The sequence below is a fragment of the Engystomops pustulosus genome, chromosome 5 (assembly GCF_040894005.1).
Source record: "Engystomops pustulosus chromosome 5, aEngPut4.maternal, whole genome shotgun sequence".
Classification (NCBI taxonomy): Eukaryota; Metazoa; Chordata; class Amphibia; order Anura; family Leptodactylidae; genus Engystomops; species Engystomops pustulosus.
The window spans coordinates 163180518-163424310 of record NC_092415.1 but is presented as its reverse complement, the minus strand read 5'-3'; the positions used below and the strand labels follow the sequence as shown (position 1 = coordinate 163424310).

The 243793-nt window shown below is 42.1% G+C and overlaps 5 protein-coding genes across 12 annotated transcripts; 2 read left to right on the top strand and 3 right to left on the bottom strand.

Annotated features, from left to right (window-relative positions):
* Nucleotides 1-9837: 9837 nt before the first annotated feature.
* EFHB (EF-hand domain family member B) lies at nucleotides 9838-41322 on the bottom strand. Of its 2 annotated transcripts, XM_072153650.1 has the most exons (12): nucleotides 41154-41321; nucleotides 25219-25362; nucleotides 24690-24870; nucleotides 22798-22908; nucleotides 21738-21867; nucleotides 21174-21257; nucleotides 18256-18323; nucleotides 17314-17468; nucleotides 14930-15116; nucleotides 13295-13441; nucleotides 12478-12659; nucleotides 9838-10035 (listed from the first exon to the last, which is right to left on the bottom strand). In XM_072153650.1, the coding sequence occupies exons 1-12, from the start codon at nucleotides 41229-41231 to the stop codon at nucleotides 9868-9870; spliced, it is 1635 nt and encodes a 544-aa protein (XP_072009751.1). In that variant the 5' UTR covers nucleotides 41232-41321; the 3' UTR covers nucleotides 9838-9867. The 2 variants fall into 2 exon arrangements, with proteins under 2 accessions (XP_072009751.1, XP_072009752.1); XM_072153651.1 differs by lacking the exon at nucleotides 22798-22908 and having other exon boundaries at nucleotides 41154-41322.
* A 9671-nt stretch (nucleotides 41323-50993) lies between these two features.
* Nucleotides 50994-84935, top strand: RAB5A (RAB5A, member RAS oncogene family). The gene is made up of 6 exons (XM_072153649.1): nucleotides 50994-51156; nucleotides 69628-69870; nucleotides 72500-72651; nucleotides 74997-75119; nucleotides 81615-81708; nucleotides 83865-84935. Exons 2-6 carry the CDS (start codon nucleotides 69705-69707, stop codon nucleotides 83978-83980), a joined length of 651 nt encoding a protein of 216 aa, XP_072009750.1. The 5' UTR covers nucleotides 50994-51156; nucleotides 69628-69704; the 3' UTR covers nucleotides 83981-84935.
* A 1628-nt stretch (nucleotides 84936-86563) lies between these two features.
* PP2D1 (protein phosphatase 2C like domain containing 1) lies at nucleotides 86564-165496 on the bottom strand. The gene is given in 4 exon segments (XM_072153647.1): nucleotides 86564-87494; nucleotides 96720-96767; nucleotides 96770-97677; nucleotides 165030-165496. Coding segments are annotated over 4 exon segments (1932 nt in total). The 5' UTR covers nucleotides 165392-165496; the 3' UTR covers nucleotides 86564-86880.
* Nucleotides 105898-169543, top strand: KAT2B (lysine acetyltransferase 2B). Of its 7 annotated transcripts, none has more exons than XM_072153642.1 (19): nucleotides 105898-106356; nucleotides 137301-137427; nucleotides 139318-139463; nucleotides 140358-140447; nucleotides 144190-144371; nucleotides 146895-147086; nucleotides 147717-147823; nucleotides 148794-148910; nucleotides 149158-149294; nucleotides 150511-150719; nucleotides 150949-151075; nucleotides 152117-152227; nucleotides 155545-155688; nucleotides 159166-159280; nucleotides 159900-159936; nucleotides 161602-161665; nucleotides 165958-166042; nucleotides 167279-168811; nucleotides 168842-169543. In XM_072153642.1, the coding sequence occupies exons 1-18, from the start codon at nucleotides 105913-105915 to the stop codon at nucleotides 167470-167472; spliced, it is 2628 nt and encodes an 875-aa protein (XP_072009743.1). In that variant the 5' UTR covers nucleotides 105898-105912; the 3' UTR covers nucleotides 167473-168811; nucleotides 168842-169543. The 7 variants fall into 7 exon arrangements, with proteins under 7 accessions (XP_072009743.1, XP_072009741.1, XP_072009742.1 ...); XM_072153640.1 differs by having other exon boundaries at nucleotides 152117-152245; XM_072153643.1 differs by having other exon boundaries at nucleotides 105967-106361; nucleotides 152117-152245.
* A 4575-nt stretch (nucleotides 169544-174118) lies between these two features.
* On the bottom strand, nucleotides 174119-188139 carry SGO1 (shugoshin 1). Its single transcript, XM_072153639.1, has 10 exons — nucleotides 187944-188139; nucleotides 186925-187086; nucleotides 186651-186847; nucleotides 183603-183707; nucleotides 183444-183514; nucleotides 182521-182642; nucleotides 180702-181532; nucleotides 179540-179734; nucleotides 178062-178257; nucleotides 174119-175822 (listed from the first exon to the last, which is right to left on the bottom strand). The coding sequence occupies exons 2-10, from the start codon at nucleotides 187064-187066 to the stop codon at nucleotides 175684-175686; spliced, it is 1998 nt and encodes a 665-aa protein (XP_072009740.1). The 5' UTR covers nucleotides 187067-187086; nucleotides 187944-188139; the 3' UTR covers nucleotides 174119-175683.
* Between the last annotated feature and the right edge of the window lie 55654 nt (nucleotides 188140-243793).

The window sequence follows — 243793 nt, the reverse complement described above, 5'->3', positions numbered from 1 at the left end:
ATGGCCTCCATAGAGTAAGTAAGGCTGGTTATTATGTCAATACCTGTCCAGTAAACCGCACAACCACAATCAGGCTTGGCGCTGGCTGTCAGACTATGTAAGTGGTGGCAGACTCACCCTGCGACATCCCTGTGGGCTAAGGTCTTGCCTAAAACAGATAAACTGCCCTGATAAGAGCGAACCCACTATCAGGAACCTAACTGACGGTCCCTGAGTGACCCTACAAGATGATAGGGAAGACTTACTTCGTCTGGCAGCTGCTGGATGGTGGAGCGGACAGGTAACCGGAATACAGGTATAGACCAGTGTTCACACAGGTTCACAGAATACTAACGATACTGAGGAACAAACAACATATACAGGAAGACAGGTGAGATATACACGGGTCAGGTTAAGATCAAGCAGATTATATACAGGTCAGGTCCAGATACAGGCAGACAAGCGGAGACAAACAAACTGGGTCAAAACCAAGATGGCGGCAAAGGTACAGAATCGGATACAAAACACAGAATACAAAACAAGATAACAAGAGCACTAGATAAACAGGTAAGACTTGAAATAACCAGCAAGGTCTGATGAGAATAGGCAGGTATATAAGGCCTTACCTGGAAACGCCTCCAGCAGCACACTGGGGGAACCGTCCATCAGGCCAGTAACCCTTGCTGGGCAGGGCAGAAATGCAAGGAGCAGGGTGTGGCTCAAATAATCCAAACACAAGCACTAAGCCACAGTTCACACACAAATAAACGCCATCTGTGGATAGAGAGACGTTTAGGCACGGACGTTACAATAATGTAATGGAATTTCCAATTAAGACGAACACATCTACCCAGTAGCCAATCGTGTGGGTGCCTCATCCCTATGAGCATTTTCATTATTGCGAACCACCAAACTATTAAAAATTTCCATGACCAATCCCACCGCCCCCTCCCCCAAAGCCAATGGTGTGCTGAAAGCAATAGCCACAGCTTTTTATTGACCTATCATGAAAGTACCTCACTTCTATGGGATTTTACATTGCAGTGAACAAACAAACCCAAAGAAAAATTATTATTCCCATTAGGAAAAACTAATATAATGACTCAGATTTAAGAGACCTCTATAAAACTAAAAATAAAAAAGTGCAATATAAAGAGTGTCCAATACTTTTAACCCTAATCTTACTATATGACTCCCAATTCCAAAACCATAAATCCACCAAGCTTTCAATTTCTTTCCCAAATCTTCCCGCTCCAATTTCTAGTGACTATTTCTAAACCCATAAAAATCCTTTTGGGTCTTTGTTGTGTTTCTTTACAAAGTGAGCAGACAAACTATGTGTTGCTAAGCCTTTCCTAATATTTCAAATATGTTCCCCAATCGTTACTTTAAGTTTGCACCCTGTATACAGTACAGACCAAGTTTGGACACACCTTCTCATTCAAAGAGTTTTCTGTATTTTATGAAAAATTTTTTTGCAGATTCACAGCCTCTGCAGCAGAGGTGACTCTTGGTCTTCCTTTCCTGGGGAGGTCCTCACGTGAACCAGTTTCTTTGTAGCGCCTTGATGGTTTTTGCAACTGCACTTGGGGACACTTTCAAAGTTTTCCCAATTTTTAGGACTGACTGAACTTAATTTCTTAAAGTAACGATGGACACTCATTTTTCTATACTGATCTGCTTTTTTGTAGCTATAATACAAATTCTAACAGTCTATTCAGTAGGACTATCAGCTGTGTATCCACCTGACTTCTGCACAACACAACCGATGGCCCCAACCTCATTTATAAGGCAAGAAATCCCACTTATTAAACCTGACAGTGAAAACCTTTTCTGGTGACTACCTCTTGAAGCTCATCAGGAGTGTGCAAAGCAGTAATCTAAGCAAAAGGTGGCTACTTTGAAGAACCTAGAATATAAGATATATTTTCAGTTGTTTCACACTGTTTTGTTAAGTATATAATTCCACATGTGTTAATTCAAAGTGTTGATGCCTTCAGTGTGAATTTACAATTTTTTATAGTCAAACTCTTGATCTGTACTGTATGTATTCGAAAAAAAAGTTTTATACAAAAAGATTTTATACAAAGCGCTTTTTTACTTTACTTGTCTGTGAGTATAATAAATACCTTTTAAGTACTTCCTTAGTCATTGGTGATTTGCACTATGGATCTGTTTTCCTTGTAGCCCACGTACTACACTGTACTGTACTGCACTGTACTGAACTGTACTTTTAGAAACCTAATGAATTTCAGCAATATTCATTCTCTTGCTCCTAAAATGGTTTGTGATCACTGGGCTGTCAACATATATTAATTAACTTGCAGCGTGATATTTGTGTTACAAAATGGAAATGCTTAACCTATTGCTTTTTAGTATGGACATCTGTTCCACGTTACAACTATTATAATAAGTGATTAAACTGCTTTCTGTGTTCTGTTTAACCTCTTAATGATGAATGACTGAGAAACATTTTGTGACAGTTATATCAATCACAATGATCTAGTGATTCCTGCTTAATACACCTACTAGTTATAGACCTAGAAAAACTGTTATCTCAGCAGTTTGTCATAGTAATTCAGGATTTTCTCGAATATAGATACCATCATAACATGGAAAATGGAAAAAATTAAAATGAACATAACAAACATTTCTTTTAAATATGTTTGGAAGAAACACTTAATACTTTTCTGTCAATACAATGCCTGAAATTTAAATGAAAAAGTTCCAATTCCCGGTAGACGGCCTGGGAATTGTGAGTTTTGGGGGGTTTTCATCCAACGTTCTGGTCTCTTAACCCCTCAAGGACGCAACACGACAAATAATTGTCCTCATCAGACCTCTGTGTCTGCCATGTACGGTGGCCTATAGGATCCAGTTCAAGACCGGATCTAATAGGCGAACTGTCGGTAAATCACTGACAGATACAATACATTCCAATACAAAAGTACTGCAATGTATTGTTTAAGTGATCAAAGTATCCCCAGTGTAAGTCCCCTAGTGGGACAGTAAAAAAAAAAAAAAGTTAGATAAAGTTTAAAAAAAATGTAAATACATAAATAAAATAATTTAAAAAAATACCTCCCATTTCCCTAAATATACAGGCAGTCCCCGGGTTACAAGATAGGGTCTGTAGGTTTGTTCTTAAGTTGAATTTGTATGTAAGTCGGAACTGTATATTTTCTCATTGTAATCCCAGCCAGAACTTTTTTGGTCTCTGTGACAATTGGATTTTAAAAATGTTGGGTTGTCATAAGAACCAGGTTTAACAAGAAAGCTTCATTACAGACACATTTGATAACTGTTATAGCTGATTATTGTAGCCTAGGACTAAAGTACAGTAAATTACCAATATCCAGAGGTCCGTTTGTAACTAGGGGTCGTATGTAAGTCGAGTGTTCTTAAGTAGGGGACCGCCTGTACTTATATATAAAATAAAATAATTAAAATAACTCCCTAAACACAAAATTGGTATTCTTGCATCCGTAGCGACCTTGTCCAAGCATCTATTACATTGTTTTACCCGTATTGTCAGGTGTATAAAATAAAAAACTAACTAAAAATTGCAATTTCACTGCTTCCTACCTCCAAAAAACATTAGGGGTATTTTGGGATTAGAATACAATGACAGATTACAAAATTTGGGATTATTCAGTTTAGAAAAAAGACGACTGAGGGGAGACCTCATTACAATGTACAAATACCTGAATGGACAGTACAAGGATCTCTCCAAAGATCTTTTTATACCTAGGCCTGTGACCAGGACAAGGGGGCATCCTCTACACCTAGAGGAGAGGCGATTCTACCATCGCCATAGACAAAGGTTCTTTACTGTACGAGCAGTGAGACTGTGGAACTCTCTGCCGCAGGAGGTTGTTATGGCGGACTCTATGTACATGTTTAAGAGAGGCCTGGATGCCTTTCTGGAGAGAAAAAATATCACGGGTTATGGGGATAAAGCATTTATTTAATTCTTAAAGTTTGGACTTGATGGACTTGGGTCTTTTCCCGGCCTTATATACTATGATGCTATGAAAAAACATGTAATGGAAACGCCATAATAGAAATCTAATCAATCTAACCGCTACCCTTTCCAGCAATAAACAAGCCCTAATAACCCTCTTTTAAATGAGGAATAAAAAAGTAATAGCTTTCAGAATATGGCGACACTTAGTTTCCATAAAAAGTAGTTTTTATTTGCTAAAGTAGTAAAATATAAAAAAAAAACCTGTACATGTTTGGCATCTCCTTAACAGGACTAACCTATAGAATCATTATATCATGTTTATTATACTCTGCAGTGAACTTAGTAAATGTTTACATTAAAAACAAGCAGCAAAACAGCTGTTTTATTCTGTACGGAAAGGGTTAATAGATTTGAATCCTCATGCTATTTTTATTATTAAAAAAAACCATTGGGAAATACAAATCTTTACGTAAAATACAAGCCCTTATGTGCCCAGGTCAGATAAACAATAAAAAGTTATATCTTTTGGAATTTAAGCAGGAAAAAAACGTAAAGGTTCTGTGTCCTGTAGGTCATTTTAGGCCATGTCCTTAAGGTGTTAAGAAAACCCAGCATGGTCATTTGAAGAGTCTTAGAGGTGGATTGTGCACTTATCAAGTTTTTCTTGTATATCCCATTAATAAACATATAAATGTTTACCTGTTCTGGACCTATCTTCATTTAAAAAACTTTGATTTAAACTCCACAACTTCAACTCCATAACCCTGGTTTCCTAGTGACTCTAGCAGTTCAAAGATTTGTACATAAAGCACTGATTCATTTTATTTAAAAGTCTATAACAGGGGTGCACAACCCACAGATCCACACCCTGTTTACAGTCAAGAGTCCAACAAGTGCTTCACTGACTGAATCATTGGTGCAGGTGACCGAGTAGCATTGAATGCAGCTGAGATGTCCTCATTATTATCTGTTCTGGGGTCTCCGTTGTTATTGTCTGCTCTGTATTATCTGCTGGTATTTATTGATATATTGTGTGCTGGTATTTATTGCTGTACTGTATCATTTTTGGGGTGGAATTTTGTGCTGTACTGTGGTTGTTGGCACATCCAGGGTGGCGATTACTGATGCTACCCCTTAAATTTCAGCAGCATGACAATGATGCCCTTGTTATCCCCTGGCCTAAATCCTTAGATCAGGAAAAGGACTGAAATTTAAACTGAATTTCATCATTTTCCTAAATACAAAAATATCCTTAATAAGTCCTAAAAAATTTTCAGCACCAACTACATTGATCAAACTGTACCAATATATTATATATGTGTGAGGTCAGAGTCAGTCCAATTTAATCACGAGTCACTGACCCCTGGAGCCCATTCCAAAAATTGCAAGGAGTCAGTTGTTAGGAGTCCGTCTCCCACCAATTTTCCATTCTACAATGGAGTTAATTCATACTATATAAAAATACAATACCGCATCAGGCAGCTTACATTTTTAAGGTTCTTTAACATTGAATGACTTTATCCTTAATTAACCCACATTTCTCCAAAAATTCTGAAGTACTAATCCCGCTTTCTGTGTTTTCCTTTATAAAACAATTTGCTTGGATCTGGAAATAGACGGCGAAAAGGCTTATGACAAATTAGTTTAGTGCTCCAATTTATATGCATACATTATGTATTCCAGAATTCTTACAGCACTTTCATTGCACAAAGTCTGTTACATTTCGACAATGCGCTCTTATCTATGTGTCTGAGTGATTGCATTTTACAGAACTGTTTAGTGCATATTGTGAGTCAAAAGCAAGACAGAATTCAATAGCCTGTTCTGAGACTTACCCATAATGGGTTTTAGAAAGATGAAAAGGCTGGAGAAGCATTGATTCAAGTTCACTTCAAATCTGACTTCAACAGGGAACCTCTATTCACTCAGCAATAACAAACTGGCAAAAGGAATGAAGCTCCTTTTATTTAGTTCTCATTTTGATTTTTCAGACAAACTGTCGGAACAATGTTATTTTTCCCAGCAGTGGAATTGGGAAGGAAATTTTGGCTGAAGGAAAATAAATGAATGTGCCAATGTCCGCATAGATGAATGAGCTCCACACAATTATAAACAGCAGTGCACAAAATCCAAATGACAACACAGAAAAGGTTTGCTCAGATTTGTTTCCCTCTTGATGTAGAAACATTTTGAAGAAACCAATACCAATTTATCTTGCATGGTTTGGCCAAGGTTTTCTCTCCACAAAGATTATCAGAAGCGGAAATGTAACAGCTGTCAGTGAGTGACTAGGGTATTATTCACAAAGAATAGTCAAACAGGGGACAAGAAAACACAGATAAAACAGAAAAATCAAACTCAGTGTAGTCAAAGCTTGGCATAAGTATTAACAAGAACTTACCTCCTAGCTAAGCGGGGGAAGTCCACAGAGGAATGCTTCTAAACTTTAGAACTAGTCACTTAGGGATCATTGCCTTAAATTCACATTTAATGGGAATTTGTCAGCAGAAATTGACTTAAACCACTACCAGTATTTTGTCCTTCAGCTTAACACCTTCTAGATCTTGTCGGTGACATCATCCAGAAGATGAAGTTTGAAATGAGAAGTAAATTGGTCGTATAAAGTCATGGAGGTGGAGAATTTAGCACTGAAGTCAAGCTCTCCCTGTCTCAGAATGTGTGATTGACCCGATTTACTCAGACTATCAGACACAGTTTTGATATCCTTGAATGCAAGGTTGTCAATTACAGGGAAGGGAACATTCTTAGGAAGGGAGAGCTTGACTTCAGCACTGAGCATTCCACCTCCATGTCTTTATAAAACCAGTTTACATCTCATTTCAAAGTTGATTTTTTGGATGATGCCACAACACTGAACCACGGAGAAAACATCTGAAAGGTGTTCAGCTGCTTGGATCTGGAAGGTCAATTTCGGCGGACAGGTTACCTTTTACTATTCTTGTCCTAAAAGTAGACATTTGAAAGGTTATACCATTAGCATATATTCATTTAATATATATTATTACAAACTCCATCCCAGGTGGATGCAAAGGCCAGTGGTGATAGGGAATATAGAAACAACCAAGCCTGTTACCTATACTAATTTCATCCATAGAGATATGTTGATATCTCAATCTACAAGATCCTGCTTCCCCATTAAATAACAGTGGCAACCCTGTAATTATTTCAGTGTGAGCTCTCCTGCATATTGAGGAAGCAAGAACTGCATGCATCATATATCAATATTTTATGAAAACAAAATATAGGGAGACAAACAAGAGAATGGCACCTTGTATAATACTGCAGTGGAAATGGAAATGTTGTGGGACAAAAAATGAAAAAAAAACCTCTGGGGAGTTGTAGAGATCTTACCGTTCCCGAAACATGTTCACCTTAATAAGCTCTTAAAAAGAGCAAGAATAGTGTATATTGGGAGATAATAATGTACCTTCAGCTCGCCGGCATCGGCATCCAATGGATACAGTCTTGGTAGATACAGTAGAAGTGTGGTTAAAAAACAAAAAAGATGGCAGGTACAGCGCTGCTATAGACCACTCTGTTGATAAAGTAGGAAACTTTTCTTTTTTTTCCTCTCCCCTCTTGTAGCGATTACCTGGGTGGTAAGGGAGGGGGGTGGGAGAGGGATTGTTCGTAAATAACACAAATTAACAAGAGATATGAAATAAAACAGGGATTAAAAAGAAAAACTGATAAGCAGATTGTGTAATACATTGGATAAAAGTATATTTCTGTATATTAAGATCTGATTTTATTGTTTTGTTTGTATACGTTTTTCAATAAAAAAAATATAAAATAAAATTAAAAAAAATCCAGGGTGGGGAACCACTATACATTTGTGGACTCGGAGATGAGCAGAGCGTGCCGGAAGCTTAGGTCCCTTCTACACTTGCGTTTTTCATGCGCGTGCTCTGTACATGCTTTTGACACACAGAACTTGCATTGCACTCTGACCCATTGTAATCAATGGGCTTTTTCAGACTTGCATTTTTTTTCACACACACGCGTTTTTTCTAATGCTCGTTTAAATCTCAGTTTTTAATGCGCGGGAAAAACTGAGCCACTGAAGAAACTCTGACTGACAACTGATGCAAAATGTCAGTTTTTCACTGACCAAACCCTGATCGCTCCCTGATCAGACTCTGGCGTGATCTGCAACGCAAGTGTGGAAGGGGCCTTATTCTTACATTTTGGTCTGTCCCTTCTTGGGTTGGGTCGTCCTATGTCCAGGGATTTGCATGCCTATATTGCCCAGTCCAAAGAATATTAATAATATGGAAACTCCATGTGATGTGTGGTACTATGTAGACTGTGTGAATTGCTGAAGTTTGTGCACATTTTCCTGTAGTTTTGGTTGCCAAGATAGAATACCCTGGTGTCTACTTATCTCAATCTTCAGACCTGAAGATTAGTTTGGGCTGGTCCCAATTTGCTTGAGGAAAGAGATACTGAGTTTTGACAGTCAGACCAGAAAAGTAGTTTGGGCAGGTCCCAATTTGGAAGGAAGGAGAAACTGAATTTTAAAAGGTCAAACCAGATAGCTTCTAAGGGTTAAACCCCAAAGTTGCCCAAGAAAGAAGAGGCTATTAAACAGTTAGGCCTGATGGGCAGTTGAAGGTAGTAAAGCTGCCCTAGGGATGATAGACTGTGTGTGCCGGCACAATGAGTAAAAAAAATGATGGAGAATTTGCTAGGTATGGTGGTAGGGTATCCAAAAGGAAAGCTATCAGCAGCTTTCAGACTCCATTCAGCTGTACTACTCATCCCCGATTACAACTGAAGGGATGAGATTGTTCCGTTTTTATTTCTATATGAATTGTGTGTTGCTACAGTACACCTGTAACCCTAACAATCCTCTATGCTACAGTATTAGCGTTCTTGGCTACTGCAAGACAGCTATGAATAATGTAATGACTGTGGTGGTTTAATGTAACTTAACTGAAGCAGAAGTAAATATATTCACCTATACATGTAACTCATGTTCTATAATATTTATGACCAGTGCAAAAACTTACTGAAGAGTAATTGGCTTTTTAAACTTTTATTTAGCAAAATGATAGTTCAGGAGGCATTTTGATTGCAAGAAAAAGCCTCCATCCTTTTCTTAGTCCCCTGATAAACTGCTCAGTTTACTGCTCCAATCTGTCTTTAGAGGAGAGAGACTGAAATTAACCCCTTAAGGACGCAGGGCTTTTTTCGCTCATCTCTTGCTCTCCACCTTCAAAAATTCATAACTTTTTCATTTTTCCGTGTACAGACCTGTGTAAGGGCTTATTTTGTGTGTAACAAATGTTACTTTCCCATGATGTTATTTATTATTCTATGGCTTGTACTGGGAAGTAGGAAAAAAATTCAGAATGTGGAAAAAAAATTTAAAAACGCGTGTGCGTCACGTTCTTGTGGGCTCAGTTTTTACGACTTTCACTCTTCGCTCCAAATACACTACTTTATTCTTTGGTTCGGTACGCTCACGGTGATACCAAATTTATACAGGTTTTATTGCGTTTTAATACATTTTCAAAAATGAAACGAATGTGTACGTTGGTGTAAGGAGGGGGAGGAGGAGCCTAGTAGGACTGACACAGACACAGGGTGCAGAAGAGACCAGTAATGTATTTCTAGCAGTATTCCAAAAGGTTTTAGCCCTTAGCATTATAGATTTGGATAAAGCACTGGTGATATTATAGTGTTATATGCTCCTGGAGGTCTGTGACTGCATGTTCCTCACTCCTCTACTTATTCACAGAAGACAGATCTGAGTAATGAACTGAGCAGTTTAGCCAGGAGAATAAGGACTGATGCAATTTACTCTGATTAGATAGATTACAATACATCATATCTTGACCAAAACAATGAGGTTACAAAAATATTTGAAATGTCTCTTTAAATTTTTGTACTTTAATTCAAGCAATTGAGTAGAATTGGGTGTTTGACTGCATGTCATCTAAAACACTTCTCATTGTTTCAACAGAAACCTCTCCCCTTGGATGTCTCTTTGCAGCCAACTTCCAGAGCTCTTCAAAAGTGTTATCAGGAATATTAATACCAATATTTTGTAGGATCTGTGCAACCTGCAAGAGAAGAATATTGTTTACATGAAATTACTATTTAAATATGTAAGCGGGTCTTCTCCAGCTCTAATTGGTTACACTTAAAGGGAACCTGTCACCCGAGGGCTCTATTTTAAAGGGGACAGGTTCCAATATAGACAGAAAAATCCTTATCACACATTTTTTTTTATATCATCTCTAAGTTACTTAGTTTTAGTAATATCCGATAATAAAATTGACCTTGCTCCCTGCCAGTTAGCACATCAAAGTCCTGGGGGATGGACCTTTCATTCATATTCCAATAAGCGCCTGCTCGATTGAATCTTGCTCCGCTTGTCACCCGGCTCAATAGTATTCACCCCAAATCCTCTCCCACATCCTCCATCTATTCCTGCTCCCACCCATGACATGGGCTCACCGCACAAGCAAACCTCGAGCCTTGTAATTCTGACATGTGCAGTGAGCAGCAAGGCTTGCATTGCTTTGTACGCTTGTTTTGTAGGCACAAAGGATGTATGCAAACTGCATAGTGAGTTTGCGTACCTCCTCAGTGCCTAGAAAGCTGGAGTACGAAGCAACACATGCGGAGTGAGCAGTGAGACACTGCGCATGTCAGAATTACAAAGCTCCCCAAGCAAGCATGAAGTTTGCTTGTGCAGTGAGCCCATGTATCGGATATTAGGATATTAGTCAAACGAAGTAACTTAGAGATGATGTAAAAACATGTGTGATAAGCACTTTTCTGTCTCTGTTGGAACCTGTCGCCTTTTGAAAAAGCTCCCTCTGGTGACAGGTCCCCTTTAACTCTTTTGTGCATAGCACTATACTATTACATTGTGCAGAGTGCGTAATGAAAAGTAAGTGCTATAGTAGTATTGTGCTGCCATAGAACTGGCACAGAAGCACTGCCTGTCCAAAATAGCTTCAGGCAGGGACAAATAGGCATTTGTTTAAAAGAACAATCCAGTGATTGCATCCTACACATATGCAGAATAAGAGCAGGAGTACTGTGCAGCATCAATTTATGGAGGATGAAAAACTGCTACTGTGCAGTGCCTATATATGCAGGATAATACTGTGCATACCCATATATATAAGTGATAAGAGTAGTAGTACTGTGCTGTGACCATATATTCAGGATAAGAGCAGTTGTCCTGTATTGTACTCATATATGCAGGATATGGTACACTTCATCATACATACAGGATAGGAGGAGTAGAGATATCCAGTGTCCATATATTCAGAATAAGAGCAGAAGTACCAAGCAGCATCAATTTATGCAATGCGTACATATACAGTATAGGATTTGAATAGAAGAATTGTGCTTTGCTTCATGAACAAGGAGTGCAGTGCTGGAGATCCTTTTACTTATCACCTCTATATGACAATGTCAAGCTTGATGGTGGATTGGGTGATCAGGTGCCCCAAGCTACTGTCCAAACCTCCAATATTAGGATCCAATACTGTACTTATGTATAACACTGAATGTAAAAAATCCTTCAGACAGCTACAAGACGGAGATATGTGTAATTCTGTCAGCACCTGTCCAGCAACCACGCAACCACAGCCAGGCTTGGCGCTAGCTGTCAGACTAGGTAAGTGGTGGCAAACTCACTCTGCGACATCCCTACGGGCTTAGGCCCTGCCTAAAGCAGAATAACTTCCCTGGCAAGGGCGAACCCACTATCAGGAACCTAACTGACGGTCCACGTGTCACCCTACAAGATGATAGGGAAGACTTACTGTGTCTGGCAGCTGCAGGATGGTGGAACGGACAGGTAACCGGAATACTGGTATAGACCAGTGTTCACACTAGTACATAGAAACCGACATAAGACTGAGACAGGAAGGTGGGATCACACTAGAAGATAAACAATACTGAGGGACAAACAACAGATACAGACAGGCAAGTGGAGTCAAACAAACCGGGTCAAAACCAAGATGGTGGCAAAGGTACAGAATCGTATAGCAAATAAAATGGTCAGTAGGCAAAGCAGAAGTCAATGCACCGAATAGCAAGAACCGCAATAGCAAGATCACTAGAGAACACAGATTAGGCTGAATTAACCAGCAAGGTCTGATGGGAATGGGCAGGTATATAAGGCAGCTCCCGGACACGCCTCCAGCAGGACACTGGGGTAACTGTCAATCAGGCTAGTAACCCTTGCTGGGCAGGGCTGAAATGCAAGGCGCAGGGTGTGGCTCAAATAATTAAACCCAAACACTAAGCCACAGTTCACACACAAATTAACGCCACCTATTCTGCCAACTGCAGATACAGCAACGTTTTGGCATGTACGTGACAATTTCCCTGTGTAAGTATTCCATATCAAATTGATCCTGAATATACTGGTTATGCCTTTTAGGTTTGTGCATGAGGCAGAAATAAGAATGGTGATACATGCTAACAAGCAAAACAAGACACTGCACAACCAAGTTCCAGCCAATACATTCTACTATTACCTCTTCCTTTGACCGTGATTTAAAAATATCGCGTTCGTAGACCATGTGTTGAGTGAAGATGGATGGACACAGCAAACCAAAAGTATTAGACTCATCTCCATAATTGGTTCTGTCACTGATCCTACGAAACTTAGGAGGGGCCAAATCTGTTCGAATAGTAGGTACGCCATGGGTGTGCTTGTCTGAAAAACAAGAGATAAATATATTACAAAAGTAAAATCTGACATCTTATAGCAGTGGTGGCGAACCCATGGCACGGGTGCCAGAGGTGGCACTCAGTGCAATCTCTGTGGGCACCCAGGCCATCACCCCTGCACAGAGTTTCCAGACAGAACTCAAAGCCTCCTCCTGCAGTCCCTGGCCACCCAGGATGTGCTGTGATCAGAGCGATTTTAAAGCTACACATGGTTAGCTGCCCAGGACTACAGGAGGAGCAAGGAGGTGCAGACAAGGCTGCTTTATTATTGGAGCTCCTGCTATGGGCACTGCAATTCTTGCTCTTCAGCGTACCATGGAAGGAAGCTACAATGATAATCTGAATTTCTTGTCTTTCTTTCAACTACATTGGTGTCCTCAGGTCACCAATACAATTAAAAACCGTGACAAAACAGGTAGTAACATGTTACTGCTTAAATTGCCATGTTGGCACTTTCTATTTAAATAAGTAGGTTTGGTTGTAGTTTGGGCACTCGTTCTCAAAAAGGTTCGCCATCACTGTCTTAGAGTATAAAATATGGCAGATTCTCCTATGAGTATGGACATACTATTACTAGACACTGTTATTGTTTGTTTTCATGTTTTTAAAGACTTCACTTACAAACAGAACCTGGACTTCCAACAACTGCATTGATCCTAGAAGATGAGGTTTGGTAAAACTCAGGAGCTTGGTTTCCCCTTGATAGTGTCCTGACTGTCTTTTCTGATGCTCCTTCTTCCAGAATAAGATCTTCAGGATTTAGATGACCTTCAAGGGAAAATATAGAGTCATGCTCTTTAAGATTTTACAAAAATATACAGTTACTGAAATGTTAAGTTACAAAATACATATAACTTAGGGTATTCCAAGGGTATTCCAGTCATTGATATTATTATATGCATTACATGTTATTATATATGCAATGAATAGAAGTAGTTGAAGTCAAAACATTTGTATATTGTAGAGTTAAAAACAAAATAAAAGTTTCAAGGGGTTGGCCACTAATAAGAATATATGCAGATGTCTTGATTTTAACCTTCCAAAGACACTCATATGTTCTGTAGCAGCCAAAAGGTTGCTTGATAAGCAGTATAGCGGGCTGCACAACCTCTAGAACCTGAGATTTTGTACTTTAAGATGACACTAGTTGATAACATAGCAGGCAGTGAGAACTGCAAAAACTAATACATGGATCATCACAGTTTTAGGTGCTAGACAGCATTAGGTAGAGGCATTTCTCAACTCCGACTGTGTGGAAGAGGTTGATACAGGATCTGACATGCTAAAGAGAGTAAATGTATTCTCTATAACTATAGATTATACCAGATTCTAGGTTCAGAAGTTCAGATGAACTTTGGTTCATTTTATTAACTTTCATTTGTTCTTCCATTAATCAGTATGTAAGTCCATATGTAAGTATGAGTGTAAAAGGTGCTGTGTAACTTTAATACAAGCTACAGTATTACTGATAACAAAATCAGAAAAGCACCCTCTGTCCTGCTCCTACAGTGCTTCCTGAACACTGTAACAGCCTCTGAATCTACACTATGGAGCGGCTCTGGTAATGCTGCCCTGAAGCACTTCTGGATCATTAGGATAATAAGTTGATTTTAGAAAGAAGGAGACCAAGGATAACAAATATAAGAAGATTACCACAGTCACAGGGTCTGGATCTATGGTAGATGGTATGGTTTTCTCTAAATAATTTATAATTTGATATGATCCATGATATGATATGATTTGGATGTCACCCAAATAGTCATTGACTACTATTTTATTTTATTAAGCTTTGGCACACCCTGACTTATTATTTCTACATTGTTGTTGTGTGTAAATCTTAACGTAATTTATCTTACAAGAACAAAGTTTCCATTTTTCCACTTGTGTTGGCTCTTATTATCCTCCTCCTGATCTGTTTTGTACTCTGTGGGTTGTCAGATTACACAGTAGCTCCATGGAGGAGATAGGAGATAGATGGGCGCCCACCAGCTTAGAGTGCACTGCTAATTTGCAGACAGAGGCTAAGAGCTAAAAGCTGTTAGAAAATGAGGATTGTACAGGTATGTCATTATGCTGAGAAGCAGTATACACAAGATGGATCATATATTTATTCAAACTGTTGCTGAAAGGTTCCCTTTAACTTTAATCCATTTAATCCCAAATTGGGATTTATACTGAACTTGACTGCTGTTACTAGAAGTGAGTAGCATATACAATCCATCCCCCCAACCTTTCTATGTTATTTGTTTCTCTTACCAGGATCTCCAATTGACATTTTATCTTTCCAATTCAGAAAATTTGCAAACTCTATGAAGTTTATCAAACCATCTTTGTCTACATCGCAGTGCTGTATTAGGGAGTCCAGGATAACCGGGTCCAAATTGAGGCCAAACTGGTCACATGCCTTTTTTAAATCGTCCTTATCGATTTTTCCATCACCATTCTAAGAACAAAACATAATAACATCAATAAAAACAAGGGGATGAAACTTAATTATGTTCAGGCTGATTTCATGCTGCAGGGTGAGTTCTCAGTAGTGAAATAAGTGGAACATCTACATGTCATTTGTATATGATCTGCTTGGTGCAAAAATATTAGCCCTGAAACAATCGTAAATGCTAGCCTATATTTCCTCAAGTGAAAAGGGGGTGCGGACGGCCAGAGGGTGGGTGTGTCCCACGTGTAGTGCGCTGAACGCCAGTGTATGATAAATAACCCCTTATGGATTTATTCACCAGCTGAGTGTTAAAAGGATTGTCCAGTCAAATCCACAGAAGAGGGGCTAACTTGCAGATTGTTGGGAGTCTCAATAGTGAGACTCACAAGCATCACAAGAACGGGGGTCAATTGAACCCCCATTGCACCACAAAAGGATTGAGCAGGTGGAACATGCATATTGCTACCAAATTCTCTTTCAATTGCACCGATAGTGTTAGCTGAGTACAATGTGGCTATGTCCTTCAGCGCCAAAGAGATGAATAGCGCGGCAGGGTGCATGTGTGATTGGCTGCCATGCTTATTTGGGGTACAATGGCCCCCTACCAATCAAATGTGTTTGATGTCACTTTTTGTCTAGCTTGTTTCTGCGCATGGGCAATAAGTGCAGAGAGAGATGTGATATCACGGCTCTCGGGAACGAGATGGAGGGCTCATAGGAAGACAGAGGCGTGCATAATTAACGATCAGAGGAGAACAAAAGGTGGCCAGTGACGTAGGGGTAGCACCAAAGGCTCATTTGAATATGTAGGTAAATCGATTTTTTTTTAGCTAAACTAAAGGCTGATGTCCCTTACCAAAGTATGTGCCGGTATCAGTATTAAATATCCTACAGGGTGATGTGCTTGCATGATTTTATCATGCGAGCAGTGGTAGGTTTCCTTTAAATATGCTAATTAGCCTGCACCTGTCAGATAGGTGGTCCTGGGCTAGCAGATGGCCTGGCACTGCCCATATGACAGCAATGAGCCGAAAATAGTGGCGCTGATTGCTCAGGTCCTTATGGACAGGTGGTTTGATTGTCCCAAATCATCCCCTACAGAGTCACATTATAAAAACCCAAACATTTATATCTACCTGCCCCCAAAGCTAACCTCGACAGCTCATTGTGGCTAGTGAAGCCAGAATCGTATACCCCGGTTTCTTTGAGAAAGTGTCATACGTACGGCGCTTGCACAGTGAAGGCAGGAGAGTGTCCCAGCTACGCTACACTTTAGGTATTGCGAGAGGAGGTGCAGGGTCTGCTGATGTGTAATATACAGGTCAATTTGGGACCTTAAACCATGGGCCCATACGGATTGGTGAGGGGTTTAGGGTTCTAAATTCAGCTTGTGTTAATAACCACCTAGGGGAATTCACAAGAGAAATACGCTGAGACATTAGGCTGCTTCTCTGGTGGTTTTCTGTGTTGGAGAAGAAGCAACTATAGGAGGTAAACAAATATTCAAAGCAACCCTAATAGCGGAATTCATTCAAGCCTTAAAGGGGTTTGCCCATGAAGTTCTAAAATTTAAACCCCCTAGTGATGTTTACACAATAAAGATCATTTTAACTGTCATACTTTACAATTTTATTCAGTTTTATTGTTGTTTTAGCGCCTATATCTGTTTAAGGAGACACTTCATGATTCCTCTGTGCTATGAGATGCTGTGAGCTGACAATGTGCTTAGATTATCAGGGTACAGAGTTTATCTACACTTTTATTTAGCTTTTGAATAGTCTATTAGTATCCAACACATAGAAAAAGAGAAAGGAGACAGATCAAAGATGAGAGATGATGAGATCCGTAATATGGATATAAAACACAATGACACTCTCAACTTTACCAACTCATCTATACCACACACAGAGTCAGGTCTGCTATATGCCTCCCTCTCGGCTAAATACCTTATTTGTCTGTAGCTTGTAGAGTAAGTCTCTGTACACTGCTGCTTGTCGGCAGGAAGTGCCTGTGTCTGAGCTGGTCTTGTAATTCTGGAGCAAAATACCTCCATATTACACAATACAGAGCTAAAGGAGCTCCACATATCTAGAATGTTCTTGCCCTACTATGTGCATCTTCTCACAGTCAATCACTTCTGTAATCTTATACCATGGTGATGTGTATACACACAAGTAGTAATACAATGAGTACAGCTGCCAACCTTGTCATAATGCCTGAAAGCTTGCTGTAACGAGGTAAAATTGCGGTGATTTGCTTTCTTCAACTGTTGCTGAACTGTGGCCAATATGGCCATTTGCTTCTCTTTGCCGCGCTGAAAATCTTTAGGGCTTCGGTAGTGAAGAATGTCTCCAACTCCTGAGAGAGAGGAAAAGAGGATTTAAGGATAAATCATATCCCAGTTTTCAAAATAATCATTTACATGGCTACTCTAATTAATATTTTTATTTGATCACTATTAAAAGGATGTCCTAAAGTTACCATAGGATATTGTAGGATACCAGTCTGATCACTGGGCAGATGCTCCTGACTTCTCTCTATAACTGTAATGTGAACTATGCTTTACTGGGGCTCATTTACTAAGGGTCGCGCTGCTCAATTTTTCTGGCTTGGACAGATATTTAACAGGTGTCTGCCCTGTGATTTTTGCGCTTTCTTCCATGTGAGACAAATTGGAGGGCGTGCTGGACTGTCTTACTGATTCGGACTGAGCGTGGAATTTAACTTTCAAACTGTGTTGCAAGCCTAAGCACTTACATGCACCATGAAGAAGAAGGTGAACTCCGTCGGACCTGAGTGGGGAAGCGACACATGCAGGATATCGGGCGCACAATCTTACTGAATTGCGGCACAGTGCATTATCATCGGAAAATGCACGTTCTGTGAACTCCAGCGGCCGGGTAAGTAAATGTGCCCCACTGCGGTTACTTCTATAATTTGTGTTTGTTATTAGGCGGAGCCTTTCAAAGTTTTACATATGGTAAGCATGCCATCTCTCAAATAGAATAATTATGTATAACCTCATTTATGGCATGCATAGAGTAACAAGACTTTGCATGTTTTCCCACTTTACAGAAGAAAGAGCACAAAAAATTTCTTAAAGACAAATTATGGTTACTAAAATACTAAAAAAAATTATTGTTACCATATTTCTCAGGTTGAAGCAGAATTCCAAAGGTATGATCAGCGGGGACCTTCAAAGTGTCTGCAATCCTGCAAAATATATACAATATTTACACAGCTAACAGTGGGAAATATGGCAGTAGTATCGACAATGTAAGATTGATAATTCACATTTCCTTTTTATAGGGGACCCATATATTCATTGGAACCTTGGTTTTTAGTGGAAAGGAGTCTGCTATGGGCAAGTAAAGGGCACTTGGCGGTGAATGAGCAAAATCCTTTGGACAGCACATACCAAGATCCAAGGAAAATTTTTTTCTGTTAAAGCTCTGTCATTGGCCAGTGATTTAAAGGATTAATACCATTTTTAGAATTAGGAACACTACTAATACAGTACCTTCAAAAAATATATAATTCAATGGTTTATTTTGACTAAATTTTAATTTGAAGGTTATAATATTGTTGAACACATGTACTTTAGACCTAGGAACAGGGGTGTAACTAAAAGAACAAAGGGCAAAGGTTTAGCATAAGCTTGAAAAACAACTTTCCACATGTCCATTAGTCATTTACAGCAGCAGACATGACCCATTTATGGTTCATTTGCAGGTTGTCAAGACAGAGAATGAGGTGCAGGCAATGAGTTAACCCATTATTCCTGTCCCTGCCTAATTGCCCGCACTGCACTTACCCGCAGGGGACAACTTGCCCCTACTCTGAGTATGTGCAGATGAGAAACAAAGAGAAAGAGACAGACAGACAAACACAAGCCGAGTCAGAATATCTGGGTCAAAACCCAAAATGGCAGAAAAGTACAGAATCGTGAGGCAAAGATTAGTCAAAATACTGAAAAATGTTAAAAATATAGCAATAGCACAGTTGAGGAGGTAGGACAACAAATAACAAGATACAAGTATAAATAGCACCCAAGTGTAGCCAAGAACAGGTATAAGTGGAGTTTCTGGATGACGTCTCTGGCCTACCATCACTTAGATCACCCCTGACACACACAAAGCTCCAAGAATAAAAGCTCCAAAGCTCCAAGAATAAAGCAACCCAGCTTTCCACATAACACACACCCAGCTCAGCCAAGGGAACTAAACTCTGCAGCGTAAGCCTCAAGAAGAACAGCCCTAGGTGTGGCTCACAAGCTCAGAATACTGCAACAAGAACCTATTCAGAGAGTTTTGACATGTTTGTGTGCATGAGGCCTAACTTCCATATGTGCCTCATATTCATAAGTCATATGGTTTGAGGTGGTAACATTTTCTTGTATGGGGTTCTGAAATAATTGGTGTCAGTAGTGTCAATTATTTTCTGCTTTCGCTTAAAGGAAATCTTATCTCACTTATCCCAGTATCAGTCACTGGGGTTTACCACTTTTTTTTACTGAAGTTATGAAACAAGGAATTCATTGATGATGAAGAATACATTGTAGACTGCGGTATGAATGTACCTATTACAGGGGCGATAAGCCATGAGGACAACAAAGTCACATAAAAGTACATTTATCCTCCAAATGTCAGAATGATAAATGTGATACTAAATGATAGTTACAAATGAAGAAATATATGAGAAATACGAATATAATGTAAATATAATAGACATACAGTAGTGAAATGTTGCTCAGTTTTAAAAGAGTCTTTTTTGATTCATATTGTAGTCTATTGATGATACCCTTTGGAAGGACACTGTCATCAGGTTTTACACCACTAAACTAACAGACCTCTTATGTTAGGTATGAATGTCCTTTATATCACACCATTTTTGCTATTAAATTTTACTTTCTTACCTATAAAAATGTAAATCAATTGTCCTATGCAATTGAGCTGAGGAGAGTCACTTTTTTGCCTGAGAGGAGTCACTATTAGAGGCTGGATGGCAAGTGTTAATTCAGGTGCCCCTATCTCTGCCCATCTCTAGAACCATGCTTTTGGTATCATATTAAAAATGAGAATCAAATCAGACTTGTGGTTATTTGTGCTACAGAACTGGAGATCTGGGCAATTAAAGGAAATCAACCAATTTGATAACCAGTATTTTAACCAAACATACTCACTGGTCGGCGTTTGCACCCTGATGCAGGTTGATATAATTAATTAGCCATAAAACCATTTTCCCCAAAAAACAACTTTTAAAACTCCTGCTCATAATTAGGCACACCTCCTGCCTGCTCTGGAATACACCGACTCCCTCATTCTCTCGGGCAGAGGAATGGGAGGGTGTGGGTGCATACACAGGACGTATGCCTAATTATGAGCAAAGATAGAGCCAAGAATACACAGAAGTGGCGGAGAATGTTTTGCTTAATTTTAAAAGTAGTTTTTTAGCAAAATGACATGGTCCTATGGCTAACGAAAAGAGGATCCTGCATCAGGATGCAAACGCCGACCACTGAGTATTTTTGGTCAAAATACTGGTTATCAGAGTGGTTGATTTCATTGTAAGACATAGTAGGAATTCGGTCCTGATGCGATTTGAAAGAAGAGATCCTCAACCAATGGTTCTAGGTAACACAGAGCCCAAGATATGGGCATCTTAAGTGATGCTTCCCCTTCAGCCTCTCAACTTGACTCATTTCTGACTCATTCAGCTTATTTGCATGTGACTTTGGAGGAGATTTTTTTAAATAGGGAATAGGATGACTTTTAACATAAAAGAGGGAATTCTCAAAAGGATGTTTCATACCCTGAACTGAGAGTACTGGTGGTTTAATGATGTAAAAGATTGGTGATAGAAACTATTGTTCTTGTGATAGGAGGTCAGAACTCATAAACTTCCTTCTCTCTCCCCATGAAGAACATGATTGACTGTACCAATCGTACATATAGTGGCTGAAAGGATTAGCTAAAGGAGGATATAAGCATTCAGTCAACAATATAAAGTATTAGGCCAACCTGATGTAGCTGTAGGATGATAATGAAGCTTTGTGGTACTTACGGGTCCAGAACCTTCCCAAGTTGATGCTGTGAGCGCTCTCGGAAATCGTCAACTCTCTTGGAAACTATGTTAGCTGCTTCTTTCCTAAAGAATAAACATTAAAGAGTCATTTTCTATGATTCTTTTTTACATGAAAAGTAGAAAACTGAAGCATCTGATGTTTATATTGTGAGATTGCAGAGCAATGAGAACCTTCCTGCCCATACGACACAAGATAATGACATACACAAGCCAGTTACATTGCTTTACATGAAATGTGTGAATGTCCACAGATTAAAAATTAAGTTTTCCAGGAATTTGATATTGATGATTTACCAGGGACACTTAATCATAGATCCAGGCACTGTGACTGTGGTAATCCACGTTTAATATTATGCTTCTCAGCTAGAAGGGCTTTGGGGATGTTACCAGAGCCCCTCCATGCTGTGGCTTCACAGACTGCTACATTGCCCAAGAGTTTTCCATCCTCCACTTTGTGAGATTACAGCAGGGCAGAGGGAGGGGGGATGTGCTGAAAGAGAGTACTTTATTAAATGAAGATTGGTTCAGTGTTGGAGAACCTACGTTTTCATTTCTTGAATCCACCGTAAGCTTCTTGCAACATGTCTTCCATCATTGAAGTGAGGTGTTTCTATTCCAAATTTGTTGTCTTTTTTATATTTGGTCCAGTCATATTTTCTGTTTCTTAACTCTCCTAGGATATAAGAAACATATTACATCGAAATACACCACAAAAAAATAAAAGCTGAAATTCAGTCCCTCATCTGTTACAGCCTTTATGTACACTTGCCACATGTGTGCCACAAATAGCATCTGGCCCAGCAGATATTGACCCATGTCAATCGAAAGAGACGAGTCAGCGAGTTCTTGGTGAGGTATGGTTTATGCATTGGTGTATGCAATGCAAATGTCTAATACAGAGATATGGGGTATACACACAACTGTGTCGCTGTGCGCAGCCGTGTGTATGAAGCCTTGCTCAGAAGGTGGAGAAACATATGAGATTTCCACAATGTAGCATTAATCATTTGGCATTTAGACCTGGAGAACTTTCTCATATTATGTATACTTCTCCACTTACTACTGGACCATATCTGGTCAAACTTAAAGGGGTTGTCCATTTTAAGCACAATACAGCAAAAAATTAATATGGTTTGTGTAATAAAAGGTTATACAATTTTCCAAAATACTTTCTGTATTAATTCCTCACTGTATTCTAGATCTCTGCTTGCTGCCTTTCTATAGGAAGCATTCATGTTTACTTCCTGTAATGTTACTTCTATGGTCACGTGATATCACACAGGTGCACGGCTTGTTATATCACACAGCTCTGATTACTCTCTGTGATATAACGAGCTGTGCACCTGTGTGACATCACATGACCATGGACCGGTGTTTATCTACAGGAAGTAAATTATGAAGCTTCCTGCTGCAAGACAGCAAGAAAACAACACACAGAAACCTTGGAAGCCGTGAGGAATTAATACAGATACTGTAATGAAAAACTTTTCATTTTTAGTCATCTAAACCTTTCATTTACAGAATTGTAGAGACATAACAAAGAAATAAGACCTGCAGCAAATTTTCCTTTAAACTGTAGCTGTGAAATATATGATCCACTCACCAACGTCATAATCATTATGTGTAACCACATACAGATCATGTCCTTTATGCCATTCTTCCTCTATTTCTTGCACGCTTTTAGTAGGATTAATAAGAACACCTGCTGATAAACCTTAATGCATTTCAAGGGAAAGATGTAATTAATTAATATTTTATTGCCATTACACTAAAAAGAAGAATTTAATTACGGTAGTATAACACATTACTCTTTTCTATACAAATACATTTCTAAAAACAGCGATAACATAATACTCCAAGTCTTAAAAATAATTAAATAATTGAAGGGTTTTTTCAGCTTACCTAGAAAACCTCTGAGGGACTAAGGCAGGGAAGGGGATAATAAATAAAATGTACTTACTTAGCTCCACCATACCAGATATGCATAGATTAACATTTTACTATTTTTGTGGGTTCATCTCTTCATCTGAGCACCACTAGACCTTTCCATCTATGATCAAGTCCATGCCTCAGGCAACATATTGCAGACCCTTTTTGGGAGCGGCAAATCACTGGTAGTACGGACTGGCCAAATGCTGTGGACAACACCAAGCACTTCGGCCCGTGTCACTGCAGACAACTCGGATGTCGGCATTTTGGGGCAGAAGAGGACGAGAAGCTGCAGGGGTGCAGCGGGGCTGGAGGTAATTACCAAGTTTATTATTTTTTGTGGTGTCATGGCTGTATATACTATGGGGGAAGCTGTGTATACTACTGGGGAGGCTATGTATACTACTGGGGAGGCTGTGTATACAATGGGGTAGACTGTGTATACTACGGGGGAGACTGTGTATACTACGGTGGAGGGAGGCTGTGTATACTATGCGGTAGAGAGGCTGTGTAAACTACGAGGGAGGGAGGCCGTGTAAACTACGAGGGGGGGAGGCTGTGTATACTGCGGGGGAGGGAGGCTGTGTATACTGAGGGAGGTGTGGCTCTATATACTGCCTTATATAGAGTACTGTAGATAATTTAATGTGGGAATATGTATATAGGGGCTGTTATAAATAAATTAGGGGAAATGTATATAAGACAGGTATGTATATAAATTAGCAAGGTGCTGTAGTTCAGGGGGTGTGTTATACATAATATATCATGGTGCTGTAGATACTATAATTTATTTGGGGGTATATATATATAGGATGTTTTATGTTGGGAATAGCGTGTTTAGTTGTGGATAATATATATTTGGGAACACAATCCATTATACTTTAAGTGACTGTTTTTTAGGGGCGCTGTGTGGAGATGTGCTGCATGGAGCGGAAGACTTTTGACTGTGAATTCAGCAGAGATAAACCATGGCCAGGATAAATCGTAAGTACCTGTAAGGTACTAGATACTAGATGTCACTTATGTCTGTCTATGTCATTGACTGACTACTAGTGTGAGAATGAGAATATGACATTTTGAAAGTTACTTTTTTTTGTTTTTACAGTATATTATTATTATTACTTTTATTATTACAGAAACGCTACATTTTTTTAAATGATCTATATAATATATACAGTGGTTACTGTTTATAGGGGTCTTCTGTTATCAGTCCTTTAAGCTGGATATAAGAATATCCATCAGTATATCAAAGCCAGGAAGAAGTCACAGGGACAGTGACTTCTCGAGGTTATGTGGTTTCTATAATTCCTTTTTACTTGTATCGGATTTTAAAAACAGCATAGCACAGTAGGCCAGTAATCCCTTTTTTCTTACAGTTTTCCTGATTTTGTATCAACAAAATTCAACAAAATTAAGTTTAATTTGAAATAGTTGTGAATGTTTTTACAACTGATAACTTATCTTATCCAACTGAGTTATACATTTGTTTATGTCATCCAAAAAAACAAACACATCTGATTTATATTGAAATAAACTGATACAAAATGAAATAAAACTAATACTAACTGCGTTGATATTTCCGCCCAAATGTAGTTTCAGTAAAGTTGATGCTAGATGGGAACGCCACCGACTGATCATAAGATTTTCCAAGAGGAGATCTCCCAACGCTAGAATATATTGATTCTTTCTTCTCCAATAGCTTTTGTTGGAACAGGGTTCTTAGTGGCCTATTTATTAATGAACCAGCCTAAATGATAAAGAAGGACACAAATAAAGAATATTACAACACTGATTATACACACTAATACATCACAGAAAAAAACATAATGTGGATTGAAAAAAATATAAGGAAGAATATGGTAAAAAAAAGCACAAATTGCATGATTTTTTCCTTTTTTTATATAAAGATATTAGTAGACTTCTTATCTACAGTTCATTTCTGGAATAATTTGTGTGACATGATTTTGTATTGAATTCCAATTCTTTGTATAGAGTAGCTAATCTATTGTCATGGTGATAACAAGTTTTTGTTCTTTGTTACTATACTAGTTCAAGCAATTCCCAATTAAAGTCTATTGAAAGATGGATAACTTACACTTAATGAAGGACGGGTGCACACACCATGAGTGATGTAGTTTTCCTTCTTAGGATCATTGGCCTTTCCATAGAAGATAGTTTGTGCACCTGGATTGGGGCGTCTTGTATTTATAAACTTCTGCACAACAGGAGGAGTAGAAGGCTAAAATCAAGTAAAACAAAGATCAATGTGAATTATCTAGTAAAAACAAAAGATTGGATAAAAGGGATGTTCACTTTCACACAACATTTTTAAGTATTTATATAGTTTTACGAATTCTTTATTAGCGACTACATGAATCCTGCAACAACAAAATACAAGAAATAATATGATGAAAATCTGTCACATATCCGCATTATTGCTTTATTAGGATCCTACCCTTCTATTTTCATGGTAAAACAGGCCCAACAAAAGGGCACTAAAATGAAGTAGGAGCATATAGCAAAATGACAAAAAGAGAGAAAAGGGGGGAAGAAGTAAGGGTGAGAGGTCTCCTCACCCACTGATACAACAGGCCATATTATTCCGGAGAAGTGACATTCTGGTCATTCACAAATTTATGGTACTCCACAGAACCATGAAACTCCATTAGTGTCAGATTTTGTAAAATTTGGCAACTGTGCCATGTACTGTCGCCATCATGTCCTCTATGTTCATGACAACGTACATCTTAGAGTACCAGAGAGAAATACATGGAGGATCCGGTTCCTTCCACATGAGGGCAATGCAAGCCCTAGCCATCATTACAGCAAATGTTGGGATGGAGCGTTTGAAGGTCTCAAAGGAGATCTTGCAGTGGTGGAGAAGGAACAATGATTAGCACTACAGCCTGGCAGTGCTGGGGTCCTGGATTCAAGTCCCATCCAGGTCAACATCTGCAAAGAGTTTGTATGTTCTCTCAGTGTTTGTGTGGGTTTCCTCCGGTTACCTCCCACATGAGAAATGCTTGAGAAAGGGGGAGGACCCCTGGTCCACATCCATGATGCCACGATGTGCTGGACATTGTAAGAGGTTCCCCATCTTAGTAGATCTTAGGCCCAGTTGAATGCTACCAGAGGTCAAGTTTTGTGTGGAATTCTGCTGTAACTTGTATAACCTACAGTCAATGGTCCGGGCTGAGGTATCTCCACCCCATCCTGCCCACCGTGATCATAAATTAAAAGCCTGCAGAGAAGCATCTAACCTTAAATACTTAAATTAAGTCTACTAGTAGCCCTGACCATACAAAGATGCAAAAAGTATTAGGTAGCAGACCTGGAGATATATGTAACCATGAGTTTTGTGTGCATTGGTTGTAGCAGCAAAACTGTGAATTAATATTGTAGCTGGACTTTGAGTACAGCTACCCAGCCCCTCCCCTCTGCTGTAACATCTAACCACAGGCCTGCTGTAGCTGTGGCTAGAGGAGGAGCCATGCTGAAAGATCTCGCCCTAGTGCACCAAGTCCAGCTACAATACTGGAATATAAATTTTTTTCTCCCAAGTCTTTCTGCTACTTTCAATACACACAGAGATATTGTAATACAGATCTCCATGGCCAATACTTAGCAATGTCTGCAACTTTGCATGGTCAGAACTGCTGAAAGGAAGAAATAATTCTATACTAAATCATTTTAGCATGTAAAGTGATACTTGAGCAGTTTATTTTAATGTTACACTGCATATATGGTAGAAAGCTTAAACATTAGTTCAATATTTCAATATAAACCATCAGAAACTGTAGATCCAATATTCCAAAACCTAAGAATGTAAGGAAAATATCTTAAAAAGTGAAGCATGAATTGTTTCCATCTGCTGGTGTATATACTGTACAATGGCTGGGTATAAAAGGTTTCTTAGACCGCACGGTACTGTACGCCTCAGGCACATACCACTGGAAATAGTAACCCTCCATAAATGATTCATCAATTAAAGTGTAAGAGAGAACGTGACCGCTGATGGGTGACATTTATCAACCTTATCTCCTTTGCTCAGTCGGCAGCAGCGTTTCCAGAGTAATTTGCTCCTTTTGTGATTCCTGCTTTGTCCTCGTGTTGAGGTCAATGTCTTTTTGCTTCAGTTTCATTAAAACAAAACCGTGCACTTTGAAGTATAGTGTGTGTTCAGGCATGGGCGGCCCCCGAGCCATTGAGATAATAGGGGTCTATAGTGATATGTTTCTAAGTAGGGCATGTAGTAGTACAACATCCTAATATGTACAGACGTACCCCTTCTGCACACGCACGTGTACTTTCTATGGTCCTCTGGCGGTCCGTGTGTCATCCGAGTCATGAGTGAGGTTTGTTCATGCGCCAATGTCGGTGAAAAAGGCTGTCTGAGCCGCGAGGCGCAAACACAGGAAAAGGACCTGCTAAGAGTTTTGCGGCATTGAGTAGGCAGCTCACACACAGATCCCTTAAAACTACTGCCCATGTGGGGGACCCAATAGAAATGAATTTGTCAATGTGATATCAGGTGAATTAATGGATAACAGCTGTAGGCATGAGGCTTAAGCGGGTGTTTCCATTTGGGTCATTCATGGCATTTATAAAGGATATTAGGACAGAGATGTACATACACAGGCTCTTAAAGAGGACCTTTCACAAGCCCAACTTATTAAAGGGGTATTCCGGGAATATGAACGTCTGACACAAAAACCCATGATGATATAAATAAATGAATACAACAATACTCAATATCATTAGTCACAAAACAGAGCTGAAATAGTTTGATTTTATGATTTACAAAATTTATGGCCTCTCTAAAGTAGGTGGAGTTATCACTAAGATGGCCGCCACTGGAAACTACAAGTTCCATGATCCTTTAGTTCTCAGTAACTCCTCCCCCCTCTTGTGCTCTGCTCCCAGTGATGATGTAACAGGTTTTCTTGCTCTGTTACCATAGCAATGATGTGTAACTGCCATCACCACAACACCGGCCATACTGGATGCACTGCAACCAACGGACTACAGCCAAACATAGTGGTGATCACATGACCTGCCCAGGCAGGTGCAGGACACGTGATGTGGACATGTGACCAGCGGCCATCTTCTTTCCTGTGTCCGCTCTGTTACGGACCGTGCGGAGGAAATTAACGGACGGGTTAAAGGGCCAGTAGCATTTTAATTCTCCATCACAGTGCATGTCACCAGCATTTTTCTGCTAAGGAGAGCAAAATTTTAAATAACAACTAATTACATATTAGCTTATATTTTGAGTACCCATTTGTATAAAAATTAAGCTTATTCCTGGAAAACCCCTTTAAATCTAACATACTAGAATGTAGGGGCTTGCACACTGATTCAGGGGCACTTTGAATTGTATTCCTAGCCCCCACCGTTACCGAGATATAAGCCCCGTTCTCTGACCATTCAATGTACCGAAACGGCAGAGAGGAGTATGCTAATCTTCTCTGACATCGTCCAATCGGTGGCGGACAGTGTAAAAAAAGACCTTCCTTAGGCACAGTGAACATGCAGAGTGGTCTCTCTATATGCTACAGCTAGCGGGACCACTCTGCCTGTGCTCTTCACATTACAAGGTATATAGGAAGGAGATGCTCTGCACATTAGGAGGTATATAGGGAGGAGATGCTCTGCACATTAGGAGCTATATAGGAAGGAGATGCTCTGCACATTAGGAGGTATATAGGGAGGAGATGCTCTGCACATTAGGAGACATATAGGGAGGAGATGCTCTGCACATTAGGAGGTATATAGGGAGGAGATGCTCTGCACATTAGGAGGTATATAGGGAGGAGATGCTCTGCACATTAGGAGGTATATAGGGAAGAGATGCTCTGCACATTAGGAGGTATATAGGGAAGAGATGCTCTGCACATTAGGAGCTATATAGGAAGGAGATGCTCTGCACATTAGGAGCTATATAGGAAGGAGATGCTCTGCACATTAGGAGGTATATAGGGAGGAGATGCTCTGCACATTAGGAGACATATAGGGAGGAGATGCTCTGCACATTAGGAGGTATATAGGGAGGAGATGCTCTGCACATTAGGAGGTATATAGGGAGGAGATGCTCTGCACATTAGGAGGTATATAGGGAGGAGATGCTCTGCACATTAGGAGGTATATAGGGAGGAGATGCTCTGCACATTAGGAGACATATAGGGAGGAGATACCCTGCACATTAGGAGGTATATAGGGAGGAGATGCTCTGCACATTAGGAGGTATATAGGGAGGAGATGCTCTGCACATTAGGAGGTATATAGGGAGGAGATGCTCTGCACATTAGGAGGTATATAGGGAAGAGATGCCCTGCACATTAGGAGCTATATAGGAAGGAGATGCTCTGCACATTAGGAGCTATATAGGAAGGAGATGCTCTGCACATTAGGAGGTATATAGGGAGGAGATGCTCTGCACACTAGGAGACATATAGGGAGGAGATACCCTGCACATTAGGAGGTATATAGGGAGGAGATGCTCTGCACATTAGGAGGTATATAGGGAGGAGATGCTCTGCACATTAGGAGGTATATAGGGAGGAGATGCTCTGCACATTAGGAGGTATATAGGGAAGAGATGCCCTGCACATTAGGAGCTATATAGGAAGGAGATGCTCTGCACATTAGGAGGTATATAGGGAGGAGATGCTCTGCACATTAGGAGGTATATAGGGAGGAGATGCTCTGCACATTAGGAGGTATATAGGGAAGAGATGCCCTGCACATTAGGAGCTATATAGGAAGGAGATGCTCTGCACATTAGGAGCTATATAGGAAGGAGATGCTCTGCACATTAGGAGGTATATAGGGAGGAGATGCTCTGCACACTAGGAGACATATAGGGAGGAGATACCCTGCACATTAGGAGGTATATAGGGAGGAGATGCTCTGCACATTAGGAGGTATATAGGGAGGAGATGCTCTGCACATTAGGAGGTATATAGGGAGGAGATGCTCTGCACATTAGGAGACATATAGGAAGGAGATGCTCTGCACATTAGGAGGTATATAGGGAGGAGATGCTCTGCACATTAGGACGCATATAGGGAGGAGATGCTCTGCACATTAGGACGCATATAGGGAGGAGATGCTCTGCACATTAGGAGGTATATAGGGAGGAGATGCTCTGAACATTAGGAGGTATATAGGGAGGAGATGCTCTGCACATTAGGAGGTATATAGGGAGGAGATGCTCTGCACATTAGGAGACATATAGGGAGGAGATGCTCTGCACATTAGGAGGTATATAGGGAGGAGATGCACTGCACATTAGGAGGTATATAGGGAGGAGATGCTCTGCACATTAGCAGACATATAGGGAGGAGATGCTCTGCACAATAGGAAGTAGATGCTCTTCACATTAGGACGCATATAGGGAGGAGATGCTCTGCACATTAGGAGGTATATAGGGAGGAGATGCTCTGCACATTAGGAGGTATATAGGAAGGAGATGCTCTGCACATTAGGAGGTATATAGGGAGTTGATGCTCTGCACATTAGGAGGTATATAGGGAGGAGATGCTCTGCACATTAGGAGGTATACAGGGAGGAGATGCTCTGGACATTAGGAGGTATATAGGGAGGAGATTCTCTGCACATTAGGAGACATATAGGGAGGAGATGCTCTGCACATTAGGAGGTATGTAGGGAGGAGATGCTCTGCATATTAGGACGCATATAGGGAGGAGATGCTCTGCACATTAGGACGCATATAGGGAGGAGATGCTCTGCACATTAGGAGACATATAGGAAGGAGATGCTATGCACGTTCACAGTGACTGTCGCCCTTGATTGGACGGTGCCAGAGAAGATTAGTATATTAGTATACACACTCCCCATACTTCACTATGACGATCCAATACATTGAATGGTCAGAGAACGGTGCTGATTTCTCGGTAACGGAGGGGGCTAGGAATAAAATTCAAAGTGCCCCTGAACCATTCTACAAACCCCCACATTCTGGAATGTTAGATTTAATAATTTGGGGGTGGTGAATGATCCTCTTTAACTTCTCGCAGCAGCAAGATGGTGGTTAGGTGACCCCCTTTCTTGTTATGAGAATACCCCTTTCTGTTTAACATATTTTTAAAAATAGTATTGACTAAAAAGTTAAACATTTGTTTAGTGATTGATTAATGAATGTATAGTTGAATATAAGCTTTAGATGAGTTCCCCCACATGTCTACATACCAACTTTTGGTTATTAAATTTGAGGCACTACCTCTGAGACCTCCAGCTTTCTGGAGACTGGGTGCTGTCAATACCTTTACATCACTGTCTCAATTTCACCACCACACACCGTCTACGGAGTAAGACTACCCTACCCCCCCACACACACTTTCCTTGTGTTTTTGTGTGTTTTTATCATGGCGAGTATCACATATTGTCAGGACTCCTTATTTGATGTGACCTACACTTATCCCAGCTCCTGTATGCAGTCCTCACATTTATTCCATAAGCTTGTTCTCACTATTGTTTGTGCTTCTGGTCCATTTCTTTTGTATGTTTATTGTTTTATGATGTTTGAAAAATACAATAAAACCTTTGTATGAGAAAAATAATCAAAGTCAATGACAGGGAAACTCCAACCACTACATTGTTATATTACGAAATAATTCATGGAATAATTGTCAGGCTGCAGGGGTAGTGGACTGGACACTTGGGACCGTGATCTAAGTAATACTTGGTTTTCACCAGAGACTGCCGCAAAGCGGGTTGGACTTGTTGCAGCGTGATACCACCAGGTCGTTCCACAGGTGCAACTTTGTCTATGGTGTCCTGTGACATAACTGTGTATTATCCTTGTACTGTGACATTACTGTGCATGTTCTCTGACATCATTAAGGGTATTATCTCTGTACTGTGATGTTGCTGTGTGTATTATCCCTGTATTGTGACATCACCGGGTACGTGTATCTTAGTTTTTTTTCCTTTGGTTTATACTTGAGACATTTGGAAGGTCTTTTTTGCATCTTTTTTCTTGTGATACATGTTTAGTTTTTCCTATCCTGGCATGAGCAACTTTTGGCTTTCTTTGAGATTTTTTGTGTCCACATGGGCACAAGCCATATGAGGGGGTTTAGGTACAGGAGTGGACACTACTTTTTAGCTGAGTAGTAGCAGTAGCTGAGAAGAGGAAATTTGCTGATTTACAGTGTGTGTTAACAAAATACATATGTTAACAAGATGTTAACACTCATGTTAACATATCACTAGAGATGAGCGAGCACTAAAATGCTCGGGTACTCGTTATTCGAGACGAACTTTTCCCGATGCTCGAGTGCTCGTCTCGAATAACGAACCCCGTTGAAGTCAATGGGAGACTCGAGCATTTTTCAAGGGGACCAAGGCTCTGCACAGGGAAGCTTGGCCAAACACCTGGGAACCTCAGAAAAGGATGGAAACACCACGGAAATGGACAGGAAACAGCAGGGGCAGCATGCATGGATGCCTCTGAGGCTGCATAATCGCACCATTATGCCAAAATTATGGGCAACAGCATGGCCATGACAGAGTGACAGAATGAAGCTAGATAGCATCTAAAACATGCAATAATTGACCCTGACACTATAGGGGACGGCATGCAGAGGCAGCGGCAGCAGGCTAGAGAGTGTCATGGTGACATACCCTAAATGGACTCAGGCTTCAAACCAATGGGTGGCAGAGAGGAACCAAAGGAGGTGAGCAAGAAGCGCTCAAATAATATCGGTACATGATAAAAGTTTGCCAGTATATTTTGTGGATTACACAGCAGGGTGGCGACAAAGTTAACATGGAAGCCATGAAAACAACCCAAAATTCTGCCTGACACAGCTCGTTTGATAAGGGGACCATGTATGGAGGCAGTGAACTAGTAGTAGATTAAAGGTGCTGCAGTTAAAACTATGTTAGTTGGATCTTGGCATGGAGCTGGCGCTCCGCTGCCAGGCGAGCTTTCGCCAATCCAAGCCCCTGTCTCTAGGCTACTCCCCAAACAGCACTTCTAAGAACCTTTTGTATAAGATCAAGTGTAGTAGCGTTCTTATAAGTTTAGGATATGGCGGGTGAGGGGAATGTAAACAGATGCGCAATAAGCGCTGAAATAATATCGGTAAATGATAAAAGTTTGCCAGTATATTTTGTGGATTACACAGCAGGGTGGCGACAAAGTTAACAAGTTTGTTGTGGAAGCCATGAAAACAACCCAAAATTCTGCCTGACACAGCTCGTTTGATAAGGGGACCATGTATGCCTACAGTTCATGCCAGTCGCTGCACTGGCTGCCAGTCTCCTTTCGAATACAGTTTAAAATAATAACCCTCATCCATAAAGCTCTGTATAATGCTGCACCCCCCTACCTCTCCTCTCTTATCTCAGTCTATCGCCCAACCCGTGCTCTTAGATCCGCCAGTGATCTTAGATCAACCTCTACCCTAGTGCGGACCTCCCACTCGCGTCTCCAAGACTTCTCTAGAGCTGCACCAATTCTATGGAATGCTCTGCCCCGGACTATCAGACTAATACCTAACCTCCAAAGTTTCAAACGTGCTCTTAAAACCCATTTCTTTAGGCAAGCCTATAACACTCATTAACTGCATGAAGTTTTAACTCTTCTACTAACCCGTCCTGTGTCGTCCTCCCATCTGTTATCCAGCAACCAACAGGCACCAGACTTCTCTGCAGTCCCATTCACCCTGGACCTGGTGACGGCTGAGTGGTTCAAGCGACAGCAATTCCATTTATTATATTTTGTTCTATTCCCTAAGAAGAATGGCTTTACCATTAAAAATTCTTTTACCTCGTGTTACCCCATCATCTTCATAAACCGTAAGCTCTGGCGAGCAGGGACCTCACTCCTGTTGTTCCATACAAATGTTGTGCTCTGTTACATTACATTTGTATTTGTTTCCTATGATTTGTAAAGCGCTACGGAATATGATGGCGCTATATAAATAAAGATTATTATTATTATTATGGAGGCAGTGAACTAGTAGTAGATTAAAGGTGCTGCACTTAAAACTATGTTAGTTGGATCTTGGGATGGAGCTGGCGCTCCGCTTCCAGGCGAGCTTTCGCCAATCCAAGCCCCTGTCTCTAGGCTACTCCCCAAACAGCACTTCTAAGAACCTTTTGTATAAGATCAAGTGTAGTAGCGTTCTTATAAGTTTGGGATATGGCGAGTGAAAGGAATGTAAACAGATGCGCAAGAAGCGCTGAAATAATATCGGTAAATGATAAAAGTTTGCCAGTATATTTTGTGGATTACACAGCAGGGTGGCGACAAAGTTAACAAGTTTGATGTGGAATGCCCTGTAATAGCTCTTGGGCGGTGTGCCTTTTATCGCCTAGGCTCAGCAGTTTGAGCACCGCCTGCTGTCGCTTAGCGACGGCACTGCTGCTGTGCCTAGAGCTACCGACTGATGGCGCCATGGCCACGGATGGTAATTCGGAGGAGGAGGTGGAGGTATAGTAGGCCTTTGAGACCTGGACCGAGGTAGGCCCCGCAATCCTCTGCGTCGGCAGTATATGACCAGCCCCAGGGTCAGACTCGGTCCCAGCGTGCACCAAGTTAAGTGTAGTAGCGTTCTTATAAGTTTGGGATATGGCGGGTGAGGGGAATGAAAACAGATGCGCAAGAAGCGCTGAAATAATATCCCTAAATGGTAAAAGTTTGCCAGTATATTTTGTGGATAACACAGCAGGGTGGCGACAAAGTTAACAACTTTGATGTGGAATCCATGAAAACAACCCAAATTTCTCCCTGACACACCTCGTTTGATAAGGGGACGATGTATGGAGGCAGCTATATGGACGACTTTTGGAGGTAGCAATGGAGACAACGTGTGGAGGCTGCTATGGAGACAATTTAATTTGGATAGTGCCTGTATGTGGCAGTCCAAAAAAGTTTTCAAACCAGAGGAGCAGGTAGGTGGCCCTCCAGAAAAATGAAATAGATTGAGTGCCTGTATGTGGCAGTCCAAAAAAGTTTTCAAACCAGAGGAGCAGGTAGGTGGCCCTCCAGAAAAATGAAATAGATTGAGTGCCTGTATGTGGCAGTCCAAAAAAGTTTTCAAACCAGAGGAGCAGGTAGGTGGCCCTCCAGAAAAATGAAATAGATTGAGTGCCTGTATGTGGCAGTCCAAAAAAGTTTTCAAACCAGAGGAGCAGGTAGGTGGCCCTCCAGAAAAATGAAATAGATTGAGTGCCTGTATGTGGCAGTCCAAAAAAGTTTTCAAACCAGAGGAGCAGGTAGGTGGCCCTCCAGAAAAATGAAATAGATTGAGTGCCTGTATGTGGCAGTCCAAAAAAGTTTTCAAACCAGAGGAGCAGGTAGGTGGCCCTCCAGAAAAATGAAATAGATTGAGTGCCTGTATGTGGCAGTCCAAAAAAGTTTTCAAACCAGAGGAGCAGGTAGGTGGCCCTCCAGAAAAATTGAATAGATTGAGTGCCTGTATGTGGCACTCCCAAAAATTGTTTAAAACAGAGGACCGGGTAGGTGGCCCTCCAGAAAAATTAAATGCATAAAGTACTATAGCTAGAGCCAGTGGGCCCTGTCAAAAAATAGCCAGTTTCCTCTGCTTTAGTGTACAAAGAGGAGGAGAAGGAGGAAAATGAGGAGGAGGAGGAGTGGATAAATTATTCAGGTTGAGCTTCCTTCACCTGGTGGAGATTGGAAATTATGAGAAATCCAGGCTTTATTCATCTTAATAAGCGTCAGCCTGTCAGCGCTGTCAGTCGACAGGCGTGTACGCTTATCGGTGATGATGCCACCAGCTGCACTGAAAACCCGCTCGGACAACACGCTAGCGGCAGGGCAGGCAAGAACCTCCAAGGCGTACAGCGCCAGTTCGTGCCACATGTCCAGCTTTGAAACCCAGTAGTTGTAGGGAGCTGTGTGATCATTTAGGACGATGGTATGGTCAGCTACGTACTCCCTCGCCATCTTTCTGTAAAGATCAGCCCTACTCTGCCGAGACTGGGGACAGGTGAGTGTCTTGCTGGGGTGACATAAAGCTGGCAAAAGCCTTGTAAAGCGTACCCTTGCCAGTGCTGGACAAGCTGCCTGCTCGCCTACTCTCCCTCGCTACTTGTCCCGCAGAACTACGCACTCTGCCGCTAGCGCTGTCAGAAGGGAAATAGTGTTTCAGCTTGTGCACCAGGGCCTGCTGGTATTCATGCATTCTCACACTCCTTTCCTCTCCAGGGATGAGAGTGGAAAGATTTTGCTTGTACCGTGGGTCCAGGAGAGTGAATACCCAGTAATCGGTGCTGGAATAAATTCTTTGAACGCGAGGGTCACGGGATAGGCAGCCTAGCATGAAATCTGCCATATGCGCCAGAGTACCAACGCGTAAGAATTCACTCCCCTCACTGGCCTGACTGTCCATTTCCTCCTCCTCCAACTCCTCCAACTCCTCTTCTTCTGCCCATACACGCTGAACAGTGAAGGACTCAACAATGGTCCCCTCTTGTGTCTCGCCAACATTCTCCTCCTCTTCCTCCTCCACCTCCACCTCCTCCGATATGCGCTGAGAAACAGACCTAAGGGTGCTTTGGCTATCAACAAGGGAATCTTCTTCCCCCGTCTCTTGTGACGAGCGCAAAGCTTCCGACTTCATGCTGATCAGAGAGTTTTTCAACAGGCCAAGCAGCGGGATGGTGAGGCTGATGATGGCGGCATCGCCAATGACCATCTGTGTTGACTCCTCGAAGTTACTCAGCACCTGACAGATATCAGACATCCACGTCCACTCCTCATTGTAGACTTGAGGAAGCTGACTGACCTGACTACCAGTTCTGGTGGAAGTTGACATCTGGCAGTCTACAATCGCTCTGCGCTGCTGGTAAACTCTGGATAACATGGTCAGTGTTGAATTCCACCTCGTGGGCACGTCGCACAACAGTCGGTGAGCGGGCAGTTGGAGGCGGCGCTGCGCTGCCCTGAGAGTGGCAGCATCTGTGCTGGACTTCCTGAAATGCGCACAGATGCGGCGCACCTTCGTGAGCAAATCAGACAGATTGGGGTATGTCTTGAGGAAACGCTGAACTATCAGATTTAACACATGGGCCAGGCATGGCACATGTGTCAGTCTGCCGAGTTGCAGAGCCGCCACCAGGTTACGGCCGTTGTCACACACAACCATGCCTGGCTTCAGGTTCAGCGGTGCCAGCCACAGATCAGTCTGCGCCGTGATGCCCTGTAATAGCTCTTGGGTGGTGTGCCTTTTATCGCCTAGGCTCAGCAGTTTGAGCACCGCCTGCTGTCGCTTAGCGACGGCACTGCTGCTGTGCCTAGAGCTAGCGACTGATGGCGCCATGCCCACGGATAGTAGTTCGGAGGAGGAGGTGGAGGAGGGGTGGGAGGAGGAGGAGGCATAGTAGGCCTGAAAGACCTGGACCGAGGTAGGCCCCGCAATCCTCGGCGTCGGCAGTATATGACCAGCCGCAGGGTCAGACTCGGTCCCAGCCTCCACCAAGTTAACCCAATGTGCCGTCAGCGATATATAGTGGCCCTGCCCGGCAGCACTCGTCCACGTGTCCGTGGTCAGGTGGACCTTGTCAGAAACGGCGTTGGTCAGGGCACAGATGATGTTGTCTGACATGTGCTGGTGCAGGGCTGGGACGGCACATCGGGAAAAGTAGTGGCGGCTGGGGACCGAATACCGAGGGGCGGCCGCCGCCATGAGGTTGCGAAAGGCCTCGGTCTCTACTAGCCTATAGGGCAGCATCTCCAGGCTAAGCAATCTGGAGATGTGGACATTAAGGGCTTGGGCGTGCGGGTGGGTTGCACTATATTTCCGTTTCCGCTCCAGCGTCTGGGGTATGGAGAGCTGAACGCTGGTGGATGCTGTGGAGGATCGTGGAGGCGACGATGGGGTTTTTGTGCCAGGGTCCTGGGCAGGGGGCTGACTATCAGCTGACACAGGGGAAGGAGCAGTGGTGTGCACGGCCGGAGGTGAACGGGCTTGGTGCCACTGAGTGGGGTGTTTAGCATTCATATGCCTGCGCATACTGGTGGTAGTTAAGCTAGTAGTGGTGGAACCCCTGCTGATCCTGGTTTGGCAAAGGTTGCACACCACAGTCCGTCGGTCATCCGGTGTTTCCTTAAAGAACCTCCAGACTTCTGAAAATCTAGCCCTCGCCGCGGGAGCCCTCGCCACGGGAGCTTCACTACGTGACACATTTGGCGCTGATGCACCTGCTCTGGCCCTGCCTCTCCGTCTGGCCCCACCACTGCCTCTTCCAACCTGTTCTGGTCGAGGACTCTCCTCCGTCTCAGAAGCACTGTGTTCACCCGGCCTCTCAACCCAGCTTGGGTCTGTCACCTCATCATCCTCCGATCCCTCAGTCTGCTCCCCCCTCGGACTTCCTGCCCTGACAACAACTTCACCACTGTCTGACAACCGTGTCTCCTCATCGTCGGACACCTCTTTAGATACTTCTTCCACTACGTCAAGAAGGTCATCATCACCCACAGACTGCGACTGGTGGAAAACCTGGGCATCGGAAAATTGCTCAGCAGCAACCGGACAAGTGGTTTGTGACTGTGGGAAGGGTCCAGAAAAAAGTTCCTCAGAGTATGCCGGTTCAAATGCCAAATTTTCATGGGAGGGGGCAGACTGGGGGGGAGGAGGCTGAGGTGCAGGAGCTGGAGGAGTGCCGATTTCGATGACATGGGTGGACTGCGTGGAAGACTGACTGGTGGACAAATTGCTCGAAGCATTGTCGGCAATCCACGACATCACCTGTTCGCACTGTTCTGGCCTCAACAGTGCTCTACCACGAGTTCCAGTAACTTCAGACATGAACCTAGGGAGTGTAGCTCTGCGGCGTTCCCCTGCTCCCTCATAAGCAGGTGGTGTCTCACCCCGCCCAGGACCACGGCCTCTGACCCCTGCAGTAGTTGGACGCCCACGTCCCCGCCCTCGTCCTCTACCCCTAGCCCTCGGGTTAAACATTTTGAAAATGAAAGTTATAACTTTAATTTTTTTTTTACTTTTTTGTGTTTTTTTGTGTTTTTTAGTTTTTTTTGTGTTTTTTAGTTTTTAAAACCAAACGATGCTATCCTATTGCTATGGCTATTTTCTAGCCAAGTATGAAAGCACACTACTATGCCAGTTGAGATGACGCTGAGTTATGAAAAAATAAACGTAAAATAAAAAGAAACTGCCAGACTGTGCCTAATTGAAATCCAACCCCTAATAAATTTTCCCACTTTGGTCTTTGCGATGGATATGTGCGTCACTAAGCGCTAAACACAACGGTCGCAAGTCTCACTGCAAATTCCTCACAATATGGTAGTAGATGCACTGCAGCAAGTACAGCCACAAGCAGATCAACCAGAAATAAAATATATATAACGCTATTGTAGGCGTAAGTAAGCCGTTTGGATTCTCCTATGGCTATTTTCTAGCCAAGTATGAAAGCACACTGATGAGATGACGCTGAGTTATGAAAAAATAAACGTAAAATAAAAAGTAAATGGCAGACTGTGCCTAATTGAAATCAAACCCCTAATAAATTTTCCCACTTTGGTGTTTGAGGTGGATATGTGTGTCACTAAGAGCTAAACACAACGGTAGCAAGTCCCCCTGCAAATTCCTCACAATATGGTACTAGCTGCACTACTAGTGCCAGCAAGCCCAGCCACAAGCAAACAAAAAAAAAAAAAGTATAACGTTATTGTAGCCCTAACAAGGGCTGTTGGGTTCTTGTAGAATCACTCCTGCCTAACACTATTCTAATAGAACACCCTAACGCTTTCCCTGACCAGCAGCAGCTCTCTCCCTAGCGGCATCCAGACACAGAATGATCCGAGCAGTGCGGGCAGCGGCTAGTCTATCCCAGGGTCACCTGATCTGGCCAGCCAACCACTGCTATCGACGTGTAAGGGTACCACGTCATGCTGGGTGGAGTGCAGAGTCTCCTGGCTTGTGATTGGCTCTGTTTCTGGCCGCCAAAAAGCAAAACGGCGGGAGCTGCCATTTTCTCGAGCGGGCGAAGTATTCCTCCGAGCAACAAGCAGTTTCGAGTACGCTAATGCTCGAACAAGCATCAAGCTCGGACGAGTATGTTCGCTCATCTCTACATATCACTTACAAGTGTGCTTTGACATATATGTAAACATTGTGTTAACAAATGTGTTTTGTAAATGCTATGTTGACAGCAATGTAATCAGGCAAATCTGCTCTGATCAACTGTTGTGGTGTGTTTGGAAATGCATGTGTTATCACAACGCGTGACCTCACCCTTAGAAGTAATCAATACATTTGTGACTACAAAAAATTTAGAAATTAAAAAAATAAATAACCCAAACTTTCATGCTCAACAGGTTTATGTGCAAATTTTTAAACATGTAAAGCATGTGAAATAATTCCAATTTGCATGTTTAAACAGGGTCCATGAAAAAAAATATTTCCTCTGCACCTTCCCTGGACCAGGTGCAGATTTGAGCGTAAAAAGTCACAAAAATAAGCAAAAAAAAGTGATACATAAGTGAAAAGTCGCACAAAAGGTGCAGCCAAGGTGTACTTGAAAAACTACAGCAAAAGTTGCAACGAAAAGTCTCAAAAAACTACGGTAGCAAAAAAGATGCATGTCCCCCACTGTGTGTGTTATCCTTGCATTTTCACATCACTGTATTTTCCCTGTACTGTGACATCACTGTGGGTATACCTGTACTGTGACATCATTCTGGGTATAATCCCTGTACTGTGACATCACTGTGGGTATTATCCCTGTACTGTGACATCACTGTGGGTATTATCCCTGTACTGCGACATCACTGTGTGTATTATCCCTGTACTGTGACATCACTATCTATATTATCACTGTACTGTGACATCACTATGTATATTATTCCTGTACTGTGACATCATTGTGTGAATTATCCCTTTATAATTATGTCACTGAGTCATGACGTAACTGTGTGCTGTATCTGTACAGTCTCATGACGTCACTATGAGCATGTTACAATACAGTTGATGAAGTAGTAAGGTCCTGTATATCACTCTCATCGTGTATACTCACGGAGCGGACATGTGGGGAGCGGTCTATGAATCTCCCCTGGTACAGCGGCACCGGCTGATCGCTCCTCTCCGCTCCCATCACGGGTCCCGGGACCAACAACTTCTCCCGCACAGCGCGGAGGATGTGTACAGAACGTTACCCGGCAACCCGTGACGTCACTGCGCGTTGTATCTTATAGTAACATGGCGTGTCGTCACCTGCAGGGGGCGCCCTCACCCGCCGACCACTTCCTGTCATACAGTAAGAGACTGCGATAGCCCCCCACACACAAGTGTATAGATGGTGCCCTACTGTCACACGGGACAGAATGGGATGTCGGAAAACCTACTTTACCGCTTATTGTTATCACGATTTATCATTAGATTTCTCCCCGAGCCTTACTACAATTCTTATTTGAATGTAACATGAAAAAAAATGTAATTCACATTTTTGGCAAACTAATGTATTTTTTTTTATTATTATAAGGTATATATAAGCCTGTGTTCACATTGGGAGCCTGCATCGTAGATACAATTTAAAGGGAACCTGTCACCGCTGTTCCAAAAAAATGAAACTAAGACAGGTTCCCATAGAGCCCTTTAGTCCTAAGGGCACCCATTTATCAACTAACCCTGGCGATGCATAGAAAAGCAAAAAATCACTTTTTATTCTGTACCTGGTAACCAGGGAGAACCCAGCGAGTCCACGTGGGAGGATCACCGCGGCTCGTGTCCTCGCCCTCCTCTGTGCACATCAGCCAGCGCACGCCTCCTGTATGATTTTTCTTACATCGCACAGCCGAGTTCCCACGCACGCGCACTGGCTGCTCTTAGCTGTGTCATTGCTTATCAGCGAGCAGGAAGCCAGGGAGCCGCGTGACGTAGGAAAGATGGAGGCTTGCGCTGGCTTATGTGCACAGAGGAGGGCGAGGACTCGAGCCACGGTGATCCTCCCACGTGGACTCGCTGGGTTCTCTCTGGTTACCAGGTACAGAATAAAAAGTGATTTTTTGCTTTTCTATGCATCGCTAGTGTTAGTTGATAAATGGGTGCCCTTAGGACTAAAGGGCTCTATGGGAACCTGTCTTAGTTTCAATTTTTTTGGAACAGGGGTGACAGGTTCCCTTTAACATCATGGAGAAAAAGTGCAAATAACACCCCAATAGTTAATGGGGTTCCAAGCTGGGGCACAATTAACCCCACTATAATCAATGGGGTGACAGTGATATGCACTTTCCCTGATATTCCCACCACACAGCATTCCACCCCCACCCCCCAACATAGTATAATGTACCAATCAGCGGTGCGTTGGCCCTTAAAATTTTCTACAGGCGGCGTGTGTGCTGTATAGGAGGTGGGGATGCGCGCACGGGGCTGCAGCGGGGGCACATGGAGGAACAGGGATCGCGGGAGCACCCGTGACAAACTCCCTTAAGTTGAAGATAAAATGTGTTGCCAGATAAAAAGAAATTATGAGTTAATAGGTACCATAGTGTTTCTTTCATAAAGTTTTCACTATATGTACTATATTTATTGACATGATGTTCCATGGCTGACAATGCTACATTGTGTGGTATAGACGTGTAGAGGGCTGTGACGTCACATAAAAACGGTAGGACTCCCGGAAACCAAGAAAGACAGTATCAGGGGCATCCAAACACTTTAATGAGATCCAAGGAGGCTAAACAGAGTTCCTCAGAGCTTATGCTATTGAAAAAATACAACCTAATAAAAGAGGTGGTGATATCCAAAAACGCCTCTTGGACAGAGAGGCATACTGGATTTTTCTCCTACAAACAAGATTCCCCCTAGGTCATAACTACAGAAATGAACTAATGTTCCACTACAGAGAATAATAATATAAAACATTCCTGGTTTCTCCATCATTTGCATTATAATTATTGGAGCTAACTGTTAGGGCACGATACACACGTACTCATTCATCAGAACACACACAGTGTGATATACTCTAAAAACACAGTAATGTATACAAAAGTAATGGCATCATTTTAATCTTTTTTTTCAGAAAACAGCCATGTCTTTTGTGTTTTTGTTTTTATTCATAATATCATCAGGTACTTAATGTCTGTACATATAGTTCACAATGAACGACAGGGTATTTATGGTAGATTTTTCATCAGTGAACGATATGCCTCATACAATCTTTTGTGATATTCTTTTACATGTTTATCTTAATGTATGAATATCTTGTTGCATTTCTCCATTTGGTGGAACGCTTTGTGAAGCCACATTTTTTCACTTTCATCCGCGGAACTAACACGAGTTCTGGTTTGCATTGCACATAACATTCACACAGCGTTCACACCAATACCCATGACTAACAGTGTCGAATGATACTAGAAACTCGTTGGCTGGAGCAGGCTAACTTTTGTATCCCGTGATATACCATGTGGTGACTACAATGGTGATTTTATACGTGGGATTATGAATCCACAATAAAGCATAAGAATTCTTATACCTCTGGATGTTGCACGCTGGATCTCATTTTGTGCTCGAAGTATGAGTCATCCAGCTCAGGTTGATTAGTCCTGTCTGGAAAGTTCAGGAAGCTCTGTGTAATGTGTTTATCAGTCTGCACCCAGCTTTCCCAAGGTCGGTTCAGGAATTAAATAAGATATGTTTCTGCATCAGTGTCGCTACAACATTCTCAAGGTATGTTTGGTTCACAATGCATAAAAACAAATGGTAGATTTCCTTTAAAGGGGTTTGCCCATGAAAGAAAATTCTCAAATTTTAATCCCATTGTGATGTTTACACAATAAAGATAATTTTTAACCACTTACTTTACAATTTTACTCAGTTTTATTGCTGTTTAAACTATTACCTGTGATGGTCAGTGTTGTGGGCGGGGATTCTCTAAGCAGACACTTTATGATCCCTGTAGTGCTCTGTGCTGACAATGTGCTTAGATTATCAGAGTACAGGGTTTATATACACTCAGCGGCCACTTTATTAGGTACACCTGTCCAACTGCTCATTAACACTTTAACATTAACATTAACATTTCTAATCAGCCAATCACATGGCGGCAACTCAGTGCATTTAGGCATGTAGACATGGTCAAGACAATCTCCTGCAGTTCAAACCGAGCATCAGTATGGGGAAGAAAGGTGATTTGAGTGCCTTTGAACGTGGCATGGTTGTTGGTGCCAGAAGGGCTGGTCTGAGTATTTCAGAAACTGCTGATCTACTGGGATTTTCACGCACAACCATCTCTAGGGTTTACAGAGAATGGTCCGAAAAAGAAAAAACATCCAGTGAGCGGCAGTTCTGTGGGCGGAAATGCCTTGTTGATGCCAGAGGTCAGAGGAGAATGGGCAGACTGGTTCGAGCTGATAGAAAGGCAACAGTGACTCAAATCGCCACCCGTTACAACCAAGGTAGGCAGAAGAGCATCTCTGAATGCACAGTACGTCGAACTTTGAGGCAGATGGGCTACAGCAGCAGAAGACCACACCGGGTGCCACTCCTTTCAGCTAAGAACAGGAAACTGGCTACAATTTGCACAAGCTCATCGAAATTGGACAGTAGAAGATTGGAAAAACGTTGCCTGGTCTGATGAGTCTCGATTTCTGCTGCGACATTCGGATGGTAGGGTCAGAATTTGGCGTCAACAACATTAAAACATTGAACCATCCTGCCTTGTATCAACGGTTCAGGCTGATGGTGGTGGTGTCATGGTGTGGGGAATATTTTCTTGGCACTCTTTGGGCCGCTTGGTACCAATTGAGCATCGTTGCAACGCCACAGCCTACCTGAGTATTGTTGCTGACCATGTCCATCCCTTTATGACCACAATGCACCCAACATTTGATGGCTACTTTCAGCAGGATAATGCGCCATGTCATAAAGCTGGAATCATCTCAGACTGGTTTCTTGAACATGACAATGAGTTCACTGTACTAAAATGGCCTCCACAGTCACCAGATCTCAATCCAATAGAGCATCTTTGGGATGTGGTGGAACGGGAGATTCGCATCTGGATGTGCAGCCGACAAATCTGCGGCAACTGTGTGATGCCATCATGTCAATATGGACCAAAATCTCTGAGGAATGCTTCCAGCACCTTGTTGAATCTATGCCACGAAGAATTGAGGCAGTTCTGAAGGCAAAAGGGGGTCCAACCCGTTACTAGCATGGTGTACCTAATAAAGTGGCCGGTGAGTGTACATTTTCATTCAACTTAGGAACATTGACTAATAATAATAATTCTTTATTTATATAGCGCACACGCAGCGCTGCACAAAGCATGACAAATTGGTCCCTGTCAGCATTGGGGCCCACAATCTGAACAACCTCACAGTATGTTTTTTTGGAGTGTGGGAGGAAACCGGAAGAAACCCACACAAACACGGAAAGAACATACAAACTCATTGCAGATGTTGACCTGGGTGGGAATTGAACCCAGGACCTCAGCGCTGCAAGGCAGAAGTGCTACCCACTCAGCCACCGTGCCGCCCTCGTATCTGAAACATAGAAAGAGATGAGACAAATCAGAGATGAGGTGATGAGATCCATGAGATGCATAATACACACAATGACATTCTTAGATATGCTACATCTCTGCTCTGCCACAACACACTGTCAGATCTGATGTGTCTCCCTCCTTTAGAACTTATCTGCCTGTAGCTTGTAGCTCTCCCCACAATGTGATGTTTGCCAGCAGGATGTCAGTGTGTGTGACCTCCTCCACTCCAGTATCCTGGCCCCCGGCTGCTTCCAGGCCCCAAGAAAAGGCTAGGCCCCGGTGGGGGATGTTGCAATTTCCTTGAAAATACAACTGTGAGGAGCTTATAATTTTGCTTCACCCTGCCAACGCAAAGGTAAAGTGGTAGTTGCGAATAGGGCCCTCTCCATGTCTGGATCTGTTAGGGAGACTGATCACCTCTCTAGAAGGTCTCTATATATTGTAAAACTTTGTAATTGCAGCTGCAGCCACTGCCTGGTAATGTGAAATGTTGTTGTCCAATAAGGATCTTTATACTATTTAACCCCTTAACGCTCTGCGCCGTAGGTATAAGGGATGTATGAAGAGGGCTCACGGGCTGAGTCCTCTTCATACAGAGGTGGGGGTTTTTGCATTTTGCACAAAACCCCCACCGCTAATAACCGCGGTCGGTGCTTGCACCCATCGCGGCTATTAACCCTCTCAACGCCGCCGGCAAAGTCGCCGGCAAAGTCGCCGGCGGCGTTTAAAAGACGGCGGCGCGCGGGCGCCGGCATCTTTATTACGATCGCCGCGCCCCCGAACGCCATCGGGGGGCGGCGATCGGTTACCATGGTAGCCTCGGGTCTTCTTTTGACACGAGGCTACATGGCTTATGCAGGTTCGTTACAATGAGCAAGTGGCTCATTGTAATGTATGACCTGCAAAAATGCCATATATTGCAATACTGTAGTATTGCAGTATATGGTAGGAGCGATCTGACCATCTAGGGTTAATGTACCCTAGATGGTCTAAAAATTAGTGGAAAAAAAAAAAGAAAAAAAAGAGCTTAAAAAATAAAAAAAATTTATAAAATATTAAAAATTCAAATCACCCCCTTTCCCTAGAACTGATATAAAACATAATAAACAGTAAAAATCACAAACATATTAGGTATCGCCGCGTCCCAAAATGCCCGATCTATCAAAATATACAAATGGTTACGGGCGGCGGTGACCTCCGAGGCGGGAAATGGCGCCCAAATGTCCGAAATGCGACTTTTACACCTTTTTACATAACATAAAAAATGAAATAAAAAATGATCAAAATGTTGCACAGACCTCAAAATGGTAGCATTGAAAACGTCGCCTCATTTCGCAAAAAATGACCCCACACACATCTCCGTGCGCCAAAGTATGAAAAAGTTATTAGCGTCAGAAGATGGCAAAAAAAAATTTTTCTTTTTTGTACACATTCGTTTAATTTTTGGAAATGTATTAAAACACAATAAAACCTATATAAATTTGGTATCACTGTGATCGCACCGAACCAAAGAATAAAGTAGGTATGTTATTTGGAGCGAAGAGTGAAAGTCGTAAAAACTGAGCCCACAAGAACGTTTTTTTCAATTTTTCCACATTTGGAATTTTTTTTCAGCTTCGCAGTACACGGCATGTTAAAATAAATAACATTACGGGAAAGTAAAATTTGTTACGCACAAAATAAGCCCTCACACAGGTCTGCACGTAAAAATGAAAAAGTTATGGATTTTTGAAGTTGGAGAGCGAGAAATGAGCCGAAAAACCCTGCGTCCTTAAGGGGTTAAAGCAAGCTTGAAGCTGGTTGGAGGGTGCTACCACCTGACCAAGGTGGTATAAAAACCTCTGGTGGGCGGGAGCACCGGTCTGAAGAACTAGTGAGAGAGGGACTCCATCTTGGAGCTCATGTCATCAATGCAAGCAGAGGAGAGTGCAGCTCCTGCAGAGCCGCACCAGCCAGTGTCTTAATACCAGGAAGCAGAGGTACCTCAGGCCACTGCCTAACTCCCAGGGCAAGTCAGGAGACAAAGCCCCGAAGCACGGGTCCTCCATCTTAACTCAGCTCCATCTTTACCAGCCCAGCCTGAAGTTACTACCAGGCTGTGACCAACCTTCCTGCAGACCAGATATCTCCATCAACCTTCCGGCTTGCTGAATCTGCTGTTACTGTTTGGCCGTTGCTTTCTGTTTGAAGTTGAATAAAGAACTGTAAGCTGATTTGCACAACGTGCCTCTGTGTAATCACTGGATCAGGCTGCTACACCATCACAGCCTACCCTTCCTCCATGACCCAGGGATTCCTCTACACACCTCAGGGGTTGCCCCAGGGAGAAACCTATTGCATCAGCCTCTCCCTCCATTTTTCTTGCACACACCACCTGCTGGAGACCTGCCAGGCTTTAGACCCGGCCTCCGGTCCCAATACCAGGCACCGTGACCATAGTGTGCCCAAGGCCCCATAAGCCAGCCACTCCGGTATTCTGTCTACAGAAAGGCTAAGCCCCGGTGGGGGATGATGCACAAGTTTTGCCACTTTTGGAATTTAAAAACCCAGCCAGAACAAGGGTCATGAATCCTAAATGCTTGCCACAAAGGCATAGCTCCCAACCGTCCCGATTTTGACGGGACTTTCCCGTTTTTCTTACCTCTACCCGCGTCACGGGCAGCTATGAGATTGTCACGGATTTTCCCCCCAGGTCCCGCTGTGTCCCGGCGCTGTGTCCCCATAGTAAATACTTTGAAAGCCTGAACTCACAGTACAGAATGGCTTCTACAGACATCAGGAGGGAATCCTTTTCAGAGAAGTGTCGGGCTTAGCGCAGAGCAGGGACCACGTCATCAGGTCAGATCAGCATCTGTCCATATATGGTCACTGCATCTCCTAGGGTTCCCCAGAGCAGACATCGGGCAGGGAAGTGTCGGCTTAGCAGAGAGAGCAGGGACCACCTCATTAGGTCAGATCAGCATCTGTCCATATATGGTTTCCAGGGCTTCCCCAGACACAAGCTCTTCATTTAATTAAATTAAATAAAGTTTTAGCCGGGCTGAGATTCGAACCTGGGACCCTGTGCACTGCAGACAGAAGCTTAACTAACTGAGCTATAAGCCCAGTGATACAGAGCTGAGGATTTCTGGTAACTAAGACATGTTATCTGCCATTTACACTGTGACACAGACTTACTGCACTGATATATAGAGAGGGATCTTCTCAGAGATTATTATTGTAATTATTGAGACTATTATTATTATAAATTTTAGTATTTTTATTATTATGGAGATGATTATTAATAATAGTAAAAATAATAATAATCATCTCAATAATAATAATAATAATCATCTCCATAATAATAATAATAGTCTCAATAATTACAATAATCTGAGAAGATCCCTCCCTATATACCAAGGCAATAAATCTGTGTCACAGTGTAACAGTAGTCATAGTTCTTAGTTACCAAAATTCTACACCTTGTTAATCACTGAGATTATAGCTCAGTTGGTTGGGGCACTGTGACATTATTGTACATGGACACTGCAGGTTCTGGGTTCAAATCCCAATGAGGATAATTTCTTTCTTTTTTTTTATTAAGATGATTTTTATTATTATAATATGGCTAAAATTTGGGGCGTGGCCAGGGAGTGATTGGAGGTGTGGCTTAGGGGGATCGCCGCATACTAATATTAGACCTGATTCACATCTGCATTAATGAATTGACAACAAAATACTGAAGCAGGGGTGTAACTAGGAGAAGAAAGGCCTTATAGCTGACTTCTGAATAGGGCCCCCCTACCCCCACAGACAATATACATGTTTGTATACTCACACCTTTATACACATAAACACATACACACACATTTATGCACTGATATATACATTTATACACCTACACAGATCTGTCCCAATAGCCCTGACCACATGAGGAAAGTAGACATCAGGAATTAGAGATGAGAGATCGCTAGTCCTGCCGTTCCGCTCTCCCCTTCTCTCAACATTTCCTATCTGAGCTGCCGATTCATCATAGTATCATAGTTTATACGCTTGAAAAAAGACACCTGTCCATCAAGTTCAACCAAGGAAGGGAAGGGATTGGATGAGGAAGGGATTTATGGGAAACAATTCTATATAACATAACCATCAATGTTATTTAGGTGTAAAAAGGCATCTAGACCCTTATTGAAGCTCTCTGCTTTCCGTGCTGTGACCAGCGCCTGAGGCAGGCTATTCCACAGATTGACAATTCTCATAGTAAAAAGGCCCTGTCGTCTCTGGTGATTAAACCTTGATTTCTCCAGACGGAGATTCATACTGTGTACTATGGAAGATGTGCACTATTATATACATATTACCGGTATGATGTAGCAAATATGTAGTGGTGCACATGCTCCATTCTTTCGTGTGCCAGGTCAGATGCCTAGGCCCTGTGAGGGAATATAATCCATTTTTATATTATGTTCTTATATCATGTATCTATACAAAGATCTTTGGCTCTATTGATAGAAAAGACCCCTATGCACCATTCCCCCCACCCCTGTGTACACAGATCATCTTTCAGTTACATCATCTTTCAGAGGCTATTGGAATGTGGGTATGGTCAGTAGGCTCCTTTGTCTCAAGAACCTATAAAAACTGTCTGCAACCTAAATAAATTGGAATTCTCTCAAACATGTGAAGGTCTGAGTGATTCACCGAGCAGCTCGTACTATACAATGATTTGGAACCACACATCACATCGAGATATGGGGATATTTCCCTGACAGCCCCATGACCCTGCGGGACCCATAAAAGCTGCTATGACTGCTACTGCTGTAGTTACACCCCGGTACTGTTGATGAACGGAAAATCTTCTGTTTCCCATAGGCATACATGTACAAGTACACCGAAACGTTGCTAGATTTGGAATAAACTCTCATTCACTTTTACCTGCTTGGTTCTGGAGCTTCATTTTTGGATTTTATGTATACATGGGTTACCACCCCGAACTCTGAGGCCTCTACTTTGGACATTGTGCTGCTGTGGACTTTACTTTTTTTTTTTTGATACATCTACATAGATAGCGTTCGTTTTGCATTACGCAAGGTGCTGCGCAACAAAGGGCATAAAGGGGGCTGACACAGGCGTCAACTTAGCTTTGCTGCCTCGTTTTAGCAAGGATACTAAGGCAGTATTATGTCACCATTGTGTGTGTATATATATATATACACATATATATATATATATATATATATGGTATGCAGTATGTTATTTTGTATGAGACTCTATGACACACTGCTGCCCCACAGACATTGCAGTGTCAGTGACTAGACACATAAGTAATGAACTAGAAGTAGAAAAAAACGAGCTGTGTTTGATGAGGAGTTTTGGCCCAGCGACTTCCCGTATCTGCGCTGATGTCATCGAGATCATGTGATTGGGCCAGACCGGAGCCGTCGGGGAGCCCAGGAAGCTGGCAGAGTACAGTGAGGCGTAGCAGGGAGAGCCAGGAAAAGAGTCCGTGCACCTGATATGACTGTGCGGCTGCCCTGAGTGTCTGCTCCGCTCTCCGGTAATGGCGGGGACGGGGGAGGTGCGGGGTTGGAGGGAGGGACATGGATCTGCGTGTGTTGTTATTTACATGGCGCCACCGGACCCTATGACAGGGCGCAGTGTCCCATCCCCTGTGTATGGGGCCGGTGACACGGGGAGGGGCTCAGGCCTGAGATCTGCATCCACCCAGCCCATAGATCCCCCGATCATCACTGCATAGATGTGACTACGGGATGTCCGGCACCGGGGCCAGACTGATGACCTGTTATTCATAACCCAGATCTGAAACTAATACCAATGTGACCAACAGCAGAGAATACCCCAAAATAAAGGGTCCTCCAAATGTAACCAAAAGCAGGGAATACCCCAAAATAAACCAGAATCCTCCATATGTGACCAAAAGCAGGGAATTTCCCCAAAATATACCAGAATCCTTCAAATGTATCAAAACAAGGGAATGCACCAAAATAAAGCATAACCCCCATATTTACCAAAAGAAGGGGATACTCAAAAACAAACCAGAACCCTCTATATGTAACAATAAGCAAGTGATAAGCAAAATAAGCCAGAATCCCCTTATGTACCTGTCCTGCTCTGCTCCTCCCTGCAGGGATACAGTCACCTCTCAGCATCAGTAGTATACGGCACCAGATCACTTCTATATGATGTGTATACACTCACCGGCCACTTTATTAGGTACACCATGCTAGTAACGGGTTGGACCCCCTTTTGCCTTCAGAACTGCCTCAATTCTATGTGGCATAGATTCAACAAGGTGCTGGAAGCTCCTCAGAGATTTTGGTCCATATTGACATGATGGCATCACACAGTTGCCGCAGATTTGTCGGCTGCACATCCATGATGCGAATCTCCCGTTCCACCACATCCCAGAGATGCTCTATTGGATTGAGATCTGGTATCTGTGGAGGCCATTTGTGTCCAGTGAACTCATTGTCATGTTCAAGAAACCAGTCTGAGATGATTCCAGCTTTATGACATGGCGCATTGTCCTGCTGAAAGTAGCCATCAGGTGTTACAGGGTACATTGTGGTCATAAAGGGGTGGACATGGTCAGTAACAATACTAAGGTAGGCTGTGGTGTTGCAACGATGCTCAATTGGTACCAAGGGGCCCAAAGAGTGCCAAGAAAATATTCCCCACACCATGACACCACCACCACCAGCCTGAACCGTTGATACAAGGCAGGATGGATCCATGCTTTCATGTTGTTGACGCCAAATTCTGACCCTACCATCCGAATGTCGCAGCAGAAATCGAGACTCATCAGACCAGGCAATGTTTTTCCAATCTTCTACTGTCCAATTTCGATGAGCTTGTGCAAATTGTAGCCTCAGTTTCCTGTTCTTAGCTGAAAGGAGTGGCACCTGGTGTGGTCTTCTGCTGCTGTAGCCCATCTGCCTCAAAGTTTGACGTACTGTGCGTTCAGAGATGCTCTTCTGCCTCTCTCTTCTTCAGCTCAAACCAGTCTGCCCATTCTCCTCTGACCTCTGGCATCAACAAGGCATTTCCGCCCACAGAACTGCCGCTCACTGGATGTTTTTTCTTTTTCGGACCATTCTCTGTAAACCCTAGAGATGGTTGTGCGTGAAAATCCCAGTAGATCATCAGTTTCTGAAATACTCAGACCAGCCCTTCTGGCACCAACAACCATGCCACGTTCAAAGGCACTCAAATCACCTTTCTTCCCCATACTGATGCTCGGTTTGAACTGCAGGAGATTGTCTTGACCATGTCTACATGCCTAAATGCACTGAGTTGCCGCCATGTGATTGGCTGATTAGAAATTAAGTGTTAACGAGCAGTTGGACAGGTGTAACTAATAAAGTGGCCGGCGAGTGTATATGTCTGTCACAAGTGCAGAGATACTACAGCTTCTTGTCATACAGGGTTAATGAACCGCTTCTAGGATCTATAGAAAATATATTCTACAACTGGGCAATACATGGTGAAGCAATGTGTGCAGTCCTTGGCTTTCTGTTCATTCAGCGTTGGAGGGTCCTCCTGAGATGAAGAATGCTGGTGTGAATAGGACCTTATCATAGAATACATTATCTACAGATAACAGAAGCGGGCAGGAGGTTTTATAGCCTGGTACATGGTGACGTTTAAAGGAAATTTAGCGTCCGATTTATTCCTTATAAAGATGTGTCACTGCAATATTCTCTTTGCACCCTGATGTAAGATCTGGCCTTGTAATATTTTTATGGTCCTATTTTCCTAAAAAAAATGTTTTAAAAATAAGCTAATGAGGTACAAAGCCCAGCCACCGCCCCTCTCAAGATGATAAACTCTACCCCCTCACTCATGGTAGGTAATCTACATATAGTGTAAGTGAGCACATGAGGGAATGAGGTTTTCCAAATGTCATGTGTGGGTTTACACCTTATATCTAAATGGGAGTTTCAGCCCTAACATATCAATAAGTCATCAGTGTCAGAGCTTTTTCTCCTATTCATTATATATATATAATATAATGGTTGTTAGAGGTGTCTGTCTATACAGATTTTCCACTCTGACAAGAAGTAATGGTTATCACCCCACACAGAACCACATTGGTGTAAATGGGATCACCCCGTCACAGAACCACAATAATGTAGATGGGATCACCCTGTCACAGAACCAAATTGATGTAGATGGGATCATCCCGGGCAGGACCACACTGATGTAGATGGGATCATCCCGGGCAGGACCACACTGATGTAGATGGGATCACCCTGTCACAGAGCCACATTGATGTAGATGGGATCATCCCGGGCAGGACCACACTGATGTAGATGGGATCATCCCGGGCAGGACCACACTGATGTAGATGGCATCATCCCGGGCAGGACCACACTGATGTAGATGGCATCACCCCGCGTAGGACCACACTGATGTAGATGGGATCACCCCGCGTAGGACCACACTGATGTAGATGGGATCACCCCGCGTAGGACCACACTGATGTAGATGGGATCACCCCGCGTAGGACCACACTGATGTAGATGGGATCACCCCGCGTAGGACCACACTGATGTAGATGGGATCACCCCGCGTAGGACCACACTGATGTAGATGGGATCACCCCGCGTAGGACCACACTGATGTAGATGGGATCACCCCGCGTAGGACCACACTGATGTAGATGGGATCACCCCGCGTAGGACCACACTGATGTAGATGGGATCACCCCGCGTAGGACCACACTGATGTAGATGGGATCACCCCGCGTAGGACCACACTGATGTAGATGGGATCACCCCGCGTAGGACCACACTGATGTAGATGGGATCACCCCGCGTAGGACCACACTGATGTAGATGGGATCACCCCGCGTAGGACCACACTGATGTAGATGGGATCACCCCGCGTAGGACCACACTGATGTAGATGGGATCACCCCGCGTAGGACCACACTGATGTAGATGGGATCACCCCGCGTAGGACCACACTGATGTAGATGGGATCACCCCGCGTAGGACCACACTGATGTAGATGGGATCACCCCGCGTAGGACCACACTGATGTAGATGGGATCACCCCGCGTAGGACCACACTGATGTAGATGGGATCACCCCGCGTAGGACCACACTGATGTAGATGGGATCACCCCGCGTAGGACCACACTGATGTAGATGGGATCACCCCGCGTAGGACCACACTGATGTAGATGGGATCACCCCGCGTAGGACCACACTGATGTAGATGGGATCACCCCGCGTAGGACCACACTGATGTAGATGGGATCACCCCGCGTAGGACCACACTGATGTAGATGGGATCACCCCGCGTAGGACCACACTGATGTAGATGGGATCACCCCGCGTAGGACCACACTGATGTAGATGGGATCACCCCGCGTAGGACCACACTGATGTAGATGGGATCACCCCGCGTAGGACCACACTGATGTAGATGGGATCACCCCGCGTAGGACCACACTGATGTAGATGGGATCACCCCGCGTAGGACCACACTGATGTAGATGGGATCACCCCGCGTAGGACCACACTGATGTAGATGGGATCACCCCGCGTAGGACCACACTGATGTAGATGGGATCACCCCGCGTAGGACCACACTGATGTAGATGGGATCACCCCGCGTAGGACCACACTGATGTAGATGGGATCACCCCGCGTAGGACCACACTGATGTAGATGGGATCACCCCGCGTAGGACCACACTGATGTAGATGGGATCACCCCGCGTAGGACCACACTGATGTAGATGGGATCACCCCGCGTAGGACCACACTGATGTAGATGGGATCACCCCGCGTAGGACCACACTGATGTAGATGGGATCACCCCGCGTAGGACCACACTGATGTAGATGGGATCACCCCGCGTAGGACCACACTGATGTAGATGGGATCACCCCGCGTAGGACCACACTGATGTAGATGGGATCACCCCGCGTAGGACCACACTGATGTAGATGGGATCACCCCGGACAGCACCCTACTGATGTAGATGGGAATCATCCCGGGCAGGACCCTACTGATGTAGATGGGAATCATCCCGGGCAGGACCCTACTGATGTAGATGGGAATCATCCCGGGCAGGACCCTACTGATGTAGATGGGAATCATCCCGGGCAGGACCCTACTGATGTAGATGGGAATCATCCCGGGCAGGACCCTACTGATGTAGATGGGAATCATCCCGGGCAGGACCCTACTGATGTAGATGGGAATCATCCCGGGCAGGACCCTACTGATGTAGATGGGAATCATCCCGGGCAGGACCCTACTGATGTAGATGGGAATCATCCCGGGCAGGACCCTACTGATGTAGATGGGAATCATCCCGGGCAGGACCCTACTGATGTAGATGGGAATCATCCCGGGCAGGACCCTACTGATGTAGATGGGAATCATCCCGGGCAGGACCCTACTGATGTAGATGGGAATCATCCCGGGCAGGACCCTACTGATGTAGATGGGAATCATCCCGGGCAGGACCCTACTGATGTAGATGGGAATCATCCCGGGCAGGACCCTACTGATGTAGATGGGAATCATCCCGGGCAGGACCCTACTGATGTAGATGGGAATCATCCCAGGCAGGACCCTACTGATGTAGATGGGAATCATCCCAGGCAGGACCCTACTGATGTAGATGGGAATCATCCCAGGCAGGACCCTACTGATGTAGATGGGAATCATCCCAGGCAGGACCCTACTGATGTAGATGGGAATCATCCCAGGCAGGACCCTACTGATGTAGATGGGAATCATCCCAGGCAGGACCCTACTGATGTAGATGGGAATCATCCCAGGCAGGACCCTACTGATGTAGATGGGAATCATCCCAGGCAGGACCCTACTGATGTAGATGGGAATCATCCCAGGCAGGACCCTACTGATGTAGATGGGAATCATCCCAGGCAGGACCCTACTGATGTAGATGGGAATCATCCCAGGCAGGACCCTACTGATGTAGATGGGATGTAGATTGCAGTATAGGTGCACCATGTACAGGCACCCTCCAAGGGATCCCATTAGTTATAATAATAATCTTTATTTCGCGCCATCAAATTCCGTTGCGGAGGACATATACAAATATAATAATACATTACAGAGTAACAACAGTCATGTTTTATTGTTTCATTGTTTTATTGTTTCTCTAGCAAACCTAATCTAAAATAACTTCCCTGCATCGCAGCTTTAAAGATTCTTCTGAAATACATTTGGATTATAAACCTTTGAAAAAGCAGAGGGCTTCAATATTTTCTACATTCCTTTGAATAGAGTCCTGTGGATACTATGGCACTTATATACTGGGGTCCCTTATTGTAATGTGTACAGAGCCTATGATGCGCGGTGAGACTTCCACGTCCCTCACTGGTGGTGGAACAGATATCTGCTGCATATTTGCTTGGGGATTATCAGTGGGAGACGCCTCCTTGTTTGCATTTCATATTCCATCAACACCAATATATGTATATGGAGCACAAAGTTTCCTATGTGTTTTTGTACCAAAGTTATATTGTATCATTGAAGAAATAAACCTTACCGTAAGCCTTTGTTACTCCATCATAATATTCCCAATGAGCAGTCAATGCTGAGTAGTATTACTTACCAAATTTTCCCCTTTTTTTTCTTTGCTTTCTTCTTTGCTGTAGCTTCAAAGGCTGTTACACTGTGCAGGAGAAGGTCTCCACCTTCCCCCTGCTCCCTTGGAACTTCCCCTTTCCCTCTACCGACCTGTAATCTCATACAGTGGGAGGGGAGAAGTGCCTGGGAAGTTACAGGAAGGAGGGGCTCTGGTAAATATAAGCATAATTATAAAAGTTGATTTTAGAAGCAAGGAGGTTATGGATAACAAATTTAGGAATATTACCACAGTCACGCTGCCTACATCTATGAGTAGGTGCCCCTGGTTTATCATGCTTGTTTATGGTAGATTTCTTTTAAAGGAAACCTACCATGATGAATCTATAGCCAGAGGTAGATCTGATGGTAGATTCCTCCTGCTGCCTGTGCCCTAATCTGTAATTTAATAATCCTGGAACCTAACTTGTTAAAAACTGTATTTTAGTAATATGTAAATTAACTGCAGAGGCCACTGGGGTGTGACTACTCCATACAGTTAAAAAATAAAGTTTTTAACAAGTTAGGTTCCAGGAATATTAAATTACAGATTAGGGCAGAGGCAGACAGGAGGAACCCACCATCAGGTCTTCTTCTGATAGTAGATTCCTCATGGTAGGTTTCCTGGTTCTCCAGGTTCATGCTCCTGGAAGCAGTGTCTTCACACTACCTTGCAATTGTATTATGACTTCCCCCTAGCAAGAATCAGAACATTATTGCATCATGTGACCAGGAGGGTGGATTCGCGCTGCATTATTGAATACATTCATGCCAATCCGTCACAGGAGCTGCCATGGCACATGTAGTGTGTGAGCTAGAGCTGGAGGGTCATGTAAGGCAGTGTAAAGGCACTGCTTCCTACTCCCTCAGACTAGATTCATTATTTTAAAAGCCTAGCAACCAAGAAGGGGCGAATTAAGTAAATAAAATAATTTAGCGGTCAGAGCACAGTAGAATGAGTGTGTGTTGGAGTAGATGACCGGTCCCTGTACCACCTCTTCTGTCCAGTGCCCCCTTTGCAGTGGTTACAGTTCAGTAGTTGACAAGTTCCTGGACTGTGTAGATAGTCCTGTATTGTATAGTGCAATAGGTTACAATACATCCGAATGATCTGACCCCAAATGTCCAAAAAAAAAGGAAAAAGACAGTAACCAATCTATTTAGCAAAAGCTGTTTGTTTGATGCACGCAGCCCAGGGTCCTAGTGTGCAGGATCCATAGTCCAAGACAAAAAGGGGAGAGAAGGCCACAGCACCCAATATGATGAAAAAAGGTTAAACCTTTATTCACACAGGCATAGAAAAATGCAACGTTTCGATTCACAAAGATTCATTGTGAATCGAAACGTTGCACTTTTTTCTATGCCTATGTGAATAAAGGTTTAACCTTTTTTCATCATATTGGGTGCTGTGGCCTTCTCTCCCCTTTTTTTTCTGACCCCAAATGTACCATCCAACAACCTATGAAGATATACATTGATATAAAAGCAGTATAGGTAATGATATCCCTATATATCCCTGATCTTCTAAAGAAACGCTTAATTATATTTGTAGGGGGTTTTCTTCAAAATTTTGTTTTGACGTTTCATTGGCTTCAGAACTAGGAACCATTTTTTGATAGACAATGCGGGTTCTGCTCAGCTGTGTTTTAGTTCCGAAGTTCCGAAGGAAACCACCCATGTTTGTGGTGGTTTTAGGCGACCCCTGTGAAAGGTTTAGAACAGCTGCTGTGTGATGGGGGATCAGTGTAATGGTCTTCTTTCCTGGATATCCCACAATAACAGAATTCAAGAGAAAAGGCCACCAATGATAGTCTGAAGAGAAGCTGATGCTCTTTTAGGTAGTGATTTCAGTATTCTGGAGCATGTGGTGCAGGGTGGTTGCAATGATTGTACAAATGGAACAGCATGGTGGCTCAGTGGTTGGCACTACAGCCTTGCTGGGGACCTGGGTTCAAGTCTCATCCAGGTTAACATCAGCAAAGAGTTTGTATGTTCTCTCCGTGTTTGCATGGGTTTCCTCCCACACTCCAAAACATACTGGTAGGCTGATTCGATTGTGAGTCCCATTGGGGACAGGGGCTGATTCGGCAAGCTCTGTGCACGCTATATAATTAATGGAATTAATAATATTATCATTACAAATATTATCTTATTATCTTTTTGAATAGTGCTTTGCTCTGTCCCTTTTTTGTGAGAAAAACTGAAATTGGAGCAGGACACAAGTGTCCCCGGCACATGGTAGGCTGCGATCTGTACTTTTCCCATAACTGATGGTAACACCGCTTACTCCAGTGACTGCATACACGTCTAATCTTGACGTAAGATCTATTCATTCCACGTTCTCCCTGAAGGTGATATAACTCGTGGCAGGTAGAGGTGTGTCTATGTGGTGTACAGTTTCCATAAGCCCTTGTCACAATGACGTCACCTGTCACCTGCCAAGTACAAACAGGTCAGAACGCCCAGGAATGTGAAAGTGCAGCAAACTTGTAGAAGTCTAACTGTGTTGTGTCTGCAGTGTCCACCATCCAGTCCTCACAGTAAACTAGTTATTACCATGGATTTCCACATTGCAGTAGCATCTGTCCAGGGGAAGGTAAACCAGGCAGCAAGGGAGAAGTTAGTAGCTTCTGTCAGATGTAGGAAAAATTGGTGAATACAAAGATCAGACCAAAACCAGACTGAGAAGATTAGATGACTCCAACCAAATCTGTATCACCCAAGGTAGGACAGTAGGAAATGCATGCTATCGGTAACCAGCGCCTGCTGTCTTCTATTTAGACAATACAAGACACTGGGTGATGTTTGCATAGAAAAGCATATGAGATAGTCTGTGCCCTGTGCGCTCTGAACAGAATAAAGGGGCTAAGGTGTGACTGGAGAGAAGGTCCACCATGTCAGATCCAGTCTGGGGCAAAGATTGACGAAAAAGTAGAGATGGATTACATGTTATTTTAGCATTGTTCTTTATAGAGGACCTGCCACCAAGTATAAAATGCTGAAAAGGACTACAGACTAGTGTCTATCCGCGGGAAATAAACAATGAAGCTTCCTATAGAATGACAGCAAGCAGAGATCTAGAAACCCACGAGGAGTTAGAAAGTATATTGGAAAATTGTATAACTTTTCATTACACAAACAATATCAATTATTTGCATCAGTATTTGTGAATGTTAGTTATACCACGTGTGTATAATATGCACCCTATACTGTCCTCCCTCCGGTGCTTCCTGTATCCACCTTTCGTTATACACTAAGGGTGATGCCACGCATGGCGTTTTGAACCCGCTTTTGGTCCGTTTTTAAGCAGTCCGTCCAAAAGCACATGTGTTTCTTAACGGACTGCTTAAAAATGGACCAAAAACGAGTTCGAAACGCCATGTGTAACTTCAACCACAGGCGTATCAGTGGCCTGATGTCACCCCTGTGGTCTCTGTATACAGAGACTGGTAAGTGACTGGAGACACCGCGCTATGCAGGCGAGAGGCGAGTATAACTGCTTATTATTTTTTTATACCTCCTAGAGACTATATTAAAAAAAGTTAATAAAATAAACTTACTCCCAGACAACTGCTGTAAAAGGGGTTGACCTCATGTTTTTTGTAATGTGTGTAATGTGTGGGGGGGGGGGCAGGATATTAGGTAATTTACCTATGTACATCTATTAATAGTTCTGCTCCGCTTTCTTGATATGTGATGTGAAGCCTCCTGTCTTTTACCTCATCAGCCAGACATTCCTGACCATAAAATGGCCGCAGATGGAGAGTCATGTGATCTCTAACTGTCCATGAGCAATCACCCTTTCCGGATTTTCATCTTCTATTTATAAATACTATTATATTGTCCTGGCAGGGTGATTGCTCATGGAAAGTTAGAGACCATATGATCCTCCATCTGCAGCCATTTTATGGACAGGAATCTCTGGCTGATGAGGTAAAAGACAGGAGGCTTCACTATACAAATCAATAAAGCATTGCAGAACTATTAATAGATGTATATTTCCAAATTACCTAATATCCTACATCCCCCCCAAACCCCCACACTAACACACACACATTACAAAAAAACATGAGGTAAAGGGGCAACCTTTTTACACTATGACCCATTGAAGTACTTGTGAAATCTTCTGGAAGCTTGTACATTGCTGAATGCTCCACTATCCCTGAAGATGTAGGAGGACCTGTCACCAACACCAACGTATATAACTCATCTGAAAAGCCAAAATGTGAATTTTTTCTTCTTTAGGGAATGGGTCTTTGTGCTGTATGAAAATAATATGTCCCATCCACTTCGCTAGTGGCTTTCCAGATGAGTTATATACTTTGGTGTTGGTGACAGGTCCTCCTATATCAGTGATGGCTAACCTATGACACGCGTGTCAGTGCTGACACGCGTAGCCATTTTCACTGACACATGGCTGCCTGAGAGTTAAGTTTCATCCTACATGACCAGGTGCAGTAGCCGGGAGGCTGAGAGATTGCACTGAGCTTCCAGCACTCCCCCCTCCTCCTCCTCCCCCGGGCCGGCCCCTCCCCATGTGTGAGCTGTGCCTAGTGTCTCCAGTCAGCACAGGTATCAGCACGGGGCACAGCAGGAGAGGTGACCTAGCCATACATCCAGGAGGCTCCTCTGCAGCTCCTGATAGTTGTGGTGGGGGGAGGATGGCAGCACAGTCAGAGGCCACATCGCTGCTGCCTTGTGTGATGTCCCAGCAGCTGCCACCTCTACACTGACCATCTCCACAGCAGGGACCAGGGAGGACAACCACTCTCATCATACAGTAAGTAAGGTCAGTGCACTGTATGATAGAAGACAGTCATCAGGTCTTGTGTGTCAGTTTTGTGATGTACAAGCCCTGAAATAATCGCAATGCCTTGCAAATAGCCAGACATTGTGATTATTTTGCTCCTCATGAGGGAGATGCAGACAGCGGCGCCTGCGCCCTCGCTATAACCTGTGAACTTTCATGACAGAAAGTTCACAGGTTACTAAGCATTTCCACACGTGTCTGATTGTAACCGATCTATTACAATGTGCGATTTGCACATAGTAATAGATGATTGGGAAAATCCCCATATACTGCCATACTGTAGTATGGTAGGATCAATCAGACAACCTAGGGTTAAAGTACCCTAGAAGTTAAATAGTATACATATTTGTTATTTAAACTATAAATATTACAAAATTATGTTTTTTTGTCAAGGTGACACACCACCCGAGTTATGCTCATTTTTTTGGCGAATTTTGACACACCAAGCTCAAAAGGTTGCCCATCACTGTCCTATATCTTCAGGAACCTTGTACTACATTGCTGAATGCTCTGCTATTCCTGAAGCTTTATCTGTGGCGGCCTTGGATACCTGTGGAGAGCTAGCGCTTATTTCCCCAAGGAGCAGCTTTCCAGAAATACTTTCTATTTCAAAATCTTGACCTTTGGTTGTAGATTGCAGAAAGTAACACAAAACGTCTGACAATTCTTTACTTATAAAATCTTTTGAAGATTTTTTTAAATGATCTAAATTGGGAGACTAGACAGCTACTCGGTGCATCTCCACAGCATTTAGGCTGCAGCCATGTTTCCTTTTGTTTGCGTTTTACACATGCGGTTTCAAACAGCTGAAGAGGAGATTTTCCTAATTACATTGTTCTCAACATTGCGTTTACAAAACGCAAGCGTTAATGCAATGTTGACGCATGCGTTACCAAAGTTTTACCTAACGCATGTGTTAACAAAGTGTTAACATGTACATTAAAAAGCTTTAACGCATGCGTTTTGTAAACACAATGTTGACAACAATGTAATTGGGTAAATCTCCTCTTCAGCTGCGTTAAACGCAAGGTGACCGGATCTTCAGAAGGATTCTTTGGGAGTTTCATTGTATAAAGTCCCATGGAAGGAAGGAGCTATTGGCTGGTTCACACATATACACTAGAGAACCTGCTGCACTGAAAGTGGTGAACTGCGCCCTATCTACAGACAGGATGTGATAGAGCAGGAGTAGCTTTGTCCTCTCTATGCACAGCATGTTATAGAGCAGGAGGAGCTGAGTAGATTGGGTGCTCAAATTTGTAACTGACTCCTCTGTGTGCGCATACTTGCCAAAAGAGGCTTTCGCATGTGTTTAATACATGTGTTAAACTGGCTTCTGAAGTGTTAATTTCTCCCATCACTGGTTCATAACAGTATTGTCATTTTTCTATTCTGCCCCTCCTGCAGTAGTAATGGGCTTCTAAGTACCATAAAGTGCATTAGTTCAGCTTCTATTAGTTTCCAGCTCCACTTCCCTGTAGACATAGGAGAAACCTTTGTACAGTTCCTGGGATCAGTGATATCAGTGAATTCACCAAAGAACCTTTTTTGCAGTCCATTGGTAAAATCTACATTCTTGGTTGTCAAATTATTCACATTTCCACCTTGCGTTTTGTTTCCCGTTTCTGGGGTAGAATTAAATTTTACCCTTTCATCCCAGAAAGCCAAATAATGTACAGTAGCTTGTTGTGCTCTTTAAGGGAAGGGGTCAAACTAAAATAAGACTGAAGGAATTTCATTTTGAACTTCCCAAGTTTTAAAGACATTTAAAGGGAACCTGTCACCAGGGGCCTAATTTTCACTAAAGAAATGTTACTGAAGCCCATAACAGCTGCAGTGCAAATCTGACTTTCTGCCTTCTCTAAGGATTTGCATTACAAAATAATTGTGTGTTATAACCTTGCACCATGGCAGAATCCTCTGGGTAATCCCAGGGCTTGGGCTTTGGTTTGGCTGTATTTCAAAAGAGAACGTGTCTGAGCTGCAGACTGCTCAGCTCCTGGCCCCCACCTTTGTGCTCCTGTACAGCTCCTCCTCACTGATGTCAGCTCACCAGGCTGTTATCTCTGTGAAGGAGCAGGAGGGGGAGCTGTACAGGAGCACAAAGATGGGGGGCCAAGAGCTGCACAGTGAGTAGCACAGACAAGTCACATGTTGCTTTTTGAAATGCATCCAAACCAAAGCCCGACCCCTGTGACTACACAGAAGATTCTGTCAGGAAGCCAGGTAAGTCATAATACAATTATATTGTAATGCAAATGATCAGAGGAAGAAGAAAAGCATATTTGCGCTACAGGTGTGATGGGCTTTTGTAATCTGTCTTTAGTAAAAATTAGGCCCCTGGTGATAGGTTCCCTTTAAATGGAAGTAGACATTGACCTAATACACCTTTACCAGTTTATTGTGGAGCAGATTAGTATGGTGGCATCAGCCAGAAAAGCAATTATGAAGTGAGATGTACATTGTTTGTATGAAGTCAGGGAGGGGTAGAGCTCCCCACCTCAAAATATCCAATTCCCTTTATCTGACGGCCTTGCATCCAGGTACATCAATAGCTCTTGTGTTCACCATCCTTCACCAGAATTCAAGAGTTCTGAGGCAGGGAGAGCTTGACTTCATTGTCAAACCCTCCACCCCCATGACTTTATACATTGATTTAAATCTCATTTTAAAGTTCAATTTGTGGATGATACCACCACCCTGGGTCATGAAAGAAAGGTAATCATGAAGGTGTTAATCTACTTCATAACATTTGGTAGTGGTTTATTAGGTCAGTTTCTGCTGTTTTTGTTTTAATTTTTTTTTTATTTTTATAGCATTAACAGTGCGTTCAAAATTACAGGTTAACTTTATTTTGGTTGTGATTATAATGGTGCCAAAGTTATATATATATATATATATATATATTTTTTTTTAACTACTTTTTTTTTTTTTTTTTTAATAAAGACCAAAAACCTCATTTTTCCTCTAAATGGGCTCTTGGAAGGCCCAGTTATTGTAATAACTTTTATTTAAGTTCTCTCTTTTTTTTTTTTTTTCTTTTAACTCCTTAGTGGCTCTAGTGACCGGGCATTTTTAGCGAATTTTCATTTGTGCCGGTTTAAGTGCTATAACTTTTTTTTTTGGCCTTGTTTTTTTCAGGACACATAGAGCTAGTTAAATAGATTTGAACATTTTTTTTTTTTTTTCATTTTTATTTCGGGTTAAAAGTGGAAAAAGGCTTTCTTTTATGCCGACTTCAGTATAAGCGGAGGTACCTAATTTTAACACAAAAAACTGGGAAAACCTCAAGTATAAGCCGAGGGTGTGAAATGCAATGGTCACAGCCCCCAGTAGTATACAGCCAGCCAGCCCCCTATAGTATGTAGCCTGCCATTCCCCCGTAGTATGTAGCCTGCCAGTCCCCCGTAGTATGTAGCCTGCCAGTCCCCCGTAGTATGTAGCCTGCCAGTCCCCCGTAGTATGTAGCCTGCCAGTCCCCCGTAGTATGTAGCCTGCCAGTCCCCCGTAGTATGTAGCCTGCCAGTCCCCCGTAGTATGTAGCCTGCCAGTCCCCCGTAGTATGTAGCCTGCCAGTCCCCCGTAGTATGTAGCCTGCCAGTCCCCCGTAGTATGTAGCCTGACCCCCTGTAGAAAAAAAATAAACACTGTGCTCACCTTTCCGACGCCCCCCGTAGGTCCTCTTCTTGCTTTGGATCCTCTTCAGGTCATACGGGTTTTCACGCTTGGCCAGCACACACAATGACATCAGCCGCTTGCCAATGTCATTGTTTGTGAGCTGCCAGCATGGCTAGTGTACCTGAAGAGGAGCAAAATGCCTAAGAGTAGCTGAAGTACCCGAAAAGGCATCGGAGCATCCGTAGCAAGAAGAGGACCTATGGGGAGCATCAGAAAGGTGAATACAGGATCTTTCGTTTAGAGGGCTTCACTCCCTGGGAGGAAAAGGGTATTCTCACTATAGAGAACTTATGTAGTGATGGTGTATGCAAGACGTTTGACGATCTCAGTACCTCCTATCAACTTCCTAGAGCCTGGTTTTTTCAATATCTGCAACTACGCCATGCTTACGATACTCAGCACCGCTTGACACCTATCACGTTAGGACCGTGCGGAGCTCTAAATAGAGCATTGCTGACTAATACAACCAAGGGTTTGATCTCTTTTTATAACACGGTGCTGCTTAATAAAACAGTAGATAATGTACCAATTAAATGTAGGGCCAAGTGGGAAAGGGACATCGGACCTATCTCAGATGAACAGTGGTCTGACTGTTTAGAAATAGTGTCTGCTCTATCTCCGAGTGAGGCCTACAGGATGTCTCACCTTTTTATGTTACACAGGGCATACAGGTCACCGCAACTACTGTTTAAAATAGGGGTCCGGGGAGACTCAGCCTGTCCTAGATGTGGGATAGAAGAAGCGGGCATTTTACATATGATGTGGGAGTGCGGAGACCTTGGAAATCTTTGGAAGGAAGCATTAGATTTGTTCCAGCAACACCTCATGCTTGTTTATTGGGTCTTTTGGACTTAAATGATGTATCATCCTCTAATATAATAGGAATCCAACGATCTCTATACCAGGTTAGAAAGTTAATTGCTGCGCATTGGATCAAGCCCAGGCCCCCATCTTTTAGGGAATATGTAGATAGAGTAAATAATGTCATTAGATTGGAATATGGTTCGTATTTGAAGAGAAACTCTCTTAAAAAATTTGAAAAAATATGGGGGAAATGGATGGATGTACCAGGATTACCGTCAAGGCCATTGGTACAACTTGGAGCAAGCCTGCAGTACCAATTGTCGTTAGCCACGTAGAAGGATAATTAGTCTTCTATATATTTTGGGGCATATAGGCCCTACCTTTGGGAGCTGACTCTGGTGGGTGGGGTGGGTGGAGGGTGGCTGTTAAATTTCGTTTCTGGCATGTGCATTGTTCCACTGTATTTTCTATTTTCTGTTGAAGATTAATATTATAAGGTCTTACTGTGACTGCTGAAGATGCAAATCGATGTTATGTAAAGTCTGTTAGAATTTCCTTATACAGTGGCTCATACTGTGCAAAATGTATCACATGTCCACGTGCTTGTTTGTGTTAAAAGTAAAAATCCAATAAAAAATTTATCTGATTTTAAAAGAAAGGTGAATACAGTGTTCATTTTTTTTAGACTCGAGTATAAGCCTAGTAAGGTTTTTTCAGCTCAAAATTTGTGCTGAGAAAAAACTGCTTATACTCGAGTATGTAAGGTAACTCAAAATGAACATTAGAAATAAATTCCCTATTTTGTTTAGGTTGTTTTGATATATAATATGTATAGTCTCGGCAAACGGGGCGGCTATGATGATGCTTTTTGTAGTGTAGAGGGGGATTTTTTTTATTATATGGAGAAATGTCATTGTGTTTTATGAATATTTATTACATTTTTATTGTGTTTTTACATTTATGACCTCATGGGGGACATATAAAGACCCCTGGGGGACATTTTCACTTTTTGTTTTTTTTAAATTTTACTTAATTTTTTTTTCCCTTTTACAAGTTTTCCCCTGTATCTTGGGCATCTATAAGAGTCTTGTGATCAGAGCTGTACTGGGTCTAATTAGAAAACTGCAGCGACGTCTAAAGTCAGCGGGTGGTCCAAATAGAGTTAAGAAAGTCTGGGCTGACCTAAAGGGTTTTTTCAGGAATATTGGAAAATCCCCTGTGGGTCGGGACAGGGGCAATGAAAAAGAAAGTTTTATGTTTGTTGCTCTACCGACAGACCATATTCTAGTGTGTGGAAGGCCTAAGACAAACAGTCTGTATACATCAGCTGGTTTGTCGTTTTCTCACCACTGTGTTATTTAATTTGCCCACATTTAAAAAAAAAAAACTTAGTTTATTGTCCATGTGCTATTGTTTGTTTTTTAACTGATGACATTATGGGGCAGAATTACTTACCCGGTCCAGTCGCGATCCAGCGGCGGGTTCTCCGACGCTCATTCAAGTCCAGCCGGGTTTCACATGCGCCGATATCCACTAGGGCAGTGATGGCGAACCTTTTAGAGACTGAGTGCCCAAATTACAACCAAGACCCACTTATTTATCCAACACAAATTTCATTTGTGATATATACTCCCTTCACTGTCACAGCTTTAATTGATACCAGCACCCCGAGGACACCAATAAAGCAGAAAATAGAAGAAATTTGGATGATCATTGTAGATTCCCTCCAGGGTCCCATAAACAGGAAGAATTGTCAGGGCCGGAGCAGGAGCTTCAATGATAATCCAGGTCTGTCCACACCTTCCCACTCCTCCAGTAGTCCCAGGTAGCACTGTCACTTTAAAATATCTCTGTGCACAGCAAGTCCTGGGCTGTCTGGGACTGCAGGAAGATACCTGGAGTCATCTCTGGTAATGGCCCGAGTGCCCACAGAAAGGGCTCCGAGTGCCACCTCTGGCACCAGTGCCATAGGTTAGCCACCACTGCACTAGGGGTTGCTGCTGCGCCGAGTTCCGCTGGAGTTCACCAGAGTTCACCTTCTATTTCTTGGTGCAGGTAAGTGCGTGTCAAGCGACACTTTTTTTTTTTTTTTTTAATACCGCATTTTTTCCGAATCGCTCCGGTTTTCCGACGGCCACGGCCTGCCCCTTAATTTCCGTCGCATGCATGCCGAAGCGCCACAATCCGATCGCGTGCGCCAAAAACCCGGGGCAATTCGGCGCAAATTCAGGAAACCCAATGAAAAAAAGCGATTCGGGCCCTTAGTAAATGACCCCCTTTGACTTATATTGACCCATTCATATGAACATGTTTCTCACTGTGTGAAGCCTGTAAAAAACTGTGAGCAGATTCTATTCAGAGTGTCTGTGTGCTGTGAATGGGAAACAATCTAGTTGCTGGCTTCCTCTCTGTAGCTCAGGGACAAATGACGGTAATGTATGGAGCCCACTGAGAAAAAACTGTGGAAAATAATGGCAATAAATAAGTCATATAATGGCCTTGATGTTCTGACCATTTATAGCTTTTTTTTTTTTTTTTTTTTTTTTTTGCTCGGATAGAATTTCCTGATATTCTTGATACTAGCTAAACCCTATATATTTTCTGTTCAGTAATCCAGAATACATCCCGGGGTCCGGATGACCTGTGCTAGTGATGACCCCTGCATTATACTCATAGCGATTCCTACCCTCTGATAAATTCTTTGCTTCTGAATCCGGCACCGAATGTTCTCATGAAAGCATCGCCTTCCCCTGCGAGAAGTGTTATTCTGGTTAACATATTCGCGTCCATGTAACATAGCATGCATACTTCTAATGGGATTATTAGTGTGAGCGCACAACATGAGTATTGTCCAGTTAATTCCTTTGCTGTGGGGGCCGCGTTGTTTCGCTTTGCCCAGTTGAATAGTATTACTGTCACAATCAGTAGGATCCTCCTACACTATTCTGGAACACGCTGCTCCACACTGCGTTACTAATCGCTCGCTCACTGTCCTTAATATTTACACCGCATACAACTGTGGAATTTGCCTACAATGTAATAAAACTCATAGGCCACCAAATTCTAAGAATGTTTTTCCTTTTTTTCTTTTTCACTTGCAGATTTCCAGGACGATAAGTGATCACAGAGCTCTGCCTTCCACAAATATATTATTAGACGTATCTGTGCACAGTTCAACATGGCTAACCGAGGAGGAGCCACCAGACCCAACGGACCAAATGCCGGGAATAAAATCTGTCAGTTCAAGCTCGTCCTCCTAGGGGAGTCTGCTGTCGGAAAGTCCAGCTTAGTGCTCCGCTTCGTAAAGGGACAGTTTCATGAGTTCCAAGAAAGCACGATCGGAGGTTAGAAAATATATGATATTTGTCACCACATTGTACAAAACATCACTGAATGTGATAGCAAGGTTTTGTGTGAATAACGTTCAAAGGGGTTGTCCGAGTTTAAAGGGAGCCTGACAGCAGTAATTGACCTAATGAACCTTTACCAGTATGTTGTCAAGCAGCTGAGCAACTTCTAGATCCTGTTTCTTTTGTGGCCTAGTGTGGTGGCATCATCCAGAAAATCTACTTTGAAGTGAGATGTAAACTGGTTGTATAAAGTCAAGGAGGCGGAGAGTTTAACACTGAAGTCAAGCTTTCTCTTCTCCATTACTGTAATTGATGGTCCTGCATCCAGAGACATAACTAACCAGATCTCCTGATGTCCAATGCATAATGTTAATTACAGAGGAGGAGGCGTCAAAGCCTTTCTACAACCAATTTACATCTCGCTTCAGAATTGATCTTCTAGATGATGCCATCATACTAGACCATACAAGAAACAAAAACTAGAAGGTGTTACGCTGTTTAACAATATACTCGTATTGGTTTATTAGGTCAATTGCTGATAACAGGTTCCCTTTAATAAAATGTCAGCAATGTGTTATACTTAATGTAAAAAAACACACATCTAACCTCCTCGGCTCCACTGAAAGTCACCTGTTCAGCATTGCATCAACCCAACTGATCTGACACTGCGTTCCAGGTCACTCCGGAAGCCATTTGTAGGCCTCAGCGCTGACCTCTGCACAAATAGCACATCACTGCTGAAGCCAACCAATGATGTGCTGCTCATGTAGAGGTTACCCACTGACAGCTGTGATACAAGGCAATGCAATAGTTGACTGATGGTACATACCAGATGGTAACCAGATGACCATTGCTGGATCGGAGACCTGAGTTGTGATACTTTCTATTTCGATTAACACATTGCTGCATTCAGACATTTTTATTTTAAAGGGTTAGCCTTTTATACTCAAGTTTAACAAGGTAACTTTAAAAACCTTAATTGGGTCACCTAAATTATACTTACCCTGTTAAAGTTTATTGTGACCCCTGGGCAGCAGGACTTGGGACTTCCTATGGTGTTCTGGTGGATGAAGGGGAATGTGCAGTCCGTGTGTGGTCAGTGGTTAGAAGGGGGTGCCATATGACTTCATAGCCCCTCCAGCAGGAGACGCCATGTCACAGAAAGTCCCAAATCCACTTTTCCACCGAGAACAGCGCTAGGAAAGGCTGGTTTCATGCAGAGGATTTAGTGAGGATTTTGAGCTTCCATTTATCAATGGGAGTTTCTTTGTGGAATCTGCCAGAAACTAGTCCTGTTGTCTCAAAGAAAAAATATCACATAACGGACAAAAACTTCAGGTTCTGCTTAGATTTAGAGGTGTGTTACAGTATTCCTTGGCAACTAGGTCTAATGGCTTATTGCTTTTGGATTTAAGCCAAAAAATATTTTACTACATTTTGTGTATTAAAATAAAAAATAATGGTGAAGAATAGAAACACAACATCTAATAGTGAAGTTACATATCTCAAGCTTTCTATTCAAACACAGCCTCATCTTTACATCAGGTTTTTCTAATCAAAACATTTTTTGGGTGCTTTTTTTTTTTCACTCACACAAACAAGAACAAGTACACGAGCAGCGAAACAAAAGCAAAAAATGTACATTTCAATACAGAAGTACTGTGGCCCAGTTTGGCCGCAGTGAAGACTCCACTCCAAAAGCAAAAAATCGGTTGTTCATACAGAGTTCTTGTCTGATCAGTGGTGGACCTACTTATAGATTCCCTATTGATCATATTTTTAGGGCCACATTAGCCCCCACTGTAGTCACACTGACGCTCCATTGAATGTTTATAGCATCAGGAGATACGGCTCAGCTTAGACATTGGATGAAGGAGCAGTGTGCACCCAATGAAGAGGGCCACTAGTGATCAGTGCCCCCAGAGACCACATACACATGTATTTACTGAATTAAACTAGTTCTTTCCGTATGTCCTATGGGATAGAGGGGGGATTTGGAAGTCACAGAGAACTACAAAGGCCCAGTGATGGAGAATTTTCATAGACCGAGCGCCCAAACCACAACCAAAACACTTTTTGGTGTTTTTTTTTTTGTTTTTTTTTAAACAAAGTGCCAAGCAGGAACCCATTGCTCACCTGCTCTGTCACGGCTTTCAATCATATTGCCGTTTTGACAACACAAATCCAGTATAAAGAAGGAGAAGAAATTCAGATTATCACTGTAGCTTCCCTCCAGGGGCTCCTGAATAGGAAGAAGTGTGGGGCCCAGAGCAGGAGCTCCAATGTTAATGGAGGTCTGTCCACACCTCCTCCTGCAGTCTCAGACAAGCCAGCATGTGGCGCTGAACGCAGCATATCCTGGGCCTGGTACATGGAGGAGGCCATGTCTGTGCTATGGTGAAAGCCTGAGTGCCCACAGAGAGGGTGTCCCTTCTGGCACCTGTACCTTAGGTCCGCCACAACTAGCACAGCTGTGAGGTCTCTGAGGTCCAGTCTGCAGGAGTTTTGATTGCCCCAGCAGCTTCGGGAGGTATATACTACTGTTACTGAGATGCCAGATTACCAATACAGTGTATTTTGTATATGTATTTTAACCTAAAATATTTTATTCATTTTTTTTCAGCTGCATTTCTTACGCAGACGGTCTGTCTTGATGATACAACAGTAAAATTTGAAATTTGGGATACAGCTGGTCAGGAGCGGTATCATAGCTTAGCGCCAATGTACTACAGAGGAGCCCAAGCTGCCATAGTTGTATATGACATCACAAACGAGGTACCGTGCGTTTCTTTGACTTTTGTGTACTTTTTACATTTGCTTGGAAGCTTCTTTATCCACATTTCGTATGGTCTGTCAGTTTCTCAATGGCGTTTGCCATACTTCCATTTTGCTTGATTTGAGCCTTTCTCTTTAACCCCTTCAAAAATTCCATACGGCTATATACAGGCGGTCCCCTAGTTAAGAACACCCAACTTACAAACGACCCCTAGTTACAAACGGACCTCTGGATGTTGGTAATTTACTGTACTTTAGCCTTCGGCTACAATGATCAGCTGTAATAGTTATCAGAGATGTCTGTAATGAAGCTTTAGTGTTAATCCTGGTTCTCATGACAATCCAACATTTTTAAAATCCATTTGTCACAGAAATCCTGTCTGGGGTTACAATTATAAAATATACCGATCTTGTACGTAACCCGGGGACTGCCTGTATGTCCTAATTGCACAAACCCTGTACAGGTAGCATGCATACAGATATCATGACATGACACTATTCAAATGGATATATCTTCTGTAACGTGACACCTAGAAACAGTTCTGGTGTCCTATTGAAGAGAAAAATCGCAATTGTGTTTTACAGTGCAACAGAAAGACAGGAGATATCCACTGTTGCAATTGATGTAAAAACTCTTGATTGTAACTTTTACAGAGGATATGTCTCTGTAAGTGTGCAACCCTCTAGCCTATCACCTGAAGGCAGAAGAAGCTGCAGGGAGACTGAGCAGACAGTTTGTGGAAGTACATGCACCCCCTGCTTCTGTATCTGAACCTGGAGAAGGACGACTGACTGATGCTCTACATATTCTATTTTATTTTACTACTTATTAGAAAAAGCTTTCATTGTAAAAATTAAGAAAGCAAATTTTCACATTTTAGTCATTTATCTTATTCTGTAAAAAAAAAAACATGTTATTTATAAAACTTATCCTATCAAGTTAAAGTTTCACATGTCATGGAAAAAAAAGTTAAAGTTGTTATGATCTATAAAGCTGTTCCAAAGATATCGTCATTTAAAGAAGAACAGAACAGCAAAATGACCTGGGCATTCAGGCATCAATGACCCTGGGTAAGGAAAGGGTTAATGTGCTAGTAGCTGTTATAATAGAAGTTATATTATTATTGGACCTACTCGCTGTTCTGTGTACATAACACTGCTAACCATGACTGGGCATTGTGCCAGCATCTGACTGGCACTGAAGCCCATTCCAGTATAATGGCTTTGCTTTTCCAGCTCATTAGTTTCTCTGGATGGAGAAGGGAGCTGGTGCCTATTTAGAAGGAGTTAGTATTCACACAGTCGCTGTACAGCTGTAGCCAGCCTGCAAGTGACCAGACCTGTGACCCTGTGTGTACACGGGCAATACCAACCACTGGAGCCATAGCCTTATAGGAGACCGTGCAGAGTACCTGGCACTTCACGTGTTGTGTACGCTGCGTTCATTGCTACCGCTGCCAGTGCTGGAGAACTTGAGAAGATGAAGAATAATGTTGTTCTAGGCCTTTATATGTTCCCCGCTGCCAAACTGTGACGGCTTTGTACTCCTCTATACACTCCAATAAGAAAACCTCATTTTGGCATATTCAGAGTGCCAGGTGGGTCAGAAGAGAGATACCGATGAACCACATTGTTTGTGATAGCCTTTATTATTATGCTGTGTACAGTGAAAACCCATATAATTAACATTCCACTATACCTCCTAAAGAAGCCTGGAATATGTATTATATACTAGAAAAACTACATACATGACTAAAAACACACGGTAAGGCCGCATGCACACTGACTTACGCCCGGGCGGCTATGGCCGGGTGGACATACGTCAGCGGCAATAGAGACCCCTCCCCTCTCCCAAGCGGCTTGTAACACAGGGAATAATAGGAAATGTCCTATCTTTTCCCTGTGTATGGAGCTGTACGCTGTATTGCTCCATGCGTCATTGCCAGTCCATGGGGACCTGTGTACGGCCACAAGTTTGCAGCCGTACATAAGTCCCCCTACAGACGTGTGAATGCGGCCACCATGTAGATTCCTTATAAACTTCTTTCTCTAACATTTGTCTTGCATACAGGATACAATGTACTATATTCACAACTCTTCTTCTCTAGAACACGCTGCCTTCAGATAAGACACTCCAATCTACTCAGGTCCTTCTGCTCTATATCATTCTGCCTGTATATAAGACGCCATGTACAATCTGCTGAGCTCCTCCTGCTCTGTAACATGCTGCCTGCATATAACAATGCTTCCTCATGGTGATGGCCTCCCTTTGGGAAAATTCTTTTCATTGTGAGACATGACCCTTAGATGGATGGATGTTATATGACAACTGTGTTCTTGTGCAGGAATCATTTGCAAGAGCAAAGAACTGGGTAAAAGAGCTGCAGAGACAAGCGAGCCCTAATATTGTCATAGCTTTGTCTGGTAACAAAGCGGATCTGGCTTCCAAGCGAGCTGTGGACTTCCAGGTACGTAGATGTAATTCCCTGTCATGTATTCATACATTGCCTTGTCAATGAGACCTATATTATTCTGTATGATAATTGCTATGTCTGTGTCTCAAGACTCTTATAGCTGCAGAAGATAACTATAATTAAGTGTTATAATTGCTATTCTTATAGGATTGTAGAGATGCCCTTACATCCCTGACTCGTAAATTGTTTCCTATATGAAGTCATTGTCGAAGTTCCCTTTTACAGTAAGACGATCATATAGGCCAGTGATGGCGAACCTTTTAGGGACTGAGTGCCGAAACTACAAGCAAAAGCCACATATTTTTCACAGAGGGCCAAATGCCAATTTAAAGTAACAGGTTTCCAACGTATTGGCGCCCTGAGAACACCAAAACAGGAGAAAGAAGGAGAAATTCAGATTATTATTGAAGTTTCCCTCTAAAGTCCCCTTAACAGGATGAATCACAGGTCCGGAAAAGGGGCTACAATGATAATCAAGCTCTGTCCACACCTCCTTGATTCAGCTCTTGAGTCCTGAATGGTTACCTTGGGTGATGGCTTGGGTGCCCAAAGATAGGTCTCCAAGTGCCACCTCTGGCACCACTGCCATAGGTTTGCCACCACTGATATAGACAGTCCTCATCTTAAAGGGGTATTCCCATCTGGCCATTCACATTTCATTTAATTCATTTGCCTTATGTAAACATTTCTTCAATTAGATGTTTTAAAAAAAAATGTTCCTGTGTGACGATAATATCTCATAAATGAGATGGTTGTATCCAAGGACACAGTTTGTTTCTAAGGGACCATATAACTACATTTATGAGACATTATCTTCACACTGGTAATTTTTTTTTAACAACATCTAATTGAAGAAATGTATGTATCGTATCAACTCGAGTATAAACCGAGTGTTTCAGCACAAAATTTGTGTTGAAAAACCATAACTCTGCTTATACTGGAGTCTATAAAAAATTAACACTGCACTCGCCTTTCCGACGCCCCCCCCATCCCCCCCCTCCCTTTGTGCTTCCGATGCTCCAGTGCCTCTTTGGTTCCTTTGTCTCCTCTTCGGGTCCCCTTGCGATGTCGGCTGCTCACAAACAACGACGTTATAATATGTGTGTGTGTGTGCTTGCCAAGAGAGACGTAGAGAACCAAGAAGACCAAAGGATCCAAAGCAAGAAGAGGACCTACGGGAGGCATCGGAAAGGTAAGTACAGTGTTTTTTTTCTTACAGGGGGCCTGCTAGGCTATATATACTACAGGGGAGCTGGCAGGCTATATATACTACAGGGGGGCTGGCAGGCTATATATACTGCAGGGGGACTGGCAGGCTATATATACTACAGGGGGGCTGGCAGGCTATATATACTGCAGTGGGGCTGGCAGGCTATATATACTACAGGGGCTGGGACTAATGCATTTCCCACCCTCGGTTTAAACTCGAATCTATAGGTTTTTTTGTGTTTTTTGTTCGGCTTATACTCGGGTCTGCTTATATTTGAGCATATACAGTATATGGCAGGTTAATGACATTGATTGTGAATGCCCAGACGAGAAATACCCCTTTAAGGACCCCTGACTTACAGACGACCTACAGTTACAGACGGACCTCTCTGGCCACTGTGATGTTACTTCAGTCCCAGGCTGCAATGATAAGCTGTAAGGTGTCTGTAATGAAGTTTCATTGATGTTCCTTCTTCCCATGACAGGACAAAATTTTAAAAATTCTTTTCCCCTGTAATTACAATAATAAAATATAATAGTTCCGTCATACATACAAATTCCATTTAAGTACAAACCTATCTTGCACGGAACCTGTACTGTAACCGCAACTGCCTGTAATGTAATAATTTACTTATTACATTAAATCTGCTTTCATGCAGACAATGCTTAAAAGGGTTGTCTGGTTGTCCCAGAATAGGTCCTCCAAATGGTGGGAGTCCAAAATCTGGAACCTGCACCAATTAGATAATCCCAGTTCCCTCTGGTGGTGGAAACCTTGCAGCGGATGGAGCTGGGAGAAGTTCCTTTGTGAACCTGGACCATTGCAGTCCGAAGCCTTTAATTACTTTTAGCTATTGGGTGTCCATATAGCCAACAGAGGTTGATGATGGCAGAAAGCTCATTTGCCTTATAAGCGGAGAGCTGTAGAACAGGTTGTCACTTCACATGTAGATCATTGGCCTACAACCTGTGGATCACCTCTGGTTGGTAAAATACAACATCTGTAAAAATCAAGAAAATTTATCCACCGTTTTTTGCTACATGGATCCTGCTAATCCAACATTATCACACAGACAAACTCATTATATAAGGTCACAAACCTGGTCGTGGTTTAACAACCCTGTGTGCAAGCTGAGTGACTGAGACGGGTATGTGACCAAACTTTGCATGCCAATGGCACATGGGCCTCAAACAAAGGACCATCAAGCGCATCAAGTGCATACCCTGGCTTTCCCCTCTGTCAAACCATAGTAGTGTCAAACCTATGGCACGGGTACCAGAGATGGCACTTGGCATCCTCAATGTCGGCACCCCAGCACTTACTTCGCCAGACAGGACTTGTCTCCTGTAGTCCCAGGATATCCAGGACTTTACTTGCAAATATTTTTAAGCGACACATCCTTGGCTGCCTGGGACTACAGGAAGAGGGGGAAGGGCCGGACATATTTGGTTCCCTAGCAGGGCCGGATTAAGATTGGTGGGGGGCCCTGGGCGCAAAACCTGGTGGGGGCCCCTCTACAGAATATAGCCCAGACAGGGTACACATTTAGCATCCATAGAATAGGTAGGGTCCCCCCTTAGTCAGTAATCCATGCAAGACACGTTTCCCCCTTAGGCATCATGCACAAAAATGTAAATGGGTCCATGATCGCACAATTTGACATGTCTACAGCCCCCAGTAATATATAAATGTACATTCCACAGTAATTATTGTATACATTCCCCCAGTAATTAATAGATATACAGTCCCTTGTAATAATATATACATCCCCCAGCATTAGATATAAAGCCCCCAGTAATTAATAGATACAACCCAGAGTAATTCATAAACATACATCCCTCAGTAATTAATATATACAGTGCCCAAGTTATATATGCAGCCCCCAAGTTATATATATATCCTGCTGTTATTTATACAGCCCTCTGTTGATATATAAAGCCCCCACAGTTATAATTACAGCCCCCCAGTTATACATACAGCCCCCCCAATAGTATACAGCATCCCCCTATGAATATACAGCCCCCAGTTATACCTACAGCCCCCCATAAATATAGAGCATGCCCCCCATGAATAAACAGCCCAAGTCATACATACAGTCCCCGAATGATATACAGTAGCCTCCCATGAATATACAGCCCACCAATAATATACAGCAGCCCCCCATGAATATACAATAGCCTCCCATGAATATACAGCCCAGCAGTTATAAATACAGCGCCCCATAATTCATAACAAGTCCCCAGTAAAATAATAAATCTGTACTTACCTCCCGTTCCCACGATGCGCGGCGACCTCCTGCTCCTCTTTCGGGATGCCGCCAGTACATGTGTGTCTATGGCAGCTGCCATAAAACACAGCGCACGTGATATCTGCATCCTCCGTCACACTCCGCGCCGCCCGCAAAGCAAAGCTGACATCCTGTGCGCTGTGTTTTATGGCGGCTGCCATAGACACACATGTACTGGCAGCCGCCGCTACCGCGCGGCAAGCGGTATAAATATCGGAGCACCGAGGGGGGGGCGATTCCGGGCAATGGGGCCGCCCGAATCGCCACACTTGGTAGGGCCCCCCCCCCCCTTTAATCCGGCTCTGTTCACTAGGACTACCAGAGAAGAGAGAAGGTATGCACAGAGCTGGCTTATCATTGGAGCTCCTGCTCTGGGTTCCCTGACTCTTTATGTTCAGGAGACCTGGATGGAAGCTATAATGATAATCTGAACTAATCTGACAATAAGATTGAAAACTGTAACAGAGCAAGAATCAATGAGTTACAGCCTAAATGATTATGTTGGCACTTGCATTTTGGTTGTAGTTTAGGCTCTCTAAAAGGTTTCCCATACCTGCTATAGGACTATATGTTGGACGTGATGGACTCGTCTTTATTTCAACTCTATCTACTATGATACGGTGATTTAAAAGGATTTTATTGAAAATATAGTTTACTTATATGTGCATGTTAATATAATATAGAGATGGAAAGATACATTTTTAACTGAGTGATGTTCCCACTTGGCCACAGAGAGTGGTGTATGTGCTGTGAGCGACACAAAAAATGACCTTGCACAGTCTAGTCAAATGTAACTATTGCCGACACACCATAAACAGTTATCACAAATACCAAGAAAAAAGCAAGTGTGTCATAAGGCAAAATGTAGCACAAAAAATCGAAAAATCTTTATTGGGTTACACATAAGACGTACAAGGAAAACTCAAGGTTAAAATCAATTAAAAATGTACCAAGTACATACAGTATATGAAATGCAATGTTGGTTACACGGGTAAGTATAAACCAACAACACCCCCTCGCACAATGGATAAAGTACTTCCGAAATAACCTATTAATACCTGACTGTGTGTACTGGCTTGTCCAAGGTATCAAAAAGTGAATAAATACAATCAAAATACATAATACAAAAAGAAGTCAATAGGATCCTAGAGAAAGCCTTAAAGGGGTTATTTGGGTTTAAAAAATTTCTTATGGCCGGGCTGGGGAGGGCTATTTAAACACAATAAACATGTACTTACCTCGTCCGGTGCTGCCGATGTCCTGCGCCGCGGCCGGTCTCATTACATGTGCGCACAGGGAGCTTCCGGCCGGCCGGAAGCTCCCATCCGACACCATCTCCCAGCGCTTACAACGCTGGAGATAGGGACGGATGGGAGGAGCCAGCCACATCGGGGACCGGAAGCTCCCTTTGCGCGGCTTCCGTGCCCCTGTAAACAAACAGGGGCACGGATCGAAGGGGCCGCGGCGCGGGACATCAGCAGCGCCGGAGGAGGTAAGTACATGTTTATTATGTTTAACTAGCCCTCCCCAGCCCGGCCATAATTAATTTTTAAAACCCAGATAACCCCTTTAATACATTACACTACACACGGAACCACAATGTTCCAGTCGGCAAGGAGAGGGTCAATCTGTGAAGCAACGGAGTAGTAGTGGAGGGCTTCCCACGCGTTCCGTCTCCTTTTAGGAGACTTCCTCAGGGGTGAAAGTGCCCCCTCGAGTGCCAAGCTCCCTTAAATACCCCTGTCCTACCTGCCTCCAGGTGCGCACAAGACCGGCTGAGATCATGTGCGGTCCCGCAATCAGAACAGCGCATGCACCGGAAATGACGTGGCACCGTCTCGTGTATCGCGGTATTGGGTTTCCAAGCATTAGCTGTCAGCATCTGTAGTTACGAATGTATTACAGAGAAACGCCGCGATCATTCGTATACATATATAGTAACGCCGATACCAGGGAATCAGACTATCAAAAGTAGACAAGAAGATTGTGCGGTGAAAAGGTAAGTTCAAGTTTTGCGACACCTTTTGAACTTACCTTTTCACCGCACAATCTTCTTGTCTACTTTTGATAGTCTGATTCCCTGGTATCGGCGTTACTATATATGTATACGAATGATCGCGGCGTTTCTCTGTAATACATTCGTAACTACAGATGCTGACAGCTAATGCTTGGCAACCCAATACCGCGATACACGAGACGGCGCCAAGTCATTTCCGGCGCATGCGCTGTTCTGATTGCGGGACGCACATGATCTCAGCCGGTCTTGTGCGCACCTGGAGGCAGGTAGGACGGGTATGTAAGGGAGCTTGGCACTCGACGGGGCACTTTCACCCCTGAGGAAGTCTCCTAAAAGGAGACGGAACGCGTGGGGAGCCCTCCACCCCCTCCACTACTACTCTGTTGCTTCACAGATTGACCCTCTCTTTGCCGACTGGAACACTGTGGTTCCGTGTGTAGCGTAATGTATTAAGGCTTTCTCTAGGATCCTATTGACTTCTTTTTGTATCATGTATTTTGATTGTATTTATTCACTTTTTGATACCTTGGACAAGCCAGTACACACAGTCAGGTATTAATGGGTTATTTCGGAAGTACTTTATCCATTGTGTGAGGGGGTGTTGTTGGTTTATACTTACCCGTGTAACCAACATTGCATTTCATATATGTACTTGGTGCATTTTTAATTGATTTTAACCTTGAGTTTTCCTTGTACGTCTTATGTGTAACCCAGTAAAGATTTTTCTATTTTTTGTGCTACATTTTGCCTTATGACACACTTGCTTTTTTCTTGGTATTTGTGATGTATGTGCTGTGAGCGTTGCCTGATCATTGGGGTCTTTGCACTTGGGACCAGTTGAATATTTTTTTAATCTTTTTTTCCTTTAAGTTGCTTATTTTGGGTGCCGAGCAACACCTTCTCTTGTGGTGCAGCACCCTTCTATATATATAATGACCTATGTTTCTGAACAATATGTGTATGGATATTTTGCAGGAGGCTCAGGCTTACGCAGATGACAACAGCTTGTTGTTTATGGAGACTTCGGCCAAAACATCAGCAAATGTGAATGAAATATTCATGGCAATAGGTAAGAGTACAGATGAATCTAAGCATGACATTTACTAGTGTATTCTGGATGGGCATTATTAAACAGTATCCTGTCAGACATGGTGCATGGAGATGTGGTTTTGCATGTCTAATACTGTGTAGTCCTCTTCTTTTGTCCCCCCCCCCGCCCCACCCTATATAATCATTCTGGCAGAGTGAACCTAATGTTCAACCACAGCATCCTAAAGGAGCCCTTATGTGTTGGAGACTGTGTAGAAGAGTTCTTCCTACATGTACCTGTGTGCTACCTGGTGTACCGATTTAACCTTCAATAAAGAAGCTGTAAGAGATGAAAGATTAATACAAGTATAACATAAGAATTGGTCCTATATCCGGACCAGGCTTTTACCTCTGTAACCAAGCTGTTTAGTAAATGAAATGGTTGGGCTGGTCTAGTGCACAATAGCGGTTCTGTGACCTCAGTGACTTCAGAAGATAGAGCAGGTCTTATTCCTGCCCCAATTTGTCAATCACCTGCCCCCCATCTCCACCACACAAAAACAACAGCATGAAGTGTGCGACCCATTTCTGCAGACATTCGGTGTGTTTGAGGCCTAAGGAGCATAAAATAGATCATTTCTCCCGCTCAAGAACTGCAGGAAAATTCACAGTGAATCCACATATTCTCATTTCTTGTAGTTCCTACAGAGGATTGTATTAAAGGAAATCTACCGTCGTATTCTACCTTTATTAACCAGCAGGGTAGCTCCCGGGAGCATGAATACGGACATGTGTCTATAGCTGCCCGCCTGTAGTACCTGTAAACCATTCGAAAGAAGCCGCTACAGCTTAGCCCTCTCCTCCATCGATGAAGTCAGTGCACACATGGGAGAAGATACCGTCACAGTGCCAGGATGGTAACTGGCTGGACTCCACAGCATCCAAATGTATATCCAGGGGAAAATGAAGGGTCATCCAGCGCTGTGTTAAAAGTTTTTCAAAGCTTCATTCTCCAATAATTAACATTTCCATACAGCACGTGGTAGCTTAGCTGGTACTTTTCAAGCCTTAAAGTGGCCCTTAGTAAGTGGCCCTTAGTCATAGCCACTTTTGAAAAGCGCCAGCTAAGCTACCACGTGCTGTATGGAAATGTTAATTATTGGAGAATGAAGCTTTGAAAAACTTTTAACAAAGCGCTGGATAACCCTTCATTTTTCCCTGTATATACACGTTCCTGTAGTACTTATAAAAGTCAACTTTTAATTTTATGTAATGCTGGGGGGGGGGGGGGGGTCACCACAAGAGTTTAAGCAGTTGCATATAAAGGGAACTTACAAAAATAGTTGTGAAAGTGCATTCAGTGTATACAGGAAAAATATGAATCAACAAAATCTACTTCTTAGTAATATCTTCTAACAAAGGCTCCTTTTATACAGCTTTTTTCAGTATCCATTGATGATAAGCTATATATGGTAGGATTTTCTAATTCAACTGTATAGGCGGACAATGGCATAGATTGCATACAAGTGTCTTAATAAATTTATATACACATATAGACATACAGGAAATGATATGCATAGATTACTGTGTGTTTATACGGATATGCTTAAAGGAAATCTACCATCAAAATAAATTGTGGATAAACCAGGGATATTACTCATAGATCCAGGCACTGTGACTGTGGTAATCTTAATTGTTATACATTGCCTCATTCCTTCTAAAAATCAAAAATTTTACTAATGGGCAAGTAGCACTTTATAATTATGCTAATTAGTCCAAAGGGCTGTAGTGGGTGTTTCCAGAGCACTTCAGTGCTTTAGCTTCACAGACAATGAGCAGGTCTCCCCTCCCCCTGCTGCTAGATTACACAGGCAGAGGGAGGAGGGGGTGACATGTCTTGTTCATTGTAACAGCCTATGACGCTTCTGCACTGAGGGGCTCTGGTAACACACCCAGAGACCTTCTGACATAGTGGTAAAATTATAAAAGTTGATGTTAGAAGGAAGGAAGCCGTGAATAACAGATTTAAGAAGATCACACTGCCTGAATCTTTAAGTAACTGTCCCTGGTTTATCATATTGAATTTTGATGATAGTTTTTAAGGTTCAAGTTTTTAACAGTTTGATAAAAAAAAATATTACTAGCCAATTTTACAACTTCTCAATTTTTACCCCTTTCTTTTATATCTTTTTAAAGCCAAAAAGCTTCCGAAGACGGAACCACAGACTGGTGGCGGCAATACTGTCAGAGGACGGGGTGTAGATCTTACCGAAAGCGCACAACCTAGCAAAAGTCAATGCTGTAGTAACTAAGCCTTCATGTACTTTTAAAACTATTGATATTCTCTTGCTTCCTAATTGTTAAAATAACAATTGAGTGTTTAACCCTTTTTCAGCCTTGGTGCCGGCGCAAAGCGTTGGAGGTTCCCCCTCTCCTGGCAATAGATTGAATAACATGGCCACTGAAACTATAAAGCAGCAGAAGAGACGTGCAGTGTTGTCTCTCCCCGTGAATCTGGTTTTTATAACATGCATGCATTCATTTCTAGAAGCTGATAACATGTCGTCTTGTAGCAGATACACTCAGAACATTTGGGAGAACCTATCACCAAATATCAGCCTATGAAATCCTAATTTTTATCCATGATAATTCCAGGTCTGACTAATTACTTCACAACGATCGTTAACACATTGGGGAACATTTTTAAATGGTTTGGTCTAAATAATTGATTTTTAATAGGAGTAAAAAAAATGATAATAGAAAAATGGGTTGAGCCCCTTCTCAGTATTCATGGAAAGCCGCGGCTATAATGTACATTCCGCTTCTACTGTGTAACTTATCCGCCACTAATCGTTCTGCTTCTCACATAGGAGAATGGGAAACCCCATCCAGGTTTCATTAGCTCTTTAGGAAGTAGTTTACTGTTTTATTTGCGGAGCAACTCCTTAAAATCATGCAAAAAATGTCAGATCTTATTCAAAGGTGATTCATCGGAGATGTAATTTTCTTTTCCCTCACAGTATCCGTTAATTCTGCTTTTCTGGGGCTTTTCTTTTTTTGTCTTTGCCCAATACAAATACAATGTTCTAACAATTATGTGTACTCCATTTAGTTCTCTTAAAATTGGATGGTAAAATTGTATTGTAAATAGGGTACTGGATTGTAGTCTTCATTTATGTTTAATATGTTCTGTTACTTGTAAGATTTGGTTAAAATTGTACAGTTACTAAAATGATGAAATAAAAAGCTAATGTTTTTTTTCCTCTACGTGGATTTCTTCTTGTCTGTTTCAATTAAAGGGCAGGTTTACTGATGGTAAATGTCGTAGACTTACTTACACGTCATGTCTGCCAGGGGATGACATAGTTTTTCATATGTCCGAGGGCAGACGGATTCTTTAGAAAAGATACTATAAACAAAGATTCGAATTTGGCGCAACCTCAGAATTTAAGTGATATTCAGTGTGTGAAAACAATAGTACCTGCGCCAACATAAAATATCAATGTAATAAAATATATATGCCGTCAAAAAACCTCTTTTACTCATTCAGTGTCTACATATGTAGCAATACTCACCGTACCTAGTGACGTCACCACACGGAGCTCATCAGAACTTTGTATGGAGTATTAGCCGCCGGCCGGGGCTTTACCCCACGTGCAAGAGCGATCTCCAAGCTTTGAATACTTACAGTGGATTACCTTTGAAAACGACATTTAGAGAAACTTTCCCGTGGACTTATCAGAACGCAACATTCCGGGACTCAGGAGGACCTGCTTCACACCAAAAAAGCCAGTCCGTTACCATCTCCCTCCAGGTATCCACATACTAACACACTGCCTGCATACCTCCACACCCAGTACGATATATAGCTTGTATGTTCATCCACCTTGGATTTACAAATTGAGTATTGTTACATATGTAGACACTGAATGTGTAAAAGAGGTTTTTTGTCGCCATATATATTTTATTATATTGATATTTGATGTTGGCGCAGGTACTATTGTTTTTATTTTTCTTAGTAAAATTAGGCGCTCCAGCCAACGTCACCATTGCATTGCTACGTGTTCATTGGTACCTGGTTCTGCCCACGGATCGTGACGTCTGTGGAATGGCGAGCGGGAGCAGGTACAGAATACAAGACTGGAGATATCATACCTTTGTCTGAAATGGGGCTTAGGGCTGCGGTTGCAAACTTTGCTGCACCCCGGTGGGACATAGAATGAGAGAAGGTGGTGGGAATTTAGCAGGAGATGTTATTAGTCGCCCCCCCCCCCCAAATACTTCCCCCTAACATACATATTTCTAAAGTGGCACAGAAGGAGCATCTGGAAACGTAAACCAAAGGTATAGATAGCACGTGTGCGCATTTCCCAACATAACCTGGCAGTTTGTTCGGGAAGGTAAATCGAGGTTACAGATTCCACTGAAAAGGAAGGTTGGGAAATCATGATAAATATAAGTTCAAAAACTAAGGAGTCATTCAGACGGGCATATCCACAAAAAATGCAGATGTGTGAAGTCCATGATCAGATTGTATTGTATTCTCATCTGTTTTTTCACATCTGGGTGTCTTCCATTTTTTTTTTTTTTTTTATACTTCCTTCTTAAAAAAAAGTTTAAAAGGGTGGGTTTCTAATCTACCTTCTGCACTGCCCGTTTGGCTGCCGTGCAGTATAATGTCATCCAGGTACCATCCATTTTTTCTGCAGATCCACTTACTTTTATAAAAAGTCGTGAGAAAAAAAAGTGAATGCCGCAATTTTTTTTCAAAAGGTCTGCACATCTGAGAAAAAATAAAAACGGACATGTGAACAGATGCACAGAAATCAATGGGTGAGTATGCAACCTGCAAAAAAATTGGATAGCTTAGTGACTTCAAAAAATGCCAATCTGAATGAAGCCTAAATAAACTTTATTTGCCGAAACTGAAATAACTTTGGCTTTAACAAACTCTTGAAATATCAAGCGGACATTTCTGACCTTTGCAATGTAACATCGGTTTAATCACCTAAAAGAGGTCTGCAGTAGTCGGTGACGTACCTCCTTTCTCATCATTGGTCGAAAATATAGCAGAAGAGAAGCCTCGACCAATGGTGATGCAGTGAGTGTCTCCGATTAGGCAGTGCACATAAACCATTCTCGGATCACAGCTCCAAAGCGACCGGACACCTTGTAAATGACTTGAGACTGAACACTGTGGTTTATTGGGCTTTTATGATGAACTGGATGACTTGTCGGTGCCGGGTCCCTTGTCACACCCAGGTAGCAGTATGAGGCCCACTGTGATGTTCTGTTGTGATCCAGCCTCTATCGCAGCCTTTATGACCTCCCTGCAGACATAAGCTGCTGCCATATTATACCACTTTCTTGTATCATCTGATATTGCATGAGTAGCACAAAGATGTTCAGAAGACTCGTTCAGTGTACACCTTGTGTCTTCTTCAGTTCTAGTGTCGCTTGGATTTATATCATGTGAAGACAATAAGAAAGAGCTTAGCAGATTTTGCGCCATTCCTACAACTTCCCTGGTACGTAAGACTTCCCACAAGCCACTGGAGGCAAGAATAACGAATTGGCTTGTGTTATAGATTGGGACAGATATGGTATAGGGTGCAGGGATGACGGAGTCCTTAAGTTTGGAATCACCATGGAAACCAAGTCCCCTTGAAATTCTGCTAAATCCTTCAATTAATCCAGAGCTTTCATTAGAACTAATGGACCCTCCAGATTCCAGGACTCGTGTCCTTTCTTGGTTATTAGCTGCACTGTGATCTCTAGTCAGACGGTAACCCTTCCCGTTTTTGCATAACACCGCCTTAATGTCTCCTTAAACAAAAGAAGAAATAAGTTACAGAATACTCAATATCCTTGATGAATGAAGTTATTACTTCTCTATGGGCTATTTATATACGTAACTTTAAATGTTAATATTAAAGTTTGTCTGAGTTTTTTAATAAAATCTAGAGGTGGCCTGGGGGGAGAGGGGCTGTAAAAAAATAATAAACAGGGGCAGGCATGCCCCTGATACAGCATTGGGTTCAATGTGTAACACCTGGAGTGAGTAAGTACAAGTTTATTGGGTTTTTTTTTTTAATATAACAGATTCCCCCCTTTCCCAAACCCCAGGCCACTTCTAGATTTTTATAATAAACTCAGACAACACCTTTAAAGGAAATTTACCATTTGCTTTTATGCATTGTGAACCGAACCTACCTTGAGAATGCTGTAGTGACACTGATGCAGAAACATATCTTGTTTAATCCCTGAACTGAATGGTTTTGCTGAAAAAACAAGGCAGTAAATATTGAGGTCTCTTCAAGCTCTTCTTGGAGGGGAAGGCATTGGATCCCTGGCAATTTTATACGGATTAACTATTCTAAAACTCAAAAGAAAACCTTGAATACACTTTAATGGTATTCAAGGTCTTGTCATATCTTTGGCTGTCCGCCGGGGACTTATTTCAGTACCTGTATGTTTGTATTTTATGGTACAAAAATATTGTAATACTGGTAGTTTTTGTATACGGGTGAACATAAAGGACATCTACCACTAACATGAAGGATTGTAAACCAAGCACACTGACATATTGGTGTTTGCTGCTCTGGCAGGATCTGATCTTGAGCCCCTTCACTACCGCTTCACGTAAATTTACGGCAGCTTTTACTGTGACAGATTGCAGATAGTACGCAAATTTACATGACAGTAACCAACTTCAAACAACTGCGTCCTCCTGAACCCTGGCATCTAGCAGCACAATTCTGGTGTCAAATTAAACAAGAGAATCTCCCCTTTAATATGATCCACAAGAGCCAGAGATATCCACCCTAAAAGTTTCACTAAAAAAGTTTATTATATACAGCTTTTTATTGCTGTTTTTAAGTTTGAGTGGATCTGGTTCTGTTGAGCATCCATACACAATCCATATATCATATGAAAGTGGAAACTCTCCTGTTTAATATGACCCCAGAATGTTTCTAGATGCAAGGGTTCAGGAGATATAGGCGTTTGAAATGTGCCCCCCTCCAGACGGCTCTGCAGAAGGCAGAACATAGGAGAAACTGTGGGAAAGTCTTTCACTTTTCATTATTGCAGAAGTACATGCACCCTCTGCATCTCTAGCTGAACCTGGGAAAGGGTGATGGAATGATGATGTACATATTTATAACACAGTTTGGTAAAAGTGACTACTTTTAAAAAAACACTTTAATTGGAAAGATGACAAAAAAATTTTTTTTAAATTTGCAGTCAATTATCAGCAAACTTTAAATATGTAATTATTAAAACTATTGTATCAACATAAAGTCTCACTTGTCTTGAAAAAAGTTAAACAAAGTTAAATAAAAAGAACAGCAGATCCAATGAGGGGGACACATCAGTGTGTTTGGTTTACAATCCTTCATCCTGGTGGTAGATCTCCCTTGACCTATTTTTCTGCACATTAAACACATCACATGTCTTCAATATAAAAGTCTTTCCTGAGAATAGAATTTGTGCTTTTTGAGCTCCAGTGAAACATCTCTTCTTTTTTGCACAAGAAAATGCTTCACGGTGAAAACTGTGTTAATGGAATAATATTCTATATGTCAGCATATTATTTGTGCTCTCCGCCTGAGACTACATTAGTCTGTATTCCATTTTCTCTCCATCTCCTTCCATATTATGTGCAGTCCAGTAAAATTACCTGCTCAGACTTCATTGTTGCAGTGTGGGTTGTCTGACCCAATTTCTAAAATGTTTTCTCCGCAGACTTCCCCAGAGGCATATAGTCTATTAATTACCCAATTAGAAATATTTGTTCGGCTTGCTGATGGACAAGTAAATATGATCTTGCCATTTCGCATTCTTTCACTTATCTTGCTTTAACACACGCAAAATTTATAGGATCACGTTTAGGAGAAAATCTGAATTATTGGTTTCTTAATATCTCCTGATGATTGGATGGTTCCGGGGGTTTTGGCCATATTAATAAATGGTATCAAATAATGTAAATGTCTGTTTTCTGTAGGGTAGTACGGCCAGCTACATATTACAGGGAAGCAGAGAGCTACTCTTGTAGTTACTGTACTGACTGCACTCTGCTCGTCCTGCTGTGACCTCTGGGAGCTTTCCTTGGGTATGTATTGAACATATCAAAAAATAAGATGTGAATGTAACAAAGTATGTGCTGAACGTAGCCATAGACAAATACTGTGCATACAGAAGCATCCTTTTTACCTCTGTACAGTAAACGTTGCACCAGATGAAAACAAAGCAGTCTGCGTCCTGCTGCAGAGCAACGTAAACGCTCAGTGGAGACCATAATAGCCTATGGGGGACGGATGCAATTATATTGCATCCATGTCCGGATTTTGCTGATTGAACGTTCTGGTCATTCCTCAGCGATGTCACTGCCCATATAAGTACATTAACATAACTGGGGTAACACCCTGCACATCGGCAACAGCCAATCGCTGCTGATGCTGCTTTCAGGGGGAGTAGTGGAAAAGGAGGTCACTCACTAGACAGTGAGGACAGGGGTGTACCAAGCCTGTCTGCTGCCTGGGCGAGCCATAGAGAGACGCCCCCCCCCTGCCAATATATATGTGATATATCAGGGAGTGTCAGGACCAGATCCATCATATTGGTTTGGTGTAAAAATAAAGCAATGCAAAATGCATACAGCGTGTATAAAATGCATATAGCGTACCGCCATGTAGTATAAAATGCATACCGCGTACCGCCATATAGTATAAAATGCATACAGCGTACCGCCATGTGGTATAAAATGCATACAGCTTATCACCATGTGGTATAAAATGCATACAGCTTATCACCATGTGGTATAAAATGCATACAGCGTATCGCCATGTACTATAAAATGCATACAGCGTACCGTCATGTACTATAAAATGCATACAGCATACCGCCATGTAGTATAAAATACATACAGCATATCGCCATGTAGTATAAAATGCATCCAGAGTACAGCCATGTAGTATAAAATGCATCCAGCGTACAGCCATGTAGTATAAAATGCATACAGCATACCGCCATGTAGTATAAAATGCATACAGCGTATCACCATGTAGTATAAAATGCATACAGCCTCCCCCCATGTGGTATAAAATGCATACAGCTTATCACCATGTGGTATAAAATGCATACAGCGTGCCGCCATGTAGTATAAAATGCATCCAGCGTGCCACCAAGTAGTATAAAATAGATACAGTGTACCACCAAGTAGTATAAAATGCATACAGAATACCACCATGTAGTACAAATGCTGCATATACATACAGCATATATACACATAAACAAACAGTAGATACAGCATATACACACACAAACATATATACACATATACATATATACACACACATATATATACACACACACACATATAACATATATACACACATATTACATATATATATATATATATATATATATATATATATATATATACACACACACACACATATTACATACGTATTGTGAGAAAGTGAGAGGTGTCATTTGGGAAAACCTGCGTGTGTCACTGCTTCCTGCACTGCTACCTGTCAACTACCAGAGCAATTCCCCACATATGGTGGATTGGAGCGGGCAAAGTGCAGTGAAGTATACACTAGTGCATGTCCTGGAAGTTGACAGCACTGAAGCTGCAAGCCACAGCCATGGAGGAGTTAATCAAGCAGCTTGTCCAGTCCAACGTGCAGCAGCAAGAGACAAACAGATTGCTGCTCCAGCAGATAACAGCCCTGACCGCTGCTCAGCAAAGGACTGTCCCAGCAATGACGGTGAAGGACGCCAGGAAAGAGGTCCGCAAAGCTATGACCAAGATGACCGCCGAGGATGATGTGGAGGCCTATCTGACAGGCTTTGAGAGGGTGGCCACCCGAGAGAGGTTGCCACAGCAACACTGGGCAGAGGTGTTGGCCCCCTTCCTCGTCGCTGATCCCCAGCAGGCATACTACGACCTGAGCGAGGAGTATGCCCGGGACTACTCCAAGGTAAAGGCAGAGATCTTGGCCCGACTAGGAGTGGATCAGCATCTACGCGCTCAAAGAGTGAATAGCTGGAGATACCAGGAGGTGCTACCACCGAGGGGGCAGATGCACCAACTTGTTCACTTGGTCCGCAAGTGGCTTCAGCCGGAGACATCAACCCCAGCCCAGATGGTCGAGAAAGTTGTTTTGGACCGTTTCCTGAGGGCCTTGCCGGGTGAGATCCAACAATGGGTGGGACACGGGGACCCGTCTGATGCCGATGCGCTGGTGGGGTTGGTGGAGAGGTTTTGTGCCACTCAGGCCCTAACAAAGAAAGCCCCTTATACCAAGACAGGCCTTAAGGCACGGAAGGTCTTGTGACCCACAAATTCCCGGGGCAGGACAACGCCCAATGTCCGGGAAGTACCCCAGGGGAGGAGGAGGGGGGAGGCTCCCACCTGTTGGACCTGCCATGAGCCAGGTCATATTGCAGCCCATTGCCCCAATTCCTCAGAGCCCATGGACTGCAGTTCCGCCAGAAGGGTTTCTCTCTATGCTGCCCCTGTCTACACAGCTACTAGCCCCGACTCTGCTGATGAGCGCCACCTGTGCCGGGTGACTGTGGCAGGGCATCCAGCGTTGGCCCTGCTGGACTCAGGCAGTCGGGTGACCTTGATTAATGGGTCCCTCACAGACCCCAAGGCGGTCACAGGGCGCACAATTGGAGTCCTGTGCATCCATGGGGACGTAAAGGACTACCCCACCACAGTTATTAACTTCCAGACCTCTTGTGGAGAGACACTACATGAGGCAGCGGTTGTCAAGAACTTGCCCCATGACCTTATCTTGGGACGGGACTTCCCCATGTTCTGGACTCTATGGCGGGGAAACCAAGAGTTGGGGGGCTGTTCTCCTGTGTTGTCTGGTCAGATCTCCGAAGCCGAGCCTGATGACCCAGACTCTGGAGTTCCTGCCGTAGGGGTGACCGCCACAGAAGATGGAAGTGTAATGTTTCCCCTAGATGTTATGGCAGGCGAAACTGAGGAGGTAGTGACAGGACCGCAGTTGTCTGATTTGGAGGTATCCCGTGACAACTTTGGTACTGCCCAACTCCAGGACCCCACTCTGGTCCGCGCCAGAGAAAATGTGGTAGAGATTAATGGCGTACCTCAGCACCCAGGTGCGGATAAGTTGTTCCCTCGTGTGGTGGTAAATCAGGAGTTATTGTACCGCATTGATAAGGTCCACGGTGAAACCCGGGAGCAGTTAATGGTGCCTCAGCCATATCGTCAGATGGTGTTAGACCTTGCACATAAGCATGTGATGGGAGGGCACCTAGGTACCACAAAAACTCTGGAACGCATCTTGCAGCGTTTTTACTGGCCAGGAGTATATGATAGGGTAAAAAGGTATTGTGAAACTTGCCCTGATTGTTAATTGCATGCTCCCATGGTACACTTTCGAAGTCCGTTGGTACCTCTGCCCATTATTGAGGTACCCTTTGAAAGGGTCGCCATGGATTTGGTCGGTCCTTTAGTTAAATCTGCTCGGGGGCATCAGCATATCCTGGTAGTCATGGACTATGCTACCCGATATCCTGAGGCCATCCCACTGCGGCACACCTCTGCGAAACTAATTGCTAAAGAGTTGTTTGCCATGTTCTGCCGGGTGGGACTTCCCAAGGAGATCCTCACAGATCAGGGGACTCCTTTTATGTCAAAAGTCACCAAGGAGCTATGTCGGCTCTTTAATATTAAACAGTTACGCACCTCTGTGTACCATCCTCAGACGGATGGATTGGTAGAACGGTTCAACAAAACTTTAAAGAGTATGCTAAAAAAGGTGGTAAACAAGGATGGGAAGGACTGGGATGTACTATTGCCATATTTAATGTTCGCCATCCGAGAGGTCCCACAAGCCTCTACTGGGTTCTCACCGTTTGAGTTAGTGTATGGCAGACATCCCAGGGGTCTCCTGGACATAGCCAAGGAGACAAGGGAACAAGAGCCCACCCCCCACAAAAGTGTAATAGACCATATCGCAGATATGCAGGACAGGGTGGCAGCCGTCATGCCCATTGTCAAAGAGCATATGGAGGAGGCACAAAGAACTCAAAGCCGGGTTTATAACAGGTCAGCAAAAGTAAGGAGCTTTAGTCCCGGTGATCGTGTGTTGGTGCTAGTCCCCACTGTAGAAAGTAAGTTTCTCGCTAAATGGCAAGGACCGTATGAGGTTATAGAGAAAATAGGAGAGGTGAACTACAGGATACGTCAGCCCGGACGGAGAAAACCCGAGCAGACTTATCATGTAAATCTGTTGAAGGCCTGGAAAGACAGAGAGAGTCTGCATACAGAGATGGTCCTGGCTAGTCCACCTCCTGCGATACCCTCACAGGCTGCAGGTAAGCCTGTGCCGGAGGCAGAAGTGCGAATAGCCGATACCCTTACCAAAGAGCAACAGCGAGAGGCTCGAGAGTTTGTAGCAAGAAATACAGATGTGTTCTCAGAGTTGCCAGGCTACACATCTGTAATTAAACATGACATTGTCACTGAGCCAGGGGTAAAGGTAAGATTAAGGCCGTACCGAGTCCCTGAAGCTCGTAGACAAGCCATATCAGAAGAAGTTCAGAAGATGCTGAAGCTAGGGGTTATTGAGGAGTCCAAAAGTGAGTGGGCCAGTCCAATTGTTCTAATTCCCAAACCGGATGGGACGTTGCGATTTTGCAACGATTTTAGAAAATTGAATGAGGTGTCTAAGTTTGATGCCTATCCCATGCCCCGGGTGGACGAGCTTATTGAGAGACTAGGGGGTGCTCGGTACTTCACCACCCTGGATCTAACTAAAGGATATTGGCAGGTACCCCTGACAGATAGGGCTAAAGAAAAGACAGCCTTTATCACCCCTGAGGGCCTTTTTCACTATGTTGTATTACCGTTTGGGCTTCATGGGGCCCCCGCTACCTTTCAACGGTTAATGGACATAGTGTTAAAGCCACATAGGAGATACGCCTCCGCCTATCTAGATGACATTATCATCTACAGCCAAGACTGGGCGAGTCACTTGGCCAAGGTACAGGCCGTAGTGAACTCTCTAAGGGCAGCGGGCCTGACTGCAAACCCCAAGAAGTGTGCACTGGGAATGCAGGAGACACACTATTTGGGGTATGTGATCGGTCGAGGTATAATTAAACCTCAGATCAACAAGATTGACGCTATACAGGGTTGGCCTCAACCAGTGAGCACAAAGCAAGTCAGGGCATTCCTGGGCATTGTAGGGTACTACAGACGGTTTATACCAAACTTTGCCACCATGTCCGCTCCCCTGACAGACCTGCTGAAGGGTAAAAGGCCTGTCATGGTGCGGTGGAATGAACAAGCAGAAGATGCTTTTCAGGCCTTGAAGTCTGCGTTGTGTGGATCTCCCATCCTCATTGCGCCAAACTTCAAGAAAGAGTTTAATGTGCAGACGGATGCGTCAGAGGTAGGGCTGGGAGCTGTCCTGTCTCAGGAGGTGAATGGAGAAGAACACCCCATTACCTACCTGAGCAGGAAGCTCACGCCAGCAGAGAAAAATTACAGTATCGTAGAGAAGGAATGTCTGGCGATAAAGTGGGCATTGGAGTCCCTACGGTACTACTTGCTGGGACGACAGTTCTGTCTCATAACTGACCACTCTCCTCTCACGTGGATGAGTAGAACTAAGGAGAAGAATGCCAGGGTCACTAGGTGGTTCTTGTCCCTCCAAAATTTCAGCTTTACGGTGGAGCACAGAGCCGGGAAACTACAGGGCAATGCGGATGCCTTGTCCCGAACGCATTGTTTAATGTCAGGAGTTCGCCCCGGTGGGTCTGAACTGAGGGGGAGGGTATGTGAGAAAGTGAGAGGTGTCATTTGGGAAAACCTGCGTGTGTCACTGCTTCCTGCACTGCTACCTGTCAACTACCAGAGCAATTCCCCACAGTATATATATACACACACATATATATATACATATATATATATATACACACATATATATATATATATATACACATATTACACATATATAAACACATGTTACACATATATATACATATTACACATATATATACACATGTTACACATATATATACATATTACACACACATATACATATTACACACACATATATATAAATATATAAATATAAAGTAACCTTACCTGTTCTTGGAAAGTTCGGGGCCTTGTCCTGCAGCGGCGGTGGCGCAGTGCGGGAGCGGGTAGGTCGAGAGCCGGGAGCGGGGAAGGGGGGGGGCGTGAGCGGGGGTTCAGACGGGATGGAGGCGGAGCCGAGAGCCTTGAGGGGGGGAGAGCGGTAACGGAGCCTGGAACTTGAGCGGGGGCAGGGGAAGCAGGGAGCCTGGAGGGGGGAGGGGAGACATGAGCGCAGCAGGGTTGAGAAGGGAATGGAGGGGGAGCCGGGAGCGGAGTTATGGGCGGGACCGAAAGTATACGGGGAGTGGGGGAGTTTGATGCAGGCAGGGGGGCGGAAGCTCGGTGCCGGCGGCGTCGGGGGGCGGGCGCAAGGTGCCGGCAGCGTCGGGGAGCAAGGTGGGCTGCAACGCGGTCCCGTCCGGCGTGCGGCCCGGGAGCTCAGTGCCGGCCGGTGCCGCCCCCTCGTTGAGCAGGAGGCGCGCCGCCTGAGACGAGATGCTCAACTCGCCTCATGGCAGGTGCGCCCCTGAGTGAGGACACATGACTGGTGTCTAAATTGATTATGTGACATTGTAACAAACACACTGCATTTTGGACTGGTTACAACGATGGGTTCATTGGGATAGTGCGTCTGAGAGTAGCTGCATAGATGAAATGCTGTACTCCGAGTAAATAATTCATGGATAGCTAGGATATGGCTATATATGTTGAAGCCTGACTATGATGGTAGATTTTCTTTAAAGGGAATGTTCTAGAATTGCTAATACATTTATTTGGTTTACTGATATATATATATATATGGAAGGCCTATAACAAGTGATCTGTTTACACAAGGCCTATAACTTTGACCTCCATGGTCTTCCATTTCTGTGTATTCACTTGCATACAATCTTTCTATGTAAATGCTGACTTACCTATATTTGCTACATGAAGCACGCCAAGCCTTGTTTTCTCCTTATCTTCTGACCTCTGAGGGTCTGGTATTGTTGACCATCTATGAGACAGGTCACAGCAGAGCACCCACTCCACCTTGACCTCGAGCTCTCCTTCCTTCCTAGCTGCAACAGTCTTTCCATCCGCCAAAAAGCTTTGGCATGGGCCATGTGTATACCTTCTATATCCGGGTCTTTGCCTCTTTTTGTCTTTTCTGTGGAGAAAATGTGCTCCGTTTTCTTGTAATCGTCTTTATAAACGGAGTCAAATGATCTCACAAAAGACTCTTCTTCTTGGTTTAACTTGTAAGATGGATCCAGGGCTGAAATACTGTCCAGCAGTAGAATAGGAAACTCTGCAGCTGCAGTTAAGGCAGCCATATTCCCATGATACCCATCAAAAATACCAACCAAGCACGTGTTCTCCCTGTGCCCATAGTTATCGAGAACTATGAATGAGTCCTCCATGCAACTTTGCCAGGAAGTATTTTTATCGCAACAGACGACTATGGATTTCACTAGACCACTATTTCCGTCTATGCCATAAACGTGGCAGGTAGTCTCAAAGGGGGCGTGTATTTTGCTAGTATATGGTGCCATAGAAAGCATCTTTCCTTTCAATGTTTCATAGGATGCATTAATCTTCTGGTATTCTCTATATTTGTATTCTGAAGAGCTTTCAATCTGAGCGATCATGTTCTCCTTTTGGACTGTGAGGATATGAAGATTTGCCGTCTCGTCCTCTGGCTTACAGCCCAGTATTTTCTTAGCTTTGTGGCATTGTTTGTGGCTTATAAGGGAACACAGATTAACTCTTTCCTGGCATACAGAACAAGGAAGCCAGGTTTCATTCATTTCAGATATTTGCTCCTTCTTAGCATCTGGAGTGCGGAAATCCACATTTGAGGTCTCTATGATGGTTGGTAGTAAATTACTCATCCTGGAAGAAAAAATTGCATCAAGTCGGTGAATGGTAACAGAAATATAAGTGAAAAACACTAAAAGATTTTTTTGTGGTGCCAGGAGTTTTTCTCCTGATTTTGGATGTTTTTGAGCTGCTGTTTCCAACAATACCTCCCATTTGTCTCTAACAGCTCTAGTTTATTAGCAATTAAAAAATAAATACAATGGCTGTCCAAACTCCCTACCCTCAATAGCGATTTCCACTGTGTCACCTTAACAACGACAACAGGTCATTGAGAAGAGTGCTGAAGCGAAGAGGAGCACAGGTAGGGGAGTATTCTTTTTTTTTATTTTTGCTGTGGCTACCCATCTACTGGAGAACATTTGCTGTGGCTACCTATCTACTGGGGAGCGCGTGCGCTGGTTAACTTTCTACTGGGGGACATGTGCTGTGGCTACCTATCTCCTGGAGGGCATATGCTGTGGCTACTTATCTACTGGGGCAAGTGCTGTGGCTACCTATCTACTGGATGCATGTGCAGTGGCTACATATCTACTGAGGGACATGTTCTGTGACTACTTATCTACTGGGGGGCATATGCTGTGGCTACCTATCTACTGAAGGGCATGTGGACTCGTGGCTACTTATCTTCTGGGGGGCATGTGTTGTGGTGGCTACCAATCTACTGCGGAGCATGTCCTGAACTGGCTACCTATCTACTGGTGGGCATGTTCTACACTGGCTACCTATCTACTGGGGGGGGGGGCATGTGCTGCGGTGGCTACCTAACTATACCTATACTGTATATGCAGTGTTAATGCATTTCATGCTTTATGTTATATAAACACACACTTAATTAATGAATTAGGGGGTGCAGTATATATTATAAATTGGGGGTGCTTTATTTGCGATAATTAATTCCACGAAACTTTGTATAGGTTGAGAAAGAATTTATGAAGCACTTATATATGATGTGGCATAATAGTATAAGATGGGAACTAAATTGTGGGGGGGCCAAAAATCTTGTCAGTCAGGGACTCCAAAATTCCTAGTGATGACCCTGCCTATATTATTCTTGCCCTGTTAAAGCTTTTCAGCAGCCAAAGGTCATAGGATGTCCCCTGTCCTGCTGCTTTCTGCCAAATGACAGGGATGCGCAGTCATTACTGTCTACACGCATCCATAATAACTGTTCCCATATTAAAGTTTGGAGGGGACGTGTATATAGTAATGACTCCATCCACTGGAAGCCAGTAGGACATGGGATATCGCAGTAAGTGCCAAGTCAAGCTGATTTAGGTGAAAACATTGGTAGAGAGATTGAGTGTTCAGATCACCACCTGGTGCATGGATGATTATCCCAAAGCCAGAGCTTTCATCCACAAGAAGAAAAGTTTCATGCAGTAATAAAGCGTAATCCTTTATTGATGATGCATAAAACAAGTGCAATCACAGAAGGAACAGGGAAAAATAAAGCAAATGGTTTAGGTCTAAACACTTTGTTTTTTTCCCCTGTTCCTGCTGTGATTGGACATGTTTGACGCATCAACAATAAAGGATTAAGATTTTAATACTAAATCATTATAGAGCTGCATTACATTTTCTTCTAGTGGATTAAGTATGATATACACTCACCGGCCACTTTATTAGGTACACCATGCTAGTAACGGGTTGGACCCCCTTTTGCCTTCAGAACTGCCTCAATTCTTCGTGGCATAGATTCAAGAAGGTGCTGGAAGCATTCCTCAGAGATTTTGGTCCATATTGACATGATGGCATCACACAATTGCCGCAGATTTGTCGGCTGCACATCCATAATGTGAATCTCCCGTTCCACCACATCCCAAAGATGCTCTATTGGATTGAGATCTGGTGACTGTGGAGGCCATTTGAGTACAGTGAACTCATTGTCATGTTCAAGAAACCAGTCTGAGATGATTCCAGCTTTATGACATGGCGCATTATCCTGCTGAAAGTAGCCATCAGATGTTGGGTACATTGTGGTCATAAAGGGATGGACATGGTCAGCAACAATACTCAGGTAGGCTGTGGCGTTGCAACGATGCTCAATTGGTACCAAGGGGCCCAAAGAGTGCCAAGAAAATATTCCCCACACCATGACACGACCACCACCAGCCTGAACCGTTGATACAAGGCAGGATGGATCCATGCTTTCAAGTTGTTGACGCCAAATTCTGACCCTACCATCCGAATGTCGCAGCAGAAATCGAGACTCATCAGCCCAGGCAACGTTTTTCCAATCTTCTACTGTCCAATTTTGATGAGCTGGTGCAAATTGTAGCCTCAGTTTCCTGTTCTTAGCTGAAAGGAGTGGCACCCGGTGTGGTCTTCTGCTGCTGTAGCCCATCTGCCTCAAAGTTCGACATACTGTGCGTTCAGAGATGCTCTTCTGCCTACCTTGGTTGTAACGGGTGGCGATTTGAGTCACTGTTGCCTTTCTATCAGCTCGAACCAGTGTGCCCATTCTCCTCTGACCTCTGGCATCAACAAGGCATTTCCGCCCACAGAACTGCCGCTCACTGGATGTTTTTTCTTTTTCGACCCATTCTCTGTAAACCCTAGAGATGGTTGTGCTTGAAAATCCCAGTAGATCAGCAGTTTCTGAAATACTCAGACCAGACCTTCTGGCACCAACAACCATGCCACGTTCAAAGGCACTCAAATCCCCTTTCTTCCCCATACTGATGCTCGGTTTGAACTGCAGGAGATTGTCTTGACCATGTCTACATGCCTAAATGCACTGAGTTGCCGCCATGTGATTGGCTGATTAGAAATTAAGTGTTAACGAGCAGTTGGACAGGTGTACCTAATAAAGTGGCCGGTGAGTGTAGGTGTACTCCACAGACAGCTGAGAGATAAGGCAACCCCAGGAAATATCTGATGACTTAACTAGATAGTATAATCTCCTAATAGAGCTGAATCATGAATGGAAGTTACCTCTAAATATGGACAGAGTAAATAATTAGCCTCCTTATCTGTCTGAAGTGGGGAGACCTTTGAAGGCTTTAAGATACACTGCTCAGTGCAGGAGAAAGAGCAGAAAAAGGTACAGAGAGGCTGATTTACCTAAAGGGAACCTGAGACCTCTAATAGACCCCAAAACCACAAAGAGTATTTTTTTTTTATAGCAGGCGGCATTGCAGCAGCCCTCTAAAATGACTTTTATTACTCATATCTCCTCCATAAGAAACAAACATAGTAGGGTGTGTTCTACTTTTTAACAAAGGTTGGACGATCCATTCAAGTTTAACATTTAGTTTACAAAGCTTAATAAAGAAAATGCATGCTATCCAGTAACACAAAGCCGATTACACACTTTTCCCAATGCATCATTTATATCGACATGTCAAACTTCTAAATATTTCATGATAAGGCAGAAGATTTATGATCATTCAAACCAACATATTCCTCTACTAGATTTATGTGGCTTTAAATGCAAACTCACCTGGTGTAAGTGAAAGCTACTCCATTGATAATGTAGATGGCTGAGATAAGTTTCCAGCCTGGATGTATGTACCATACGTGTTTACATGTTTCCAGGGTTACAGTAACCCTAGATACATTTCTAACAGTAACACCTGCTGCCTGGGTATTAGCTATTATTTACACTGTGAGATTTACAATCATCGTTACAGAGTCACATATCACAAGGCTTCTTTCCATAAAAAGTTATATTTTACTGGGTGATGAATTCAACATTTTTCTATCAATCAAAATTAAAATATGGAGAAAGTGCAAAACAACATAATCTGCTAAAATGGACCCACAATTACATTAGTCACAGGAGAGGTGATACGTTTCTGTTGGGACCTGATCCGTGTCTGTTTGACCACTAATCCTTGGTACTGCAATTAGTGGATGAAGGTAACTGGGAACTGTGCTATTCCCAATTTAAGCACCCCGGACCAGAAGAGAACAGTAGCATTTTATGTATACGCTATAGAGAGTATCTTTAGGCATATACTGACTGGTTGGGGTGTCCTAGCATCCTGCTCCCTTCTGCTAAACAACTTATACAGTGGGTACAGAAAATCTTCAGAACCCTTTAGAATCTTCACTCTTTGTTTCATAGTAGCCAGTTGGTAAGATCAAAAAAGTTATTTTTTTGCTCAGTAATGTAATGTAGATGAAAATGTGGATATTTTTGAAAATTTTTTAAACAAGAAAAACTGAAATATCACACGGTCATAAGTATTCAGCTGTGACACTCATATTTAACTCACATACTGTCCATTTACTCCTGATCCTCCTTGAGATGGTTCTACTAATTCATTGCAGTCCAACTGCTTTTACTTAAACCAATTGGACTTGATTAGGAAAGGCACAGACTTTTCTATATAAGACCTCACGGTTCACAATGCATGTCAGAGCACACAGGAATCATAAGGTCTGAGGAACTGCCCAGAGAGCTCAGAGACAGAATTATGGCAATGCACTTCAGGATTTAAAGGACCAGCATTCTCCTGATTGGTGCTGGTCAACCCAGATCTGCTATATAACCGGGTGGCTGACCATGTGAAATTTCAGTTTTTCTTGTTTAATAAATTAGCAAAAATCTCTACAGTTCTGCATTTTCTCTGTCAAGATTGGGTGCAGAGTGTACATTAAAGGGCATCTACCACCAGGATGAAGGACTGTATGCAAATGTAGCTGAGGGGCTCCAAGTTCCATAGGTGTTAATGGAGCCTGGAGCCCCTCAGGCTCATTGGCATACAGTCTTTCATCCTGGTGGTAGATGTCCTTTAATGAGCAAAAAAAATGTTTTTTTTATGTTACCAAGTGGCTCCAATGAAACAAATGTAAAGGGGTCTGAATACTTTCCGTACCTAATGTATGCTCACCAGAGGCTATTTGGGGGACGGATGCAACATTATTGCAACCATCCCTGGCCTATGCCGAGTGTATGCTCTGGAGGAACTTCAATGATGTAGAAGTCCATAAAAGGACAGTTACATTACTAAGGACACAACCTAAACATCAGAACCATCAGGGGGAGGAGAGGAACAGGATGACATATCCTATTGTGTGTCCTAGCCTTCCGTTGTAAGGACAGATAAGGACACAACCAAATGTATCCTTAAAATGCAGTTCTCACCCGCCCCCTGCTCCCTCAGCACTTCCACTTCTCTACTGTATGCTCCTGCCCTAAGATTATAGCAGACAGAGGGAGTGTGAGACATTGTAATAGCCTGTGATGACGAAGCTCAGAGGGCCCTGGTAGAGCACTTCTGACTCATTAGCATAATTTGAAAGGTTGATTTTAGAAGGAATGAGGCCATGGATAAAAAATATAAGATTACCAAAGTCACGGTGCCTGAATCTATAAGAAAGTGTCCCAGGTTTATCCATGCTTGATTTAGTAGATTTCCTTTCAGGATATAGGGCAGTGATATTGATGTGTACTCTTAGCGTGTATTTAGGGCCGGCGGAATGGCCTGGCAAAGCAGGCAATTGTCCAGAGCCCCCACCATTGCCCGCGCATGTGAGTGACTTGGGCAGCTGCCCGAATCACCCACCCGGAGTACGTTCCTGAGATACACATATCAATAGACCCCGCGTTAAGACACAGGTTCCATTAATATGCAGAGCAGGCAGACAAGACGCGTCTGTCTGTCCTGCTCTGTACAGTATGGAGGACACATATGATGTCATCACCCACCGCCTGCATACTTCTGTAGAGCTGCGACCTGGCAGAAGAGAGACTTAGAGAGGGGTTTTATGGTGTTAATCCTTATTATTAATGTTAAAACATAAAACATGTTGCTACTTATATAAATAACGTACACAATTGTTTTTGGTGATTTGCTTTCCCTTGCGTTTTCGCACTTGGTTTCAAAACACAATGCATATATAATAATAACCATTAGGGGTTCCTGTATGTAAACCCTGTATTATCCTGTATCAGATAGTGGTATCTGCAATGACACATCAGCACTGGGAGAAGTTGTAATGAAATGATCTTCTTGATGGAGCAGTCCATATTCTGTAAGGTACCGGATTCCAATAATGGGGCAGATTTATCAAGCTGTCTAAAAGTTAGAATATTACAGCTCAGCTTTAATTTTACCAGTGCTCATGAATATTTTAAAGCTGAGCTGTGATTGGTTTCCATGGACAGCTAAGAATATTCTGACTTCTACGCAGCTTGATAAATCTGCCCCAATGTCTGTGTCACTGACTGATACTAGTGTATGAGGCAGCGTCAGCCCATGTACTGTCAGTTTTTAGTAAAGGTGACATCTTTTTCTGGACAGGAGCTTTTTAAAGGTTTGTCTGTGAATTCGTATAGCAGGGAATCAGGGGTGGGGACTGTATATCTATCTGACTGTCTATCTTATATCTACAATGTATCTCACATCAATCTATTAATCTAGAAAACATAGCAGCGCTCCAGTCCAGGTATCAGGTGAAATATTTATTCCGAGCTGTAATGTAATGAGTAGCCCTTTTCATGCTTGAAATGTTGCAGCTTATTTCACTTCATACCTGGACGACTCATAAAGTAGTTTTATTTTGGGCCCTCACTTTTAATTTTGCGCAGGGCCCCACCCAGCCCTGGGTGTATTCACATGTGCATTTATTTTTTCTCAGTATGTTATCTGTCATTTTCAAGGGCATCATTCATTTTAGTCTGTACATTTTGTGCCAATATTAAGGCTTATTTACTAAGGGTCCCGTGGTCGCATTTCCGTAGAATTTTCATTTTTTTCGGCAATCACGCCGGCAGGACAGGGATTTTTGTGTTGCATGCAACCGGATTTTGGCGCATCGGCGCCGGCTTTCATGCGACACAAATGGGGGACGGGCTTCGGGCGATCTAACTGATTCGGACAAACCGCAAGATTTAACTTTAAATTTGTGTCATAAGATCAAGCACTTACATGCATCAGGAAGAAGAAGATGAACTCCGGCGGACCTGAGTGGGGAAGCGACACATGCAGGATATTGGGCGCACGATCTTCTTGAATTGCGGCAGATGTGCATTGCGGTCGGACAATGCACTTTTGGGGATCACGCAGGACAGGTAAGTAAATGTGCCCCATTGTATTCATATTCGATTTTTTTCATGCCTGTAAACATAGATTGATCTTTTACATTAATTAGACAGAAAACACCTCGTTTCCCAGTGTCATTAGTGCCAAAAACCGAACACAAATGTCATTATTGTGATTTTTCTGCGGATCCATAGACTTCTATTGTCGTCCGTGATCCACTAATGTGAAAAAAATTAGTGTAAGCTATAAAAGGTTTTCCAAGAATGATGACACGAAAAAATGAAATGTAAAGAAGCTGATATAAAAATTGGGTCAGTAGTCTACTTGAAAATCATGGATAGCACATTCAGAAAATAAACTATGTATGAATAAGCCCTATTTTCACAGCCCATTTGCCTCAGTCCGGCAACACATAGGTGAGCCCGGTACTATGACGTTACAACATGCACACACATTTATGCCAGTGCCACACAACATGGTCAGTCCATGAATCATGGAGGGTTAAGGACCGACCACAGTACAGAGACTTCTAGCATCATAGTGATAAATGATACAAGGAGTCCCTTCTTCCCTGCTGTAATTATGATGACAGTTTGGTGCTGCTGTGAAAGTAGGGACTCCTTGTATCCTATATCAATACGATGCTAGGAGTCCTGCTCTCTGCACTGTAGTCAGTCCTTGAAAATCGGCATTTTACAAAGTCCTAAACATGATTTAGGACCAACCACGGTGGTATGTGAAGAGAGAAGTCTATAGGAAAACACCTACAGCACCTATACCTAAAAATGGACCTGATCCAAAAAAAAAAACAGTAATACTAAAGAAAATAATGGAAGCGTATTTTTTTTTCACTTCTGGTACATTTTTGGGTCACTTGGATTTTTATACATTTTGCTTTAAGCTTCTCTTTGTATAATGTGAATAACTTGTAAGAACATTAACATTTTAGTCATTTTTCTAGTAATCCAAATATTTTTTTTTACTCTTTTAAGACCCTTCTTTGGACATTCCCTTATATTTCCACCTCTCTCATGTAGTCTTTCTTGTATATGATAAACTAGTTTCTATCTATGTAAGTTGTTTCAAGCTGCTCTCCGCCGGCAATAGCGCCCCCTACTTCATCATTATCGGTAAGTGCGGGTGTAATAGTGTGACTGCGGGGCCGGCCACTTTCCGGTCACTGTTGTCGGGTCGGCTCCTCCAGGCTCTGACCATCCGGCAGTCTTTCCGCAGCAGACGCGACCTGCCGGCAGCCATGGAAGTGGCCAGCAGCGGTGAGGAGGGAGGACTGGGAAGAAGCAGGAGGAGGAGGAGAGAGCAGGGAGGCGGTGATGTGCTCCAGCTGCCTCCCTGCTGGGGGATCGGCTGCAGATCTCGTCACCTCGCCCAGGGATCCGTGCACCGGAGCAGGGCAGGGGGCAGTCTTCTCCCCGGGCAGGCTCCAGGGCTCCTGCAATGTCCGAGGCGGCTGCAGACGGAGGCTCGGTGGTGGCGGTGGCGGGCGCTGCGGCACCTCAAGGATCTCCGGCCGTGGTGGCAGCGCCAGCAGCGGCGGCAGCCGGAGGAGCAGCCCGGGGAGCGGAGAGTCCGGCAGGGGGAGGCGCTGGAGCCGCACCGATCAGGATCGCTGCCAAGAAGGGGCAGCTCCGCTCTGCTCCCCGGGCCAAGAAACTGGAGAAACTCGGAGTGTACTCTGCCTGTAAGGTAACGTGTGTGACAGTGACAACACTGAGGAGGAGTGTGTGACAGTGACAACACTGAGGAGGAGTGTGTGACAGCGACAACACTGAGGAGGAGTGTGTGACAGCGACAACACTGAGGAGGAGTGTGTGACAGTGACAACACTGAGGAGGAGTGTGTGACAGTGACAACACTGAGGAGGAGTGTGTGACAGTGACAACACTGAGGAGGAGTGTGTGACAGTGACAACACTGAGGAGGAGTGTGTGACAGTGACAACACTGAGGAGGAGTGTGTGACAGTGACAAGGAGGAGTGTGTGACAGTGACAACACTGAGGAGGAGTGTGTGACAGCGACAACACTGAGGAGGAGTGTGTGACAGCGACAACACTGAGGAGGAGTGTGTGACAGTGACAACACTGAGGAGGAGTGTGTGACAGCGACAACACTGAGGAGGAGTGTGTGACAGCGACAACACTGAGGAGGAGTGTGTGACAGCGACAACACTGAGGAGGAGTGTGTGACAGCGACAACACTGAGGAGGAGTGTGTGACAGTGACAACACTGAGGAGGAGTGTGTGACAGTGACAACACTGAGGAGGAGTGTGTGACAGTGACAACACTGAGGAGGAGTGTGTGACAGTGACAACACTGAGGAGGAGTGTGTGACAGTGACAACACTGAGGAGGAGTGTGTGACAGTGACAAGGAGGAGTGTGTGACAGCGACAACACTGAGGAGGAGTGTGTGACAGCGACAACACTGAGGAGGAGTGTGTGACAGCGACAACACTGAGGAGGAGTGTGTGACAGCGACAACACTGAGGAGGAGTGTGTGACAGCGACAACACTGAGGAGGAGTGTGTGACAGCGACAACACTGAGGAGGAGTGTGTGACAGCGACAACACTGAGGAGGAGTGTGTGACAGCGACAACACTGAGGAGGAGTGTGTGACAGCGACAACACTGAGGAGGAGTGTGTGACAGCGACAACACTGAGGCACTGAGGAGGAGTGTGTGACAGCGACAACACTGAGGAGGAGTGTGTGACAGCGACAACACTGAGGAGGAGTGTGTGACAGCGACAACACTGAGGAGGAGTGTGTGCAGCGACAACACTGAGGAGGAGTGTGTGACAGCGACAACACTGAGGAGGAGGTGTGTGACAGGGACAACACTGAGGAGGAGTGTGTGACAGGGACAACACTGAGGAGGAGTGTGTGACAGGGACAACACTGAGGAGGAGTGTGTGACAGCGACAACACTGAGGAGGAGTGTGTGACAGCGACAACACTGAGGAGGAGTGTGTGACAGCGACAACACTGAGGAGGAGTGTGTGACAGGGACAACACTGAGGAGGAGTGTGTGACAGGGACAACACTGAGGAGGAGTGTGTGACAGGGACAACACTGAGGAGGAGTGTGTGACAGGGACAACACTGAGGAGGAGTGTGTGACAGGGACAACACTGAGGAGGAGTGTGTGACAGGGACAACACTGAGGAGGAGTGTGTGACAGGGACAACACTGAGGAGGAGTGTGTGACAGGGACAACACTGAGGAGGAGTGTGTGACAGGGACAACACTGAGGGGGAGTGTGTGACAGGGACAACACTGAGGAGGAGTGTGTGACAGCGACAACACTGAGGAGGAGTGTGTGACAGGGACAACACTGAGGAGGAGTGTGTGACAGGGACAACACTGAGGAGGAGTGTGTGACAGGGACAACACTGAGGAGGAGTGTGTGACAGGAACAACACTGAGGAGGAGTGTGTGACAGCGACAACACTGAGGAGGAGTGTGTGACAGCGACAACACTGAGGAGGAGTGTTTGACAGCGACAACACTGAGGAGGAGTGTGTGACAGTGACAACACTGAGGAGGAGTGTGTGACAGTGACAACACTGCAAGGAGTGTAAGACAGTGATAACACTATAAGGTGGAGTGTTTGACAGTGACAACATATTGTGAGAATGAGTGTGTGACCATGACAACACTACAAGGAGGTGTGTGTGACAGTGTAGGAGGATGTTTGTGACAGTGACAACACTGTGAGGTGAAGTGTGTAATTGTGACAACAGAGTGTGGGGCAGCGTGTGTGACATTGACGACACTAAGAAGGAGTGTGTGACAGTGACAACACTGCAAGGAGAATTATGTGAGAGCGACAACACTGTGAGGAAGAGTGTGTGACAGTGACAGCATGTTGTAAAGGAGGAGAGTGTGACAGTGACAACACTGAGGAGAAGTGTGTGACAGTGAGAACACTGCAAGGAGGATTGTGTGACAGTGAGAACATTGTGTAAGAAGAAGTGTGTGATAGTGACAACACTGCAAGGAGGTGTGTGTGACAGTGTAGGAGGGTGTTTGTGACAGTGACAACACTGCGAGGATGGTTGTGTGACAGTGACAGCACAGTGTAGGGAATAATGTGTGACAACATCACAGTGAAAGGAGGAGTGTGTGACAGTGACAATACATTGTGAGGAGGAGTGGGTGACAGTGACAATAAATTGCGAAGAGTAGTGTGTGACAGTGACAACACTGAGAGGAGACGTGTGTAATTGGGACAACAGAGTGTGTGACATTGACAATACATTGCGAGGAGGAGTGTGTGACAATACATTGCGAGGAGGAGTGTGTGACAATACATTGCGAGGAGGAGTGTGTGACAATACATTGCGAGGAGGAGTGTGTGACAATACATTGCGAGGAGGAGTGTGTGACAATACATAGTGAGGAGGAATGTGTGACAGCGACAACACTGAGGAGGAATGTGTGACAGCACAGAAGTAAATTATGACATTGACCACAGTGTACAGAATGTGTCAGTAGGAGTGTGTGACTGTAGCTACACACAGTGTGTGGTATGTGTGACAGTGTATCTGCCTATAAGGAATGTGTGACTGTGACATGATAGCATGTGAGGAGTAGTAGTGTACCACCATAGGGGAGGAGTGTATGACAGTGACTACAAAGTTTAAGGAAATGCTTGAAAGTGACATAAAAACCTTCTCTGACTGTCTAGGAGGGTGTGACAGCTTTTAAATTGTGTATTAGGACCACCCTGTGTATAGGGCAATCGTTGATGACATAGGATTGTACTAATGTGTAATAATGTAAGAAAATACTAGGTAGTGACTGCATCATATGTCATAACAGCTCACTGGCCGTTATCTGCTAACACAGTATAATATCATTACACTAATAATAGCCCCCTGTGCACTGATTGCTGAACATTATAGCGGTGTAATAATAATACACTGGGCACTGTCTGCTGAGATAACATTATAGCGGTGTAATAATAATACACTGGGTACTGTCTGCTGAGATAACATTATAGCGGTGTAATAACAATACACTGGGCACTGTCTGCTGAGATAACATTATAGCGGTGTAATAATAATACACTGGGTACTGTCTGCTGAGATAACATTATAGCGGTGTAATAATAATACACTGGGCACTGCCTGCTGAGATAACATTATAGCGGTGTAATAATAATAATACACTGGGTACTGTCTGCTGAGATAACATTATAGCGATGTAATAATAATACACTGGGCACTGTCTGCTGAGATAACATTATAGCGGTGTAATAATAATACACTGGGTACTGTCTGCTGAGATAACATTATAGCGGTGTAATAATAATACACTGGGCACTGTCTGCTGAGATAACATTATAGCGGTGTAATAATAATACACTGGGCACTGTCTGCTGAGATAACATTATAGCGGTGTAATAATAATACACTGGGTACTGTCTGCTGAGATAACATTATAGCGATGTAATAATAATACACTGGGCACTGTCTGCTGAGATAACATTATAGCGGTGTAATAATAATACACTGGGTACTGTCTGCTGAGATAACATTATAGCGGTGTAATAATAATACACTGGGTACTGTCTGCTGAGATAACATTATAGCGATGTAATAATAATACACTGGGCACTGTCTGCTGAGATAACATTATAGCGGTGTAATAATAATACACTGGGCACTGTCTGCTGAGATAACATTATAGCGGTGTAATAATAACACACTGGGCACTGTCTGCTGAGATAACATTATAGCGGTGTAATAATAACACACTGGGTACTGTCTGCTGAGATAACATTATAGCGGTGTAATAATAATACACCGGGCACTGACTGCTGAGATAACATTATAGCGGTGTAATAATAATACACTGGGCACTGCCTGCTGAGATAACATTATAGCGGTGTAATAATAATACACCGGGCACTGACTGCTGAGATAACATTATAGCGGTGTAATAATAATACACTGGGCACTGTCTGCTGAGATAACATTATAGCGGTGTAATAACAATACACTGGGCACTGTCTGCTGAGATAACATTATAGCGGTGTAATAATAATACACTGGGCACTGTCTGCTGAGATAACATTATAGCGGTGTAATAATAATACACCGGGCACTGACTGCTGAGATAACATTATAGCGGTGTAATAATAACACACTGGGCACTGTCTGCTGAGATAACATTATAGCGGTGTAATAATAATACACTGGGCACTGCCTGCTGAGATAACATTATAGCGGTGTAATAATAACACACTGGGCACTGTCTGCTGAGATAACATTATAGCGGTGTAATAATAATACACTGGGCACTGCCTGCTGAGATAACATTATAGCGGTGTAATAATAATACACTGGGCACTGCCTGCTGAGATAACATTATAGCGGTGTAATAATAATACACTGGGCACTGCCTGCTGAGATAACATTATAGCGGTGTAATAATAATACACTGGGCACTGTCTGCTGAGATAACATTATAGCGGTGTAATAATAATACACTGGGCACTGCCTGCTGAGATAACATTATAGCGGTGTAATAATAATACACTGGGTACTGTCTGCTGAGATAACATTATAGCGGTGTAATAATAATACACCGGGCACTGTCTGCTGAGATAACATTATAGCGGTGTAATAATAATACACCGGGCACTATCTGCTGAGATAACATTATAGCGGTGTAATAATAACACACCGGGCACTATCTGCTGAGATAACATTATAGCGGTGTAATAATAACACACTGGGCACTGCCTGCTGAGATAACATTATAGCGGTGTAATAATAATACACTGGGCACTGTCTGCTGAGATAACATTATAGCGGTGTAATAATAATACACTGGGCACTGTCTGCTGAGATATCATTATAGCGGTGTAATAATAATACACTGGGCACTGCCTGCTGAGATAACATTATAGTGGTGTAATAATAATACACACGGCACTGTCTGCTGAGATAACATTATTGCGGTGTAATAATAATAATACACTGGGCACTGTCTGCTGAGATAACATTATAGCGGTGTAATAATAACACACTGGACACTGTCTGCTGAGATAACATTATAGCGGTGTAATAATAATACACCGGGCACTATCTGCTGAGATAACATTATAGCGGTGTAATAATAATAATACACTGGGCACTGCCTGCTGAGATAACATTATAGCGGTGTAATAATAACACACTGGACACTGTCTGCTGAGATAACATTATAGCGGTGTAATAATAACACACTGGGCACTGTCTGCTGAGATAACATTATAGCGGTGTAATAATAATACACTGGGCACTGTCTGCTGAGATAACATTATAGCGGTGTAATAATAATACACTGGGCACTGTCTGCTGAGATATCATTATAGCGGTGTAATAATAATACACTGGGCACTGCCTGCTGAGATAACATTATAGTGGTGTAATAATAATACACACGGCACTGTCTGCTGAGATAACATTATTGCGGTGTAATAATAATAATACACTGGGCACTGTCTGCTGAGATAACATTATAGCGGTGTAATAATAACACACTGGACACTGTCTGCTGAGATAACATTATAGCGGTGTAATAATAATACACCGGGCACTATCTGCTGAGATAACATTATAGCGGTGTAATAATAATAATACACTGGGCACTGCCTGCTGAGATAACATTATAGCGGTGTAATAATAACACACTGGACACTGTCTGCTGAGATAACATTATAGCGGTGTAATAATAACACACTGGGCACTGTCTGCTGAGATAACATTATAGCGATGTAATAATAACACACTGGGCACTGCCTGCTGAGATAACATTATAGCGATGTAATAATAACACACTGGGCACTGCCTGCTGAGATAACATTATAGCGATGTAATAATAACACACTGGGCACTGCCTGCTGAGATAACATTATAGCGGTGTAATAATAACACACTGGGCACTGCCTGCTGAGATAACATTATAGCGATGTAATAATAACACACTGGGCACTGCCTGCTGAGATAACATTATAGCGATGTAATAATAACACACTGGGCACTGCCTGCTGAGATAACATTATAGCGGTGTAATAATAACACACTGGGCACTGCCTGCTGAGATAACATTATAGCGATGTAATAATAACACACTGGGCACTGCCTGCTGAGATAACATTATAGCGATGTAATAATAACACACTGGGCACTGCCTGCTGAGATAACATTATAGCGGTGTAATAATAACACACTGGGCACTGCCTGCTGAGATAACATTATAGCGATGTAATAATAACACACTGGGCACTGCCTGCTGAGATAACATTATAGCGATGTAATAATAACACACTGGGCACTGCCTGCTGAGATAACATTATAGCGGTGTAATAATAACACACTGGGCACTGCCTGCTGAGATAACATTATAGCGGTGTAATAATAACACACTGGGCACTGCCTGCTGAGATAACATTATAGCGATGTAATAATAACACACTGGGCACTGCCTGCTGAGATAACATTATAGCGATGTAATAATAACACACTGGGCACTGCCTGCTGAGATAACATTATAGCGATGTAATAATAACACACTGGGCACTGCCTGCTGAGATAACATTATAGCAGTGTAATAATAACACACTGGGCACTGTCTGCTGAGATAACATTATAGCGATGTAATAATAATACACTGGGCACTGCCTGCTGAGATAACATTATAGCGATGTAATAATAACACACTGGGCACTGCCTGCTGAGATAACATTATAGCGATGTAATAATAACACACTGGGCACTGCCTGCTGAGATAACATTATAGCGGTGTAATAATAACACACTGGGCACTGTCTGCTGAGATAACATTATAGCGGTGTAATAATAATACACTGGGCACTGTCTGCTGAGATAACATTATAGCGGTGTAATAATAACACACTGGGCACTGTCTGCTGAGATAACATTATAGCGATGTAATAATAACACACTGGGCACTGTCTGCTGAGATAACATTATAGCAGTGTAATAATAACACACTGGGCACTGCCTGCTGAGATAACATTATAGCGGTGTAATAATAACACACTGGGCACTGCCTGCTGAGATAACATTATAGCGGTGTAATAATAATACACTGGGCACTGTCTGCTGAGATAACATTATAGCGGTGTAATAATAATACACTGGGTACTGTCTGCTGAGATAACATTATAGCGGTGTAATAATAATACACTGGGTACTGTCTGCTGAGATAACATTATAGCGATGTAATAATAACACACTGGGCACTGTCTGCTGAGATAACATTATAGCGGTGTAATAATAACACACTGGGCACTGACTGCTGAGATAACATTATAGCGGTGTAATAATAACACACTGGGCACTGTCTGCTGAGATAACATTATAGCGGTGTAATAATAATACACTGGGCACTGTCTGCTGAGATAACATTATAGCGGTGTAATAATAACACACTGGGCACTGCCTGCTGAGATAACATTATAGCGGTGTAATAATAATACACTGGGCACTGTCTGCTGAGATAACATTATAGCGGTGTAATAATAACACACTGGGCACTGTCTGCTGAGATAACATTATAGCGGTGTAATAATAATACACTGGGCACTGTCTGCTGAGATAACATTATAGCGGTGTAATAATAACACACTGGGCACTGCCTGCTGAGATAACATTATAGCGGTGTAATAATAATACACTGGGCACTGTCTGCTGAGATAACATTATAGCGGTGTAATAATAACACACTGGGCACTGCCTGCTGAGATAACATTATAGCGATGTAATAATAATACACTGGGCACTGCCTGCTGAGATAACATTATAGCGGTGTGATAATAACAATTGTGTAATAACAACACACAGGCCATTACAACACCTCAGTGTATTACACATAACCGTAGTATTGTGCAGTCTATAGCCAGTCCATACATCATACTGTACATACTGTACATACCAGTACAGCTACACAGGGAACTTTTCTTTCTTTTTAGATCTGATAGAAGTAGACAACCCTAATTGTGCGCCTTCATGTTCTTGTAATATACCATGGAGAAAGGCAGAGACCTGTCCGTCAGGCCGAGTGTGTACAGTACAGAGTGCAGGTCTCTGCTCCCGGAATGGGAAGGTCACTGCATCTGCCGCATTTGTGTAAATGTATAGGATGCATAGAAGAAGGTGTGTTATACATTGTATAATGTATAGGTGTAAACACCTCTCTGTAATGAACTTAGGGGCTGTGTACCCCCATTCTTAGAACTGATAGGTGTCCCACTTAGTAGTCAGGTGTACATAGGTATAAGGACCGTGCACGCAGACATGTGGAGGCAATAGTGGATTATAATATAGGAGGTTTGGGCAGCAGCACGGAAACCAAGGCCACAAAATTCACCCATGAAATCCTAGTATAGCTGTTCCTGCTCTCAATACACATATACACAAGAGCCATTTCAGGACCTTTGAAGGTCCTCCAAAGGTCCTGAGACTGCAGATTGAAATCAGACAGAAGGACACATCCTCCATTCCCCAAGAAGCTGATTCTAGTACCAGATGTAGGAAATGATTCCAGCCTTGTAGGGGCTATAATATTCATGCAGCCCAGGACCCATCCGCCCCTGTGTGATATATAAATATAGAATTGTCTTCCGAAAGTAACCCCTTCATTCCTGAGGTTCTCCCTTTCCCCATTAAAGTCCAGTCTTTCCATGCACTGAGAACATCATCAGCTTCATCCCGTCTATGTCCAGTGTCATTGTTCCCGGCTGCCATTACTGCATTGTGGCTGCTCACGAGCAGGAGGATAGCCATGCATTCATGTGTGAGAGGAAATCCAGCAAGTTATGTAACTACAATAATACCCTGGATGGACCTATCATATGAGGGCACTTGTCCTGGACAGTTGTAAACACAATATACAGATAATAACATTATACTATTATACTGTACTGCGTAAGATTGTCATGTGAGTGATGATGTGATGTAGTTACACTATGATCAACATATGATCGACTTCTGCCCCTCTACAGTACATGACTCTGACCTGTCACCTCTCATGTGCTACAGTAAATATTCTTATCCCCAAATCTGTATAAATTTGTGTTAGCGTATGATTTCACAGATAATTGTCATCCGTCTGCCATCTGTTTTTTTCACGAATCCTCATAAACTATAGTCTACGAGTGATCCGTAACACATTTCTGACTAGGACATGCTCGGCTTTTAAAACAGATCAGTCACAAGGGTCCGTTAAAATATTGTCAATGGGCACCGATCCAATAAGAATATTGCGCTTAGCAGCGCAGTGTGCACTCGATTTTCACGGTTGTCTGTATCTACACTTGTTGTGAATTGTTTTAGAAGTTTCTAATGGGAGTTACAGAGGAACAAATAAATATAATCGGGAAGTACTAAATCAGAAATGTCAGGAGAACTTTTTACTGTGTCAAAGCCAATGCAAAAGTGAAGCTTAGAAGATAGCGGGGGGCAGGGAGGGTTTGGGGGGAGGTATTGGAATGACTATGGGACCACTTTATAAATAAACTATATTACTAGGTTTTGGATCCCTGGACTAATACTTTAAAATAAGTGGATCAGAGAATGTCCTGGTGCTGCTTTTCTATGATAAACTATAATAATAATAAATTCATAAGTCCACCCTTTGGTTCTTCTATTTTTTCCAGTCATCATGGATTAGTCTGGGCTCACATCTATTTTCTTTGCCAAATGTTGTAAAGACACGTTGGGCGGACTTCCAACATGTCCTTACAACGTGGGGCTCATTTACGAAGGGTTGCGCTGCTCAATTTTGTCGGACAGTGCGCCGTTTTCAGGGATTGCACAGCTTGGACAGGTATTTAACAGGTGTCTGCGCTGGGATTGTGTCACACGCGATCCATTTTTGGCACAGCCGCACTGGCTTCCATGAGACACAAAGTAGGGGGCGGCCATTTTAGAGGGGTATTATTCTCTTTTTTTATTCACTTATACTTAGGAAGGTGATTAATATTAGGGTGTGACAACTGACAACCCCTCACCAAATATCTGGTACACAGGTAATGATACACAACGCCATTCATTGTCTAGTGGCTGATCTTTGCAGTTAAAGCCCATCCATTTGAATGAGAGCTTGTTCAGACTGGCATTTACGTTTCACTTCCACGAATAACTCACCCTGTGTTGTGTCAGGATTGTATCCACATCTATTCTCCAAAAATGGTTGTCACCTACAGTATATGTTGTCTGATTGTTTTGCAGACCCATTGACTTCATTGAAGTCTGTGCTCTGTATTAGTGAAAACACAGTGCATGCTGGGGGTTTTTTGTATAATGAATTTTTTTAAACCAGACATCCCCTCTAATCCAAACAGACCCAGGAATGTAAGAAATGTTGTTTGTATCAGTGTTTTAGCAGTGGCCGTGCCCCACGTGGAAATGATTTTCAGCGCTGGATGGGATGTATGTAGATCAGAATGTGATGACATATAAGGAACATTACAGTCTTTAATCTCATTTTACAACTTGCTGCTTTGCAGATGATTGGATGTATGGTGCAGGGTGGACACGGCCATAAACATTTGGAGAGATTGAGAGGATTTCTGTATGACACGGAGGACAGATTGGTATCAGGCCTGTGCTGCTCTCTAGTATCTCTCCTGCCAGCGGGGGAGACATAATCAGAGTCAATGCTGGGCTTATGTCTTCTCTTAATCTTTACTAAGTGATTAAGGCCAACAGACAGAAACATGACTTTATTAAAAGCAACCACTTAGCTACTGATTTGATGATTAATTCTAGGTTTTTGCTGTGCTTAAAGTTAGAAGAAATTAGATCCAGTTTTCACAATGTTTAGAATGAAGTACTACGTCATTAGGGGATTATTAATCCATGACCAGGATGCAGCTTCATCTACAGGGGGTCTGCTGGAGGAACCAGACAATTCAGTCGTACAGTGTAAAAACTCTTTTCTAACATCTTCTTTTGTTTCTGACATAGAATTAGTTGAAGTTGGATAATTAAAGCCTACAGCTAGTCCGGTAGCATTTGCTGTTGAATTTTTGTTAGGAGTCCAACGTGTGTATAGTTTTGGTTATTATGTGACTTATATTTATCCTTTAGCAGCTTTCCTCTTTGCAGTCTTTATCTATAGTTGTATATACTGTGTGTGATTCTGGGTGACGGCCTAGCGGCTGCGGCTCCCTGCTGCTACTCCCATCTGCATAAAACCAAAACGAGCTTCTTTTTTTTCTTGCAAGCAAGATGAAATTCAGCAAACATTCAGGAGTAAAAAGCAGATAAGGAGGGAAGAGACAAAGTTACAAATGGTTAGGTCAGAGATGCTGATGTTGTGTGTAACACTGGCCTAACCCTGGTAGTCTCATGTAGTGGCAGGATAATGGCGCAATCCGAAAACCTTAAAGGGGTTGTACAGCTACCAAACATAAAAAAAAAACTCCTGTGTATCTTAATTACATGCCCTGCCTGTAAAGGACCTATACTTTTCCCTCTAATTGCTGTGGCTAATAGTCTTTTAAAAGGTTATTACCTTTTTATTCCTGCTCGCCCTGGATGGTGTAAAAAAGATGGCCGCCATGCACAGAACACATAGCGCAGCTATTGGCTGCTTTGGATGTGTGCGCATCTATACGCACAGCTGCTACAAACAAGCACCACCTGGTGCACACTCCAGAGGTATCAGCTGAGAGTTCAGTCCACATAACCAAAGTTAAATCAAACCTCTATATTGTATAATATGTCACATACACCTCTCCAACTACAACAACCAAAATACAAAAGAGAAGAGCTGCAAAGCCATCCACAAAAATATATGCTTTATTATAATGCCAATGCACAAAAATATACAAATGTATACCATATAGATAGGAAAATCAAAGCAAGGGGAAAACAAGTGGCCCTAGATGGAACAGGGCCCCCACAGAGTACATAAACCCCCCTTAATAAGCCCAATGATTAAAGCATACCCAGTAGTTATAAGTAAATATTTAGTCAAAAAAGTAAAGCAATCGAGGATAAGGTAACTATTGCTCAATAAAGCATAATGAAAACTGGAGGTACCTTCTGGCGTCCAAATATCCACATACCAACAGTACAATTACCCGAAAACATGAAGATAATGGGCAATCAAAGGGCAATTAGGGGGGGGGGGGCAATGGTACACCCTGAAGCATGTTTCGCACTGATGCTTCATCAGGAAGACATGATGCTGTTGCAGACCCTTAACCTCCAATTATAGTTAACCCATAGTGGACAACTGCTGTGGCTCATAGCAGCTTTCCATAAAGATTACACTATAATAACACTTTGTGTACACTGATCTGTACCTATTGGAAAATACACAAATATACAGGACTCCAAAATGTAGACTCTAGTATATACAACTTTATCACCCACTCAACAAAAACACCCCCTGATATAAAATGAAAGATTTGGAGGCTGTATAGACAGAACCTGAAAACGGCGCTGTAGTGTGTGAATTTTCTATGGTAACTCTGATATTGTACATTCCAGCGGGGGCGTCCTGAATAGTTGCTGAAATTTCAACAAACTTGTCCCTTACCTAAAGTTGTGGCAGTGAGTGCAAAGTTTTTTGCTGTAAATTGCTGCAGTTTTATTGATCAACATGGGCTATCTGCAGCAATTCATGAAAATGTGCTACGTCAGAGTATACCATGAGAAGGTTTTTATAAAAAATGTTATTTGTCCTGGTATAAAACCTGACATGGGCTATCTGCAGCAATTCATGAAAAAGTGCTACGTCAGAGTATACCATGAGAAGGTTTTTATAAAAAATGTTATTTGTCCTGGTATAAAACCTGACATGGGCTATCTGCAGCAATTCATGAAAAAGTGCTACGTCAGAGTATACCATGAGAAGGTTTTTATAAAAAATGTTATTTGTCCTGGTATAAAACCTGACACAGCAGGTCTGCAGAAAGAACTTTTCTCTATTTGACTATGTCCCAAGAGATACGGAACATTAACCACTTCCCCTTCCTCGGCGCTTCTGCTCCTCTCCTTGGCACTGATACAAAATTGTAGGCATTTCCCTGTATAAATTTGGCACGTGCATCGACGCCATTTTCCAGGGAAACTCTGTCGCAGCAGTTACAAATCCCCCACAACCGCCCAGATATCTATTTTCCTTTTTTTTATAGCTGGTTTTCAGAATAATGTTACAGAACTGATAGTTCTTTTTACATGTTCTGCAGAGGTGCAACAATGAACAATGGGGCACATTTACTAAGCGTTGTGCGCCAGTTTTCTGTTGCACATTCTTTGTAGTGCAATCTGGTTGCACAGGTATTTAAGAAGTGTCCGCGCCACATTTGTGTAACACACAACCCTTTTGTGGCGCAGCTGCACTAGGCATCACGTGACACAAATTAGGGGGTGTCCCGATGCCCCGATTCGGACCGTGCGCCATTTTTATTATGCAAAGTCAGACAGAAGTGTGTGGCAAGCTCTATGTTAAAGGTGCAACAAACATAAAAGTGGTGCACTCTATCGGGGCAGTGCGGGGGCGTCAGATTAATGCAGAACGTGCGCCAGAAATCCTGAATCTGGTGCACCCTGCACTATACACAGGCTACCTGTGTACTGCATTTAGGGCACTTTCCAATATTTTAAGTAAATATGCCCCAATGTTTCTACTTTGTCACAAGTGCACAGCCTCGTCACAAAGCATTTACTACCAGATATGCTCTAGCTACTTGTGTGGATTTTACCCTGGATGGCGTAGCATTTACTTGGTGCATGTAAATTGTCTTCCTTATACCAACACACATCTGTTATCCCTCTGGCAGTCTGTGTGCTGAGGAGGGGGCACTGGCAGAGGAGTGCACAGTAAGCTTCATTTGGGTTTGGCTCCAGTTGTCTTGTTTTGACAGCTCAGGGAGGTGGCGCTTAACTTGTTGCTTCTTCTTCCCAACTTAACACACCCCTCCCTGTGAAGGCGTACATTTATTAACCTATTATCTCCTGGTTAATACTGCTATGATTTTATTATATAAGAATTATTGTTATGAAATAGAGAGAGATACATTTCACATCTAATAACAATAACAATGTATTTTGTAAACATAGTAACGCTTGACACTTTGCTAGTTCTTTTTCTAGAGGATTTGCACCATTGAGAATCATTTTCATATGCAATCCACAGCAGAGTGACACTGTAATAGAGAGCTGGGACAAAGGCACAAAGAAAAGGGGAGTGTTTGCCTTACACAGCTTATGTATATGAGCTTTCCACACAGGGAACAGTAGAACATGTCTGTATAACACTAATCCCATGAGGGATCAGTCCGACTTTCACAGGCTTTGTGAATTAAGTGTCTGAATAAGGAGGTAAACAGGAAAAAGTGTATCCCCAGTCTAAAACTGTGTATTCTTTCAAGCTATTTGGTGTCCTAATTTCTAGGTGTGTTTTTTTTTTTTTTAAAAAAAAACCTCCACAGGCTGTGCCCAGCATTATTGGGGCATTCGTGGTTGGCACTATAGTGGGCATATGTAACTGGAATGGGATCTGGTGTAATACGGGGTCACTTGTGGCTACCGTGGGAGTCTGTGGAAGGCCATTACACTGTATTTTCTGGCATCTGTTAATGTTAGTGACTGGTATATGGTATATCTGTTTTACAACACTTCAGCAGGGCTTTGGGAATAACGTTCTCCAATGTGCTGTAAAGATTTAGTGACTGCTTACATGTGCGCAGCTACCCTAAACACATATGACTTAGGTTCTCTCTCTCACCTTTTTATTACTAAAGTGATAATAAAGTAACAGGGTAAGGTCACTGATGCATGGTATCTGCACATAAACGTGTGTGGTATTGGGCCTCAAACAATGGACCTGTGGTGGTCTGAGTGTACTGGAAAATGACGACATGAGCCGCACAGACATGAGTAAGGGTGATGCCACACATGGGGTTTTGGTCCGTTTTTAAACATCCGCTTTCAGTCCGTTTTTGGCAGTTTACCATGCGTTTGGCTGCTTACGACCTGTTTATCTATAATAATTGGGAAAAATGGACCAAAAACGCCAACGTGTGGCATCACCCTAAGACCTGCTCCATAACTTCTGGCTTGGTTTGTGAAAACCACTGCCTTGTGTACAAGCCCATTGACATACCAGGTGCTGCGTGCCCTTCATACAATGGCCAGCACATAGCCCAAAAAAATCTGCACGTGGCCCCAGTGAGAAGTGTAGAATTGTTTGGAAGCCATGGGGGGCATTTATTATCACCTTTCAAATGGAAAACTGGTGGAAATTTTTTTCCCCTTGCTGAGCCTCTTGCGCCTTATTTATGAAGTGTTCATATAGGGAACATGGTACACACCAAAATGAATTTTTATGATTTTATTCCAGTAAATATAACACAAGATATATATTATACAGATCACAAATAGTTTAAGATGTTTCGGTCATTTCTTTCTTTGTCAAGTGAGATCTGGCTTAGCATAGTGGAATGTGGGATTGTGGTGAGGTGACCGAAACGTTGCAAACTATTAGTGATCTGTATAATATATATCTTGGGGAGCATTTATCATACGCTGTCGCTCGTGTGCCAGCGTATGGTAGCCACGCTGCTGCATATTTGCAGCGAAATACATCAGGAGGCTGGCGTTTATTCTACGCCAGCAATTTTTCACATTTGCTGTCCCCGCGCCAGCCCAAATTATGACCCTGCTTGTGAATCCGACACTTTTCTGGCGCTTTTATTTTTCAGACTTATTTTACAAATTAGAGCACCTAAAAGCTGGTTTAGGGAGCTCTATTTTACCTTCATGAATGGGGAGACAGATCTTATCCTTTTGGTTCTTGCGCGAAATCATTAATCCCTTGTGCCACAAATCCCTTTCTAAGCCACTTTGCTCCCAAATTGATAAATGCCCCCCCATGTGTTTTAAGGAGTTTTCTGGTAATAATATTGATGACTTATTGAAAGGATAGGTCCTTATTATGATATTAGTGGGTGGTATGGGACAGGAAGCAGATTTTTTAGGAGATAAACTGCAGTAACCCAGTTCAGCCACTATTCAGAGAGCGGAGCTGTCTGATTTATGTTCCATTCTGTGAGGAACAGGTGATTTGCTGGGGTACAGGTTGTTAGACTCCCTCTGATATTAAGTACTATCTTTAGGATAGCGTATAAATATATTTATCCTAAAAAAAAACCTTGAATAAGCAGGGCAGCCCTAGATATTAACACAAAAATTAACATAAAAATAAAGCTAAGAGAGTAAAAACGAAAAAAGTGTGAAATATTGTAAACGTGCTTGATTTTCCACTGACTGTATAAGCAGTGTAAATGGAGGATTGAATATTCACTCGCAGATAATGCTTGTTTACTCTGTAGCAGAATGTCTTTGTAATTGTTCATTGAAACGATTGAAGTGTAGAGACATTTTATTCTCTACAATCAATTCTTTCATGCGCTGGCATTGAGGAGATTGTATTACCACCAAGCACTGATCCAATTTACTTGGCAAGCAAAAAGGAACATGAAACAACCTCCCTGTCTTACACTCTTGTAAAAATAGTTATTCTCCAGAGAAATCATTTAACCCAATCATGTAATTGCTCTAGTTGATTATTCGTAAAGAGATTTTAAAGCCTAATGAAAAGCATAAACAGGGTAAAACAAGGCTCTCTACACTTTCATTCCAAGACATGACCCTGGTCCCCCACTAGTCTTTGTTCTTTCTGTTGCAGAGAACAGATGTCTCAAGTCATTTCCCGTCTGTATTGGTTAAAAATTAATTATTATTTCATTTATTTTCCACCATTATAAGGACTCTTGCCTTAGAGAACAGGGGCCAACTGGGTGCAGGAGAGAGGAGGGGTGAGCGCTCTATAGAAAGCCAAGCAGCCCCCCCAAAAAATAGCACAAGTTCCATATTTTTTACACATCGTGATCGGGTGCCATAGACCTCTATGGGGGCTAAAAAAAGGCTTTCATAACGGTTATGCGCATGAGGCCTAAGGCTACATTCATATGTTGTATAAGCCCTCTATTATACATATTATACTTTGGGGGGATTCAGAATGTGTCCCTACAACGGAGGACTAGGATGTATCCCACTGTATGCTCATACAAAGGGATACATTCTCCGGTTCTACCCCATTTCTTGGCTGAATCTGTTATGTCTACGAGGGGACGACATTGCTTTTCGTATATGCTCGGGCACAGACAGATTCTCTTTACTCTGGTGATGTGGCCTTGAGCACCTATGACTCATTTGAATATTTTTATACAGAGAATCGAAAATAAAGGTCATTCCTTGGAAGACATAACAAGCAACGAGTTTGGGACATCTACCTCCAGTAAATCTGATGATAGATTCCCTTTAAGCCAGATCTTCCAAGGTCTTTCCAAGGTATGATTCACTGGTTCTATCTCCTCACTGTTATGTTTATGGCTAACGCCCATTTATTAACATATTGGTTTCTCATCTGTTGATTATTAATAGTAGACTTTTAGGCTGCATATGCTTGTGCAGGAAATGTAGTTATGTTCAGTATACCTTAGTCTAGTGTATTCTGCAGGACGATGGCTGAATAAGCCATACAGGCTTTGGTTGCATTAACATGAGTTTTTTTCATCCTCAAGCTGCTAAAGAATGTAATTCTTATTAAAAAAATATTTTTCAAGGACATAAATCAGTGATTCCTACCTGATAGCATGTGTGTGGCCTGAGGCCCAGTTTATTTCAGCCATGTAGGGCGCAGCTGCCTTTCCCAGGATAATCTGGCAGGAGTTTTGTTTCCAACATAGGATCAGTATATGAAAAAATAACTAGTAAAAATACTGCTAAATTTTTTTTCCTCTGTTAGAATTAAATTCTATTTGGGAACAAAATATAAAAGTTGAACACAACTCACAGATATTTGGTATCTATACCTGTACTTATAAGCACTCCCTCTCAAATTTTTTTTATCATGACATAATTTAAAATACCACCTTAGATATATAATAACACTCATTAGATTCTTCATGTGTCATTATTTATTTAGAAAATGATTTTGCAGCCTTTCATATGTATCAGCCCTTTTCATTCTATCAAAAACTCTCGGTTTTGTTTGATCATCAGCAAGTGTGACCACCTGGTGAAAGACATCTGTGCATGAATTAATGGCCAAAAACCTCAATATAATTTAATTGTAATAAGTAATATGATATGGGGACCTGCCACTAGTTGTATATGTAAAAAATGTGGTGACAGGTTCCCTTGGCTGACAAATTGGCTTTTTCTTCTTTTTTTTTTTTTTTATGGAAACCCTGTCCCCTCTAGACATGACTAAATATAGGCACCTCTCTTAAAGGACATCTACCATAAGTGTATTTAAGGTAGATGTGTCCTAATAAGAAGTTGTTCTTCAGTACTAATTTTATTATAACTCTGTAACGTCTGTGCCTAGACGTTGCACTATCCACAGTTTGCGGAATAGATGGTGTTCATTTGTGTGTGAACTGTGGCTTACTGCTTGTGTTTGGATTTACTGAGCCACACCCTGCTCCTTGCATTTCAGCCCTGCCCAGCAAGGGTTACTAGCCTGATGGACAGTTTTCCCAGTGTGCTGCTGGGGGCGTGTCCGGGAACTGCCTTATATACCTGCCCATTCCCATCATACCTGGCTGGTTATTTTTAGTCTTGTCCTATCTGTGGATCTAGTTCAATTTTACCTGTCTCTGTTTGTCTGCCCGTATCTGTACCTGACCTGTATATTACCTGCCTGATCTTGATCTTGACCTGACCTGTGTATATCTGCCTTGAAGACCTGTATATATCTGTTGTATATATCCTGTTTTTGTATTCTGTGCACCAGTGTGAACACTGGTCTATTCCTGTATTCCGGTTACCTGTTCAGTCCTGTGTTAGTATTCTGTGCACCAGTGTGATCACTGGTCTATACTTGTATTCCGGTTACCAGTCCGCTCCACCATCCAGCAGCTGCCAGACGAAGTAAGTCTGCCTTGCCATCTTGTAGGGTCTCTCAAGGACTGTCAGTTAGATATTGGGTTCGCCCTTATCGGGCGGTTTATCTGCTTTAGGCAGGGCCTTAGCCCGCAGGGACGTCGCAGGGTGAGTTCCCCACCACTTACCTAGTCTGACAGCTAGCGCCAAGCCTGGTTGTGGTTGTGCGTTTTGCTGGATAGGTGCTGACAAAATCTATATGCCACTATTGCGGAAATATAGAGTTATAGAAATTATGAAAATGACCCTACGTCACCCGAGTGCCTCGGGGAGCCTTTTATTTTAATGTATGCACTACCCCCAAAACGCTAGCAGTCTTGCCCTGTCTTGACGCCCACAACGCATAGATGATGTCCCATAGTAAATTTCATAACTTTTAGACACTATAAAATATAGAGTTATAAAATAAGAAGCATTGTTCCTCAGGAACTTCTTTTTAGGACACATCTACCATCAGTAAAATGATGGTAAATGTTCTTTAATATGATCACTGTGTAGTTTCTTTATTTATCCCTTCACTTCCTCCCTTAAGGTGCTCCTGCTGTCTAGAATGGACACAGACCTTTGCTTATAGAAAACTACAATCCCTACAAACCCTTGTACCTTCAGTTTCCTACTGAGACATCCTTTATCTGAATTTTCTACCAGTTTAATGACAAGAGGATGTAAAATGCTAACTGCAGCCATCTCATGGCCCATGGAGCATGTCAGAGCTGCTTCTAACTCACACTGACAACTTAAAGAGGAGGACTGTTTTAGCTGATCCAGTTAAAGGGGAAATTTGCATTATTAAAGTAACATTTGCCACTGTTAAAGGGGTATTCCGGGAATATGAACATCTGATGCAAAAACCCATAATGCTATGAATAAATGTATACAACAAAACTATACACAAAGCTTAAATTGTTTGATTTTATAATTGACAAAATGTTATGACCTCTCTCAAGTAGGCGGATTTATCATCAAGATGGCCACCACTAGAAACTACAAGTCTCATGACCCCTGAGTTTCCAGAAACCCTTCTCCCTCTTATACTCTGCTCCCAGTGATGATGTAACAGACTGTCCTGCTACCATAGTAATGATGTGTAACTGCCATCACTGCACATTGCTCCACTGAGACGACGTCTCACCACAACACTGACCATACTGCACTGCAACCAACCGACTACAGCCAAACATAGTGTAATCACATGACCAGGCAGGTGCATGACATGTGACCAGCGACCATGTTCTGTCTCCTGCATGGAGGAAATCAACGGACTGGGTAAAGGGCCAATAGTATTATAATTCTCCATTACATAGTATGTTAACAGCATTTTTCTGCTACGGGAAGCTAAATTTGAAATAACTACTGGTAGATACATATTAGCTTATATTTTAAAGACCCATTTTTATATGAATTATGTGTATACTTGAAATACCCCTTTAAGTCTATGCTGGTTCCAGTTAGACCCGGAGACTACATCCTAGAACCGGCATCTCAGTAATCATGTAATTGATCATGTGACCATGTACGTAAACAGTGTGATATGTGCAAACAGATGTGAAAAATATTTGTCTTTGCTCCATGATCTTCTTAAAGAACGAAGCTTAATATTTTGATCTCTGATGGATTGGTTTGGTCTATAGGGAACAAGTAAGCAGTGAAGATAGGGTCAAAGTTTCCAGTCACAAGGGTCTCAGATGGGCCTTGAATTCACAAGTCTTGGTAACAGAGACATTGAGAAGCTATAGCCACAATCTCATCCCTTGATAGAGTGTAGATTGTATTAGCCTAAAAGCCTCAATAGCAATCATCATTACTGCCACCAATTATTTGCATGTGGAAGTATATCTATACAGAAATATAACATATAATATAAATATGGAGATGTGTATTTGCCTGTATTGAAAAAAATTGTATGAGGCTTTAAAAATCCTCAATATTACAACAGGCTAGCTTGTAATCCTGGCTGTGGTGTAAATGAGTTTTCCTTACAGAATCAATCATTTTCAGATTTTTATAATGTCTAGTGACCAGAGTGAAAACTGTAGCATACAGTATATTATATTAAAGAGAACCTGTCATGCGGGACCCCCTCCCATAAATTTTAGATGTCTTTATACATATTCCACTGATACCTCTTTCTTTGGCATTAGAGACAGCATTCTTTTAAAAAAAGACTTTTATTGATGTCCTCTGTTCCAGACATGGAGGCAGGAAGGTGCAGTGAGCAGTTAAAGGGGTATTTCCATCTGGGAATCTTAATTTAATTTAATCTATTTGCCATATGTAAACATTTCTTCAATTGGATGTTATTAAAAAAAATGTTCCTGTGTGAAGATAATTTCTCATAAATGTAGTGTGGGAGATTTGGCCCAGTAGAGACCGTGGTAGCGGGGTGCTGAGATGCAGTTCAAGACAGTGACACCAAAGTACAGTCCAAAACAGGTCTCGCCTGCGTTTATTATAGCAGCAAAATAAAACAGCCTTTACTTTCAGGCATTAAATAAACCAAAATCCTACCCGTCAGGGTGCTAACTATACAGGTGTTCACTAACTCACCACTATACAAAATCACTTGGCTGCTCCAGGCACAGAGGTCAGGGCTGTGTGCTCTCCAGCCTCCTTCCAGAGAGAGACAACACTTCCAGCTCTGCTGAGCGGTTTAAAAAAAAGACTGATTGGGCTGCTCCCATCACCTGTGTCCAAGGTGCTGGACACCCAACCTCAGCACTAAGGCCTTGCATAATAGCAAAACCTAGGGGAAACATACCGCCCATCCACAGTTAACCCCTTCAGTGTCTCACATACCCTCCCCCTCTGTTTGACCCTGTGGGGGCGAACACTTTTGGCCATCAGACAGTGGGTACGAGACAGGGCATCGGCATTCCCATGCAGCTTTCCTGCTCGATGTTCTACCGTGAATTTGAAATTCTGCAACATTAGGAACCACCTTGTGACCCTGGCGTTCCTCTCTTTGGCCTGACTCATCCAGGTGAGGGGAGAGTGATCGGTCACTAGTGTAAACTGTCTCCCAATCAAGTAATACCTCAGGGATTCCAGAGCCCATTTTATCGCCAAGCACTCCCTCTCAACTATACTGTAGTTCTTCTCAGGAGGTGTGAGCTTGTGGCTCAGGAATGTCACAGGATGTTCCTCACCCTCCACTACTTGGGACAGGACAGCCCCTAAGCCCACGTCAGAAGCGTCAGTCTGCACAATAAAGGTCTTGGTGAAGTCAGGGGTGATCAGTACCGGTCCCTCGCACAAAACCGTCTTAAGTCGCTGAAAGCCCCCTCAGCCTCTTCACTCCACTTTACCATCACCGCCCTGCTACCCTTGGTCAGGTCAGTCAGGGGTGCCGCTATGGTAGCAAAATCGGGGATAAATCGGCGATAATAGCCCACTATGCCTAGGAAAGCCCTCACTTGCTTCTTGCTCATAGGTCGTGGCCACTGCTGGATCGCCTCCACTTTATTTACTTGGGGTTTGATGACACCTCGCCCAATACGGTACCCCAGGTAACAGGCCTCTTCCAGACCCAGTGCACATTTTTGGGGGTTCGCTGTCAACCCTGCTGCCCTCAGGGAGTCTACCACTGCTTGCACCTTGGCCAGGTGACTCTCCCAATCGTTACTATAAACTATGATGTCATCCAGATAGGCCGAGGCATATCTCCGGTGAGGTTTTAGCACGAGATCCATTAACCTCTGGAATGTGGCGGGAGCCCCATGTAGCCCAAAGGGGAGTACCACGTACTGAAATAGCCCATCAGGAGTAACAAAAGCGGTCTTCTCTTTGGCCCCCAGGTCTAACATCTGCCTGACTTCTTTGGATATGGCAAGCCGTAGGGTTTTTGGTGTACCCGGATGTGGGGTTCGGTTATGATATCATGCTTGATGACTGAAGTACGTCCCGGTAACTTAGAGAACACATCCACATTTCGGAGCACAAACTCCTTCGCTTCCTGAATCTGGGCCCTGGAGAGGGACTCCGAGATCCGTACTTCAGGCACCTTGGCATCGGGTACACCTACCTCCGGTGTCCCCTTCTTGGGGACAGACGCTTTTTCTACTCCCACGGCCATCAGGGACTCCCTTTCCCTCCATGGCTTTAGGAGGTTCACGTGGTATATCTGTTCGGGTTTCCTCCTCCCCGGCTGAGATACCTTGTAGGTTACCTCCCCTACTTTCTCCATGACCTCATATGGTCCTTGCCATTTTGCCAAGAACTTGCTCTCAACGGTGGGCACCAGAACTAGCACTCTGTCGCCTGGGTTAAAGGTCCTGAGTCTGGCTGACCTATTGTAGACCCTAGACTGGGCCTCTTGTGCCCTTGTCATGTGCTCCTTTACAAGGGGCATTACCGCCGCTATGCGGTCCTGCATAAGGGAGACATGTTCTATCACACTACGGTGGGGGGTCCTCTCCTGTTCCCAGGTCTCCTTGGCTATATCCAAAAGCCCACGTGGGGAACGGCCATATAACAGCTCAAAGGGTGAGAAACCCGTGGAGGACTGGGGAACTTCACGTATGGCAAACATCAAATAGGGCAACAAACAATCCCAGTCCTTCCCATCCTTGCTGACCACCCTCTTTAGCATCCCCTTCAAGGTCTTGTTAAACCTCTCGACTAGGCCATCTGTCTGAGGATGATACACAGAGGTGCGGAGCTGTTTAACCTGCAGTAACTTACACATCTCCTTCATTACCCTAGACATGAATGGGGTACCCTGGTCAGTCAAGATTTCCTTGGGGAGGCCTGTGCGTGAGAATACCTGGAACAGCTCCCTAGCAATATTTTTGGAGGAGGTGTTCCTTAATGGAATCGCCTCGGGATACCGCGTAGCGTAGTCCAGGATAACCAGGATGTATTGGTGCCCCCTTGAGGATTTGACTATGGGGCCAACCAGATCCATTGCAATCCGTTCAAATGGCACCTCTATGATTGGTAGCGGGACCAAAGGACTCCTGAAGTGGGACACCGGGGCAGTAAGTTGACACTCAGGGCAGGAGCTACAATACCGGTTTACCTCCTCCCACACCCCGGGCCAGAAAAATCTCTGCAGGATCCTCTCCCGGGTCTTCTCAGCACCTAAGTGCCCTCCCAGCACATGTTTGTGTGCCAACTCTAGCACCAGCCTACGGTGAGATTGGGGTACTACAAGTTGCTCAACCTCCTCACCCCGTATCTGGTCGACCCTGTACAACAGCTCCCCAACAATCACCATTCGGGGGTATATTTTGTCAGCCCCTGGTATTTGGAGTACCCCATTTATCACCTTAACATTCTCCCGTGCTTTAAACAAGGTAGGGTCCTGAAGCTGTGCAGCCCCAAAATTCTCACGGGAAAACTCAAGGTCCGGCATGTCGGCCACCTCCTCGTGGCCCTCGACCTCACCAGCTAGGACCTCTAGGGGAGAGAATTCATCACATGGGGTCACCCCTACTGCTGGTGTGGGTACATCGGCCTCAAAGGGTTCAGGGGCCAAGGCCGGACATACCTGACGTCCATTTTCTGCAACAGCACCTGAGGTGGGTCTTCGTCTCCAGAGGTCCCAAAACACCGGTAAGTCTCTGCCGATAATAGCCTCATGAAACAGGGTCCCCACCACCCCCACTTCATGGGTAATAGTACCACAAGGTGTATGTAGGTTGATGACAGCAGTGGGATATTCGCGAGTGTCCCCATGTATACACAACACTCCCACTTTACGCCCACTGTACAGTCCAGGATCAACCAAAGTTCCCCGCACCAGGGTAACCAGACTCCCTGAGTCTAGCAAGGCTTCCACCGTGTGACCACCGATTGTGACCATACACACTTGGGGTTCTGCATCCGTGACTGACTCGGCAGCCAGAACCGGCCGGGCAAACAGTGACATTCGTCGGGTCTGGTTGCAGTCCATTGGCTCCACTGACAGGGGACAGTTGGCAGCAATATGGCCCATTTCATGGCATCGCCAGCACTGGATACGGCTATGACCTCTGTCACGAGCCTCACTGGGTTTCTGTGTATCCAAGCCCCCCAGTGTACCCCCTCCCAACCTGACCTGTTTCCCTTTTTCTGCAGTAGCAGTCCTACCAGATGGTTTAATGGCCTTGTCACTGGCACTGCTTCGTGTGGGAGGGATAAGTAGAAGATCCTCCGTAGCCCGATATCTCTCTACTAGGGACACGAGTTCCTCAGCATTTGTGGGACCGGCCTGTCCAACCCACCGCTGGAGCCGAGAGGGCAGAGAACGGGTGAACTTGTCAAGAACCACTCTCTCGACCATCTGTGCTGGGGTGCAGTCATCGGGTTGTAGCCACTTCCGGACAAGATGGATCAGGTCATGCATTTGGGAGCGCGGGGGTAGTTTTTCAGAGTATGCCCACTGGTGGACCCGGCTGGAACGAACTTGAACGGTGACCCCAAGACGAGCCAGAATCTCTGCCTTTAGCTGGGGGTACTCACGGGCCTCCGTTTCACTCAGGTCGTAGTAGGCCTTCTGCGATTCGCCTGTCAGGAACGGCGCCAGGACATCTGCCCACTGCTCAGCTGGTAACTCCTCTCGCTCAGCTACTCGCTCGAACACAGTGAGATAAGCCTCCACGTCGTCGGTCGCCGTCATCTTTTGTAAAGCCTTCTGCACTGCAGCCCGTGCGGAATGCTGGACAACCGGGTACCCTTGCAAACCAGTATGGGACCCCTCAGTAGTTGTCGCTTGCGTTGCTGCCATAAAGCCAGAAAACTTTTCCATCATCAGCTGGAACATGGCTCGGGACTCTTCCTGCTGTTGCTGTAGCATGGCTCGGGACTCTGCCTGCTGTTGCTGGAGCATGGCTTGCTGCTGTCGGGACCTCTCCTCCTGCTGCTGGAGCATGGCTTGCTGCAGCTGTCGATTAGCCTGGGACTCTTCCTGCTGCTGCTGCCGATTAGCTCTGGCCTCCTCCTGCTGCTGGCGGGACCTCTCCTCCTGCTGCTGGAGCATGGCCTGCTGCTGCTGCCGATTAGCCTGGGATTCTTCCTGCTGCTGGCGGGACCTCTCCTCCTGCTGCTGGAGCATGGCCTGCTGCTGCTGCCGATTAGCTCTGGCCTCCTCTTGCAGGTATTTAATAAAGTCCTCCATATTGGCTTTATCCTGCAATTTGCCTGCTGCTTTCACCCAGGCCATGCAATGTTGCAGGATGTAGCGAGCCTTTCAGGTGTGTGTCTTTTTGAACTGCCCGCAATCCGAAGCACCATATGTGGGAGATTTGGCCCAGTAGAGACCGTGGTAGCGGGGTGCTGTGATGCAGTTCAAGACAGTGACACCAAGGTACAGTCCAAAACAGGTCTCGCCTGCGTTTATTGCAGCAGCAAAATAAAACAGCCTTTACTTTCAGGCATTAAATAAACAAAAATCCTACCCGTCAGGGCACTAACTATACAGGTGTTCACTAACTCACCACTATACAAAATCACTTGGCTGCTCCAGGCACAGAGGTCAGGGCTGTGTGCTCTCCAGCCTCCTTCCAGAGAGAGACAACACTTCCAGCTCTGCTGAGCGGTTTAAAAAAAAGACTGATTGGGCTGCTCCCATCACCTGTGTCCAAGGTGCTGGACACCCAACCTCAGCACTAAGGCCTTGCATAATAGCAAAACCTAGGGGAAACATACCGCCCATCCACAGTTAACCCCTTCAGTGTCTCACAGTAGTCATATGGTCCCTTAGAAATGAGATAGCTTCCCCCGGATACGACCACCTCACATTTTGGCAACGGTGGCCAAACATGCGCTATTGAGCCCTGCCTGACCACCTGGCTTCAGTGTTCATTACCACAGGACGGCTGTGGGACATGCCGTAACTCCCGGACATTTCATATACAAAAACGTTTTGTTTCCTTGTGCAGTCACTCCAGCAAAGGTGGTCAGATCCAAGGGCACAGTCTTGTTTCTAAGGGACCATATCACTACATTTATGAGAAATTATCTTCACACAGGAACATTTTTTTAATGACATCTAATTGAAGAAATGTTTATATATGACAGATTAATGAAACTGAATGTGAATGCCCAGACGAGAATACCCCTTTAAGCTACCCTGTCCTCCTCACTGACACTGGTAACCCAGCTCTTCTCATGAAAGAGGACATTGAGAGAGACCATCTCAGTGTGATGCAGAAGAGAATTCCTGAGGTAGGGATGAGAAGGAGGTGAGAGAGGCAGCAGTTGTGTGTTACTGGCTGTGCTATATCCTTAACCAATCCCTAAGGAAGGAGGGGGTTGAGAGTGATGCTGGATGTGTGATGTGTGAGAAATCAACCTTCCTCCTCCCCCCTCCCTCAGTAATTCTCTTCAGCCATGTTTGCAGTGTCACTGTCAGTGAGGAGGGCACGGTAGCTCAGCATCTCAAAGGTACTATGTGTGGTTTGTGTGTGTGTGGAGGGGGATTGCTGGAGACTGTCTAGATAGTGACATGAAATATTTAATTAAAATTACCCACATTTTGTCTATAAAAATAGTCCATTTTCTTAAAATCCTGTTTCATAAAATTGAAAAAAACTTTCTTATACTTTTATATATTTTATTGCTATGATTTATGGCAACAAGATAGTTTGTTTAAAATGTTTGAATTTGCTCTTACGTCTTTACGTAAGTGTAGTCTTATTCATCTCCCCAGCTGTGTGCTGTATCCAGGTGCTCCATTCCTTGCCGCTCATTGTACTTCTACTCTGGGGGCTTGTGGTTGTGTTTTCGAGCTCTTTTAGTGGCTTCCAGGAAAGTGCTAAGCATGTCATTCATTTACATAAAGAGTTTGTAAATGTGCAAGTAATTAGATGCAATTCATTTGTTTTAGTTCAGGAGACGCCGTCTCTTCATCACTTGTAAGTGTGTTACTTGTATTAATCTGCTAGAGTGAACATTGCCAGACATCCATTACATTATGGTAGATGTATAAACATAATGGTTGCTGTTAAATGGAAGAATTACAGTATAGGATTTCATAGCAGTCCGTGGTCTTGTGTAGTTTACGTCTTTTTCAGCTGTTGTTATGATGGAAATGATTTTTCGATAAATGTTAAAATGTTGATTTGGCACCTCTATGTGCCCCTAACAAGCCGCACATTTTTTACTTTTCCTTTTTAGATGGTGCTGCCTAAAAACAAGATTTTTTTAAATTTAAAAAAAGAACCTGTAGGGATAAGTACTCACCTGCTTTTTGCAGGTTCAGTTACACATTCCGTTCTGTCATCAGGTTTTCACCATTAAACTTAATGACCGAATCCCACAGAAATCTTTAAGCTTCTTGGTACAAAAAAACATAGCTCAGATGTAGCTAAAAGTTGCTGGCACCTTGCCAAGAGACTCACTGAGTCACAAGGGTGTGTTTTCTTGTCACTGTGTGACTGGGTTCAGCTCCCTAATCACCCCCTCCCCCTCAGAATTGTGTTGAGTGAGACCTTATCTATGTGTGAGTCGTTGAAGAGGAGTAAGGGGGAATGAGGGAGTTGAGAGAGATGTTGGCTGTGTGTAACTTGCTGAAGATAAACTTAGCTCCCTCATTCCCCCTCCCCTCAGGAATTCTCTTCAGCGAGTCACACACAGCCAACGGCTGTCAGATAATGTAACAGATGTAAACTGGGTCTGGCATGCTTTTCCCATCTATAATTGGCTTCATATACTCACATAATAACATTTTCTATGCCGCCCCTCACTAAGCTCTTAGTTTTTGAAAGTAATGTAATAAACTTAATAGTGTCATATGAAAATATAACTTAATTAGTCATGGGGGAATGCTTCATCCAGTTATGCAGTTACACAAGATATGCCACTTCCGGAGGGTAACAGGTTGTTTCCAGTCAGTGGGGGACATGACAGTCGCGTCTCACAGGATAGGATTTAGTAGGAGATTTAGTCATGAGTAAAGGAAGCTGATTCCCACCCCTCTGACTAATTAAGGTAAATTTATGCATAGCAGTCTAAAAGCTTGTTACTAGGCTTTTCAGCTACAGAAAGTTTAGTTACACAGCCTTGAGCCAATTCCCTTCAAAATTTTGGAAGTTGCTGCATGTGAATGACAAAAAAAAAACCTTGTAAAGTGTAAAGAGGATAAGTGTCATGTCCCGATGCTTCACCACCTTCAGACAGTAGCTGTCCTTCCTCATCCTCGTCTTAGGCTCAGGTACTTGAGGCCACAACCTAACATGGGGCCACAACCCAGTGGTCGGGGAATACTGCCTTAGCCCACAAGGGGTCATCAACTATTTCCTACAATATTAACACACCACCTAACTCTATAGGGTTGGCTACATGTTTCTTGTGCAGCGCTACAGTATAGCTTGCAAGGTAAATGATATCTACCACCTGCAGATCCTTTATTTTAACATTCTTCATGGGAATCATATCTTTGTTAGCCCAGAGACTGTGTCATTTTGCAAAAAAATGTCTTTTAAAAATATGCTCAGTAGTTTTTGGGGCTCCTGTGTACATCCTGCCTTCTCTCTTATGCGCAGCCCTACTGAAAGCATCTGGCTAAGCATTGCGTAATATTTCCCCGAGAGCTGGGTGACGTCACCGGATCTTGGGCAGGGGAATGGGAGGAAGTGGGTGCAAACAAGCACACGCAGGGGTGTGTATAATTATGAGAAGAAGGAGCGCAGTGTGGCCTGAGTGACAAAACTACATGCCAAAATCACACAGTTTCTGGGTTAGTGAAGATATAATCCGGTATCAGAATAAAAGTGCTGAACAGTAATTGTGCTTAGTTAAAATGAAGGCTATGGAAGTGATAGATTTCCTGTAAACACAGTCCCTGTGTCCCAGCAAGGCTTTCCCCCTATACTGATACTTTATACAAGTTCTTAAAAGTAAAAATATCACACAGGATTTATTCTGGCTGCCATATTTGAAGTTGAATTATTTCCCTACTATCAGTCTACCGGCAGATTCTCTATAGGACTTTTTCCTTCTTCTAGATCAGGGGTGGGCAATTCATTTTCTCATTGGGCCACAATTTGAATAATTTTAAAGGGCCAGACTTATATACTTAACTCAGTTCTACCCAATACTGTATATAACCTATCCCTACATAACAAAAGAGTGTATAAATCATTACAATTATTCAATGAAAATATGGGGGACCTAATTGCATCATTATTTAATGATGGGAAGGGGAACTCTGCCCAGGTCTGCTCTAGATAAAAACTGTTCTAGTATGGCTGGAGACATCTGCTTTCAGACATCCAAACTTTTGTCACCTTTTCTCATTGAAAATGGTTTTTTATGCCCCCTCCAGGCCCCCTGTATAAACCAATGCGGAGAAGTGATGCAGTGCGGTCTTGCATGTAGGTGGACCTTATTGTATGTACGGTATTTTCTGGGTAAAATGTTCAGTTGTAGCTTTAGAAGTTGCTATATTTCTGCTAATAGCAGTTATGTGGTTTATGTTCCATTTTTCAGATGAAGTCAACATTCCCTTTTTGTGTGTTACCAGCAGTGGCAATCCGGAACTCTTACAATAGATACCTTAGGTTTTTAGTAAAACTTTTATTATCACCTTGAATAAAACATGCAGATGCTGAAGTTCTGTAATTTATCGCGTCTCATTAATATGCTTATGTCCTTATTTTGTTAAATAAGAGATGAGAGACAAATCATTACTTTTAATAGTATGAATTTTAATACCATTTCAGGCTGATGAAACGTGCAAATGCAATGGATGGAAGAACCCCAATCCTCCTCCCACACCACCCAGAATGGATTTCCAGCAGACAGCTGTGAGCCTCACTGAGCCGTGTCGTAGTTGTTCTCACACACTTGGTAAGAAGGGTATATTTTTTCTAATAGTTCTAAATCTTCATTAGATTTAGGAGAACCTGTCACCTTTGATGCTATCAGTAGGTTCCTGCAGCTTACAATACACAACAAGTCCACTACTTCATTGTGTAGAAAGTAAACTTTGAACCTGGTTATATGCCAAGTCACGTGGGCATTTCACAGAACCACCTGGGACAGAGTCATCATTGTAATCTCCTCTCTCCTTCCTTTTCCTACCTTCTGCTAACGGGTTTGACAGCTTAATTCAAATTGGCGCATGCTTGCATAAAACACGCTCCAGGCCATAGAGATGCAAATTTAATTGATAAACAGGTGAGATTTCACAAGGAGGGGGTGAGAGAAAGGACATATTCCCAATTCCTACCTGAGGGGGCTACTAGTTTAGTGGTGTAGAAACTGGTGACAGTGAGAACCTATCACCTTGTAAAATGCTGGCATTATACAGTAGACATTGAGGCTCAGAGCAAATGAATATATGGATGTTTTAGGCAAAAATCTTGGAATCGGTGATAACGAGACACTTATGAAGTTTATAATATTAGGAGTGGGTCTTTAAATACTGCACATGCTCAGAAGATGGTGAGAAGATTGCACAGGCCGTTCCATTAGTATGGCACCCAGAAGCCTTCTGAGCCTTTTGCCGCAAAACTATTGAGGGTTAAATAGTAGCAAGCAATGAACCTTGTTTGCTACTATTTAACCCTCAATAGTTTTGCAATAGGCGGCAAAACTGTAATATTACAAGTTTAAGCGATCTAATCGCTTACATGTCCAAATAAAACTAAAAGATCTAAAAAGAAGAATAAAAGGTACAGACAAAAAATATATAAACACATTGATGGGAATCTATAAAATGTTTTGTGTTTAAAAAGCTAGCCTTACTGTCTCCCCCCACCCGCTGGTGAGCGGAAAGCTCTTCAGGCTGAAAGACCAGCCCAGAGCCCCTGCAGGAGCTAAGGGCTGGATTATAACTTCACTTTTCACCGTCTGTAACTACTAACAGGTAAGCGTACACAGTTCTCCAGGGACAATACATAACCCCTTTACCGACATGTGACGTAATAGTATGTTGCGGTTGTATGGAGAGGGTTCATAGGCTGAGTCCTCTCCATGCAAGATGGTCGTTTGCTGGATATTGCAGCAAACACCCACTGCTAACCCACCGTATTATCCCCGAATAAAGTAGACATGTCATTTTTTGGTGCACAGTGAAAGCCAGAAAATCCAAATGTGTTTGGAATTTTTTTCCTGCTTCCCATTACCTGGCATGGAATATTAAATACCATCACTATGAAGTTCAATTTGTTACGCAAAAAACAATCCCTCATACAGCACTTTACATGGAAAAATTTAATAGTTATAGATTTTTGAATGTAGGGAGTAAAAAATGGAAACGCAAAAACAAAAAGGGCCTCAGCGTTAACATTGGCTGTAGTTTTGTATGGTCAAAACTGACAAATTCACTTTAAATTCAGGTGTCGTTCTTTAAAGGGTCATCACAGCAGTTACTATACTATTCATTGTGTAGACCATAAAAAAAAATATTGATTGTTTTATTCTCAGTCACTGTTTTTCTCTGTACACTGGGGGGTAGCCAGTAATAATTACCCTTTGCCCTTACATTCATGGATTGCCTCTGCAGTAGCAGTGTACGATAGTTTACAACACTCTTTCTGCAGAGAAAGGTCTGCTGCCAGAGGGGGAAGGACACTGATTTACTTCACAGCCTGACTCCGATAGCACTAATAATAACCAGTGTATTGGAACCCAAACGCAAAATAGAACAACGTAAAAGAGTGTTTTTATGTAAATTACTCAAATCAACTAGTAATAGCTTTAGTGATGAAACTCTTCAATCTTCCTGTTTTTCAGCTTCGCATGTCTCCCATTTAGAGAACGTTTCAGAAGAGGAAATTAATAGACTCTTGGGGATCGCTCTAGATGTGGAATACTTGTTTACTTGTGTACACAAGGAAGAAGACGCTGATACGAAACAAGTCTATTTCTATCTCTTTAAGGTATTTCAAGCTTTTCAGTGTCTGAGTATTCCAGATGGATCAACTTTAATATCAATATCACTTTATCTTCCTTTTTGCTCCCATAGCAGCCAATGTACATAACTAAAATTATTGGTATTTCTTGAAAATACTGTTACCATTTATCTTCCATGTGATCACTGCAGCCAGTCACTGCATGCATAGCACAATAGGGAGCTACTGTGACAGTATAGTTTTATTTTGTTATTTAACCTTTCCCTAGTCTTGGGTAAAATGTTATAAATCCTGGGAAACTCTTTAAAGGGGCTGTGCACTTTCAGCAAATAATTGATATTGTTTGTGCAATGAAAAGTTATAAAATTTTCCAATATTCTTTCTGTATCCAGTCCTCAAAGTTTTCTAGATCTCTGCTTGCTGTCTATTGGAAGATTCTAGTCCATGGTCATGTGATGTCACACAGGTGCACGGCTCGTTATATCACACAGCTCTGATTACAATAACGAGCTGTGCACCTGCGTGAAATCACATGACCATGGACTGGAATTTTATCTAAAGGAAATAAACAATAAAGCTTCACAGCAAGCAGAGATCTAGAAAACCTCAAGAAATTGATATCGGAAAACTGTATAACTTTTAATTGCGCAAACAATATCAATTATTTGCTAAAAATGGACAACCCGTTTTAAGCTTACTTTATGATTCAGAGGTCTAAATCTCAGTAATATATTTTTACCACAGTCATACATTAGTAGGATTATTATAAGCAACTGACCTCATTTTGGATTGTTGAATGAATGCATAAATTTGCCCTAAGAGAGACTGATAATCTCACGGGACTTTTAAAAATAATTTTTAATTCATAAACTAGGTTAACCAAAATTCTGCTTTATTTAACACCTTATCCTTCATATTTAGCTTTTACGAAAATGTATTCTGCAAATGGGGAAACCTGTAGTGGAAGTCTCTCCGGAAAGTCCACCTTTTGAGAAGCCCAGTATCGAGCAGGTAATGTGTTTACCAGTACAAAAAAATTGTCTACACATTTTCTTTTTGGTTAGCTGCACTTAGTTACTATTTTTAGTTTTTTTCCTACCTGTGCATCACCACATACACATAAATTATGTTTAAATTTAAACAAAAAGTTATAAAACTGTGGAACCTTATTGACAGAAAGCTAACAAGAAAGATAGAGGTGAACCTGCTGGGAGGAGGAGGTTGAAGTATGTCGTTTTACATGTCGCTCGGGACCTCTGATTTTTGTTTAGGTACACAGGCCCACACCATGTGGTATTTTTTTTTAACCCTGTCCTCTTACCACAGTGGACAGACTGTTGAAAAACAAGAGAATAAGAATTGGCTGCCAATTGCAGCGCATTTATTTTGTTGACCTCGCTACAACGGTGACGACCCAAAACCTGAACTGGCTGTCAATGAAACAGTTTATCTAACGGTTACAGTATTACCCCCAACTTCCCCCATACTGTACATATGTGCCTTAGCCAAGCTTGGATGAATTCTCTTTGTGGACAGGGAAATGAGCTTTTGCTCTGGAAGTGTTTTATCTATTGTGAGACCAAAGGAATTTAATCAATTTGGTAAAAAATGTGAAATAAATGTAATTGCTGGAGGCTAAGATGACTCTTTTTCGATGCCAGAAAGCTATAAGGAAGTGTAAATCCGATGATAGGAGACAATGTACTTCATATACAACCTGGCACCTACACTATATAGCCCTACTTATCATCTCTACACATCAAGAAGCATGTGATCTGAGCATAGTGGAGTGGAAAATTAAAATAAACCTATTATTTTGCAAATAATTTGAAACTATTGGTCTTTTTTTCAAGTTTTACTTTAAATATATTTATTTTGATTTAAACAAAGTTTACTGATGCATTTATCCATAACAGTGAGTAAAAGAAATTAAAGTGTAACTAAACATTTAAGCCAAATTGCATAAATAAGAGAAGATAATGGTAAACTTTATAATATGAAAAAGTATATTTTTCCTGTTATTTTCCCTCCTTGCTTTCTACTTTTATCAGTACACATAAATAAGGTTTTTATGACCAAGAGGGGTTACACACTTGCAGCAAAAAATAATATAGTTTGTGTAATGAAAAATGATACCATTTTTCTAGTATACTTTCTTAATGATTTCCTTACTTTCAGATCTCTAGATCTCTGCTTGCTGTCAGTCAACAGGGCGCTAATATATTTATTTACAGTGGATACAAACTGGCCCCTGGTCATGTGATGTCACACAGGTGCACGATTTGTTAATGTCACCAGAGTAACTAGAGCCGTGTGTGATAATGAGCCATGTGCCTGTCTGACATCACATGACCATAGAAAAGCTTTTATACACAGAAAATAACATTGAATCTGCCTATAGAAGGACAGCAAACAGAGATCTATACAAGAGTGGGGAATTGATGCATAAAGTATATTGGTAAATTGTATAACTTTTCATTAGACAAACAATATTAATTATTTGCTTAAAGTGCACAAGCCCTTTAACTAGTTACAGTCACTGGGTAGCCATATCTCCTTACAGAGCTGAATTAGCAAGCGAAATATTCTCTAGGTATGTGAAGAGTTAACCTTTAGCTACCGATCTTCATCTACTTGCTGTTTAAGGCATTTAGAAACACTGCTCACTGCAGGAGAAGAAAGGAGCAAACAGAACATTTTTCCTTAATGAAGTATATATACAATATATTATATTATAATAAAATTATATGAATTGAGAAAAATCAGACGAACTTCACTATTTGAGAAATTTCGAGTAAATATTTCAGTTTTCCATTCCACAAACAACATTTTAGCATACGGCGTCTGGTTGATTTTCTCATTCCAGCAGTGTTGTGATGCGTGGCTGGTTTAGTTCATTTAACATTCCAGTTCTTGTGACTGAGCAATTTCAGAGCTGAAACGCTGAATCAAGAGTCTGTCATTGTGAAATCATTGCTGCTCCATGGTCAGGGCATACAGCCTTCTCTCCGTGTGTCACAGTAGAAAACAAATCGGCCGTTTAATATCCTGATAATATGAATTTTCTATAGTCATTGCACTTGTTTACTGCCATCCTACAGCAGATGCAGGGCAAGAAATGGCATGGAATCAAATCATTGCCTTAAATATTTGCTGATTTTACAGATTATGGTCATTACTCTATCTGCTTAGCATCACAATGGATGAAGCAGCTCTCTGGGATTTCCAATGCAATGTAAACTGTACATTTGTGATATTGTGGAAGGACTGGGGTCCAAGCTGCGGTGTTGCACATCCATCTGCTCATTTGTCTTTGTGCATACAAACTTTATACTGTATACACTTTCCCAGTAGTCAAAATTACAGTAGTTATCTCAACTCATTGTCAATTCATAACAAAGGATGGGGCATAACTTGCTGATGACAAGAACAGGGGTCAGTTGTAAGCAAATTATACTCCAAATGAATTATACTCCATACTATGACAGTATCTCCTCCACGACCATAGGGATGAACAGAGCAGTCCGGCTGCTCTTTTCATTTGGGGTTCAACGGACCCAACATTCTGGATACCACAGCATGCTCAAGGTATGTTTGGTTCACAATGCATAAAAGCAAATGGTAGATTTTCATTAAAGGGGTTGTACAGCCACTAATATAAAAAAAATCACCATGGATTTATCCAGAATGTTGGGTCTGTTGAACCCCAAATGAAAAGAGCAGCCGGACGCACATGTGCCCTGCTGCTCTATTTTTTAAATTTTTTATTTTATTGGCTGTACAACCCCTTTAAAGAAAATCTACCATTTTCTTTTATGCATTGTGAACCAAACATACCTTGAGGATGCTGTAGCTACACTGATTCAGAAACATATCTTGTTTAATCCCTGAACTGAAAAAACTATTATAAAATTATGATAATGAGGCTCTGTCGCTCCTGTGGCTGCTCCGGTGCTTCTCATTTTACCTTAATTATGTGTTATGTGTCACTGTGTTGTCCCTGACAAGCAGAAGTAATCAATCGCTGAACCATCCCCCAGCTGCTGTGTATGAGTCATCCAGCTCATATTGATTAGTCCTGTCTGGACAGCTCAGGAAGCTCAGTGAAACACGGCAGCCAGTATGTACCCAGCTTTCCCAAGGTCCTGAATTTTATAATTGTATTTTGAGCAAAACCACTCGGATCAGGGATTGCATCAGTGTTGCTACAGCATTATCACGGTATGTTTGGTTCATAATGCATAAAAACAAATGGTAGATTTCCTTTAAAGATACAGCATGTTTCAGAAAAATCGAATCTGGAGATGATTGCATGGCGTCTCCTGCTATATATAAGCGCTATTCTCTCAGTTGATGGTTTAAGACAGGTTCTACTTTGGATCAAAATGTCACATTCTTATGTATTGTAAAGCATTAAAATAACATAAAACGTAAGCATACTGCAATTTTTAAAAGCAGACATTCACTGAACATATGAAATGGATTGTCCAGAGGTAAAAAGAACATGGCGGTTTTCTTCAAAAAACAATGCAACAATTGACCATGCAGTTGAGCTGTGGTAATGCCACAAACCATGGTCAGGTGTGGCGCTGTTTTTGGAAGAAAGAAGCCATGACTTTTAACCTCTGGACAACCCCTTTAATGTTGTAAACAATGCAATGGTCTTGTGATGATTACATTGTAAATATTGTGTATGTTTACATTTGGTTTCTGCTTCTGAACATTAACTTATTCTCATTTTGTTTTCTTAAAGGGTGTAAATAATTTTGTGCAATATAAATTTAGTCATTTACCTGCGAAAGAACGCCAAACTATTATAGAGTTGGCAAAAATGTTTCTAAACCGTCTCAACTACTGGCATCTAGAAACTCCATCACAACGAAGGCAGAGATCCCCGACTGAGGACATCGCTGCCTACAAAGTCAATTATACAAGGTATATATTTTATCAGGTAATGACATAGTTAACTTTTACTAGGTGTTTACTGAAGTGCATGTACAGAAAAAGTTATGTCTCTTCTAAAATATCTGATCAAAGAGGGGGCTCTTACATATTGGGCTCAAAGGTAGGAAGGAGATAACTCCCACTTAGGTGCAGAGGTATGGGCACGGAGATACAGTAAGTCACTGACGGGCTGGGAAAATTTATAGTAGAACAGTGGAAAAAGAAATTTAAGCAGCACTCCGGATAAAGTAAAGCAAAGTTGTGTTGTTGTTATATTCATCCATGCAGCGATGTTGCAGCTCCATACAATTAGAGTTGAAATGCCTTTGCATGGATAAATAACCTAAGTTTTCTTCTCTTTACCCGGATTGGTGCATTAATTTCTTCTTTTATTGTGGACTTTCCAGTCCTGCTTTCTTTTTTCTATTTTTCTGATTAAATAAAAACAGTGGCATCTTGGGAGTTCCAGGAAGAAGCTGCAGTGCAGCCTAGTTATTTGCGTGGTGTAATGCTAGTGCCAATGTACCAACTTGATATTGGCTGGTACTGATGCATATTACAGGGCCAAAGATGGCTGTGTTGAATTGCCTGCACCTCTGCTTATAAATTGCAATATATAAGCTGCATTGGAAGCAATGTTGCATTCACTATCTGAACCTATAATGTTTCTGGTGACATATAGCAGCCACATTATAGTCACACTCAGTGTCGGACTGGCCCACCAGAGTACTAGAGGATCCTCCGGTGGGACCTGGCTTAAACTTATACTGAACCCCAGAGGTCCATCAGAAAACACAATTTGAAGGCTGCTAGAGTATATTTCCTGGGGGATAATGTAGAGTGGTCCCCCCAGATTGATTTTCTCTGGTGGGCCTAAGGAAAACCAGTCCAACACTGGTCACACTACTCCCATATTTACTTTTTTAGGTTGCAGGTAGCCCAGCACCGCTTCACAGCTAATCAAAGATATGTACCACAAATAATTCTTACATAAAGGGTACTGGAAATCTGATGACTTGTACATTGTTACTGAAGTTCTCAGTTGACCCATGTGAAGGTGGAGGCGCTGCTCTTTCATGACCACTGTCACCACAAACCTGCACAATAAATCCCAAATGGAAATTGTGTTTCCATGATTCTAGTGTCACTCCTGTATATTGCTGCCCAAAAATTACTTTTATTCTTCAACATTTTTTCAAAGATCCAGGCAAGGAGGTCGGAGAACTCTTGGATCTAGTGAAACTTCCTCGCCTCCTCATGGCTGCTCTGTCTTGTAAACCCACGTCACTATTATCTATTTTGAAATACCCGTGTGTGTGCGGTTCGCCTGTCAATTCGGGGACAGCCTACTAGACCCTGGCTGGCTCCACAGGTGCCGATGTAAGGACTGGCCTGTCCGATGCAAGTTGCTAAAGAGCATTGGACAAGCCAACATTACCTGTGAAGTAAGCCATGGACCAGCAGGGCGGCGCTGAACTGACAGGTGCACTGCACATGCACCAAACTAGATGACGTGGATCTCCATGGAGTGGATTTACCAGGTACAATGCATGCATGGGAATATCAGACTGGATGGTAGTAATATGGAGCTGGGGGCAGTGACGAGGGGGATACATAGGGGAAGTTTCACCAGGAAGAGCAGTCGTTATGCAAGGGAATTTCACTGGATCCAAGAGCTGTCCGGCCTCCTTAACTGGATCTCTGGAAAAAAGAGGATGAATAAAAGTCATTTTTGGACAAAAGCAGCAACGTACAGGAGCCACACTAGAACCATGGGAACACAATTCCAGTCTTAAGGTATAAGACTTTAAGATTACAAGTATGAGGTACTGTTTGTGGTTTATTGTGCAGGTTTGTGGGGATAGGTTCCCTCTTCTATGTTATATATCACAGTTCCCTGTGATATATAAAAGATATTCCACGGGTATTAACAGACCCTAAGCATGAAAATAGCAGTGATGAAACTTTTCCTTCTTTTTTATAGAAGATTTATATTTTCCCATGAATCAGCTATATGGGGGCTTGATTTTTGTTGACTATTCTACCATGTGAAATAGATAACAAATATTTTTTACAGTTATGGTGAAGTTATGGAGTGTTTTCTCATATTAAGGTAAAATGTTTTTATTTTGTTTTATTTTACGGTACATTAGTCAGTTAATATTTTGCCCATATTTTTTCTTTTCTAAGGGCAAATAAGTTTAGTTTTTTTTTGTATTTTTGCTATTAGTTAATTTTACCTTATTTGTTGTGTTTTATATTAATTTAGAGCAATTTATTTTAATCATTCTATGAGACTTAGATGTGTGATCTTGTCATCACACAGTAGACTATAGTACTTCAGTGTTATGCTTCAGTCTTATACACTGCATTATCGTTTAATTTTAGGCTGAACCTCCTTTACCTCGCTAATAAAGTTATAAGATTCTATGACCATAAATTATCCATTGTATATTCCACCCAATTGTTTGTCTGTATCAATATGTAGTAATATGCATGTGCTTGATATCGTAGGTGGCTCTGTTACTGCAATGTCCCCCAGTTCTGCGACAGCTTACACCGATATGAAACAACTCAGGTGTTTGGCCGCACATTGCTGCGCTCAGTGTTCACTGTAATGAGGCGGCAGCTACTGGAGCAGGCCAGACAGGAGAAAGATAAACTTCCACAGGAGAAGAGAACACTAATACTGACCCACTTTCCAAAGTAGGACATATTTCCTAAAATACACTTGACTTTTATTCTACTTACACAGGAAGTAAAATGTAAAATATTAGGCTGTTGGTATCAAGACAAACCAATGTGTTGTATCAGATCCTCCTTATGATAAGCTGATCTTTTTGGCTGAATGCGCTGACTATAAAGCAATAGGTTAAAATGTAGTAATATACAATGCTGATAGGCTCTTCCTGGGCAAAATATGCACTTTGTCCTTGGTTGTTGTAAATTGAAATCCACAGAATATCCATAAGAAATCAAGCATGAAAAACATGGACACTTACTTATAGATCCAGGCCCTGTGATCATGATAATCTCCTTATATTTCTTATACATGGCTTCCTGTCTACTAAAATCAACTTTTAAAATTATGGTAATAAGCCAGAAGGGTTCTGGGGGCATTGGACTGAACGGACATGCGGAGTTCAGTCCGGGAAGCCCTCCATTGCACACAGCGTTTTTTGTAGCGCAAATTCACTTGTAGGCAACTGGACTAAACAGTGTCATTTTTTGCATTACTTTGGCCTAATACTTCTTGGCTGAACCGATTTTCACAGTAACAGCACCTAGAAAGCATGATATCCAGTGCTATTTAATTCCTTTGTATCTGCATTACAGGTTCTTGTCCATGTTGGAAGAAGAGGTTTACAGTCATGATTCACCCATATGGGATGAAGATTTTCTATCAACGTCTTCTCGAGCCAATGAGCTTGGAATTCAAGCTGGTATGTAAGTTACACATAGAAATGTGCAGGAGTTTTAATAGCATCTTTAAAGGGGTTGTCCAGGATTATTATTTGTATAAAATAACAGACACACTATACTCGCCTCTCTCCAGCCCTCCAGAGATACCTCTCACTGCCATCCTATGTTTATTTATGGGTTTCAGCTGTGACACGGATTTGACAGTGTGTGCCCTCTACAACCTCTGCGGGTGCAGCCGGTATAAGGCTGTAGCGGGTGCGTGCAATGTTAACATAAGATACAAATAGAGGCCAGTGAATGGAGTTCCCACACTGGAGCGCAGTAGAAATTTGTAGTATCGCATGTGTGTTAACAAAATGTAAACCTTGTCACCTTCTCTAGTGTATATTCTCCCTTTGATGGTTAAGTGTTAAAAATCTATGCAATTATAGACCAGTGTCTATGCAACTATAGACCCTTGTTGCAGCAAAATCAAGTTTTGGGCTGATTTCTGATGTTGAGTCACTGCAGAACGTCTGATTTCTTATCCCAGGGCCCAGTAGCTCCTGACCACATGGGGGAAGTACACGGCAGGAATTAGAGATGAGGGATCCCTAGTCCTAAGCAAGTTCATGTGTGGAACAGCATCCAGTCAGCCAACACTGACACTGTGGGCCCCATAGCAGCTGTTATGGCTGCTACCGCTGTAGTTACCTCCCTGTACATTGCTACTACGAAAACTAGCTTCAGTAACTATAGGCTATTTTTCTTGCATCCACGGACAGCTTTAGGATAGGACTATTTGGGACACTGAGTATTTTAGTGTCCAAAACTTGGTGACTATGAATGTATTTTAATAAATAAAAAATATGTGTTTAAAGAACAATATAATATGCATCATTATTTTATCCTTTACTTTAAATAGGAACATATATGTACCACAAAATAGTTGTAGTTGTTTTACCTTGGGCAATCTGATTAAATATTTTTTACATTACTTTACAACTGCAGTTATTGCAAATCCACCAGTCGCAAGGACAGTTACTTATGTGACCAGCCCATCGTCTCTAGACCAGTCCAATGGAAGTTTGAGTCCATCCAGTAAACCAGCAATTGAATCAAATACAGGTTGGTGTGAAGACCCATAAGTTTATATGAAAGTCATCCATACTTAATTACCGCTGTGCTTTAGCTTGTGATTCATGCAGATAAAATATTTTCCTGCAGAATTTTTACAAAATCCTACAACAAAAAAAATGAGTCTAACAGTTTTGATGATGATATAGTGAGAGATGACATCTAAGCCTACGTATAACTACATTAATTTTCCAATGTATATTATTAAAATATCTTATTAAAATTTATATTTTCACAGGTGATAAAAGGAAAGGTGGTGAACCATATCTGGGAGAAGATGCCAAGAAGCCAAGAGTTGTAGGAGACATTCCTATTGAATTAATCAATGAGGTCATGTCAACAATCACCGATCCTGCTGCCATGCTGGGCCCAGAGGTAAATGGAACAAATCCCTAAAATAAAAACACAGACAATGGGGGCAGATTTACTTACCCAGTCCATTTGCGATCCAGCAACGCGTTCTCTGCGGTGGATTCGGGTCCGGCCGGGATTCACTAAGGTAGTTCCTCCGACGTCCACCAGGTGGCGCTGCTGCACTGAAGTTCCCCGAGGCCCGCCGGAATGCACTGAAATTCACCGGCCTATTCCTAGTAAAGGTAAGGGCTCAGTCACACTGCCGTCTGCGGGGCTGTACATGCGGCCGCAAATTTGCGGCCGCATGTACGTCCCCATAGACGGCAATAGAGGCACGGCCGGGATCCGGGATCCGATCCGGGCCGCACACCGCAAAAAGATAGAGCAAGCTATATCTTTCAGCGGATGTGCGGCCGTGCGCCGCTATTTCCTATGGAGGGAGGAGGGGTCACCTCCTCCTCACCTCCAGCACACGGCGGTATGCTCGCACGGCTGGCATACCGCGTGTGAATGTACCCACGCCCCCCGATTTCCGTTGTGTGCATGCCAGTGCCGATGCGCCACAATCCGATCGCGTGCGCCAAAATCCCGGGGCAATTCAGGAAAATCTGCGCAAATCGGAAATATCCGGGTAACACGTCGGGAAAATGCGAATCGGGCCCTTAGTAAATGACCCCCAATATATCCATATGAATGATCGTGTCCTTATATTTTGGATAATTCATCCACTTTTATTTGTATTGAAGTACAATTCGTTATACAAAAAGCAGTTAAAAAAGTGAATGAGAAAAAGATAAATTAAACCAATATTTGTAGTGATCATTGTGATCATGTATTTCAAACAGCAATCATGGCCATGGCTAGTAGCAAGGGGCATAAATTCGGCCTCCAATCCGTCAATACGTCAAGATCGTGGCCAAACCCAAATGCCAAAGCTGAACTAAAACTACGGGTTCGCTCATCTCTATTACCCACAGATGGTAATAGGCTGAGTAGCCTCAATTGCTCAAATCCTTGTGTCTCTTTGTGTGATGATGTGCCCGCACCAATCGCGGTTGTTACCGGTGGGGAAGTGAGCGGGGGACCACTCATCAATATTCATCTTCACTAGTGTAAACATGATTGCTTCCCAAGCTAGAAAGTCAACACAAATAGTTAAAAGATAATTTGTATTGCTATTTTCCTGAGAATTATAGTTAGTACCGTGGTCCAGTATATCTTTTTTCTTTTCCATAAGACCAGCTTCCTATCCGCTATTTCTGCCAGAGATGAGGCAGCGAGACTGGAGGAACGCAGGGGAGTCATTGAGTTCCATGTAGTTGGAAATTCTCTAAACCAGAAACCAAACAAGAAGATCATGATCTGGCTTATTGGCCTACAAAATGTCTTCTCACATCAACTGCCTAGGATGCCTAAAGAGTATATCACCCGCCTTGTCTTTGATCCGTGAGTAGTCAAATATGTTATGAAGAGAAAAAATCCCTTTAAGTTTTGAGTTTTCTATTGTGAAGTGCACCTGCTCTGAAATGTACATTTTACAAGACATGAAATAAGGAGAATCATCCAATCAGTTCTGTATAATTCATATTTTATATATTTAAGAAGTATAAAGGTTTGTACACATTGGTATGCAAACCCGTGTACTTAACTTTTATTATTATTTTTTTTTTACAAGAAAACATAAAACACTTGCTTTAATCAAAGACGGCCGCGTGATTGGTGGAATCTGCTTTCGAATGTTTCCAGGTCAAGGATTTACAGAGATCGTTTTCTGTGCAGTGACATCAAATGAACAAGTAAAGGTGAGACCCCATTCTCTCTGTGTCCTAAATGGCCACCATTTAACTAGATAGATATGCCAGGAAATTATTGAGGAAACGTTTTTAACTCCTATTTTTTACTGTGGAAATATCATAAAGGACAAGAGAGCCACATTTAAGTTGGGGTTAGAGATCAAAAGGAGTTGTCACAGTGCTTTAGCTGTGAGCTAGCTACCAAAAACTGAGGCTATCTCACGGTCACATTGCCTTCTATTGAGCGCTTTCATGGTGTGGTGCATACACTGAGAGGCACCATGCCTCACCTCACCAGGCATGTCTGTTAACACCCCAAAAGATAGGGCACTATGGGGCACATTAACTTACCTGTCTCTTCCTGTCCACTGGAATGCACATATGCCGCGATTCAAGAAGATCGTGCGCCCCGCTCAGGTCCGCCGGAGTTCACCTTCTTCTTCCTGGTGCATGTAAGTGCCCTAACCCCCGATTTCTGTCAAATGAAAGCCGGCGCCAATGCGCCAAAATCCAATCGCATGCGCAGAAAAACCCTTCTAAATGCGTCCCAAATCGGAAATCGCCGGATATTCCGACGATAGTGCCATCCGTGGACCCTTAGTAAATGAGCCCCATTGTTTTCCTGCTAGTCTTTGACATCACACAGTAATTAGGAACCTAGGACTTTAAGTTAGTTAGAAAGATTATTGTTATCTGCCACTTTGTCCATCTCTGCTCTATGACTAGGCTCCTGCACATCCCTACTTTACAAATCAACCTGTTACATTTTTATCTTATATTCACTTGAACTTTTGATTTATGGAAAGGTTTTTGAAAATGTACTTGCCATTTGATCCTCAGGCCATCTTGCTGTACACTCGCAGCAGTAATTTGAGGATACAATTTTGGAATTCTGTACTGGAAATCACTACAGGACACTGAGAATTTTCATTAAATAAAACATTATTAGTTTTCTGATATTAACTGCACTTGCATGTATGTTCAGCTTTTGTGGTGCCATACTGTATAATATGAGAAATTATAATGTGCTTATCCTTATCCTTATCCTAGGGCTACGGGACTCATTTAATGAATCACTTGAAGGAGTATCACATTAAACATAGTGTACTCAATTTCCTTACCTATGCAGATGAATATGCAATAGGCTATTTTAAGAAACAGGTATTGTTGATTACTGAGGTTGTTCCTATGAATATCATCTGTGGCTTTTACAATGTTTCAGCTAATTTTTATATTTTAAAATATATTAATGTACATACTCGAGCATAAGCCGAGGTACCTCATTTTAACACAAAAAGCTAGGAAAATCTATTGACTTGAGTATAAGCCGAGGGTGGGAAATGCATTGGTCACAGCCTCCCAGTATATAGCCAGCAGCCCCCTGTAGTATATAGCCTGCCAGCCCGCTATAGTATATAGCCTGCCAGCCCACTATAGTATATAGCCTGCCAGCCCCCTGTAGTATATAGCCTGCCGGTCCTCTGTAGTATATAGCCTGCCAGCCCCATAGTATATAGCCAGCCCCCTGTAGTATATAGCCTGTCATCCCCCTGTAGTATATAGCCTGCCAGCCCCCTGTAGTATATAGCCTGCCAGCCCCATAGTTTATAGTTAGCCTGTAGTAAAAAAACAACAACATTGTACTCACCTTTCCGATGTCCCCCGTAGGTCCTCTTCTGCTTCTGATGCTCCGGTGCTTCCTCAGGTCCTTCAGGTCCTCTTTGGGTCCTGGCGCTTAACGACGTCATTGTTTGTGAGCCACTGGCATTGCAAGGGGACCCGTAGAGGAGCGGAATGTCCCGAAGAGGAGCAGAATAACCCAAAGAGGCACCGGAGCATTGGAAGCAGAAGAAGACCTACGGGGGACATCGGAAAGGTGAAAACAGTGTTAATTTTTTTATAGACTCGAGTATATGCCGAGTTAGGGTTTTTCAGCACAAATTTTGTGCTGACAAACTCGGCTTATACTCAAGTAAATATACAGTAATGTTAATAAAGTTCCTTCCTCTCTGAGGGCATAAGATATCAAGTTTGTTTTAAAAAATTTTTTTAGAATAATAAGCACCCCTGTTCCAGAGAGACTTTTTGACTTCTTAAAGGAGTATTCCCATCCGAGCAATCACATTTAAAGGAAACCTACCACTTCTGAAGGTAGGTATGAGATGCAAACACCGGGCACCAGCTCAGGGTGAGCTGGTGCCGGTGCTTAGTCTCGTTAGTGTTAAAACCGCGGTATCGCGGTTTTAACACTTTTTAAACTTTATAGTAGAAACTCCTGCGGCATTTCCAATGTAGGCGCGCGCACGATCGTGCGCACGCAGCGCCGAAGCAGTTTCTGCTAGAAAGTTTAAAAAGTGTTAAAACCGCGATACCGCGGTTTTAACACTAACGAGACTAAGCACCGGCACCAGCTCACCCTGAGCTGGTGCCCGGTGTTTGCATCTCATACCTACCTTCAGAAGTGGTAGGTTTCCTTTAATTTAATCAATTTGCCATATACATACATTTCTTCAATTGCATGTTATTAAAAAAATGTACCCGTTTCAAAATAATTTCCCATAAATGTAGCCATGTTGTCCCTTTGAAACAGAGCACAGCTGTCCTTGGATATGACCACCACTACAGGAGTGATTGTGCTAAGAAGCAAATAGTTTTTACATATGAAATGTCCAGGAGTTACTGCAGGTCCCACACCGTCCTTTGAATTCTGAATCTAGGTGGTCAGGCAGGACTCAATATTGGATGCCTGGCCACTTCTGAAAGAGTGTGGTAGTATCCATGGACGACTATCTTGTTTCTGAAGGACAACATGGCTACATTTATGGGAAATTAATTTCTCACGGGTGCATTTTTTTAATAACATGAAATTGAAAAAATGTATGTGTATGGCAGATTGATTACATTTATATGAATGCCTAGAGGAGAATATCCATTTAAGTTCACACATATAGAGATTTGTATGCCATTCTGTTAACTTTGCCATGTTGTATGTAAAGCGGCCATACATATTAGGGTTAAGTGTACACCAGTAAAATTTCTGTTATGCTTTTCCCTTAGATAAAAGCTAAATGAATACTGAATACATAGGATGAACAGAAAGTCTTCTATTCACCTTATGTTCCCCACAGGGTTCCATGTACACATGACAACTGACCCTTGAAAAAATGTCCCTGGCAAATTGTTTGTGGCATTGAGCGTGTTTGACTATTCTCTATGACTGTAACAGACAACATGGACTGGAAATGTAAAGATCCAGTTAGCATAAATATGTAAAAAGTAAAGTATTTCGGTTAACCCTTTAAGAAAATTTGAGACAGACTCGGAATGTAAAGTATAAAGACAATATAGGTCAAAATAACTAGACCTACTGATGTTCTTCCTTCATATTAATAACAACAGCTAAAGGGGTTGTGCAACCAAAGCAAGTTATGAATTATTTAAAGGAAACCTACCACTGCCCGCATGATGAAATCATGCGAGCAGACCACCCAGTAGGCTACTTAATGCTGATGCCGGCACATTTAGCTAAAAAAACTATTTTCTTACATATTTAAATGAGCCCTTTGGTGCTACCCTGCGCCATCTTCGGGCTGGCGGTGGCTTCCGATGTATAATTATTCCTCCTTCAGGTGCCGAGAGCCGTGACGTCACCAAGCTCTCGGCACCTATCGCGCATGCGCAAACACTAAGTCTCGCACAGCCGGCCGGCGATAGGTGCCGAGAGCTTGGTGATGTCATAATTAAACATCGGAAGCCACCGCCAGCCCGAAGATGGCGCAGGGTAGCACCGGAGGGCTCATTTAAATATGTAAGAAAATAGTTTTTTTAGCTAAACTAAAGTTCCCCGAGCCTAACAAAACTATGTGCCGGCATCAGCATTAAGTAGCCTACCAGGTGATTTGCTCGCATGATTTCATCATGCGAGCAGTGGTAGGTTTCCTTTAAAGGATAGTTTATAACTTGCTGCTCGGTGGGTGTCCAAATATTGAGACCCCCCACTTATCCACAAAATGGGCTTTTGGCTCCCAGATGTAAATGTACAACAGGTTGAATATGGCCAATGCTGTTCCATTCATCATCTGTGGGATTGTTGGAGATGTGTAGCAGAGAACGAACTCAGCTATCTACATCAGGTGCATAGAGAAGCAACAGGGGATGGAACTCAATACTCTGTATCAGTGGGGGTGCCAGTTGTTGGGCACCCACTCATTGTTAAGTTATGAGCTATCCTGTGGTTAGGTCATATGTTGCTTTGGTGGCACAACCCTTTAACTTCTACGACACCCTATAATATATAGACCTTTAGGCAATGCTATATGTTAGGTGGATATTAACATGTGAACAAATGCATAATTCATATACGTATTTATTAGTATTTTAGTAATTTTACACTTTAGATAACACATTTCATTATAGAAACTTTATGTTCTCTTCTTCTATTAGGAAAGGGTTATATCTTGTGTTTTTTCATGTTTTAGGGCTTTTCTAAAGATATTAAAGTACCTAAAGCAAGGTATGTTGGATATATCAAAGACTATGAAGGAGCCACGTTAATGGGATGTGAGTTAAATCCTAGAATACCATACACTGAATTCTCTGTCATCATCAAGAAACAGAAAGAGGTACAGTATTTGTGGACAGGTTTGGTTATATGAGTAAATCTAATATAAATGTATAGAGACATATAATAAAAGTTGAGGAAAAGGGTTGAAGTATACCTCACCTTTCCAAAACTCTGCGTAGTCCATTGTGTGAACATGAGGAGGAAGCCCTCGTGCACACAGTTGTTTTTTCCTCAGGTGCTATGGAGGTTTTTTTTCTGGCTTCATAGCAATAAATTGTTTTTGAAGTGAAAACTGGTGAAGAAGGCATAATAAATCTCACTGTGTGTAATCCATATTTGCTGATCACTTGATCGATAACGCAATCACGTGACACAAGTGGTTGGACAAGCTCATGACATCAGTTTCCAACCTCCTGTTTTTTTGTGAAATTGAGGATGACATATGACTCAAGAAATCATTGTTGACCAGTGGCCCGCAAAAACGGCCAAGAAACTCATTGTTTGCAGTTTTAGAAAAAAATATGATAGTGTGGGGGAGGCCTAAGGCCTCTTTCTCACAAGAGTATAAAACCTTAGGTATGGTACCCTTACTGTATCGTTTTCATACGTATAGTATATGGACACATTCATTTCATTGGACAATATGCCCATCCATTTAAATGGCCGTATTGTCCACCGTATATAGAGATATAGATATAGAAAAAATATAGAGAATGTCCTATTTTCTCCAGTATTCAGCTCCATAAGCCACATAGAAGTCTAATGGAATGTTTAAAATTCATGTTCCATACATGCTGCATTTGTTTTTGCACCGTATATACGTGCAGTATGCAGGGAGACCAGAACCAGCGGGAGGTACATTCTATCAGCCAGCCATCATTTGTCAGCCCGCCATAGTTTTTACGGATATGGTACAAATGCAATGACATATGTGCACATACGGATGAAAAATGTCACGTATATACAGATTCATACCGCACAGAAATACAGGACTGGAGAAGGGCGGCACGGTGGCTTAGTGGTTAGCATTACAGCCTTACAGAGCTGGGGACCTGGGTTAACATCTGCAAAGAGTTTGTATGTTCTCTCCGTGTTTTCGTAGGTTTACTCCGGGTCCTCGGGTTTCCTCATACACTACACTCCTACACAAAACATACTGCGAGGCTGATTAGATTGTGAAGGGGGACTGGGGGGACTGATCTGGCAATCTGTGTGCAGCGCTGCATAATCTGTGTGCACTATATAAATTAATTACTATTATTAAATCAGAATTTTGTGTGAAAGGGGTTGAACAATTAGTCTGGGCATTATATGACTTGTAATCTTCAATTTGCAACATTTCTTCTCTCTGCAGCCTCTATCTATGAATTTGGAGTCCTCTTTTAGCTGGTGGGTAGCGACCTAGCTGCTGTCACTTATGGTTCCCTGTACCCCCTGCATAAGGCTTCTGTGTAATGTGACGCCTCATTGAGCTTCTGAATTTTAGCAGAGAGTTAAAAGAGAAAGCAGAATGAACATTAATTAAGGTTTTAATACCCAAAATAATTGGAGAAAGAAGTACAATCCTGTGATAAGATTCATTGCATTTTTATACTTTCAGTTCTTATCAATACTATTGTTTTATGTATACAGGCAGTCCCCGTGTTACTTCCAAGATAGGTTGTTTAGGTTTGTTCTTAAGTTGAATTTGTATGCAAGTCGGAACTATATATTTTATAATTCTAGCTCCAGGCAAATGTTTTTTTTCCCAGTGACAATTGGATTTTCAAAATTTTTTGCTGTAATGGGAACAAGGATTATCAATTAAATGCCATTACAGACACCTTACAGCTGATCATTGCAGCCTGGGACTAAAATAAAGAATTCAGAGATCTTCACCAGATGACACAGCGAGCTCCGTCTGTAACTAGGGGTTCGGTGTCCTTAAGTCCTTTATGACAGAGAACTTTTACCATTGAAAATGAACGTATGACTGTAGTAGAAGAATACAAGAGATCTGGGTGCCAGATATGAGCATGTCTGATAAGTCTATGATACGCTTCATTAAGTGAAAGTAAAGAGTATATTTATAGCAGCACACTTCATATGTTCATGACATTTTACTAGCTACCAACAAAATCAATAATCTGTGATGGTGAATAGATGACTTCCATGATGTTATTATAAATCAGCAAAGCGTAAAATTGAAGCCATTAATGAGTCCGATCATTGAACTCTTGGGAAATGTTAATTAAATCTCAGCTCTGTAAATGAAATACTGCTGCTCTTAGACAAATACCTGCGCTGATCCAACGATAATGAAATGAGAATGGTTATATAAGAAAAGCTCTGAGAGTAATGCCAGTCTTGTACTGCCGCTTTGACAGTCTCATAAATTGTATTCATCAGATTCAGCTTTGTAAAAATGAAGAATTCATTGAGTCGTAGCGCTGGTATTTAATTACATTATTATCCTGTCAGCGGTAAAGACGGCATGCCAGGGTTGGTGAGTCTTCTGCTTGGGAATTCCCCTCTTTTTTGATTTTTGAACTACACTTGCCAGGGCAATAGGGGGCACTAGTGAGTCTTTATAGAGTCAGTGGTTAAATGTAATATTAATAATAATTCTTTATTTATATAGCACACACAGATTACACAGTGCTACACAATCAGTCCCTGTCCCCATGGGGCTCACACTCTAAACAACCTACCAGTGTGTTTTGGAGTGTGGAAGGAAACCGGAGGACCCAGAGGAAACCCACGCAAACACGGAGAGAACATACAAACTCTTTGCAGATGTTGACCTTGGTGGGACTAGAACCCAGGACTCCAGTGCTGCAAGGCAGAAGTCCTAACCACTCAGCCACCTTGCTGCCCAAAATATCCCCATTTCACCATCTTATGAATACCTCCAGCAAACTCAGGCTTAATATAGGAAAAATTGGGACACTAAACCACTGGAGCCATAAGGACTATAAAAAAAAAGTATAAATGTTTATATACTATTCCCAGTTTGGCCTTTTAGAACTTTAAGAATGAGTAATAGAACTAAATCAAAGAAGAAATCAACCCAAACGTGACTGGTTTAACCTATTATAGTAACCTCAGGATAGACAGAAGATCACCTCAATCTGGACTTAAAAGATCAGTAATGAGTGATAAGCGCACCATAACCGCAATATTCATAGAGAACATTGCTGTCTTAGGTTCTTGAAACACAGAAGTCCCGGTAACACCCTTAATGGGTGCTGGCACTTACATGCCTTCTTTTCCTTTTTGCTATATGTTCTGAAAATTCAGCTAGATTCTCCCTTGCTAGGAAGATGGACAGAACCTCTCTGAGATGGAAGATTACACTGAAGGAGGGAAAGCAGTGAGTCACAGCAGCTAGGTCTTCACCTGCCACTGGTGTGTTATGATCTAAATCGGAACATTTACAAGTACCTAATGTCTTTATACTAGATCTTACATTTCCACAACATTGAAATCTGTTTTCTACTTGATACATTCTGTTGTAATGTTATATGACTGAAGATGTAAATATCATATTTAACAGATCATCAAAAAGATGATTGAAAGGAAACAAGCACAGATAAGGAAGGTGTATCCAGGCTTGTCGTGTTTTAAAGAAGGAGTGCGACAAATACCAATTGAAAGTATACCTGGAATCCGTATGTATTTCTTTGCTCTATGTTTTTATAATTTTTTTTGCATATAATTGGTTTACTTTCATATCCAGTTGTGTTAAACACATTGCATTTATGCAGCAAATTATAACTATGTGAAAGACATAGGTAAAGAGATCAAGGTATCAAATGTATTAAAGGGGTGGGGGTGTCACCTGGCACCATTGCTGAACACTCCCCAGGGACACAGGACACAAGCTTGCAGGGAGCAAGGTAAAATTTTATATAAGTTATTGTTTTAACGACTCATGTTAGAAGTTTTATAAAAACAGTTTGGGGATAAGCTATTTATTGTCTGTGGGGACATGGAGGAGACTCAAAAAGGGTGCCTGGTGATAGGTTCCCTTTAAAAGTTTTTAAAAGATGAGTTATTCTTTAGATCTGGAGAATTCTAAGTACCTATGCTCTGTATACCATTTGGAAACCCTGCAAAATCCCATATTGCTATATACAGCCACAAATGCCATTTATCCAATATTATAAGTGAATGCACTTATTACATGAGAAATAAATGGATTACTGTAAAACTGATTAACTTGATTACAGCCGCTGAAAAATTGTTTATGTGATAGTGTGGTCTTATGTATATCATATTGTCTTATAGGGGAGACAGGCTGGAAGCCAAGTATAAAAGACAGAAGGTAAATTACACATGTTACATTCACATTTTAAGTATCATTTTGTTGTCATCTCTGCTTAAAGGGGTGTTACCTCTAAGGACTCCTTATCCATAGCATATGGGAGAGGTGTCTGTCTAAGGTCTGCAAGAACGAGGGCTTGCAAGTGCCCTTATAGAACAGAGCTCTAGCAGATATGCTCAGCCTGCTCTACATTGCACATAGATGTCCCAGAAGTATAGTTGAGTATGTGTCCTAGTTCTCAATGAAGCACTTTATCCCTTTCATGACCCATGGTCATTGATACCTGAATGTCCAGGTCAATTTTTGCAGTTCTGTTTTGCATTTCCCTAAAGGGGTATTCCAGGAATAAGCATTAGTCATGTACAAATGGGTCCTTAAAATATAAGCTAATATGTAATTAGTTGTTTTTTAAAACTTTGCTCCCCTTATCAGAAAAATGCTGCTGACATAGACTGTAATGAAGAATTAAAATGCTACCGTCCCTTTAACCAGTACGTTGATTTCCTCTGGGCGTAGCAGACACAGGACAGAAGATGGCCGCTGGTCACATGTCCACATCACATGTCCTGCACCTGCCTGGGCAGGTCATGTGATCATTACTTTGTTTGGTTGTAGTAGGTTGTTTGTAGTCTGTTACATCATCACTAGAGCTAAAGCTGTATGCAGATGACCTGAGATGGGCCCATTGAGCTATTATCATATTCAGCAGTACAGCTTATTCATGAGTGGGAGGTACAGCCACACCCCAAGTGCTTGACTGACAGCCTGTATAATGATGTGATACTAGTGGTGCTGGCTGCCTCTATTTGCTTCCTGGTGTTGGCGGCCACACACCCCCGGGTCGTGTGTGTATGAGATACTCCTATACACATGACTGACAGCCTGTATAATGATGTGACACTAGTGGTGCTGGCTGCCTCTATTTGCTTCCTGGTGTTGGCGGCCACGCCCCCCGCAGCCTGTGTGTGTATGAGATACTCCTATACACATGACTGACAGCCTGTATAATGATGTGACACTCCTGGTGCTGGCGCCCCCTGCACCCTGTGTGTGTATGAGATACTCCTATACACATGACTGACAGCCTGTATAATGATGTGACACTCCTGGTGTTGGCTCCTCTATTTGCTTCCTGGTGTTGGTGGCCACACCCCCCGCAGCCTGTGTGTGTATGAGATACTCCTATACACATGTCTGACAGCCTGTATAATGATGTGACACTCCTGGTTCTGGATCCTCTATGTGCTGCCTGGTGGTGGTGGCCACGCCCCCTGCAGCCTGTGTGTGTATGAGATACAACTGCTTCAGAATGCAGCAGTGTATAAGAGCATGTCAGATATAGCTGATGCCTGCAACTCTCACATGTGTATAGAAGGAGAGAACATGTGTATAGCAGAACATGTCAGGTACTTGTGTAGCTGATGTCTGTATTTGCACAAGGTAAATACAGTTAGGATATATATAGCTGTATTGCAGTTTTGAAAGGGTTAAGGGACTTGCAGACACCTGTTCCCTAACCTTTTGGATATGGGGATGTATTTCTTGAGTGCTAATACCTCTTCAAGTGACTTGAATTTCAATAAGGTATAAAACTTATTGAACATGAATGAAATGTCTAATTATTTAATTTTTATTTCTATTTTCGTTGTTGTATTTCATTTCAAGTAAAGAGCCAAAAGATGCCGATCAGCTGTACAACACCCTGAAAAATATTCTGCAGCAGGTGAAGGTGAGTGCTCTACTGGTACATGTGCTTCAGTCATCTGTCCCCTCAGAAGGCATTATATGGCCTATCTCACCATTTAGTAGCAGTCAAGGTCCATGTGACTCAAGGATAAAATTACACTTATCAGTTATCAGTGTTTCAGAATCATCTATGAAGACGTGTCACAGGCAGGTGACCGGCTAATTGGCATATTTTAATAAATACCCAAAATTCTAATTCAACCTATTGTAACAATGCCCCTTAAAGAGAACCTGTCATCAGAATTTGGACTAATAAACCATTACCAGTATGCTGTCAAGCAGATGGGAAGGTTCTATATCATGTTAAGCAGATGGGAAGGTTCTAGATCATGTTTCTTTCATGGCCCAGCTTGGTGGCATCATCCAGAAAATCATCTTTGAACTGTGATGTGAGTCAGTGTATAAAGTCAAGGAGGCGGAGAGTTTATTATTGAAGTTAAACTCTCCCATCCTCTAAACATCTTCCCCCATGTGATTGACATCATGCATTGGACTTCATGAAATCTGATAAATGATGTCCCTGGCCGCAGGACAATCAATTACAGTAAAGTGGCATTCTAGGGCAAGGAAAGTTTGACTTCAGAGTTAAACTCTCCACCTCCTTGACTTCATGAAACCAATTTACATCTCACGTCAAAATTGATTTTCTGGATGATGCCACAACACCAGGGCATGAAAGAAACATCATCTAGAAGCTGCTCTGTTGCTTGACAAAATACTGCGAGTGGTTTACTAGGCCAATTTCTGATGACAGGTTCCTTTTAAGAACACAGAAATATTAAATTGCAGTACCATCTTTCCTAAAAACACAGAAAGTTACTTACCAGTGTCCAGAACTGCACTTCATAGGAAAGGAATATCAGCTCAACATTTTATCTCTACTTGTTTCACACATATTTTTTTAAAGCAGATTAATCTTGAGTTTAATGTGATTGGAATATAATATGTTGGAATAATATAATTAAAATTCGAAAGGCATGACATTTACTTAAAGGGAACCTGTCACCAGGAGACCCATTTTTAGCACTCCCCCAGTCCCCACAGAGCATAGTACATACACTGCCAAAGTGTTTTTGTATTAAAAATTGGTTTTACAGAAAATAAGATATGTTATATTGTACTTATTCCAAATTATTCCCTTTACCCCAGCGCACTTGCTTCAGCCACTTTCATAAATGCGACATATTTTTGTGTCGAAATATATGCTGTTCAGCCACCCTGCCGGATATAACAGGAGGGCCAAGTCTCTTGATGTATCCGGAGGCGCGGAGATTTCATCATACACCAGCACATAAGCTAAATCTCCCCCAATGTGGTTTTGTCTTGTTATTAATTGGTTGGATTCAAGCTTATAATTACCAGTAATGTGCTTTCCTTGATGTTATAATTTTGGGTCTCTATTAACAGTCATCATGTCTGAACATTTGAGACCTGACTGAGGGCAATTTTGTCCCTCCTTATAGTTTACACAGGAGCAGGGGTGCACCTAGCCTTTCTGCTGCCTGAGGCGAGCTATAAAAAGACGCCCCCCCCCACTCCATATATGTATTATATCAAGGAGTGTCAGGACCAGACCCAAATCATATTGGTTTAATTTGAAAATAAAGCAATGCAAAATTCATAATAGCGTGCCACCATGTACTACACAGCGAGCTACCATAAAGAACAAAATACATACAACAATCTGCCATATAATTTAAAATCAATACATCATGCCACCATATATTATAAAATACATCCGGCGTCCTCCGTGTAATCTATAATAGATATAGCGTGCCCCCATATACCATATAATACATACAGCGTGCCCCCATATACCATATAATACATACACTGTGCCACCATATACCATATAATACATACAGCGTGCCACCATATTCCATATAATACATACAGCGTGCCCCCATATACCATATAATACATACAGCGTGCCCCCATATACCATACAATACATACAGTGTGCCCCCATATACCATATAATACATACAGCGTGCCCCCATATACCATATAATACATATAGCGTGCCCCCATATACCATATAATACATACAGCATGCCCCCATATACCATATAATACATACAGCGTGCCCCCATATACCATATAATACATACAGGGTGCCACCATATTCCATATAATACATACAGCGTGCCCCCATATACCATATAATACATACAGCGTGCCCCCATATACCATATAATACATACAGCGTGCCGCCATATACCATATAATACATACAGCGTGCCCCCATATACCATATAATACATATAGCGTGCCCCCATATACCATATAATACATATAGCGTGCCCCCATATACCATATAATACATATAGCGTGCCCCCATATACCATATAATACATACAGCGTGCCCCCATATACCATATAATACATACAGGGTGCCGCCATATACCATATAATACATACACTGTGCCGCCATATACCATATAATACATATAGCGTGCCCCCATATACCATATAATACATACAGCGTGCCGCCATATACCATATAATACATACAGCGTGCCCCCATATACCATATAATACATACAGTGTGCCCCATATACCATATAATACATACAGCGTGCCCCCATATACCATATAATACATACAGCGTGCCGCCATATACCATATAATACATACAGCGTGCCGCCATATACCATATAATACATACAGTGTGCCGCCATATACCATATAATACATACAGTGTGCCCCCATATACCATATAATACATACAGTGTGCCCCCATATACCATATAATACATACAGCGTGCCCCCATATACCATATAATACATACAGCGTGCCCCCATATACCATATAATACATATAGCATGCCCCTATATACCATATAATACATATAGCGTGCCCCCATATACCATATAATACATATAGCGTGCCCCCATATACCATATAATACATACAGCGTGCCCCCATATACCATATAATACATATAGCGTGCCCCCATATACCATATAATACATACAGCGAGCCGCTATAAATATATATATATATATATATATATAAATATATATATATATATATATATATATATATATATATATATATATATATGAGACACAGTATACACACACACTCATACAGAATGTACACATATATACAGCATATATACTACTCATATAGCATGCATATACACACACTCACCACACACATACAGTATAAACACACTTATATACAGTCATACAGTATACAAACACACACACTAACCGTGCAGTGTATACATGTATACAGAGATGCATATAAATATACATGTTTGTGTGTGTATATATGTGTATATACATGTATACACATCTAAATTTAGATGCATCTTAGGATATAATAAATACATACTTACCATGACGGCGGCCGCGGACGGGTGAAGCAGGCGGCCGGGAGAGTCGGGCGGGCCGCGGAGGCTTGCGGCGGACGGCCGGGAGTTGCGGGCCGAGGAGGCTTGAAGCGGGCGCCTGGGAGAGGCGGGCGGGCCGCGGAGGCGGGTGGCTGGGAGTGGCGGGCCGCGGACGAGTGAAGCGTGCGCCCGGGAGACACTGGCGGGCCGCGCAGGTGTGAAGCAGGCGGCCGGGCCGTGGAGGCGGGCGGCCAGGAGTGGCGGGCCCTGGATGGGTGAAGTGGGCGGCCGGGAGATGTGAGCAGGCCGCGGAGGTGTGAGGCGGGCGGCCGGAAGTGGCGGGAGAGGTGGGCGGACCGCGGATGCATGAGACGGGCGGTCGGGTCGCGGACAGGGGAGGCGGGCCTCGGATGGGAGACGTCGGCCGGCCAGAGGCAGAGGGGAAGGGGGCGGACCACGGACTGGAGAGGCGAGCCGGGGGTCCGGGAGAGGAGGGTCAGAAGGCGGCCGCAGACAGAAGGGGCCGAGCTGCGGTGAGTAACCTGCCTGATGCCGCCCCACCGTCCACCAGGAGGCGCCGCCGCCTGAGGCGAGTTTCTCAACTCGCCTCATGGTAGGTGCGCCCCTGCACAGGAGACATAAGTGAGGTTATTGCATTGGGGGAGAAAAGTAGATAGTGGAAAGTGTATGAAATCCTGTTGTGCCGGAATAATATGATCAGAGTTTATTAAGAGGGGTACAGTCTGCAACCAAGTGAAATCTTTGTTCTTTCATTTATGCCAATGTCTTTTATTAACCCCTGAGTGCTGAGTAGAACACCACAGCCATTGTGTTTTAGTGAAGATTTCATGACGATATAATATAGGTGTGGTCAATGCTGTATGTAAATGATAATGTAACAGCTGAAATTTCTTATAATAATTTTCTGTTTCAGAGTCATCAAAGTGCATGGCCTTTCATGGAGCCGGTGAAAAGAACAGAAGCACCAGGATACTATGAAGTCATAAGATTTCCCATGGGTAATGTCTACAACCTTCATAATGTAGACCCCTGCGAATGTAGGTTGGGTAAAAGCTTCATTGTATGTAGGACTCTCAGGACGGGTGCACACAATCGTCTGCTTCATACAGGCTGAAAAACGGGTAGTTTGCAGCCTGTTGAAGAAGGGAGGGTTGAGCGCTCATCATCCCTCCCATCCCCATAGGACACGGGTAGGCCGCATCACAATATGGGTAAGAATAGGATCTGCCCAGCTCGGCCACGGTGCGGTGAGACCCGGTGTGCTCCCCTGACTGGGGACGTGCAGAACGCAAGTCAATAGCAGTTTCTGCGGCCAGATCACACCCATTATATACAGTCCTGTGAACTTAGGCTCAGTATGGCAGCCAGTAAACCTGAGAATGAAGGGGCAGCAGTGTTCATATAGTGATACAATACATTCACTTCACAGCCACGTCCAGTACTTCCGACAATGTAGCCAACCTACGGTTTTAAAAAGCCGCAAAACCAAGGCCCTTTATCTAAGTAATATCAGGGGGATTCAAAACTCTAAATTTTGATTAGCAAATTTCTCCAAATTAATCAATTTGTAAGATTTTCCATCTCAAGGGAAACCAGTTGTTTTTGCACTGGTCTGAGATAGGTTTCATGGACTAACATTTTCTTTTTAACGGAACCTGTCACAGGCATTTGGGACAATAAACCAATCACAGGGCCTTGTGGATCGGAGGTTGTGTCTCAAATACCCCTACGCTAACTGCAGGGTAGCTATAGACTTATCTTTCTAATTTGGGGCTCTAGACATTAAGACACCCATCCATAAGGACCATATAAGGACATAAATTGCTCATCACTCATGACCCTCGACAGGTCGGCTCCAGGTTTCAGTAGGCCCCTGGGTGACAGAGCCTCAGTGGGCCCCTTTGCAGTAAATTCAAGCGGCAGCATTCAAAAGTCAGAAACCAAAAGAGTCTCTTGTTCTAAAATATTCCCTTGTTTTTTGATACCAAACAGCCCACTCATGGTTATTTAATATACGGCCCCCTCACACCCTATGGATTCATTAGATACAGGCCCCTCTCCCCCATGGATTCTTTATGTATGGCCTTGTGTGGGCCCCCCAGCAGCTCTGGGCCCCGGCGCTTGCCCAGTTATACCCGGTGCTAGTTCCAGCCCTGGCCCTGGATGGCTTGTTTGTCACTGTGTCGTTCCAATATAGAAGTGTCATATGGTCAATGTTTTTTCTGTAATTCTAGATCTTAAAACTATGAGTGAACGTGTGAAGAACAGGTATTATGTGACAAAGAAGCTGTTCATGGCAGATCTACAAAGAATCTTCACAAACTGCAGAGAGTACAACCCGCCAGAGAGCGAATACTTCAAATGCGCAAACATCCTGGAGAAGTTCTTCTACACTAAAATAAAAGAAGCGGGATTGATTGACAAATAAGTAGGGAACACCATGTTCCATGAACGTGCCTGAAATAATTGGCTTGCCTACTGTTTAGCGCGTCACACCTTGAATTTTGCACTCTTCTACTTCCTAGTAATATTATTGGCTTTTAGCAAGCTTTCCTTTGGTGTCTACGATTTTGTATAGATTTTATTAGACAAGGTGCTTTATAACCTTTAGGGCTTTTAGAGTATATAATGTTGATATGAGATGTTTTGTATATTTAGAACCGTTTTGTACAATGAGATTTATCATGTTAACCACTAATATAACAGAAAGGCTGATTGTAGATTATAGATTTGCTTATGCCGGCCATAAGTTAAAACAGAATCTGTTAAAACTACAGCAGAAGAGAATATTAAAGGGACCCTGTTGGGCATGCAGTCTGAGCAGCTGTACATTGTAGACGAGAAGGAGCTGAGTAGATTTAGAATATTAGGATTTATCGGAAGTGTCTCTTGTGAACCAATCAGAGCTCAGCTTTCATTTTATCAACTTCTATGGGAAAAGTAAATCTGAGCGCTGATTGGTTGAGAGGAAAACTGTTCTAGTTGTTCATGACAAACTCTCCCCCATTGTATCTATCGCATTCATTACATCACAGAATTCTCACTGCATTTTCAACAGGTCCCATTTCATTATATTTCTTGCCATTTTAGCAACTCCTTTCTAGAAATATTTTCATTATTTTATTATTTCTACCAGACTCGTTTTCAAATGGCAATTAAAATAAAAAAAAAAAACTAAATAAATAGTAAAACCACCACCATCTGCAATAAACAGGCAGCGTTTACAGCAAACTCTATTCCATCAATGAACATGGTGACAGCCTGTGACATCACTGCCTATACTGCTGTATATCAATCCAGTCACCTATATGTCACTTCTCTCCAGGTCTATGGGTGTATTGCTTAGGTCATGGAAAATAATGGGGGGTCCTTGATGATATATTGATAAGAAATTTATTTTTATAGCATATTTTATAGATCCCTTTGCCATATGGTATGGTTTATTATACATCATCATATAGTGAATATTGCGTTACCTATGATAAGATTTTATTAGCAGCACGGGTAAAAGAGTTCTTAGTGCCCCATATATTAATGGACATTTGTTTTAGTTTTACATTTGGATTCCAGGGCTGTTTTTTATATTCAATTACGGTAAGTAAATAAAATCATAACAAAGGATGCACCATTTTAAATGTTCGGTAGATTTAGTGTTAAATTAAATTTGACACAAAACAACATATTGGGAGAATCTATATTGACGGGTGTCTTAATATTCCCTCTTGTCGGTGCTCTGCTATTCGGGTCTTCTAAGAGGCTTCAGCCAGGTCAGACCAGTTTAGACCAGTTTAGACCAGGTCTGACTTGGAGCAGATTTTGGCAACAGTTTTTGCTTACTACCCAGTGAAAGGGGTTTTCCAGTTTATATATCTATTCACAACTTATCTATAAGTTGGACCATCAGACTGGTGGGGCTCAAACACATGGGACCCAAATGGATTATTATTATTGATGTGTTCACAAGCTGTAAAAACCCCTTTAACTAATTTCTTTACAGTCAATTAAAGGGAGTTTTGATCTGCAACATAGTAAAATCCAGTACCTGTAAATTGGGTTTACAAAAACTAAGCTAAGCATTTTGTATGTGCTAACCCCCTAATCAATCTCTTTATGTCTGTTTAGATATTCAGACTTCAAGAGATTTTTAGATGTTTTAGACAAAACACAGCCATGGAAGTCAGTGAATCAGAGATGCCATTTACAGTATGTGCTACCACTTTTTAAAATGGCGCTTTGTTAGAGGACACTATAAGAAGTTGCAGTATGGTGCAGTATTGTCACCTATTTCAGTGGGTAAGATATACACATGGAAAATGACAAACATACAGTATGTACTGGAAATAAATGTAAAATAATTTCAAGAAAACTTGGCAGTCCTTATCTGAGGAATTTTTCAAAATAGCATATTTTATTCAAGTGAAAAATGGGGTTGCAATACAAATTAACATACAACGTTTCAGTCTATACGCATCAGCCCTTCATCAGGCTCGGATTGCTAGGTGTATAGGATAGCAGTGATAGGAGTGCGGTACTGTGACCTCTCTGCGCTCAAACGGTCACAGCACCGCACTCTTATCACTGCTATCCTATATACCTTGCAATCCATGCCTGATGAAGGTCTGATGTGTATAGACCGAAACGTTGCATGTTAAATTCACCTAATTTTCTTGAAATTAATTGATGGTGTTGTAACCTACTCGAGCACCCGATGTGTGAAACTAAAAGAGTGACATGTATTGTCTCTACTATAAATGTAAAATAGGCATAGTCACAAATGTAAAATGATTGGGTTTACAATGGGCAAGCCTATAAGGCCTTACTGCGCGTTTCCTTAGAGGATTTCATCCGTTACTCCTCAGCAATATCAGCCTGTAACAAATGTGTGTTGTTCTAAGCAGCTCTTTTACCCTGACGTAAGACTGGGAAAGTCTATTATAGCGTAATGTAGAATTTTCCTTCTGTATCATTATGCTTTTTCATGTTTCATGAATGTTGCTGTAGATATCAAACCTAAATTTATTCTGCATAAAAAGATGCAACCTATTAAAAGGTTACGTATCCTACACTCTTGAAATTTGTCTGCAAATGACTATAAATTTGGCAACCAAACCATGTACGTAAGACTTGGAGGCTCCACGCACCTAGATGTGGCTAATTCTCATTTGTTCTGAGAATCAGGCCACGTGTTCTCCAAATTTTTCAATGGACCTATTCATACACAGCCAAAAAATATGTCCTAATACAATGTAATAATATAAGCAGAAGCGGTGCCAAAGGGATCCAGGGAAATCGCTGAAATGCTGAACAGAAAGTGAATAAATAAATGTGACTATTCTTGTGGACTTTGGCTTTTCTAGAGAAGCTTTCTTATAAAAGGCACTTGTCCCCTGTGTATCATGTGAGCAGAGGAACAGTCACGTGTATATTATGGGAGTGCTGGATAACAGAGGGCTCTGCACAATGTTCTACATTGTCTCCATAACTCTACTTCAGGCCTCTTGCCCACAATGAGTATAGTCAGTGAAGGTCGCTCCGTGTGTTGAAGGGATATCCCGACCCGAAACTCTGGTCACTGGACTCTGAACTGGTGTGCTGATTTTGTTATTGATCAGAGGTTCGGGTCGGGAGATCCCATCAGCGCACAGAGCGATTTTCACTGACTTCACGAAAAGAGGTCTTACTCATATGAAAGTAAGTGTACAGTAGCCCGATCACCTATATTCATAATCCTAGACCCCCTGGTCATAGCTTTATTCAGCTTCATATAATATCAGAAATACAGTAATCTATTCACTGTACCAAACTGTTTCCATAACTCCCACTCAATTCTATAAGAGTTATGGAAACAACATAGAACAACCTGCTCGATGGCCGCCCTAGAGAGCCAAGTTCTCCAATCTTAGCCATAAAAGGATGACATGAGAATACCCCTTTTAACCCCAGTTCCCGATCAATAATATTAATAACTGAAATTTGATGGAAATTCTGTTTTCTTCCTCCACTGACATATTAGTATGATCTTGCAGCTGTGTGTCTATTTTTATGTTTTATCATTTCAAATAACGCAATATTTTCCTTTAGGCCTTGTTCACTGATGCTGGAATAGAACGAGTGGTTTTTGCAAATGCTTTCTATAGCAGAATAATCTACCTTTGTAAAGTTAATATATTGTATTGTTTCGGATTGATTTTAAATTATATACAGGTATTTTGCAATTGTCTTTGTGTAAAATATTCCGATATACTGTGTATATTGATAAAAGTAACTATCATTTAGATTTTTATGTAAATAGCAGTTTGTTCAAACAAATAATAATTTCAATAAACAATGTAAATAATATTTGAAAACAAAGCATGACCTGTTTATGTTCGCTTCATTTACTTTCTCCGGACCCTTGTTTACAGCTCACCAAAATACCATCGCTCTAAAGGACCAAGCAGCCAGGGGAATAAGACCACACCTTGTGGAGACTTATCAATATCTAAAGGGTACATGTCGCCTAATTTTCACTAATGACAGGTTGCAAAAGCCCATTACTGATGTATTGCAAAGATCCTTTGTCCATTTTCTGAGCATTTTCATTATAATATAATTGTGTGTTTTTTGTTTCTGGCTCCCTACCAGAATCCTGTGCTGGGTCCCGGGGGTTGCTTTGGTTTGGCTGCAAACTTTGCCTCAAATTTGTACCTTGTCGCCATCTAAGGTTTGAACTGGTTCGGCCTGTGTTCTCCGTTTGTCTCTGTGTTTTGTCATCTTTCCTGTACCCATTCAGTGTAGGGATTGTTGACCATAAGTCCCTGACCATTAGGGTTTGCAAGGCTTGTTAGATAGACGACAGGTATGTTGGCGAGTTTAGAGCCTGCATCCCATTTTCTACCTTGTCAAGCAATTTATTATATACAGGTATTTTATGCATATGATGAATCACATGATAAATATAGGTTTCAGATTTCTGTGGACATTTTCATAGATAGGTTGTTATATACACTGCCCATAAAAATAAAGGGAACACTCAAAACACATCCTACATCTGAATTAATTAAATATTTTCATTGAATACTTTGTTCTAGACAACAAAATCACAAAAAAAAAAATATATATATATATATCAATGAAAAACAAATTTATTAACCTCATCAGCAGTGGCGAAACTACCACCATAGCATCGTGCCCCTGGGCCCCTCCCGGCTACCACCCACATCTCTCCTAGCCTGCCCACCTCTCTCCTGGATCGCCCACCACCTCCCTGACCCGCCCGCTCATACCCCTGCAGGGCAGCACAGTCGACAGCAGCTCTGAATGTACCCCGTGTCTAAATGTAAATGTGCCCAGTGTGTACTAAGTAACTGTCACCTACCTGGGTAGGGTAGTGGACCCACCCTAACCGGTGGCCAATAATTGGGCACTGTCCCCTTCCTAGGTCACAGCACAGGACAAACAAAAAACACAATGAATGGTCAGAGAAAAGAAAAATTAAAAAAAAAAGCCAAATAGAAGACAATACAATGCAGAAAGATTGCTTTTTGGACAATATAAAACTTCATTGGCGAATATAATGATGCCGGTGAAAATATGTTTCATGTCATATATTGAAGATGGAAAATTCTAGTTGCTGTGAGATTAGTTGCTAGAAGCAATAAACTATATTTTAGTATCCGGATGCTGTAATAATGCCACCAATAAACATGGACCTTTGTAATTGGTTGCTGTGGGCAATAAAAATTTGGGTGGTATCAGGATAATTCCAATGTACTGTGGCTTAGAGGTTGCCCATAGCAGCCAATAAAAATAAGAAGCTTATGTCATATATTCTTAAAGACATCTCTCTTGGTAGGTCTATCACAATCCCTAATTGCAGGCACCTCAAAACTAATCTCTACTGTATTCTCCAGCTGTATATGTAATTCCAACAAACAGGTTACTCTGCAGGACCGTGTACCCTGGTTTCTGTATACATGATAGTGTCCGGTGATTAGCTCTTGAAAAATGATTTACCGTGGCTCAGTGGTTAGCACTACAGCCTGGCAGCGCTGGGGTCCTGGGTTCAAGTCCCATCCAGGTCAACATCTGCAGAGTTTGTATGTTCTCTCCGTGTTTGCGTGGGTTTCCTCCGGGTTCTCCAATTTCCTCCAACACTCCATAACATACTGTTAGGTTGATTAGATTGTGAGCCCCATTGGGGACAGGGACCAATTTGGCAAGATCTGTGTAATCTGTGTGCACTATATAAAGGAATTATTATTTATATGTGAGATTATAGAATTTCCCTTATAAAGAATGGCTGGATTATTGTACAAACATCTATGTAACCTGGATAGTAAGCTCTTACCTAGCGCTTGTAGCCTTCATTCCTATTGTTTTATCTGATCTGCTCTGTAATGGACTTTTTTTTCTGCATTTGTATCGCAAAATCTGTAAAACGCTGCAGAACGTGATGGAGATATATAGATTTATTATACAAATAGCTGTGCCTCATGGTGTCGGATACGGAAGTAACATTACATGTCAGCCCACTGAGGATCATTAACTAATCCTAACCGGCATAGAACAGCAGGTAAGATTAGGTGGCCTCTAATGGCAGAAAGGGACTGTAGCAACTAGTTACCAAATCTGGTGGGGATCAGTGTCCCTCACCTTTCTCCCTGTCCATTCCATTACACCATCTGGAAAATGGGCAATGAAAAATTCAACTTGTGCAAACGTAGGAGAAGAGAGGCAAACCAATGGTTTGTGTCCTTCTACAACAATGGGCATTGCATTGTCCACAAGTCAGCCTTGTGCCTGGCCATCTATGGTGCAGATTACCTCTGCTTACAGCTAATGGTACGGACTTATTCACACGCCCATTATGGGGCCAGTGATCTGGTTGCATGATGAGGCCAAATCACAGCCCCTATAGACCTCTTGCTCCCGATGAGCACACTCATCTTCCTATGGAGGGAGGAGGGGTGAAGAGCGCCCCCCCCCCCCCCCCCCCGCTGTGTGAATGAGCCCTAACATGTACAATTTCTTCAAGTAAACAGGCCATGGAATGGGGAAAACAATATGAAATACAAATAACTTAACTTTAAAACTTTGATACGTCAATATACATCATTTATTCACAAATGTTAACACTAATAAAAATATGAAAATTCAGATACAAATGGCTCCAAAACACAGATATACACTTTTATTTCTCCCCTTTATGAATAAAATCCTACTGTATAACCTGACGCCGTATGTAACCATCACACTGGATTCTAGAGATTGCCTAGTAGAAAAATACACATCAGCGGCTTCCAAAATATAACTACACATACAACCCCTAGGGTAGGTTTCCTCCAGTCACCGATTCCTAGTCTGATTACTTGTTCTGCTCAATGTCCATAACTCCTCCACCCATACTACGAGAAGTTTCAATGACACAATAACAAGGGGAGAGACACTTTCAATAATTCTGGTGTTTGTGAGGAACCAGACAATATACAGTGGCTTCTAATACCACTACAAGGGTGTCCACTAAAATATATACATAAATGCATATTTTACATAATACAGCTGAAATCAATTCACAATGTACAAATGGGGCAGTGCAACATTTCAGCTCCTTAACCCTTAAATACAATCTCAGGAAAGCCTGAAGCCTGCAAGTCCATGACCCAAGAGCTCCACTTAAAGGAATCTAAGATGTGGACATGTTACAAAGACACATCATACCGGTTGTAAAAGTCTTCTCCATATTTGTCACCGCTCCTGTGTATACAAGCACAAATGCTACTGTTGCCTCAGCAAGCATGATGGTGGCTTTATATTGGCACCAAACAAGGTGCCAACATTTCCACAGCTTAAAGGGGTCTTCTATGGTTAAAATACTGATAACCCATGCTTAGAATATTCCTACAATATCACATTGGTCTTACACCCTCAACGATCAGTTATTGGAAGGGGCAGTGCTGCTTCAGAGAGGCTGGCAAGCCTTAGCCATCAGGGTGCCACTTAGTGCCCCATTCAGTTGTAGGATTAAGTACAGCCACCATACTATCTGCTATACTGCACCCTATAAGAAGCAAAGGGAACCTCACTGAAACACTAAGGTCCCTTTAAACAATTGTTAGATTGGGGTGTCTGATATTGATCACCTATCCCAAGTATAGGTCATTTTTTTAGTCCTGAAAAGCACCATGAATGTGCAACCTAACATGTAGCCTGCGGAAGGAGCCGAGCAAATTGTAACTTTATATTTCTATCTTCTATGAATGAGAAGCAGTCATGGCGTGATCTCTATGCACAGTGGTAGAGTAGAGACTGACAATAACTGATAGGACCAGGCCATGACCGCTTCTATCAGTTATTGTCAGTCTCCACTCAGTCATATAGTTATGGAGACAGTCCAAGGCACAGAACGATAGAGAATATAAGGGACTCAAGCTTTTCCCAGGAAACTAAATGTTCCTTAGCTGTGGCTCCCGAGTTATGGACGAGTATCTGAGTGTGTATCACATGTACAAATGTCCGCACAGAGGGCTGATAGACAGCAGTGGTGGGTGGTCATTATATGAGACCCTCCACTTAGAGCAGAGAGATTACCCGCACTGGATGCACAGACCCCAAGTAACATTTACAGTAAGTACATTTACAACAGTCTCTGCTTTTCTGTTCAACGACAGCCAACAAACGCTTCATTGTATCTGGCAAGAGATTTCCTGTTGAGTGATTTCCGCTTCATATTGTCGTCCTTGAAAATAGGAGAAAGTAAAAACTCTGTATCTGTGAAGGGATCTCCTCTTCTGAGCTTTCTGGAAGATATGAATAAATTGCGTAAAACAAGAGATCGTAATGAAGGTCAGACATGACAGGGAATGCACAGACAACAATTAAAGGGGTTGTCACACCACAGACACTGCAGCTAAAAGGGTCTGTTCTCATACAAGTCGCAACCAAATATAAAAACCTAATGACAACTTCTATGTGAACGCACACTTGGACCAGTTTCATACGATAGTACTCTGCATCAGAACAAATGGGTCCTTCCATTATGCCATTTTATGCATTTATTTGGCTCACAAATACAGAAGCAAAATACTAATTTAATAATCAATCTGACACTTTTCCATAACCTACAAGATAGTTGATCAGGGTTCGGTAATAATTATTATGTAGGGGCCTTAAATGGGTTATCCGGATTTAAGAAATTACTTAGGACCGAGCTGGGATGGGCTATTTAAAAATAATAAAAAGTGTACTTACCTCCTCCGGCGCTGCCAATGTCCCCCGCTGCGGTCCATCTAATCCGTGCCCCAGTTTGTTTACAGAGGCACAGAAGCCGCGTTCAGGGAGCTTCCGGCCAGCGATGTGGCCGGCTCCTCCCATCCGTCCTCATCTCTCAGCATTGTAAGGTGGGCGTGTCCTATCGCAGGTCCTTTAGCCTCACATTAGCAAAGTGTACACCAAGCATATATATCACATGAAATCACGGCAGCCTGCATGGAGAGGAGTATAAGTCCATGCTGTAATCTTTTTTTACGTGGTCAGATATGTGCATGGGGTACAGTTTGCTAATGTCAAGAAGCTAAAAGACCTATAATGATGTCAACCTGCTCACAAGACATTAGGCCACGCTCCCTGACTGGCTCTTTAGATCCCTAGATATCAGGCAAGTTTATAACTCTGATTTGTGGAGGATGTAAAGGAAACAATTTTAGCTAAGAGAAGGGCACCAGATAGTTACTAGAGCTTTCTAGAGACCTGCCATTTGCCGTATTTGCAAAAATGTGGTGACAGGTATCCTGTAAAGTCCCTCCCCACAGCAGAACGTCTTCTGCTCCCCATAAAAAGTGTCCGAGTGTATTTGGGGGAAAAGGAGATTTCCATAAGCTGGTGAAGTGGTCAGCCACTGAAGTGATCAGGTGATTAAACCTTGTTTTCTCCAGACGGAGAGAGTGCCCCCTTGCCTTTTGATTTAACCTGGAACAACTTTCCACCATATTTTTTATATGGGCCATTCATATATTTATATAGATTAATCATGTCCCCTCTTAGACGTCTCTTTTCCAGACTAAATAAATCTAGTAGTTTTAATCTTCTCTCATAACGGAGACCCTCCATAACTGATAGTTTTGTAGCTCTACGTTGAACCCTCTCCAGCTCCAGGGCATCCTTTTTATGGACCAGTGCCCAGAACTGGACAGCTTATTCCAGGTGAGGCCGGACCAGTGCCTTGTAAAGTGTAATATTACATCTCTATCACGAGAGTCCATACCACTTTTGATACATGACAAGATTCTTCTGGCTTTAGAGCTAGCTGATTGACATTGCATGTTGTTATTTAATTTATGATCTACTAGTCACCCAGGTCCTTTTCAAAAAGGGACTCTCCCAAGGACATATTTTGCCTTTGGATCATTAGTCCCCAGGTGCATAACCTTACATTTATCCACATTAAACCTAATTTGCCAAGTGGACGACCAAACACTTAGTTTGTCCAAGTCACCCTGCAGCCTATGAACATCCTCCATAGACTGTATTACACTACACAGTTTGGTGTCATCTGCAAAAATAGACACAGTGCTATTAATTCCTACCTCTATATCATTAATAAATATATTAAATAGTAGTGGGCCCAGCACAGAACCCTGGGGTACACCACTCATAACTGGTGACCTTTCTGAGTAGGAATCATTGACCACAACTCTCTGGATACGATCCTTCAGCCAGTTCTCAATCCAACTGCAAATGATTTCTGCCAAACCAATAGACCTTATTTTACCCATCAGGCGTCTATGAGGGACAGTGTCAAATGCCTTTGCAGTATCTACCCGCAGGGACGTATTATAACATCCTAGTGCACGTAGGGGTTAATGACCCACTTGTATATGAATTATGCTGATTCCTGGAATACGCCTTTAAGCTTTAACCCTTAAATCTTGCTTGAAGCCATAACATTACCATTACCCAAACCCATGCATGAAGAGCCAATCTTGATGTTACTAGACATGTTGCGTGTATAAACATGGGGCATGTAAGCTTTGTACTTACTTGCTGAGGCTTGGCTCTGCATAATTGACCGTCACAGTACACCTCCTCTTCCTCATGCAACCTGAGGATATTTTCCTATTATCGTCAGAGAACGGGTAGGAATGTTTCTTTAATTCTGTGCTCCCCGAGCTCCCAGACAAGTTTGTGACATCAGACAGGCTGATACGCTGAGCTGTAGAAGTTCCCTCAAATTCACCTGTATAATGGACAAAAGAAGGCATGAGCCACAAAATATCACAAACTGAGAACCATTCATTTTTGTGACTTGAAGGTCTTTGCCCATGAAAGAAAAGTCTCAAATTTCAATCCCCTAGTAAAGTTTACACATTATATATAATTTTTAACCCGTACTTAATAATTATTGCAGTTTTAGCTCCTATAACTATAAAGTGATAGTCAGTGTAAGATTCCAGAGTGTGGGCGTGGGGCTCTTTAAGCAGACTCTTCATGATTCCTCTAGTGCTGCGAGATGCTGTGTGCTGACATTGTGCATGGATTATCAGGGTACAGGGGTAAACTACACTTTTATTTTGTTTCTGAACATTCACTAGTATCTGATGAGACAGATCAGAGATGTGAGATGATGAGATCCAAATAACACACAATTACATTCTCAGTTTTGCCATCTCAGCCATAGCATACACCGTCAGCTCTGCTGTGCCTCTCTCCCCTGGATACAGACCTTATCTGCCTATAACTTGTAGATTAAGTCACTGCATGCCACTGTTTGCCAGAAGAGTGTGAGAGTGTGAGAGTGTGTGAGAGTGTGAGAGTGTGTGAGAGTGTGAGAGTGTGAGAGTGTGTGAGAGTGTGAGAGTGTGAGAGTGTGTGAGAGTGTGAGAGTGTGAGAGTGTGTGAGAGTGTGAGAGTGTGTGAGAGTGTGAGAGTGTGTGAGAGTGTGTGTGTGAGAGTGTGTGTGTGAGAGTGTGTGTGTGAGAGTGTGTGTGTGAGAGTGTGTGTGTGTGTGTGTGTGTGTGTGTGTGTGTGTGTGTGTGTGTGTGTGTGTGTGTGTGTGTGTGTGTGTGTGTGTGTGTGTGTGTGTGTGTGTGTGTGTGTGTAGAGAATCTCAGTGCAGTGTCAAGCATGAGAACAATCTGTCGTGCCTGACCATAAATTTCTGACTTGCGGTCGAATCCTGCCAGGGGCAGGCACATGCCGAAAGCAGACCCGGGGACCTTCATTAGGCATTGTGGGGTGCCGGGAGGAGAGGGAGCCCCCTCCCTCGGCAGGTAAACAAGAACTTGCGGTCACAGCATTTGCTGTGGGATCTAAGGGGTTAACATAAGACAGCAGGAACACTGCTCTTCCCTAGCCTTAGGCCTCTCAGTGACCGACGTAGAAACCCGTATGGGTGGTCACTAAGGGGTTAAAGACCAATAAAAATTAAAAATGATTTATCAATAGACAGTCCCTCCCCTTCTATATAAACACAGAATTGCCTGTACAAATATACATGAAGAAACCATAGAAAGGCCTACTTGTATCATCTGTAGGATGCACGGAGGGGCCGTGGACCACATGGTCAGCTATGCTTAGCCCAATGTTTTCTTTACATTTCGGCAAGGCTTTTTCTTTGCTTCTTTCTGTGGTCTTGTCTGTAGCACTAGGTCTGTTTTTAGTCTCCACTGAACCTTTGAAACCGCTTCTTGTCATTTTCTTTTCTTTGGCCACTTCTGTAATCATTTTATTTTTTTGGGAAAAAAAAGTAATGATCTTAGTTTATTCCTCGTAATCTCAGTACAATAAACACAGGGGCTCCTAACTATACAGGTGGTCAGACTGGCGGATGATCCTGACAAATCCCCTTGTTGGTGTCCTGTGCAATACAAGGGGAGATGAGTGATTGATCTTTCATTATTTCCCAATCCTTTCATAAGCACAGCTCATGCTGCAATATGGGATCCAAACAGCTTTCCTGTGGGGACTGCACGAGCCGCGGTACGGGAAGTAAGACCTGCTCTAAGCTTTGCAGACCAGGCAGTCTTCTCATGCGCAGGGCAGTGGAAACCACCATCTTGTGCACGAGCCCATATATACTTGTACTAGCGCACATCCGTACACCCTCACTGTGTGCATGAGCCCTAACCCTATGCAGAAGTGCTCGGGCAGCATCAGACAATGTAGGGACACCACGAGCTGGTGTGTAATATAGGTCTAGAGAAGAGAGACAAATGACTACATACACACATGAAAAGTAGGTGCAAAAACACAGGTATAGAGCTAGAGCTAAAATGTAACAGTAAAGTCCAAGATGTGTGTTAAAGATTTATTTTTATGGACGACGCGTTTCAAGGACGAATTTTCCCCTTCCTCAGGTCCAAAAGGCAACATACACTGTATGCAATGTAGAGACTCACATGTGCTCGGCTGGGGTGCGATCTAATAGACCTAGTCCTGTTACATTTTAGCTCTTTGGGCAGCGCGCACCTATATACCTGTGGTTTTTTGCACCTACTTTTCTATTGTTCCTTACACCGCTAGTGCCCCACTGCGGGTCACGGGAGACGCTGCAGCCTGCCAGTTCTACTATTAACTTATTCCACCAGTTCATTTGAACACCATCAATCTTCCCATCATCTATAGCATCATGCGCCATGTGTTCACTCCTTTAAACTACATACACACATGTCATATACTTACCTGGCTTAACCCTTTCACTGCCTTTATTCTCGGACTTCTCAGCACACTGCTGCTGCACATCTTTGTTTCTTTTGGACCTTGGTCTTGAAGGAAGAGGCGTTTTCTTTTGCTCTACCGCTTGATTTTTTGCCTTGGCTTTTATGGGCACGTACAAGCTGTCTTCTAGATCCTCCTCACTGCTACTAGCGCTTTCCATGGACTGGTCATTTTCTTCTGGGTCACCGCCAGGCTTTGTTGCCCTAAATGGCGTGATGTGGATACTTTCCTCACAGACAAAATCATAAGCATCGCCTGAGTTTAGGGAGGAGTTCATTTTGTCTTTGGAGATCACAGGCTTGCCTGCACCCCTCTCTCGGCTCTTAGATCTGGCCCTTGGTTTTGGCTTTTCCCAGGGCTTTTTCAGCTGGACAGATCCTTGGCCATCCGCTTTGCCTTTTTTTCCTTTGTCCCTTCCAGTGCGAGACTCTGTTTTGCCTTTAAGAGACTGCGATCGCTTGGGTTTAGGTTCAGGGGTTGAACTTGATATTTGAGAATTGTTTGTAAATGGAATAAATTCATCTTTTGATGGGCTCTGATCAGGGTGCACGTCCATCACTTCATCATTACAGCATTCTTCAGCAGGAACGATTACTTCTTCCGAAACATCACACCTGGTTTGCAGTTTCTGCTCTTCATTCAGAGGCATAACCATGGAAGATTCCTCCATACATACATTCAAGCTTGAAGCACGCCGCCTGATAGACACGTTTCTTAGAAAACTATTATCAGTTTCACCTTCCAGTTCAGGCCTTGGAAAATCTGACTTGGATAGACTTGAGCTGCAGGCAGATGCTGGAAATGTGACAAAATGGTGAAAAGTGGAGTGAAAACCTGCATAATAAAGTAATTATAACTATTCCAATACAAAACAATCCTTTGTATGGTAGGGAAGTGATAGTCATTTACTTGAGTAAATAGGTTCAAAAGAACTTGACATATAAGGATTGAGGGCTCAAGAAGATGACCAGGGTCGGTACCTAAACCACGGAACATGGAGTGGCCTGTTTTGCGGACCAACTATAGTGTGCAGGACGGAACTTCTTGCATCATAGCAAAATATAGGTCACCAGGATTGTTACTTGATGCAGTGTCAAGGCATCAAAGAGTGAAAAAAGAGCAGTTAGTGGGCTCTTAACAAAAACAGTAGAGGCTGTACCACACAAGTGATGCGAGTATACAATATGTTACAAACAGAGATCGGCCAGCACAACCAAAGCGTATATGCAAATGAGCAGGTGCACAATCAAGTAATATCAGTAAATAGTAACAGTGCAACAATTACAAACCTACCATCAAAATCCATCATGATAAACCAGTGGCACTTACCCATATATCCAGGCACAATGACTTATATTTGTTATTCATGTCCTCTTGCCTTCTAAAATTATCCTAATGAGCCAAAGGGGCTACCCTAGCCCCTCTGTGACCTGGCTTTATAGGTTGTTATACTGTCTCACTCCCCCCCAGCCTGGTGATCAGGAAGTGCTCACTGCACAAGTGCTGAGAGTATAACAGCCTATAAAGCAAGGTCACAGAGGGGGCTAGGGTAGCATGGTGGGTAGGGACTAAAATGACAGAGGATGTTGTGCTGCTATTTTTGTTGCTCCCATTGCCATGATATTATGTAGATGTCAAATACCAAAGATGAGGAAACCCCTTTAATGACCGCAAATAGAAATAGTCCCCAAGAGGTTGTAAAAGTCGCCTTGAATGACTGACCACCTTTACTGTATAATCGCATGCGAGAAAAGCTAGAATGAAACACAAGTAAGTTTCTAACCTTTAGACATTCGGTTTGCTGAAGTAATTCTCTCAGTGGGTTCTTCTTGGCGACCTCTGCCTGGATTTGATCCTTTGCCAAAATCTCTCTGTGCATACGATGCTGGCTCATATGTCTTTGTCCTGTGATTGAAGATTTGAAACAAAATTCCTTCAGATGGGTTGTCTTCGTTCTAGGATGTATAGTACGGCCAATTGTGGATAAAAGGGGAGGGGAATAATGTAGAAAACAGCGCGGCTGACTGTGGCATAGCATTTTTCTATCACTTCTGTCACTTATACCCTTTCAATATATCCTAAAAGATGCTTGATAGGGTAAGTCTGGCTGGCAACTTTTTTTTTTTTGTAAAATAGAAATTAAATTTATTTTTTCTAAAAAAAACCTCAAACTTGTTTCCCAAGTTTACCGTAGGTCTTAAATTTCTGGTCCTTTATGACAAGGACACATGGCTCAGTCAATCACTTATTGAGGCAGGTCACTGATGCAACCTATGCTGGTGGAGCAGTGGCCTCCCTGTGCATCAAAACAGCTTTGATATTTTACAACTTAACAAGACCTCTAAGGGTACATTCAGACACACTTATGGTAGCGTGCTGGAGAGGTGGAGGAATGGGTGTGGCTCACCCCATCCCATAGAAAAAAGTACCACACACACACCATCTTTTTCATGTGTATGGCACACGTGTGGCACCATACCGCCAAATTTGCGTTCTTATACACATTGGGGGGAGGACAGCTGTGTGTGAGGCTTATAAGGTGGTTGGTTTAAAAGAAACAGTAAACTTAGCTGTTCAAAAGGGGCATGACTGCATAAGCTACCCAAAACCACTTCCTGCTGGCACCAAGCAGTTCCTACTGTATGTGAATCATCTAAGCAGAAACTTGGATATGCAGTGACCTTTTATATAGAACTAAATACTCACTCAGGTTCAGGAGCCACAGCGGGAGAGGTAACGCGCTTTACCTCCACAGATACTGGGGTACTTGTCTTGCTCTAAAATTAAGATAAAAAAAGCCAATTTAGTAAACCCTTAAAAAATTATAATTTTTGAGTCTCCTTCAAAAGAGATTCGGATACTCACACCATCCGTGGAACACAAGGCATGAGCAGGCCCGAGAAGATTTGCGGTCTCTAGTAAATTGTGGGTGACTTTAGAAATTATTTCCTTCAAAGAAATCAACTTTGCCTAGAAAAAAAAAAAAAAAAAAAAAGTATTAAGAAAAGTGTAGGGGACATAAAAACACAATCTAAATGAAACTAAAAGACAGTGATGGATCTCTCTGATCATGAAAGCGAATTGCTGTGATTATGATATATACACAGGATACTGTATATCAAATACACGATAGATGCTGACCTCCTTCCAGGCATATGTGGCCACTCGCCTTATTAACCCCTTCACGCTCCGTGGCGGATATATCCGCCACGGAGCGCAGTGACTTAGCGCTCAGTGGCGGATATATCCGCCACAGCGCTTATGCCGGCTCGGCTCTGGATCAGAGCCGAACCGGCATCGGGAAACACGGGGTGCCGGCTGTAACTAATAGCCGGCACCCCAGTGTAACACCCGCGATCGGAGTTGTCTCCGATCGCGGGTGCTTAACCCGTTAAATGCCGCGGTCAGCGCGACCGCGGCATCTAACCTGCATCTGGGGGGTCTTTCCTCCACGATCGGCCCCCCCGAACCGTTTTCGGGGGGCGCCAATCGTTGCTATAGTAACTCTGGGGTCCGATCTGAGTTACCTGCAAGAATTGCCGGTAAGATGGCGTCTGTGACGTCATCTTACTGGCACAGTGCCAGCCTATGCAAGTGCATAGGCTGACACTTATAATACTCTGCAATACATCAGTATTGCAGAATATTATCATGAAGAAGCAATCAGAAGATTGCTTCTTCATGTCCCATGGTATAAAAGTGAAAAAGTAAAAAAAAAAAGTTATTCAATAAAAAAATAAAGTCATAAATCACTAAAAATGCCCCAAACTCCCAAAACATATAAAGAGACATATAACTCAAAAAAAGTCTAAATCATAACACAAACCCCACATATATAGTATCACCGCGTCCGTAACAACCCGTAGAATAAAAGTAAATCATTATTGAACCCCCACGATAAACGCCGTAAAAAAAAACTGGTATAAACCCTCCAAAAATTATGATTTTTACCTTTTCAATCCCACAAAAAATACTATAAAATGCGATCAAAAAACCGTATGTACTCAGACATGATACTGGTGCAAAGTACAACATGTCCCGCAAAAAACAAGCCATCAACCAGCTCCGTAGCCAAAAAAGTAACAATGTTATGCCACTTGGAAGACGGCAATACATAAATGATAGATTTTTCCCCACATTAGGGTTTTGTTTGACAAATTTAGTAAAACGTAAGAAAATATATTCAAGTCTGGTATCCCCGTAATCGTATCGACCCATAGAATAAAGATATCAGGATTATTAGGCTATACAGTGAACACCAAAAAAAAAAAAAAAAAAGTAAAAAATCCAGTACAGAATTGATGCTTTTCTACTCCTGCCCTCAAAAAAAGTTCCTAAATTTTCAACAATAGGTGATACCAACCCCAATATGGTAACAATGGAAAAAGCATCTCGTCCCGCAAAAAAAATGCCGTCACATGGCCCAAATAACGAAAAAGCTAAAATTTTATAGCCTTCAAAAGGGGGCAACGAGAAAACTAAAATCCTGGCAGCTGCAGGTCCCTCCTTCCCTTCTGCACCTCGCTGTGCGCCCATAAAACAAGTCACAGCCACATGTGGGGGGTCTTTGTACTCAGGAGAAATTGCAGAACAAATTGTATGGTGGGTTTTCTCTTTTTATATTTTGGAAATGTGTAAATTTTAGTGCTAAATGAACGTATAAGGGAACAATATGACCATTCTAAATTTCACCCCCATTTTGATTCAATTACTATGAAGATCTCAAGGGGTTAACAATCTTCGTAAAAGCTGTTTCTGATAGCTTGAGGGGTGCAAGATTTGAAAATGGGTTGGTTATATAGGGGGTTTTGATGCTAAATATGTAAAATTTCATTCAAAACTGTATTTATCCCCAAAATAGTCAATTCTGAAAATCCGGAAAATCGCTATTCTATTTGTAAGCCGCGTGACATCAAAATAAATTATCCAAACATTTCAGAAATTATGAAAATGTAAAGTAGACAAATGGGAAATGTTATTCAGCAACTTATTTAGGTGGTAAATCTATCTGCCTGAAAACGCAATGATTTAGAATTTCGAAAATGGCAAATTTTTCAAAAAATTTATCATATTTTCTTTTTTTTGTAAATAAACGCAAAACTTATCAGCCAAAATTTACCACTAAAATGAAGTACAACATGTGGGGAAAAAAACAATCTCAGAATCGTTTTGATAAGTAACAGTGTTCAAAAGTTATAACCATATAAAGCGACGCAAGTCCGAATCCAAAAAAATCGGGCTGAGCCTTAAGCTACAAAATGGCTGCGTCCTTAAGGGGTTAAAGGAAACCTACCACTTTCAAATTGTACTTCTACGCATCACATACTGAGCACCAGCCCAGGGTGAGGTGGTGCCGGAGCATATCTTCGTTATTTTCATTATGCGCTGTAATGCTTTTAAACACTTTTTTTAAATCTTTATATTCGAAGCAGCTTCGGCGCACGGTGGTACGCGCTCGGGTGCCCCCGAGACTACCCCAGGATTTTGTCAGGGTGCAAGGTAAGTTATAACACACAATTATATTGTAATGCAAATGCTTAGAAAAGGAAGAGAGGCATTTTTGCACTGCAGGTGTGATGGCTTCTGCAACCTGTATTTAGTGAAAATGAGGTCCCTGGTGACCGGTTCCCTTTAACTTATGGAACTGTCAAAAATAGCCAAGTGGAGACTTTTTCCAGTTTTGGTGCTCCAGTAAACCTGAATTGAGAGTGGTCTCACATGTGAGGTTAACACTACATATGCTCTCACACATCTATCATGTTGACATGTCATGAACAGTGTATGAAAATTATAGATGCTGCAGACATTTTTCTTATAATTGTCCAATGTAGGACAAACCCTTTAACCCATTAGTAGATGAGAAAGGCACACACATGCAATCCTATACAGCGAGATCAGACAGATTACACTCACATCCGATGTCCTGCTCCCTTGCTGCATGATCAGCTTCCTCTTTAACATGAAGATCTCATACATCAGCCTCTGGTGCTCTCGCTTTAGATGAAGAATCAGGTCCTGCGCCTGCCGGCACTTGAATTTTTCGGCCTCTAGGGCTAAAGCCAGAGCTTTGTTGTTTGCTTGGAAAGTCTTCACTGTTGCAGAGCTGTTGTCTAAAGGGAGAAGAATACATTTTCAAAATTACAAGGTCCTCAAGGTGGCCGTTCCCCAGGTAGAAGGAAACACTTACTGATTATCTTCACTTTGGTTGATAAAGCCTTATTGACGGTGGCCACCTTAGCCAGCTTCTTTGTCCTCTTCTCTTTCATGCGCTCCTTGATGTCCTCCAGGCTGTCCTGGAAGCTCTTCTTTACACATCTTTCTCTAGCCATCTTCCCGAAGGCTCAGTCCTCTACATTAAAAAACATAAGCAAGTCATAAAGCGCACGTGAAACACCACAGTCCCGGCTCCACACACTTATAATACATAGGTGACACAAGCTTTCAGCAGTGTGTGCAAGTCATCCAGGCATAAGCCATAGAACGGAGAATATTGTGAATAGCAATAGGGTAGGAGAGGCTGGATATGTTACTATGTGACTTTTTTGGGAACATTTTTCCTTATTGAGGCATATTTGAATCATACACCTTTACGGGCAGATACACATATTACACCTGTCCCTCTCCAAATAAGAAAATATTAAAGGGAACCTGTCAGGGCAACTGGGGACACTAAACTACCCAAAGACTTTGTGACCCTAATCACTCTTTAGAAAGTCCCTGGGTGCCTGCTATAAAAATAAAACACATGAGTGCCCAGCTACGGAGCTCCCCGCGCAGTGAAGCCGCGTACCAAACCCCTATGTCACTGCGCAGAGAACACGGGATGGGTCCAATGCGCCTCATCGCACCCTTCTTAGGGTAAGTATAAAGGTTATTTAACAGAGCCCACAGGGGTACATGGTAAAGGACGATTAAGGACATAAGGACCCAAATTTAGTGTCCCAAATTGCTCTGACAGGTCCACTTTAAATACTAGCCCCAGCAAACTACAACTCCCAGCATGCGCTGCCAGCCGCACAGACATAGCAGCGTCCAGCTATAGGCTGCCATGTCATGCTGGGAGTTGTAGTTCTGCATCAAGGAGCGGATATTCCGCATAAGTAACCAGCAGATCCCGGGCGTCTCTGGTAAGAGGACAGGCGCTGCACATCCCGGGCTGTGAGGAGACCCCGGGTGTGCACTGCACAGCTCCGCGCACAGTGTTACCTGTAGATTCCCGGGGCGGTTTCACAGTCACTATATTTCCAGCGCCGCTACGAGGCCTCTAGTACGGGACACAACACTCCGAGACCAGTAATAGAGGACGTCAGTTCAAACGTGTGCGCCGCGCACTATGATTCGCCGAGCCGCGTGCACCACGTGATCGGGGCGGCTCTGCCCTTCCAAACCGGAAGTGGTTACTGCGGATGTGCCTGAGCGACATATTTGTTGTGGGCAAAAAAGCGGGATTGCCCGGTGATTTATTCTTTTTGTGTAATAATATTGTAAGTCATTTTCAGATTTTTTTTTACCTCATATTAAATTCAATATGACTATGTGAAATTATATGGGGGCATATAAGTGAAATAATAATTCTATAGCAATAACATTGTGTTGTCAGTGAAGGTGGAACTGCCATACAGAAATTCCATTGTCACTTCCATGGAGCTGCATTGTAGTACCACACAGCTCACATGTACGTGGGAGAAGTTAATACATATATATTTCTAATTCTCTGCAACCATTTTTTATTTTGCATCCAAACTTCTGGGATGCTACAAGTTGTGGTGGAAAGTTTTCATGTTTCAAGCCCTGCCACTAACCCCACAACTTCTAATTACCCCCAAAATGGTCCTCACAAAATATAATGCCCTCAATTAGTAGCAACCATATGGCTTTGGGCTAGAGAAAGAAGGACAAAAGCCCCTCCCTTTTCCTAAACCATGCCCATTGCCCCACCCCCAAACATAGTATAACATTAACTTTAATGATTCTACATATTGTAATGCCCCCTTCCTTTGGCCAACCCCCCTCCCCCTATGGACCAATAATGCAACTCGGAAAAACATTATTCCCACTTAATTTTATCCTCCCTTCATTTTGTTTCAAAATTTTTATTTATCTCCCCATATGTATAATGCCCAAGCTTTGTGTACTCCTTCCCTATTCCCCTCTCCTTGTCCCTTGTCTTCCTTCTCTTCCAATTCTGGGCCCTATCTGCCATCCATCCATCCCTATCCGCCATCCTCGTATTGTGGCTCCTGTTCTTCATTCCTCTCATATTGTGACCCCCTGTCCTTCACCCCCCTCATTTTGTGGCCCCCTTTCCTCCATCCTCCCTCATATTGTTGCCCGTCTTCCATTTTCCTCATATTGTGTCCCCCTGTCCTCCATCCACCTCATATTGTGTCCCCCTGTCCGCCATTAGCACTGCACAACTATTCCTATCGTGTATATATGGGCTCAGTACTCCTACTCCTATCCTGTATAGAGGTAGTCCCCTGGTCATGTACAAGATAGGTTCTGTAGGTTCTGTTTCCCCTAAAATAAGACATCCCCGAAAGTAAGACCTAGTACAATTTTGTTCAGGCTTAGAAATATAAGGGCTCCCCTGAAAATAAGACCTAGCGGCAGCCATTGCAGAAGCTCCCCCCACACCATACGTTAGTATTAGGAAATCTTTTAGATGCTGCAGAAGGTTGTCACACGGGGAAGAATTCCTGGAAGTAAATCACTGGCTCTTGTGCTGTGATCCCAGAAGCTTCCAGGATAAGGAGGAGTCATTTATGGAAAGTGCTTTTACTAAACATAAGAGATTGGTTTCCAATGATTCTAATAGAAATGGAGTCACAAGAAATACAGCATGAAATTCAGAGTTTGGAGAGTCATAAGGAGGTTAGAGAAGTTGATTTTTTCTTCATGGAAAAATAAGACATCCCCTGAAAATAAGACCTAGAGACTCTTTAGGAGCAAAAATTAATATAAGACACTGTCTTATTTTCAGGGAAACAGGGTAATAGTCTAAGGCTAAAGTACAGTAAATTACCAACATCCAAAGGTCCATTTGTAACTAGGGGTCATCTGTAAGTTGGGTGTTCTTAAGTAGGGGACCACCTGTATATGGATACAGTACAGTACTACTACTCCTATCTTGTTTATATGGAAATAGCATAGTACTACTACTCCTATCCTGTATATATGTACACAACACAGTACTAATACTCTTATCCAGTATATATAGTCACTGAACAGTACCGATACCCTTTTCCTGTATATATGGCCACAGCTCAGTTCTATTACTCCTATCCTATATATATTGGCACAGCTCAGTACTACTATTCATATATATATATATATATATATATATATATATATATATATATATATATTATATGTATTATATGGGCACAGCTCAGTACTACTGCTCTTATCATATATATATATATATATATATATATATATATATATATGGACCCAGCTCAGTACTACTACTTCTATCCTGTATATATGGGTACAGCTCAGTGCTACTAGTCTTTTCCTCTTTTTATGGACAAAGCTTAGTAATACTACTCCTTTCTTGTATATATGGGCACAGCTCACTACTAGTAATGATAAACCCAGGTTGATGGATATAAATTGAAGATTTTCTTTTCATATATTTCATCATAGACAGTACTGTAACATGAAAATGTTGTAAACTTAAAGGAAACCAGTCAGATTAATTTGAGTCACTAAACCATGTACCGGTTCCGGTGGTTTAGTGTTCCCAATTGCCCTACATTACCTTCGACCGGAGCTTTCGGTGCTTGTGTGATTCTGCTGGTGCAGCTGGAGTAGTCCCTGGATTGTATTCACAAGCAGTGTAGCTATGTAGCGTGCACTATGAAGCAGATTTAGTACATCCTGGCTTCATTGTACAGGTGCAGTAGGTATGCAACGTGCACTATGAATCTGGAGTAGTACAACCTGGCTTCACTGCACAAGTGCTGAAGGTCTGCAGCATTAAAGTCCAAAAGATGGTGATCTATGATCACATATTACAGACCTGCTCTACTCCCGGTGCGTAAACCTCCAAGGACGCCTCTTTCCTCTCTCCTGGACAAATGTGATATGGATGAAAAGATGAGGATCGCACTCTGACTTGCTTGTGTCCAAAAAGTAAGAAAACTTTATTTGTGCATGGAAACAGCGGTTACAGGAATTGGAATAAAATCTGACGCGTTTCTGACCCTTGCGGTCCTTAGTCGTAGATAACACTGTGTGAGGCACGAGAGACATTTATAATCCGAAAACCGGAAATGGTTGATTGATTATCAGGTGAGTAAGTCTCTGACGTGTCTCACAACATTAACACTTTGGTGTATATTCACAATAAAAACATCGTGATACTTCATAAACATCTAAAATATACAGGCAAAAAGAGAAAAGACACATGTAACTAATGCATTTAAACTGAGAAACTAAGAACCCGCTAATAATTAACCAAAAGATCATTACGTACATTGAATCCTTTGGGATGTATACAGTCCTTGGTGAGGATCCAGAAACCCTCCCGGTTCAGTAGTTTTCTTCTAAGATCACCACCCCTACGATTCATTTTAACTTTTTCTACACCATGAAAAGTAAAATTGGATAGATCTCTGTTATGGTATTGTATAAAATGTCTGGCAGCATTAGAAGGGTTATTATACTCAAAGTTAGTGATGCCATTAAGGTGTTCTCTAATACGTTCTTTTAAAGCTCTACTAGTACAGCCTATATAATCCATGTTGCAAGTTGTGCAAGTGATGCAATATATGACATTCCTCGTATTACAATTAATAAAATCACGTATGGTTATTTCTGTGTGCTTGTTTTTATCTAAAGTTGTCTTGCAGCTTTGTGCATACTTGCAGCTCTTACAAATTTTGGCACCACATTTGAAAAAACCTTTGGTATGAAACCAAGGTTTGGTGTTAAAATTTTTATTAATGTCACTAGGGGACAAAATGCTGCCTATGGTTGGGGCTTTCCTAGTAGAATAGGAAATGCCCGCCTGTAAAAGTTCTCGCAGTATGTCATCCTGATATAGCATGGGGATATAAGTATTTATAATATTTTTTATGGCTGTGTTTTCTACACTGTAGGTAGTAACAAAGGTAGGTTTGTTATTACGTGTTAAAGAGATGGGAGGTCTATAACTGACGGAGAGTAAATTTTCCCTAGATCGATTTATGCCAATATGTTTGGCTCTTTCTAAGTTCCCCTTAGTGTAACCCCTCTTTTTCAATCTTTGTTCTATCATGTTAACTTCTGCTTGAAATGCTGAATTTGTAGAACAATTCCTTTTAGCCCTGAGTATTTCCCCTACCGGAATGCCTTTTATGGTGTGTACAGGATGACATGAGGAGCTGTGAAGTATGGTGTTGCGAGCTGTGTTTTTGCGGTAGGTAGATGTGAAAATATGTTCTGAGTTGTGCAACGTATCCAGTTGCAAATCTAGAAACGTAATGCTATGTTCATGCCATTGGTAGGTAAAGAATAAATTTAATGGGTTGTTATTAAGATAGTCCACGAAGTCAGACACGGCCGCCATACCAGCGCCCCAAATGATGATGACGTCATCGATATAGCGGCCGTATCTGACCAGCTGGGCACTGAATGGATTACAATCAGAGAAAATGTACATGTCCTCCCACCATGCAACATATAGGTTGGCCAGCGATGGGGAGAATTTCGCCCCCATCGCTGCCCCTGATTTTTGTAAAAAGAAGGCATTACCATATTGGAAAAAATTACTGCTAAGTAAGTAATGTACTGTTTCCAGAATGTACAGTTTAAGATCCTTGGAGTAATTTGAGTATTTGTCCAAGTGGTATGACAGAGCTGTAATGGCCAAGGGATGGGGAATACTTGTATATAGAGCCTCTATGTCGCAGGCTAGCCATGAGTAATAAGGTTGCCAGTTGGTTTTCTGGATGACTTGTAATATATGTTTGCTGTCCTTTAAATAACCATGGCATCGTGTGACTAGTGGCTGTAATAGTGAGTCCACCCATGCTCCCATCCGTTCATTTAAAGAGCCGATGCCGGCAACAATGGGACGCATGGGTGGAGGAAACTTATCCTTATGTATTTTGGGTACACAGTGGAATATTGGTGTTATAGGATTTAGTACATACAGATATTCTGTTAGTTTCGGTGTTAGAATGCCTAAAGCTACTCCTTCTTCCAGTAATAACAATAGTCGTGACATGAATTGTTTCGTAGGATTATAAGTAAGTGTGACATAGTTGTTCTGGTCTTGTAATAATTGTTTGCACATAATGTCATACAGACCAAAATCCAGGAGGACAATTGCCCCTCCTTTGTCCGCCTTACGTATTACTAAATCCGTATTGGATTTAAGGGAACGGATGGCAAATCTCTCTCTATTGGTTAAATTGGATTTATCAGAATGGAGCAACTCTACATTGCTATGCAACTTTACCAATTCAGATTGTATAATTTCCTGGAATTTGTCCAAGACAAAAGGTTTCGACTGTACTGGATAGAATAGTGGGTTGCTAGTTTTAAAATTGGTAGCAGTATTTATAGTCTCATAATCCATATTAATAGTACAACCCTCTAAGCTACTCAGTGTGTCTAGCACTATGACATCCTGGACAGATGGAAAGTCTAGATTCTTATTCACCATATTAACATCAAATAATATACATTCCTTAGAGTCATCAATATTACTATATTCTGTATCATTCATTTTGAAAAAATGTTTTTTTACTGTTAATAAACGGACAAAATTGTTAACGTCCATAATAGTTCTGTATAAATCAAAATGATTGGTGGGAGCATAATTAAGTCCTTTTGAAAGAAGAGACAATTCAGAATCAGTAATAATATATGATGATAGATTTAAAACGCTTACTTTTTCTTCGTAGGTTTTGTGTTTCTCCTCGGATAGTGTCTTATTGTTTTTTCTTCTTCCCCTCCTGGTGCGTTTTTTGGTTTGTTTTGGCGTTTGGTAGTTTTGTAATAGGACGGAGGTACCACAGGTGTTGTAGATTCTGATATGGTGGAGTCGTCTGAATGATATTCTGAACTCTCAGCTTCAGTGGAACTGAAACTGACTGCTTTTTTGGTGGTGTCTTCCTCTGTATCATGTGTGGTTCTCTTTTTTAGTATAGACTTAGGTGTATATCTGTTTCTTCTGCCCCATTCATAGACAGTATTGGTTTGGTAATCCAAAAGGTCACGTTGAAACTTGTTTTTCTTTGTAGAAATAATATGTTTCTCGAGGTCCGAGATGTGACTTTTTAGTTTATTGTCCAGATCTGTGAATTGAGCACTTTGCATATGAGGTTCCAAATGTTTCTGTGTTTTCTGAATTTCCGTACGTACATTGTCCAATGCCATTTTTTCATGCTTTAAGATCAGATCCATCAGGCGTAAAGAACAAGTGGTTAGTATGGAATTCCAATTGGTAACAAACTCCTCTGAGTACACGGTGGTTGGTATTTTTTTGAGGCGGAGGCCCCGTGGTATCATATTTTTTTCCGCATACTGTTGTAATGTTGAAAAGTCCCACCATGTGCGTGTCTCTTTTACGAGGAGTTTCTCCAGGTCCCAGAACAATTTTTGTAAATCCATGTTTTTTGCATTTTCTCCGCTGGATAGATTAAAAATATTATCCAGCATAGTGTGCCTGGAAGCGGAGTCGCAGAAATTAAATGTTTTCATTGTGTTCACATCGGGGACTGTCGCTGTATCTTCCATATTGCATATATATTATGGAATATTTGCAAGATTGTGAGGAGGAGCACGGTCTGTTAAAAGGCAAACACACGAAAGTCCAAAAGATGGTGATCTATGATCACATATTACAGACCTGCTCTACTCCCGGTGCGTAAACCTCCAAGGACGCCTCTTTCCTCTCTCCTGGACAAATGTGATATGGATGAAAAGATGAGGATCGCACTCTGACTTGCTTGTGTCCAAAAAGTAAGAAAACTTTATTTGTGCATGGAAACAGCGGTTACAGGAATTGGAATAAAATCTGACGCGTTTCTGACCCTTGCGGTCCTTAGTCGTAGATAACACTGTGTGAGGCACGAGAGACATTTATAATCCGAAAACCGGAAATGGTTGATTGATTATCAGGTGAGTAAGTCTCTGACGTGTCTCACAACATTAACACTTTGGTGTATATTCACAATAAAAACATCGTGATACTTCATAAACATCTAAAATATACAGGCAAAAAGAGAAAAGACACATGTAACTAATGCATTTAAACTGAGAAACTAAGAACCCGCTAATAATTAACCAAAAGATCATTACGTACATTGAATCCTTTGGGATGTATACAGTCCTTGGTGAGGATCCAGAAACCCTCCCGGTTCAGTAGTTTTCTTCTAAGATCACCACCCCTACGATTCATTTTAACTTTTTCTACACCATGAAAAGTAAAATTGGATAGATCTCTGTTATGGTATTGTATAAAATGTCTGGCAGCATTAGAAGGGTTATTATACTCAAAGTTAGTGATGCCATTAAGGTGTTCTCTAATACGTTCTTTTAAAGCTCTACTAGTACAGCCTATATAATCCATGTTGCAAGTTGTGCAAGTGATGCAATATATGACATTCTTCGTATTACAATTAATAAAATCACGTATGGTTATTTCTGTGTGCTTGTTTTTATCTAAAGTTGTCTTGCAGCTTTGTGCATACTTGCAGCTCTTACAAATTTTGGCACCACATTTGAAAAAACCTTTGGTATGAAACCAAGGTTTGGTGTTAAAATTTTTATTAATGTCACTAGGGGACAAAATGCTGCCTATGGTTGGGGCTTTCCTAGTAGAATAGGAAATGCCCGCCTGTAAAAGTTCTCGCAGTATGTCATCCTGATATAGCATGGGGATATAAGTATTTATAATATTTTTTATGGCTGTGTTTTCTACACTGTAGGTAGTAACAAAGGTAGGTTTGTTATTACGTGTTAAAGAGATGGGAGGTCTATAACTGACGGAGAGTAAATTTTCCCTAGATCGATTTATGCCAATATGTTTGGCTCTTTCTAAGTTCCCCTTAGTGTAACCCCTCTTTTTCAATCTTTGTTCTATCATGTTAACTTCTGCTTGAAATGCTGAATTTGTAGAACAATTCCTTTTAGCCCTGAGTATTTCCCCTACCGGAATGCCTTTTATGGTGTGTACAGGATGACATGAGGAGCTGTGAAGTATGGTGTTGCGAGCTGTGTTTTTGCGGTAGGTAGATGTGAAAATATGTTCTGAGTTGTGCAACGTATCCAGTTGCAAATCTAGAAACGTAATGCTATGTTCATGCCATTGGTAGGTAAAGAATAAATTTAATGGGTTGTTATTAAGATAGTCCACGAAGTCAGACACGGCCGCCATACCAGCGCCCCAAATGATGATGACGTCATCGATATAGCGGCCGTATCTGACCAGCTGGGCACTGAATGGATTACAATCAGAGAAAATGTACATGTCCTCCCACCATGCAACATATAGGTTGGCCAGCGATGGGGAGAATTTCGCCCCCATCGCTGCCCCTGATTTTTGTAAAAAGAAGGCATTACCATATTGGAAAAAATTACTGCTAAGTAAGTAATGTACTGTTTCCAGAATGTACAGTTTAAGATCCTTGGAGTAATTTGAGTATTTGTCCAAGTGGTATGACAGAGCTGTAATGGCCAAGGGATGGGGAATACTTGTATATAGAGCCTCTATGTCGCAGGCTAGCCATGAGTAATAAGGTTGCCAGTTGGTTTTCTGGATGACTTGTAATATATGTTTGCTGTCCTTTAAATAACCATGGCATCGTGTGACTAGTGGCTGTAATAGTGAGTCCACCCATGCTCCCATCCGTTCATTTAAAGAGCCGATGCCGGCAACAATGGGACGCATGGGTGGAGGAAACTTATCCTTATGTATTTTGGGTACACAGTGGAATATTGGTGTTATAGGATTTAGTACATACAGATATTCTGTTAGTTTCGGTGTTAGAATGCCTAAAGCTACTCCTTCTTCCAGTAATAACAATAGTCGTGACATGAATTGTTTCGTAGGATTATAAGTAAGTGTGACATAGTTGTTCTGGTCTTGTAATAATTGTTTGCACATAATGTCATACAGACCAAAATCCAGGAGGACAATTGCCCCTCCTTTGTCCGCCTTACGTATTACTAAATCCGTATTGGATTTAAGGGAACGGATGGCAAATCTCTCTCTATTGGTTAAATTGGATTTATCAGAATGGAGCAACTCTACATTGCTATGCAACTTTACCAATTCAGATTGTATAATTTCCTGGAATTTGTCCAAGACAAAAGGTTTCGACTGTACTGGATAGAATAGTGGGTTGCTAGTTTTAAAATTGGTAGCAGTATTTATAGTCTCATAATCCATATTAATGCACAAATAAAGTTTTCTTACTTTTTGGACACAAGCAAGTCAGAGTGCGATCCTCATCTTTTCATCCATATCACATTTGTCCAGGAGAGAGGAAAGAGGCGTCCTTGGAGGTTTACGCACCGGGAGTAGAGCAGGTCTGTAATATGTGATCATAGATCACCATCTTTTGGACTTTCGTGTGTTTGCCTTTTAACAGACCGTGCTCCTCCTCACAATCTTGCAAATATTCCATAATATATATGCAATATGGAAGATACAGCGACAGTCCCCGATGTGAACACAATGAAAACATTTAATTTCTGCGACTCCGCTTCCAGGCACACTATGCTGGATAATATTTTTAATCTATCCAGCGGAGAAAATGCAAAAAACATGGATTTACAAAAATTGTTCTGGGACCTGGAGAAACTCCTCGTAAAAGAGACACGCACATGGTGGGACTTTTCAACATTACAACAGTATGCGGAAAAAAATATGATACCACGGGGCCTCCGCCTCAAAAAAATACCAACCACCGTGTACTCAGAGGAGTTTGTTACCAATTGGAATTCCATACTAACCACTTGTTCTTTACGCCTGATGGATCTGATCTTAAAGCATGAAAAAATGGCATTGGACAATGTACGTACGGAAATTCAGAAAACACAGAAACATTTGGAACCTCATATGCAAAGTGCTCAATTCACAGATCTGGACAATAAACTAAAAAGTCACATCTCGGACCTCGAGAAACATATTATTTCTACAAAGAAAAACAAGTTTCAACGTGACCTTTTGGATTACCAAACCAATACTGTCTATGAATGGGGCAGAAGAAACAGATATACACCTAAGTCTATACTAAAAAAGAGAACCACACATGATACAGAGGAAGACACCACCAAAAAAGCAGTCAGTTTCAGTTCCACTGAAGCTGAGAGTTCAGAATATCATTCAGACGACTCCACCATATCAGAATCTACAACACCTGTGGTACCTCCGTCCTATTACAAAACTACCAAACGCCAAAACAAACCAAAAAACGCACCAGGAGGGGAAGAAGAAAAAACAATAAGACACTATCCGAGGAGAAACACAAAACCTACGAAGAAAAAGTAAGCGTTTTAAATCTATCATCATATATTATTACTGATTCTGAATTGTCTCTTCTTTCAAAAGGACTTAATTATGCTCCCACCAATCATTTTGATTTATACAGAACTATTATGGACGTTAACAATTTTGTCCGTTTATTAACAGTAAAAAAACATTTTTTCAAAATGAATGATACAGAATATAGTAATATTGATGACTCTAAGGAATGTATATTATTTGATGTTAATATGGTGAATAAGAATCTAGACTTTCCATCTGTCCAGGATGTCATAGTGCTAGACACACTGAGTAGCTTAGAGGGTTGTACTATTAATATGGATTATGAGACTATAAATACTGCTACCAATTTTAAAACTAGCAACCCACTATTCTATCCAGTACAGTCGAAACCTTTTGTCTTGGACAAATTCCAGGAAATTATACAATCTGAATTGGTAAAGTTGCATAGCAATGTAGAGTTGCTCCATTCTGATAAATCCAATTTAACCAATAGAGAGAGATTTGCCATCCGTTCCCTTAAATCCAATACGGATTTAGTAATACGTAAGGCGGACAAAGGAGGGGCAATTGTCCTCCTGGATTTTGGTCTGTATGACATTATGTGCAAACAATTATTACAAGACCAGAACAACTATGTCACACTTACTTATAATCCTACGAAACAATTCATGTCACGACTATTGTTATTACTGGAAGAAGGAGTAGCTTTAGGCATTCTAACACCGAAACTAACAGAATATCTGTATGTACTAAATCCTATAACACCAATATTCCACTGTGTACCCAAAATACATAAGGATAAGTTTCCTCCACCCATGCGTCCCATTGTTGCCGGCATCGGCTCTTTAAATGAACGGATGGGAGCATGGGTGGACTCACTATTACAGCCACTAGTCACACGATGCCATGGTTATTTAAAGGACAGCAAACATATATTACAAGTCATCCAGAAAACCAACTGGCAACCTTATTACTCATGGCTAGCCTGCGACATAGAGGCTCTATATACAAGTATTCCCCATCCCTTGGCCATTACAGCTCTGTCATACCACTTGGACAAATACTCAAATTACTCCAAGGATCTTAAACTGTACATTCTGGAAACAGTACATTACTTACTTAGCAGTAATTTTTTCCAATATGGTAATGCCTTCTTTTTACAAAAATCAGGGGCAGCGATGGGGGCGAAATTCTCCCCATCGCTGGCCAACCTATATGTTGCATGGTGGGAGGACATGTACATTTTCTCTGATTGTAATCCATTCAGTGCCCAGCTGGTCAGATACGGCCGCTATATCGATGACGTCATCATCATTTGGGGCGCTGGTATGGCGGCCGTGTCTGACTTCGTGGACTATCTTAATAACAACCCATTAAATTTATTCTTTACCTACCAATGGCATGAACATAGCATTACGTTTCTAGATTTGCAACTGGATACGTTGCACAACTCAGAACATATTTTCACATCTACCTACCGCAAAAACACAGCTCGCAACACCATACTTCACAGCTCCTCATGTCATCCTGTACACACCATAAAAGGCATTCCGGTAGGGGAAATACTCAGGGCTAAAAGGAATTGTTCTACAAATTCAGCATTTCAAGCAGAAGTTAACATGATAGAACAAAGATTGAAAAAGAGGGGTTACACTAAGGGGAACTTAGAAAGAGCCAAACATATTGGCATAAATCGATCTAGGGAAAATTTACTCTCCGTCAGTTATAGACCTCCCATCTCTTTAACACGTAATAACAAACCTACCTTTGTTACTACCTACAGTGTAGAAAACACAGCCATAAAAAATATTATAAATACTTATATCCCCATGCTATATCAGGATGACATACTGCGAGAACTTTTACAGGCGGGCATTTCCTATTCTACTAGGAAAGCCCCAACCATAGGCAGCATTTTGTCCCCTAGTGACATTAATAAAAATTTTAACACCAAACCTTGGTTTCATACCAAAGGTTTTTTCAAATGTGGTGCCAAAATTTGTAAGAGCTGCAAGTATGCACAAAGCTGCAAGACAACTTTAGATAAAAACAAGCACACAGAAATAACCATACGTGATTTTATTAATTGTAATACGAGGAATGTCATATATTGCATCACTTGCACAACTTGCAACATGGATTATATAGGCTGTACTAGTAGAGCTTTAAAAGAACGTATTAGAGAACACCTTAATGGCATCACTAACTTTGAGTATAATAACCCTTCTAATGCTGCCAGACATTTTATACAATACCATAACAGAGATCTATCCAATTTTACTTTTCATGGTGTAGAAAAAGTTAAAATGAATCGTAGGGGTGGTGATCTTAGAAGAAAACTACTGAACCGGGAGGGTTTCTGGATCCTCACCAAGGACTGTATACATCCCAAAGGATTCAATGTACGTAATGATCTTTTGGTTAATTATTAGCGGGTTCTTAGTTTCTCAGTTTAAATGCATTAGTTACATGTGTCTTTTCTCTTTTTGCCTGTATATTTTAGATGTTTATGAAGTATCACGATGTTTTTATTGTGAATATACACCAAAGTGTTAATGTTGTGAGACACGTCAGAGACTTACTCACCTGATAATCAATCAACCATTTCCGGTTTTCGGATTATAAATGTCTCTCGTGCCTCACACAGTGTTATCTACGACTAAGGACCGCAAGGGTCAGAAACGCGTCAGATTTTATTCCAATTCCTGTAACCGCTGTTTCCATGCACAAATAAAGTTTTCTTACTTTTTGGACACAAGCAAGTCAGAGTGCGATCCTCATCTTTTCATCCATATCACATCTGCAGCATTAAATCAGGAGGCGCAAAGTGCTCCAGATGTGAGTCCTATGTGCCTCATCAAACTCACATCTAGCTAAGTATAAAGAGCTGAAGATAGCTGGTAATCATGGGTTGGGGCCGCACTTGAGTGGGGTTTGCCCCCTCTATGCCGAACTACTAGCTACGCATCTGCTCCTGCCATCTGGGACAGAATGGTAGGATGCACTTTATTATCCTGCCCTCCTGTGGCCCCCACTATCTAATACCCTGGATTCTGTATGGCCCCACCACACTATACAGTGCCTCCAGTCATTTCCCCCTTATAATCATACCTATTATGACACACCAACTAATAATGTCTTTAGTACCTTATTTATAATTCACTCCTTTTAGCCTCCACTTATGCCCCCTCTCTCAGTACCCTACCCCATTCATAATGGCTTGCTTTCTGTAGACGCCCTGATTTATACCTCCTTTTATGCATTGGGGGCAGCTGGTAAGTTGGTAGTGCTTATGATACACACTGTCGTCCTTACCTTCCAATTTATTAAGAATGGAAATAGAGTTAGTCAAGATAACACCCTGCAGGCACCATAGTTATTTATTTGTTATGAAAGGTTTTTCCATCAATATGGAAACCCCAGGGCATTGGGTTAGAGTAAGGGAGTAAAAGAGCACATATTTACCTCAGTTCCTCTTTTGCTTCAGTTTTTCTGTTTTTTTGGCCGTCTGATACAGGGAATAACACAGGAAGTGAAGTCCATTGGAAAATGGATGTGACATGGGGCCAGTCATTGGAAGAAGGCGACCCATTGACTCTCCAGAACTTTTGGTTGGACTGAAGGGCCCAAAGCTGGAAGTACCAGAGCAATGTTTGAATCACCAAATCAGATCCAAAGCTTTTTTATATGATGGGGGTATTATCACTTGTATATGGAATCTGTGAAATCAAAACAAACTGCATTGCCAAAGATTCTATATTCTGTGCTACTAAATATTATACAATGATGAAATACAAAAAAATGCAGCAAATAATACTGTATATATAAAGCCATTTATTCCATGTTTATGTCAGAGCCCTGCAACCATTTTTTTTAAAGGGAATGGCAGGGAAGGGCAGATTTATCAAGCTTCTGAAAGTCAGAATATTCTTAGTTGCCTATGGCAACCAATCACAGCTCCCCTTTAAAATATTCATGAGCATAACAGCTGAGCTGTTATTGGTTGCCATGGGCAACTAGAAAAAGTCTGACTTTATGACAGCTTCATAAATCTTCCCCAATGGGGGTCATTTACTAAGGACCCGATTCGCGTTTTCCCGACGTGTTACCCGAATATTTCCGATTTGCACCGATTTCCCATGAATTGCCCCAGGATTTTGGCGCATGCGATCGGATTGTGGCGCATCGGCGCTGGCATGCACGCGATGGAAATCGGGGGCGTGGCTAAACGAAAACCCGACGGATTCGGAAAAACCGCCGCATTTAAAGAAAAAAAGTGTCGCGGAGCTTGCACTTACCTTCACTAGGAATAGGCCGGTGAACTTGAGTGCGTTCTGATGCTCTTCAGCGCAGCAGCGCCACCTGGTGGACGTCGGAGGAACTGCCTTAATGAATCCCAGCCGGACCCGAATGCACCGCAGAGAACGCGCCGCTGGATCGCGAATGGACCGGGTAAGTAAATCTGTCCCAATGTGTTCAAATGATGAAACATGATAAAACTATAATAATGTTAATTACTGTATATTTCGGGGTTTTTTTAGATTTTTTTGGGGAAAAAAACTAATTTTGAAAAGCGAGTTGATTAAACATGGCACAGTGTGGAGCTGGCTGCTACAGATCAGTATAAGCAGGCTCCTCTGCTATCATGATGTCATTACAAGTCCTTTCATTGCCTCAGCATGGTATATAGGAGCTAACCCTAGGAGCTGTGTTTTGTGTACAATCATACAGTACAGAGCTCAGGCTCCCTCTGGTGGCCAACAGTGGGAAATAGTAAAAATGATTCTATAAATTTTAATACTTCCTCAAATATATGTTACTGTAATTAAAGGGAACCTGTCACCGCTGTTTCAAAAAAATTAATGTAAGACAGGTTCCCCTTTTTCAACGAACACTAGCGATGCTTATAAAAGCAGAAAATCAAGTTTTATTCTCTACCTGGTAACTAGGGAGAACCCAGTGAGTCGAGGTGGGTAGATCACCTTGGCTCGAGTCCACGGCTGAGTTCCCAGGCACGCGTACTGGCCGCTCTCAGCTCTCATTGCTAATCAGTGAGCAGGAAGCCACACAAGTGCAGTGAGCATTGCAGCAGTTTGTGAACTCTGTCGGCTCACTGCACATGTGTGGCTTACTGCTCACCGACATGACAACTGGGAGAGTCCACATGTGCGGGAACTCGACCAGGGGGCCGCGTGACGTCGGAAAGATAGAGGCGTGCGCTGGCTGACATGCACAGTGAAGGGCGTGGACTGGAGCCGAGGTGATCCGCTAAACTCGACTCGCTGGGTTCTCCCTAGTTACCAGGTACAGAATAAAACTTGATTTTCTGCTTTTCTAAGCATCGCTGGTGCTAGTTGAAAATGGGGTGCCCTTAGGACTAAAGGGCTCTAAGGGAACCTGTCTTAGATTATTGTTTTTTGAAACAGTGGTGACAGGTTCCCTTTGAAGTCAAATACACAGTTCTCAGCCTCAGTTCAATGCTTGAAAACAGCTCCATTGAGGGGCTGAAACGTCGCACCTGCACCTTGGGTGAATAAACACCTCTTTTTCATACGGATGTGCTGCCTCAATCGTTTTGTTACTGAAATAAAAATACTTCAAAAATTGGTAAGTATTTATAATGTTTTTTTGTTGGTGACCCATTTCATTTAAGCATGACAGACAGCCCTCGAACTGAAATGTGATACCCATATCCTAGTCCTGGCAGACATGTGCAACATCCCCCACCGGGGCCTAGCCTTTACTCGGGGCCTGGAGTCAGCCGGGGCCCGCAGTACCTGAGTGGCTGGCGGTTGCGGCCTAGGCACGCTAGTGTCACGGTGCTTGGTATGGGGAACCGGAGGGCTGTCCTACAGCCTGGCAGGTCTCCAGCAGGGTGGTGTTGGCAAGAAATGATGAGGGAGAGGCTGCTATAGCGGATCTCCCTGGGGCAACCCTTTGGTGTCTAGAGTATGAGTCTCTGTGTGGTGGACAGGGTGCCTGTGATGATGGCAGCTGTAGTAGCAGGGACCAGATGGAGGCAGAGGTTGAACAAAAACAACTTACAGTTCTTTATTGGAACCGACAGGAACCGCAGCAACGTGCCTTAACAGGATGGTGGAGTGCTGGAGATGTAGTTGGAGGGAGCCACAGGATGTAGATTACCAGCCTGGATGCAAAGGACAGGCTGGGAGGTAGCTGTGTCCTGGAAGGATGCTTCAGCTTGTCCTGGGTTGCTTCAGGTATCACCCTTGAAGGTAGGATGATACCCCTTTCCTCACTAAACTAGCTATTAGTTCCACTCTTCAGGCAGGGGCTAGGCTCTTCCTGTTCTGGTCTGGTATGATAGCTGTACAGAGTCTGTACTGGAGTGACTCCAGTCTGCTTCTGCAGACTCCTGGGTCTGACTGCTCTCTACTCTCTTCTGAGAGAACTCTCTTCTAGAAGTTTCTAGCCAGGGGTTTTGTTATTCCCCTGGTCAGGTGGTGGCTGCTCCTCCAATTACATCTCAGCTTACAATACATTAGGATAATACATGTGATTGGATGACACATCTTACATCACATAAAGCAATTAACTCCTGCCTTACCAGGCAGGATCTACCACTGCAATGTTCCCCTGTGTCCTATAAGGACTATGTAGTGTGATGTAGTGACATGCTGTGGGGCTGACTAAACCCTACACAGGCTGCAAGCTACATGGTGGGACGTATTCGCAACCACTCCTCCGCCTTGCATCGGCGAGGGTGTTGCACATGCTTGATTTGGAAAGATTTATTTGTAGTTTTTTTTTGTTTTATTTGGCTGTTCAAATTCCAAAATAGTAAATAAAATGCTTATTTTGTAATGTAAAGAGCTTTTATTAACTCAAAGCTGGAGAACAGTTAGTTGCTGGCCTGGATGAAGCTCAATGGTGGGTTGTGGTTCTTGCTGCACAGCTATAGTGCCAAGCAAAAAATACTGATGACTGTGGTCAGTCCGGGAATCAACCATGCTAGGGAACAACTTCACCGTGCTGTAATTATGATTACAGGTAAGTGCCTCTGTTCTGTGGGTGAAGTAGACTCCTTGCATCATATATCAGTATGATGCTTGGAGTTTCATCCTTGACAGTGCATTTGATTAGGGAATTTGGTCTATCACGAGCTCTCCGTGGCAGACCGACACATCACTGACAAGCAACAGTCTACTTATTTAGGCTCCACCGATGGACCCCTCCCAGCATCATACTCCTAATGTATGTCATATCTTGTATGCATTTAATATAATTACCTTTTGACATTGCCTGCAGACTTCTTATCGTACCTCAGGCATGACTACTATATGCAATTAAGCTTTCTTTGGAAAGTAGAAAACTGCAGAGATACTGAAAGTAAATTGGAAAATGTAAAAGTTTTCATTATACAAGCAATATTTATTTGCCAAGACTGAAAAAACCCTTAACTTCTAACCATCTGTGTAAACCAGAAGACATAGGGGTTTATTTACTAAGGGTCCGCAGATCACATTTCTGTCGGACTGTTCATGGTTTTCAGGATTTGCGCCGCTGTGACAGAGATTTAGAAGAGGATTGTGTTGCAAGTGATCGGATTTTGGCGCTGTGGCGCCGGTTTTCATGTGATAGAAATCGTGGGGCGGGCCGTCGGACAATCCGAGTCATTCGGACTGAGCGTGGGATTTATTATTCAAATTGTGTTGCATCCAATGCACTTACATACACTGGGAAGAAGATGACAACACCTCAAAGAAGGCATGTCACCAGAATGTTACCCCACACACCAGTAGTACCTGCAGGTAAAGGATTAAATGCCCTCCCCTATCATTTAAAATTATCTGCCACTGAGGCACTGTACCTACAGCCATTTTTCTAATATGCAAATGAGTAGACAAAGTCAAATTAGGAATAGAAGAGTCATGCTGCCAGTGAACCACGCCTACTTCTTGTCATTGACAGCTCAGTGTCTTTTAGTGTATCTTAGTCTAAGCAGAGAGTAAGTCCTCTTCCTGTCCACTTCCTTTTCTTACCAGAATAGTGTCCCTCTCACTGCATGGTGTATTTAGCAGTTAGCACTGTGTGGGGAACTGCCGGTCTCCTCACCATTTCATACACTCTGTGATGGGTGGAGCCAAGTGGCGATCGGTAGAGCCAACATAGACTAAGGCAGAAAAAGTTTGGGGAATGATCTTACTGCTGAAAGGAGGCAGATTTAAGCTGAGACACCTGCACTGTACTGTCAGCTTTAGGGTTGCACAGATACCAGAATTATGAGTACGATACAATACTTTCAAGAAAAGAAGAAAGTATCCCTTTAATGGTAAATTAAAATGTATACTTCTTCATCTGGTTAGGCTGCATGGAACCACACTACTACCCTACTAGTGGTCTTTGTGATTTCTGTGTCTCTGTCTGCTGCTACCACAGAGATTGCTATATTGCTAGTGATGCAGCAGAGCCCACCTGGCTCCATAGAGAGCTTCCTAGTGAAGCTGACCACTGTTCCATGCTGACATCCCTGTAAGCCAACATTCTGCTGCTCATTATTGCCTCACCCAGCCAGTCTACAGCCCTGTTAGACTCAAAGGTAGGAGTTATCACCAGCCTGCTTTTGTGCTGCTGTTTGAAACCTAAGAATAAAAGGAACCATGAGTTGTTTTAAAGATCTTCGTTTCAATCTGTGTGACCAACATGGGCCTCCCATGCCAGGAAGATAGACACCTACACTGGGAGTGCCCTAGAGGAATACCTTCAACACACGCAACATTCTCCATGCTTCTGACCTGACGGCCTGGACGGGTGCACAAAAGAACCCAAGGCTTTTGTGACACCAGCAGCCTATTAGCCATACAGTAAGCCACTCTAACTTTTATTTCCCGCTGTCACCAGTTGCTTTTGGGGATGTTGCAGAACCAAGCATTTAAAAGGAGCCTTCCATTGTCCTGATGGAAAAACATTCACATGTCCAAAAAGCAACTTTTTCACAATTTTGGCACACATACAAATTTTTATAAAATTTGCTGTATAGGTGGTACAGTTCTGAAAATGCTATCAATAAAAATGCTATCAATAAAAGTTTTACTTTAAAAAAATTATTAAATTATTTTTTACTTTAAATAGCCCCTACCACACTTTAACTTTAGATAGCCTCCACATTTTTACTCTACTTATATCCCCCTACATTTTACTTTTGATAGCTCCTCCATTGTGCCCTTATTTTTGTTTTAGAACCCCCCCACCAAACATTTTCACTTTAGATAAGACGCACTCATAAATTTGATACCTGTCCCAGAACTATTGCAAACCTCTCTATTCACTCTGCAGGAGTCCGGACAAATGAGGAAGCATGCCTGGCAGCGTGATGATATCATCTTACTGCTGTGCATCCTGGGTTAGCGTGCTATGCGCTGAATGGAGGTCTCCTGCCGTGTCACACTCACACTGTGATAGTACATAAGAAGCCAGTCCTGGATGCTTTGAGTACTGTTATGTTACTGGCAGAAGCCTACTTTGGAGAAATAGCGTGAAGTGACAACTCCGGTGTGGATTCACCCATCCAATGGTGGGACAGTCTGAGCCTGTGGTGTCTGAATAAGATTTAGAACATATAACAAAATATATAAATTTGGTATCTTCATGACCCAAAGAACAAAGGGGATGTTTCATCTTGACCACAAAGTTAAGGCCTTTAAAACTAAGCCTGCTAGAAAATGGCACAACTGTACACCATATTTAGAATCTTTTTTACAGCTTCCCAATATACCGATAAAAATAATAGTAAATGGTGGTAACACAGTTTTGTAAAAAGAAAAATAAAATATGGCCTTTGGAAGGACGAAAGGGAAAAATAGAACCGGAAAAGGGCTGTATCCACAATAGGATACTGGAATGAAGCTGGATAACACTTTGAAATGCTGCAGGGGTAGTGGACCCCCTGGACCACATTGGACAATGACACAAGCCGACACCAGGGACCTGAATCTAAGTGGCACCCGGTTTTCACCAGAGCCCGCTGCAAAGCAGGTTGGACTTGCTGCGACGTGGTACCACCACGTCGTTCCACAGATGTGACTTTTTCCGTGGTGGCAGCCAAAGCGAGGTACAGAGCCAGTGGGCAAGTTCATGGTCGGGGACAGGCAGAAGGTCAAGAGAGGAAGCAAAGGTTCAGAGGCAACGGGAACAGGTCTGGGGTCACAACGGGGAATCCAATCACAAGCACTAGGCACAAGATAACACATCTGTCTGTAGTATAATCTGTAGTGGTCAGTAAAGAGCAACATTATTTTCATGTGTTAAGGTGGACCAGTCCTGTACACGTTTCTAAAGCACATGAAACATAGGTAGAACTTATCTTAAAACGGGAACATGGTAGAGGCAGACAGTCTATGAACACGGCAATACACTGAGGGTAGTGAGGAGACCGAAAATCGCCTACGCGTTTCAGAGAAACATCTCCTTAATCCTGACTAACACGTCAAAGCTAACACTCTTCCTGTTAGCTTTGACGTGTAAGCCAGTGTATTGCCGTGTTCATAGGCTGTCTGCCTCTACCATGTTCCCGTTTTAAGATGTTTTCATAATAAAGGTAACAGCTTTTATACTCACGTGGATGTCGTTTGAAGCTGGATTTACTTGCCATTCGATATTCCTTGTTCTACAGAGCCGAAGGTTCCGTGCTCACGAGACGCCACGTCCGCACATGTTTTTGTTTGTCCAGGTGAGCTTACTTTACATTTTTTCTCTTTTTTGTACAATAGGTAGAACTTAGAAAGTTAAGTCTAACTTTAAAATTATGGCTTTTATAAAATATCTGCATAATCTGAAGTAAAACAACATATATTTATTGACTATGCCATTAGAATTATACCTACAACTTTCTTGCAGCTAAAAGGCCCCTAAATCAAATTTGATGTCATATGTTCCAAGTTTATGAGCCTTTTAAAATTTACCTGCTGTGTCCTGGAGAGGCAAAATCCGCAAGATTAAGTGACAACATTCAATTATTGCCAGACAGTTGCTGATTTTTTATTTCCAGATAGAGCACACTGTAAAACTTACTAAAGTAAACCTATGAATGTTTTAGGAGTGTTTACAACATCAATCTATTTTACAGAGACATATACAGTATTCACTACTAAATATCCTACAGGACACTCACTGTATATTAAAGTTCTATCACTTTCACAAAACCGAGACAGAGACTAGAGAGTGGGGATAAATGGGGATTCAGTTCCAGACTCATCCAGAGAAATCATGTAAATTAACCCCCCAAAACGAAATATATTTACATAAGCTGCCATCAGGGACGCCACCAAATGTGGGCAATTCAGGTTGTCGTATAGCTGCGCAAATCGGTCACAGTACAGTCAGGTCCAGCTCCCCGGCTTTTCTCTGAACAAGAACCCGGCGATATGCAATAGACTTAAATCTATGGCAGAACAAGGGAACAATAAGTTCCCTGCTCTGCCATAGGCCATCACAGCGCATGCAGGATGTCATACACTGCGCCGTCAGTGGAAGTATGCTGACACTGTGAGGGCTATGGGCTGTATACAAATGTGCTACTACAGAGGGCTGTTTATCATTACTGCAGGGGGCTGTATATATTTATTATAGGGGACTGTATATATTTATCATAGGGGGGCTGTATATATTTATTATAGGGGGAATGTATATGGTTATTGTAGGGGGGCTGTATATAGTTATTACATAGGGCTGTATATAGTTATTATAGAGACAGGTTATCACGGGGACAGGATATATTTATTTTACGGAGGCTGTATATATTTATTGTAAGGGGAGAAAATTGTGGGTTGGGCCCCACTAGTTTGCACCAAAGCGACACCACCCTTAATCCGGCCCAGACTGCCATTAGAAAGCATTGCCCCTGTCCCTACATTGTCCCTATGCATGTCTATAAACTTAAACAATCAGGTACTAAAGCTGTATGCAAATGACCGGAGTTGGATCCAATGAACCATTTTCATATTCAGCTTTCCAGCTTATTCATGAGTGGGAGGCACAGCCACACCCCCAGTGCTTTGCTGACAGCCTGTATAATGGTGTGACTGGTGCAGGTTCCTCTATGTGCTTCCTGGTGCTGGCGGCCCCTGCAGCCTGTGTGTGTATTAGAGATACAACTGCTACAAAATGCAGCCACGTGTACAGCATGTCAGGTACTTGTGTAGCTGATGTCTGTGTCTCTCACTTGTGTATAGAAGAAGAGAACATGTCAGGTACTTGTGGTAACTGCTGTCTGTCTTTCACAGGCAGCAGATAAAGCACAGACACTAGCAGGGCCGGATCATAGGCGGGGCTCCCGGGGTGCGAGCCCTGGGGCCCCCACCACTTAGCCCTTTAAAGGGGCCCCCACCAAATGTGGGCGATTCGGGCGGTCACACGACCGCCCGAATCGCCAACAGTGTAGTTGGCTTCGGGCTCCCCGGCCGATTCGCGCGATGTTCCTCACTTTCGTCTATGGCAGAGCAAGGGAACAATAAGATGGCGGCCCCCTGCCGCTAGCGGCGCAGTGCGTGACGTCTCAGCGTGTGACGTCACAGCGCCGCGACGACGGCGCTGCTTGTAGCAGGGCGCTGCCATCTTTGTTTACATCCGACACCGAGAAGGAAGATGATGACGGCGCGCATCCGGGGAACGCTGGAAGGTGAGAACAATTTTAGTTTATCTGTGACTGTATATAGTTAATTATAGGGGGATTGTCTGTATATATTTATTATGTGGGGAGGGTGTTGTATATAGTTGTTATGGGGGATTGTATGTAGTTAGTTATTATAGGGGGTCTGTATTTAGTTATAGGGGTTGTATATAGTTTAAGGGGGGTATATAGTTGTTATTATAGGAGGACTGTATACAGTTATAGGGGTGTATAGTTATTATAGGGAGACTGTATTTTGTTATAGGGGGACAGTATATAGTTATTATAGGGGGTGTATATAGTTATAGGGGGACAGTATATAGTAATAGGGGTATATAGTTACTATAGGGGGCTGTATATAGTTATAGGGGGACAGTATATAGTTATTATAGAGGTGTATAGTTATTTTAGGGGGACTGTATATAGGGGGAGCTGTATATAGCGGTTGCTTGGGGAGCTGTATACAGTGATTGCTGGGGGAGCTGTATACAGTGATTGCTGGGGGAGCTGTATATAGTGATTGCTGGGGGAGCTGTATACAGTGATTGCTGGGGGAGCTGTATACAGTGATTGCTGGGGGAGCTGTATACAGTGATTGCTGGGGGAGCTGTATATAGTGATTGCTGGGGGAGCTGTATACAGCGGTTGCTGGAGGACTGTATACAGTTATAGGGGTGTATAGTTATTATAGGGAGACTGTATTTTGTTATAGGGGGACAGTATATAGTTATTATAGGGGGTGTATATAGTTATAGGGGGACAGTATATAGTAATAGGGGTATATAGTTACTATAGGGGGCTGTATATAGTTATAGGGGGACAGTATATAGTTATTATAGAGGTGTATAGTTATTTTAGGGGGACTGTATATAGGGGGAGCTGTATATAGCGGTTGCTTGGGGAGCTGTATACAGTGATTGCTGGGGGAGCTGTATACAGTGATTGCTGGGGGAGCTGTATATAGTGATTGCTGGGGGAGCTGTATACAGTGATTGCTGGGGGAGCTGTATACAGTGATTGCTGGGGGATCTGTATACAGTGATTGCTGGGGGAGCTGTATATAGTGATTGCTGGGGGAGCTGTATACAGCGGTTGCTGGGGGAGCTGTATACAGTGATTGCTGGGGGAGCTGTATACAGTGATTGCTGGGGGAGCTGTATACGGTGGTTGATGGGGGAGCTGTATACAGTGATTGCTGGGGGAGCTGTATACAGTGATTGCTGGGGGAGCTGTATACAGTGATTGCTGGGGGAGCTGTGTATAGTGATTGCTGGGGGAGCTGGATACAACGGTTGCTGGGGAGTGGTATGTAGCGATTGCTGTTCCTTGTCTGGACTACATTCGATGGGGGCCCCTCCAACCTTGATCCGGCCCTGGACACTAGCAATGCTTTACTATACATTACACACTGACATGAGCAGGGGGAGGATAGGGGAGGGGTAACAGGGGTGACATCACTTTCGCTCTCCATGTTCATAGACTCATTTGCATAATAAAGAAAAAATGATTTTATAATGATTAATGTATGAATTAACTAGATAAAGGCAGGGATGGGATCCTTGTGATCCGCACTAACAGGTAGTGGTGACAGAATTAGTTACAGAGACCTGATGAAAGGGGGCCTTTAAATTAACATAACGTAGATAATGTGGATGGGCTTATGGTAGGTGGAGAGGGGTTATTTGCAGGTATAGACAGCTTCATCTTCAGCTAAAGAAAGAAGATAGTCATTTATAGATTAGTGTCTGTCCTAGTTGTGTCACTTTACTACCATGCTCAAAGTCCAGCCACAATCCTGGAATATAAATTATTTTTTTACTGTTCCAACCAAGAGCACACACAATCGGGTTGCTACCTAAAACTGTCTGCAGTTTTGCATGCTGAAAGATTCTCTTTAAATCAGTGTTTTTTTACGTTATCCTTGTTGCTTGAATTTATTAGAGGGGTTGTCCAGTTTCAGGAAATTTACATTACTTTTTGTAAAATGAAAAGCTATACAATTTTACTATATAGTTTCTGTATCAATTTTCAGGCTTCCTGATTCTTGTCATTCTGTTGGAAGGTTCAGTGTTTAATCTCAGTGGAAAGAAATCTGTCCATGGTCATGTGATGTCACGCAGGTGCATTATATTACACAGCTCTGATTACTCTGTGATAGGAGAAGCCTTGCACCTGTGTGACATCATATGACCATGGACAGATTTCTATCTACTGAATCTTAGAATAGAATGAAGACAAGCAGAGATAAAGGAAACCATGAGGAATTGATACAAAAAGTTTATTGGAAAATTGTATAATTTTTCATTTATACAATTATTTATTTTATTAAACTGGCCAATCACATAAAACACATAGTTTGCCATATGTGTTTCCGCCATATGTGTACAGTAGTACAGCTCATGGTTCATGCTTGGCTGCGGCTGAAGCTGCCGAGCTGTGGCAGCGCAGGGAGTAACACCTGACGTAACGGCATTATCTCAATAGCATTACTGCAGGGCCGATGACTGAAAGAACCAGAAAGTCCTTTTTTTCTGTTTTAAATGCTATATGAAGAAACAAAATGGAACACAAGGGAGAGGGCACTATAAAGGGGGTTACTATAAAATGGAGTATATGGAGAGGGGGCATTGTAAAAGGAGGAACTATATATGGGGGCATAACGGAAGGGGCATAAGAAGAGGGAACATAAAGAGAGGGGGCACTATAAATGGGGGTATAATAGAGGCAACACTATATATAGGGGCTTAAGGAGATAGGGCACTATCTATGGGGGCATAAAGAGGAGAGGCATTATAAAAGGGGGCATTATGAAAGGGGCATAAGGAGAGGGGCCACTATCATGAAGGTTTAAGGAGAACGGGCATTATATATGGTGGGCCGTTTGAAGGGTGCGCAAGGAGAGAAGGCTCTACATATGGGAGCATAAAGAGAGGGGGCATTATAGAAGGGAGCACTATAAATAGGGACATAATGGAGGGGACATTATGAATGGGGCACTATAAAATGGGTCATAATAAAAGGGGATATTAATTATGAATGGAAGCATAGTAAGAGGGGGTATTATGAAGGTGGACATAATAAAAGGGGGAATAAGGTATTGGGTAGAACTAAGTACAGGCAGTCCCCGGGTTACATACAAGATAGGGTCTGTAGATTTGTTCTTAAGTTGAATTTGTATGTAAGTCGGAACTGTATATTTTATCATTGTAATCCCAGCCAGAACTTTTTTGGTCTCTGTGACAATTGGATTTTAAAAATGCTGGATTGTCATAAGAATCAGGATTAACACGAAAGCTTCATTACAGACACCTGTGATAACTGTTATAGCTGTTTATTGTAGCCTAGGACTAAAGTACAATAAATTACCAATATCCAGTGGTCCGTTTGTAACTAGGGGTTGTATGTAAGTCGAGTGTTCTTAAGTAGGGTACCGCCTGTATATAAGTCCGGCCCTCTAAAACTATTCTACTTTCTCATGTGGTCTTATGAGAAAATTAATTGCCCATCCCTGCTTTAAGGGCAGTTTGGTGTACTTACAGAAGGTGAATAACTCCCTTTAATTAGATTCCCCCAAGTGGATAAAGTGAGCTCACTAAAGAGGCTCTGGTATATTTCCTTGTGGGTATTTTGTGTAATTCTGATAATATTACTGGACAGTCTACACATTAAAGGGAGTTTACTTGCAGAATTAACCATACAAAGCTAAAGGCATTGTTAGGTAGGAGCCACAGAGAACTAACTGATATATGTTAAAATGCATTTATTTTGAAGGATTGTAGCTGGACTTGAAGCACTCTTTACTATGCACAGCTCCTCCTCTTGAGTAACTGCTGTAGTTTTCAAACCAAAACCTGCTACACAAATAACTCACAGCAAAGGGGAGGAGATGCACCAGTGCAAAGTCAAGCTACAAACCTAAAATATAAATGTATTTTTCACCGTCCTGCTGTTACTAATGACACACACAATTCTATAATTTAACAGATATCCAGGGTCAATACCTAACACTGTCTGAAGCTTGGTGTGGTCAAAATTGCTAGTAGGAACCTTTATATTTTATATTTAGAATCTCTGAAATTTTCCTGAAAGTGGCCTCGTTTTCTAGGGATGAAATCCTTTTAGAGCATACAAATCACTTTACAGTTATCACACATAATCAAACCCATACTTTGTTTCACAAGAAACTCATAGGCATTTATCAATTTTGGCATAGGGTCCTTTCTGGGGCACAAATTGTGCTACTTTTAACTGGGATGTTAGATTGTGACGCGAGGGGTTAATGAATGGGTGCTGGGCTTAAAAGGGTTTGAATTGTCTCCACATTTGTTATTGTGACATAAAACTGTATAGACCAGCTTTATGCAGCAGCAAAATTGCTCCAAAAATAGTGTCAGGACACTAGATGCACAGGAAAAGAGGCGGATTCCCATTGAGCGCCCGGAAAATGACCAATATTGTGGTGCCGGCACTTGATAAATAAGGCGCAATAGGCGCAGCAAGGGAAAAAGAAGACTGTCAGAAAGTCTATAATGAATGCCCCCCACTACCTTTAGAGAAAGAGTAGCAGATGCATGGTAATGGGAATTGGAGCAGGAAGCAGCTGTGGCGCGGCTGGAGATTGCAGAATCTCGTCTTTTGACTTTTGAATTTCTTCTTATTTGCTCATAATGTTATGGCAGAATAAAAATAAAGAATAAAAATAAGAGTAAACAACCAATTGTGAAGTTAATGGAGGAATATCAGGCTAGGTTTTAATTGTTTCCACAGTCTTATTATTCCTCTCACAGATCCTTCTTATGAAATTGTGAAAACACTGAAAGCGATGGATAGAAAGCAGCGGTCACAGTGGCCCATACAAAACTGTGGGGCACCATTTAATCCAAAAGCCTTGCCACAAAGACAGTAGCAAACCTAAGGTAGATGTGAACGACATTGATCATGCAATCATTTATTATTTTCTTTTAAAATATTTTATTTATTGTTTCATATAATAACAATGATAATAGCATACAAGGTTTACGACCCAATGGTCCACCATTCGTTATTAACAAATGAACAACGATCAGAGAACAGCAATGATTTACAAGTCACAGTTTTCACAGTTAATACAGTAGGTATTAGTAGGTTCATTTGTTCCAGCCCTACTAGGATCCCCTTCAGGTTCTTATGTCAGGGGCTGGGGGCCAGTAAGACTACAAGAGCCTGAGCGTCCTATTCCTCCTTTAGCCCAGAGGGCCTTAACCCCTTCACGCTCCGTGGCGGATATATCCGCCACGGAGCGCAGTGACTTAGCGCTCAGTGGCGGATATATCCGCCACGGCGCTTATGCCGGCTCGGCTCTGGATCAGAGCCGAACCGGCATCGGGAAACACGGGGTGCCGGCTGTAACTAATAGCCGGCACCCCAGTGTAACACCCGCGATCGGAGTTGTCTCCGATCGCGGGTGCTTAACCTGTTAAATGCCGCGGTCAGCGCGACCGCGGCATCTAACAAGCATCTGGGGGATCTTTCCCCCACGATCGGCCCCCCCGAACCGTTTTCGGGGGGGCGCCGATCGTTGCTATAGCAACTCTGGGGTCCGATCTGGACCCCAGAGTTACTTGCAAGAATTGCCGGTAAGATGGCGTCTGTGACGTCATCTTACTGGCACAGTGCCAGCCTATGCAAGTGTATAGGCTGACACTGATAATACTCTGCAATACATCAGTATTGCAGAATATTATCATGAACAAGCAATCAGAAGATTGCTTCTTCATGTCCCATGGTATAAAAGTGAAAAAGTAAAAAAAAAAAAGTTATTCAATAAAAAAATAAAGTCATAAATCACTAAAAATGCCCCAAATCCCCAAAACATATAAAGAGACATATAACTCAAAAAAAAGTCTAAATCATAACACAAACCCCACATATATAGTATCACCGCGTCCGTAACAACCCGTAGAATAAAAGTAAATCATTATTGAACCCCCACGATAAACGCCGTAAAAAAAACTGTTATAAACCCTCCAAAAATTATGATTTTTACCTTTTCAATCCCACAAAAAATGCTATAAAATGCGATCAAAAAACCATATGTACTCAGACATGATACTGGTGCAAAGTACAACATGTCCCGCAAAAAACAAGCCATCAACCAGCTCCGTAGCCAAAAAAGTAACAATGTTATGCCACTTGGAAGACGGCAATACATAAATGATAGATTTTTCCCCACATTAGGGTTTTGTTTGACAAATTTAGTAAAACGTAAGAAAATATATTCATGTCTGGTATCCCCGTAATCGTATCGACCCATAGAATAAAGATAACATGATTATTAGTCTATACGGTGAACACCAAAAAAAAAAAGAGTAAAAAATCCAGTACAGAATTGATGCTTTTCTACTCCTGCCCTCAAAAAAAGTTCCTAAATTTTCAACAATAGGTGATACCAACACCAAAATGGTAACAATGGAAAAAGCATCTCGTCCCGCAAAAAAAATGGCGTCACATGGCCCAAATAACGAAAAAGCAAACATTTTACAGCCTTCAAAAGGGGCCAATGAGGAAACTAAAATCCTGGCAGCTGCAGCGCCCTCCTTCCCTTCTGCACCTTGCTGTGCGCCCATAAAACAAGTCACAGCCACATGTGGGGGGTCTTTGTACTCAGGAGAAATTGCAGAACAAATTGTATGGTGGGTTTTCTCTTTTTATATTTTGGAAATGTGTAAATTTTAGGGCTAAATGAACGTATAAGGGAACAATATGACCGTTCTAAATTTCACCGCCATTTTGATTCAATTACTATGAAGATCTTAAGGGGTTAACAATCTTCGTAAAAGCTGTTTCTGATAGCTTGAGGGGTGCAGATTTGAAAATGGGTAGATTATATAGGGGGTTTTGATGCTAAATATGAAAAAATTTCATTCAAAACTTTATTTATCCCCAAAGTAGTCAATTCTGAAAATCCGGAAAATCGCTATTCGATTTGTAAGCCGCGTGACATCAAAATAAATTATCCAGACATTTCAGATATTATGAAAATGTAAAGTAGACAAATGGGAAATGTTATTCAGCAACTTATTTAGGTGGTAAATCGATCTGCCTGAAAACGCAATGATTTAGAATTTCGAAAATGGCAAATTTTTCCAAAAATTTATCATATTTTCTTTTTTTTTTTGTAAATAAACGCAAAACTTATCAGCCAAAATTTACCACTAAAATGAAGTACAACATGTGGGGAAAAAACAATCTCAGAATCGTTTTGATAAGTAACAGTGTTCAAAAGTTATAACCATATAAAGCGAAGCAAGTCAGAATCCAAAAAATCGGGCTGAGCCTTAAGCTACAAAATGGCTGCGTCCTTAAGGGGTTAAGGGTAACTTTATTGTTAACATAAAACATTAACTTTAATTAACAGTTAACAGTTTGTAAACAAGTAAACAGACAACAAGGCCTAAAGACATTTGCATATTATCTGTCATTCTTGATAGTATGGGCTCTGTATTCACTTAAATGCAATCATTTTTAAATGAATTCTACCATTAAATCAAGCATGATAAACAATGGACACTTACTCATAGATCCAGAATCTGTGACTGTGGCAATCTTCTTGTATTTGTTACTATTATAATTATGCTAATAAACCTGATGGGCTCTGTTGGATGTTTCCAGAGCCCCTCAGTACTGTTGCTTCACTGAAACTGTTACAATGAGCGGAGTAGGTCTCCCATCCCCCTGCACTTCCTTCTGCTTCTAGATTACACAAGCAGGGGGAGTGGGATACATTATCTGCTCATTGTAACAGTTTCTCAGTGCTGCAGATTCACAGGATAACTTTCCAGAATCCTTTAGGCTCACAAGCATAATTTTAGAAGTTGATTTTTGAAGGACGGAAGCCATGGATAAGAAATATAAGAGGGTTACTACAGTCATACTGTCTGGATTTATTAGTAAGTGTCCCTGGTTTATCATGCTTGATTTTAAAGATATGTTTACTTTAAAGGAAATCTACCACCAGGATCAAGGATTGTAAACCAAGCACACATACATACTGGTATCTGCTCTTCTTTTAGTTTCTTATGATATTGATTTTACAAATACAGGCTTGAAAACTTCGGCAAATGAGCCTGCGCATCTCTCTAGGCTCCATAGTTGTTAATTGAGCCCAGAGTACCTTTAACCCTTTAAGGACCTAGCCCTTTTTTGTTTTTTCATTTTTATTTTTCACTCCCCACAATCAAAAATCTATAACCTTTTTTAATTTTACACGTAAAAATTTCATAGTATTTATTATTCCATGTTGTGTACTGGGAAGCAGGAAACAAATTAAAAGTGCAGTGAAATTGGTGAAAAAAGCAAGCATTTGCAGCGTTCTCTTGTGGGCTTGGAATTTACGTCTTTCACGGTGTGCCACAAGTGACATGTCTACTTTATTTGTTGGGTCGATGCGATCACAGGGATACCAAATTTGTATAGGTTTTATAATGTTTTCATACATTTACAAAAATTAAAAACTTGTGTAGAATTTTTTTTTCAATTTTGCCATCTTCTGGCGCTAATAACTTTTTCCTACTTCGGTGTACAGAGCTGCTACCATTTTTAGGACTGTACAACCTTTTGATCACTTTTTATTGATTTTTTTTATATTTTTCAAAATGGCAAAAACTTTGGGCGCTATTTTCCGTTACAGGGTTAAATGCTGTGAAAAAGCACATTATATTTTGATAGATCAGGCCTTTATCAGGAACACGGGATACAGGAACATGGCAACACAGGAACGCAGGAATATCGCTGGGGAGCTTTCTGTAAGGCGTAGGCACAATTAGTGGCGCTATAGAGAGGGCTCAGCCCGCTCCATACCCCCGCAGCTGACATATGATGTAATACTATGTCACATGTTGGTGAGGGGTTAAAAGGCATGAGAAAGTGAGAGGGGTTTTCTTGGATTGTAATGATGATAGACTATCCTTGAGATGAGCCACTAAAACATTCCAAGCCTATACATTTTCATATAGCTGTGCTACTCCAGTTCATTAGAAATAGAAACAGTTGCAAATGAACATACAGCGCTGTGTGAGGGTGCCCTTTTTTCCTCTGCTGATCAGCAGGGTTTCAGGAGTTTGATCTCCTCTATTAATAGTAGTTAATGGTACAGTTAATAGTACATTTAACTGTACATTTACTGAAATCTAATATTGTCATACACATATGAATAAAAGTTGCTGCAAATTTGCTGCAAATTTGTTAGTTTTAAGATTATTTAATGGCAACCTGTCAACACAACCCCCATTTTTCACCATGCACATATTCCAAAAGCCCATAACATGACAATTGCATAGTTGCTTTTGTCATGTTTGTGAGTAGTATAGGTTTGCTAAAATCGCATAGTGTATTTTACCTGGCTCCCTGCCAAGCTCCCACGCTGAGTCCTGGGGTCAGGGATTCCGAATCAAATGGATGTCTGCCCCCGGATCTTTTCTTCAGCCTTTCTACTTTTTAGAAAATGCTGCCAACTCAGGGGGGTTTCTAAGAATGTGAAAACACTTCTAAGTTTGCGACGTATACTGTAAGTTTTTGTTAATTTTTCCATACTGTTAAAGGGGTATTCTCACGAAGTCAAGATAACTAAATATCCTCAGGATAACAAAATAACACATTCTCTAATTCACTGTTATTAACAAAAATACAGCATTTCACAGATATAATTCCAACCTTTCTGTATCAGTCCTGCAGTACACAATTTTAGTTTCCCCAAGATTCGACGTAAAACAGAAGTCTAGGGTCAGAAGGCAGGACAGATTGTTCTTCTGTCTGACGCTACAGTGAGCTCCTCTCTGCATTGGCCCCTCCCCTTGTATTCCAAGATGAGCTCACACAGACACTTCCTGCTGGCAAGCCACAGTGTGAGGAGATTTACTCCACAAGATACTGGCAAGATATGGTCTGACAGCAGGGCTGACAGTGTATGTTATGGGTGAGATAGCAGAACTAAGAGTGTCATTGTGTGTTATATGCATCTCATGGATTTCTTATCTGCCTTGATCTGCCTCTTCTCTCTATGGGGCTCATTTACTAAGGGTCCGAATGCCGCAGTTTTGTCGGGTTTCCCGCATATTTCAGTTTTGCGCCGAATTGCCCCAGGATTTTGGCGCACTCTATCAGATTTTGGCGCATCGGCGCTCACTTGCATGCAACAAAAATCGGGGTGGGGGTGGGGGTGGGGTGGACATTGGACAACTTAACTGATTAGGAAAAACCACTAATTGTGTTGTCATATATTGTGTTGTATATGTGTCAGATACTAGTGAATGTTCAGAAGCTAAATGATAGTATAGATAAACCTGGACCCTGATAATCTTACCACAATGTCAGCACACAGCATCTCATAGCACTAGAAGAATCATAAAGTGTCTGCTTAAAGAGTCCCTGCCCACACACTGGAATTTTACACTGGAATTTTACACGGAGCTAAAACAGCAATAAAACTGAGTCAAATTTTAAAGCAAGGAGTTAAAAATGATCTTTATTGTGTAAACATCACTAGGGGATTGAAATTTGAGAATTTTCTTTCATGGGCAAACTCCTTTAAGACTGTCTTTAATTTTATAAATTCAGATGTCAGATGTCAGCCTGTGGTTTCCATAAATAGAGAGTTGAATGACAGAACCAAATTTAGAATGTTGCAGAGGTCAGGCACTACATACACGCAGATTAAAATCATACAGGGAAATAAATTCTACTATAGAATCACCCGCTGCTAAAACAAACAGAAGTCCTGCTTCACTTTACAAGGGTAAAAGATCAGAAGCTTTTCATGTGTGTCTTTTAAAATGTGTTAGAGAATGACATTTCAGCATCTTCAATCCCAGAGGAAGAGAAAACAGCAGTTTAAATAAAAGATGTAACCCGGGGTGAACTATAGTGTGCGGCTGAAAAACTCGCCATCCTGTACCACTTGATGAATTCTCCAGTGATAATACCCTCTCATCATTCCTATTCCAGGATTCTTCAAAAAATATCAAATGTCTACGACTTACCAAACACAAAGCACTAGAAGATGTTTGTGTTTAAAGGGAACCTGTCAGCAGATATTGACCCTATAAATTGACAATTAGATTCAATACGCTGCTTCCATTCCCCATATGCTTCTATTGTCTCTGCTGAGCGCATACATTGCTCAGGAAGATGAAGCAGGATGTAAATATGTAGCTTGCTTTGTCTTTCCATCCTGTCTTTTTCACCAGATACGACGGATATTTGACAGATAGATGCAAAAACTATGCCTCTACTATGGGGCAGATTTACTTACCCGGTTCTGTCGCGATCCCACGGTGTGATGTCCGAAGAGGATTCGGGTCTGCCGCGATTCACTAAAACCGTGCGCCCAAGTTCCTGCATCTGTCACCTCTGCGCCGGGGTCCGCTGGAGTTCACCAGTTTCTTCCCGGTGCTTGTAAGTGCATGTCTTGCGACACAATTCTAAATGTTATTTTCTCGCGTTGTCCGAATCCGTGGGGTTGTCCAGTGGCCCCTGATTTCTGCCGCGTGCAAACCGATGGCGATGCGCCAAAATCCGATCGCGTGCAACAAAATCCCGGGGCAATTTGGTGCAAAACGGCAGGAAACCTGACAAAAATGCACTCCGCGGACCTTTAGTAAATGAGCCCCTATGTGTCAATGTATACGCTCAGCATGTATGTTGGGAGCTTTCCCGACGTATAAGCTGAACGTACACAAAATACTTACAGAAACTGACAAAAGTGAGATTGCTAGTCTCCTTCAAGCAGCACAACAGAGGTTACCCAGATCAAGTGGCCTATCAGAAGGGGACTCTAGCATTTATTTAAATATTTGGAGTTACAATATCTAAAATAAACTTACCTGCTCATGGGTCTTATGCACCTTATGCAGTTGGCCCAATGTGGGCCCCTACAGCTGGGTTGTGAGGTTAGTTACTGATGTGTTGTGAATGTAGTGATAACGTTGGGCAGCCCCATTAAGATGTATTCGTGTCGGTTTTTTTTTTGTTGTAGCATGTATTGAGTATATTTGATTCGTTTCTTGACTTGACCTCAGCCAGGTTCTTAACTTTGAAGTTTTCAACTACACAACATCAATGTCTGACTTGTGCCAAATTTCCAACTTTTTGCCATCCCACCCCCCTTTTACTTCAACAAACTTCAGATTAGTCATGTGAATCTAGCTGAAGTAGACATATTTATGAAGTACAACTTAACAAGTTTCAAATTTCAACTCATATCCTCTTCAGGCACCACAGTAGTGAAATAAAAACCTAAGAACTAGATGCACCAAATTTTGAACTTTTTTGTGACATCAAAAAATAGCTAATCCACAACAGACCTTTGACACCTCATGCTCCCAAATGTAAGCCCCTATAATAAATCTGATGTGCAAAGGACATCTGTTGTGTTTGCTGATTTTCAACAAATTTGATTTTTTTTTGTGAGAATAAGCCATCTCGCTCCACTTCACTCTTTATATGACTTACTCCAGAGTTATCATGTGACTTCAGATGTGGCGGGTAGTGATATAATAATGAAAACTAATTTGTTTTTTGATGGTCTGGAATTCCAACATCAATGTGAACATTGATGTGACTGAATGCTGACTTATGTAAAGACATAATATTACAGTGGGTCTATAAATTGGGCAATTAAAGAGAACCAGTCAGGCAAATTAACCCCCAAAATGAAATATATTTTTATAAACTGCATTTAGAAAGCATTGCGCCTATCCGTTCATTGTCCCTATACATGCCTGTAAACTTAAGCAATCAGGTACTAAAGCTGTATGCAAATGACCAGAGATGGCCAAATGAGCCATTATCATATTCAACTGTCTAGCTTATTCATGAGTGGGAGGCACAGCCACACCCCCAGTGCTTGACTGACAGTCTGTATAATGATGTGCTGCCTCCTCTCTATACTTCCTGGTGCCGGCTCCTCTCTATACTTCCTGATTCTGGCGCCCCCTGCAGCCTATGTGTGTATTTAACTGCTCCAGGATGCAGCCATGTAATAGCAGAATATGTCAGGTACTTGTGTGGCTGATGTCTGTGTCTCTCACATGTGTATGGGTGAACACAGCATGGCTGCAGGTAAAGCACAGACACTAGCAATGCATTACTATACATTACACACAGATATGAGCAGGGGGAGGAGAGGGGAGGGGTAACAGGGGTGACATCACTGCCTCTGACCATGTGACCAGCCTCATTTACATAATAAAGAAAATATGATTTTACAACGATTAATGTATAAATTGACTAGATAAAGGTTGTGATGGAATCCTGGTGAGCTGCTCCAACAGGTAGTGGTGACAGAGTTAGTTACAGAGACCCGATAACAGGTGTCCTCTAAATAGGGCAGTAATTTATGGTGACAGATTGGCTTTAACAACAACTCTGTTGAATATTATAAGATATTTAGTACTGCTCCCTATAAATTCTGTTATTTTATTAAAGTAGAATATCAAGATGCTTTGCAATGCCCATTAAACCTGGCAGGCGTATTCAGGATGCTAAGACAATTACATTTTTCTTTAACCATTACAGGCAGTTCCCGACTTAGGGACACCTGACTTATAGACGACCCCTAGTTATTGACGGACCTCTCTGTCCACTGTGACCTCTGGTGAAGCTCTCTGGATGCTTTACTTTTTTTATTTTTCTGTTTACAGAGATGTATATGGGATTGTTATCTGCAGGACAAATTGTACTTTTTAGTGGCACAATAATATTCCATGCCATGTAATGGAAAGCTGAAAAAAAAATTCCAAGTGCGGTAAAACTGACAAAAAAAACACATTTTTGGCTTTCTCTCGGGGGCTTTGTTTTAATGGCTTTCATTATGTGCTCCAAATGACATCTCCCTCTTAATATTTGTGTCGGTACAATCTCAGGGATACCAAATTTATAGGTTTTAATAGATTTACATTTTTTAAAGCTTTTGAACAAAAGAAACTTTGCTATTTTGCCAAAATCTGAGGCTAATAGCTTTTTCTTACTTCGGTGTATGGACCTATGTAAGGTGTCATTTTTTGCGGTACACACTTAATTTATATCAATTTGGGACCTATGTGACCATTTGATTATTTTTAATTCAAAATTTATGGATACAAAAATGGTGGTGATTCAGGCATTGGGTGCTATTTTCTGTTATGGTGTTCACGGCCGGGAATCATCTTTTTTATATTTTGTAGAACGGGTATTTTGGGACGTGGCAATACCTAAAATGTTTACGATTTTTACAGTTTTTTTTCTTTTTATATGTGTTGTAGGGAAAGGGGGTTATCCAAACTTAGACATGTTTTCCTAAAGTAAATTGTCTGATAAATCCAACATTTTTGCTTAGTGTGATACATAAAGATGAATTTGTTTTCGTGTAAACTAAGTGACACCAATTTTGCAATAATGTGTTGCATGAGTCACATATTCAGTTAAAATGACAGTCTATCAATATCCCATTTACTAAAGCGACAAAGTAAGGTGAAATAAAAGACTGAGAGTAGACCTTTACTTGATATTTAGCATCAAAAAATTGATGTATTCTTAAAGGCATAGAGATGCTATTTAGACTACCATTAAGTTCTTGACGGTTCCTATTTTTGGTTTTGTTCCTAAAGGAGGTGCATTGTTGTGCCTGAATTATTAATACCAAAAACATCTGGAATAAGTTGAGTTCCTTTGTCTTTTTAATCACTTATGAGTCCCTCCATGATTTTGCGACTGCACTTTATTTTAGACACAAAATAGGTGCAATTCCTAGTTCTCCAATTACATGTAAGCCTCCTACAAGCTTCACTCTGCTTCTAACCTATACCACAGCATGAAAATGACACTCACGGCAGAGCCCAGGTGTGACAAGCTGCACCCAGTGATCTCCTCAGCAGTGGCTTCTACTGGAGAAAACCCTCCAGAGCTGATCTTCTTCTGCCCCTGTAATTCTGGGCAGTATTCCTCCTCACACACTAGTGCGTTCATCCTGCTACACAGAGACACTTCTCTGTACTGTCTTTTCCCCTCTCTATGCTTTTTTTATCCTGTTTTGAGCTCCTGCTTTTGCAGAATATTTGTAAGCAGAAGCTCCTAAACTATAAACAGTTGTTGCATTAAGTGTAAACACTGGCTGAGCTCTGCTTCTGTAATATACAGGGGACACTACTTTGTAGAAGAGCTCAGTGCTTGCTTCTTCAGGCTGGAGTGTTTTTAAGCCACTACAGACTGAGTGGGGGGGATTTATTATTTGCGTTAGTTAAACTGGGTGGTTTAGACTATGTTTTAGACTAGACGTTTCTGAAAAAACTCCATGAAAATGAAATAGAACTTGATAGACTTGCTTTTGGATGGTCTTATTTTGCACTAAAGATTGCTCCAAAAAATGTGTTGGACTAGATGAAGCAGGAAAAGTGTCCGGATTCAAAAGTTGACAAGTAGAGATCACCTAGAAAAGAAACATATAATTAGCAGCCCAGAGCACGGGGACGAAAAGCTGGAAGAGGGAGGTGACGTTATGCGAGAATTAACGTGAATTAACACCTCTTGCGTGAAGTCACCTTCCTTTCCAAAGCTCCCAGCATGGGAGAAGGAGATGCTGGGGATGCATAATTATCAGCCCGGAGCATCCCCACACTCCGGCCTGCTAACTATACATTTCTTTTCTAGGTGATCCCTGCGTGTCAAGACAAGCAGAGGACAGTGCCGGGATCAACATCAATAGGAGGGGTGGTGAGTATTTCGATATTTTTTTTCAATTGGTTGATTACCTTTAAAGGGGTATTCCCATCTGGGCATTTACTTTTAATTTAATTCATTTGTCATTTGTCATTTAATTCATTTGTTATTCATTTAAACATTTCTTCAATTGGATGTTATTAAAAAAAATGTTCCTGTGTGAAGATAATTTCTCATAAATGTAGTGATGTTGTCCCTTAGAAACGAGATAGCTTCTTCGGATATGACCACCTCACATTTTGGCAGTGGTGGCCAGACATGCACTATTCAGTACTGCCTGACCACCTGGCTTCAGCGGTCATTACCACAGGACGGCTGTGGAACATGCAGTAACTCCAGGATATTTCCTATACAAAAACCCTTTGTGTCTTTGTGCAATTCCTCCAGCAGAGGTGGCCGTATCCAAGGAATCAGTCTTGTTTCTAAGGGACCATATCACTACGTTTATGAGAAATTATCTTCACACAGGTAAATTTTTTTCAATGACATCTAATTGAAGAAATGTATGGCAGATTTGTGAAATTGAATGTGAATGCCGAGACGAGAATACCCCTTTAAGTATTTATTTTGGGTGTGTTCCTTTGAATGGCAGGTTCGCTTTAAATGTTTTAAATGTTTTTAAATATATCTGTCAAACTTGAACAGATAACATATCAGGTTCTGTTATATGTTGCTCAAAGTCTTATTTCACATTTCTATCACACAAAAAAATTAATCATTCCCATAGTTTTCATGTAGTCAAATTGTAAATTATCCAGATTGACCTCTTTGTATTGCACCTGATCTTGAAATATTGTTACCAATGTAGCTTGACCCTGGGTTTTTCTCTGCAGCAGGAAGAATTACAGGCAGTCCCCAGGTTACATACAAGTTAGGGTCTGTAGGTTTGTTCTTAAGTTGAATTTGTATGTAAGTCGGAACTGTATATTTTATCATTGTAATCCCAGACAGAACTTTTTTGGTCTCTGTGACAATTGGATTTTAAAAATGTTGGGTTTTCATTAGAATCAATATTAACACTAAAGCTTCATTACAGACACCTTTGATAACTATTATAGCTGTTTATTGTAGCCTAGGACTAAAGTACAATAAATTACCAATATCCAGAGGTCCGTTTGTAACTAGGGGTTGTATGTAAGTTGAGTGTTCTTAAGTAGGGGACCGCCTGTATTGAGGCCAAAATAACTCAGATTAGGTGTTAATATGTAAAAAATGTATGGCTTATAATTTATTTGTTATAAGGAGACACTTTGCTTAGAAACATTGGTAAATGGTTTAGAGAAAAATTATCCCACTTTCTAAATTTGTGGAAAGAAAAAAGAACATTTTAAGAATTAAAAAAAAAATTGATGACAAATGTATTGCAATTTAATGATCATGGCAAGGTACCTTATTCCCATCCTCATGTGGATGGTTTATGATTCTACTCAGATTGGTAGGACTTTATGATCTCAAGGCAAGCCGTTTAGCAAAAAAAGAGCCGGTGATGTCACCGAGCCCTCAGGAGCATTAGGGCATGTGCATCGCTGGCTTGCAAATTCTGATGCTATTGCAAGACTTCGGCAAGAAGACCGCCGAAGTCTCGCGGCCGGCTTGCAGGTTGAGTGCGCATACTATCGCTGAAGTCTCCTGCTATCGCAAGACTTCGGCAAGGAGACTAGCATTGTCTCGCGATAGCAGGAGACTTCGGCGATTGTAAGCGCAGCCACTCTGCGAGCTGTCAGGTGTGCTTTGCAAGCCAGCGTTGCGAATGGCCTAATGCTCCTGAGGGCTCAGTGATGTCACCGACTCTTAGGAGCCAGGAATGGAGGGAGGCGGGGACGGCACGCTACATGCCTGCCCTATTATGCTAATGCCAAAGCACTGTGATGCACATAGAAGCGCCGAGTAGATGATTAGCAAATATATTTTTATAACAAAATGTCTGGATTATATGCTTAACCAAAATATGTTCCTGCATCATCTCAGGTACACTTATGTGCAGGCATGTGTGGGTCAAAACGACCATTTTCAAATGGTAGGTTTCCCTTAAACATGCAGTCGCCCATGACAACTGTGAGGCTGGTTATGAACTTGAATCAGGGAGGGGCCCTACTAGGGCTCCAATCAGTGGATGTTAGAAGTAGGGTTAGTAGGCAGGGGCAGGCAGTTTATTTGAAACTGCACAGTCTGCAGTGTGAAATGTTCCTGCCCACCCAGGGATACTTGACCCAGATTTATTGGTTCATTTAATGGGTTCCTTGCAGTGGTAACTGAAATAGTTACTGGTGGGTTAATATGAAAATGCAAATAGTCAGATTCACTCCTCTGACATATGAATTTTCAGGTATAGAAGCAACTTGTTAGAGATATAAAAAGAATGGCAGTGACCTGGGACCTGCGTGTAAAAGGTCACATGGGAGTGACTTGCGCCTAAAAACTTGCACATCAGTGGTGTGCATCTGAAAAGGTCCAATTTACTGCCTTACACTTGAAAAACACAGCCAACAAGCTAGACTGAATAGTGATATATACCCCATTGTATTGTACAGTGGCTTTTGCTCCTCCCCTACCCCAAGACTAATGTTCTTGATGGCCACTGAAACCTCTATAGTTAAGTCTAAATATTTTGCCAGATTAATGTTGCAAGTGTGGATGAAGACATTCAGAGACATCACTGGTCATCACATTATTGCACCATGATCACGTATAACATGTTTTGAGCCCTGAGTAGAACCTTTCCCCCACTATATGTTTACTGTACAGTGATAATATGGTGGTAACCAGGGGTAGAATAAGACTACCATGGGCCCTGGGCTGTATGAATAGTATAGCCCCTATAAGTCTAAGTCTGGAGTTTACTTCCCACATATGATTCTAGAATCAATCTATGGTTTTGAAATGGCTCTTGTGTACATGTGTATCGAGAGCAGTAACAGATATATGAGGATTTAATGTATGAAGGTCATTATGAGTATACAATTGGTAGGTGGTTTGGTTGGTGGTTTGGTGGTTTGGCAGGCTACCACCCAAACTGCCTATATTATAATCCAATACTGGTGGTAACGCAATCTATATTTTCTGTAGTGGTGATAGTGACAGTATGAGCTGTATTATATATGTTCTTTATATCATATAAAACAATCACTGAATTGCTAATCTGCTGTTTATGTCCATCAATTATAATTGTTCCTTTTCCTCTGTTTTAAATTTTAATGTAATCTGGAATTTCTCAGAATAAATTACTAAATTTATCATTTTTCTATAATAGTGTCATGTGGACAGTTTGATAAAATAGCTCATTATATTCACTGAAGTGAAATATGAGTTTCATCAGCGCATTTTCATCACAAAATTAGTTTGTGCTTATCAATATTGAAGAAAACCAAGCATAGATCAATCCAATATCATTTCTAGCACCCCCAAATGAGAAGCGATAAACACATCTGGAAAAAGTGCAGGATAAAAAGTTTTCGTTGAAAACAAACAAACTAGTAAATCAAAGAAGTTCTCTCTGTGTTGTACAGTTCTATGTATTATCGGGAATGGTATCGATTACAACCAATTCCATTCTGTGTAATTTCCATGGTTTTGAATTAATCCTTCTTTATGTCTTTATTTATAAATTTAAAGGAAACCTACCACCACAGATCTACCTATTAAGGTAGATCGGCTGATAGGTGGCTCTATTGGACGTGAGGATAGCCCTTTTAAGGGCTAATACTCTTGTCCCTGCAATCTTTTTATAACTTTTATTTGTCTAATATGCAAATTTTTTTGGCTACTGGGGCATGGAGTAGCCGGAGCTGAGGCTACATGGCACGGCTACTCCACGCCCCAGTAGCCGCTTTGATCCTCCTACCAGATATCTTTGGCGCGCAGCTGTGAGGAACTGCGGGCCCTCGTCTGCAAAGCCGGAGTTCTGCACATGCACAGTAGCTCTGGCTTCGAGCAGTGACCGCGCAGCTCTGGGCCTGCTGTTCTGCACATGCACAGAACACCGGCTTTGTGGACAAGGGCGCACAGCTACTCATAGCTGCACACTGAAGATATCTGGTAGGAGGATCAAAGAGGCTACTGCGGTGAGGATTAGCCACGCCGTGTAGCCTCAGCTCATACCCCAATGACCTCTTTAGAAAATTAGCATATTAGGCAAAAAAAAGTAATAAAAAGATTGCGAGGACGTGATAGAGGCACTTACCACCCGATCTACCTTAATAGGTAGATCCGTGGTGGTAGGTTTCCTTTAAAGAGAACCTTTTACCTTCACCAAAACCAACTCTTTGCATCCATTAATTCCCACAATGTTGGTATTTATCTCTAGCACCCACCATACCCACTATCATACAGGACCTTCAATAGTGTAGTATGATGAAGTTTGGATGCTGTAGGTCTGGTTGGTCAAAATGATATAGGAGCATGCTCTAAAGCAACTATATGTAGCATCTTACATGAAACAGCGACATATCTATATATGTAAATATTGAAAAGGAATATATTAACCCCTTTGCACATGACAACATATTATAATGTTGTGGTGCTGTAGGGGGTGTATGGAGAGAACTCACGGACTGAGCTGTCTCCATACACAACAGGTGTCATCTGTTTAACACAGCTGACACCTGTCTCTAGCTTCCGCGGTAGGTGCCAGCACAAATCAGGGCAGTTAACCTTTTAAATCCGATGTCAAATCCGACTGTGCCATCTAACAGTGCTGCCAGTGGGTGCTTCCATCTTGGATGGCCAATCGGCGGCCTCTGTGACGTCATTGGAGGGCACCAATAGGTTGTCAAGGCAGCTTTCAGTCTCATAGAGGGTTGTAAAACTGCCATGAGTACTGATCTATAATACCCTGAAGATTAGCAGGAAAATTGCAATAAACTACATTACAGTAGTATTGCATTATACACTCACCGGCCACTTTATTAGTTACACCTGTCCAACTGCTCGTTAACACTTAATTTCTAATCAGCCAATCACATGGCGGCAACTCAGTGCATTTAGGCATGTAGACATGGTCAAGACAATCTCCTGCAGTTCAAACCGAGCATCAGTATGGGGAAGAAAGGGGATTTGAGTGCCTTTGAATGTGGCATGGTTGTTGGTGCCAACAGGGCTGGTCTGAGTATTTCAGAAACTGCTGATCTACTGGGATTTTCATGCACAACCATCTCTAGGGTTTACAGAGAATGGCCCGACAAAGAAAAAACATCCAGTGAGCGGCAGTTCTGTGGGCGGAAATGCCTTGTTGATGCCAGAGGTCAGAGGAGAATGGGCAGACTGGTTTGAGCTGATAGAAAGGCAACAGTGACTCAAATCGCCACCCGTTACAACCAAGGTAGGCTGAAGAGCATCTCTGAACGCACAGTACGTCGAACTTTGAGGCAGATGGGCTACAGCAGCAGAAGACTACACCGGGTGCCACTCCTTTCAGCTAAGAACAGGAAACTGAGGCTACAATTTGCACAAGCTCATCAAAATTGCACAGTAGAAGATTGGAAAAACGTTGCCTGGTCTGATGAGTCTCGATTTCTGCTGCGACATTCGGATGGTAGGGTCAGAATTTGGCGTCAACAACATGAAAGCATGGATCCATCCTGCCTTATATCAACGGTTCAGGCTGGTGGTGATGGTGTCATGGTGTGGGGAATATTTTCTTGGCACTCTTTGGGCCCCTTGGTACCAATTGAGCATCGTTGCAACGCCACAGCCTACCTGAGTATTGTTGTTGACCATGTCCATCCTTTTATGACCACAATGTACCCAACATCTGATGGCTACTTTCAGCAGGATAATGCGCCATGTCATAAAGCTGGAATCATCTCAGACTGGGTTCTTGAACATGACAATGAGTTCACTGTACTCAAATGGCTTCACTGTCACCAGATCTCAATCCAATAGAGCATCTTTGGAATGTGGTGGAACGGGAGATTCGCATCATGGATGTGCAGCCGACAAATCTGCGGCAACTGTGTGATGCCATCATGTCAATATGGACCAAAATCTCTGAGGAATGCTTCCAGCACCTTGTTGAATCTATGCCACGAAGAATTGAGGCAGTTCTGAAGGCAAAAGGGGGTCCAACTCGTTACTAGCATGGTATACCTAATAAAGTAGCCGGTGAGTGTATATCAGCAATCAGACCCACCAGGGATAAAGTACCCTAGGGGTCTGAGGCATGGCCTGGATGAGGTAGAGACTTATTTAGCAGTACAGAGCACCGTTTGAGAATCCAGAATGGTCCATAACAGTCCCAGGATCATGATGACCAAGGAAAGGTCAACACAAAATGGACAGCAACGGCTGACTGACTTCTTTTCAGTCCGTGCTATGAGATCAGATGACTCACAAGTCCCCCACTGGGTTGAGTCCAGGCACTCAGAGAAAAGCTACACAGAGGAACGGGGCTAGTGGAGATCCAAGATGGTGGATGCAACCGCATAGCAGGACATCACGTGCAAAAGCCCAGACAAACGAAGGTTGAGACTCTCGCCTTCCCTGGAGGTTTGTGACCCTGAAGTTGCTCAAGGGAAACTGGATACCCCAGAGCCCTCATAATCCTTTCCCTCATCAGAGCAAGCAGCACCAGAAACCTTTATTATACAGATGATGCTAACTCTTAGAAAATCACCACAAAAGGACTCTCTATATCGGAAGCCCACACACAAGCGGGGATGGATGATATGGGTGAAAGGATATACCACCTGGAGAACAAAATGGGAGAAGTCACTAACTCCCACAACAAGCTTATAGAGGCCCATTATGGATTGGAAGAGGAGGTGGAAGCAGTGAGACTTAAGATAGCAGATACAGAGAACAAAGGGAAGCGCAATAACAGGGATGGGGTCCGTAATCAGTCGCAAAATCAGACTTGAGAGGCTATATAACATCACTTCTGCTCTACTCTCTCCCAGCAGTTTCGAATGCAGAATGCCTTATTGATAAAGCTCATCAGTTACCCAAACCGAAATCAGTACCAGAAAATCTGCCTAGGGATGTTATAGCAAGGCTCCATTATTACCATATTGAGGAGGCCGTAATGTAACAAGATCCCATATAAATGGGGTTTCACAACCAAGCTAAATATCTGCAAGAATGAGGCTACTCGTGTGGTGTTGAAGCCAGAAGATGGACCACCTTTGCTTGCATCTTGGGATCTGAAAAAATAGAAGAAGGAGTGCAGTCTACGAGAGTCAACCGTCCGCATGGGATTCAGAAGAATTGGCAAGTAGCTTTAATGGATGTTGGGTAGAAGTAGCCATAACGTTGGGTTATAAGGCCTTCAGGCAAACTTTGTTACCCCCAATAATGTGGCAGGTTACTACATCTCCTGCACGGATATTTCTACTGTTCAGTACAGTATCCTTTGATTTTGATATGGTGGAGGCAGTAGAACACCATATTTCCTGGCCTCCACATCACAAGTTCACTTTATGTTTGCTTATGTTCTGAGCCAGGCCAGCTCTTGGGATACCTATGAATAGGAGAAGTAAATCAGTTTGACAAAACTCCCACATTATTCCTGTTATGTCAATTAAGGTCATAAGTTTAAATGTGAAGGGGTTAAATTCTCCATTCAAAAAGGCCTCTGTATGGAAGGATGCTAAGTTAGAAAATATAGGGATTATATGTTTGCAGGAGACGCATTTTATGAAATGAAAAAATAAATAATATTGATGTCCAAGTAGAGAAAGCCATTTCTTATGACAGGAGATACCTTGCGCTGGTGTGTACATTAAATTCAGTCCCATTTACCTTAGTAAATATATATGCACCAAATAAAGCGCAGATTAAATAAAATACCCCTCTATTGACACTACAAGCAGAAGCAGGGTATCTCCCCCATTACTCATACAATGGTTACACAGGGTAGAGTTATATGGTGCATATAGATGCTTAAATGTTTCCTCAAGGGAATATACTTTTTACTCACACCGACACAGATCATTTACCTGAATAGATATTTGCATAGCAGATAAGTGGGCATTATTGCATATAACAGATTATAGTATCGGGACAACGACCTGGTGAGATCACTCTCTCTGTCCCTATCCCATAACCTCCCCTCCAAATTGTTCTAGAGAAGCACCCGTTTATATATTCTCTCCCATCATATAAAGAAAGGATCTCCCACTCATAATGTAGAATTGCGGGTGGAGATCTTTAATTTATGGCTGGCACACAAAGTGGCGGTTAGAGGCATGCTCATGCAAATGGGTTTTCAGTTCCTGCAGACTGCAGCTCACAAGATAGGAGGATCAGACCTCTTATTTGGAAAGAGTTCAGGTCGTTTTAAACTAATTTTTGCAACAAAATTTTTTAAATAAATGGCATAAATAGAAAGCTGCTGGGGAGATAATTATGTGGGCATATTTGGTGGGGGTCTTTTTGGGGGGGAGACAGGTCCTCTTTAAGAGCTGCTTTATTTTCAGACTTTAAAGACATATTAAAATCAATAAGGGCATTATATTACACAGCATATAATAAATCAAGTAGACTCACGGCCCACAAGGTCAAGTCGAAGAAAATTAAAACAGCCATTCTGCTAAACAACCAAGACACCACTAAAAAGGAATCTCACCCGCTTAAATTTGCTAACATGTTTAGGTCCTTTTATTCATCCCTATATAACCTGGAAGAGTGGTCAGGGGAAGCCTCAACCAAGTCAAAAAAAATAGTTGCATTTAAACCTGACCAATTAGAGGCCTCAAATAAAGCAATAGAAATGGAGGAAATAACTTGTATCATAAAACAACTTAGGAGACACAAAGCACCAGATGGATTTTCAAATAAGTATCTGATATCATTTGGCCACCTTCTTACTCCATACCTTTTATATATATTCAATAAAGCCCAGGTAGAGGGTTTGTTACCCTCAGAGATGCTGGAAGCTACCATCACTTCCCGTCCAAAGCCCCCAAATTTTAGGCCAATATCACTGCTTAATAGTGACAATAAGATATATGCGAAAATTCTAGCCAATAGGCTACTCCGGGTCGTACCGGACTTGATCCATAACTTTAAAAAAAAAGGGAACCTAAGGGTCTCAAATAATAATAAAAAAACATATAAAAAATTTCCCCTTTCCTAGAACACATATAAAAATAATCAGTAAAAGTCATAAACATGTAGAACATCCCAAAATGAATGTTCTATCAAAATATACAAGAAAATGAGAACAGCACTCACCCAGGTTCTTCTTTATCTTATTATTGGGATTACATACTCAGAAACATAGATTTCTACTTTCTACTTTGAAAAAATAGATTATTTCCGTCCCTAGACACCCTAACAAAAAATAGCGCCCAAATTTCCAAAAATTTCACAATTTTTCCATCCATAAATATTTGAATAATAAATGATCAAATGGACATATAGGTCCCAAATTGCTATAAATTAAAACAGCATGTATTGTAAAAAAAAATTAAACCTTGCGTATGTCCAGACACCAAAGTGTGAAAAAGTTATAGGCCTCAGAATTTGGCTAAATGGCAATTTTTTTTGTTTAAAATCTACTAAAACCTAAAAAAACTATATAAATGTGGTATCCCTATGATCGTAACGACCCAAAGGATAAAGGGGAGGTGTCATTTGGGGCGCACAAAGAAATCCGTAAAAACAGAGCCCACGAGACAACTCTGCAAACATGTTTTTTTTTGCCAGGGCCAAGGTAGTCTTAATCTGCCCCTTTGGGGACAATAAGTTCATCTGTGGCTGCTGGTTTACTGGGCTACAGGGGTTGGAGACCCAGGCCACCACCCACAGAATTATAGCCAGAACTACTTATGTTTATACTAACCTGTTAACCCTTAATGGCCTGGCATAATGTAGAATGTCAGATACAATTATGCATTCTAGCATAATGGCATTGGATAAAATTCCCATCACATCTTTCGTCGCAGGGTGAATACCTATTGAGCTCATACCATATTTCGTGACTGCTATTATAGTGTATATATTGTGTACGTACAAAGATAAGTGAAAGTTAAGCATGTTTTCTGTGATTTATTTATATAATTTAGCCCACGTGGTTTGACATTGTCCTGTTCTGTGTTCTGCAATAACGTGTCTAGCATTCGTTATCACTTATATAATATGAAATAATACACCTCTGATTTCCCTTGTTAAAGGTTTCCAAGCCCCTTGGAATACAGATACAGGTAATGAATGTGAAACTCTGAATGGGAACAAATAGCTGTTATACAATGTGGCAAACTAGAAATGTTGACAAGAAATGACATGTTTTCCAATATCGTCCTTCCTATTCCGAAATGGCATATTGACACTTGTAATTCGCATTTGATTCTTTTGCACCCTACTGAGTGCTTACATCCTAGGTATTTCATGTCTCCATAAGTTAAAAATAATAAAATATCCATGTAATGTGCTGTCTGCTGCTGCTAGAATATAATGTAATGTATGAATATTTTATTCCAGCTCAGTAAAGATTGATTGCAGATATTCAGCTACAACTCAGCAGTTCTGTGTATGTTTTATTCAGGCTGTAACATTTAAAGGCAGATCTACAGTATGGAGGCCTGATGATATTAAGTGATGCCATGTAATTCATAAAACTTAGTGGAATGAAATCTCGGGAAGGTTAGGGAATGAGTGAAGTAAAGTGCTTGCCTTAGAATAACTACAAAGGCATAATGCTGATGCAATTAGAGAAGTTTTCTTGTAAAGGTCGGTTCATGGTTACATTTGGGGACACATTCCTACAGTGACATTTTGTGGAGCATGTTATTTATACTTTAGCAGAGTCATTTTTAAAGGGCATCTACCACCAGGATATATGACTGTAAACCAAGCACACTGACATACTGGAGTGTGTGCCCTCTCTGTCAGGATCCGCTCTTCTTTTAGCTTCTTGTGACCTGGTTTTAAAAAAAAGGCTTAAAAATTATGCTAATGAGGCTGAGGGACTGCGGGCTTAATTAACAGCTATGGTGCAACTAAGGATAATTTGCATAATTTTTTAAGCCTTTCTGTGTAAAAACAAGGGCATAAGAAGCTAAAAGGAGAGTGGATCCTGCCAGAGGTGTCATGCACCAGCATGTAAGTGTTCTTGGCTTACAATCCTTGGTCCTGATGGTAGATGTCCTTTAACCCCTTCACGGGGGCTTTATGTAGAGGGCTCACGGGCACATAACTAATACTCGCTATTGGTGCTAGCATATTAATTTATTATATTAACCCTTCCGCTGCTGTCGACAGAGCCTGGTGGCGGCATTTTAAAGACGGCAGTATGTTGAAGCCACCATCTTTGTTCCGATTGTTGCTCCCTGGGAACGTCGTCGGGGAGCAGCAATCGGTTTCCATGACAGCATTGGGTCTTCGTCAGACTTGATGCTAAATGGCAAATGTAGTTTTGTTACAATGAGCCAGTGGATTATTGTAATGAAAACTCTGTAAAAATGGCATATACTGCAATAAAGTTTTAGAAAAAAAGTTTTAAAAAGTTTAAAAAATAATAGAACCTAATAAGAAAACCTAAAAATTTAAATCACTCTCCTTTCCCTAAAACTGATATAAAATGTAATACACAGTCACAAATAAAAACAAGTCACAAACATGTTTGGTACTGCTGCGTCTTAAAATGCTCATATATTAAAATATAAAAATGGCTATTCCCCAGAGGAAAATAGTGCCCAAATGTCTGAAACGCTACTTTTACACCAATTTACTGCATATAAGAAATGTAACACACATGCAGTCTATCAGAACGCGGGAATAGGAAGGAGAGCATGAGTACACAGTGTCCTGAGTCCGTAGTGGTAACGTAGCACAGTGGAGGCATTGTGGCAGCAAAAAACCGATGCCGGTGATACATAACCTATAACAGTGGTGGCGAACCTATGGCACGCGTGCCAGAGAGGGTATTCAGTGCCCTCTATGCAGGCACACATACCATCTCCCTTGCCTTATTAAAGTTAACAATTGGAACTCCAGACAGGCAGGAAGTAGTATTGATCGTACTGACCCACAGAATAAAGTAGACATGTTGTTTGGGGTGCACAGTGGAAGCTGTAAAAACAAAGTCTACAAGAAAAGTTCAAAGGCATTTTTTCACCAATTTTACTGCATTTGGAATTTTTTTTACAACTTCCCAGTACAGGCCATTGGATATTAAATACCATCACTATGAAGATGCAATTTGTTACGCAGAAAACAAGCCACCACACAGCTCTTTGACGGTGGGGGTAAAAAATGGAAACCCAAAAACAAAAAGAGGGTAAAGATGGCAATATTTGGTCCATGAGCAAGCTAACTTATCGTAGTCCCTGCATCTACTCAGGACTACTGTCACTGTATGGGGGTAATGTTAATCAGTGTATGGCCGTAATATTCCTCACTGAATGCCAGTAATATGATATTCATCGCTATATTTGTATAGCATAGTATAGCAATATTATTACATTGGCCTTTCTATAGTCTTTATTACCAGAATGATGCTATTTAATTATTATTATTATTATTATTAATTAATTATATTTAGTAATATTTGTCCTACTGTAAGGTGGTATTGTGGCACTATTGGGCTAAATTTCTGTGTTGGCACCTCGCGATAGAAATGTTGGCTTTGGTTCTAGTTTGGGCACTCAGTCTCTCAAAGGTTTAACCTATAAAGGATATTACCCGACTGGAAGAACCACAAGTTACCTAAGAGACAAACGCTAAGCTGTGTGAAACAATCTATCCAAGATAGCAAATATATTGCTTACCAACGATTGGAAGTACTGTAGTAACACGTCCCATATCCTGGTATGAATCTCAGTTATTCAATGACTATTTTTGTTTTTTGCATGCACAGTTTTATATATTTGGCTTTATTTGGTGACACCAACGGTTTATGTACTGCGCTATCTAGTGTTCACATACTGTGATATATAGCACTAGTAGCAGTGCAGGTTGCAACCAGGCACTCTGCCAAAAGTGCCATTTGACTTCAATACCATAACAATACTAAGCAAGATCTCATATTACTTACCCAGTACTATCTATGGTGATGTCCCACTGATATTATATACAACAAAATGATTTTATGTTCAATTTCATGTTTAATTTTATGGTTCATTTTATGATATGCAGAACAATTGTTAGTGATTTGCTATTTTATGCAATAAACACAGTAAAGTATTCCATGGTACACATTTTTATCTAGCTCTTTTACATTTACCGAGGGGCACACAGTATTACCAGAGCACACTTGTCCAATAGTTTTTTTTTTAAAGTTGATTTTAGAAGGAAGTAGGCCATAGATAACAAATATAAGAAGGTTACCACAGTCACTGTACCTGGATCTATGAGTTAGTGCCTCTGGTTCATCACGCTTGATTTTGATGTTAGATTTCCATTTACAATAATGCTGCATATTTAACCTGTCTGAAATGCATATTTTTCTTATATGTCAAAATAATTAGTACATTTACATAATGGAAGATTTGGGTCAAACAAACAATTCATAGTAAAACAATACATATTTAATTTATGTCAACTACTCTCACTTCTTTGCATTTCCCACAATACTAGCTGCACAGAGAAGGCTTCTTGCTCAGCAGTTTGCACTTTATCCTAGATGCCATTTGCACTGTCACTGTGTCTTCCTCTGTGTCAAAGTATCATCTGATTTCTACTTGCATGAATGATTCCTGTCTTCCCAAGATCCTGAATGACATAAATGTTCAAGCGAGCTCTTAAATGTTTTTGACCTGGAACATGCAAAACCATTTGTTGCTAAGAGATCTTCACTTCCACTTATTTATTACAAATATATGCAAATATTATGGATGGAAAGACATGCTCCGTTTGCAGTTGTATCAGCAGAAAATTTGCTAAATGGACTAATTTAGGAGTATGCTACAACGAATAAGTATTGAATTGACTTCCAGGCATATATTAGACTTAACAGGCCTCTTTGAAAAACACATTATCGGTAGAGAAAATATTTTTCTTGAAGTGGGCCAGACTTGAATTCTGACAGATCTGCTTGCATTCTCCACAAAAAAATATTCATCTCGGGAGGGGGGGGGGGGTCACCACAGTTGCCGTTAAGGGTTGTGCTGCCCAATTTGACAGTATTGTGCTTATTGGAATTCCAACCAAGTTGGGTTATGCCGAAATGACTAAAGGGTACACAACCTGCCCTTCTGACCTTCTGTATGACTCTGAGGGCCACAGATAGCTTGCTTTACCTGAACGTCACTTATGGAGGAAGGTGGTGATTCATTTACTTTTAAGGGAGCAAAAAAAGATCAAAACCAATACAATACTACAAAATCAATCTTGATCCATAATTTTTATAATATCTGTGATGGCTGCATTGTGTGGTGCTCTAATCTCAAAACATTGTATTCAATGCATATGTTTCAATGGAATTACAGTAGTAATAGTTGCCACAAGGTTCCCGTAAAGGTATAGAGTCCAAAGAAATATAAGTAGAAAATGGATGGCACTCACCTCTCTTCAGTTTCTTCGAGTATTGATATCAGAAGTCAAATGAAGCTCTGAGCAACCAAAACGGCTATTGCCTCAGGAGGCTGCCTGCCAGTCCTACTTCCCGCCTCTTCATGTGAATGTCAATGTTTCATTTGAGTATTTTACCTCAACAAAGCTAACAGAAACTGAGGAGTGGGGAGTGCCATCAATTTTCTACTTGTTTGGACTTTATACTCTAAAAGTTTGGACTCTTGAGGCTGGATCACAGTCCCCATAGACGTTTATGGTGACCTGTCACAGTGCTGTGGGCACGCACTGTCTCACCGCACCGTAACAGAGCACAGAAAAAAAAAAACAGGACATGTACTATATTTTGACATATTATGGCGCCTGATGCTCTACTTTCAATGGAGAGGGAGGGGTGAGGAAGGCTTGTTTGGGTTATGACCCAGGTGAGCATCCATTCGTGTGCATGAGGTCTATGGGATATTTTCCTTTGGCACACTGGCCCACTTACCATAAGAGTCTCTCACTTTTAACTGACTTTATCATCAATTTGGGGCTTTGCATCTACTTTCACAATACGTGTAGGAGACCGATATGGCGACAAATGTAGTCAACACTGTACTCTCCTGCTAGCCTTATGCATCTTCCTCCATATGGTATGTACAAGGCGAGCTGTTCTGTGCTGCAATGCTGCTCGGGGGTTAGCTGTAAATCTACTGAAAACCCTGAAGCTTAATTTCTTGGCGACCAGCGGCACTGTGTGTATTTGGGGGTTCAAAGCAATGGGCCCAACACTATACTAAACAAAATATATAAGGACACCAGGCAAACACAAGGGGGCAGATCCAGTTGAATACAATAATGATGCTATGGGTTACCTACATTAAACACGTTTTCTTTATAGATGTAGTGGGGCATTAGAATTAAAACATAAAACTAATAAAGTTATACCTGGAAACAGCAGAATAAATGGGACCACTATATGTCTGGTAACCACAGAAGCATGATATGATGGGACAAGTGACAGAATGAGTGAGGCGCTATGTATTTATTCTGCTATTTATAGTCTGGCCTTTGCCTGTGATATCTTTCAGAACAAATCTTCGGTATGGTTTTTGTCAGATGGAATATTAAATGAAATCACTTGACTTGGAAAATATAACTGTACACTGGAGACCTAAGAGCAGATACTAAAATTGACCAATTTACAATGTGATGAAGTGAGCTAAGCAGACTGTGCTGCCGTGTGTGACCCAGGGCTTGTCAGCCATTCAGGAACATATATTGCTTCCTTCTGAAAAACAAGACTTCAAAGCTGTGTAAAAGTAAAAGTGCTATAAAAACGGCTAGATCTATCATTGTTGTATTTAATGTACTGTATGAAGTAGTACTATCATTAGAGCAATGAAAAAGTCACTGACAATGTATGCATGATATAGAAAAACTGTCTATAAGCAAAAGTGTCTTTGTTAACCATATCAACTAATTACAACACGTTTTTTATATTATATTTTTTAAGGCTAGTGATTAGTGGATCTATCTATATTCAGGTCCAATGGCTTGCACTGATGTTTACCCTTTCAATGGGTCCACTCACCTAAAGGTAAAACCCTGGATTGGGGCTCGCACGGATTGCAGTTGTTATCCTTTACATGCCACAGGAAAAGCTGCCCACAGCATGGAATTGCTTTACCATATTTACTGAGATTGTTGCCACAAGAAGGGACTAGATCACTGCCATGTTGCTCAGGGCATGTAAAGGATAAGACCTGCCCAATGCTAGCACTGATTGTAGGTGTTACCGTGGGGGGATCAAACCCAGGATTTCTGACTGAAGTCCAGATTCATGTTCTGCGGACCCAAGCCCGCAATATTCAGTATGAAACAAATATTTAGGTTTGCTTCCAGTCATCACTAAAGCACTTCAAAGGGAACCTGTCATCAGAAATTAGCCTAATAAACCACTACCAGTATGTTGTCAAGCAGTTGAACAGCTTCTAGATCATGTTTCTCACGTGACCCAGTGTGGTGGCATCATCCAGAAAATCAACTTTGAATTGACTGTACGTTAGATTTATAAAGTCAATGCTCTCCCTGCCTCTGAACACCTCCACCTGCGTTGGATTTCAGGATATCAGGTCAATGATGTCCCTGGCCGCAGGACCATCAATTACAGTGAAGGCAGAGAAAGTTTGACTTCAGTGTTAATCTCTCCGTCTCCTTGATTTCATAAATCCAATTTACATCTCACTTCAAAGTTGATTTTCTGGATGAAGCCACCACACCAGGCCATGAAAAAAACATCATCTAGAAGCTGCTCCTACTTGACAACAAACTGCAAGCAGATTTTTAGGCCAATTTCTCATGACAGGTTCCCTTTAAATATTGTGATTTGTTGCTATAGGCAACACAGACATTTTTTTAAATAATGGGAATCTATGCTTTCTCCTCCAGTTTACTTGTGGAGACGGAATGTAACAAGCCCCCTTTCCAACAGTTTTTTAAAAATCTGACACATGCCTCTTTGACCTTCATGGGGTAGAGAAAAGGGTGGGTTGGGGTTGGGCAAGGAATGTGAAAATCTTGGCTGGCCATATTTACTACAGTCTCCGCCAGGTCAGACCTGGTGGAGATCACTTCTGGATCTAGTTCAAAATGCCAGTCTTAATATATTTTCCCTGAATATTTCTGATCCCCTATAACAGGTCACATATACCATGAAGGTCTTCATGATACAAGAATTTTGAGAATAATTTTAATTAAAAGGTGGCTACCAGCTCCCACATT

Coding starts and splice junctions, on each gene's coding strand:
- EFHB (XM_072153650.1), bottom strand. CDS start 41,231: ATGGGAGCGGAGAGGAGCGATCAGCCGGTGCCGCTGTACCAGGGGAGA. Junction 21,868..22,797: donor ACATAATGATTATGACGTTG/GTGAGTGGATCA, acceptor CTTATATCCTAG/GAGAGTTAAGAAACAGAAAA. Junction 10,036..12,477: donor AATCACGGTCAAAGGAAGAG/GTAATAGTAGAA, acceptor CTTCTCTTGCAG/GTTGCACAGATCCTACAAAA.
- RAB5A (XM_072153649.1), top strand. CDS start 69,705: ATGGCTAACCGAGGAGGAGCCACCAGACCCAACGGACCAAATGCCGGG. Junction 69,871..72,499: donor CCAAGAAAGCACGATCGGAG/GTTAGAAAATAT, acceptor ATTTTTTTTCAG/CTGCATTTCTTACGCAGACG. Junction 75,120..81,614: donor AGCGAGCTGTGGACTTCCAG/GTACGTAGATGT, acceptor GATATTTTGCAG/GAGGCTCAGGCTTACGCAGA.
- KAT2B (XM_072153640.1), top strand. CDS start 105,913: ATGGAAGTGGCCAGCAGCGGTGAGGAGGGAGGACTGGGAAGAAGCAGG. Junction 147,087..147,716: donor ATACTGACCCACTTTCCAAA/GTAGGACATATT, acceptor TCTGCATTACAG/GTTCTTGTCCATGTTGGAAG. Junction 159,281..159,899: donor TGAAAGTATACCTGGAATCC/GTATGTATTTCT, acceptor ATTGTCTTATAG/GGGAGACAGGCTGGAAGCCA.
- SGO1 (XM_072153639.1), bottom strand. CDS start 187,066: ATGGCTAGAGAAAGATGTGTAAAGAAGAGCTTCCAGGACAGCCTGGAG. Junction 183,515..183,602: donor CCTTGTGTTCCACGGATGGT/GTGAGTATCCGA, acceptor TCTTAATTTTAG/AGCAAGACAAGTACCCCAGT. Junction 181,533..182,520: donor AGCAAACCGAATGTCTAAAG/GTTAGAAACTTA, acceptor TCACATTTCCAG/CATCTGCCTGCAGCTCAAGT.